Source organism: Panulirus ornatus, chromosome 24 (genome assembly GCF_036320965.1).
Source record: "Panulirus ornatus isolate Po-2019 chromosome 24, ASM3632096v1, whole genome shotgun sequence".
Taxonomy (NCBI): domain Eukaryota; kingdom Metazoa; phylum Arthropoda; class Malacostraca; order Decapoda; family Palinuridae; genus Panulirus; species Panulirus ornatus.
Window position 1 is genome coordinate 7,048,279 of NC_092247.1, and position 221,282 is coordinate 7,269,560.

Here is a 221,282-nt window from a genome sequence, read left to right on the forward strand (position 1 = left end):
TACTACCTCTTCTCTGTTTACCAAATCATTTTCCCTAACCCTCTCACTTTGCACACCACCTCGACCAAAACACCCTATATCTGCCACTCTGTCATCAGACACATTCAACAAACCTTCAAAATACTCATTCCATCTCCTTCTCACATCACCACTATATATATATATATATATATATATATATATATATATATATATATATATATATATATATATATATATATATATAGAGAGAGAGAGAGAGAGAGAGAGAGAGAGCGTTAATGGGATGTCCTTGATTAGGGCACGACTCTTAAGATGAAAAGGAGTAGTGAGAAGGGCGAGCCAGAAGTGTGGATAAAGATAATAATGACTCAATCAAATGTACAAGAAATGCGAACAGGTAGTCCAACGAAAGTGCAGGTCTATAGGATGTATAAAAGAAGTACAAAAGATTGTTCAGAGAAAATTGGATTATGTAAAAATGCAACGTGAAAAAAATAATAATGAGACGCAAAAAAACTTGAGAAACTGTCTGAATATGTGAGAAACAGCAACAAAGCAATTAAAGATACAATTGGTTGTTTGTTCAAAATGAAAATGGTATCTTAACTAATGATAACAAGGGAACAGCATCTTTAATTGAACAAGGACTTCGATGCACCATTTGCTATTGTAAATTCCTCTAAGACAAAACCGCGTAGTTTTAGGGACAGAAGATAAAGGATTCGATAAACATGATATTCCTCTCTAATTCCCCACTAGAACATATTAACCCAATACCACGAACCATCAGGATGACCTCGACGTGCCACAAATGACGTACTTGCCTGGAAAATCTATGCTGACGACACACGAGAATCTATAGTGAGAATTTAGACGTCTATTATCGCCCACCGTGGCAGCTGCACACTGTGCTCCACCCACTCACCCTACTGCAGTATAATTGCCACGTCTCTCATCAGGAGACCAAACCAAGTTTGGCGTTAGGTTAGAATGTTTCCCTCTCGTTTCTACTCGTTCGTGTCCTGACGTCAAGTTACAACCAGCAATGATAACGTTACTTAGGGGGGGAAACACCTGGACTTTCTCCCTACGACACAAGGGCCGGAAATATCTCTCATGCACTTTGAGGGCTACAGTCTGACACGCTAGACTTACTGTGTGTGTGTGTGTGTGTGTGTGTGTGTGTGTGTGTGTGGAAGGCAGAAAAGAGGGAGGTACAGTGAGCGGGATTACCCTGCGCCCCGCTGCTGCTGACGACTCATGGTACAAAGGGATGTCCCTTCCTCACCGTGTTATCTGGGAGGTATGGCGGTGGGCACAAGTCGGCTGTGTCTCATTCCTAACCTGTTCACTTGATCTCTCTCTCTCTCTCTCTCTCTCTCTCTCTCTCTCTCTCTCTCTCTCTCTCTCTCTCTCTCTCTCTCTCTCTCGCATGAAAATAAAGGAGAAAATTCTCAGCTTGTCTCTTCAAAGCATTTCTTTTATGAGCAAACTCCATGGACGCTTGATAACCAACAGAGAATTCAACTTCGGCAACAAAGTTAAGAGTAACACACACACACACACACACACACACACACACACACACATACACACACACACACGCACACACACACAAGGATAGGATATTGACAGGCGGCAAATGCCAGAAAGGGAACTAATGGTATAAACAATCATGGTGACACTTTTACAATACATTTACTATCTATCATAAAAGATGGACTTTTTTAAGAGTCTTACGTCAAGAGGCCGTCACTGCATCAAGGACCGGAACCGGGCTAAATACCTAGCTGAGCAAACACCAAGATTTCTGTGTCTTTATTCGGGTATCAGTTTACGTACAGCGAAGAGTTCACAATATCGTGTGGTACCAGCTGGCGGGCCTGTGGTACGCCTCTGCATAGTCAACTTGGAGTGGTTGTTGAGAGGCGCGTATTGGATGTTGTTAGCTGAAACACCCTCGTGTAAAGGGAGTGGGAAGGAAGGCTAGAGGCAAAGAAGAGAAGGAGAGAAAGTGGGAAGGGAGGAGGAAAGTATGGAAGGATAAATAGAAGGAGAAAAGGGAGCGGGATGGAACTCTCACGCGGTTGCTGTAAACTCAAAATGCTTCGGTCATGTGGTATACGAGAAGTATGGATAGTAAGCCGATGGTTATGAGTGAACTGGGAGAGGTGGGGAGAGGCGAGGAGAGCTAGTAGAAGCGGGGAAGAGTTGGGAGAGGCAGGGAGAGTTGAGCTCATTGGTGATGTGGGAGGAGCAATATGGGTAGTGCAGGAATCAGGTGACACTGACGTGAAAATAAGATATATATATATATATATATATATATATATATATATATATATATATATATATGTATATATATATATATATATATATAGATAGATAGATAGATAGATAGATAGATAGAGAGAGAGAGAGAGAGAGAGAGAGAGAGAGAGAGAGAGAGAGAGAGAGAGAGAGAGATCACCCCCCCTGCTACACAGGCGGCTCAAACATTGCCTTCCCCATATAAGCAAGGCCCGGTTGCCAAGCCAGCAGTAGGAGGCGGGGGGGTGGTGGAGGTGATGAAGTGTAAGGAGGAGGAGGAGGAGGAAGTTATATGGGGTAGGGGGCGCTAGGCAAGGTGGGGTTGGTAAGGGAACGTGAGAAAGTCCCGTTGCGTCGCAGCCTATCATAAGACTCGTACGCTCAGGGCAGCTTATAAGGTCTGGGAGACGGATTATGTGCGTGTGGAAAAGAGCTGTTTCGGCATTGACGTTTTGGCTCAGAGCAAAACGTTTCTGACACTTATTTTCTAATTCATCCGTAACTATACGAAATCGTGTGTGTGTGTGTGTGTGTGTGTGTGTGTGTGTGTGTTGAATCATGAATGCACATGAATATTCATCCGCACAGTTCAAAGATTCGAATTCATGCTCAAGCACCGACTCGTGACCAAAAGGACATTGATACCTTTGGTGCTCGAATCGTATTGTCGACTCCTTTACGTAGAGAGTCGAGGCATTCAATGAAGTCCCGGTCGTTCAAATTAAAGTTCTTTTTTACTTCCTTATGATCAATGCCAGCTGGTGTGTCACTACGTCTATATAGCAGTGATGGCGAGACATATTTCGAAAATTATAGAGCCTGCCTCCCAAATTATAATCTCACGTCAAAATTACCCTCTCAAGAATGGTCATCTTGCTTCGAAATTATAGTTCAACTCTCGAGATCATATTTCCATCTTAACGCCCACGCTTGCAATTATATTACCATTCCATCTTGATACGTCATAATTCACTGTCTCCACTAACTGTTCCTTCCCTGCACTGGACCGTTTCACTCTCACACTCTGCTCCTCACACCCCTACACCGACCTTTCTACGTATCTCATTTCCTTTAACAACCTTTCCTGTTGCTCCCATTCCATTGTCTCAGCCGTATCAATCTCTCCCGCCAATGAGGGGTGTAGACGCCTGTAATTAGTACGACCATGAGTTATTTTCCCGGCGATGCTGAAGGGTGACCCCACTGGTGACCCCAGACCCGGGGAAGGGGAGGTAAACGGAGGAAAGAGAGGTAAAATGTGTTGAGGAGAGGCAAGACGTAAGGCATTATGGAGGATTTAGAGAAAGGTAAAGAGAGTGAGGGAAGAGAAAGGTGGGAAAGTGAGTAAATGAGGAGCAAGAGAAAGAAGTACGCTTATATTTACATTATATTTCTAGCAATGAAATCTAACATTTTCTTTGCCTTACTATATGCAAATAAGCGGTGCTTGGCGTATTTTGTGGGCATTACTAAGTAGGTTTTTTCTCTTCCACTTTCTGCGTTCCTTACAATGGCTTTACCGAAAGTTTTATGTTCGTGTTTAATATTTTTGTTACCATAATACATAATTTTGCATCCGATGACACTGAAGTCCATTTGCCACGTCTCTAACCACTCAGATCAATTCATCTAAATCTCTCTGAATCACTGAACAATCTTAGTCTGGTCATTATATATCCTAATTTCATGTCGTTGGCAAATCATAATGTTGCACAGAGGAGTCTCTTGTCCAAATGTCTGATGTAATGAGAACTATGGGACCAAAGACTGAGCCTTGTGGCACCCCACTTGTCACGGTGAACCAGTCCAATGATTCCACGTTTAACATCGCTCGTTTTCTGTCTATGAGCCAGTCCACTGTCCACGCTAATGTGAGAGGTTATATTGTGTGATGATTTACGCGTGCCTAACACCATATCATGTGGCATTTTATCGAAAGCTTTACGAAACTTTACGTATACAACACCTGAGGGTATATTGGAATGTCTAGTGACTGTATATATACCTAATAGATTCTATTACATCTGTTCAACGTGATCTGTTATTAAGCAACATGTGTGTTTCAGTTATCAGTTAACTTTGTCTTAAAACTTAATTATCTTTAATTATCGTCTCTAACCTTCTACCTAAGGAGGAGGAGCAGCACATGCAGCATGCAACAAGAAGCTTGATCAGGGTAGGCGGAGAAACGGTGCCCCAACCACTAGGATGGAAAAGTGAAATCGACAGGTAACAAGGAGGGGGGAGGGAGAGGACCCCCCAGTGGGATGTGGGAGGGAGGTGACCCCATACATGGCGGGCGGGGGGAGGGGGGATCATATGGCTACAAGGGGTGGGTCGGGGGTAGCTCGACTGTGCCTTCCGGGGGGAAGAGGAACAGTTTGGTGGATCAAGACGGCAGTAGTGCTAACCTGTACGATACATGGGGGTAGAGAGGGTCAGAGGTCATGGAATGAGGTTGATGTGTTTCTCTCTCTCTCTCTCTCTCTCTCTCTCTCTCTCTCTCTCTCTCTCTCTCTCTCTCTCTCTCTCTCTCTCTCTCTCAGTTCTTCCGCCCACAGTAGAAGGGGAAGGTACAGATTGTACCGTCCTCCCTGCTCACGGCTCGTACCGTCGTAACCCAGGAGGTACAAGGGTGTGTGGGTACGTTTGCAGGGGAGACATCGCTAACGCCCCAAGACCATATTCAGTATATGTTAGGTGTGTGTGTAGATATAGCCAGGGTGTGCCACTATTTCACAAACACACACAGAGCGAGAACCTTTCCTGGATTCTGGTGAAATTTCGTCGTAATTCGATAGATCGAAGACGTGGCGCTGTATAATGAAAACTTGACAGCGTGATTTTAACATGAGGTCTGTAAGGTAATTATTGACAGTATTTGTGAAGAACATTTGACTCTTTGATGGTTTGAAGTCTCCAGTAGTACACTTGGGCACCGTAAGAAAAGCTTTGCCTCCATTCTCGACTGGATTCGACATCTGTTCGACCCGTGTGTTGCGATACGACGCCAAGAAAGCCACCTCCAAACACCTGCGGAACCCTCCACCACCCTTGGTGTGACGACAGACCCTCCCTCTTGTGGGAGACTCGCTCATCCGTGGATGACTCCTGCCCAGCCGGCCGGATCACACACACACACACTGGCTTTTTGCCACTCGTGCTGAAAAACGGGAGACCCGCCAACAGTGGCATGACGGGCCAACTGGGCGAACCAAGTCGGATGAGTGGTGTTGCTGACTGCGTCTGTCTCCCTCGCCTGCGCCTGAGGCTGAACCGGTTGCCCAGCGTGTGTATCGGTCGGGTGTGACTTCCTGCCATGACGAGTCGAAATGCCGCCACTCTCACTAGTCATGATGTGTGACCATTACGTCAGCAGAGGGAGCCTGGCTGGGATCTCGTGGGATAACAAGACCAACCCCCTAGGCCTAGTGTTTAGGTCCCTCACCACAGCCCCGGGCCGCCCTAGAGCATAGGGCCCGCATCTCCTGAGTTGTGGGGAGGTTTAATCTCAAACAACAACAGCTTATGTCAATCATATCGACCCCATAGGCCAGGCGGTGGTGTAGGGAGGCAGTCCTGATGCTGACATGACCGAGGTTAGGTTCATTCTAAAGTTCCCGCAACACCCTAGGTCTTGGAGGAGGAGGAGGAGGAGGAGGAGGAGGAGGAGGAGGAGGAGGAAGAAGAAGGGGGGACGATGCGGGTGTGTTACTAGAAGAGGTGCGCCCATGATTCGAACCCATGAGAGAGAGAGAGAGAGAGAGAGAGAGAGAGAGAGAGAGAGAGAGAGAGAGAGAGAGAGAGAGAGAGAGAGAGAGAGAGAGAGAGAGAGAGAGAGACAGACGAGACAGACAGACAGACAGTGTGTGTGTGTTACGTAGTCGGAAAGACATGATAAGAGCAAGAAGGATTCAGAGCTATAGAGTATGCCAAAGACTCGACCGCTACAACAGGAGAGGCAGATGAAGACTGACACCCGCATGACGAGAGTATGAGAAATGAAAGAGTGAGAGGAAACAGAGCGAGAGTCAGAAGAGAGAGTAAGGGTGAATGAAATAAAAGTAAAAATGAGGGAAACGAGAAAGAAACATAGAAATGAGAGTAACAGTGAAGGAAATGAGAGTAAAAGAGGGGGAAGTGAGAATGAACCAGAGAAATGAGAGTAATAGTGAGAGAAATGAGGGTAAGAGTGAGGAACATGATAGAAAAAGTCAGAGAAACGAGAGCAAGAGTGAGAGAAATGAAAGTAAGTCAGAGAAAAGAGAGTAAAAGTGAGGGAGGAAGTAGGAGTTACCTTAGCAATTAGCTCAACCAGGAACCACGCAGGAGAAACAGGAGTCGTGTGTGTTTGTGTATAATTACCTATTCGTACTGAACTGGAGGCTTCATCCACTTGTGAGGCCCCCAGCTCTCGAGCTTTCTCTATTATCATACAACTTCTCAAGTCACTGTATATTGTTAGTATTCGCCTTTTCATTGCTCAGTTTATTCTATTCATCATTTGCTCTTATACTATCCAAATGCTCCTTTTTCACATTCTCTTCTCTCAATTTTCTTGCTTGATTTCGATGTATGGCTTCTGGCTTTAAAATGCTTCGAAGATCTGTTCACTCGACATCATCAAACTCGTTCAAAAAACTTTAATGTTGTCAAGAAATCACCAAGTCACTCTTAACTTTTTTCTCTTCCACTGAGGACAAATGTATGGCCTCTAACCTCTCACTGTTATTCAAGTCTCTGACTTCTAGTGCCATCCTAGTTTGCCCACCACTGAACCTTCTGTATCATCTATCCGGTGACCAAACTGGAGAAATGTATTCGAGTTCTGGTATAATGTAGGGGAAGGATTGCTTGCTGAATACATCCTCATCCATATACATTAAGTAGATTCTAATATTTCCTGGTAGTAAGTCTTCACTACAGTTCTCCCAAGGTGTGGTTCTGGCGACTCTCATGTTCCTCACACACATAAAGATAATTCCTGCAGCTTTTTTTTTCCTTTGCTCACTAATCTTCGTCTCGAAACCCTCTTTCACTTCGGGGTTGTTACCCCTGGCCTTCTTCTCCCGAGGCCGTGTTGTCTTTCTCTTCGATGGTCTTTCTTGGTATGAATTCCTCCATTTTCTTTCTGATTATCTTTTCCAGTATCTTACGGACCACACTCGTCAGAGTTCCACTTTATTAAAGATATTTAAGACATTTGGCCTATCCTACTCCCTGGCACTTGACCTCCCTCCAACGTCATTATCTTGAACACCATTTCAAGCTGTCTGCCAAGAGTACCTCCACACACCATATATATGTAATGATGGTGATGGTGGTGAGGTCTGAGGTGTCAGTGGTGCTGGTGGTTCTTGCACCACTGGTGAGAGTTGTGGTGATGACGACGACTGTGTATAGTAACAAGGGGTGGTGATCATGATTTCAACGGTGATGATGGAGGTGGTGGTAGTGGTGGTAGTCAGTAGTGGTGGTCAGTGGTGGTGGTGATGGTCAGTGGTGGTGACGAGGCAGAAGGGTGGAGGTAATGACGACCTTGGGGATGACAGCGCCGCTGGTGACGACACCACCTTATGATAAAAACCTCGTCTGACGTCGAGGATGCTCGACAGGAGAGTGTTTGGTCCGGAGGGCGAAGATGGGTCCCTGAAAGGTGACTCGCTCTCTGGAGACGACAAGTTCTTCTGCTGGAGTGGCGTCGTGGCTGGGAAGTCGGCTCTACTAGTCCCTCAACTCCCCTCCCTCTTTCACACTACCTCCTCACAGCTACAGCCCACCCCACTTTCCTCACACACACACACACACACTCTATCAATAAAGATGGGAAGGTGCGTAAGTTGGGATTTGCTGACCTTTGCAATCCTTAGAAGGAAGCTGACGTTTCTCTCTGACTCGCTGCCCAAGTTTTTGCGCTTGCAGGGGAGAGACGTCAAGCCCCAGGCGTGCATGTTGTTAAGGTCTTCATACCTGGAGACTCAGGGATGCTGCTGGTGCTGTTCTGGTGGAGGTGAATCATCGCCTGACATAGTCAGTCAGTCAGTCAGTGTCTGCCACAGTCACAACAGCGACGACCCACTGCCTTCACCTTGATAATCCTAAGTTCAGTCTGTATGAAAGCTGTGCGTTCACAGACTCTACTACAAGTTCTGCTGGTTTCCAGGAGTCTGGTAAGAGGAGGAGACGCTATCACTCGATGTCTCGTCACCTTCCCTCGTGAGTCGTGACATCAAAGTAGCCAAAGAATAGGGTCGACAAATCATTTTTAATTCTATGTTATCATAAAAGCACTAATGTTTTTGTAATGTATTTTCTCTAATTTCAAAGCTAAATCTTTCCCACTATGGGGCTCGGTCAGTGCTCCCAGAGACCAAGCAGAGTGATTTCCATAACTGACTAGAGATGTGCCTATGGTGCGCCTCCTGTATTGGCTATGCAAGAACTCTTACGTCAGGAAAACAAAATCTATATCTAACATTCAAGATCCTGTTGTCCAAGTGGACCTCTGCTCCATCATTATTCGCAAATCAGTATCATTATCTCCTCTGTAATCTCTATTTTCTTTGATTGTCAGATAAAATAACTGACCTGAAAAGTAACAGAACTGAGCGAGGTTTGCTGTCGATCAAGCAAAGACTCCACCTCGAGGGGCCTTTCGTCTGACTCTTCTCTCACGTCCTTTATCATAAAGTGAACTATGGAAGCACTGACACGTAAACCCTACGTCAGATTATTCTGAAGGCAAGACGCGATAATATTAACCTCTTATCAGTTCCTTATCTATTTCTTATCTGCTCCTTTCTGGGAGAAACACATTATTGGCACTGGCAAGCGATTCTGCTATCGCCCAGACTAGACACCACCGCTGCGCTTGCGTAAGGTTCCCTTATACAGACGGGCCGACCGGTGAAGGTGCGATGGGTTGGTGCTAGGCAGACCTAGCTGCTATGAGAGTGAAGGTGGGCTGGGCCGAGCCCAACCAGACCCAGCTGATGTGAGAGTGAAAGCAGTGGGAGTGTGCGAGACTGGGGCAGGGGTAGCGAGCTGGCTTATGGACAGGAGGGGAAATGGAATGAGAAGGTTCCTGTGCGGGTGATCTTATCAAGCTACACTTTACAACTGAACCGGTTGACCTCACACCTGTCCTGGGCCAGCTTCACACCTGTGCTGGTTGACCTCATATCTGTCCTGTCCTGCCTGACACCTGTACCAGCCTACCACACACCTGAGCCAACCTCTGCTTTTCTCCGGTTTCTCGTAAAAAATCCAGAGAAGTTTGGTGGAGGAAGCAGGAGTGAGGAGTGACCCAGGGACTAGAGAAACGCTGTGTCTCTGTGTTGTTATGGATCTCCACAGCAGGTCCTCCGAAGCTAAGGAATTAAACATGCTGGACAAAACATTACCCCCTGGTTTAGCAGACGATAAAAAAAACGAAGCCATTGTTGAAGAGATCTCCAAAGGTGAAGTTACAACCAAAGATTAAATTGTAAGTTAATGCTATAACCAGAAGTAAACTTAAAGTAGGAAGATATGAGGAAAAACAATGAAATTTATGTTCAAGATCAGAAACGTTGAAGTCGATGTCAGAGTCGAAGGCAAATTCAAATCAATTCACTTTAAAACCTGATGTGCCTTCCGTTGTTACTTAAAAACCATCGCATATATATATATATATATATATATATATATATATATATATATATATATATATATATATATATATATATATATATATATATATGTACTCTCACTCCCAAGGATTAAAGATAGCCTTAAAAAAAAGGGAAATTAATGAAACATTCTCACGATTCCTGTGATTACAGAGGGACGGTACTGGGAGACCCACACTCCAGCAGGTGGACAGACGTCCTCAAGTCTGCCATCGGAACTTAACCAGACGTTCCAGATCTACCAACACAAACAGGTCACCAACTACGAGGACTCAATGTCTCCCTTACGGAACGGAACCCCAAAAAAGATAAATAGAAGGGAGCAAAGGCTTCTAGAGGAACAGAGGAAATCAGGAGAGACATACTAGGAGAGATGGTCTGTATCGTCGGTATGTAAACGAGATAAAAGGAGATTGAGAGAGCTTGACGGGAACTCTGTGATGAGATGGAGCATCGGTTGGTATTTCAGAAAGCTGCACATCAACCGCATCTCCAGCGTCTGCTTACGCAATACCTCCGTCAAGCCGTGAGCTGTCGTGCAGCCAAGCGAGCGTCTGTTTGCTTACATGAGCAAGACGCCGAGATGTGTGTGTGTGTGTGTGTGTGTGTGTGTGTGTGTGTGTGTGTGTGTGCTGGCTTTCCCCTCCCTCCTCCTCCACACACACACACACATCGTCACCGGAAACGTTCGTCTGTTTCCACACAACCATCATCGGTCCTCAGGAGGCGAGCATATCGTTGTTTACACTGTGTTGGGGCGTCTCTGTTTCCTTCCTTGTGTCTATTTACCTTTCCCGCGCCTGCTGCACATGACACGGCTCTCTTCTGCCATCACTTGAGGGACTGACTACGTCTCTTTCTCTCCCTCTTTTTCTACGGCCTTCCTTCTCGCCTCGCTGGGGCTGTGTGAGTCCTCCTCACGTGTGCCATCAGTTCAGACATGTCGTGGGACCCGTCAACCCAACGCCCCTCAACATCACAGAAGCTGTTAACCCCGTGAACGCGACAGCAGGATCCTTGAGCGCGACGGTGCGACCCTTGAGCGCGACGGTGCGACCCTTGAGCGCGACGGTGCGACCCTTGAGCGCGACGGTGCGACCCTTTGGCACGATAGCATGGCGTTTGACTTGACGTTAATGGGTACAGGAGAAAACCCAGGTCGTCATACCCAAGGGCCCTTACCGCCTTGCTCATGGGGGTCGTACCATCGTGCTCAGGCGGTCGTATCGCCGTGCAAGGGTCGTACCGCCGTGCAAGGGTCGTACCGCCGTGCCCAAGGGTCGTGCCGTGGTGCCTTACGATCTAATTAACTTGAGTGTAACTCTAGCCATGACTGTCGCTTCCCCATTGAATGATGGTGTTATGTGTCTCCGGTGAACACTGTGGTCAATTAATGGGGAAAGCGAAGCCACCCTGAGTTGCAACACGACCATGGCGCTGTTGTCAGGTCTACAGGGAAGGACGAGGATAGATACGAGGATAGATAGACAGGTGGGTAGATAGATACGAGGATATATACGAGGATAGATACGAGTATAGATAAAAGGACAGATACAAGGATAGGTGCGAGGACAGATAGATTCGATGACAGATGCCAGGATAAATAGATAGGAGGATAGATCCGACGATATATACGAGGAGAGATAGACACGGTGATAGACACGTGGATAGAGAGATACGAGGAGGGGTCGAAATGGCGACATAACAAGGGTAACTTATACAGGAGAAAAGACGAGAAATATGAAAAGAAGGACACAAGACCACAGGAAAAACGGAACACTAAAAAGACGATGAAATACTTGAAAAACACAAAAGTGTAAATAGACATAAAACCGAGGATGTGAGCGGAGACAAATACGTAATCAGCTCAGTAAGAATCGATTTAAAAACTACACAACCAAACCTGCAGATATCAGTGAGAGGAACAATAAAAAGACAAAGATACAAAAACACTCTCCTTCCCTGGAACACACTCTCCCTGCCTGGAACACACTCTGCCTGCTCGGACCACACTTCTCTCACTCTATACACACTCTTTCTTGCCCTACACACACCTTTCTCGTCCGCCAAATACTGTCTTAGGGGCACACACATACACACACACACACACACACACACACACCTAGTCTTACACATACCTTATCTAACCAACTTAGTATTTCCTGCCCTTCCACACAATCCCTCTTTCCCTTCCCCCATACATCCACTCTCCCTTTCCCGTACACTTCCGTTTTCCCCCTGCGCAATCTGCCTTCCCCATATACTCCCTCCCAGTCAACGACACCTGTCTTTGCAACACACCCACCCATTCTTGCCCTCCCACCTCACTCTCTCTCTCCCTCTATCATAAACACATTCCTTGACCGCTCCCTCCACACACACTTTCTCTCCAAGGCAAACACCGTCCTCACCCATACACACCCTTTCTAGAGCCCACACACTCTTCTTCCTGTCCCATCAATAAACACACACCTCCCTAAATACACCTACTCTATTGTTGGATAACTAACACCCTTAGAATACTGGTTTCTGGGAAGCAACTGTACTTGAGTCTTCCTTATGAGTGACCACAAAGAATAGACGAAACAGATTGCTTCTAAAACGAAATGACTCACACGCCAACGCTATAACAATTCATCCACAGAGCATCCAGTCGCTAAAAAGTATATCAGACTACGTTTTCTATTCCTTTCCTACAAAATTCCCGTATCAGTATACCCTCTGCGTACCACATGGTGCTCCTCCATAGCTAATTTCCTGCCAGCTGACCAGGTCGATGGGGAGGAGCCTTGTGCATTCTCACACTCCCTCCACCTGGGCAGAGGAGGAAGACAGGGTCCTATTATTGTCCCCACCAAGGAACCTCGCTAAGGATCATCACGACCTCTGTTATTTGTCCTCGCCATGTACCCCTACTCTCTCTCTCTCTCTCTCTCTCTCTCTCTCTCTCTCTCTCTCTCTCTCTCTCTCTCTCTCTCTCTCTCTCTCTCTCTCTCTCTCTCTCTCTCTCTGCCACAGACACACCCTACGTTCATGAACACCTTGCCTACACACACACACACACCTTACCAACCCTCACACACTCCTTGTTCTACACATCTTTCCTACCCTTACACTCTCGTTGCTCCACACACATACCCTCCATACCCTACACACACACACACACACACACACACACACACACACACACCCTCCCTGCCCTACACACACATACCCTCCCTACCCTACACACACACCCTCCCTGCCCTACACACACATACCCTCCTTACCCTACACACACACACCCTCCCTGCCCTACACACACATACTCTCCCTACCCTACACACACCCTCCCTGCCCTACACACACATACTCTCCCTACCCTACACATACCCTCCCTGCCCTACACACACACACACCCTCCCTACCCTACACACACACCCTCCCTGCCCTACACACACATACTCTCCCTACCCTACACACACATACCCTCCCTGCCCTACACACACCCTCCCTACCCTACACACAGACGTATCTGAAAGTGTCACTACACATTAATATTGGATTATCGAGCAAAGGATTATATAAGACACAGACACACAGACACACACACACACACACGTGCAGGCTGGTGCACCGCCGTCCTGAATACATAATCGGTAAAAGGGACGAGGAATTTCTCAAGTGTTACGGTAACATCCCAGTGAAAGAGAGAGTTACCTGAAGGCCCAGAGAAGCAGCAGTAACAGCCCCCCATCCTCCTCCTCCTCCTCACCCCACACCTCCCAGACCACCTTAGTGACTACTGATAATCAGTCTAGTTCACTTAGTAGTTCACCAGCGGTGGTAGGCAACAATGGGCAATGGTTCGTTTTCGTGTATTCATCCTGTAGAGTAAATACATCTGTTTGTTCGTCGTCATTAGACCATCGTATAGAGTCGGCACCATAGTTTGTTGACCTTCCTTTCTACTCTCTACGAGCTAACACACACACACACCTCCACCTTCACCGTGGCCTAAGCCTCGTTCCTAACTAAGGATTAACCTAACCTAACCAGTTAGGATACTCTTAAACAGCCGTCCACCTCACCTTTAATACGACCGATAACCAAATCAAAAGAATTAAGAGTTCCTGTGTGTACGGTGCCAATGACCATCAGCAGTGACTTGCTACATTCCAATACTGCCATAGTGAGCGCCCGGGTCAAGTCAACTCACCTTAAAGACCTTTTAGATGATAATTAGTTAATATGTCGGTCACCACCACACTGTCTGCTGTGGGTTCAACACATACTGGAATAGAGGTGAGGGAACTTCTCGTTAGGGGTCTAGAAGGACGGATGCTACACCTGTAAGGGGTCATGAGAGAGGTCCTGAGTGAGGGACGTGCCACCTGTGAGGGACTCCTCACCTGGGGTCCTGAGTGAGGGACGTGCCACCTGTGAGGGATTCCTCACCTGGGGTCCTGAGTGAGGGACGTGCCACCTGTGAGGGACTCCTCACCTGGGGTCCTGAGTGATGGACGTGCCACCTGTGAGGGACTCCTCACCTGGGGTCCTGAGTGAGGGACGTGTTGCCTAAGGAAGCATCGCGTCAGGAGGAGAAAGTTTTCCCTAAGGAACGTCTGTTCTTTAGCTCTTTTGCGCCAATCCTGAGGAGCTGCCTCCCTCCCCCCAGCCACGGCATATGTTCTGCCAGACACAACCATTAAGATAAGGACGCGGGAGGTGATGCAAGCGCTGTGTGTGTGGGGGGCGGTGCGACAGATGACCGCAGGGGGGGAGGCGTCGCCGCTTGGCCTCCCACTCCCATCACCGCCCTAAAAGTTTGTGGCCCGCCAGCCTAGACCCTGATGTAGATTCCTCGGAGTGTTGGCCAACTTTCACGGCGTGGTATAAAGGCGGGAAGCGCGTGGCGGGGCGCGTTTGTCGTTGGCGGGACGCGCAGGAGTCAGCACTGGTGTATGGAGAGAGTGTGGCAAGTACTAAGCAGTCGGACGGTGGTGCTCAGGACAGTGCAAGTGAGAGTCGCCACAGGAATAAGTTCGAGGCTCCTGTGAGAGGCTCAAGTGACCCTCCCCTGTGACTCTCTCCCCCACACACGCCACTACCATGATCAAGGTAAGGCGGCCCCCTTCCCGCAGCACACTGAGGAAAATATAAACCGTGCGTATATGTGTGATGTATGGCGCCACGCGTATGTGGCCAAGTGCTGTCTCACATCCTCGAGGATCCGTGTCTATGTGGCTTCGTGGTCAGACTCCGTCAGACGAGTGTAGACGTGGTCTTCCTCACAAAAGTCTCAAGGACAATCACAGTACAGTGGCAACCACACAGGAACATAGCAACGTCCTGTATAATATCCTTCCCTAATCCTTCAACATCCCTAAGGAAAATGATGATCTTCCCCTTGGGTAAGATTCTCCTGTGTATAAATCGCTTCAGCTGGACGGTACGGGTCTTGGGCACTGCGTAACGACCCTTGGGTATGATCTACCTGACCTCTGACCCAGTCTGGTGAGAGACAAGTCCATCATGCTCAAGGTCGTACTGCTGTGCTCAAGGGTCGTATCGTTACGCTCAAATCAAGAAAGGCAACGTCACGACCCAAAAAACCATACCAGGTCGTTACTCGTTCGACGACCTGTCGTCTGCTACCCGGCGACCGAGCACCCACCCGCCTCTCCATCGTGTGTTACAACCCACTCCTGGTGACTGATCATCGGTCACGGACTGGAACACAAACTCAGGTGGAGATAAGTGTCTGGGAGTGACTGGGATTGTATCACAGGCGTCAGAAGGAGTGGGGAAGGCGTTGAAGGAGTGTGGTACGCGCTGAAGGAGTGAGGGAGGTGCTGAAGGAGAGAGGGAGGCGCTGAAGGAGTAAAGGGAGGTGCTGAAGGAGTGAGGGAGGTGCTGAAGGAGTGAGGGAAGGCGCTGAAGGAGTGAGGGAGGCGCTGAAGGAGTGAGGGAGGCGCTGAAGGAGTGGAGGGAAGGCGCTGATGGAGTGAGGGAGACGCTGAAGGAGTGAGGGAGGCGCTGAAGGAGTGAATGAAGACGCTGAAGAAGTGAGGGGAAGGCGCTGAAAGAATGAGGAGAGGCGCTGAAGGAGTCAGAGAGGCGTTGAAGGAGTGAGGGGAGGCGCTGAATGAGTCAGGAAGGCGTTGAAAGAGTGAGGGGGGGCGCTGAAGGAGTCAGGGAGGCGTTGAAGGAGTGAGGGGAGGTGCTGAAGGAGTCAGGGAGGCGTTGAAGGAGTGAGGGGAGGCGCTGAATGAGTCAGGAAGGCGTTGAAGGAGTGAGGAAGATAACGCCGGTGCGGAAGATGTCGTTCCCCAAGGCCGTCAGTGTGGGTCTAGGCCGCAGCAACACCGTGGGTCAGCGACCAGCCCAGCCCAGCAACACGGCCGCACATGCACATCACGTCACCAGACGCCACACACACACACACACACACACACACACACACACACACACACACGTCAGAACGCCTCAGTGACCTCCTCATACACCAGCCATGACGTGACTTGCCAGGAACTTCTTCAACGAGAGTGGAATTAATGTACACCCACAACAAACCTCGACATTACATTGCATATTTCCCGCTATATTTGTCCCATATACTGAATATTAAAATATAAGACAATATACAGTTGTTGATACGTCATCTGTATATATTTCTATACATGTATATTTTCATTTCACCGGTGAGGGTGGCGCCTGACCACAGGTACAGTCATAAGTACCAGGGGTGAGGAGCACCTGGCCACAGGTACCAGGGGTAAGGGGCCACCTGGCCACAGGTACAGCCACAGGTACCATGGGTGAGGGTGGCACTTCCAGGCAACAGCCACTGGCACCAGGAGGTGGTGGGGCGCACCGTCTGCATCGCCCTCTGTTCCAGTGGTCGCTACACTTCCCATCATTACGACATTCCCGACACTTAACACACACACACACGCACTTCCCACGACCCACCACCTCCTGAATTTCCCCACTAGAGGAGCATCTTCTTTGCTTCCGTTTCTATCTGACGAAGAGTTTCACTCGAGCCTTTGGTGAGCTGTAGTACTGGAGGCAGTCAAGACTGAGTGATTTTACCACCTGTGGTGGTCGTGGTGGTGACAGTGTGTCTCCTGTAGTGGGATCTCTCTCTCTCTCTCTCTCTCTCTCTCTCTCTCTCTCTCTCTCTCTCTCTCTCTCTCTCTCTCTCTCTCTCTCTCTCTCCCTACTGGTCCCCTCCTCGTGTTTCTCCCTCCCGTACTTCGCTGTGAATGAGGTCGTCCCTGCTCCACTTTCCCGGCCGACCAGCTCGTCCATACACTACCCTGGGCCAGCCCTAGCCGGACTTTCCGGTCCCCAACGACGCATGATGACTACTTTCTGGTCGCTACGGGTCCTATGGGCCTCTCTACCAGCCCGACTCCCTCCCCATCGCCGTACCACACAGGTACACAGGCCAGGAGAAACTTGTCCCGCTCCACGTGCACCTCTCACAGCCTCGCCACCCGCCCTTAACGCCTCACTCCTCCCACAGTAGACTACCTCCTCCCCTCATCTTTTCTGCGGGGACCCTTCACCCTCACCTCAGATCTTGGCACTCCTCTAACATCTGTGTGGGAGGCCTCCTACCACCCCAACACTCACTCCCTCAACCCAGCCAAACCAGCACCTCACTGCTGGATACCACAGGTCTTTCAACTCTCTCTCTGTGTACAGTGATCCATATGACACAACAGGCGGGTCTGCCGCGCGTCCACACATCTGCCACCGAGAAGAAGCGTCATTCATCAATCCCTGCCGAATCAGCTCTCAAATTTGAGCAGATATTTAGATATCGTGAATGTTAACCTGAAATGTTCGTTGGTCTAAGGTCGTAGTAAAGAAAACGTGGGAATTTCAGTGTTATTATGCTTAGCGTCCCATCTTCGTCCTACAGGGTTGGCTGGAGCTCCTGCACAAATTATTCACCGATAATTCATCGTCTTTCGTGAGGCTTCCGGTCGTTTATAATCTCTCCTCGCCTGTCGTATTTTAAACAGCCAATTAGTTGGTACTTTTTCGTCTCGAAATAATCTCAAAAGTTCAACGACTCAACGAGATACAAACCTCACACAGCCACGTTCAGCTGGAGACCGGGCGAGCTGGCGATGACGAGGGATGAGACAGACAACTAGAGAGAGAGAGAGAGAGAGAGAGAGAGAGAGAGAGAGAGAGAGAGAGAGAGAGAGAGAGAGAGAGAGAGTCTGGATGTGTGTGTGTGTGTGTGTGTGTGTGTGTGTGTGTGTGTGTGTGTGTGGACATATGCAGCGTCCTTGCTTGCGATGCTTCCGTCCATCATCTCCACCAGGGAATATCGTTCCGGATTTTCACCTCGTGAAGGTGAGGGTCGCGTATGCAGTATAAGGGAATTGAATACCACGAGACACTCTCCCCAGTCAGACGACCAGAACATGCCTCATCCAAGCCACTTTACACTATGACCAACAGACCTCTGTACTTATATAAGTGTCTTGACACGACTGGAAAGTTACGCCACCACTAAACAACTTTTCACGATGGTACACAGACCTCTGGGGGGTATACTGGCTTGATCTATGACCCGGGACTTGAAAAGGTTAAACCGGAGGGTCACGTCGTCATAAAGCAAGAGGAGTATCTTCTCTCGGGGGGGAGGGGATCATACCGTCGTGCTCAAGGGTTATACCATCGTGATCAAAGGTCGTACCGTCGTGCTCAAAGGTTATACCATCGTGATCAAAGGTCGTACCGTCGTACCGAAGAGACTAAAAAAAGAAAATGGTTGGTGTTGGCAGCGATTCACCGTGGTAGACTCTCTTACGACTGCCAACAATTAGTTATACCACTCGTGCCAACATATATCCCCGAGTCATACCTCGAAGGCGATACTACCTTTCCCCTCCACATTATTCATAAGCTGGTTAGAGCTATGAATCAGAACGGATGGAAAAATTCCTCCACGACCGGATATACGTAGAGGGCAGAACGGAGTCTACATAGATGGAGGACGTTCCTAGGAATGCCTGACGAAGGAAAAGGAAAGCACATGCCGCTAGAAGACGTACCTGGAGGAGGTGACGACTAGTCCAGAAGTGGGTCAGAGGAGACTATGGGGTGGGTGGCAGTGGGGTGGGTAGGTAGGGAGGCGGGGACAATAGTTACTAGGCAGCAGGGGGTGTGGGGAGGTTGGGGGTGAAAGTTGAGTGATGGGGAGGAGAAGAGAAAGACGTAGGGAGTAGAGAGATAGAGACAGATGATCTTGAAGACCATTTAACATCGGTGTCTTCGGCCAGTCATCACGGGACTTCACGACGGTACGAGTTCCAGTGTCACAAACACGACGCTGGTCAGTCTCACATTGATAACAAGAGACAAGTTATGTTGCTACTCAAACACTGACCATCGTTCCTTACCCCAAGGCTTATGAAAAGACTGTCCCCCCCTTCTCTAACCGTATCTAAACACCCCTTGCATTAGAGTCATTATAGTCTTTTAAGAAAATGTGGTTAACGTTCTTATTGGAACTATAGGATGTGGCTGGTCAGGTGTTCCTCTCCAAGAACACACTAGACGAAACGTGATATATATATATATATATATATATATATATATATATATATATATATATATATATATATATATATATATATATATATATACACACGTGTTCACTCCTGGCTGAACACCTCCCATTTTCCATGGCTTCATCCTTATTTGTCTTATTAAGAAACCATACGACCACAATTTTTCTGTTTTCTATCACCTGAATGTCTGAAAAAATAGGAGGATTTCTAATACCTTACTGCGCGAATATGTTACAACCCAAACACCTGAGAATATAGGGACTAAATAACATTCAATGTTATGAGGTTACGATGTTCTCCTCATATCGTAATACATCATCACAAACACGATGTTCCTCAGGTCAAGGTCGGCGTAGCACACGTTCGTCAAAACACTAGGTCTACATAAGACTCGACCTAAACTTTTGTTTGAATGATCTTACGATTTTTTTTCCTCTGAATCTACTTTCTTCTAAACTATGATTCTCTCTCTCTCTCTCTCTCTCTCTCTCTCTCTCTCTCTCTCTCTCTCTCTCTCTCTCTCTCTCTCTCTCTCCTTCAGTACCTCCCTTTCTTTCGTTTATCCACCGCTCCCCACCTATCTCCTTTTCTCCATCGGTCTATCCCTTCACGAGAAAGCTCTAAGTTATATCTTTTTTTTCTCTCTCTCTTCGGCTGTTCAGATGTATATCCGTCAGTCTTATATCATCCGTTTCCTCCTCTAAATCTCTCGTTATCAGCAGTCTAGGGCTATCTCCCAAGAGGGAGAAGATGATAACCCAAGGTCATTCTTATCTCTGTTATCGTACTGCCTGACCACATACCACGGCCAGGCCTCTGGAGGGTTCCTTCAGTGCGACGCCCTTTTCTTCCTGGTCGCGTTGTGTCAAGCGTCCACACGGCTGGGTACTAAAGGTCTTCCTTAGACGCACTTTCCTCGCGTCAAGAGTCTGCCAGAGGCACGACTTGAATATGCAAATCGTCCCGGCGATGCACGTCAGCCAGCGCGACTTTCGCTGTCCGCGCCAGATGCGCGAGCGGTGGTGCGTTAGCGCGGCCCGAGGAAGGAAGGTGACTGGTAGGAGAAAGTTGTTTGGTCTATGAATGGGAGTTTCCGCCATCACAGCATGCTCAGGAGGCGGGGTGGGGAATATTAAGGCTGGTTACTGCACTGTTTTCATCTCTCGACGGTGGCGGAGGAATATTCTTTCTCAGTCGTACACAACTTGAGAGAGAGAGAGAGAGAGAGAGAGAGAGAGAGAGAGAGAGAGAGAGAGAGAGAGAGAGAGAGAGCTGTGGGGGTCGTCTCCGAGGTTATGAATCCCTGAAGGATTATCAATCACCTTTGCCAGTTTAATAATGGTTGACCCAATTAGTGGGTGTCGGCGAGGACTCGTCCTGGCGATCCTGGCCACGTAGCGGTGTGGGAATCACTGGACCCTCGTCCTCACAACAGTCATATGTGTGTCGCTACATATGATACTGCATATGTGAGAAAGCTGAGGTGCCGCTGGTGGGTGGTGGGGCAGATTACAAACATGAATAGCTTCATCAATGTAACCTCCTTCAAAAACCTTTAGCTTCTTCTCATTTTGGAACCTCCCCGTACCGTCGACTGTCCTCCATAGTGACACGTTCCAGCTTTACCGTCCGGACGCATATCAAAGTCCTTCCCTTTCCAGCACCTGTCCTACCATATAATTACCGTGACGCTCCGCGGGACGAGACTCTGTGACGCAATCCCATGGGTCGAGAGAGTTCGTCTGTCCTCCTCCTCCTCCTCCTCCTTCACGTTACTTCGTCCGGCCAACTTCCTCAACCTGTGGTGCTGACCATCGTGTTGTGTAGGGGGTCCCTCGGTCACCTGGAGGACGTAGGGTATGAGGACGTAGGGTATGGGGTCGGGGGACAACCCAGGGAGGAGGAGAAGGAAGGGAGAATAAGGAATGGGACGGGTGGAGATGGGGGAGGTTGGTTATATAGAGGGGGATGTGGGGATTATGTTACCTGGGCTCAATGGGGCTGAGGGAGGTCCTTTCGTTTTCCCTGGAATGTGGTGGGGGGAGAAAGTGGGAGGAGTTGGGGGGGGGGGGGGGGGGGGGGGGGGGCTTTCTAGGCCTAGTGGCCAAGTACGTCAGGTACGGTTGGAGGTTATGGCATGAACCGTGGCTGACGAACACGAGGCAAGTTACTGTACAAGAAACACCGTTTGTATATATGGACGTAGCCATGTGACGCCATGACACCATCCATGGGGCTGCTGTAGCTTCGAGGCTGCGCTTCAAGCAGGAGCAGGGATATGGTGGATTTCTTCGGAACGAGAAGGGGATCCAAGACGAGACTTTACTTCTTTGACCGTCCACTGACGACGGTACAGCGACGCCGGAGGTGGACTTACCGTCCATGGCGCAACCACACGTGGGAGGAGTCCTGTAGCGCCTATATAAACAGTGGAACCTGTGTGGAAAGATCAAACCGTCGGGAGTCACTAACCAGGACATTATGAAATGGAATTCAGTCTGCGACTTTTATTCTTCATCTTTTTCTCTCATTATCCTTCCTTTTTTTCCTCATATCTCTTCTTTTATCTTTTCTTTTTCTTCCCTCCTCCTGTATTACACCAGCTGGCTGCCTAGGGGGTATCGGGGCCAGTGACGTCATCGCGTTGGGCGTTGTTGCCACTTTTTTGTGAAAACGACTTGCCACCTCGACCATCCATCAGACTGGTCTCCACCCCTGGCTCTCTACGGGAGGGAGGCGGCGGTGGGTGAGGTGGGGGAACCAATGAGATGGGAACAGAGGACCAGGAGGGAAAAGAGAAGACACGAAAGTGCAAAAGGGGAGTAATAGCAGCAACATGATAAGATAAATGGGAGAGACAGCAAATGGCTGAGAAAAATATGGAAGGAGATTATAAGTGCAAAGGGAAAAAAATGGGAGTGAGGGTGAGGAATGAAGAATGAAATATAAGGAGAAGAGGCAATCAGAAAGTAGAAATAACAGGAAAATATTATAGAAAAACTGAAAGAAAGACATTGATACAAAATATACATTAAAAACAATGTCCTCCCGCCAAGGGACACCACTTCCTTCAGTGAGCCATACCCTTATCTGCCGAGCGACCCAGTCAAAAGAATCTAGAGTTAATGTTGACATTTATGTCCCACATCTTCCCATAAGATCTTAACTTTCTTTCCTCAGTACAGAATTTATCCTTTATCTCCCCCGCGCTGTAGAAATAAATCCTGCGCATCATCTTTATGTAATCAGTATCCTAATTCCGCACTTCCTCACCCTTCTTTACAAACCCCACAATCTAAGTTCGTATCTACATTCCAACCCCACAATCTAAGTTCGTATCTACATTCCAACCCCACAATCTAAGTTCGTATCTACATTCCAACCCCACATTTCCCCACTCTCTAACACCCCCACATTCCAGGACCACAACTCGTTAGCTTCCTTCTCAACCCCACATCTCAGCTTTCAGGCCCCATAACCCCTTAACATGTTAATCCCAAACCTCCCATACATGCGACGCCAAATATACACATCAAGGCAGCGGTTCGAATCCCACAGCCACCCTCATTACTGCCTTCAGCGTCTATGGCCTACAAGTTCCTTTGTTTTGTTTTTAAGGGTTATGTTTCCCTTTTGTGTCACCAGGCGCGCCCCTGGCACGGTCATCATTAGTGTCCAGCTTCCCTGAGGCCAGACCAGTACCCACCATCCATACCATCAGCCACGGAGCAACACTGTTCAGGGAAAAGTGCGAGAACGAGACAGTCTCGTGTCGTACATTAACGAGACAGTCTCGTGTCGTACATTAACGAGACAGTCTCGTGTCGTACATTAACGAGGCCAACCACTGGCGTGTGTGTGTGTGTGTTAGGGGGGAGCGCCCGCCCCTTGCCCAGCTTTCCTCCCGCCCTTAGCCACCAGGGGAGAAAGTCAGGGATCAGGTTTTCCCTGACCGATTGTGGCGAGTGACGCAATGTACGCCGCCACCTGAGATTCCTCTCTCTCTCTCTCTCTCTCTCTCTCTCTCTCTCTCTCTCTCTCTCTCTCTCTCTCTCTCTCTCTCTTTCTCAACTTCACGTGAGGTGCGTCAATTAGAGTTCAGAACTGGGCTCGTTGTACGAGAAAAGTATCCTTAAAGTTACTTAACTTACTTTAGACGTAAGTGCAAATTCGATTGACCCTTAAGGCTAAGCTTAAGGCTAAGCTTAAGGCTAAGTTTAAGGCTAAGCTTAAGGCTAAGTCTGGCGAGGTTATCAGCTGCCGAAACATGATACTCTAACGTCAGTAACCACCTGTGATGATCTGCCACTATAACCCAGCCCGATAACTTATCTCAGAGGTAGGTGATGTAGGAGGGCGTGGGGTAGGTGATGTAGCGGGCGTAGGGTAGGTGATGTAGCGGGCGTGGGGTAAGTGATGTAGCGGGCGTGGGGTAGGTGATGTAGGGGGCGTGGAGTAGGTGATGTAACGGGCGTGAGGCAGGTGATGCAGGGAGGCGTGGGGCAGGTGATATAGGGGGGCGCGTGGCAGGTGATGTAGGGGGGCGCGTGGCAGGTGATGTAGCGGGCGTGGGGCAGGTGATGTGGCTTGCGTGGGTTCCACTGCGACATCAATATTCAGCATAACAAGGTGGCTACTGGCGGAGAAACCAGAGTCACGACCCTTGTCTCCTGTCACGACCCTGTCTCCTGTCACGACCACGTCTCCTGTCACGACCACGTCTCCTGTCACGATCACGTCTCCCTCTGTCACGATCCTACCTCTCCCATAGAGAGTGCGACCCTTGAGGAGGACGGTGCAACCTTTGAGGAAGACGGTACGACCCTTCGGTGGGTAGGATGGCGAAGCCTTTAACCTGAACCTTTACGCCAGGCTTTCATACCCAAGGGTCGAACCATCATGCTCAAGGGTCGGTATCGTCGAGCTCAAGGGCCGTACTGTCGTGCTCAAGGGTCGTACCATCGTGTTCAAGGGCCGTACCATCGTGTTCAAGGGTCGTACCATCGAGCTCAAGGATCGTACGGTCGAGCTCAAGGGTCGTACGTCGTGTGCAAGGGCCGTACCGTCGTGTTCAAGGGTCGCACCGTCACAGACAATACATCCTATTAGCATGTACCATCACAGCGACACGTAATGGATCCTATTTGGCAAGACTTTTGAAATAGGAATAAGATCGGGAAACACTATTTCCAGGTAAACCTCCAACGGGAAATCGGTAATGACACAGAGGCATCAGAACTCACTTTATTGTTCACCTTCTCAGCAAGATTTCTCTCTCCATAAACAATGAGAAAATTATGATATTTTCTTCCTCAAGTTTCCTCAAATTACTCCCAAGAAGAAAATAAACTGATATTTCATTTTTCTTCTTTTACGTCACCAGAATATATCTGTTGCCCTCTACTTCGAGACAGCGTAAAGCGTTCCTAGCTGTATAGGTTACCGTATTTACAATTTACAATGAATAAAACATTCCTTTAGGGAAAAAGAATCGTGGGTAACAAATGATAAAAGAATCCTATTGATACAGAACGATTATAAATGCCCTTGATAGTGGTTGATTACGATATGGTAATGAGAGAAAACATGATATTTTTTTTTTTGCCTCGTTGACATATATCACTTACATCTATAGAAATCTTACATCTATATTTAAGTCAAAGCTCTGCTTTGTATAGAACGATGCAAAGACTTTCTCTGTCTGTTAGTCTCTCTCTTTCTCTCTTTATTTACCTCTTCCTCGAGGCCACTATGTCATCATGACCCCGGCCGACAGCCGTGTGTGTGTGTGTGTGTGTGTGTGTGTGGGGGGGGGGGGGGGGGGGGGTTGGCTGGAGGTGACCTACCGCCGTGTCTGGTTCCTACAGGTCACTCACACCCCCCCTCCAGGTCAAGGTATATATATATATATATATATATATATATATATATATATATATATATATATATATATATATATATATATATCTCCAGGTCTTCTCTGTTCAATCATTCCCTCACACAATCCACCCATGTTCGTCCACACACACACACACACACTCACACACACACACACACACACACACACACACACACACACACACACACACACACACAGCCCTCAGCAACATCCTTCGCCTCCCGTCCCACGAGCCGATCTTCCCCACCCTCCTTAAGGAACCTACATATTCCCTTTTCCTTCCACCACCGCCACCATCACCACCTCATCCTTCTTCGCCCTTTTGAGTAGCACCTCCTGGACCTCTCCCTATTTGCCCGTGACAGTTATTGTGACCCGATGTTTATTGAGGAAGAAAAAACAGGAGCCACAGAGAGTTCTTTCTCTGGGGGAAGGTAAAAGTGAGGTGTTGTCGGGGATGAGACCCCCAGAGGTAAACAGGGAGAACAAGAGACAATGGCTCGGTGTGTCTCTCTCTCTGTCACCACACACACACACACACACACACACACACACACACACACACACACACACAATAGAGGAGGCGAAATAACCCGACACTCGTACGTCAAACAGAACACGTTATTTCTCGTCTCTCCTCCACAGCTTTCACGGCTGGTTGGCGGTGGAGGGGGAGGTGGTGGAAGGGGAAGGTGTTGGAGGGGGAGGTGTAGGTGAAATGAAGGTGATTATGGAGGGGAGGGTCGTCATGGTGATGACCATGAGGGTGAAAGTCTGATTCTTTCTGGGGTACGTCCTGCAGGGGTATGTCCTGCTGGGGTGTGTCCTGCTGGGGTATGTCCTGCTGGGGTATGTCCTGCTGGGGTATGTCCTGCTGGGGTATGTCCTGCTGGGGTATGTCCTGCTGGGGCATGTCCTGCTGGGGCATGTCCTGCTGGGGTATGTCCTGCTGGGGTATGTCCTGCTGGGGTATGTCCTGCTGGGGTATGTCCTGCTGGGGGTGTGGGTCATCATGATGGTATGGGAGGTTATCATACAGGAGGAGGAGGAGCGGCTGGGGATGGTGGCAGTGGTCGTCATGGTTGTGGATGACCTGGACGGGACGCTGACGCTGGGGGGGGGTCATCGAGGCCAAGAAAGGTCGTCATGCTAGAGGAAGGTCGTCACGCTAGGAGGAGGTCGTCATGCTAAAATGAGGTCGTCATGAATTATTGATGCTCAGAGAACCTCAACGGGAAATACAGTATTCATTATTCACTTTGGGATATAAAAAAAAAAATCATGATATAAAGAGGAAAAACGAGAGTATATATATATATATATATATATATATATATATATATATATATATATATATATATATATATATATATATATATATATCATCATCAATAACAGAGGACAACACATACGCAATCACTTCAGCTGAGAACCGTACAACTGTGTCTTCATGCACAACTAGACGATTAAGTAAGGCTTATACCTCCTGTACAACACTAGCCAGTGTAGCGGGCGAGATGGGTGAGCCATACCCTCTAACGTGCAAGTTAAAAGGTAAACCACACGTAACTTTGTCTTACTGTTATTGTTTCGGGTCTTGGTAATAAGACTGGCAACTCTCGCCTCTCGCATGTGACCGTGTTGGGTGAGGACGTCGACTCCCCAGCGTCGGGAGTGACTCGTCTTAGTATAATAGGTCTGGCGGGTCGATCAGCGTGATGGCGACAACTGACAAATTATATTTGTTGAGTGATACTGGTATTTGCCCGTTGCTCATGTGCCTAAAAAGGCACTCACACTTTTCTCTTTAACACACACACACACACACACACACACACACACACACACACACGAATAAGTTACACACACATTTATTCAAATGCCCAATGGTAGCGTGGCCGAGCGGTCTAAGGCGCTGGTTTAAGGCACCAGTCTCTTCGGAGGCGTGGGTTCGAATCCCACCGCTGCCAAGCCTTTACTTTTTTCATATTTTTTCTTTTATTTTCTCGGGGATGCCGTGGTGCAGTGGTTAGCGTTGTAGGCCTCCGAATCCCAGGGAATCATGTTCGAGTCTCGGACAGAGAAGTTAGCTCATAGCCAACCCATTTATATATCCTTACGCTTGGGTTGATCTATAATAGATGATATATATATATATATATATATATATATATATATATATATATATATATATATATATATATATATATATATATATATTCCTATATTTTTTGATATACTCGTTCGTCGTTTCTCGCAATAGCAAAGTAGTGCCAGGAACAGGTGAGATACGGCCCCATTCGCTCACATCCATTCTCTAGCTGTCATGTATAATGCATCAAAGCCAGTGTCCCCTGTCCACAACCAGGTCCCACACACCTTTCCATGGTTTCCGTTGACTGCTTTAAATGCCCTGCATTATTTCTTTGACAGCACGTCTCTCCCCGTATACCACATTGCTCCAATTCTCTCACACCCTCCTGCACGTTCAAGACTCGAACTCTTAGATCTTCTTTTTTACTCCATCCTTCCACATCTTCCTCAGTTCCTCTCTGTTGAGAATGGATTTCTGACTCTGCAATTAGTGAAAAACGTATATGAAAAAGCACCATCTTCGAACAGCAACAGATGTCTTCTAAACCGTTTTCTTTACTAAAGACCCTCTGTGTACTCTCTCTGAGTGTCTTTACCTCGTTACAAAGAGGTAATTGTATTTCCCAGACGTGACCCTTCCCTCAGGCACCAACGTGATGGGGAAAATGTCAAGGGGCTGCCAACACCATTGCCTCTATAGAGCACTGGTCTTAAGGGCATCAAACTCCTTGAATACCATGACTGAAGCCTTCGAGTATACTGTGATCTAACCTAACCCTTGAGAACGATGACTACAGTCGTCCTCCTTAAAGAATTAATCACTCGACACCACAGACTAGCTTCCTGACACTGTGGGCATCTGTTACCAAAGACTCTCAACACTGTTGTGGGCCCGTGCCAGAACAGGATCCTGGCACAGTAGATCCTGTCATTTGTGGGATCCTGGCACAATAGATCCTGTCATTTGTTGGATCCTGGCACAGTAGATCCTGTCATTTGTGGGATCCTGGCACAACAAATCCTGTCATGTGTTGGATCCTGGCACGATAGATCCTGGCACGATAGATCCTGTCATTTGTTGGATCCTGGCACAATAGATCCTGTCATTTGTTGGATCCTGGCACAATAGATCCTGTCATTTGTTAGATCCTGGCACAATAGATCCTGTCATTTGTGGGATCCTGGCACAATAGATCCTGTCATTTGTGGGATCCTGGCACAATAGATCCTGTCATTTGTTGGATCCTGGCACAATAGATCCTGTCATTTGTGGGATCCTGGCACAATAGATCCTGTCATTTGTGGGATCCTGGCACAATAGATCCTGTCATTTGTTGGATCCTGGCACAATAGATCCTGTCATTTGTGGGATCCTGGCACAATAGATGCTGTCATTTGTGGGATCCTGGCACAATAGATCCTGTCATTTGTGGGATCCTGGCACAATAGATCCTGTCATTTGTTGGATCCTGGCACAATAGATCCTGTCCTTTGTGGGATCCTGGCACAATAGATCGCGATGGATTCTGTCGCTTGAGGATCGCGGCGCTTAAAGGCTCCTGGCTACCTATGGTCCTGGCATCAGAATGTGAGTTATAGGATGATGTCTCACAAGCAGCTGGCTTCGTGTGTTCCTGACTCGTCTGCTTGCAGCCACGGCCTTGTGGCCAGACGGGGCGCCCCAGGCAAGCATACATTATGTAGGAGATGGCGACCTATTCCGGAGGAGCGCCTGGGGATGAAGACGTCAAGGGCCAATCTGTTCTTGCTTGAAAAAGACACAACATCGTTGCGTAAGATCACAAGGCAAACATCCAGCTCAGAACAGGTTTTGAAAACTGGTTTTCCGCCACTGGAGAAAAACTAGCAATGATACGAGGAAAAATCCCATGTTTTTCCTGATATTTGAAGATTCACTCTTGACACGTGTGGGAGAATGTTTATTTGGTCCTTTATGGCTTTGAATAAGCCAAGAAAGTGGAGATTGACAAGATGAGAATGGTTGGTGTGTGTGTGTGTGTGTGTGTGTGTGTGTGTGAGAGAGAGAGAGAGAGAGAGAGAGAGAGAGAGAGAGAGAGAGAGAGAGAGAGAGAGAGAGAGAGAGAGAGAGAGAGAGTAAAAGCACTATAAAATCTGAGCAGGTTTCTCGTCACTCAGCTTGTGAAGATGATTACATTCTTATATAATCCCACACATGACACTTTCCTCCTGGAGTTTACCTTCTCCAGTTCTTGCTTCCTGTGTTCCTCCTCCTCCTCCTCCTCCTCTTGCCTCCCCACTTCCCCCACAGGACCTGGTGTGGAGGGCGTGCCTCACGGGCGCGCTCCTAGACACACATCAGGCTCCACCTTAACCACACCCATTGGACGCCCGGCAGCTCCGTATCTTTCGAATATTTTCTCGAGTACAGTGATTGTCTGTGATTACAGGGGACGAATGGCCACCTGCAGTCTATTACGAACGAGTTAAACGATTATTTTCTTTTCTTTTATTTACTTGTTACACCTCGTCCAGTCTTGGGGAACGAGTGTCAGGAACAGATAATTAGCCTTAAAGAATAGAAAAAAAAATAAATCCTCTCTTGGTTTCTCCTTCATTTTCCTGCTTTAAAAAGTGATGATAAAGGAAGGCAGGATATTTAGATATACAGTCGCTCTTAGTCGCCCTCTGCGACACGCAGGGGATACATGGTTGGTTCTGTTTCTCTTCTGTTTCCAGCAACAGATGTATCGAGACTTATATTTCACCCATTGCCTCAGCCAGGTCTACCACTAGTATCTCTCACTCGCTCAGTGTCTCTAGGTGGGGAAAAAATTCATCCATTTGTCAGTGGTGATAAGTACTGGATACATGAAGCCTTTAGCCCACTTCTGTAACTTGACCTATATGTATTTCTGCACTGTGTACATATATATATATATATAGGTACTATAATACATACTGACTACATGGGGTCCTCAGCCACACCTCCGCGACTTGACCTATATATATCACTGTACTGTAGGTACATACGGGTACTATACTATGTAATGCTGAGTCATAATCACTTATGTTTGGCTGACTCTGTATACCCAAAGTTTGTCTAGTGCCTGAAGTGTGTCGCCTACGACACAGCATGGAGAGGGGGAAGGCTGGAGTATATAAAGGGGTTACACTAAACCACCTCTATCTTACGAGGCAGCGGAGGAAAGTACCAGCCTGGGGGCATGGCACTTGAAGACACAATGGGGTAACATATGTTGGAGGGACGACACATACAGTCAAGAAAAGAGAGGTTTAACGGCTCCGTCTCACACCACCAGCCCTCACACATCACCTCATATTTCCCTCCCTCATCTTCCATGCCAGGGACTCTCTTAGGTCGGTTCGTTGTCTTACTGTGTGATAAATGTTCATCAAGTGAGACAGTCGTGTATTTCGATGGGATTCTGAGTTTAACCTAAAATATGATCTTGTTTGTCGACATAAACTCATCTTTCTCAGCGTCCTTTAAAGACCGCCACTACACATACGACCTTGTACACAACCATCAGTAGACACAAGTAAACAAAAATATATCTCCAGTAATAGTCAACACAAAAAGCTTTTGAAGGTAAGGTTTGGCTCTTACTGTCTCAGTGATACATCCCTGGGATCTATATCCGTTTGTGGATTCTCTCATGCGACCACGAACGCTGAGAGATGGTTATTCAGACCACTGGACAATTACATGAGAAGTGTGCCAAGTGTTTGTTGATTTACGTGTGATTTTCATTACTCTGACGTCATGAGAATCACGCAGCTTTCGCCATTTTGCGGACACTGACGGAAACAGATCTCGGACATTCAATGCGACATAAGGTACTAATCTCCCATGGTCTCGACACGCTCATGTCAGCCTTGTATCTGTCTATCGACACATGAGGGATGGATTATAGGAGTAAGATCCCATTAAAGAGTGATGGGAGCCTTACACCCCTGAGATTATCGACGACGGATATTGTTTATCTCGTGGATCCCTGTACCCGTGAGACTATTGGAGTGCGTCACCAGGCACTCATATACCCCTGTCATCACTCGTGACACGTACTGGCATACTCGTGCTCTACCTACTGGCATGACTAGAACCCAACACACACTCTCCCTGATCATTCACCAGACGTCCACATCCTTGTCCTGATCACTCAAATCACACACACACACACACCTACTTCCACGCCTCATCTATGCAGTCATTACCCACTCTCCTTCCCCGCACACGCCCACCGTGAGCACGTCTCTCCCTGAGTGCTCCCCATAACACGCCGGCACAGCTGACGCCCACCGCAGGGAACACCTTCGATACGCCTGACGAACTCCGAAAGTTCTGGTGGTCAGGAACCATCTTTACCGCGACGAACGAGCTTTTCATTCATCCCAGTGTGAGTCTTGACTTTCAAAACCAATCATAGCGCTAGCTTTCTAAACAGAACTACAGCGGGATGGCTTTAAACAGACCTGGCCTAACTAATACAAGCGATTATACCAATACAAGATACCATTTTCCTCACGGCACAGATGGAACGAAACGTTCCTCTTGTTCCTCCTCCTCCTCTTCCTCCTCCTCCTCTTCCTCCTCCTCCTCCTCCTTCATGACCACCCGTTATTCAGCCATCGTTGTTTCTGAGGACATTCGAGGCCACAACCACGACCCGGGAGGTTCTGTAGCCTCATCCAGGACACGAGACGTTCCTCAGTGGACTGTTTCAGTTGCCGTGTTCCTGGGATGAAGCTTTGGGGTCCTCCACAATCCGTACCATTAAGAATTAAGAGCTATTTTTTTCGTGTGTGTGTGCGTGTGTGTGTGTGTGTGTGTGTGTGTGTGTGTGTGTGTGTGTGTGTGTGTGTTATCTTGCTTGTCTCTATTTATGTACGGTTTTCTTCTTCCTGTTTCTCACTGGTAGTACATCTATGTGTCCCACTCCCTTCCCTCTATCTTCCTCCATCCTTCCATCAATTCCTTCCTCCTCTCTCTCTCCCCAAACCCGAACCAGCCACAGACACTCCCGCACCTCTCTTGCACATGTGGTGGTGAAGGCATTAAAAAAAAAAAAAAATCTCACTTCAACTAGAAATAAACACGGGAATCTTAACCCACTGGCGAAAAAATCGTAAAAAATGTCTTTTATGAAAGTTTCTCACAAGACGATGTCGTTAAACACTGCGTCTAATGAGGCCAGAAAGTCCCCCTTCCTCACTGCAGGTACTTAGCGAGGATGGAAGAAATGATAAACCCAAGAGGCTCCCGGTTCTTCCATGCTCTTGACCTTGGCTAGGAAACCGACGGTAGTGTAGCTAGCACCGGCCACTCACTCACTCACCTCCGCCACCAACCTCGCTGCTTTTTACGCACATTTTCGGCACAAGTTTTCGATAACCGGTCGCCAGCCTCGCTGACAGAGTCCGCCGAAGGAAAGTAAAATTTTGTGATTGTCGTGGAATTTTGCTACTTGACCCTTTGAGTACGATGGTAGAGGCCCTTGAGTACGATGGTAGAGGCCCTTGAGTACGATGGTAGAGGCCCTTGAGTACGGTGGTAGAGGCCCTTGAGTACGATGGTAGAGGCCCTTGAGTACGATGGTAGAGGCCCTTGAGTACGATGGTAGAGGCCCTTGAGTACGATGGTAGAGGCTCTTGAGTTCGATGGTAGAGGCCCTTGAGTACGATGGTGGAGGCTCTTGAGTACGATGATAGAGGCCCTTGAGTACGATGGTAGAGGCTCTTGAGTACGATGGTAGAGGCCCTTGAGTGCGATGGGGCGACCCTTGGATATGATGCCCTGGTTCAGTTCAAGAGCCATGTCATTGTGCCCAAGGGTCGTAATGTCGGCCTCTAGGAGGTTAAGAATCAAATCTTCGCTTCCATATCTAGAGTTGGAGCTGTTTAGGTGTGTGTGTGTGCGTGTGTGTGTGTGTGTGTGTGTCTAAAAGACTACTCCAAAACACACACACACACACACACACACACACACACACACACACACACACACACCTCAGCATTACGAGGTAAATCCTCCACCTCGTCAATGTCATGACGCCAGACCTGGCCTGGCAGGCATCCTTGGCCTTCCAGCAGTGACCAGAGGATCCAGCGGCAGCACACCTGGAGGGCGACTGGAACGTGGGAGTGAGTCGACGCTTCTGGTGGCTGTCATGGTGTTGTGGTCGCTTATGTCACCAAAATGTAACACGAGAGGTTGGCAACAGAAGGGTTTTACACTGATACAAACCTTTGGTGTATCTTCCAGCGAAGATGGGGAAAAAAAAGATATCTTTCCACATGGATATAAGACAGATCGTTGTTCTACTATTTCCATTCATTGAGGACAAGAATTCATTCATATCTTTACGTCTATCTTTATCTCCGACTGTGATCTGACGTCAGAAGGTCAGAGAAGCCTTTAGTGTTAGCCAGTAGGCAATGTCTCTCACCCCAGCACCACCTCAGGTCTGTGTCTCTCCCGCCCATATTTCTTCCACTCCTTCATTAGGTCTCTGCTCACATTCGCCCTTGTCCGACCCCCTCTGCCCCATTGAACAATGACCCTCTCACCCCACAACCATCCCGCTATTCCTCCCAATACCCCCACTACACACACACACACACACACACACACACACACACACACACACACACACACGTCACTCCTTCGTTAGTACTGGAGAGGGAGAGTCGAGATGTAACGTAACAGCAACTTTCTCCCGCCAGTAACCAATGCTCAGCACGTCTTCGTGTCCTGGTTCTTCAGGCGAAATTCGCCTTCCGCCGCCCAGCAACACCACCATAGCCTGCCATCCCTCTCCTCCTTTCACTTGTGATTTTCTCCCATCATTTTCACTTTTCTCTTGGAATTTAGTTCGGGATTTTATCCTTCATGTCTCGTATTTACAAATCAGTCATTTCTCTTAAGTGTAAATTCAGAGTAAAAGGTAAATTCTGGGACGAATTTCGACATAAGAGTCTTCGACATGTTGACGATATGATACCTTGTCTTCTACCCCACACTGCAGAGCAAGCCACATCAGGAATTATATGGTACAAAGTGATTGTTCCTGAGGACGTGACAGTGTGACTGATGTCTTGCGTCCTCACAGTAGTGGAAGACCTTCCATGGTACGGGTACAGCTGTGGTCCTCTCCTTGTAGAACATTACAACTACTGGTTTCTTATAACCAGCAGAGCCTTTGATGTACAGTCAGTCAACATGAAGTTCCTAAGTCATCAATAGAGAGAGAAAATGTTCCTTGTAATTGATTCGAGCTTCACAACCTTCCAAGAACTGGTTGGCATTTGGATATATCGCCATCAGGGTACATATGATCCGTCGGCTAAGACCAGTGGGCGCTAACTCATCATGACAAAGCGTTCGAATTCCTGTCTCTGAACCTCTGTCAAATATATGAGACCAACCGTGTGACCTTGTCCCAGTGGCAAATGACTTTCCAGTGGCACCAGTTCGGGCCACACACTGGAGGAATTTCGGAGGCTGGGGCCTCTGTCTGTGAAAGTGACAGGCGGGCAGAAGGAGAGAGTTCCTCGCTGGGGGCTATGGTTGCCGTTAACATCAGGAACGGCAGCCCACTCTCAGCATCGGGTATGGTAATGAAGGGGAAGTCGTGCACCGCCTGAGAGTGGCAGGGGCGGGTTCATAAGGGGCTGCACCACATCTAGAACACGACACGGATGTTGTGCCAGGCTTAAATCATGTACCTGTAGTAGCACCTGCGAGGTTGGGAAGTCATGCGGGACTGGAACATATCTGGAACGGTAGCTGGAAGTGCTGGAACATATCTGGAGCAGTAGCTGAAGGAGCTGGAACATATCTGGAGCAGCACCTGGAAGTGCTGGAACATATCTGGAGCAGTACCTGGAAGTGCTGGAACATATCTGGAGCAGCACCTGGAAGTGCTGGAACATATCTGTAGTAGTATCTGGATGTGCTGGAACATATCTGGAGCAGTAGCTGAAGGAGCTGGAACATATCTGGAGCAGTAGCTGGAAGTGCTGGAACATATCTGGAACAGTAGCTGGAAGTGCTTCAGAGTTTTAACAACATCCCCAAGTGGCTGAGGCGTTGCATGTGGCAGAACTACAACTGGACCATCTGGAATGGACTGAGACGTTGGACGGAGGAAGGACACGTGTGTCATCGCATCTGGGTGCGGCTATGGGGGTTGGGTGGAGTTGAATCAAAGAGAGAACAGCAGTTCGAAGTCATTCCTGTCTTGTATGGCTGTAAGTCTACTCAAAACTAGAATTTTGGAGGCGAATATCGCGTCTTTGAAAGCTGTCGCATATCTGGAAAGGCATCTGGACAGCAGCTAGTGTTTCCTATACCTAGAATCGTTGGATAGAGTGTTGGACCTTAACGACTCTCATCTGAAAATAATGAGTTGCGTATATGATTCCATATCTTCATCTTTACGTCACGATTCTTGCACTGACCAAACGCAAAAGGGAAAATGACATTTACAAGACTTTGCATGTGACTACGTCGTTAAGATCAGGTCTCAGTAACGTGACCTTTTTTTTTCTTCTACATAAAAGACGGTACGACCCTCAAGCACAACGGTGCGAAGCCTGGGTATAAAAGCCTGACCTTAGACCCAACTCACAAGGGTCATGTCGTGGGCCACAATCTGTACCCAAGGGTCGTACCGTATTGCCGGGAGATAATGCCATCCCCAATGCAGAGGGTCAGTGGCCTTACTTTCTCTCTCCATCTTTATATATATATATATATATATATATATATATATATATATATATATATATATATATATATATATATATATATATATATATGAAACAGTGTATACAAAATATCAGAAGACACGTCCTCCACAAGCAAATACTAGAGCAACATTCATGACAAGGCACAAGTCACAGGTTCGACCCCCAACCTGACCAGCACACGTCATGCTCCCATACCAGCACCACCACTAACCCACACTGGCAGACAACAACACACTACAACCCTGTATGCATACAATAGTCCCACGTATTATTCCACCCCCATCATTACCTGTTGTGTGCTCTCTCTGTGCTTCAAGGTGAGGCTCGTGGCAATGAATAGAGGGCGTGCGATCGAAGGCGACATACGATAAGCAACCTGGCTGATCTTATGTCTTTCGCTATCCTAGTATAAGATGATGATCACATTGAAAGCTGGTTGTGGTGCCATTGTTGCGGGTGCTGTCGCATTCTGACTCTTATGTACCGTCCAGGAAGATGGCTAGTAGAATAGTTGAATTCTGTAAAGATCTCACCTTCTCTCTCTCTCTCTCTCTCTCTCTCTCTCTCTCTCTCTCTCTCTCTCTCTCTCTCTCTCTCTCTCTCTCTCTCTCTCCCCCTCCTCCGCCAGGCGAGAGCTGACCCATCCATCCCCCACATTATATAAGCCACGTCCATGATGATGATGATGATCTCCGCCCTTGATTATGTGTAATGATGACTATCACCAGGTTGGTGGCTCCTTGTTGAGCCATTACGTATAAGTGAACCTCACTGAAAATCTCCGTCATTATGTCTGTTTTTAGCGGGAAAATAAAGGAGAGAAAGATGTGCAGAGAGATTGAGTGAGAAGAAGAGGTAATAGAGAAGAGGAAGAGGAGAAGGAGGAGGAAAATGGGATAGAGATGGGTTAGTGGAAGAAGAGGAGGACGAGGAAAAGAAGGCAAATTAGAATAACAGAAAGAGGGAGAGAAAGAGATGGGGAGGAGGGAGGGAAATGAAGATAGGAGGACGAGAGTAAAAGAAAGGATAAATATGGAAGACGACGCACACAAAACCTACCTGGCGTACCGACCATAACCCCAAACACTAAACTTCCTAAATTTAAGTATAGGATCTTCGCCCCAGCGATCACATCTCTTACCCCCTTCCTTCTCCCCCATAAAAAAAATAAATGACTGACATCATTCTGAATTCATTATCATCGATAATTCACGTCATTATCTTTCCATTACATCTCTCTTTAGGGATGTAATGTTAACGAGACCCCGTGCTGTAATACCCATAATACAGACATGCGTCATCACATATCCGTCTGGGGGTAGAAAATGGAAGGTCGCGCCCTATACTGTTTCATGGGGATACAGACTACTGCAGCAGGAGTTCTTGCTGCCGTCAGCCAGAGGTGCTCACAGCCCAAGGCTGGACTGGAGGATCTTCACCCCTCACGGCGCACGCGACACCTCACCAGGAACTAATAGTTTTGTATACACAACAGCAGACCTGAGGCAGGTAACAGTACACCGCGCCGCCCCGGGCGAAGCCTTGTCGAGTGAAAAAGGTCTGATGAGAAATACACTAATGGAGGAATAAATCTCAGCTTCCTTGGTATCTATAGACCTAATCTTATACAGAGACTAACTTGTACTACTACTACTACTACTACTACTACTATTACTACCACAATTCCTGTTATCAATATCACTAAAAATATTGATTTTTCTATTCATGTCACTACAACTACTACTACGTCTACTCTACTACAGAACAATCTCATTGATAGAAGGAATACACGACGTTTACCCGCGGATAACATAGCCAGCAATCCGCGTTCTAGGCGCATAAACTTTCTAGCGACCTCAGGAATACGGCGAAGCTGGCGACCAATAGCGGGTGCCGGCAGGCGGGCGTCGGGCGCGGGCGGTAAGCGGCAGGAGGAGGCACGTCGCGCCGTCGTCGGTCGGGTCTCGGTTAACCACGTCCTCGGGCGGGAAAACGACGATGTATGACGTAGTGTCGAGACCAAAGCCCGCCTTCACTTTCCCCAGCGCGGGTCGCTGTCTCCACAGTAAATTGGGAAATTCATTTCTACCTTTTCACCTCGTACATATTAGGCAAGGACATGGCTTGTTTTCGTCATGGATGCTAACACACCCTACTGAGGAGCCTTCTCTCCGCATGTGTGTGTGTGTGTGTGTGTGTGTGTGTGTGTGTGTGTGTGTGTGTGTGTTTTGATCCTATAGCTGCGTCCGTGGTCGGTCGTCAACGCACATGTGTCAGTGTCGTGTAATCGCTTCGTACACGACCCTCGGACGCCGTATGATCAGCGCCGAACAAAAGAGAGAGCAGTAACCCTTGAGTACGACCGGCGCAGGATCCTTGAGCACGACGGTACGACCCTTGGGTATGTTAGTCTGTATAGCCTTTGACCTGACCCTTGAGGATCAAGTTAAAAGGCCTGGTTATCATACCCAAGGGTCACACCGTCGTGCCCAAGGGTCGTTCCGTCGTCCTCTTTAAGGGTTGAGGTGAGGAGGAGTGGCGCTGATCGAAAAGGGCTGGCAGCGATGATGAGGTCTCTCGTAGTCGTCCCCCAGGCTGGGACCTTACTATCATCACCATCTTCACTGTGGGGACGGATGGAGAGGTGCCAGATGGGTTCCCCTTCGAGGGGGTAGTCTGTTCCCCATCATCATTATGGATAATTCAGTAATGATACCTCATTAAATTCCACTGGGGTCCTTTGGCTGCCTCATCATCATTGTTGGCTAAGGTGGTATGGGCAGCCTACGAGGTCTCCTGGCTTTCCCATCATCGTCACCAAAACCAACTCACGTGGTTGATGATACGAAGCTATTACGTGCTCAACATTCTATACACGAGGACAATAATCACCCAATTCTATACTGATAATCGACCACTTCTCACGACTTTTTCACACGTAATAAGGGCGTTCGCTCGTCAGGACTTCAGCCACAATGTGGAGGGCATGTTTGTATTCCTCTCGTGTAGTCTTGCGAGGTATTGCTTACTATCCTCACTCTTCTGTAGCCAGCCACTCCCTCCGCGGCGCCAGTGGACCCCACCATGGATACACACCCAAACCTTGGCGCATTCGTTTCTGACTGCAGTCTGTAATGACCCGGCGGGAGAATGTGTGGCTGGGAACCTCCCTCAAAGACAATACAGTAGTCATGTGATGAAACAACCGGAAGTCTCTTGTTCTCATTTGTCGTTACCAACTGGTGTCATCCAACGCTGTAGTCTTCCAAGCAGACCTCAGACTTTGTGCATGTATGTACCAGCGTGGGGAATCTCGTCTGTTCTTGCCTTCCCTGGTCACTCGCCTCCCTCCGAGATGCTCCTTCCATTATCTTAATTGTGATTGTGGTGGGGAAAGGCGGAGCCGGAAGTGATGAAACGGTGAGAGAGAAGATAATCATAAAGATGTTTGTTGCTTAAATACTGTAGGATTAGTAGACTTATAATACTATTACTGTTCTCCAGCCGATGGCCTACTCATGGACCATCTGATCCTTCATTATTTGTCCTACTTATGTACTATCAGTCACCCATCAGTACACCAGCCACCCATCAGTACACCAGTCACCCATCAGTACACCAGTCACCCACATCCATATTAAGGATAATATTATTGAAGGTTAGCCAACAAGTCTTGGTAACAGGATCTGAGAAATAGTCAGTCTTGCTTCACTCTACAACCTGACCATCTGTTCAACATATTTTTATCAATTCTCTCTCTCTCTCTCTCTCTCTCTCTCTCTCTCTCTCTCTCTCTCTCTCTCTCTCTCTCTCTCTCTCTCTCTGCGTCATACCTAACGTTCGTCCTTGCGTCCGCAGGTGGCGCTCATCTCCGTTGTGGTGGTGACGGTCGTGAGTGCTCTGCCACAATCCCAGTCCGTCACATACTACGCCCAGGAGAGGTCCTACCCCGCTGCCATCCATCGCCCACCACCACGTCCCCATATAGTAGTCCCTAAGGCTAAGGGTAAGGGTAAAGGGCTCTTCAGCTTCGATTTATTCCGAGGCTTCAAGGATTTCTTCAGCTTTAAGGGCAAAGGAGGACGAGCTGTTCCCTCGAAAGGTTACGGACCCCCACCAGTCCCCGTCTATGGTCCACCCCCTGTATCTCCACCTAAGGCTGTGTATGGACCACCACCCAAGGCCAAAGGCAAGGGCAAAGGTATCTTCAGGCCTCATCCCCGTCCCTCTAAGGGTTATGGCCCCCCACCCAAGGCTGTGCATAGGCCTCCTCCTAAGGGCACTTATGGTCCTCCTCCATCACCCACTTATGGGGTTCCTAAGGCCCATCCTTCAGGTTACGGCGCCCCTAAAGCCACCGATATCATCCCTAATCCCAAGGGCGGCTATGGAGCCCCACCACCACATCCTCCTCCTCCTCCCCCAAAGGGCAACTACGGTCCTCCCCCAGCTCCTAAAGGTAGCTACGGACCTCCCCCAGCGCCCGTAGAACCTGCCCCATCAGGTCCTGCTCTCAAAGGGAGCTTTGCCCCGCCGCCATCCCCACTCTACAACCGTCCCCTGCCCACGGAACCTGACTGCACGGTGTGCGACGAGGCCCCTTGGGTGCCCATGGGCGCAGCAGCTCTGAAGGAGTCCGAGGAACCAGCAGTAACACTAGTAGAATCAAAGGAACCGGTAGAAGAGGTACCAGAGGAACCCGTGGCACCAGTGGTACCCGAGGAACCAGTGGTACCCGAGGAACCAGTGGTACCCGAAGAACCAGTGGTACCCGAAGAACCAGTGGTGCCCGAAGAACCAGTGGTACCCGTGGAACCAGCGCCACCAGTAGCACCACCTACTGAAGCAGTTCCTGTCGCCACCGAGGCCCCTGTCGTCGTCAGCCCCCCTGCTCCTGTCTCCACCTTCCCTCCCGCGTAAGTATATCCGTATGTGTCACCTGTACTTCCCTATAGATGAAGTTTAGTCTTAGTTAAACGCTCCCATTGGCTGCTTCTTGACGCCCTATCCCGAGTCCCCTCAAACCATTTCATGGCTTTCAACGCTGGTGCCTGTGACGTTATAACCTGCTATGAGGACTCTTCAGTGTAATGCCTCCGTAGATTTACCATTACGATAGTTGCAGAAGGTTTCCAGGTTGTTACGAACAACACAACTGATCAGAACTGAAGGAGAATTGTAGATGTTACAACAGACACAAAGAATTTGTTCCTGGATGGGTAAAGGTGCTGTGGTACTAGGTAATTTTGTGTTAAATCTTTTGTCAGATCAGTTATTTTCGTTTGGTACTTACTGATCAATCAATTAGTTAATATTTCTGTGCCGGCCCAGCCTAGCTATGTTGATGTGACACACAAAACCATCTCATACCCTTCGTCTTATTTCATCTTCTTAAAACGAAGCTCCTGACTTAGTCTTAACTTCTCTTTTCGTTGGTAACATTGTAATTTATTGCAGTCCTGCCATCGATGTGAGGCTTCCTGCGGCCCTCACCTCGACTGATGAGGTCATCGAAGTGGTTCCCACCGAAGTGGCTGAGGTCGAAGAGGTATTGACCGAAGAGGCTCCGACCGAAGAGGTCCCCACCGAAGAAGCTGAGCTCGAGGAGCTAGTATTGACAGAGGAACCCCTCTTCATCGTCGAGAGCCTCTCGTAAGTGTCTACTGCGACAGATCGACGTGTAGTCACAAGATAATAAAGTCTTCCCTGTCCATCTGTGTATTTCTGCTTCATTCTTCCTTCACTCTCTGAGCAACTCAGGTAAGTACTTCCCTCTGGGACTATCACTCAAAACGTTGAAGGGAGAGGTACTAATCAGTTTCGACGACGTCTTCTTCAGGAGAATTACAGTACTTATCCTGAAGAAGTCGTCGTCGAAACTATTTACGAATGATTATCCAGCTCTTGCTATCAGTTTTCGTTGTTGGCTTTTAACCATTTGTCATTATGGATTACACGAAAAGGGACACATATTAAGGATATAGAGCAACATGCCTGATACCGATAGAATTTAGGTGAGGGTTCACTTTCCTGCTAGAAAGGGAGAGAAATATTGAAGTAATAATGATAATGAAAAAGACTTTCACATTACTCGACACTACTGAACCTTACCCCCACGAGAGTTCTACTCAGCCCCAAACCATGTCCCACCATCCTGATACATTATCCCTTCCATTTCTCCTTAGAAATAAATGGGGAAATACCAATCCCCATGTCATATCCCCCTCCCCTACACAAGGCAAAGCAAATAATCTCTCCCTCCCTCTCTTCTTCTTCTCCCCGCCCCACTCCCCCGCCTCATCACAAAACCGTGACGAGTAACTAACCTCCCCCATCCGCGCCCCTGGCAGGTTAGCTGGAGACCGCGACCCCCGCGTCATGGAGGAGCTCACAGAGGCGCCAGTGACGGAGGAGGAGCCGCTGCTGCTGCTGGTGGTGCAGGAGGAGGAAGAGGAAGAACCTTCCGTCCAGACCGTCGCCGCAGACGTGGAGCCCACAGTCCCGGCCATACAGGAAGGTCAGTGGTGCTTCCGAGAGAGAGAGAGAGAGAGATAGATAGATAGAGAGAGAGAGAGAGAGAGAGAGAGAGACAGATAGAGAGACAGAGAGAGAGAGAGAGAGAGAGAGAGAGAGAGAGAGAGAGAGAGAGAGAGAGAGAGAGAGAGAGAGAGAGAGAGAGAGAGAGAGAGAGAGCAGGTCTATTTCCCATCATTTTCTGCCAGATCTCGAATCAATCTGTTCACTATTTATATATATTCACTTCATGTTCACTTCTGTCTGCCTACTTCACGTTTTCTAGCCAGAAAATCCCATTTTTTTTTCCCGCCATCACGTCAGTAAAATATAACTGTGATCTTTTGAGAAGATCACAGATGAATTATATCTAATTCTTTTTTATATTCTATTTTTGGTATTTCCTGTATCGCCATACGAGTAACTGTTCTTAGTGAGTCGTAATTCATTCATGTGTGTGTGTGTGTGTGTGTGTGTGTGTGTGTGTGTGTGTGTGTGTGTGTGTCACTTCAGTTTTTCTGAGTCTTAATTTCTTCATTTTTACATCAGCTGTGGAGGCAGAGGAGGAGGACTTCGCTGTCGACGTACGCCTCGCAGAGCCGGTCGTAAGTACTACAATTCCGTTAGCGACAAAGAGTGAGGCAACAGGTGAGGCTAACGAGAGGATAAGCTGATATGAGGATAAGGAGATAACAGTAATCAGTTCCCCAGTCAGCCTCGAGTTCATATACTTCACTAAATGTCACGTTACCATCAGTCGCAATGAAAGATAAGGAGGTTGTAAACCATATATAACACACCAGAAATTTCATACGATTAAAAGATGATAATCTCAAAGAGTCTTAGTCGATCTGGATGATCTAAAGTGTTGTCAACTATCTTGCAGACGACCACACCGGAGGAGACAGAGGCGCCGGTCGTCCCCACAGAGAGGTCAGTGCATAAACCCAAGCCCCGTCTTCTCTGACCTTCGCCCGAAGTGGGTTGGTTAAAGGTAGCAAGGGAACTGAAAGCCAAAGATTTAGGGAGTCTTTTCTTCCTTCTCAACTTATCATTTTCCACGACGTCTCCTTCAGGAGGGCGATGATTTATCATTCTCCTGACGAAGACCTTGTCGAAAGTAGTTGAGGCGAAGGAATTCCCAGCTTCACCATTCCTTGCTAGCTTTGATAAGCTCTTTACCTGCTGTCACTATGGATGGCATCCATACTTCCTAATTTCACGAAGAATTCCCTCAACACGACGGGACGACGCTTGTGTGTGTATATGATGGCCTGGCAGGGTCGTCATACCTAAGGGTCGTACCGTGGTGCTCAAGGGTCGTGGTCGAGGCGTCGTGCCGTCATGCTCAGGAGGTTATCAATCCATCAAATTAGCTCTATAGACGGGAACCTCCTCAGTGACGCTCATGTTGCACCAAACCATTCAGGGCGGAGGGAGGGAGGAAGGGGATAGTCATGCTCATCTCTTGATGTAGGGAAGAGGGAGTGACATACAACTCCTGATGTAGAAGAAGGGGGGTCATGCACAAGCTTTTACCATAAGGGGAAAGGGGAGGGGACGTCATGCACTGGTGTACGGAGGAGGTGGGAGTCATGCGCAGCTGGCAGCCGTGCGATAAGGGCGGCCTCAGTATGACCAGTGTGTCCCTCATACACACGATCGCTCACCTCCTCACCAAGTTGGCGTTGCGCCTTGATGGTCAGTAGTTCATCTAACCTCTTGAGCACGACGGTACGACCATTAAGAATGACGGAACGACCTTTGAGCACGACTGTGCGACCCTTGCGTATGATACTGACCTTTGATCTGACTCCATACAGGTCGCCACGTCGTGACTGAGGGTCATACCGTGTGTGTGTTTGCGCGTGTGTGTGTGTGTGTGTGTGTGGTATTAACTGTATGTACGCACCTGCAGACGGATCAGGGATCCTAATTTTCACAGCTGGCAACAGTGACACGCACCAGAGTAATGAATAACATAATTGTAACAAAGCACTAATGATAACCATTAACCTGCCTGATACTAATATCACCATTTATCTTAGTAATTACCTCATTAACCACGTCACAGTTCACTAATCGCAAGTCAGAGGAACACCAAATATTTACCAAGACTAAAATTAGTCAAAGACCTTCTTGGAAAACTGATTAACGAGAATGATTACCATTAGAATATCACTCAATCAATCTTCCCTCCACGAATGTCTTCGGCTGATTATTCAGGTAATGTCTTGCCCAACTAACTAACTGGCTTGGTAACCTACAGACTCCCGCCGTCAGCTAATCTAGACTTAGGCGTCTTTGGCCGCTTACTTACCTCTACCCCCGAGAGCCCGGCGTCCGTCAACATACCCATCTTTGGCTCCTTCAGTCCACAAATCCATCCAGTCCTTCGCCCAGAGGAAGACCTGGACATCACTGCAGGGATGACTGTCTCTACTGAGGACAAGGCTCTCGCCAGCCTGCTCCTGGTACCCAACATTACCGCCACCGTCTCTGGTGGCAGTGAGGACCTCTCCGACGAAGGTGGTGTCCTCGATAAGCCAGGAATGTCGAACGATATAAACGCCTCCGGATTCTTCTCTGACGGCTCCAGCAGTACGATGCCGTTCACTCCTACAACGTTGAACGAGACTCCCTTGAAGGGTTCACCCTTCCCCTTCGCTGACGAGGATACCGAAGGTGTTCGAAGTGACGACCTCATCATCACGGAGACAGAGGGCGGTGGTGTGGATCCAACATCCAACCAATTTACCAACGGACAGACGACAGAGACTTCTGACACACTTGGTAATGGTCAGGTAATCATCACAGACGATCACGATCATAATATCTTGACCTCAGAAGACTTTGGTGACGTCGGCGATCCTAGTCCGTTCCTCAGCGTCACAGACGAGGTCCTGAGCAAAGAGCTGCTCTTCAGCTATGAGAATCCGCCGACAATCAGTAACACGGCGGTCATTTCAACTGAACCTAGCGCCTCTCCCGCGCTGCCCATCAATGTGGCGGAGGCTGCTGAGGGAGCAACAGACCAGAGCGATCACTTAATCAACAGCAACTTCGATTTGCATAGCAACACTGGGAAGGCCACGCCAATGACCGTCCAAAATATTCCATTTCTGCTGGAAGATCCTGGATCTTCAATTGGCGTTCTGCTACAAGAACCAGAGTACAGCTCACACAGTGTCTTCATAAATGGAAACCAGATTTCTAGTGATATCCTACCGGGAGGTGATTCCCTGACATCAATAAACGTCTCAGACTCAGGAAGCAATACTTTCACGAACGGCATCTTGCCCATCAGTCAAAGCCTTCAGTTTCCTGGTACTGGCTTCACCTCTCCAACACAAGATAAAAGCTTTCTTAGTCGTCCAGACGCCATCTCGTCCATTGAAGCCATCAATCTTCGAGGAGACAACTCTGTCACTCCTGCCTCAGCCACAGACGGTCCAGGGCGAGAGTTCGTGTTACCCACCCCAGCCGCAGATCACCTTTTTGTTCTTTCACGCTTCGTGGCTCACTCTACGAGAGAAGACCAAGTTTCGGAAGACCTCTCGAGTCCTGGGTCTTCGATAACTCCTCCCTCAGCCCTAGCGGTTGTAACTGGTACTCAGAGCACTCTACCATTCACCAGGTTTGATAATAATGATCAGTCTGGTACGTCAGAGAAGCAACCGCTGATGCCTACCATACAGGAGCTTCAGCAAGCCAGGGCGCAGGGAGCTACTGTCCCCATTCTACACCTCCAACATCCATCATCATCATCTCCCAGACTCCTACCCTCCGGGAACCTCCCAGTAGAAGGTTGGCGGCGTCTGGTAAAGCATTCCTTAAGTCCTCTCAGCCATGACCACTAACTCTGCATGACGCAGTGCCTACCGCACTAATGGCATGACACCTTATTCGTTATAACCATGACTATATCTAACATCTTTTGCATGACTAATGACCTCACAAATGTCTAACCCGATTGTAAATGCTCGTTTTCTATTAATGTCCAGGATGCTGGTTAGTGACAGACTATCTCTTGTACAGTTCTGACGATGTTCCCGAAGAGACAGCGGCCCCCATCCTCACAGAACCTGAGGCTGTGGCTCTCTCTGAGCTACTGTCTGCAGACGTCGCCGAGGAAGCAGAGGCACTCAGCATCACAGAACCTGAGGTTGTGGAAGTCACTCAAGCTCTGTCTGAAGATGTCACTGAGGATACTTCAGGCGTCACTGCCCTGAGGTCTGTCCTTGACGTCAGCGAGCCTGAAGTAACCACAGTTACTGAAGTAGAGCCTGATGTGGTGACTGTCGTGGAGGACGTGCCCGAAGTCGTGACGGCGGAGGAACCTGAAGTGGAGCCAGTTGTGGATACCGAGGCCCCAGCAGTGCAGGAGGTAGTCACGAACGTCGTCCCTGAGGTACAGGAGATAGACGGAGGTGTAGGAATCGTCAGCCTCGGCGATCCACTGTTTCTGGAGGAGAACCTGGGCAAAATGCTGGAGAGCGCCCTTCGCGGCGTCTCCCAGCCCGAAACTCGCTCAGTCTCCCAGCCCACGATAATCTCCATCTCCAAGCCTCAGGTGCTGTCCCTCTCAAACGGGAATTTTGTGACGAAGGCACAACAAAGGTAAGACTTCTGTGCATTGCTTGTTATGTCTCATATGAATCCTTCGTTCATACATCCAGTGCATCTCTGTCATTGTAAACGGCCCTTGTGACTGACCAGTAGCATCTGTTTACAAACTCACAAAACAACTCTCGTGTACTGAGAGTCCAACACACACCAGCTACACTACACACGTACGTCTCAACACTTCTGCTTGCGATACACTTGGGGAACGTGGTTTCCTTCATAGCCCTGACATCTATTGGCCATATCATCATACCCGTCCTCTGGTGTGCACGCCAGACACAGCAACAATATGGAACACCCTCCTCTTCTTCCAAAGGGGAGCAGCATGTAACCCCTGCAGGAGAACAAGGGGAAGAGCATGTAGAAGGTACGTCATGGCACCTGCTGGGGTAGGACCCAGTGTGACATCGCTGTGTGTTAGGCTAGCGCCATCGGACGCTGTGATGACAAGCCAATAGGATATATTTTGATGTTCCTCTGCACGACTTGGTAGGATGTTATCATACCCGTAGAGTAAGATGATTAATATTGAACAGTAGTTGTACGTGACCCTGTTGAACGATCAGGTAAAGTTCAATAAGGATATGAATGATTAACTTTCCCGTAGAATTCATTGACCTTCATGTAAAGTGACCAAGGTGCACGCTGCAGTGCATGACAGATCATGTAAACTGACCAAGGTGCACGCTGCAGTGCATGACAGATGAGAGAATGTTGAGGCCACAAGCAAGTCTGTCCACTGGTGTACTCCTGAGGGAGACACAAGATTATATACAGTTTCTATGTCACAGTTCTAACTTAACTCAGGCATTATACATGATCCAGCGACTCTAATTCTTGCTGGACCAAAAGTTCGAGCTGCGGCCCAATAAGGACTGATGACTCAGTAGCAAGCAGCTCTACTTTTCATTCTGGAAAAGGGAATGCATTGAACCATTCAGTCAGATCACAAGGCTGAAGTCAAGACATTGCAGTGGCAGTACGTTACTCCGATACTCGTGAGTGGACTTGCTTGTGGCCTGCAGAGAGTAGCAGATATTGTTTGTTGGGACAGTTGGAGCGGCTGTAGCCCGACCAGCATGCTAATGGGTATGTTGCATGTGCCCCTCAGCCGTCTGACGAAGACCCAGCCTGACGCTACTGGTGACGCCTTCCTAGACGCCCCACAGATCGCCGATACCCACTCCTCCTCATTCCCCTCCCTGGTCAATACCCGCTCACAGGTCGATGGTAATAGCGCTCTGCAGGTGGTAGCGGCCCCTTCGTTCTCCCCGCAGGTCACTGACGGCGAGCTGACGGTGGTAGAGACGGGTTCTCCTCAGTTCGTAGCCTCAAGCCAGGGTAATGCCGATGTCAGCTCCTTTGTGTCTCTAAGTGAACCGCAGGTGGTGTCTGTGTCCCAGGGCGACACCTTTACCGTCTCACAGCCGTCCGGTGTATCTGTGAATTCGGGACAGTTCTCCGGGAGCACTTCACAGTCCCAGGGATTAAGTATTCACGAAGCTCAGCTCACTCGCGTCGTGCCGAACGCTCAGAACAATTTCGTTGACGGAGGTACTTCGGTCTCCTTCGGGGTTCCTCTGCCCCTGATTTCTTCCCAGTCTTCCCAAATCATACAGGACGGCCAGAACTCCAATTTCGTTGATGGAGGTTCGTCTGTTTCCTTAGGGGTTCCTTTGTTCCAGACTTCTTCTCTGGGACAACCAGGTCAGCCCCAGGTCGTCTTCTCCAGCGATCCTCAGGTACAAAGTGTGGGTCAGCCACAGACCGTGATTGTGTCCCAGCCGCAGTTCACCAGCTTCTCTGGAGGCGTCTCTGTCCGTCCAACTGGTGACACGGTCTTCGTGAGTTCCTCTCAGGGACACGGTGGTGACTCTCAGATAGTGTCATTGTCAAACCCTGAGGTTCACAGCGTCAGCCAGGGCCAGACAGTGTTCATCTCTCAGCCTCAGGACCAAGGATCCATTATCTCACTGGAACCCCAACACCAAACTTCATTCAGTTTTTCAGGGGACGGTGGCGCATCCTTCAGTAATACACAGCATTCGTTTTCCAGCCAGACACGAGGGGAAGGATCCTTCGACAGCGTCCCACAGTTTGTTTCATCCTCCCAGGCCACACCCGGCAGCTCCCAAGTGATCTCTCTATCTGCTCAACAAGTGCAGGGTATCAGTCAACAACCCCAAACTGTCTTTAGCTCTCAGTCACAGTCGTTTGGCAATGAGTTTCCACAGGTGGTTCAGCATTCATCCGGTCAGATCCAAGGTGATGTAATATTAGATTCCGTCATCCAGGGAACGCCAGGTGAGGCCCAGGTCGTGTTTGCGTCTGACCCACAGGTGCAAAGTGTCGGACACTCACAGTTCACAAATTTCGACCAAACACAATCTGGAGGATTCCAGCAGTTTTCTCAGGGGTCCTCGTCTGGAGCACATTCTGGGGGATTCCAGCAGTTTTCTCAAGGGTCCTTGTCTGGAACACAGCCTGATGGATTCCAGCAGTTTTCTCAAGGGTCCTTGTCTGGAACACAGCCTGATGGATTCCAGCAGTTTTCTCATGGGTCTTCGTCTGGAGTCTTCCAGACGGGTGGCTCTGTGATAGAAGGAAATCTAGTCGGGTCACGCACTCCTGATCCAACCTTTGACAGCTTCCAGTTCGGGAATAATGATGGATCACAATTTTCCCAGACGTCAAGCTCCTTCCAGGACGGTGGGTCGGTGGTGCTTGGAAATCTAGCTGGGTCGCATCAGACATTCGAAGAACCACAGAGATTTGAAAACTTCGGAGGTAACAATCCCTCTCAGTTCTCTCAAGAATCATCGTCCGGTTTCCTTCACAGTGGTGGCTCTGTTGTGGCTGGGCACCTGGATGCCTCACAAGTTCCCTCTGTAGATCAGTTCCAGAGATTTGGAGACACTCAGTTCGTCAGCAATGCCTCCCCACAACAGTTTTCTCGAGGATCACCATCTGGTGGCTTTGTGCTAGAAGGGAACCTCGTAGGGTCACAAACTCCCGACCAAACCTTTGGAGATTTCCAGTTCAGCGGTAACGACGCGTCACAACAATTCTCCCAGGGGTCATCATCCACCTCTTTCCAGGACGGCGGGTCTGTGGTAACGGGAAGTTTCATTGGGTCGCCTCAGATATTCGAGGAACCTCAGAGATTTGAAGGCATCGGGAACAACAATCCCTCGCAGTTTTCTCAACAATCTTCGTTTGGCTCCTTCCATAGTGGCGGGTCTGGGATATTTACTGGAAGCGACGCCTCGCAAAGCTCGGGCGACACCAGGTTTGTGGGCGCGAACTTCGGCGACGGAGGCGTCTCCGTGGTCTCACAACCAGAGCTGTTAGAGTCTACCTTCTCGTCGGCGGCAATCCAGGATGCTATAGGCATCCCCCTGGCCTCCGCCTCCCCGCAAGTGAAGACTCCTGACATGGGCTCGCTACCACTGGCAGACTCCTTCCTCTCCTCCTCCTCCTCCCCCTCCTTCCCCCCCTTCACTGGAGACCCACAACCCATCAATGCACCTTTCAAGTAAGTATGACGTCAGCCTGTCCCTTGCTATGTCCACTGAGACACTGTTTGCAACCATAAGATGTAAACATGACGGTTCTGACTAACAGGCCGAGTTTGGTTGTCCCAGACACACTGAAAAGGGTGATGCTGTCGACGATCTATCGGGCTGCTCCTAAGCGAAGCTGATAAACACAACGAGACGTAATCAATGGCCAAGACACAGTGTGACTTACAGCAACTCTTCCCATAAGACCCATTAAGTCTTTCATCAGCTTGAAGTACAGTCATACGTTAGAGCCACAGAAAAAGGTATCAGACGGAAAATATTATCCTTTTTCTTGCAATCAGGCCTTTAAGAACACCAATATGACCAGCCCTTTAGATCAGACGAAAACACCCAAAAGACGCAACACCTGTTGTTAACTAACATTTGATTGCTATGTTAAGGGACCATTGTCATGCCGCTCCTGATATATGGAAGCATTGTATCTGTCTTGCTGCTTCTGAAATATAAGTTGTATTTCATATTCTCGTTATGCTCATACATATCTTTGGAATAAACTTTCTACAAGACTCACACAAACGAGCAAAGTCCTGTGACGCTGCCATCCAGGCAGCAGAGCACCAACAGGAGCTTGTGCCTAACTAATGTCATGTGTCTTGACAGCAACGTCGACTTCTCTGGAGCCTCACTCACCGTCCACGAGTTCGACCAGCCGTAAGTACTCTCCTTCCTGTTCTTCTTCCCTTGATCTATTATTTCCCCTCATCATTAGAGATGTAGATCCTCATCGTTCTATAGCAACTACAGGTTTCTTTAGACTGCTACCTCGTCCTCCACTAATGACGAGTTTTTATTCCCTCCAATGCGACTAAAGGTCTTTCTCCTTCAGTAGTTTTCATTCGTCCTTAAACAGTAGCCGAACTTGTCCCTAAATACGTACCAGCCTCCTCTCCTTCTTGCATCCAGATAGATTGAATTCTTTCATGACATCATTATACGAGAAATGAGCAAAACATGGAGGTAATATCTGTCCAGCCCAACCCTAGTCGTGAAAGAGGCCAGTTCTAGTCAGCCATGACACTCACTAACTTAGAGCTGACCCAGGATGTTGTCTCCTCAGGACCTTCAGCCAGGACGTGGGGAGTCATGGAGTAGACCAGCAGGTGTTCATCCAACAGGACACAGGGTAGGTGCCATCCTCATTCCTTCATAGTGACACATTTCCCAGCCTCTTCCTCAGTTTCGAAGCGTCATCTCATGTCCCGTCTTTCAACAACTAGACATGCATCCGCCTCCTGTTTCACTCCTTCAAGAATGCAAGTCTTTCTTCTTGAGGGAGACACTTCCTCCCTGCAGTGTTGCTTCTCATTCTTCTAGTTGTGTCAATAGTCAACCGGCACCCTCCTCCCTCGGAATGACGAACTTCTCCCTGTCATTACAACCTCTCTAGACACTGGCAGGAGCCCTCCCTTCCCCTCCCTCACGGTGCTTCACAATGAACACCTCCTTCTTCAGTCTTAACTCTAAGGGACTCCTCGCTACCCTCCTAACCTTCCACTTGGGCTGAGAGGAGCTCTATCCAATGTAGTGAAGCTTCAACTTTTCTGTCGCTCATTAAACTCTTGAGGACGACTGTTGAACTACGACGGCACGACCCTCGGGTGTGATAATGGCTTGACCTCTCACCTGACCCTCAAGGTCCAGGACAAAGGATAGGCCATCATCCCCAGAGGTTGCGCAGTCGCGTTTAATCGTCACAACTTGATGCTCAAGGGATCAAAACCATCATTCCTGTCACGACTTCTACACAGACAAGACAGCAAAGGTGGATCATCTCCTCAAAGACACAGTTGCTGAACATTACACTCAACAGTTCCCCTCACAGATCTACAATCTACGTTTGATTAATACTATTATTCATTTATCTCACATATATATAATACAAACATTTCAGAAAGTCAATTTGTAGTGTTTATGATGAGCTGAGCATGACCATATCATTGTCCCAGACGATATCTGAGAATATGTATCCTTGTAACCTTGTGTGTAGCAAGCATGCTTGTTGTTCCTGTACATACATAAGTAGATACTGACTTGTTCAACTTGTACGACAGTTCAGGATTATATTTCTGGACCAGTGATATATATATATATATATATATATATATATATATATATATATATATATATATATATATATATATATATATATATAGTAGTTACAATACTGTACCTTGTAGGAGTCGAATAATTGACACTGACTTTACTAACAGACAATAAAACAATCCATTATGAGGGAAAACTGTGTTCCTTTAAATCTGAGCATGCGCGCGTGTGTGTGTGTGTGTGTGTGTGTGTGTGTGTGTGTGTGTGTGTGTTCAGAAATTTATCTAATCATCCTCAGGTCGGTCCTTGTGGCTAGTAGTCGGCCTCGGGATGTAAAGAGTAGACCATATGTTGTTTACCCATCGAGCACAAGGGTACGACCCTATAAACACGATGGAACGACCCTTGAGTACGACGGTATATAACCCTTGCATATGGTGGCCTGGTCTTTGATACAGCCCTTAAGGGTCAGATTAAAGGTCCCACCATTATGGCCAAGGGTCGTATCGTCGCCGTGCTCAAGTGTTTTATCTTCGTACCCAAAGGTCATGCCGATCTCTGCTCAATGGGTTAAACTAATGCATGTAGTAGTCTTCGAATGACATGACCAAACTAAACATTATCATGTTCCTCAACTGTCCCATTTGTGTTAACTGTCCTTAGAGATGTACCCAATAACGTGTGTTTACGGGCAAGACCTCGGTCTACCGGACTAGCCAGCAGTAAGACCCCGAACCACTACTGGACTATCCTTACATGAGAGACCCGAACTACCGGACTAGTTACCACTCAGTCCCCAAAGTACCGAACTAGTGTTACATAAGACCCGAATTACCGGACTAGTCTTACTGCTACCCGAACTACCGGACTAGTCATCTATAAACCCTCGATCTAGCGAATTAGTCTTCCATATCACATAACAGAGATGGTTGGGTCACGATCATGGACGCAGGGATTCGAGGCTACTTCTAGTACTCTTATGTTTCTCCAGTGGTTTGAGACCCCCTGACGCACAGGTTTTAGAATGATGTCCCTTAACACCCGCCCCTAGAAGTCCAACGACTCGTGCTATCAGCCCAACCTCCGCTGCTCTGTAGTCCTACTGCCGAGGTATCAACAGTGACCCTAAGACGTCTTCATCCCCCAACGACCGTCAGAGAAAAGAAGGAGCTCAAAGACCCAGCCAGGCATCCTGCTGGGGATAAACATTGCTTCACTGGAGCAACGGTAGCGATAGGCAGTTCCTTCAGGTGCCCCCTGGTTACAGGGACTCCAACTACGATTTCTCTTCGTAAAGGACCCCATCCCCTGGAAGCTTCGAAAAGGACCCCCATCTCCCAGAAGCTTCGTAAAGCACCCCATCTCCTGGAAGCTCCGCAAAGGATCCCATCCCCCAGAAGCTTAGTAAAGGACCCCATCTCCTGGAAGCTTCGTAAAGCACCCCATCTCCTGGAAGCTCTGTAAAGGACCCCATCCACTGGCAGCTTCGTAAAGGACCCCATCTCCCAGAAGCTTCGTAAAGGACCCCATCCCCCAGAAGCTTCGTAAAGGACCCCCATCCCCCAGCTTCGTAATGGGCCCCATCCACTGGAAGCTTCGTAAAGGATCCCATCCCCTGGAGGCTGTGTGTTCAAGAAGTTCTCCTCACCGAGGACAACCACCACCGCAGTGCTCCTAGTTAAGGCTTTAATTACCTGCTTCTGATGAAGGTTGCTTGTAGGAACTACCTTAGGAACTTCTCAGTTACGACACCATGTCGGCCAGTCTTCCGATACGGCTCCAGCACCACTCAGCTTTCCCTTTGCTACCTAAGCTGCCAGGCAACCTCCCTCTCGAGTGCTGGTTATAAATTTTTTCAATCCATTTCATCTATTTTACCTAATACCCACAGCTTCCCTTTAGCCCCAGTTCTTTCTGTCATCATATATCAAGTGTTCTTGGGTCGTCATTAACTAATAATCTATAAAATATATATCTAAAAAGCTAACCTCTCTCTTGAATGCCTCAGGAAGAGTAATTTTCACAAGATCATCACACAGTGAGTGACGAGTCTGGATGAGTGTAATCTTTATGTCCGTCGGTTCATAAACTTGTATACCTCATCGAGACCTGTCGTCTCCTCTTTTCCTCGGGCAGAAGAGAGTCCCTCTCTGTTTAAGGGAACTAACGGCCTTCGGTAATCAACTATTTGTCCCTCCAATGCACGCACACATAACACAATCAATGCATCAACTCCATTAAGAATGGATCGCACGCTGCCTGCCACTAACCAATTAGCATAAACGGAGGAAGTTGTCGTAGCCTCCTGTAGTTTTGGGTAGTAGTCGTTGCACTCTGTAGTTTGGACGCGTAGTTGTAAGGGTCTGTTGCCTTGCCCCACTGACCCAGCAGCGTCCCACCGGCCACTGATGCCGTCTCATCGTCTTTCCAGCACCTCTCTACTTGACGCAGGAAGCCTGACTGACACAAACCAACAGCTTCAAGGCTTCGCTTACAATGCTAGGAACGAGGGCCACTCCCGGGCTTTTAACTCAGTAACTAGCAGCCAGTCCTCTGTCACTCGCTCAAGACCCGTTGACAACAATCAGTTCGGGTCCTCGACCCGTCGGGACCCACCTTCGCAGCTCTCTCCACTGCGTAATTTCCGACCCTTCAGTGGTGATGGGTTAGGCGTCCAGTACTCCTCCCCTGGACAAAGGGTTCAGATTTCTTTTGGCTCTCAGTCACAGAGCAACAGGTTCCAACCCTCTAACTTTGCCAAATCCAGCTTTGCCAGCGGCGTCTCCGACAACGTCCGGCCGACTCGCGGGGCGGACGGGTCCCTCAGTGGAGGTGCTCTGGGTAACTCAGTCACCCCCAAGAGCCGGGCCAGCCCGTCGCTGCTCAACAGTAAGAAGACAGGTTCAGAAGGAAAGCCCTCCAGGCTCAACATCCCAAATGCTGTTTCGACCACCACAGAGGAAGGTAGTACAGCCAGCGTTACATCGATAACCACCACCACCACCCCAGAGATTAGCACCACCACCACCACCCCAGAGACTAGCACCACCACCACCACTACTCGTATTCCTCTAAAAAGGCGTTTCCGTCCCATCCCCCGTCGACCATTTGCACCGTCCTTCCCGTCGCTCTCGAAGGACGTAATCCGGCAGAGGGGCAGCCAGCGACAGTCAGGTCAATTCTCCTTCAGGCGCCGTGGTATTCGCAGGCGACGCCCAATCGTCTCCGAAGTCCATTCTGGAGATTTAGAGGAAGGAAAGGAAGTCGAGGAAAATCTAGAGACTAACAAACAAGTTGAGGATAATGAGAGGACTGTAGAGGGTCGGGAGGCATCCTTTGCCACTTTTCAGGAAGACAATGAGGAGGTAGATCAAGGGTTGACTTCGCCGGAGACCTCTCTTGCTAGGCGTGCAGAGGAGGCCAAGAAGTAAGTATGACCCGTCTGATGACCCATCGACTGAGAAAGGTATGACATCATCTGGGTAACTGACGACTCTGAGACAGGAACAAAACACTCAGAGAAAATGTTATCATGACACAAAGACTGATCTAATACTGAAGGATAAATAACTAATGACTGTCAACAGTCTGTGCAGCAGTCAGTTTCTTGTCATAGTAGACTGTCAGTGTAATGTTATTATGTCTCTATAGTCACAGAGGATAACATTTTTCTTTTACTTTCAGCATCACTGTCGGCAGCGAGGACCTCAGAGGCTCGGGCAAGTCCCTCACTGGCAACCAAGCCAGTCAGCCTAAGAGGAACAATGGTTTTGTGTTTCCTCAGAGACTTGACTCCCTCCTTCCCTTTGGTGCCCGTCTCTCACTCAGGAGACCTAATGATCCTTTTACTAACCCTATCTACTGGTAATTAACTCCCTGCTTGTAGACTAAGTAGTCGCATAACCTGTCGTGACCTGACCGCTTGCTTTGTGTGACCCTCAGAGACCTTAACTAAGCTGCAACACTGAGTTATAGTTTTCATAAGGTAGTAACTCACACCCACTCACCTGCCGACCTTGTTACAGGTCCCACCCCACTAACCACTAGACCTACCCTTACTTCGACGATGACCTCGAAGACCCCCACTAATCCCCAGGACCCGACTACCACACCCAAGCACCCCGCTGAGACGCCCCACAGTACACCCTCACCCAACGTCGTCTTCAGCACCCTGCCCCCAGCGCCCAACACTCCCCCGTCAGAAGTGAACCCTTTCAGCGTACCTTCATCTGCGCCCTCGCCCGCAGCACTGCTCAACAGCCAACCTTCAGCATCTAACTCGCCTGTACCTGCTAACCCCTTAAGAGCACCCACAGCTTCGACATCGTTCACCACTCCACCATTAACTTCCCTCAACACGATCCCCACCTCGGCCCCGGTTAATATACTCCCTATCGTAACCCCATTTAACATCCCCTTCGTGGTGGTCCCTCTCAAACTGGCTCCTCCACAGGATCGAAAGGAACCTCTCGATCCACCTAGCCAGATCCTTACAGCTCCGTGGAAGTCCTCTGCCCACAGAACCACTCTCTCACCTAGTCTTCCGCGAACCTTCCCGAGTCACCAGCTACCCAGCAGTTCCACCCAGCAGCACAGTAATCATTCCTCGTCGTCATCGTCGTCGTCTCAGGAGCAGTCTAACAACATCAGTACCTCTCAGCTCTGAATGATGATGAGGGGGTCTTGCAGCAGCTCACCCAGTCACACAGCAGCAGTTTACAAGAGGAAGAGGTCTCCTTCTCGAGCTCTTCCTCTTCCTCTTCCTCCTCCTTCTTGACCAACAGTCTGGTCCAGACGTCGGAGAGCGACTCCACTAAGGCCTCCGCCGCCACTAATACCCAAGCTCAAGGCGAGAGAGGTCGGCAGTTGTTGCCTCCTCCTCGGCGTCGTCGTCCAACACTTCGCCGTCCACTCACATCCATCACGCGGCCCCTATCGCAAGTGGTGCAGACGCCCGTCTCGGACGACTATATCAAATCATTCCCTGAAATTGCGGCGCCCGAGGGCTTCCCTGGCGAGGATCCCGAGGAGGACACCATCAAGGAAGCTATCTTTGAGCTCCAACGGGTCAACTGAGAGGGAACCGATCCGGCGGCAGCCCTCACCCTGTCCTGCAGCGCGGGACACCCTCCTGCCTTTGTACATAGCCCTTACCCATATCCTTCACTTACATGTATGTTTATAAGTAATGTGATTACCCTAACCCAAGGAGTACTACGGTACGACCGTTGACCACGACGATACGACCCTTGACCACGAACGCTATGACCCTTGGATATGCAATCGGCCTTGGCTTTTGACCTGATCCTCACGTGTCAGGTGGAAAGCCAGGCAATCTTACTTAAGGATCGTGCCATGGTGCTTGTGTCACAAAGCCGTGCCTTCAAGGGTCATGACAGCGTTCTTGAAGGGTCGTTCCGTTGTGCTCACGGGGTTATGGACATGGACTGCCAATCCCATGAGTCAGTCTGGTGTAGTTTAGTAAGTGGGGACCCCAGCTCAACCAGAACAATCTATGTTGTATTTAGTATTACTTCAGGTATTTATAGTTTTTACCACAACAAAATTATGGAAAACAAATCAAAATGTCTTTGCTCGTTAAGCAATATTCTCTATACATTTGTTTCATATTGTATAGTAACAAGTAATGGTAGGGACGTGAGGCTCACATCATGACCTGTGGTTCTGGATGAACCAAAACATGTCAGAATAATGCTTGATAAATCCACCATCATTACTCTGAAGCTCTTTAGCCATAGTACATGAGAATATCAGGAATATTTCTTGATATTCTGAGATACAATCGTCTACAAGAGAACCAACTTTGCTACAGTAGACACTGCTATGTGAGCCTCGTTATCCCCAAACCAAATGTACTATGATATTCATTTGGCTGCCAGTTTCCAATACTAATATATATATATATATATATATATATATATATATATATATATATATATATATATATATATATATATATATATATATATATATATTTCCTGTCTGTTTTCATTGAGAATCTTTCACCTGATGAGGGTAAACTGTGATCATATGATAACACTGTAGTGTTGTATATGCATTGTGAACCTGGCAGCCAAAAGTCCCCCCCAAAAAAAAACATCTGCCTCATAATTTAGTCTGTAAGAGTTGTTGTACTGCTGGCCAGTCCAACATCACTGTTGTTTAAGATGATTAGTTTTTTTTTTGTAAATAAAGTACAAATAATAGATGCAGTATCATTCAATGTCCTGCTGTGGGTCGGTCATAAGAGGAACCTTGTGATTGTCATGTTTAAAAGACTGAATAGGATCAAGGCACTGCACATATATGAAAGAGATGATATATATATATATATATATATATATATATATATATATATATATATATATATATATATATATATATATATATATATATATAATGGGTGTTACCAGAATCCGTGTGCACTGTCACTGACAGATTGTCACATAAAATATACCTGACGCCACCCATCACAAAAATGACGAAATGCCTTCACATCTGCACTTCCTCCATGTCCATCAGGTAACAGAGGTTATCAGAGACGGTTCAGATAAGGCGTCATCATGAGCTCCTGTTATACCATCTATTAAAATGTGTCCACCACACTGGTCCTCCCAAGTCTCTCTACCTGGAGTGACTGACAGTTTGAGAGTTAGCCATAACACCAGCCTTCGCCACCGTCACCTCTTGCCACCCGAGATCCCCCGTCGCCAGGTTCGTATTGTCTTTCTGCCACAAAAACATCTTCATAACCCTGTACAATCAACGAGACACGGACCCCAGCCTCATACAGAGGATTTCCAATGCTTCTTGACAGCTCGCCTCACCACACTCCACCCACCTGTTGAGCAGGGAAACTTTTCCAAGTCACACTTCCCTATAAAATTTCCGTGGCAGTATACTCTCGCCATACTGAATGATATTTTCTTCGGATTTCCCCTTCCCCCTTGGCAACAGTTGAGCCGGAGGGAAAGGTGGATATGGGAGTGCCTTCTGCTTTGGCCACACCTACGTGCTTGTGGATGATAATTACCTTCGTTTCCCATCAACACCGGGTAGCGCACGGCGACGACGACGACGCCGCTAACAAGCGGTTCGCGCCGTCGGATGAGGAAGTTGGGGAGGAGGCCCAGGGGTGAGGGCGTGGGGAAAGGGGGGGGTGGGTGGGTGTTAAGGGGGTAAGGAGGGGGGGGGGGAGACACCAATGGGAAGCCTCACATAGGCAGCTCATCCGTTGGCTGGCACATCCCGCGAGCCTCAACGACCTGCTTCCTGCACACTGGACGGACAAGCGAACGTTAAATGGACAACGAAACGCCAGCTTAACCGCCCGTCACGCTGGCGTTAACATCGACGGGCAACTGTCACCACCAACGAACGCCCGTCACAATGACATAACATCCAGCAACTTCAGTAGCTTTCAAGTAGTAATTACCTCGATTACCGCAATAATCATTACACCAGAGCAATTAGCACCAGCATCATTATCATTAAGTATCCTATATTAATTAAGCTCGTAATTACTCGCTGGTGTAGTCAGTGAGTGCGATGCTGGCCGACACGCTGAGTGGGATTAAGCTAATCTCTCTGACGCTGTCCGGGTGAGGCAGGAAAGGCCTATGCTTAAACGACAACCAGCACGAGAGGCGCTGTATGGTCATCACTCGGACCGATACCGTAATTACCATAAGAACTACCATTATCTTAGTCGGTATTATCATCATCATCATTGTGATCACGACGATTACAACACTCCTTAATAAGTAGAAGACCACAGAACCCCCTGGTTACATCCCCTGATAATGAGAAGACCATATAACCCTCTGGTTACATCCCCTCATAATAAGAGGACCATATAGCCCCCTGGTTACATCTCCCTGATAATGAGAAGACCATATAGCCCCCTGGTTACATCCCCTCATAATGAGAAGACCATATAGCCCCCTGGTTACATCCCATGATAATGAGAAGACCATATAACCCCCTGGTTACATCCCCTGATAATGAGAAGACCATATAACCCCCTGGTTACATCCCCTGATAATGAGAAGACCATATAACCCCCTGGTTACATCTCCTGATAATGAGAGGACCATATAACCCCCTGGTTACATCCCCTGATAATGAGAAGACCATATAACCCCCTGGTTACATCCCCTGATAATGAGAAGACCATATAACCCCCTGGTTACATCCCCTGATAATGAGAAGACCATATAACCCCCTGGTTACATCCCCTGATAATGAGAAGACCATATAACCCCCTGGTTACATCCCCTGATAATGAGAAGACCATATAACCCCCTGGTTACATCCCCTGATAATGAGAAGACCATATAACCCCCTGGTTACATCCCCTGATAATGAGAAGACCATATAACCCCCTGGTTACATCCCCTGATAATGAGAAGACCATGTAACCCCCTGGTTACATCCCCTGATAATGAGAGGACCATATAATCCCCCCGGGTCTAACCCACCCCTGATAATGGGAGGCCCACGTAAACCCCTACGTTACGTGACATAATTTACGTGGGGGGAACACGACAATGTGTCAACCCACGGCGCGGAAGCTGTATATTATTCTGTCGCTTCGTAATAGTCATTGTGGTTTTTTCCCGCAAATTGTACGTTGTACGTCCCACATAATGAAGTGGATCACACACACACACACACACACACACACACACACACACACACACACACATATATATATACATATATATATATATATATATATATATATATATATATTAGAGGGAGGAAGAAGGTGAAAGTAGTGTGTGTGTGTGTGTGTTTGTTGAAATGACCAGATAACTTTTCTATCAGATTTTTTTTCTGAAACTTTCAAGCTGCCTCCAAATATCTCCTTTTCCATGGCTGGGGAACTTGTGTAAATATCTCCATGGGTTCTCTTGATGTTTCGACTTCAATCCAACAAATCATCTTCAGGAGCGAGTGGAGAGGTCGGTGGAGCAGATGGGCATGACTACATGTAGCCAAGTGAGGCTGAGTGATACCTTTAAGCGGACGAGCAGGTAGCGCTACGTGCTCATTAGCTGTTTAGTGCTGCTGGAGCATGTAGTTGTAGTATCCTGTCTTAGCATGTGATCCAGTTTTTGACCTTAGGTTTGGCAACCTACACTTGAACCCTTTTCCTTTGTACTATTCGATCCCAAAAGCTGTGAGTTTCGTCTCCCACTTGAGGTCACCAGTGAAAATGGAATATTCGAGGGAATTAGCGTAGTGGGATGCGGTGACTGGTGACAATTTTGGAGTGGACGCAGACGAAAGCACTGATGGCTCCACAAACGTCTATGACAGGGGCCCTTAAAACCTGCTTCTTTTTCTCTGTCTACCTCACCAACGTCTGCCGCCTTGATATTGATTCCTTCCTTCGTAAAAGAACACTTTATCTACCCTTATCTTTATACATTTCAGTTAATCTAAAGACCCCAGTATTCGCTGATGTTTCCATCGCATTATCAATCTTCAGCTAAGATGAATATTAACCTTCCAATTCCAAGGGTTTAGCACGTGCCTACTACGATATAAACAAACCTGTTGCACGTCCAGCAGACCTGGAGTCTTCTGTACTATTGTCTGACTCAAAATCTATTAAACCAGCTGCTGCTGAAGCACGGAAGAAGGCTGAGGTAAGGCCAACTGGGAAATACATTCTTTAGCACTGTCCTTAAACCTGAAGGTGAAATATGCCTGTTTCCAATCCTCGTATTCATCTTCCCCTCTGACAATGTGAACGTTTTTCAAAAGCGAAAAAAAAACTTCATCATAAATGGTTTCTTTCAGAAGCTGCGATTTATCATTGAGGGCCGACTCAATCCTCCGACTGAACAGCAGAACATAATGTGAGATAGTATCAACTCCTTTTTGGAGACAGGAGGAAGAAATAGCGAGAGAGCTTTCTATACCGCGAGTATATATATATATATATATATATATATATATATATATATATATATATATATACATCTCAGCAGCTGCAATATAGGCTACAGGCAGGTCATGTGCTCTACAAGATCTAGAGGCGTTGTAGTGCATCAACAAAGGCCAAGCAGGATTAATGGTGAAGTCACATAAGGGAAGCGTTTCGTAGACACTTCCTTCGTTCACGTAACGACCCGCCTCGTCTCACCAGCGTGACCAGAGTGGACAACAGGTTACACACGGTTCATCTCATAATCCTTCATAACCCCCTCCCATCACCAGCTCTTAATCACACACTTGGCAACTTCATAGCGAGTGAGTGCATTCATGTGTGTGTGTGTGTGTGTGTGTGTGTGTGTGTGTTTAGGGTGAGGCTGGGGCTTCCGAGGGGTAGGTGTGGATCAGCCCGGCGACCAGCAGTAGTTGTGCTCCCGCCGGCCACTAAACAATCCACACACACGACGCACACTCCCTCCCTCTCTCTGCTCGTGCCGCTCGGACTGACCAGGGTCATTAACACTTGCGTTGCGTGGTCGCTCGCCTCGTAAAGAAGTCTGAAGCACGATGGCGTAAATGTGAGGATCGTCAGTGCAAGGTCGCGCCTCTATTTATACGCAAGGACTTCTACGATAGTTATCGTCTTACAGTTCATCACACGTCCCTCAAACCTGGCGCTAAAGACACGTGTGGCTCCTCACTCCTGTGTTTTGCCGACATATGTAGCTCAGCCCAACTGTTGAGAATGAGGGCAAAGTGTCGACGTCGACGCGTGGAAGTGTTGGTGGGAGTGGTGATGGTTGTGGTGGCTGCGGGTGTGGTGTGGGTCTTGCTCAGCGAGCCCAAAACGCTCAAGCCTCCTCCCGTCTTCGTGGTCACGCCTCGGCACAGTCACCTCTCCCGCGTGCACAACACGCCGGGGGAGGAACTGCACACGCAGCCGGGGTCAGAGGTGCCTCCAGACCGCATGTGGCATCTGGACTTGAAAGGCGGAGCTCCTCGTGTGGAGGTGATCGAGAGGATGATGACGCTGGCGGCGCAAGCCGGGGCGACGAGCGTGCTGGTGGAGTGGGAGGATATGTTCCCCTTCACGGGCGACCTGGCCAACCTCTCCGCCTACAACGCCTACACGTTTGATGAGGTGAAGCGGGTGGAGAGGGCGGCCAAGAGTGCTGGCTTGACCATGGTTCACCTGATGCAAAGCCTGGGACACCTGGAGTACGCCCTCAAGCTGCCCCAGTGGGCGGGGCTGCGAGAAGGGGAAAGCCCCGGGGAGGCGTGTCCCTCCCACCCGGGCTCAGCCAGCCTGGTCATCGAGGCCGTCAGACAACTCATGGCCACTCTGCCCACCTCCATGATTCACATTGGCGCCGATGAAGTCTTCACGTTGGCCCAGTGTCAGCGCTGCCAAGCACGTGACCTGGCACCCCTCCAGCTGTACGTGGAACACGTGGCGCACGTAGCACGGTACCTGAAGACCAAGTGGGGCGTCCGTGTGCTAGTGTGGGACGACATGCTCCGCCACGCCCCGTCCCACCTCCTACACACCCTGGCCGGCCTGGTAGAGCCCACCGTGTGGGCCTACGGTCCCGACGTGTCCCGGATGGTCCCGCCGTACATCCTACGGACGTACTCCGCCATCTTCCCTAAAGTGTGGCTGGCCCCAGCTTTTAAAGGGGCGACAGGGGCCGCGCGCCATCATGCCGGATGTCGCCCGTCACGCCGCCAACACCCTGGCCTGGGTACAAGTGGGACAGCGGATGAGGCGGTACGCGAACATGAACGTGGCTGGCATTGTGATCACCGGATGGTCTCGCTATGATCACTTTGCAGTATTGTGCGAACTGCTGCCCCCGTCGGCGCCGTCACTGGTGCTCACGTTACTGACGGCCTCCCGCGGCTTCCTGACGCCCGCCACACTGCACGACGCCCACGTCCTTCTCGGCTGCCCTCCTCATGTCATTCTCGACCCCGCCAGAGACCCGCATCTCTGGGCTGCCCGCGACTGCGCCTTCCCCGGCGCCAACATGGCCTCTTTCCTTCACCGGTACGCCCGCCTGAGGGACGACATTCGGGCCATGCAGAGAGAGGCAAAGGACACGGGCGGCTGGCTCACGGACTACAATATCCGCCATAACTTTTCGTCCCCCAAGCGCGTACGCGAAGCAACGAGTGACCTGCGCAGTTTCACCTCATCTCTCAGGGACCTGTACGGCGAGGTCGAGCCGGTGTTGGCGCAGTACCACAACAACGCTACCGTGGAGGAGTGGACGGAGCAGCACTTGACGCCCCTGAACCACACGCTGTCCACCCTCGCTCGCACCGTTGCCGCACTCCTCACCCACACGACGTGGCCAAGGCGACCCCTAGAGTGGCGACCGCCCCCAGGAACGTGAGACTCCCTGACGATGCACCAGTTCTGTGTGAACTCATACCTCTGTTGGCTGTGATCAGTGCCTGCAGCATGTAGTGGGCGACAGGCAGGAGGCCTTGTGTTTACCGGACGAGTAAAGTACCACAGATAATGGTCGCCTTAACTCTGTTTCTCTACGAGGAAACTGCAGCGGCAGTCTACCACAGGTTTCATTATCAATTATCCTTATAATAAAGACGTTGGCAGGAACCTGTGATGATCATCTGATACAGATCTCTACAGAGAACCATTTCTGTATCTCACTGTGCACTTTTGAAATAGATGACACTCAATAAACAGAAAATAAATGCAGTGTATGAAATGTCCGCACGTTTCTTCTTTACCCAGCGAACAAATAATTCCATATATGCCAATGAAAACACCATAAGGAATAAGGAGACACAACATATTCAGCACAAAGATGATGGGCGCGTCAGAATCTCTGGGAGCAATTCCGTCACTTAGCAGTGTAGCTGCCGCGAGGAGGACTGTTTTATGACCTCCAGGTTTTTCTCTTCGAATATCCTACCAACCTCTCCCTTCTCCTCATTTTGGTCACATCCACGCACATTCAGACACCCCACTTTGAGCCTTCGATGAGGATGAGCACTCATAGCCTAGCTCCTGCTTCATATTATAGAAATGAAAAGTACAAAGAGGGTGGGATTTCCAGTCCCCCGCTCCCGCCCCCTTCTATGGTACACAGGGAATACGTGGAAATTGTTCTTTCTTCCCTACTGACTAACCACATCCTGTGCATAGTGGTATATCCCTCACTTCCACTCATTTCAGACAATGAACACACGATAAAAAAAAAAAAATCGCCACCTTTTCTTTGAAACAATTTTGACATTACAAACGAAGGATTTTGCAAAATGCCCATTGCTTTGGCCTTACACTAGTAGCCCTGTTTTCAAGATATCGTAATATATCAATTGCCAGCAACATTTCCCGTCATTTGCTATAATAGATGTTATTGTAATTTCATATTTCGATGGGAATAACGAAGTGAGTCTACCATAAAAACTGGGAAATTTCTCATATTCATACACACCATCCCTACCGAGACAACACGAGACGTATTGATCATTTCAAAATTCATCGGACATATAGGGGAAGATACTGTTTTTGCCGTGTGTACATACTCACACCTTGGCTTTACTCATTGTAAATAATTTCTGAAAAAATAAATGAAATTCAATCAGATTCTATGGATCTATGGGTACCCCTATTTTGATCATCCATAACACACTGGTTTGGAAAAATGACGACACAAAAGTTTTAAAGACTGCACTGTGAAAACTGAGCATCACAGTTGAAGCTTCCTTGCTTCTTATACAGTTACGTCTTGATCACGGTGGCTTACCTGTGCCAGTGACACACCGGGACTAAAATGCTTCAGTCACGGTAGCTTCCCCATTAAAAACAGGGGGAAGCGGCACCAAGGTTATATCTCTGACCAAGTGACCTATCTTTTCCAAGCACTTGACAGATACTGTGTGAATGCAAGAGCTGTTATGGCACCTATTCATCAATATATAGTTACATGCATAATGCCCTTTAATGTGGCTAGCAGACGACATGGAAACATGACAAGTCTACTTGCATGTAAGGCAAGGGTTGAAACCACTTTGCCCGCACCCATACAATGGCTATTCAGGAAAGAGCCAGAAGCTCTATAACTCCACAGTAAATCTCAGGGCTTAGGACCGTACAACAGAGCTGGTAAGGGTGTTAGCATATATATATAATACCTACATAGTTGGAAATGCAATGCAACTATCCCAAGATCACTTCATTGCTGATGAACTTCCCTCTGTTGGTCAACCATATTGGTGTCAGTCTCAGGGAACTGAATGTGTGGTAGCACCTGGATCTTCGGGAAACTTTGGTGCTGAACGAAGTAAACGTCACTTGTGAGGGTTTTTGAACAACAGTTCATCCAAAGCTGACCTTGTAATGAATTATGGCAACACATTAATGATATTGTGATTCTTGAGGTGCTACATCAATTAGGGTAACTGACCCCAAGAGTCGACAATAATTAACCTTAATGAACTGGATAACTTCACATAACACACCCTCAGTAACTGCCCTTACTGAACTTACTGCTGTCCCACATTTTGGGTTAAAAATCCATAGATGACCTTAGAGTATCAACATGAGACATGATTCAACAGCTGCAGTTATCAATCCAACGGATCTGATAAAAAATAGTTGACTATGAAATTGTGTCAAGCCCAAACCATCATCAACAAGCAATCAGAGATTGATTTTTGGCAAACTCAGCCTTAACTACCAGTTGACAACCCTAATAATAATTGAAAATCAACCTCAAGTGATGGGCAAATGACTGAAAACCTTAGTAAATCGATATCAAGCTTAGGTGACAGGCATAAAATGAATAGTCGCCTCTTATGAAATCATAAGAGTTCAGGTCTAGAACTGATGGTGGGAAGATCATATGAACCCCAGGTAATGGCTGGTAACTGTTTGCTCTTTTTCCAGCAGATTCAAATGCTTGTAACTTGTTCAAGGAAACTGTTTGCTGTTACAAGTTTAGCATCTGGATTAATCTCTCACATCAAGCTATATTAGCATTTCCTGACACTGAACATCATCATACCCTATACTTTAAAAATAAGAAATGCTATATTCACCTGAGATGAAAGGGAATCCTTTCTCTATCCAGACCGAATTCCCAGTTACTGTATTAGCCCCTCTTACCTGCAACTCATCTAAAAAAGATGTAAAAGAACTGAAGTCTCACAAATACTACAGTCCTCTCATAATAATCATTTCTTAAAGTTAGCTGAGAAAGCATGGGCATCAGAGGCCCTAATAAAGGCCATCTCATTAACGATATATATCCTAGCCTGAGCTCCTAGGTACCCAATCTATCAACCAACCCCTAGGGGTGGATGAACAGCTGGGTTTACTGTGGACCGACTGCCACAACCAGGAGTTGAACCTGTGCACTTGACTCTGGGCAACCTGTGAATGCATCACTGTCAGAAACATTAACCACTATATCACGGACCTTAAAAATTCACAACGAATAAGACCTGAATGTACATTGGGGACAAAACAAAGTCAAACCAATCACAACCATCTCCCAACACATTTGATGACAAGACAAAGCAGAAATAAAGCAATCAAATGAACCTGTTTGGTTAGTTTGCCAGATCTACACTTTGAACATTTGTCCTTAAGACAAAAAGCAGGTTCGATCTGATAATCATACATATAGTTATGCATCTGAGATACCCAGGGACACAGCTATCAGTGGATAAATATGTACATACAATTACTCTTGAGCTCTTGCCTACTTGGTGAAACCCACTCTATGCTTCTGCATCATTGACACAGTATGGATGTACAAAAGCTTATGAACAATCTTTAAGTATGAAAGACAGCCAAATATAATGACCAATGAATAGAAGATTTTGGAAATTTATCAATGTCTATTCTTGTTTAGTTGGTTCATTATAAGCTTCTTTAACAGCATTCAGAGATTTACATAAATACAGTAACATTCAAGTGATGTACAGATGATATGCCCAATACACAAACAAATCTTGCCTTGAATTTTATGGGAGATTAAATAAATACCTACAAGGCCAAAAATGCATGATATGAAGACAAGATGAAACATGAATACATGAAACATATGTATCAGGTCTGTATAATATACTAGTAACAAGAAAAGGAGTAGCCATAAGAGCCTATGGTATCAAGCATGTAAGACACTGTAGATTAATTTCTAATGAATCACTGCCTGTGAAACTTGTGATACAGAACATGATGTCTCATAAGGAAGGATGTGATGGGGATGGAAAATGGATGTGGGAGACATGACTAAAGACTATCAAAGGGACTATGGGGGCGAGCATTCCACCTTCCCAAATACTGGAATTAGTATCCCATGTAAGGACAAACAGGTTTCAAGAAAGGTGAGCAAAGAGAAGGATGGAAGATAGGGATGGTAATGTGAAAAGATCTTTTACAGAGGTATTTTTAGCAAATTGAAATATGAAGACACATTTCATCTACTTACTGATAAGGGGGTTTTACGTTGTGCAGAACTTGGGTCCGTAGCTGTGGGCTGTAAATCTCCATATATCACCCTGTAGATAAGATGGACATTTTACTTTTTCAAATCAGTACATGGTATATTTATGCCTGGATAAAAAGTCCACATAGAGCATCTTATATGAATTATTGCATCAAACACTAGATGAGAAGATTAACCTTGTCATACTAATTTACTACTTAGTGGATTGACAAACACTCTCAGTCTGACTCTTAACATGAGATAAGGTTGCCCATTTTTTTTGCTAAAAATTTTCCAGAATTCAGTGAAACCATCATTGCATCTACTTAGTTCACTGTCTGAATACTTTCCTTTCATATAAGTACTTTTTATGAAGTATCACTTCACCCCTTTCTTCAGCAGTTTCTTTACAAAAGGCTCATTAGAATAATCAAAGAATGGAATCTAAAATGCTGTATCAAACTTCAAAAACTTTATTAACACCCCTGTCATACATTTCAGCTTAGTGACAATCAAAACATTCATATTTTGAAAAGTTTTACTTGGGAACTACCAAAAATTTATAAAACTATTAATGAATATGTAAACTCAATCCATAATCTGATTGGTTGACATGTCAGGTACAAATAAGTGCTATGGAAAATGTTTAGTGAAATCATTTTCACTTAGCTTTTACATAGTTGTATTTTCAAAACTTAAAAATAATCTTGAAAAATACAAAAAACACTTTGATTCCTGGAAACATTTACGAAAGCCCACACCACTACATACCCCTGCAGTATGCGGCTGCTTTAAAATAACCATCATTATCATATTTAGTAATGCTGAAAGTAACATAATGAAGCACAGTAAAATCATTTTCTTTAAAACACTCAAAATTCTACCTAAATTTCATCTACTAAACTAACACCTGACATCAGATAAAAAGGAAATGGCTCAAGTTAACACCATTTCCTAATCATAAATCAAAAGGGTTGAAACTACCCTTTCATTTTTTCTATACCTATTCTCTCATCTCAAGGATGTAATTGTCCTGTACTTAACTTCATTATTCCTACCTTAACAATACTTCTATTTGGACTCATAAAACAAAAACACTGGTCTTTAAGAATAGATTCATTGAACTTTTCATAAAGTCCTGGAGACAAAGAAGCAACAGCATTTTGCCATATTCATCCAAACTTATACATTATAAGTAATCTTTAAAAAAGTGCATGACCCAAATGGATGGGAACAAAATTGGATGGTTCAGCAATAATCCCTATCTCAAGGGGTGAAGGGTAAAAATGGCAGGAAGCTGTGGCTCTAAGAATATTTTTTCATACTTGTTCACCGATTCCCTCATTAGTGAAGTAGCACCATGAACAGATGAAGAATGACCCCATTTGCTCACACCAACTCTCTAGCTCTTGGCAAAAGAAAATTGTTATTGAAAAGCTGACTAAAATACTAAGAGCATTAATGTGTGCATATGCATGACGGCAACTGAAACAAAGTGGATAGACAAAGAAATGTAGAGAGCAAGAAAGGATCATAAGTGGAAATTTACAATATATATGACTTGAGTGTTTGAAGATTCAGCATGAACCATTTGAATATAAATCATTACAGTCCTTTTTGATACTAATACTTTGATTTAAAAACCCTTCTTTTGTCATTAGCTCATATCCTATAAACTAGGATCTAACAGGTAGATGCAACTCTTCAAACACAGTTCTTTCATTCATAGCTTTACCTGAAAGCAGCTGCAAGAGGGATGTTTCAAGTGTTCCTAACTCCAAATTTTCTAATCAGTCTTTAAAACATGCCAGGATACATAAACATATTCCTTATTTGTTTAAAGCCCAGCCCTTCAACTTCATATGCCCTTTCAATATCATGAGTATTACTGTGGCGCAATGTGAAATTCTACTGCAATATCTTATTACTGAATAGACTATTTTCTTTCCCTAGACAATGATTTTGTTGTACTTGAAAGTTTTGTACATTATGACACAGGAATAAGCAAACAAACAATGAAAAAAAAGGTTATGTTTGATAATCTTAAAAAATTGTATTGCAAGAAGTATGTAAAGGATTGTACTTCATTTGCAGTCTTAATTTCAGTGATGCAATGAGGTAGCATGGTCAGACATCCTGTCTGGGAAAAGTATGGCTAGTTCAAACACCAAAAGGTGCAAAAGTCTCATTACAAATTTATACATGTATGTGATACAGGGACCAAATGTTACATTCCTTACTTTCAAAGACTAGAAATCACATCTGCAGTACTGTATATGAATGTCCTGCCTTGTTTTGTGTAAAGATATTTTTAACATTCCCTTTCTATAGATCCCTGCTGTTCATTGTTTTTTGTATTTTTTCTGTACTGTGTATGCACCTAAGCTGCATTTAGTTCCATAAACAATCATCTATTCCTATAATAACAAGGAATACAGTGAATAGCTATCTATTCTATCTACTTTAGGCAGCATTTAGTTCCACAAACAATCATCTATTACTACAATACAAAGGAATACACTGAATAGCTATCTATTCTATCTATCTATCTATCAATGTGATTTTGACTAAGTAATTTTTTGCTTTTTCAATCCAATGTTTATAACATAAGCAATGTTCATAAGATGTTTATGGTATCAACATCAGATAACAAAAGCTTCATAAGATGTTTATGGTATCAACATTACATATCAAAAACAAAAAATCCCTAAGTCTCTTCAAGGCTGTCTTGGACAGTATATGAAATCAGAAACATGAAGCTTAAAATGGAGGAACACAAAAGCAAATACGATATGGACACATGGCCATAATGTTTTTTGACGGGTAAGGTGCAAATATTGTCAGTTGCAGACTTGAAGACTGAAATACATGTGCAAATTTTGCACATATGTAGAGAATTGATTTCAATGGTAAATCATTCCATGAGCTAATAATCCTATCAAAGAAAAGATACTTTGCCTCAATTGAAGTTAAATATTTACCCAATAGTTTGCATCCATTACTACACCTGAAATCACACACATGGATATTTAGTTAGTTTCAAATCACCTCTCAACCTTCACTTTTTTAAACACATAAAGTAAAGGTCATCAAAGTGGCTTTCATACAATTTGTTTCTTAGTCTGAGGATTGTCTTGGTATATTTCCACAGTACTCTATTCCACGTCAATTTCTCAAGCTTTGACCAAAACTGAATATAATAATCGAGGCAAGGATGCAACAGTAAACTACAGTGTGATGATTGACTTCTTAGAACTGAATCTGAATGCTTATCTATGAAACATATAACTCTGTTTACCTCTGAACCACTTTTATGTACAAGTTACAAGGTTTTAAATCATAAAATATTATGCTTATTCTTTTTTACCTTATGACTTGTAGCTCAAAAAAGTTCATACTACCAACATGAATACTCATTGGTGATTCAATTCATTTGCTACATGTGAACTTAATCTATCAGTTTATTTATCTCAGCTTTAAGCTATACACTTCCAATTCTGTCGCAGCTTTACTTTCCAGCTTAGCATCATCTGGAAGCTTTAATATATTACAGTAGTGCTCATCATCAATGTCAGTGACACATATGAGAGAGAAAATTGGTTCTGAGAGACCAAATCCTTTTTCCTGTGGCATTCTACTTTTGAGCCATTCTGAAGCTTGACCATCAATCACTATTCTTTATTTATATCTTCAACTATTTTACATGTTAGTTATTGAAATACAACACCATCTATAACATGTCACTTAACTTTTGCCAGTGAACTTTGATACAAGACTATGTCAAAAGCTTTCCAGAAATCTAAATAAGGACTAACACCCATTGGATTACCCATTTTGTAAAAAAGGAGTTCAAAAGGAAATACTACAACAGCAAAAATGTTTCTGAACATATCTAATACATTAAGATGAAATCAGTTCTCTGGAAACACTGTTAAGAGTTGCCCTATGCCACTGGCCTATTACGGGTGAGGCACCAAAGGCTAAGAAGCAGCAATGGAGTTCACCAGTTATGGAGACTCTTTTGCTATAGTCACTCTTCTTGAGGGAGTTCCCAAGGGGGGAATGAGTGTTAAAGATATAGACATATAAAGAGACAGTTCTTTAAAACTGGAAATACCAGGTAACAAGATGGCACATATGAAGAAATACTTGAATGGAAAAGGAGTTGTGGATACGTAAAAAAAAAAAAAGACGTAAGTAAAAATTTGAAATGCAGACTGTACGGACAATTTCCAAAAAGTTGACAAAAGAAAGTTTAAGAAATAGGACCTCACAAGAGTACAACTCATTCCCATAGTGCATGAACAAATCATACAAACATATGCATGCACATAAAAAGCAAAAAACAAAGACAAACGGGCAAAAACAAACAAATAAACTCCCCATATAACTAACAAAACAATAACTACAAGATGTGCATATAATTCCAGATGGAAGGTAATGAATCCAATTTCTCAGTCATCAATCTGGGAAACACACATGTAACATTTGCATATTTTCATCAGAAAGCCATTCAACTATGTAGCTAAAAAAAGATCTCACTGTGATTCCCCCTTATGAAACACTATAAAACTGTAAGAAAAAAACTGCAACAATTGTGTAGTAATGGGATTCTTCACTAAGAAATGAGGTTTACTGTCATGAGGACAAGAAAAGCAAGGGATCATTCCTACCAGAGATAAATCTGAATCAATTGATATCTAAATATATCTTTATCCACCTTAAAGGTAACAGCACTTAGCTTATATTCAATACCTCCTGATGTTCTAACTAATGTTGAACTTTCAACAGTTATCAACGAAGTTTACAGTGAATATCGAGGTGTGCTTGCTCAATTCAGATATCATCTCTCCTATGAACACTGATGATTATGGAGATCTACAGCAACTTCTGAGTTTATAAGATGATAAAAAAGTTGCTGTCTGTCCAATGCTCCTTTTACAGCTTCTTCTACTCTAATATAATAGTAAATGCAACCCTGATTCCCCATAAGATTTTGCATTGGCTACAACGTTCTTGTATTTAAATGCTCAAAATGAGCATCTAAATACAAGAACGTTGTAGCCAATGCAAAATCTTAATTAAAAGCACACAATTTCAAATAATTACATTACTGTTCAAGAACAATTTTACTTCACAACACTTATGCTAACTTTGATGAACATATAATTCCTATATGGGAATGCACTTCATATTACTGAAACTAATGGGTTTAACATCGTAAAGCCGTCAACAGGAAAATGAATTCTACATCATTTCCTGGGAGAAATGTTTGCTTATTTCATTCATCTTCCAAGCCAGCTTTTAGGAGACAATATAAAACTACAGAAGATAAGTTTCATTAGTTTTTGTTGATTTGTGCAGCTTTAAAAATAAAGCAATGAATATTTTGAATTGTGATTCTTACATGCATATCAAGTCAATATTGTAAGTATTATATATATACAACTAGCCTCCCGTAAATACTCTGATCTTTTAAAGTAGCTTCTTCAGAGCACTGCTTTATAAATTACCTATCAAAAACCCGGCAATCAGCGTACACCAAGCAGTTTCTTTCAGTACATCACTATGATTACCATCCAGTATGTCATCATATTGGTAATTATAATGAAAAGTGGTATGATGTACAAGTTATTTCATCTCCATTAGTAATCACAGTACTTTCTAAGGAGTTAAGAGCCACACACTTACCCACAATTATAAATTTCTGTTGTAATACTATAACCATCAGGTTCCTAAACTGAAATTCAGGTTTGTAATTCTTTTCAACATATTCACAGGGGATAATTGTATATCAGTAATTTTAAGATCACTTAAATCTAATTGTATTTCAAATATTTCTTCCTGAATCATTGCATATCTGTTTAGTATATTAATCTGTTGTTAGTACATAAAGAAATCATTGCATGCACTCATGTTTATAGACTGCCCATTCAATAATAAACTTACTTCACACTCATTGCTGATCTTTGTCAGTCCATATAAAGCAAGAACCAAAGCTTTGCCACTAAAAGAAATTTATGATGATGTGCTTCAGGCTCTTTCAGTATCTTTTTTCAGTTCTGAACACTCAAAAGTTTAAATACAGTTCCTTTATATATCAATAAGCAATATGAGTAGCAGCAGAAAGGACTACTACCATAAATAAAGATGTGTTAATCAGGATTAAAACTTACACAAGTCTGAAACACTTCCATGTCTGGATCTAATCATTTCAAACAGTTTAAGCTGACAAAGCAACTTGCAACTAACAGAATCGTTTTCATAACTATTTGCAACGAACAAATTTCAAGCCTATTAATGAATTCATCAACTGAATGAGGAAACATAATTCCAAAATCAAAATTTGTTAGTTGGCTTCACTATCACATTAAAGCTATAAAAATGTTTACTTTTCAGAGCATATCAGCTTCAACAGCTCTATAGTTTTCATAACATTTTGCATAGCTACTACAGGAATAATGCTCTACAAAAACTGTCATCCTCATACAAAGTGGGAAGAGCCCTGTAAGACATATAAGGATAAATGTGTAAAATCTCAAATTCCATCTACTTAAGCCAATGAGATATTCTAATTTCCTTCTAAGGTAAGGATGCGAAAAGAAAAATGTTTCATGTTATAAATTCCACATACTCTCTGGTGTTGGGAAGAAATCCAATGTCCTCCCAGACTTAGCATGCATTTCTTTTTATCAAATCTGAAAAACGTATAAGGTAAACTACTGTTTTCATGGAAGTATGGTAATTCAAAAATGGTATACAGGTGAGTAGATGTTAATCAGAGTAAAATACTAGGTGATGATACATCTTCATCTAAAGCCCTACATACTTTGTGCATTCTATAGATCAAAATACTTACTATCAAATACTTATCAATTCTCAAAAATTTCAACAGCAGTTACAATATAACCTGCAAGTGAAATATATATATTCCAAGATAAAGAACACAAATGAAACAGAGTATTAATCTTGGACTTCAAAAATTTCTATCAAGATATTTACAGACCTTAACAAAATTCACATTCTGAATTCCTAATGTTTTTGATTTTCCAGAAAACTTTTCTGCCTTATTCACATACGACAAGTCACAAAGCTTCTTGTCACAAAGCTTCTTGAACATCTATGAATATGCCTTCTAACAAAGATGGAAGCACCAACTAAAACTAATCATCCACCATGCTATGCAAATTCATAAGCTCATCCAAAAATTTGGATAGTCAATGGATATTCTCTGCATAGATTAATCTTCAGTATCCACACTGCTAATGAAAATAAGAAAAACAAATAAAACTAAAAATATAATGAACTAGCTCATACAAAAACTGCTGCCTTAAAATTCTTTATCTCATTTTATCATATATGTTCTACTTCATCACCGGTCAATCTGCCATTTTTGAACAGAATCTAATTTTCCAAGCTCTGACAGTGGCCAAAGACGAAACACTGCTCGGCCACGAATCAATCCAGCTGGCACAGATCCAAAATTACGAGAGTCAGTAGAATTAAGGGGATTGTCACCTTCCAACCATACATGACCTTTAGGAACCTGAAAGTAGATACACAAACTAGACCTGTAGTTCAAATACTATATATTTCTACAGATTACTCTACAATAAGCACTTATTCTCTAAGTAACTATGAATAAGTGTGTGGAAATGTGAAAAAGAAACAAAGTAGTAATATTCAACAGGAAAAACTGTGAAAAGAGGTGTAAAGAGATACCATACAAGGATTAACCATATTATTCCTGTAATAATGTACAGTAATCTTCACATCTTATGAAAACTGCAGTAATGTCTAGCAAATGTCTAGCAAAATATAAGATCCTGATATTAAAGTTATGTACATTTACAGTTACAGGGACAATCTTTTCCTTTATTAGTACTCTCCAAGTTTCTGAAACAAGATGACTTCAACCTTATCAACAAAAGAGGAAAGTGCAATCCAATGAACCTCCATGCAACCATCTATTAATGACAAAACCCAACCTTAAAAATATCTATACTGCAGACTTCTAACTCATTTTCTTAATGTTATCTCCAGTGATAGAAATAATGGTGCCTGGATGAAGAAAACTGAAGAATGCAATTCAATTTTTTGCAAGATCTCACAGAAAGTCTAATAACTACACCAGATTTGGTCCTGTCACTATGCAACAACAGAGAATAAGTTATCCTTATTGGTGGGTATTCTGTACAGTGAGTACCTCAGTCCTTCAATCGTCCTGTGCATTAGGGAGTTTATAAGAGACAGACAGCTATCTTATTCTACTATCACAAACTGGATCCAGAGACAGCACTAACTGGGGAGCCCACAGCCAATCCACTGTGCTGCTAGTACTTCTCCATCTGTCACAATCAACAATATTGTGCTATCAATGTTCTCTCATCTTTATGCTTCAGAGCTTTCATCTTTCTCACTTCCACACTCTCTTTCCTAATTCTTACCATCTAAAGCACAACAATAACCTACCAACATCTATACATATTACCCTACTAATGCTATTCTAACTGATATAATCTGTAATCTCTTTGTGAAGTAAAAAATTCAAAAAAAAAAAAAAAAATAGAAATCACCATTCACTGTTCACTTGTACAATATCCTTTCAAAAGTGACATAATCCCTCACTGTATTTCACTTCTAGTCTTCCTTGACATCTCAAATTTAGTTTTAATCGCAAGTAATGAACTGTGAATCAAAATATAGAATCCATTCTTACCAAGAAACCCTTACAACTCTTGGCAGTCTTTAGTTATCCATTAACTTTACAAAACAATTGAAATAAAATGCCTTTTTCAGTCTGTACTCTCTTGACCACATAAGTAAAAAGAAATTCATCTATATCAAACAAAATATGTAAAAAAAAGTTGTCCTTTCTCTGACAACCCTCATCATACCTAAAACAAACTAGAGGCATAAAATGAACTTCTAATCAACTTACAATGTGAGTACGAAATCCATTCTTGATTTTGTCACCTCCAAGTCCAGTGACACGTTTGCAAATGTGATGGTGAGGGTTTGTTGGGGAACGAGCAATGATAACATCCCCTCGTCGGATGCGGTTGAAGCGAGGAGAGATATGCTCTGTTAGAATCACATCCTCCGAGAAAATAGTTGGCTCCATCGAAGGCCCTTTACACTGAAGATATAAGACACATTTAATATCACCTATAATCTTTCATCATTTTTTCAAATCTACATCCACTATGCAACTTCACAGGGTCAATGCAATGAAATTACCACTACTGAACCCTCTCCATAGCATGAAGTCAGAGCATATTTCTGCACTTCCATACATCATCACACCTTTATAGGTAACCTTATTCAGGTTACCTTACATTGAACATTTTACAGTATCCACCCATTTCTAAAATGAGAGCAAGAGGACAGAAAAGACAAAAGATGGAGCATGTTAAAAGATGGCATGGAATTCTGCAAGCATAGTACCCATGAGTTCTATGCTAGATATCTGCCAAAGGTATGAGTATGTAGTATAGTTAAACTATACAATCAGAAAAATTAGTACCCTGAGATCATGGGAGTAATGCATATTATAAAAAAGTGATCATCTACAGAATTAACGGGAGAAAACTCACAAAGTTAATACCTACCACCACAAAGTCTCCAACAAACTCGAGGGTGCAGTGAGCAATACAGCCATACTGGATCATGTAGCCAGCTAACCCTAGCCACCTTCCCATGAGGCGGTATACCCCCATCCGCATCACACTAGTGTTGCATGTTGATTCCAGTCATCACACTGCAACTATTCAATCATTTGTCACTAGTTTGGTATACAATATGTGAGTAATTCATGCTGAGAGTGCTTTACATGTTGAAGTAAATCTGCAAATATGTGTCACCTAGACCAAACTGTAATGTGAACTATGATCACTTATCAACTTCATACCCAAAACACAAAAAAATTCAAAGTGGAAGATAGCCCCCAAAGAAAAAAATCAAAATTCAAGTGGAAGATCTAAATAGATACTTAATACCTGGCATAATCAAAGGAGGAAATTCCTCATGTCAAACAAAAGTATCAATGATAAACTTTTATCTGGTGCCAGTACTACTTAGCAAAAAAGCATCACTTCTATTACAGCATCCATCTAATTTAATGGAGAGAGGTTATAAGTTCAGAGCAAATGTGTATAATGATCTCCATAGAAAACTTTGTTAAAATTTAATCATGGTCACCAAACATAAATCCATATTCAAACTTATAAATTCTTAGCTGCCACTTCAGTGGTGATGATGTAGAATAAATCAAAATAAGTGTCATTACTTTCCAGCTGAATTCAAACAAAATCCCAAAAGTGTGCAGCACTATGCTTCTTTTAATTCTTGCAATCAAAACATGCAAGTTGAAAACACCAATAATATGGTAGCACAACTAAAGTAAATGATAGCCTTAGTTTTTTCTTTGGTCATACTCTCCTTGTCTTCTAGTAGACATGTCCATGTTATAATAATGGCACCAATGCACTTGTACAACTCCTCAAATATGCTTAATGTTTTGACTCATCACATTATCCTTAATACAGCTATTAAGATCTCATACAGTGATGAGTATACAGTATTATTCCTTCTACCAGCTCATGACTGTGGCTGATTCTGTTCAGCAGTGCTTATGGAATGTTTAGAGAATATAATTAAAGTAGCAGAGCATGATTTGGAGCATCACATCAAATAATATAGAAGGACATTAGTGAGGGTTATGCATATCAACAAAAATGTGGTTACTTTAAAAACTTGGTAAACCACTTGCAATAAGTTAAAAGAACCTATGAAAACCCCATCTAACCTCCCTTCTAGCCCAAAAGTATCAAAAAATTTGTTGCTTGTAGGGAAGATGGATGGTCATTATCAGTCACTCAGTCTATTGTCTGTTTACTAACATTCATTAACTAGCTACACGTTGATCAACAATGGGTGTAAATAGTTTACTTTCAGTAAAAGAGCATGTATTTTGATTAATCTTGACTGCTAGTGAGGATAGACTTTCACATTTTCAATTAATTCATTGAAAGCAAGTTATCTACTTTTACATCATAGAACCCTATATCATTTCTGGTATAAAATTCTTACTATTACCGGTTTAGTTAATGTAAACCATTGCACATAGTGATCAAAATCACGTTCTATAACTGTATTCCATAAGCAGTGAACAAGCACTGCAGTACAAAACCACTCAACATCTAAAGCCACTTGTCTCCTAGTTGAATACTAAACCACTGAGTCTACAACTTGATGACCTCTGTATACTTTGGGTAAAATTACCGTTCCGGACATATACCAGTTTGCGGTAGATATGAAGGTCAAAGTCGTTCAAAAGGCACCGAAAACCCATCAAGAACAATTTAACTCAAACCAAACCTAATATGACGAACCTAACCTAAACTCAGTTTATACTGTAAATCATGTAATAATTCGCTGTACCTTAGTTCTGAGCTCTTTGCTTGTGTTAATACAAAGGACGTCTTATGTAACTTACAAGGAAAGTAAACGTCCTCCAATCTGGGTTTTGTATGAAAAACTACATATGCTCATGATTTCAATCTACGGTTTTTTACATATTGTCATGACGTAATACGAGTAAAAAACTCACAGTTTGTGTAATAGTGTCTGACTTAACATTTCTCCAGCCGGCAGCCGTGGGGGGAAGCACTCGCTTTCTTATACAATTACTTCAGTCGCTTCTAAAACAGAAAAGATATGTTCGATTCTTCTCAACCATAGCTACTAAAGAAAAAGTTCATTTACGTGTCTTTCTCTCATGTATCACTAAAGCCGCTACATATATATTAGGGCTTAAGCCATGACTTTAGCATGGAAGGTTTGTTGATACATCATCCCAGCTGTTGTCTTCGGCTTCCTGTGGAACTAACCAATGGTAAGGTATATATATTTAAAGCCCTTAACTGAAAATTGTGGCATCATCTATATCAATCTTTTTTATTATCATTACAATTGTCCTATTCTTAATGTAGATTGTGAGAAAGGTATGAGGATTCCTTGCTCAGTTGGGATGACAAGTAGTTAGTTTCACTTCTCGTTTTCGTGTTTCATAACATTGATTTTCCCAATGATATATAAGTCTACATGAAGATAGATTGATATATATATATATATATATATATATATATATATATATATATATATATATATATATATATATATATATATATCCAGAAATTTCCTATATATCCTCCGTTCATCAGTAAGACTGAATGTCTACTGAGCTTAATTTTTTACTTAAATAAGAGAGCTATGTTCTTTTAAACCCACAATTCCACAACAGAAAAATGATACCTTTTCTCCCTTTCGCGAACCATTACGTGCTCTCGCAACCCCAGAGGACATTTTGTGGGTATATTCTAAAGACATTATCATGATATATGAGGTGCACTAAGTACACCAATTTATAACTCGCGGTTGTACAACTAAGATTAGGACTGGTGAGTCTAGATAAGGTCCTGGAAGGTGTCATTATACCGACTCAATTTTCATTGTAAAATAATTAGCCACTGAAGAGAGGAAGGGGGCAATTATTTGCTAGTAGCTTTTATCTATCAATACATATCAGGTCAGACATAAAAGTAACATCCTGATAATAATCTATTACAATTCTCATTTCGCACGTTTATCAGTTTTATGAATGCAGATCACCACCTAGCTAGAGTTTACATACATGTGTATGGCCTATGCTTGGGTCTGAAGGTTTTATATTAAAGCAAATTAGATATAAGAGTGGGGTCGCTCACTTTCTCGGAGTCAAGAATCCCTCGGAATTTCTCCTCAGCTGAGACTATATCTTTTCTAATATTCCCCTTGTCTCAACAAGAGCCTGTGGCCACTTGCACGACGTCAGCAAGGTCAGCAATAGCCTCCGATGGGGCACCAACACTCTCTCACTTCTTCAGTACTGCTTCAGTCTCGCTCCACATCGCAAGCGGTTGGCAACCAGTTCCTCGGTTCATAAGCTTTCTTTTCTCTGGATCGTTCAACCCTTCTCCTGCAGCACCTGTGTACCTCCAGACATCTGTTGTCTTCAGACCTCAGAACGGTATTCTAATTTTCTGTTAGTTTTTCTCTGTATGAATGTCTGGCTGCCAATTGGTTTATCTTCTAGTAGGGAAAACCCTGTAGCTGCAGAATGGTCATATTAGCAAGCCCAGTTCTAATGCGAGGTTGTGTTCAGGGATTATAAAAGTGTTGGTGTGTTATTTTCAAACACAAACATAAGCGAACATTTACACACACACACACACACACACACACACACACACACACACACACACAGAAATGCCTATATATATACCCCGTAAATGAAGACAGTGATTTTTTTGCCCATTATGAAGTAATCTCATTTTTCTTAGTTATTAATGGTATTTTAGATTATTAGGTACGAAAGTTCACCATGAAGTGTCGGAACTAAACGTATACCTTTGCGCCTTAAGATTGCACGTGTGTGTGTGTGTTCACATTACCGGAACAGGTCGGGTGTGTGTTGAGGTGACATTACAGGCACAAGTTGAGCGTGCCTCCTCGGGGTACCATTATTAGGCTAGGTCAATTGTGTGTACTCGGGATGACATTGCTGGCACAAGTCACGTGTGTGTTCTCGGTGACATAACTGGGACAGTCAGGTGTGTTTTCTCGGGGACATACCTGGGTGGGACAGGTCAGGTGTATGTTCTTGGGCTGACATAATTGGGACTGGTCAGGTGTTTGCTGTGGTGTTATTACTGATACAAATCGGGTGTGTGCTCCCAAGATAACATTATCACAATAGGTCAACATTAGTGTGACTGTAAGGGCAGTGGCGTCTCTGAAGCCTATATGTACGTTGTGTGAGGTGTATCAATCAGATACGAATATCCTATTCGCTCTAGATTCGTCGATTGTGGTTGGTTCGAATTCTCAGGACTTCTTATTTGACATTTTCCTGCTCACTTGCGTTAACATTCAAACGAGTCACAAGTAACTTAAACCTAATGGACGTCTTTCCAATTTCTAGTCACCATTCTCATCGCCTTTTGACTGGGCACCTACAGAATGTAACCTGTACATTACAAAATTCGTTTGGATATTAATGCTTCGGATACCTTCGTATGCATCTTCTGCTTCAGAGTTTTCTTGTGTGAAATATCTGGTTAAGAATTTGTTTAGAATATTTACTTTGAAATTTATTTCCTGAAAGCTCGTACGTGTACTATAAAATTCTGGGCGTGGAATATGAGGCCTTTTACTCATACTTCTTCCAGTCACTGAATAAAAACGAGAAAAAGGCCTTCGTAGGCAATTGTGTGATGCCAATTCTTAACCACTTGTGTAATTTGTTACTTTGAGGCATACCCTTGATTTCAATATTTCAAAAGAGAAAAATATGTAAACGAGAAGGAAACCTAGCCTCGCTTAGATTCGTATATATCCATTTTAGTACACAGGGGCTGAAAGCATCAAGATTTGTCGGTCTGCCTTGTTGTGCAACACAAGTAAGGGTATATGAAGTGTTAAGGATCTTAGGTTAGGAATGAGTGCACGATTGAAATTCGGTGCTTCCTAACGTACAACTCCTTAACAAGAGAATGTATTACTCTTACGAAAAGAATGCCTGCTGGGGTAAAACGTCTTATAAAGAGGGAACTGAGGTTCAGTTATTTCCATATCATTGCATTGCTTCCGTGTTCTACTGGGGATAGGAGCCCGCCTCCACCCGGCCTTGTCCATATACATGATCCCTGAACTTAGTGAAAGTTGGGTCTAGAATGACTCTCAAACCTGGCTAAAGCAAGCAGCAGACTTAAAAGCGACGGGCAAGGACGGGAAGATTTACAATTGCATTTGAAAAGAATAGCCTCGCTTAAATACGATAATGTTCTTGAGATATTAATATCAGTTTATCATAAATCGTGATATATATATATATATATATATATACATATATATATATATATATATATATATATATATATATATATATATATATATATATATATATATATATATATATATGAGTGTGTGTGTGTGTGTGTGTGTGTGTGTGTGTGTGCCAAAGCACGTGTGTTTGTTTTGTGCGTATGTAGGTATGTATAGGTTCCTCAACTCATATTGCTAATCACTCATCCCCGAGGTTGAAGGTGCCACTGAAAACAACCTTGGCTTACTTCCCCCTCACTCCTTTACGAAGCCAGAAGAAAGACATTTTGATTATGCAGATGAAAGATGTAAAGAAGGTGTAATGAACACATGGCTATCAAAGTAGATGGGAAAATCTGAACAGGGAACTAAAAGTCTTCATCCAAGTTTAGTCAAGAAAAAAAGTGAATTGTGACCTGAACAGTATCATCAAGCTCTAAGTCCCTTCTTGTTTTGAGGTGTTACTTAACAGTTACAATCAGGAACAACATAAGAACTAGTCTGGTGACTGGTGGTGTTGCAAACTCTTATGTCAATTAAAGGCGACTGCAGTGCGGAGGCGGTATAACAGATGATGGTGTAGTGCAGTAGGTGTTGCTGGAGCAGAGGCATCAGTACCTGGATCGAAGGCACCGTGCTTGAAATAGAGGGATAAATGCCTGGATGGGAGGCATCCATGCCTGGATTAGAGGCATCATGGCCGGGATCAGAGGTATCAGTGCCTGGATCAGAGGTATCAATTCCTGGATAAGAGGCATCAGCACTTGGCAAGTGGAATCAGTGCCTGGATCAGAGGCATTAATGCCTAGATCACAGGCAACAGTCTGTCCAGTCGTCAACACTATATGATTTATATATTCGCATCGAATGACTTAAAGAAAATCATAAGGTATGTGGTTCAGCGTATAACCAGTTCCAAATGTTATTCTTCTTGAGTGTAACATCAATTTTCTGTCGAATATAACTTTATTAATCAAATCGTTTAACACATGTCCGAGGGTTCTCTGGCAGTAACTCAAAACTTCATATACTTTTATTCAATAATGTCCTGTCGTAGTTCGGTTCAGTGTACTGTTCCTAACTTAATTTAAGGGAACGGCTGACGAATTGAACTCATCAAGAAGGGAGATAATCTGTCTTAGATGAAATAACTTTTGAAAATTATTTCCCGTTTTTTTCGGTTCTCATCATTATTGCACGTAAAAAAAAAAAAACAACTCATATCCTGCTCTTCCATCACAAAGAAAATTTGCATAATTCTAAATCAGTGATTATATGTTATATTACCCCGGAAAAAGATGCACGTCAAGCCAAAATACTGATGATAATGTTTTATGATATGACAATAGTTCATGGTGACTCTTTAGTAGATATAAACACAGTTGATCCCTATAAACACAGTGATATGTATAGATACAACTGACTGATCTAAACATCTCGATTTAAACACAGCTGATCGATGTAAATACAGGGGGTTGATTTAAACACACCTGATCGATGTAAACACAGCTGATCGATGTAAACACAGCTGATCAGTGTAAACACAGCTGACCAATGTAAACACAGCTGATCGATGTAAATACAGGGGGTTGATCTAAACACACCTGATCGATGTAAACACAGCTGATCGATGTAAACCCAGCTGATTAATGTAAACTCAGCTGACCAATGTAAACACAGCTGATCGATGTAAACACAGCTGATCTATATAAACACAGCTGATTGATTTAAACACAGCTGATCTATGTATACACAGCTGATCGATATAAACAGCTGATCGCTGTAAATAAGCATTTGTCAGAATGAAACGTAGATCAGCTGGAGCGAGGGATGTGTGTGTATATATATATATATATATATATATATATATATATATATATATATATATATATATATATATATATATATATATATATGGCGATGGGAATAGATAAAGGCAGACAGTATGAATTATGTACATGTGTATATATATGTGTACATTGAGATGTATAGGTATGTATATTTGCGTGTGTGGACGTGTATGTATATACATGTGTATGTGGGTGGGTTGGGCCATTTCTTTCGTCTGTTTCCTTGCGCTACCTCGCTAACGCGGGAGACAGCGACAAAGCAATATATATATATATATATATATATATATATATATATATATATATATATATATATATTGGAAAGGACCACAGTTTTGTGCGTGATCAAGATATTCATATGAGTCCACGGGGAAAATGAAACACGATAAGTTATCGTGTTTCATTTTCCCCGTGGACTCATAGGAGTATATATATATATATATATATATATATATATATATATATATATATATATATATATATATATATATGGGGGAAACGCCGGAAATTGTTGAAAGATACGGATGACTAATGTATTCTCTAGGAGAGGCTGGCTACGTCCGTGACCTGGGGTAGTGCGACTGCATGCGAAAGGCACTTGCTTGTACTTTCACTGACCTAGGTAAGAATAAATATACTTATCACGCTGGTTGGAAAGGCTTCCTATATTGGTTTACTTCCTAAATTGCTGATGACGCGATCGATATATAAGATAGATCGATGCAGACAGTCAGACAAACGTATTGCTGGGAAGCAGCGAATTTTTTCAAGTTCATCATCGGAGAAAAAAAAAATCCTAGCGGCAGTAACTCATACCACATCCCAGGGCAGATTGAAAAATCAACCCGATAGTATATGGTTCCGCATAGACGCAGTTTAAATCATCGCTCACTACAATCACTCAGTGCTACATTCCAACTGCAAAGGCACACACACACACACACACACACACACAGAACTGGATAAGCCGTCAGACTAGAGCAAGTCCCACGCTTCTCTCGTTTGATAAGTTTCTCTTTACACGATCTCCCCTGTTCCCACCAAGCCTAAGTGCGTTTGTCATTTCACACACTTTAAGCTACAGGTGTTGGATGTATCATTCATGGTTCATCAGTTCACTTTTGGTAGTGCGCAAGTGCGTTGTTTCTGGTATGAAAGTGCGTAATTTTGCCATTGATATATTGCAAACACATTGTGATTAGTGCCATATTGCGTTGCGGTAAATGCACATGCGTTATTGCTATTCTGTGAATGAATACTTCGGTAATGTCTAATTTGTAAGCGAGTTCTATAATATCTATCTTTTTTAAAATATGTCAAACTAACAACGCCTATTTTTTTAATTACGGCTAGGCCTTGATGATGACGTCTGCCTGTTGCTGGAGCGTTTTATACAAATAAACTCTCGCGCACAATTTCCTCAGCGCATACGATGTTTACACCCACAGCTCGGCGCATGCCCCACACCTAAAGGAAACCTCTGACCCTTTCTCGTCTCATACAAAAGCAACATTCTTAAAGGTGCTCGAGTTAGTAATGCTCCTCACGTGTGTGTGTGTGTGTGTGTGTGTGTGTGTGCTGAATGTTGCATAAACTCTTTGTATATGATCTGCTCTGCCAAGATCTGCTTCTACATCTAACAGTAGAAGGCGGGTTAAAATGTTGATATTTGGCTAACGGGTTCCATATATATCCATAGCCGGGAGTCTCTTCGGATGAATTTACTTAATCCGGATCCTTTTCAAAACTGATATCTATGGAATCATACTGGCGAACACTTGAAAACGATCTTTATCTCAGGTGGTTGAAAAGATACATTAAAATCAAAGATCATACATACAAATATAAGAAAACACACAATTGTTAAGATATGATATTTTCTCTGTGCAAGTCACAGCCCTGGTGACCCAGTGGAGAATAAACGTTGTGAGCGACTTCAAGTCACTTCTGGGCAACCGACCTTACCTGACATTTGTTGAAGGAAAGTACCAGACAGGAAAACAAAATGATTAGATTTTAAATACGATAAGAAAAAATCATAAAAGATAAAAAGATAATATGACGTCTTTTCTTGATTCGTATGTAACAGTAAGTGTTGGAGGATGGTCACCAGACATAAAATATCAAACTCGGAAGAGGTTAGCAGGAAGGAAAGCCCTTTCTCTCGCCTTTCACCACTGACACACTTAATGTTATGTCATATGCTGAGCAGCGCAGCCCACAGCAGTCGTGTGCACCTCCTGCATGATGTTCAGGATTCTATGGACTATTCCACTTGGTATTGGCCCACTGAACCCCAATTAAGCAGTGGATTCTCACGACAATGCACAAAACAAAGGTTGGCCACTGTCAACATTTAGTTGAAGGTTAGAAGCAATGATGTTAGCGTTTTCCTTTGTCAGTAACATGTCTCTGCTGCGCTATAACACTATACAGTCTTTTGTATGCAGTTAGTGTACGTAGCCTATTTACAACTAGTGACCACCTGTGTCATGCACACGTCTCGGTGACACCACTGACAAGAGGTAAGGAGGAGTGAGGAAGTATTCTAATTAGCATATGAATGCGAACCATCTGGTTTACACACGGAATACTTTGTATTTCTGTGGGAGGATGATAAAAGGTCAGAGCCAAGATAAGTGTTAGAGAAGGTTTGATAATGGCGACGCAAGGGTGAATCATGTTCCACATATCTTCCGTCCTGCAGCGCCCAGGAAGCAGGCTAAGTCCACCTGGTGGGACAAAACAGGCCAAAAAGTGTGGTGATGTGAAAATGTCTTTTTTTTTTCGAGGGAAGAACTTGAGGAATAAGTATTTAGTGTCTTCAGCGTAGAACCTGTACTCTGGGCATAAGGGGATCTTATATGTTGATGGAGTGGGCCACTCGCTGATCAAAGGCGCTACAAACATGCCTTCTAAACGGAACGCTTAGAATTAGAAGCATGTACCCATTATGGTCCCTCACTGTGCCTTACACGGAAGAGAAACGAAGAAAACGTAAGGCCAGAGAAAGGGATGAGAAGGGTTTTATTGTTGACTTATATCTTTGACAGTGTCAGTAGCGGGAAGGTGAAGGTCTATGGAGGCTTGGCGCTAGAAGATGAGTAACCACCTCCAGCTGCTACGAACAGTGCCCGTGGCACTACTGCGTCTGCTGCTGGCCGTCATCCTGAAGGAGGCTGGCGAACACGACTACGACGCCTCCCTCAGACTCAGCCTGCAGTACGACTTCATCATAGGTATGGATCTTGATGGCTCCGTGTCTGTCTGTCTCTCTATCTTTCTGTCTGTGTCTGTGGGACTGTTTGTCTGCTTGTGCATGGGTCTGTGGTTGTCTGTCTGTCTCTTTGTTGGATATTTCATCCCCTGTCTCTCTGTCTTTTGTCTTTCTGTCCTTGTGTTTCGACGACACTTTTTTTCTTATTTCTCCACTGCGTTACTGTCTCTCCCTCTGTTTATCTGTTGATCTTGTGTCTGTCTGTTTGTATGTTTGAATGCGTCTGTCTGCCTGAGTGCCCGTATCTATTTTTTTGGGTATATCTATCTCTTACATCCACAGTGGAGCTTTCATACCCGGTCCTTTGCAGTAGGCGGAGGATCGGCAGGGAGTGTGCTGGCCTCACGGTTGTCTGAGGTGAGTGGGTGGCAGGTCCTTCTCTTGGAGGCAGGAGGCAAGCCGCCTCCTGAGAGTCACGTCCCAGGCTACCATCAACTGCTCCTGAGAGGCGACGCTGACTGGAATTACTTAACAACCCCGCAACGCAACTCTTTCAACGGATTCACAGATAATGTAAGTCCTGAGAGAGAGAGAGAGAGAGAGAGAGAGAGAGAGAGAGAGAGAGAGAGAGAGAGAGAGAGAGAGAGAGAGAGAGATTGTAGCCTATATACCTGCAACATGTGAGCAGAATCGTTCTAACTCTGACTTCGCCACCAACTCTACTTTCCACAGCGCATTCCCTACCCGCGAGGCCGCGTCATCGGAGGGAGTTCGGTGATCAACTCGTTGTTCTACGTGAGGGGAAACAGGCGCGACTTCGACAACTGGGAGGCCATGGGCAACCCGGGCTGGAGCTACAGGGAGGTCCTGAAGTACTTCAAGAAAATGGAGGACTACAGGGGAAGGGTTAATAAGCAGACGGGTGAGTGATCTGGTTGCTGATATGAGGAGAGAGTATCCAGCAACCCCTGGCTCCCGACTCTGTTAACAACTCAGTAAGTTGTGTAAAATGAATACTTTTCATGGTTTGACATCTGGGAAGATGGTCAACGGACGGAGCCTATGATTGATCTGTCTTCCCCCCCACAGTCTCCCTGCACGGGTACGGCGGCCCGCTCTCCGTCGAGAACAAGCGATGGCGTACACAGATCATCGACGGCTTCCTGAAGGCCGGCAGGCAGCTAGGCTACAGGATCGTCGACCCCAGCGATCCTGACCAGATCGGTGAGTTCCGACTCTTCATCCCCAAGTGTGCGTTGTCTAATTTCGACGCCAGGATGTACTCGGGTCTCATCTTGATTTCTGAAATGTTGGAAAGTATCGTTGCCACCTGTTCATCCTCTCTCCCGCAGTCTATCCTTCCTCCCACAGCCTATTCTTCTTCCACAGCCTATTCTCCTCCCGCAGCCTATCCTTCCTCCCGCAGTCTAGCCAATCATCCACTTCTTTACTTCGTTATCTCCCGAGAGTCACTCCCCATCTGTTTCCCGCTGTTGGTCCTCATCCAAACGTTACCCAGCCAAGTGGTATTTTGGGAATTCTTTCTTCATTCCTATTCTCCAGACGTCCCAGTCATCTCTGCTTCTTTACTTCACTTATTTTCATATCTATCTATCTATCTATCTGTAGATCAGGATTTGTGGAGGAGTGTCAGATACCATGACCGTACAGTAACAACAGTAGAAACTGTCATGTTAAATCAGTATTCTCTGTGACCTAATGATAGACATTCAAACTCCTCTTAATCTCCCTTCTAAACCATACACTTAACCCCACAGGTTTCTTTGAGGTGGACCTGACGACCCGTAACGGGATGCGCTGGTCCACTGCCGAGGCTTACATCAAACCCTCCGCCTCCAGACCCAACCTGCACGTCGTCCTCAACGCCCACGTCACCAAGGTGAGATGATACTACGTTTACGTGTGTGTGTGTGTGTGTGTGTGTGTGTGTGTGTGTGTGTGTGTGTGTGTGTGTGTGTGTCTGTCTGTCTGTCTGTCTGTCTGTGTGTGTGTGTGTGTGTATTTCTAGACCTACTAAGGAAAATCAAAGAAGGATTTTTTTTTTTCTTTTTGCTTAGGCGCTTTCGTGTATTTCAACACATCTTCAGAAGTAAATAGTAACAAATAACAGATGTAGGACAATATACAGAGACACCAGGAGATGTTATCAGGACCACATGTTACACGGTGATGAAGGAGGCAGTGAGGGTGGTATGGAAGACCCAGGTGGTGTCAGAGGACACTCAGGTAACAAACCTCGACCCTACCACTCAGGTCACTACGGATGGGTCAGGTCATCAACCTTCTCGCTTAGGTCACTACGACTGTGTCAGGTCATCAACCTTCTGCTTTATTTCAGAGTGACCCGAGCAAGAGGGTTGATGATCTGACACACCCATAGTGACCTGAGTGGGATGGTCGGCCAGTATGTCCTCTGACTCCACGTGGGTTACAATACCACCCTCACTCACCTGCTTTGAGTTTCCTTCGTGTGGAACACGTTCATCTGTGATCGTCACATGTCTGATATATATATATATATATATATATATATATATATATATATATATATATATATATTTTTCGCTGTCTCCCGCGTTTGCGAGGTAGCGCAAGGAAACAGACGAAAGAAATGGCCCAACCCACCCCCATACACATGTATATACATACGTCCACACACGCAAATATACATACCTACACAGCTTTCCATGGTTTACCCCAGACGCTTCACATGCCCTGATTCAATCCACTGACAGCACGTCAACCCCGGTATACCACATCGCTCCAATTCACTATATTCCTTGCCCTCCTTTCACCCTCCTGCATGTTCAGCCCCCGATATACTTGTAGTATATCGTCAAACAATACGAAGTATTTCCTCTGCGCTCACTGTCGGCCACAGAGGTGAAGCCATGTTTGGAGAGCGGGTTAGTCTACCCTGAGCCTTCGCAACATAGTTGACTTTTACACAATCTTTCCCGAAAAGATTCGCGATCAGCGAGTATTCAGATCCAGTGACCATTTCTTTTACTTTCTTTATCAGCAGTTACTTTATATATGACTAAATATATAACACAAGCGAAACGTGTGATGTTGTATTTAGTATAAACATGAATGATAAGTGAAATGAATGGCTGGAGCGTCTAAAGAGATCTATTACGTAGGCGTTTTCGTAAGGTCAAGGAACATTTACTTAACCTGTTTACGTCTTTTCACTGTTCTTATGATATCCTTCGCCAAGTATAATATACCCTAAAGGAATGATACAAACATAATACTCCTTTATTTCCTTCTTTACAGATAATATTTGATGAGAACAAGCGTGCGGTTGGGGTTCATTTTCAGCATAGAAAGAAGGTAAATAACGACCGTTCTTTTAAATGATTCGTTTTTATATCTTTCATTTCCTTTAGGATTTGACGAAACTTGACTGTGTTAGTAAAATTACGAGGCAATGAATCATTCTTATCTGCCTTCTACTTTCTGTAATGATGTAATGAATATGTAAATAACTGGCTTTTACCGATAACAGGATACGACACTGATGCAACGCTCTCTCTCTCTCTCTCTCTCTCTCTCTCTCTCTCTCTCTCTCTCTCTCTCTCTCGTCGTGCAGGTCAAGGTTGCCCGTGCCAGGAGGGAGGTCGTGCTCTCCGCTGGAACCATCGGCTCGCCACACATCCTCATGCTGTCTGGAGTGGGCCCAGCTGAACACCTCCAGTACCACGGTGTAAGTACTGACTGGCCACCACTGTTGTAGTGTAAGTACTGACTGGCCACTACTGTTGTAGTGTAAGTACTGACTGGCCACCACTGTTGTAGTGTAAGTACTGACTAGCCACTACTGTTGTAGTGTAAGTACTGACTGGCCACCACTGTTGTAGTGTAAGTACTGACTGGCCACTACTGTTGTAGTGTAAGTACTGACTGGCCACCACTGTTGTAGTGTAAGTACTGACTGGCCACTACTGTTGTGGTGTAAGTACTGACTGGCCACTACTGTTGTAGTGTAAGTACTGACCGGCCACTACTGTTGTAATGTAAGTAATGGGCCTAGCTCGATCAACCATGATACTTATAAATATTATTGATATTTCTCCACTATCGTCATATATGTGATATTAATATTTCTCAGTTAAAACCATGGTATCGGTAGTGATATTGTTGTGTTAAACGTGATATAAGCACTGATGTCTTCACTGCCTGCTGGTCCTTCTCTCCACCTACCACTCCTCATCCACTCCCTGCTCTAAATCCATCATCCCCCGCTGTCCACTACCGTCCACCTACCACTCCTTCTCCACCCCTCTCCCCTACCGTCCACCCACCACTCTTCCTCCACTCCCTGCCCTTCCCCTTCCACCCCTCTACACTCCCGTCCACCCACCACTCCTCATCCACTCCCTGCCCTTCCCCTTCCACCCCTTTCCACTACCGTCCACCCACCACTCTTCCCCCACTCCCTGCCCTTCCCCTTCCACCCCTCTACACTCCCGTCCACCCAGCACTCCTCCACTCCCTGCTCTTCTCCCTCTCCCCCTCTCCACTACCGTCACCTACCATCCCTCCTCCACCTCAGATCCCCCTGGTGGCCAACGTGCCAGGTGTCGGCCAGAACTTAAATGATCACCCGTACCTCAGTGGTCCCACCTGGACCGTCAAGAATGGCTCTGCCTACCACATCCTGGATACATTAAGACCCAACATCATCAAGCAATATATCAACCAGAGGGATGGTAGGTCTGCTTCCGTTTGGTAAAGTTACCCCTTGAAAGGCATGAAGAATGTACGCAGTAACGATAGAGATGTGTCGATCAGACTGGTGCAACTGTGTGTGTGTGTGTGTGTGTGTGTGTCACTGGTGCATATATACATATGCAAGTTACAGACTCGGGGAGAATGTGATGCATCCTGTTGCATTAATGTGTACCAAAGAAGGTCACTTGAGAATGCAGAAGGCTTATGATAGAGTAACTATTACTATATATTTTCTATTCTACCTCAAACTGAAGAAAAAAAAAAGATGTGTAAGTCGTAGACTGACGTTAAACTCTTTATAGAACTTTATATAAAAAGATAGATAGATGGATACTTGATACAGATACAGTTGAAAATAGAGTTAGTCGCATGGAGAGATAGATAGATGGATACTTGATACAGATACAGTTGAACATAGAGTTAGTCGCATGGATAGATAGATAGAGAAGCAAGTAATACAATATCTATTCCCTTGTGTCGTACCTAACATGTAGTGTACACAGGGTTGCTGTCTATACCCATATCTATCGAGGGCTACGCATGGCCGCTGTCGGAAGTGGGTGACCCATCCTGGCCTGAAGTGCAAGTGGCCTTCCTGCCCTTCACCCTGGGCAATGATAATGGCCTCATCACCCCATATGTCCTCGGCATCAAGCAAGAGGTAGTACCTACTCCTCCTCTTCTTCCACCTCCTCCTCCACTTCTTCCCCTCACGTTGGTGGCAAGGGACTTTGAGTGTAACAGTGTGTATGTGTGTGTGTGTGTGTGTGTGTGTGTGTGTGTGTGTGTGTACGCATGCGTGTGCACATATGCTGTGCGTCTGTCAGTGCCTGTGTGGTCGTGCGTGGATGGATGTGTCTGTATTAAGGAAGGTTAACGCGTTGTGTTCACCACAGGAAAGCCTGAGGTCAGAACTATGGTGTCGTCTGAGTCACTGGTTGTCAAATACTGTGTGTGTGTGGCAATGGAGAGGCGGAGTGTGTGTTTGTTAAGTGATCGTCAGAATCTCTCTCTCTCTCTCTCTCTCTCTCTCTCTCTCTCTCTCTCTCTCTCTCTCTCTAAATAGTGTTAAGGCCAGACCACCTCACTTGGACCTTGGGTTTGTGTATCTGTGTAAATCTCTCTCTCTCTGTCTCTCTCTCTCTCTCTCTCTCTCTCTCTCTCTCTCTCTCTCCATACTGCACATGCATCTCGAGCCCAATGTCCTCCTCCCATTGTCCTCCTCACAATGTCCTCCTCACAATGTCCTCCTCACATTCGCTTTCTACTTCCACCCACGAGTCAGCTGTACAAGAGCTACTTCACTCCGCTGGCTGGCCTGGAGGGTTTCTCGATCGGGCCAACGTTGAACCGGCCCAAGAGCCGTGGCTCCGTCACCCTCAACTCCAGCGACCCATTCGACTCCCCGATCATCCACACCAACTACTTCTCTCACCCGGACGACATAGCAGCCGTTGTTAGGGGTGAGTGAGAGGGCTAAGGGTCTAAAGTGGGGTTGTTAAGAGCTTCGGGATGGTCCGTTGTCATGGAGATAAGATTAGGAGTTAAGGACAGGTTATGGGAGCAGGGGGAGAGAGAGAGAGAGAGAGAGAGAGAGAGAGAGAGAGAGAGAGAGAGAGAGAGAGAGAGAGAGAGAGACATATGGGAGGTCAGAGGTTAATAAGATCAGATGTGTGAGCGAGGTTAGGAAGTCTAGTATTATCCTCAGCTCAGAGAGGTCGTCCACAGGGGTTGTAGCAGGCAACAGGTTAAGGAAAAAGGTCAGAGGGTGAGGTAGGGAGGAAGGTGGCTGATATACGTATCAAGTAATAAAGGTCAAAACAGTGAGCACCGTCGCAATATCTCTATCATCCCCTCCCTCACCGTTGCAGGGATCAGGTTCTCGCTCAAGGTGGCGTCGATGCCGGCGCTGAAGTACGACTTTGAGGCGAAGTTCTACGACCGGTTGCTGCCGGGGTGCGAGCACGAGGTCCCAGGATCAGACAGGTACTGGGAATGCTACGCCAGGAGCCTCACCAACACCATCTACCACCCAGCTGGCACCTGCAAGATGGGCCCGCCCACAGACCCCTACAGCGTCGTCAACGAAAGACTGGCGTAAGTTCTGAGAGAGAGAGAGAGAGAGAGAGAGAGAGAGAGAGAGAGAGAGAGAGAGAGAGAGAGAGAGAGAGAGAGAGAGAGAGAGAGAGAGAGATGTGTAGTGATGAACAACAGACTGTGGTTGCGAGAGCAGGAAGAGGGGTAAGGCAAATAGTAACCACATCAAAAGTTGGGTTTTAATGTTCCTTGTATGTGTCTACGCAGGGCGAGGGGTCTGGCTGGGCTGAGGATCGTGGACGCCTCCATCATGCCACAGATCACCTCGAGCAACATCAACGCCCCGACCATTATGATCGCTGAGAAGGCATCCGACCTCATTAAGGAAGACTGGGGCGTCCTCGCTATGCCCTATGGATGACGCTGTACGTCAACGCATTTTGGCATCGAAGCGACATTGTGAACTCCGTTGCCACCACAAGATGGTCAGATTCAGTTCAAACTAAGGTTACAAGAGTTTACGTATCCGGTAAAGCCTCGCCCATCACGTCTTCTAAGTGAAAAGTAGACCTGATGGCGTTTAATTCCTTATAAGTAAATTCTAAAATACAGTTCGTAAGTCAAGCCAGTATATGCGGAAAATATTTCCATAGAAACAATCTTTTGGGCATTGCTTTATTTTCTCAATTATTCACACAAAAAAAATCACGCTTTTAACAGAAGAAAAATTGGATTTACGTCGTTTTGCTATGGTATATGATCGCTATAGGAAATGCTTACGTATTTCACTGTATCAATCGTGTCTCGCAGTCTCTCCCAAACCCTAGAGACTGGCTGGCACCTTCACAAACTACCTCGGAATTGGAATGTTATTGGCGGGAAACTGCGCGAGGGTTGGTACTTAACAACACGTTGAGCTCCCATGGCGAGTCCCTCCTAGCAGAATACTGGATGGGGAGCTTACTGTGGCCAGGCAGTTTTCTAGGAAGGGTAGGGGAGTTTACTGTGGCCAGGCAGTTTTCTGGGAATGGTAGGAGTTCACTGTGGCCAGGCAGTTTTCTAGGAAGGGTAGGGGAAGTTTACTGTGGCCAGGGAGTTCTCTAGGAAGGGTAGGGGGAGTTTACTGTGGCCAGGAAGTTCTCTAGGAAGGGTAGGGGAGTTTACTGTGGCCAGGAAGTTCTCTAGGAAGGGTAGGGGAGTTTACTGTGGCCAGGAAGTTCTCTGGGAAGGGTAGGGGGAGTTTACTGTGGCCAGGGAGTTCTCTGGGAAGGGTAGGGGAGTTTACTGTGGCCAGGGAGTTCTCTGGGAAGGGTAGGGGAGTTTACTGTGGCCAGGGAGTTCTCTGGGAAGGGTAGGGGAGTTTACTGTGGCCAGGGAGTTCTCTGGGAAGGGTAGGGGGAGTTTACTGTGGCCAGGGAGTTCTCTGGGAAGGGTAGGGGAAGTTTATTGTGGCCAGGAAGTTCTCAGTACTGTTCCTTATGTTACATTAACCCAAACACGAGAGCGACATACAAAGCGAGTGTGAGGTGACACTGTATATTTTTTCCAGGTATCTAATAACACAGCGTTATTATGAAACCATGGAGATGCACGCGATCATTCAAATACACAAGAGGTTCAGCTGAAAAAAAACCACACGAAGAAGAAAGCCTACATTACCATAGGGTATATAATTGAATATTACTGAATACAATGGATTTCGAACAGCAAAAGACCTCTGTGTCGTGATGAGGCTTTGTGATTAGGAGAAGAGAACAGAAACTTACCTGGAATCAAGATTCAGGTTAACAAGTGACGTTCAATGTGTCAATGATTAAGGAGGTTGATGGCTATGATGGTGATGTCTTGACTCTATCATTAACGTTTTCAGTCCCATTTGGTGATATAATAACAGACTGGTGGATGGTAAAACCTTTGCTCAATCAAATGTAACTTATTTTAGATATATGTATTTATTAAATCATCCATGATTAACCAAGGACCCCACCCTGGTAGGGCCCGAGTGTGCCAATAAAGTATATATATATATATATATATATATATATATATATATATATATATATATATATATATATATATATATATATATATATATATGCTGTATATTCTACAAGTTTATTGTATAAATGTTAACACAATTGTTGCAATACTCAATAAATTAAAGAACATAAATCAAAATGTATTTCTGTTATCCTCATGAGATTTCAATTTGCATGAGATTCTTGATATACGAGGCATGAGTGTTAGCTGTATTTACTGACGTATGGCCATGAAAAGAAAACATGTACGTCCTTAAGCTGATTTATTCATACACTTTATTTTCTTACGTTAAGCTATATTCAGCTATTTCTTACGTTAAGCTATATATTAAGATATATTCATCCAACATTGTAACAGATGAAATTGCCAAATTCATAAGAACCCGTTCGTGAGTCGAACAATCCTAAATAGCGGTGAAATTCTAATCATATAATGATATAAACGCTCCCAGTGAGAGGAAAACGTCCCCAGAACGTAAAAATGACGTTAAGGATATATAAAAGGATACGTTTCCTACAACAAATGATAAACCTGAATTTGATGATAATGATCATGATAATACATAAGTCTTTTCACAAAATCAAAATATATTTTGGCTGGGAGGAACACTGATGGTCGGGGCGGAGGGCGATTATACGAGGGAGGGAGTATGTGTGGAGAGAGAGCGGATGTCGTATGGGGGTAAAGGGGGAAACGGTGTGTCTGCACCTGACATGTCAGGTCGAAGGACTCAGGAGTTATAGGTCATAGTTCCTAACGTCCTAAAGCGTCAGGTATGGATAGACCGCTGCCTTCCCCAGGGACACGCGGTTCATTTGAAAATCCAGTGGCCTGAGCCCCAGGTAGATGATGGGATTAAGGTAGGTCCCGGTAACCTAACCCGATGGAAAAAAAAAAAATCTACAATTTTAGTCTATAAAGAAACCTCATCTTTTCTGATGGAACAGAAACAAGTAAATAAATATGTATACAATATTCCGGATCTTGTAACGGTTTTGTTTGCTGGCATCAAGGAATAAACTGGAGATCTATTGATAAAATAAATTTATGCTAGTTATAGGCAAATTTAGTTTTCTTTAATCTTAACTGTTTGTAGAAAACGAATTTTGTCGGCGTAAAATGGCGGAGTAACTATTATGTTTTAACGTTTTTCTTACTAAATATGCTAAACTCCTATAGAATAAACATTGGCCACCTAGTCAATCCCAAAATATAAACGTTTTATTAGTACATTAAATCCTAATTAATTGCTTCAGCAAACTTCGAGTATATGAGGGAGGGAGTATGTGTGGAGGGAGAGCGGATGTCCTGTCGGGGTAAGGGGGAACGGTGGGTCTGCACCTGACCTGACCTGACATGTCAAGTCGAGCGGCTCAAGAGTATACGTCATAGTTCCTAACGTCCTGAAGCGTCAGGTATGGACTGCTGATTTCCCCAGGGTCACGTGGTTCATTTGAAAAGCCAGTGTTTCTTATGTCCTGAGCCCGAGGTATATGTTGGGATTAAGGAAGGTCTCGGCAACCAGAGCAATCCTTTGAAAACAAATCTCTTGATATTTTTTGATTTAAAGAAACCTCATCTTTTCTGATGGAGTAGGAACAAGTACATAAATATGTATATAACATTCCGAATCTTGCAACGGTTTTGTTTGTTGGCATCAATGAATAAACTGGAGATCTATTGATAAATAGAATCTATAATGGTTATAGTTACATTTAATTTTCTCTAATCTCAATTGCTGATAGAAAACAAATTTTTAGGAGTAATATAGAGGGATAACTATAATGCTTTCACATTTTTTTCCTTACTGAATTTGCTAAGCTCCTACAGAGCATAGCATTCATCACAACTGAATAAAATGTGGCCACTTGTCAATCATTGTAAAATATAAACTTTTTATTAGTCCATTAAAACCTAATTAATCGCCTCAGCAAACCTCTTTTGATAATTCCTTTTCATGTCATATATTTTCTAAGCTAAATCTGCTAATGTCGTCTGAATTCTCTCATAGACCTTTTTTTTCTGACCGAAAATGACTTATCAACATATCCCTGTAGTTCTGCTGCTATGATTATACTGATTTTTTTTATTATTCTAAAGCAAGATATTGATTTAAAGTTTACAATGTGAAATCGTATATCGGGAAAACTGGTTCAGCTGTCCGGTAGATTATCGAAGAATTACGATTCACGGCTTTGTGGGACTTGTTGAGAAGGAGACCAGGATTATCTTTCAGACATAAAACCTTCATTAGGGTTAAATTTGAAGGACAACCCCCCCCCCCCCCCCATAGGCACTAACCTGACGCTTGACCAATCCAAAAATGACCCACCTTACCTCACTACCTGCTGCAAGAGGGGGAGGCGGGAGGAGCTAATAGGCACATCCCCACATTCCTGAAGCGGAAACACGGTTGGGAAGCTTTCTTATAACGAAAGTGGCAAGGAACTGATCAGTTAGGTGTGGAACAGGACAGAGCCCGGTGACAACTCTCCAGTCTGGAAAGCCTAGCACTTCCTATCTTCTGTTCGATTTCTTCCGACCGTAAATTGTGAAGTACGGAAACGCTACGCTTCGATCTCGGTGACTATCATTAGCGGTTGATTTCGAAGATCTGACGATAAGTGCCGTGGAAGGTCTTGAGTCTCTGGATCTGAATAAGGTCTCACCAGCCAAGGTACGTGAGGATCATGAGCTTTTAGAAGTCCGTATCCATGAAGGATCGCTCGGGATGTCTGTCGATATGTGCGACGTCAGGAAACCATTGGAATCGCGAGTCGGGATGTCCCTCCGTGTCTTCGACATGAGGGAACCCGATGACATCGCTCAGGACTCTCCTTGCGATGTGTTCGACGTCCAGGAATCTATGGACGTCCACGAGAATTCCTTTATCGATGTTTGCGGCGTCCAGGATTCCGACAGCGTCGTAAAGGATTCTCCTGGCCATGTTTACGAAACTCCGGAACCCGAGGATCTCGGATGGGGAGAAGTCCCATCATCTGGTACGTCAGCATCCATAGACTATCCCCAGTATGCTTACCCGGAACCCCAGACGGAGCCACTGGATTTAAGCATAAGAGGCGGAGCCTGGACTGCTGAACGACCCCACAGCCCTGCTCGACGTGATTTAGAAGTCGAGGTAAATGTGGACGACAGGAGCCAAGATGACAGAGCAGGGATGAATACCCAAGCTTACGATGTATCTTACAACTTCCCATTCCAGCCATCACACCACTCAGGTTAGTTGCATCGAAATTGTAAACGTTTATACGAGTCTGTCCTAGGATTATTGACATTTTCTCTCTCTTTCGCCATACCGGTTAACGCTGACCAATTGCCCCTTCCCATACGAGTTGAATTCTGGACTATTCTCTCCCATACGAGTAGACATATGATCTAATTCTATCCCCTTCCACACGAGCTGACCGCTGATCCATTTCACCCTACCCATACAAGCTGGTTATTGACCCATTCCACCCCTCTCATATGAGCTGATTTCTGACCCAATCACCCCCTCCCCCGCCAAAACCCCACGTGACTTGTGCACCCATGATTATCAAGTGTATTAACTAAAATCACAAATTCATTTGGTGTCAAAATAATAACGAAACTCAAATCATTCATTTTCCAATTCCATTTCATGTGCTACATCATATAACCAATTCTTGTGCAACACTACTCGCGTAACATACACAGAGATTAGAGAATCAGGTACTAATAAATGGGATTGAAAGGTTCAAGCTTATATATATATATATATATATATATATATATATATATATATATATATATATATATATATATATATATATATATGAGGTATTCATGAAGCAGACACGTGACGATCACAGATGAACTTGACTACGAAGGAAAATCGAAGTAAGAATATCTGTTTTAGCGCTTTCGTGTATTTCAACACATCTTCAGAAGTAAATAGTAACAAATAACAGATGTAGGACAATATACAGAGACACCAGGAGATGTTATCAGGACCACATGTTACACGGTGATGAAGGAGGCAGTGAGGGTGGTATGGAAGACCCAGGTGGTGTCAGAGGACACTCAGGTAACAAACCTCGACCCTACCACTCAGGTCACTACGGATGGGTCAGGTTATCAACCTTCTTCCTCAGGTCACTCAGAAATAAATGTAAGATGACGGTGTCTAGACTACATAATCCTGTACGATCATTTCTATTCTTACCATCAGTCAGATGTATAAATGTTAGCAGGGAATTATTTAGTCTAGACAACGTCATCTGGCATTTATTTCAGAGTGGCCTGAGCACAAAGCCATGGATCACTTTATTTTAATTCAGAGAGAGAGAGAGAGAGAGAGAGAGAGAGAGAGAGAGAGAGAGAGTAAAATCTTTTGGGTCATGTTCTGTTATCCTGTTCGGTTTCTACTCTTGTCCAGATGAGCAGTTGGCTGTGCTACCCGAGACCCAGGAGGATGAGAAGCCTTCGTCAGGGTGTGAGCCGGCCTACTCGTGGATCCCACGCCCTGAGTCTCACAGCCAGGAGGCCTGTGTACCCAGTCCTCCCAGATACACCTGGGATCCTCGTGTCCAGCTATACTCCACTGCTCATAGTAGTGTGGCAAACGGCACTGTGGACACTCTCTCTGGCCTCCTTGGCCAAGTGGCGGAAGAAAATGGGCATCTCGGCCCTAACTACAACTGGCACAGCCCCGAATACGCGAATAATGAGAGACCAACATACCACGACTCCATCTACGGCAGGGTCTCTCCTCCCGAACCTACAAGTTCACACGGTCATGCCCATTGGTTCAGCCGCGCACTTCCTCCTGAGTTTCGTCCGTTGCCACTGATGATCCCAGCGGCAGGAGGGGAACCCCTAGTGTGGCTGGATCGTACAAGTGCAAGAGAAACGTATCAAGAACATCTATATTCAACCGCAATGGCGAGAAATCACCCGCACACAGGAGTGATGTTGCCAAGGTTTCCAGGTACTTGGAACATAGTGCCCCAGCACCCAGCCTCAGTACATGCATTTCCGGTACACTTGCATTCAAGTGGAGTGGGTCTTGAGGATCCAGTCTTGGGGAATTTTTTGCCGAATCTTGCACATATGAATCGACAGCCGATTCCACTCGTATCCCCAACTGAATATGTACATCCAGAGACACCCTCAGCTTCCACCTCCTCGAAATCTGCCACTTCTGCTTGTAATTATCAGAGTCCCGTCCTATCTCACTCTGTGGAAAGAATGATTGCCGATGAAGATGATGTAAAGGAACCAATTCTAGGTCCGTCATCTGGACAGAGTTGCAGCGGAGAAACTTCAGCATTCACGAAGGTTAATCCCTCGACTGCCGCTGCTCAAGACGAGCTAGAATTACCGAGCTCCTCTTCAGACGACCCCCCTACCGATTCGAAGAAAGTCGAACCAGAGACAGAATCATTAAACGATGATGACAACATTGAATCCTCTGTAGTTCCGGGTGTTCGAAGCGCACCAAACGGAGAAGATTCGAAACGCAGAGAGACAGCTAAGAGCCCCGAGGATGGGCCTGAGGCATCGACTGGAGTCTTAGGAAAAGACAGCGATGTTACGGGATCGTCCAACCAGATCAAATCTTCTGGCTCCAAAGACTTTCCTAGGTAAGTCGCTCTCTCCTGTACCGTACATAACGATTACCTCAGTATAATATGATTACCTCAATAGATAATGATTACCCCAAGACGTAATGATTACCTCCATAGATAATGAATGCCTTAATACATAATGGTAACGTCATATATGTTTTAAACATAGCAGTTCATAACGTCATATATGTTTTAAACATAGCAGTTCATAACGTCATATATGTTTTAAACATAGCAGTTCATAACAGTTATGATTAACAACAGACGAGATGACTTCGTCCAAGTGTGTACCTCCACTTGCATAACACGTTGGATATTCTTTGACCTCGCACTTCTCTCATCTTCCCTACAGGTTGTTCGAGTGTGGCATATGTCAGCTGCGCCTGTGCTCTTACCGCGGCCTCGAGAAGCACTTGCGCCACCACGAGGACAGCCTTACTACTCAAGTGGCTGTGTGCGTCATCTGTCGCCTGGCTCTGCCAAACGCCTTTAAATTACATGTACATCTTCGAATCCATAACGACGAGCCCTCTGACCGCAGAAGGCGGGACCTGCGCTGCAGTGAGGGCCGACGCGTCTGCCCCGAATGCGGGAGGAGCTTCGCCAAGCTACAGGGTCTGTCGGAGCACATGAAGGTCCATAAGGGGAAGGGGATCTTCAAATGTGATCATTGTCCCAGGACATTCCGCTCCTGGGCTGGCTACATCGCGCACATCAAACGCTGTCACCAGGGCAAGTTGAAATGCTTCCAATGCTCCTCAGAATTTGCTGACCTGCTTCAGTACAAGGCTCACGATTGTCACCTGGACGACCCAATGGACTAGGTATTGCCAGGGTGTGTATATATATATATATATATATATATATATATATATATATATATATATATATATATATATATATATATATATATACACACACTATTGCAGCCTGGACAATAGATGAAAGAAATACATCTTCAGGTGTATTATTGCATGCTGTATGAAGAGTTCTGTAATTAGCGTCTTTGCTACAGTCTGGACAAACTGCTCTCAAAGACTCCTTCTTCAATTAGTATATGTATAATCTTTATAAATTGAATGCCCAACACAGCTATTGTTCCCAAATGTGCACATTGCTCGCTGTAAACAGAAAAAATATGGTTTATTTTGGATCGTCTGTTGTCAATAGATATCTTTCTTTACGTTGAAGTACGTCTTTGAATTGTTTGGGTGTGTTAATCAACCCCACCTGTTAGATCTCGCTCAACCCTTAATTGGTCTTGATGTGCAGTTGTTTTATTGTGATAACAGTTGAGTTATGCTCACTGTGAGGGTTGTGATCTATCTATCTATCTATCTATCTATCTATATCTATCTATCTATCTATATATATATATATATATATATATATATATATATATATATATATATATATATATATATATATATAGGTTTAAGATTTGTATTTTTGTATAGTCTGTCACAAATGATAGGATAATTTTGTGATTATTGTCTTAGCTCTGATTAATAAGAAAACTTTCAATAATTGTATTTTGATTAATAACAATACTTTGATTAGCCTCTTACATTAGATTGTGGATGAGAAAGATCAAAATACTCCCTTGGTGTTTCATTATCATCTCTATGTATCTGAGAAGTAAGATCTACATTAATTTTGTCTGATATTTGTACATACCACGTTAGTCCCGGTTACAGCACTGATCTCACTGCCCACGTCATTTTGTCCGCAACTCTATTTTGATCCGAGGTAGAGCAAAGTAGAGGAACTAGTTATCATTATGAATTAGATGGAAAAGATATAAACTTTTCAATTGTTTCATTGTTCTTTCTTATCTCAGTCTTATGCTAGACTACTTCCCCCAACGTGAGATCGCTTGCGATAAAACATTTTCTGAACCTAACCTTGTGACAGAACATTAGTCAAAACAGATGTGATAGAGGACATCTGGAACATAAGAACATTGAAGAGATCACCTCTTAAACACGAAATTATCTGCAAAACTGAGTTACTTTCGAACTGATGTACACTTTAGGACAAAGACGGAGTTCTGATAGCACAAAACGAGTACATTTCTTCACCAAAAACACAGTTATGTGTGTGCTACGTCCCTCCCTTGTGACCGTGGACTGGGTTGGAAGAGAGTGATCTTCATAACTAGTCCATAGTTATGAAGTAATTGTTTTAAGAGAGGAAGAGGAGGTACGAGAGAGGGAAAGGGATAGTTTACGATGGAAGAGAAGATTGAAGTGTGTACAGGCAGTAGTATGGTGTAGGTTTTTTCTTTTTTTAGTGACATGAGAGTAATTTGAACAACCAAGTTTGGGGATGATCAGAAAAAAACTATAAAGTGGTATGGGTAATATCTATGGATGGGTAGATAAAAACTTGATGGAACTGGATGAAGGGGGAATTGAACAAGTTACTAAGGGGACAATCAAAGTTGACTGATGACTGTTCACGGGCCACAGAAGGATTGATGTGTGGACAGCTGGCCACAGAAGGATTGATGTGTGGACAGCTGGCCACAGAAGGATTGATGTGTGGACAGCTGGCCACAGAAGGATTGATGTGTGGACAGCTGGCCACAGAAGGATTGATGTGTGGACAGCTGGCCACAGAAGGATTAATGTGTGGACAGCTGGCCACAGAAGGATTAATGTGTGGACAGCTGGCCACAGAAGGATTAATGTGTGGACAGCTGGCCACAGAAGGATTGATGTGTGGACAGCTGGCCACAGAAGGATTGATGTGTGGACAGCTGGCCACAGAAGGATTGATGTGTGGACAGCTGGCCACAGAAGGATTAATGTGTGGACACTGGCCACAGAAGGATTAACGTGTGGACACTGGCCACACAAAGCTTCTACGTCACGATACCTTTTAGTTTTTCTTTTCTCGTATCAAAGTTCCTCGGAAATCTCCTTGTCTTGTCACAATCTCTCCGTCACATCACTACGTAGATGTTTAACCCTAAGACTTTACTCGACGATAGCTGGCAGGATTGCCAGATCTGTGCTGTAAAGAATTCTATATATTTCCACGACACAACTTGTGAGAAGACACCAGACCCCATCCTCTCCCTCCCTCCCTCCGTCGCCGTGAGAGACTTGCCAGTCCAAAGCTAAGAACTTAGGAGAATCCCCCGCGGGCATCGTCTAATACAGTTAGTCCACCTAATTTCGCTTGAGTCTCATTTTCTTTGAAGCGAACCCGTCAAATGAGGTAAACTATTATCTTTCGTTTTGTTCGCCCGCGGCGAATGGAAGGAAGGAAGGCAAGGGGATTTTCTAAGATGTTTGATCTTTTGTCCTTTTCTTTCATCTCCTTCCTTCTTGCCTGGAGGAGTTGGTGTTCCAGAAGTCCAGTAAGATGATGGGCGAGGCGAGTGGGAGATGAGAGTGTCTGGGTGGGTTGCGTTTCGAAACTTCTCACAGTAGTAAGTAGTGTGTGAGACCCGGCATAGTGGAGAGAGAGAGAGAGAGAGAGAGAGAGAGAGAGAGAGAGAGAGAGAGAGAGAGAGAGAGAGAGAGAGAGAGAGAGAGAGAGTTAAACCTTATAGACTAGCGACGGTTCGTCTGTCTTTCTGGTGGAAGAGCCAACTATATTCCATCTTTCCTTCACTATGTCTCCCGTCTGGAACCTTACTTTAACGCCAAGAAATTAGATTTTGAATGAATTTTTACGATTACGGCAGTTACGTCAGCCGAGTGAATTGTGTGTGTGAAAAGTGTGGGTTATAACCTTTGAATACAACGGTACGACCTTTGAATACAACGGTACGACCTTTGAATATGACGGTACAACCTTCGAATATGACGGTACAACCTTCGAATACGACGGTACGACATCTGAATACGACGGCACGACCTTCGAATACGACGGTGCGACCTTTGAATACGACGGTGCGACCTTCGAATACGATGGTACGACCTTCGAATACGACGGTACGACCTTTGAATATGACAGTACGACCTTAGAATACGACGGTACGATCACGATGGTACGATCCTCGGGTGTTATAGCGTGGCCTTTGACCTGATCCTTATGGGTCAGTCAGGTCAAAGATTCTTGGTTATCATACCAAAGATAATACAGTCGTGTTGCAATGTTCTGCCTCTGTGCTCCAAGAAATGAAAAAGAAAACGGTATAGAATGACAGTTGCTTCCAGTAGTTGATGGGCACCTGACGCTGCTGTTCATATCTGATTGTCGGATCGTTAAGTGGCCCAATGATCTCTGGGTGATTTCTGATTGCCGCATCACTGATTGGTGGAGACTGGAATGATAATCATGGGTCCATTCATTTCTGATTATCAGATCTCTCCGATTGGCATCTCGTAGAATACTCACGTACTGTTAATCATAGCACCTCCACGTGCTACTCATCCACCTCCACCTGGTTCTACTGGCACCACTGTCATCCATGGTGTGATTAAAATGAGGGTTGTAGTGAAGATGTAGTTTAGAGATGACGGTGTAGTGAAGATATAGTTTAGGGATGAGGGTAGTCTAACCAGTGACTGGGAATCTGTTTGTGACTGGTTAGCAAGAACAGTCATGGCACTACGTTCATAATGGCAGGAAAAGAAAATGATTCAATGACCTGAGTAAGATGTACGACTCTTGGATAATACGACCTTGCCTGTATGCTCAAGGGTCGTATCATCTTGCTTAAGGGTCGTACTCAAGGGTCGTACGGTCGTGGTCAACGGTTTGAAACCTACTGTAAAACGTTAACTACCCGTAATGACCAATCCCATTGGTTGTTAGCTGATCTTGCGGTCGTTCCCGACCTGAGTTGCCCAGTGCTATATTTCCACCCTTTTTTTTCGATCTTTACCGTGACCTATGCGTCGTTCCCAGGTAACCATGAACCAGTGTGTCGTTCCCAGGTGACCAAGAACCTGTGTGCCGTCCCCAGGTGACCATGAACCTATGTGTCGCCCCCAGGTGTCGTGAGCCTGGACTTCCAGACTCCAGGTGCAGTGTCGTAACTCTGATAGAGACGCCATATGAGTTTTATATTTCCCTAACCCCTTACGCTCAAGTTCCGACCCTTGAGCACGACGTACGACCCCTGAGTACGACGCACGACTCTTGAACACGGCGTACGACTTTTTGAACACATGTATGATTAGCCTTGAGTACGATGGCCCGGCCTTCATACCAAAGGGTCGTACCGTCGTGGCCTGAGAGGGCATACCATCCTGTCCAGTGGGTCGTACCGTCGTATTAAAGGGTCGTACCGTCGTGGCCTGAGAGGGCATACCATCCTGTCCAGTGAGTCGTATCGTCGTATCAAAGGGTCGTACCGTCGTGGCCTGAGAGGGCATACCATCCTGTCTAGTGGGTCGTACCGTCGTATCAAAGGGTCGTACCGTCGTGCTCAAGAGGTTAACTTTCTCTTCATCACGGAGACAGACACAGTGTCGTGAACACACACAAAATATAAAGTTTTCGTGTGTGATGGTCTGAGGGAGGGAGGGGGAGGTTGGGATGGAGAATGGCGTCTTAGCCCAAGTCTTGGGCAAGGAGGCGGCCATCCAGTTGAATTATCCCGCTTGTAGTGACCACTCTGTCTAGTTTACGGCCCGGGGGGCGTTTGGCGTGAGGGACGCCCCTGGGGGAAACGAGACACGAAACCCACCCACCCTCAGCTCCTGCCGGAGGCGGTGCTGGTGCTGCGGTGCTCGTGTCGCGTCTGCATCACACCCGATGTTGATGGAGACCCAAAAAGTCATGACATTTTAGGGAAACTAAAATTTACAGGACGGACGTGTGTCTGTAAATTGCCTTCTTTAAGTGTCCGGGGAACTCTCGTCCCTTTGTGTGGGGGTGTTGAAAGGAAATTGATTTACAGCGATAAATTCATGTAAATGGACTCTTATAAGTGTTAGTGTCTCATGTCCCTTTGTTTTTTTTCGGAAATCAATTTACAGAACCGATGTATTTCTGTAAATGGACCCATCTAGATAGATAGATATCTCGTTCCTCCCAGTGTAGTGGGTTATTTAGAGAAAATTGATTGACAGAAGCCAAATGTTTCTGTAAATGGCCTCCTACAGATGTTCGGATCTCAAGCCACATTTGATCGTGTTGGGATATTTCAAACTGGGATCGTCTCCGGTTCTTGACCACCTGAAGACCCAAGTATAGGATGAAGTTTTCCCCACTATATCACTATATCAGTATATACCATACCCTGTGCCAGGTACCCATTACATCGACCAACCCCTCGGGGTGGATTGAACAGCTGGGTTAACTGAGGACCGACTGCCGCAACCAGGATTCGAACCTATGCGCTCGACCCTGGGCGGCCCGTGAATGGCTTTGAATCCTCTGAATTACCTCACTACATGTAGACCAGCTCGTAGTCGGTGGTAAATTCTTCGAGGAATATGATCAATGATAAATACAGATCACATGATCATATTTTGTCGAACAGTAAGATGATGACATGATGATCTATGACTAGTTTATCTGCCGAAGAACAATACGTGGGAAGGACAGACAACAGAAGACCTTATGGTCTATGACAAGGTTCTCGGCTGGGATACAGAAATCGATTCCTTCATTCTTGATCTATACACAGGAGAGCAAAGCAGACGGCTCCCTCACTAATGCATGGGAAGGACAGACGAAAGATGTAGCTGATGGTCCATTACGAAGCTAATGTGTTGAAGGGGAATAACCGAGTCTTTGATTCACTATATATATGGATGTACAGACGATAGCCACAATGTGAGCACTGTACCAGCAACGAGGTATTATAAGAGAACGTCACACTGGTATCAGGTATTACTGATAGCATATCCCTGTAATGACCAGAGGGACTTGCCTTACTCCAGACCCCAGAGTTCCATGGCTAATGCCTCAGGACGAGTCCGCCTCCCTGTTGCCCTAGTCCACTCAGGTTCCTGTGTTGGGCAAATGGTTGTGAGGCCTTGAATGACATGGGAAAATGTATGTGAAGATGCCCACTCAAGACAATGGTGAAAATAGCATTATGTTAATAATAATAATAATAATGATGATAATAATAATAATAATAATAATAATAATAATAATAATAATAATAATAATAATAATGATAATAATAGTAATGATAATGATGATAATGATGATAATAATGACTATAATAATAATGATTATAATAATAATGATTATAATACTAATGATAATAATACTAATAATATTTCATTGACGTAAGGGCAGCGAAAGGAAGATGATACGTGGTACAGAGTATAGATGGAGCTATGATGATATTGACCGAGCTATGAAATGGAGGAGGGAGGAACATTTTCATTGAGGAAATTATGACAAATGGGATGGCAGTCCACCTGTTACTGATAGCAACAGTGGTTTGGCTGGGGCTGCTCTTGTAGTGGTCTGTAAGAGTTTGTATGGCTTTGATGCCGAAATGGTGTCGAACTTTAACTTGGGGATGAAGGATCTTAGTTGGCAGGAGATGACGGTGGCGGGGATGATGTAATAGTTTCATCCCGAATTATGTCGGATGAAGACCAGTCGACGTTTGGAGAGAATAATGACTTGACATATGCCTCGCGGCATGAAATCAACATTTGGATAATTATCTTCATACGATTTTATCTTGTAAGATCTAATCCCCATGAAGAGAGACTTCAGGTAGTCAGGGGTGAATTGCTTCGTCTGTCAAGAATAAACTTCATAGTCAGTCGAGACTAAACACACAGTCACCCATGAAAAAAAACTATACACTCAGTCTAGAATACATCACAAAGCCAGGAATAAACGAGAAATTAGAATTGTTTGAATCACAGAAATTTTTATTTCCTTACAACGCGAATCCCTTTCCCTCTCTCTCTCTCTCTGACCACATTTCTCGTGTATTTACCCCAATAAAACCTTTTAAATCTTACTCTGATTACTTTGAGATGTTTACCCAAATTTTTTTTTCTCTCTCTTCTTTACCTTTAGTTTACCAGCAAACGGTCGGAAGAAGAAGAAAAAAGGGAGCTCTGAGTTTTAGATTAATGGCTACAATTTCTGGGCCCCGGGTTGGGCCGTCTCTAGGAGGCCGAGTTTTGCCTGTGAGGTTAATGAAGTTAACTAAAGTGTGGAGTCTAGAGGGTCATCTACGTCACGGGCGGGGAGGGAAAAAAGGGAACATTAAAATGGGAGGTGGGGAGGAGGAAAATAAGAGGGAGATAACTGGGGGAGGAAGGAGAGTTTTAGGCTGAGGAAAAATGGGAAGAATGAAGAGAATTTAATGGAATGTGGCGAGGGTAGAGGGATGAATGGGATTAAATTGGTCAAGGTGAAGGGAGAAAGAGAAATAGTAGGGAGCAGAGGTATAAGGATGGAACACAGTGGAATGGACTATACTAAAAGTGAAAGGGATGAAATGGGATTCATTGGTCCTAACAAGGAAACGAGGGATTAAGGGGAATCAACAAGGGCCTTGCAGAACAAGTATGACAGCAGTGAACAGTAAGGTGCGAGGGATTCAGTGTTTGTTGACCATAGGATGATGGACTGATATTCTGGCGTTGGAAAGGAAGGACAATGATGTGTCTTGCTCCGGGAGAAGTTGGCTGTTGCACTTGTTACATCAAACAGCCTTTTGACGTGGTATGGCATGATGGTCCATACTAATTGATACGAATGATTTTAATGATACGAATGGGGTGCTCTAATGATACCAGTTGATACTAATGATTCTAACGATGATAATGACGCTGACGATTCTCATATGCTAAAGACACTAATTATAGTTTGATACTAATGATGCTATTATGATGATCATACTGAGCCTCTTAAGCTGATGCTGCTAAACACAGCAGCTGTTTTTGCAGTAACAAAAAAAAAGATAATACCGGAACAGCACCAACAGTGTTAGGGACGTATCGACAACAACAGCAACAGTAGCAACAAGAACAGTAGCAACAAGAACAAGAACAACAATAGCAACAAGAACAGTAGCACAGCAGGAGCCAGTAACCAGAGCGGAGGTGTGTTGTTGGCGTCAGCGATGAGGACGTTGCCACATATGATCCCCCTCATCTCTCCAGCTGGGCCTTGGTGCCTCTCTCGCTACCTCCACACACACACACACTCACACACACCCTTCACGTACCACGATCACTTCACAGACACACACGCACACACACACACACACCCACACACACACATTACACACCATCGCAGTCACAAGGCATCAGAATCATGTGGCTGGAGTGTGGCACTCACGGCCGTACAACATAACAGAGAGCTCCTGTAATGATGTCTCAAGGTGCGCGGGGAGGAGGTGGGCGGGGCCACTTCTGTAGGAGGGGCTAAGGACGTCTTTCTGTGTGGGGTGTGGGCGGGGCCAGGCGGGTGGGAGGGGCTAAGGATGGCTGGAGGCGTTGCCCAAGGAGTGGCTCGGGATCCTACCACGGGCTGCCTGAAGGTGCAGGAGAGCCAGGGAGGAGGAGCCAGTCGTAAGGGAGGGGACCGAGAATGGATGTTTGCTTAAAATAATTTATTGTTGGTAACTGTGATGAGGGAGGCATAACTCTAAGTCTGGCTGAGCCTGATAAACCATGGATAGATAACCCCATGTGATGAGGGATGACCCCGAGTGATGATGACCTAGTATGATAAGTGATGACCCGATGTGATGAGTGATGACCCGGTGTGATGAGAGATGACCTGGTGTGATGAGTGATGACTCGATGTGATGAGTGATGACCCTGTGTGATGAGAGATGACCTGGTGTGATGAGTTATGACCCGGATGAAGAGTGATGACCCGGTGTGATAAGTGATGACCTGGCGTGATGAGTGATGACCCTGTGTGAAGAGTGATGACCTGGTGTGATGAGTGATGACCTGATGATCCATAAACATCTGCCACAGACTCCCCCACCTGAGCCATCTTGACACCGCCTCCACCCCAGGCCTCACACTCCCCCCTCACCCCCATACGTAGTGCAAGAATTCATCCTCACGAAACTGACACATGACCTCAAGATGGATCGCTCCAACACATCCATTACCACGACCTACAGAACCCTATAATGTCTCCTGTGGACGAGCCATACCCACTCTCCATCCTCAGGACGCGCGATTCCATGGGGCCCACCTCCACCTGAAATTACCTCTCACCCACAAGGCGGAGAAGATGGCATCCCCGTGTGCTCCCTCAATCTCATGAACGAGGCCGTTAGGGAATCAAAGACCCAATGGAAGTACACGTCAATGCCTTCCCCCATGGACATAAAGCGTTGTCGGTAACACTCTCGACTACGTCGCCTTCCAGGACGCCCTCAACAGCGTCCAGGACTCGACCAACATCCAGCATGTCACCATTAACCGGAGTCATACACATCGTTCTCACGTCCACCCACGTCCCACACCCGTCATGGTGTCACAAGGCCTCATCAGCCCTTTGGTGCCACAACCGCATCGAACCCGCGCGTGTTCGTCCCGGCTGCTAGGAATGAGCTGGCACATCACCACCACCAGTATGAACATCCTTTGTGTACGAATGAAAACCCTTTTTAAATCTCTCAGTATCTTACAGCATTTGGCTGCAGAAATTCGATCAACTTATTCTTTATTGTTATCTTCATCATCACCATCATTAGTAGTAGCAGTGATAGCAACACAAAAAATTTCATCATTGTGTCTATCAAATGTTATTTCCTCTCTGAATTTAACCGTCTAAAAAAGAGAAGAAGTATTGAAGAATAAGAGAGGAGAGCAGGGATGTCCAGGGTACGCGTTTTCTCCTCTCCAAGTAGCAAGGTGGGAGGAGGGAGGCAAGGCAGCTTTAGGTGTGTCTAGCGAGGATGTGGAAGTGGCTAGTGGGACGGGTCGTGGTAGCAATGATGATTGTCGTAGTGGTCGTGATGGTGGTAGTAGTAGTAGTAGTAGTAGTAGTAGTAGTAGTGGTTGTTGTTGTTTTGATAAGGATGATGGCCATGTCGATGGTTGTAGTGGGGTTGGAGTGATGGCAAATATATATATATACACAGCCAAATGAACTCATCCTAAGTCTCATACATTCTCTTCCGTTACAATGAAACAGAAAGCTGGCTCCTCTCTCGCTCTTGGCTGATCCAGTGAGCCGAGAGCTATGATGAACCGTCCCAGCATCTCGGGACCAATTAGAACATAAAGAGTATCATGGTTGGAAGACCTCATGTGTTGGGCGCTTTTGCTGTTCCCTGGATTCAGCAGCATAACCTTGATCTTCTGAGGTTGTGGAGTCCCACAACAACTGCCTGATCGTCCTCCAGGCATGCATCGCCAGGTCGCTTGCCACTTCAAAGGAGTGATTTTCCCCCAATGTACCATTGGCAGAGACAAGACCGCTGGAAATGTCATTGATTTCATTGTCAGTGGCACACCGATAAGCAAAACTCTTACATCTTACATCTCGCCGTCTAACTATAGGCCAGGACGGCCGACAGTTATGTTATACACACCTTAGGTGAGGAGGAATCCATCAGTAAATGGCATCTTATCGCTTTCAACGAGCTGCCAGACCACACCAGAACAACAGTTCGTATACCCAGACGCAGGGAGGGAGTCTGGGAGAGAGAGGCGTAGGGATAATGCACGATCGGTGCAGGGTAAGGGACCAGTCGGTCACTAGTCGAGGGAAGAGAGGAGTTGGAGGAGTGGTGGAGAGGAGGCGGGTTATATGCGGTGGTGAGGACGTGTTGACGTGTTTGATAGTTTATCTACACTCAGCAACAGATATCATAATAGGCCGGTGCTGTGCTAAACATATCACTGTTTTGCTCGATCGTATCTTATGTACGCTTCACATGGCTGCTACTTATAGACACTTGATCTTTACCGAATATTTCCAGTCCGTGAGACAGTCGTACTCGTTATGGTAAACCATCCACACGTTGTTCGTGTATGTCTGGGTTCGCCAGCTCTCGTGTGTATGTCCCTGAGACCCACTTCCTGCGCCCGTATTGTTGCGCCCACCACCGCCACCGTTGTCCTATGAGTCACATGCATCATGAGAGTGTATGTGGTCTAAAAAAATGATCTTCAACACCTGAAGGTGTTAAAGATTTTTCAGTCGGTGGATGTAACGCTGACGGCCTTAATAACCCTGGCAGTTGATAGGTCTAAAGCCCAAATAACCAACCGTTGTCTCCATTACTACACTCGGCTCATCTGATGAATCCCTTCCTTGTTATGATTGTTTGGAAGATGCCTGTGTGTTAGGTCACTCCCTAAGGGGCTTTCAGATCCTTTTGGGGGTTTCCACTGGCGAACTAGCGTGTTGTAACGGTGTACTTACGTTCATTGTTGACACGATCGTGTAGCACAGGCATTCATCCGAGTCATTTGCATTGTTGGTGGCTGGACTTTCATTATACGGCTGGCACATTTGTCCAATTTTGTGGATTGAATAACCAAAAGAGTGTATATTGTTTCGGAATTGTGGACTTACTTGGCTGAACCCGTTCTACCCATAGTAGATTGGCCCCGGCTGGGCTTACTTTCGGATTCACAGGGGATGAACCCGAACCCCAAGATAGTGGGGGGAAACTGGGATCGTATATACAGATATATACACCTGTATTGCTTAGGACAACATTTCAGACGCCAGGTCGCTGCCGGCTGCAGGGAGAGAGAGAGAGAGAGAGAGAGAGAGAGAGAGAGAGAGAGAGAGAGAGAGAGAGAGAGATTAAAATTCCCTACGAGGAATTACTTTTTTTTTCTCTCTCTTAGAGCCAAAAGCCAGACGAACACACTTAGCGGCCCGTAGTGCATATGTTATGTTCTGCAGTTTCTGGCTGGCTTTCCCAGAACTCGGAAGGTTAAACCGTCTGGGAGGGTAGTGAGTATGTGCTTCAATAAACATCAAGTTCAGGGAGGTGGTGGTTTGGTCCAGCTCTCTCTCTCTCTCTCTCTCTCTCTCTCTCTCTCTCTCTCTCTCTCTCTCTCTCTCTCTCTCTCTCTTTCATCTGCCCCCCCCCCCCCCCCCCCCCCAAGTTGTTTCATTAATTATCATGGTTTTCCAGGCGGTGTGTTTGCGTTTCACAGCTGCTGGAGTTTAATGTAATTATCCTGGGAGGCAAACGGAGCGTGTTGGTGGGTGGTTAAGCAGGAGCGGAGGGCGGGCGGGTGTGTGGGTGTGAGGGGCAGATATTACAGGCGCGGACCATCGTCCGCTGCAGGCGCGCCCGGGCTGAAATAAACACCGTTGTTTGTATGAGTGAAGGAGACCCCCGGCACTGCAACTGCGGCCACTGCCAACGACCCCCATCTTGGCCATTAGGAGATATTTACTCGCCAGACGGAGGCATAAACGTATGAAGCAAGAACTGCTAAAGTTTAGCGCGCACCTTGGGCCGTGGGTGGTGGTGGAGGAGGAGGAAAAATGTTTATGATGAGGCTGGAAAACCCAGAGAAAGACTTTCGTTCTTTGAGGGTTTTCCTTAGCCAACTGGCCCAGGAGGTTGAGTGTGCCCAGCGCCGCACGGAGGGGTGAAGGGTAGGGTGGGGAGGATGGTCGGGGGAGATAATGGAGTCTGGGAGAAGGGGGAGATACGGAATTTTGAGAGGGGGAGATATATTACACTAGGAGGGGAAGGGGGAGATGTGTTGCATTGGGAGGGGAAGGGGGAGATGTGTTGCATTGGGAGGGGAAGGGGGAGATGTGTTGCATTGGGAGGGGAAGGGGGAGATGTGTTGCATTGGGAGGGGAAGGGGGAGATGTGTTGCATTGGGAGGGGAAGGGGGAGATGTGTTGCATTGGGAGGGGAAGGGGGAGATGTGTTGCACTGGGAGGGGAAGGGGGGGGGAAGATATAGAGGAGGAGGGATAAGGAGAGGATGAGGAGGAAGATTAAAAATGCACCAGCCTTTCGCCATCTTGCTCCTTCACTGTCCATCTTCAACAGATTTCTTGTTCGGAGGCAAATATAACCCTGATTACCCAGAGATGTTATCCTACGGCATTTCTATATCACAATATTTCTTGATTTAGACATTGAACGACAGCATTGTCTGGTCTTCGGTTATGACTCTCTCTCCACACTTGGAGACTTGACGGGAAAATTGTCTAATGTTTTTCGGATCGTCTTCTCTTCAGACACTGTTTGTAATGTGTGTGTCTTTTGCGTATGGGAAGCCGGGAGACGCGTTCAGACCTTTGATGAGCTCTGGGAGCCGCGTTCACATGCGCTATCCGGAGAGTTCGTACGCCCCTTGAGCACGACGGTGCGACCCTTGAGCACGACGGCACGACCCTTGAGCACGACGTTACGACCCTTTAGCACGACGGCACGACCCTTGAGCACGACGGTACGACCCTTGAGCACGACGGCACGACCCTTGAGCACGACGGCACGACCCTTGAGCACGACGGTACGATCCTTGAGCACAACGGGGCGACCCTTGAGCACAACGGGGCGACCCTTGGGTGTGATGGTGTAGTCATGGTCGGGAGCCAAGACATCATACCCAAGGTTCGCATCATCTTGCCCAAAGGTCGCACGTCGTACTCAAGGGTCGTACGTCGTACTTAAGGGTAGTACCGTCGTGTTCAGGGGGGGTCACCCAACCATCATAATCAAGCGATGAACATAAACTCAAGCGAAGAAAATGGAGAGAGAATAAAACCCGGTGTGCACTCTGGCCCCGGCCTACCAGGTCTTTGCCGGATTAAATCGACCTGATTATGAAACACCTTACATCTCGAGCCATTGGCCAAGGAACCGCCTGAAGGAGGGAGCCTGTGTGGTTCACCGAGGGGGAAAGGGTTAATGAAGGCCTGGCGTGTTGGGTTGCACGGAGGAGGAGGAGGAGGGGAGGTCCCACACACCCACACACACACACCCACACACACACACACCTTACGGTAATGTCTCCTCGGTTCTCCAGCTCAGCCATCGTTATGTAAGGACGTACAGCTTCTGCTCTGGACAATAACATGCCGTTTAGGTCCTGAAGTGGTATTACAAGCGCCCCCGAGGGGTGGGGAGAGAGAGGGTGAGGGAGGATGGGTGGGGTGAGGAAGGTTTCGTTTCTCCCCACCTCCCCATGCCTGTAGACTCGGGCGGGGATTACCGTGCGCCCGGATATGACTATGTAAATTACCGGATAACTACTGGGCGAGGGATGAGAATGCATCGTAACCACACCTTCTCCATTCACACCCCTCCACAAGGCTGGGCAGGTGGGGAAACGAGGGGGAGTGTGAGGTATGTGGGGAGGAGGAGGAGGAGGAGGACAGAGGGAGGGAAGAGAGTGGAGCGATAAGTTGGGGAGTGAGGTTAGGGGTAATAGGTGAGGAGATGAGGTGAGGGGTGATAAGTAAGAAGGAGAGGTTAGGGAAATAGGTGGGGGAGATGGGGTGAGGGGTAATGAGGGGAGGTTGAGACGGAAAGCGGGGAGGGGCGAGAAAATGTGGGGTGCAGCAGGCTAGGGAGGTGTGGTGAGGGGAGGTGTATGACGGAGTAAACTGGGTAATAATCTGATTAAATAATGTTACAGTCGGATTTGCAGGTAGTACAGTACGTGAAATGAGAGGGCATAATAAAATAAGATATCTTGAATGTGGCCCTTAAGACAGAACAGAGTGCTCGCAATGTGTGTGTGTGTGTGTGTGTGTGTGTGTGTGTGTGTGTGTGTGTGTGTGCACTGCCAAAGGTGGATCAAGTAAGACAGCTTGCAAAACCGAAATCTCTCTACACCACAGAACACATTACATGATGCAGTTTCCCACGCTAAAAGCACAGTAGAAGCAATTACTTATGTCTATAAAAGCTGATACTTTAGGTCATAGAAAAATGACCAAATTTCACCTTTTTAACTCAAATTTTTGAATTATTCTAACATATTAAACCTCTTTAAAAAAAAAATGCCTGTATGTCTTTCTACTCATCACCACAGTAATTCATGAGCTCCTGTTCTCTTCCGACATCTTAAACACCTTCGTTATGACACAAGGGTTTGCTGCTGTTTCAATTCAGTTTCATTTATATTGTCGTCCTCAGAGGTTCGGATTTATGAAGCAGGTTAACTACAAAAGCAATTGGCTAACAATGGATCGCCATATCCGAGGCAGATGATGTGTTTTCCCTCCCATTAATCATATATTAATCAGAATCTGTTTTTCTAATCGTCTCTCGTTCACTCCTCTCTCACGAACCCTCCGACACATCTCTCCTAAGGTCCTTAGCTCTTCCAGATCTCGTCCCTCTTGTTAGTGCCAGACGGCGGTTCCGTGGGCCCTAACATACCAGGTCTGTGGACCCAAAGACCCAAGGTACGTGGTCTTTACCACACCAGGTCTGTGATCCCTAAGATACTAAATCTGTGAACCCCAGAAGACATAGGTCTATGGGCCCTAAGACAACGTATCCGTGGCCCCCTGAGACGGCGAACCCATGTCCCTGAAGATATCAAGTCCTTAGCTCCTAAGCCTCTGAAGTTTGTTGCCCTTAGAAACGTTGGTACATGACCTTCGCGGCTTCACATGTACCATAAGCAATATCTTACCAAGCGCCTTCGAAATAATAAAAGAAATATATAACGTACTTTAATGATATGTATCGCTATATTACCCCTTTTAAGAATGTCCAATACAGGTAAACAATAGCACCAAATGACCCTTTGGCGACGTAAAAGAGTAAGATTTGTTGACAGTGAAATCTCGTGTTATTCAATTTCCAGAGGGACGCGCTTACTGTGGGTAAGATCTCACTGCTGACAGTGATGGTGGAAGGAGGAAGGTATTCCCTTCCGTGAACGCCGTCCAACCCCTCTCCTACTCCTCGTCGCATCCTTATTTCCATCTCTCTTCTCCTCCTGTTTGCCTATCACTCCCTCTCTTCCTACCGTCTCACTCTCATTCTTCATCCTGTTCCACCTCTTCCAGTTTACACCTGTCTTCTGTCTCACCGCAAGCTACCCGTACTTCTTCCCTACCTCAAACCTTTCTTTCCCATCTTTCTGTCACCACCTCCCTCCCATCCCCCAGTCCGTTCCGTCCACCTTGGTAGTGTGGCCAGGAACACAGGAAGGTGTAGGTGCTGAGGGGGAGGAGAGGCTGAGGGAGGGAGGCAGGTAGGAGGAGCGCCCTGATCTGCACATTAATATACCTCCCGGCCCGCCTGGTGGTGATATTTGTACGTGAACCTACTGATGGTCCTTCTCTCATGCCCGAGGCTCACTTATCCCCGGCCTTAATCCACAGCTACTACGGCCCTCATCATCATCACCACCATCCACCACCACCTCTCTCTCTCTCTCTCTCTCTCTCTCTCTCTCTCTCTCTCTCTCTCTCTCTCTCTTTACCGTACCATCTCCTCTAGGTCCCTCATCATTATGACGCCCCCTCCTCCTGTTCCCACCCGCCCCACCATCTTTACTATTGCTCCTTCCCCCTTCCCTAATTTCGAACTCTTCTTCTACTTCCTCCTCCTCCTTCCCTAACCCTCTCTTCCCACCATTCTTTCCCTCCCTCTCGCCGTATCATCTCCACCATCTGCAATAGGTCGACCACCTCCCCTCTCCCATCTTCTTCATACTCTCCGCTCTCCCTATTCTCCCCTCTCCCTTCTCCCCTCGTCTCCCCCCAACATACTCCTGGTCTAGAACATGATTACTAAGCGGCTGCTATGGTTGGCTGCCCACGGAAGACATTAGTGCAAATTATGTTGTAAATCCATCAACTACTTTGTGGGTCGGACGGAACAGCCCATAAGTTTCTTAGGCCCAGACTTTTGCTCTCTCTCTCTCTCTCTCTCTCTCTCTCTCTCTCTCTCTCTCTCTCTCTCTCTCTCTCTCTCTCTCCCCTCCACTGAAATAATATCACCGCCCGGAAGAACGCAACAGACTGGCGGATCAGCGGCGGGCAATCGTTCCTTGGGTGATAGGGAGACGATAGGGGCGGCAGATGGGCTGTTGATAAGGGAGACGATCGCAGGATGGGAGACACCATCACAGGGAACACTTCTGTCTACATGTTAGCAGCGGTTTCTGCTACCGTACTTTGTTAGCAGCGGTTTCTGCTACCATACTTTGTTAGCAGCGGTTTCTGCTACTTAGCGATATGTCCATCATACTGGCGGATTTTTAATGTCACCCTCAGCGGGTGTTTTTGATATCGGCTGCTTTCACTATCACACTGGCTAGGTTTTGACGGTTTTGTCCTTCTATTTGCGGTTTTAAGGAGAACATTTAGCTGCTTGACCGGTTTTTACGGCACCTTATTTTCCCACCATCTCTGGTTTTTCTTCTTGCATCAATTCGCGGTTGTTCTACCGTCTCCCTCGCTCTCAATTTACTCTCACGAGCGGGTTTTACCGCTGGTATTCAGCGGTATTTACATATATTATCCCTGAGGATGGAGGAGAAAGAATACGTATTCCCTGCGTGTCGTTGAGGGCGACTAAGAGGGACAGGAGAGAGAGAGAGAGAGAGAGAGAGAGAGAGAGAGAGAGAGAGGAGGGCTGGAAATCTTCCCATCATATTAATCATTTTCTAAAACCAGAAACAGAAGATAGAGCCAAGTGAAGACTAACCCTCTAACACCCAGTTGTCTGTCCCTGGCGCTACCTCGCTACGGAGAGAAAGGTAATATCGTGTAGATAACTAAACTATGCACTTACAAACAAGCAGTTGTTGATTACATGACGAGGTAACATCGCTTGTTTAGCTCCTTCCTTTCTCTCGACAAAATGTTGGCCAGGAGAACACTTTCAGGCGATCTGGTGATCATCCTAACACACCCCCACACACTTTACCTCCTACTCAAAGGTTAAGAAGACTCGAAACTGTGTTATGTAATATTTACGTAAATCCAGGTTCTCCTTCGAAGGCCTTTAGATCAGGTTAATGTACGTGTCAGTTCTCATTCCACGCACTAAATTACCTAAATTTCACCGCATTTTATCGTCGTGTCCCTCGGTCAACCTTGGGATAAAATGCCAGTCGCCAACTGTACGTTTTCTAACTAATTAAGATTTATCCATTGCGATGTTTGAGGTCTAATATCTCTCATGTATCTGCCCTGATTCCCATCAGATTAAGTAATCTCCTCCCTCCCTCCCTCCTTCCTTCTTTCCTTCCTTCCTTCCTTCCCCCTTTCCCTTAAATCTTTCAAGGGGGGACGAAAAAAAAAAGGCCCCCCCCTTCCGTAAAAATTGTCTTCAGGTTGGCAAGTCCATCTCCGGCCGGAGTCACCAGGGAGGGTCTCGTCCTGGTCAAAACTCAACGAGCTGATTACATGATGGAAATCATTCCCATAACCAGCGTTGCCCTGAGGACGTTGGATCGTCTTCCCTGCAATTTGATCACAGAGCAAGATTTCTGGAGCAGTCGATAGATATCTTATCATAAGGAGCAAAGTTTCTTGTATAAGACGTTATCAGTACGTCAATTTGAGCCACCGGGTACGAGGGTCATTTTCCTTGATACGAGGACTTAATCCTCTTGATAACGATATCCTACGGTGCCTTGACCCTACTGAGGAGGGTATCGTAACCCTCTGAGGAAGATTATATGATCCTCTGAGTACGGTAACTTGATCCTCTAAGTACGATAGTGTGATCTCCTTAACTAACCAGTGGTCTGAGGTCCCCACTCAACTCACCACCTGTGGTTCCAGGTTCCTCCCTCACCCTCCATCACCAGTGGTGCTCAGATCTACCCTCACTCTCCACAACTCCACTAGTGGTCCCAGGTCCCCTTTGTTCCAAAACCAGCGTCCCCCAAGTACTCCCTCAACTCGCCACCACCCCACCAGTGGTCCTAGACCTCCATTACCCTCCAGCAGTGGTTCCAGAGCCCCTCACCCTCCACCAGTGGTTCCAGACTCCCTCACCCTGCATCGGAGGTTCCAGACCCCCTCACCAGTGGTCCCAGCTCAACATTCATCACACCTCGAGTCCCCCAGATCCAGCCACGTCTGCATTGTTAATGTGCGGCGTCTCACTACCTCTGCTTAATTGATCATTTTCAACCACACATTATCGGGCGGAGCTGCGTCCACGAACGGCTGCTCAGGGCACAGCAGACCATGTCACAGCAGAGTAGGGAACACCAGATTAGAACACAGCAGACACTATCATAGCAGACTATGGGACAGGAAATTGGAACACAGACGACTAGGGAATAGCAGACTATAAGAAATGCAATGCGCGTAGAGCTCCCTGCAGGATGACATAGATCCAAGACGAACAAGACATCAAACCGGATCTCTGTCTGTCTTTTTTTTTTTTTTTTTTTACAAAATATCCAAAAGATCGAGACAGGAAAAGATCTGTGACGACAAATGTCAAACGGATCGTAGGTGTAATATACATCTTGTGTATTCGATCCCAATTTATACCATGATTCATTAACCTCATGGATTTGAAATCCTATAAAATCCTTTATGATAGACCCTGTAAGTCGTCTCGTATCACTCATCTACGTAGGGTTTATGACCCGAATCTAACGCAAAGTTGTAAACTTTTTATTCACGGTGAAGTCATTTACAGGATCATCTGCTCCTCGTTGAATTATACACTGTTTATGATTAGTGGGGAAAGTTACTGTTGGATTGGCGAATCTCTCTCTCTCTCTCTCTCTCTCTCTTTCCTTGTCTGGTAGACGGTAGGGTGTTTGTTCCACACTGTCTAGCAGACGGGGAGCTGTCTTGCCTGTGCTACAGTGACAGACGGACGGTAAAGACGGCATGGCGCTGTCCCTACATAAACCAATAAAAGGGGAGATATCTGTCCCACCGTCCATCTGTTCCATGGACGGGAGAGGGGAGCTCTCTCTCTCTCTCTCCCGCCCCACCATATGGTCCACTACTGATACGGGAGACAACATTCTCGAGGTCACTAAAGAATTCTCATCGTGGGGAGGGAAACACGCTGATAAAGTCCTGGGGAGAAGGAGGAGGGGAGATGCGTCGGGGGAGGGGGAGGAGAAGGGGGAGGGGAGATGCGTCGGGGGAGGGGGAGGAGAAGGGGAGGGGGAGACAGGAGGAGGAGGGAGAGGGGAGGAGGTGGAGGGAACGGAAGATGAGGATGACTGGCCATAGCTGATCGAGGGATCAAAACTGTCCTCTCAGACGGAGGCCAATGGTGCCTGGATGACTCGTTGACCTGAAGTACTGCCTCGCCTCAACCACCCGTCTCACTAATTAAGACTAGGGGTCGTTAACAAGCCCCCGTGTGGTGTATTACCTGGCATCAAGTCACGCATTCTGTGGCATAGCGAAGGACAAGTGGTTTTTTCTTGTCTTCATTTCTTTCACTCATCTTTATACCTGTCTCTTTCTTTATTAATTTATTGAATCTTTTTTTTTTTTTTTCTTCTTCACAGTTCGTTCATCGTTTTCCTTCCTTTCAAATAAGCTTTTCCTCCTCACTGCGTCACCAGCTTAAGAATAACACAGTTTCCCTCTGCTGGACCGCATTAGCTCATATTAGCAAGGCCTCAGCCCGACCCGCACCACCCGTTAGACACTTATCCGAAAACAGATTTTGTCGAGTTGAAAATAATTCGCATTTTCTTCCCCGTGATAATTGTTTTGGTGAGGCTGAAGGTCTGGGGGAAGAAGAGCGTCTCTCAAATAGGAAGGGTTTGGGGGGGGGGTGTAATGGGACAGGGAGAGGGAGAGGGACCTTACCTCACCTCCCTCCCTCACTCCCTCCTTCCCTCTTTTTCTCGAGAAGGAAGGGCTCTGGATGGGGCAGGACGGGTACACAACCCCACACCCTCCCCCTCCCGGCGAAGATAAACTCGTAAGAGGATTAGAAACACTGAGAAATTACCGCAAGCCGATTCCACTGGCAGGGGAGTCCACCTCCCCGTCCTCCACCTCCTCCTCATCTGTTTCTTTATTTTGGTCAGTCGATGGCTCGTCCTCCTGACGGGACGCCAAGGATTCTGTTTTTCCTTCCCTCTCTCTCCTGTCGCACTCACGTCCACTCTCACTCTCACACACTCGCACTCACACACTAAGTATCTTCGATCCTCTCCATCTAATTCACATTTATTCACTCTCTATAACACGTTATCACACTCGCTCCTCGTGCAATCCCTTAAACGTAGGATAGATGTTCTTTTTTTTTGATCTGTTCACCGTCATCTTATTTTGGATCTGTGGGATTATTCCTCTTATCGCCGAGAATTTACACAGCATTGACATATACAATGGTAGATCAGTGGGGAAGTTTGGGAAGGACTTTGACCGCTCTAGCTCCAGTGACTTAGCCATGAACACGACCCTTAAGCACGACGGCACGACCTTTGAACACGACGGCATAACCCTTGAACACAGTGGAACGACCCTTGGACTTATTGGCCTGATATTTGAACAGACTCTTGAAGGTTCAAGGACATTGGCCAGGCCATTGTAAACTTGTCCCGTCGTGCTCAAGGATCTTACCGTCGTGCTCAAGGTCGTACCGTCGTGCTCAAGGTCGTACCGTCGTGTTCAAGAGTCATATCGTTGTGTCTAAAAGGATGAAAATAACCGATTCTCCCCTCAACACCCGAAACATCTCCTCTCCCCGATCCACCAGTCTCTCCCCTCAACACTCGGAACATCTCCCACTCTCCCCGATCCACCAGGGTCTCTCCCCTCAACACCTTCTCTCGTAAACGAATTTCCGGTTGGAAAAACTCCCTGGGGAGAATCCTGCCTAAACCCGCTCCTGCTCCCACTCCCTCACCTTACCCTCCCTGTTCCTCCTCCCGTCTCGCCTCTCTCGTCACCGTCACATCCCTCCCTATCCCATCTTCTACTATCCCTATCCCACCTGCTTCCTCTCCCCACCCCTTCCCTCGAGCACCTTTCCTATCCCTAAATCCTCCTTTCCCATCCTGACCTCTCCCCTGTCCCCTATCCCTTCCTTTCTTCCCCCCTTCTCCTCTCACTATCTCTCCCTCCCTCTATCACGTCCATTCCTCCCTCCCTCTCCCCACCTCCCGATCTCTTTCCCCCCCAATACCCTCATCTCACCCATATTCTCCCCACCAGAAATAATTTATATCTTCAATCCCTACTCGAAAATGGATTTCTTGGGGAGCGTTCTTCTTCTCCATTTCGTCCGCATATCTGTTCTTCCTTCCCCTTCCTTCCCTCATTTCTCTCTCTCTCTCTCTCTCTCTCTCTCTCTCTCTCTCTCTCTCTCTCTCTCTCTCTCTCTCTCTCTCTTTCTCTCTCTCTCTCTCTCTTTCTCTCTTTCTCTTCGCCTCCCCTCCTCCGTGCTTCTCTTTTCCTCTATGCATGTCTTCTTCATTCCATCTGAACCCACCTCTCTCACGCCTACTCGACTCATCTCTTCCCACCTCCACCTCCACCTCCTCCTCCTCTTCTCTCGTTTCTTCACCACTCCTCACAGGTCACCTCTCCTCCAACTACCTACCTCATCATTCTCCTTTTTTCACCCTTTCCGTACTAAGAGAGCCGTTAGTAACTCCTGTACACATGGCGAAGGATCTCAGGGTTATGAAAGATAGAGAGATGGTGGTGTAGGATTGTGAGAGGGTGAGGAAGGTGTCCGGGTTACGAGGGAGGGAGTAGGGAGAGAAGGAGGGAGGTATCTAGGTCATGAAGGATGGAGTGAGGGTTGGTCTGCTTGGTGAGAGTGTGAGGGTGGTATGAAGTTCATGAGTGAGAGAATGAGGGAGCTGTCAAAGTCTGAAGAAAAGGATGGAACACGTGTGTTTGCATATATATATATATATATATATATATATATATATATATATATATATATATATATATATATATATATATGCAGTAGGGACACTCGTACCCAGAGATGATACCTCAGCTCAGCCTCTCAGAGACAAACACCCACTACGAACACCCGCCGACGATGATGGTCCCACCTCCAGGCGCCTCGTCTCCCGACCCGTTACCTCCCAGTGATCCAGACCTTTATAATGCAATCTAATCCCTCTCCTCTGGGTCCGCTGGTAGTTCTTTTTTCTCTTCTGGTGTAGAGCTCCGACATGTTTGGAAAGTTATTAACCCCACATTTGGGTCCGGTCACCTAGAAATCGTCGGCGGAACTTAACTAATAGGGTCTAGTAAGGTACCCTACTGGAGCAGTGATGAGGCAATATTGACAAAATGGCATCACAGGGATCGTATGTGGTGTTAAAAGATTTCTGTCGGGGTCTTTTGCAGTCTCGTAATGCTTTAATGGTTCTTATAGTGAGATCCGATGGCGTCAAGTGACCCTTCCAGCAGTTAGTTAACTGGAGGAATGCCTGATGTTGTTCTGCGGTCCTGTGTAGGACGGCTGAGAATTCTCAGTGTCGTACTTCGCGAAGCTCAGTCTCCCAGACACCATGGCGAGGCTGACGGCTGTTACCGAGCGTATGAGACTAATCTTCAGTCCTGACGAATACTCGCGCCAACCTTGGGTTTGCCATTGTCCTGATAAATGAAACTCTGGCGTACTCTTGCCCGAGCTGGCGAGGCCGAAGTCTTCCGAGGTTTGTCAATCTGGGGATTACAGTTTCAACACAGACGGTGGGTTGAGGGAAGCAGGTGGTCCTCCTCCTCCTCCTCCTCCTCTGCAGCAGACGTTGCGAAACCAAAACAACTGGCCAAACAGCCAGGAGGTCTGCAGGCGGACAGCTCCCGGGCCGATTTGAATATCGCTCCTGAGGAATATTTACCCGGCCAGGGAGGGTAATAGCGGGGGCTGTGTGTGTGGGTGTGTGTGTGCATCGCGGATCAACGGAGACATTACGTCGGCCGGCGCAGAAGATAGGCAAGTGGGCGCAAACGGCAGGCGGGGAGACGTGTGGTCAAGTGGGGCTACTGCGGCAGAAGATGATGGTAATACCGATAGTGATAGTCAAAGCAAGTGCCGGAGATGGAGCTCTGAATTACGGATTCAGCATCACTCTGGAGCTGGTCGAGCAAGAAGATGGTGGAGGAGATGCACACAACGAAGGTAGGATTGCAACCTGCCGACATGGGCGAGTTAGTTCGGACGGAGGCACCAGTGGGTTCAGCAGGGAGGATATCTTTATGAGGGAAACTGCTCGATCTCTCTGAAGGAGTGAGCACACCGTAGACACAACGGGTGGGTGAGTTGGCCTGTGTATATCATTTCTTTGGGTGGGAACGCTCAAGAGGTTCTGATGCTGTCCTCCATAACAGACGATGGTAAAGTCAAACATTTTTGCTCGGGGTCACCACAGGAATACCAGTCCCTTCACATACACACACGTTGAGGTCATGGCTAATGCAATGACACACATGAATCTCAGGAGGTGTATGATAGGAGAGAATGCACAAGAGATGGGGCACACGAGGGTAAAACTCCCCACCACCCGGTACAGGCGAAGGAGGTAGTGAGAAATAGGGAATTACACACCCACTCGCTCACACAAGATCTCTTCCATATCCGCTCTCTCTCTCTCTCTCTCTCTCTCTCTCTCTCTCTCTCTCTCTCTCTCTCTCTCTCTCTCTCTCTCCAGGTCGCGAGAGAGATTCCCCCGGGGTCTCTCCAGCCTCCCCCAGCTCGTCAGCCTGGGTCAGGAGAGGAACATCTACCTAGGCAACTCTGTGACGGGATGCAAATTGTAGCGACTTAATATTCATTGTTTTTTTTTTATGCTTCCTCAACCAGGACAACCAGCGAAGATGTAGAGGGCATCTTGTCCTGGCCTGCCTCTTGTGCTTAGCCAGGACAACCAAGCTTTACCGTGGAGAACACCACAGCTCCATCATTGAGACGTAAGGGGCTGGAGACCTTGGACAGCAAACATGTTCTCAGATGAACACACAAACACATACGACCATGCACGCTCGCTGGGGAGCGTCGCATGTACACGTTCGAACGTCGGCCCCACAGAACTGACATCTGTAAATATACAACCGGCCGAACATTTACCCGTGGCAGCTGCTTATACACAGCTGGTACCTACACTCAGCTAGCTGGTACCTACAACCAGCTGGCTAGTGCCTACATCCAACTGAGAGGTATCTATTCCCAGCTGACAGATGCCCTCACCAAGTTAATAGATCCCACTTCCAAACAATAACAATATTTTCAGTACCAAACAACAGCAACAGAAGCAGCAACACCAGACAACAGTAGCAGCAACACCAGACAACAGTAGCAGCAAGATCAGACAACAGTAGCAGCAAGACCAGACAACAGAAGCAGCAACACCAGACAACAGTAGCAGCAACACCAGACAACAGTAGCAGCAAGATCAGACAACAGTAGCAGCAAGACCAAACAACAGTAGCAGCAAGACCAGACAACAGTAGCAGCAACACCAGACAACAGTAGCAGCAACACCAGACAACAGTAGCAGCAACACCAGACAACAGTAGCAGCAACACCAGACAACAGTAAGTGTAGCGGTGGTCGGGGGAAGAGGAGGAGGAGGGTTCCGCTCCGCCCAGCGTCAGAACACGGTCTGTATGTATCTCTTGGGACACCTAACCTGATCTGGTTGGGCTCCCTAAGTCTTCCTCAATATCTCTAATTGCTGTAGCCCGCCTTTACTGCCACTAGCAAGACCTTTTGTTGCTTTCTCTCTATTATTTACCGACGTCCTACGTGGCTCTTCAATCATTCAGGGCTGTTTAAACTCGGCTTCCCTCGGTCCGCGGCCTCAAACTGCAAAAGTCGCCGTCATTTCGTCTGAAAAGCCTAATAGAACACGAGCAAGGAGGTGGGGGGAGGGGAGGGGGGCCGACACACGTCCCTCTGATGTACTCGGCCCAGGCAGCCATGGGGGGAGGGGGGGGGGGGGTCGTCCATGGGAAGTTATGACGCCTGCGGTGAGGGGGAGAGACGTGCCTGCCCGCCGTGCTTTTAGGTATTATGATAAATGCGGGGCGGTAACCCGCCACGTCATTCGTAAGGAAATGAAAGGAAAACAGACGAAGAGTCGGGTGACGCTCTGTCCTTCTTTTTAGTATAGAACGAACGTGACTAACCGTCCCGTTACAACGACCTTTGGACAACGAAATGGGCTTTGGTCAGTGATGTGTCGTGTGGCGTCAGATGTGTCATAGCAAACACTGAAGATCCTCTCACGCTGCACGAACATTACCCCTTCTCAGTCCAGTAGAAATCCTGGCTATGGCTTCAGCCACACACACACACACACACACACACACACACACACACACACACACACACTTGTCCATAGACAACGCTTATATCTATGTATACCTTGCCTTTACCTTCTTGTTCCAGGTCCCCTTCTGTCGGACCTCCCCCCTGCAGTACTCAGCAAGCTAGCCACGTCCTCCTGATGGGACTTGGAGGTCAAGAAGTGGGGTGAAGTTGTGTGTTTGTCACGTGAATGTCGATCACTTGAAGTGGTCGCTGTCCTCAGTGTGGCTGTTGCGCTTTGGGCGTGAGGTGTGTTGCGAGGTGTTAAGTCATGACGACCACTGGGGGCATGTTGACCTGGTGGTTGGCCTGTATGACCCATTAGCACGACCGGACGACTAATAACTGGGTCAGAGTCAAGACCAAAGACCAGGTCATCTTATCTGAGGTTGCGTCATCGTGTTCAGGGGGATAAATGTCCCATTCTCTCTAATATATCGCAACGAGTAAGATGAAAGATTAGAAAAAAAATTCCCTTAAATGGAGTATGTTTGTACGTAAACATACCCTTCTTACCTATATGATATCTGTAGTTTCTGGACCTTAGGTAGATATGAAATAACGAAGATAAAGAAACAAATAGATACGATAAGATAAAGATAAGGAACAAATAGATACGACAGGATAAAGATATGCAACAAATAGATACGATAAGAAAAAGATAAGTAACAAATAGATACGATAAGATTAAGATTAGAAACAAATATATACGATAAGATAAAGATAAGAAGTAAGAGATACGAGAGGACAGCTAAAGGAGGAATAAGAAGAGAGAGAAATAGCCAATGAGGAACAGTGGACGCAGTACTGGTTGATGGAACAGTGGACGCAGTGCTGGTTGATGGAACAGTGGACGCAGTGCTGGTTGATGGAACAGTGGACGCAGTGCTGGTTGATGGAACAGTGGACGCAGTACTGGTTGATGGAACAGTGGACGCAGTGCTGGTTGATGGAACAGCGGACGCAGTGCTGGTTGATGGAACAGTGGACGCAGTGCTGGTTGATGGAACAGTGGACGCAGTGCTCGTTGATGGAACAGTACCTGAGAGGCCCACCTGGAGGGCCGCACTCCCGTCACCACAACAAAGGTGTGGAGACTCGAGTGGCAGTGATAGACAGCGCAATAGACAGGACTCAGACGTAGACAGGAGGGGGAGACGTAGGGGGTGGTGGCGGGGAGAGAGAGAGAGAGAGAGAGAGAGAGAGAGAGAGAGAGAGAGAGAGAGAGAGAGAGAGAGAGAGAGAGAGAGAGAGAGAGAGAGAGAGAGAGAGAGGTATTGGGAGTCATAGAGCGAGGAGGAGACAGTAAGAGAGACAGGGGAAAAGAAGGGGGATATACAGACCAGCTGGGGGAGAGGAAGGTGTCATTACGAGCGCTTTGGATTCTGTCTTCCATTATTTGTCCTCAGGTTAGTGACGTGTGAGACAGGGAGAGGGGAGGGGATGAGAGGAGGAGAGGGGGTGTGTGGTGGCCTCAGTACCTGGATGATTATTGACCTCATACTGTGGGAGGGGTCGTGTGGTGGCGTTACTACCTGGATGATTATTGACCTCATACTGTGGGAAGGGTCGTGTGGTGGCGTTACTACCTGGATGATTATTGACCTCATACTGTGGGAGGGGTCGTGTGGTGGCGTTACAACTGTCATCATACTATCAGGGTCGACACAGGCCACACCGGTTTCCGCACCCTCCCACGCATTAAGGCAAGAGGCGAGACCTTCTTCAGATACAAATCCTCAGCAATTACCTGAAGGGCGCGGACGCATCCACCATGGCAATGATCATAATTCCCTCCGTCTATCAAGATGGTGTTAATCGCCTTAGCGAAGGAATAAATCCCCTTAAATTAGCACTGGTCATAATGTGCTGATTAGAAGGGATTAATTGAATTCGCAGATATTCCCCCGCAATCAAATCCAGTGGTATTCTAAACACATTTCACGACTCCTTATTCTTTTATTCTCCCTGAAATTCGAGGGAAATTATCTGTATCATTATTGAGATTGAAACCATCAAGGGGAGACTGAACTCAGTTGGACGTAACTAAAGATCAACGAATGAGAATGTATAAATATGAATAATTTGGAGGATTTTTTTTTTTTCTTCTTTTCGGATCACTGGTGGCCATTACTTTCGTAGAGCCCCCTATAAATGGCTGTGGGGGATTTATAGGGATTTGGGAATTGGTGGGAATTTGTCCGGATTTACAGGGATTAACTGCTTTTCCCCAGACTCGATTTTTGTCTTACGACCGACACAGACAGACGGGGGTGTGTACGTCTCTCCCTCACCCGTCATCAACTGGAGGAGATGGAGGATGTTGACGGACGCCTTCCTATACTTGTCCCCTCCTCCACCTCCACCACCTCCTCCTCCATGACCACACTTGACTCTCACCTTCCTCTCCCCACTCTCCCACCTCTCCCTCTGTCCCTCACTGAGCCACACTCACCTAACACCTTTCCTCTGTCGTCTGCATGACTTTTTTTTCTCTCCCTATTTAGCTTTTCCTGCTGCCCATTAGCCTTTCTATTTCAGACCCCATTTTTTACTGATAGTCTCTCTCTCTCTCTCTCTCTCTCTCTCTCTCTCTCTCTCTCTCCACAAACCCTCTATCTCCCCCGTCTCGTTGTCCCGTGACATCTCGTGTTCTCAGTAACCTGTTATCTCTCCAAAGATTTGACTCCCTCTGTCGCTCCCATTATCTCATCTTGGGAGATAATCTTCCTTCTTTCTTCCGCCCAATATCGCCCGTCATGCTTCCTGGATACTCCTTTCCATCCTCGATGTTCCCCTCTTCCTAAGGACCCATTTCTAATCCTAGAAACCTTTTTGTTGTTGTTACGAGAGATTCTTATGTTTCCCCTTCAAGAAATCACCTTTTCCCATCAGAAAAGTAATTTCTTCCCTTTCTAGAGACCCAAACATCTCATCATTTATCCTCTTGCTACCCTTCCTTTTCCCATAAGGTGGGTTCTCTCCCCTTACAGTGTCCACTTTACAAGCAGTCTCTCCCCATCTTCAAAATGTCTCCCCAAAACCCTTCTCCCTCGCCAGTCGGCCATTGTCCCGCCCTTCCTACAAACCCACAGTGTCTATTTCTTGTTTCGTCTTCACAATTTTCCTCTCACAAAACTCTTCCCATCCTTATCCCTGCTCCCCTTCCTTCTCTTTCTCTCTCTTCTCCTCCTCCTCTTCCTCCCATTCTTCCTCCTCCTCCTCCTCCCCTTCATCCTCCTCCTCCTCCCCTCCCTCCCACAGTAAAAAGAAGGGTGCCCGGGGCGGCAGCAAGACATGGTTGAGCGAGTTTTTAGAGCGGCCGCCGCAGGTCACAAATACTCGAGAACTTTCGTCCCGGGGTCGCTTCTTGGGCCATGCAAATCCTTCATTTATGTAATTCTGCCTGAAGGAGTTTGGGTAGGGGGGAGGGAGGGGCCACGGGAGGAAGAACAAGGAGGGAGAGGGAGGAGGAAGGAGGAGGACGACGACGGAGGAGGAGGAGGAAGAAGGGGGGATGAAGAGGGAGGAGGAAGAGAAAGAGAAGAAGAGAGTCTCAGAAGGCTTATCGCAGGAGGTAATAGAGAGCATTATAGAATGATGGAATGACCGCGAGAGAGTGAGGAGAGAATGTTTATGATGTGGGGAGAGAAGAGAAGGAGCCAGACAAAGGGAGAGAAACGAGGGAGGGAGATAGTGAGCACCTTGTAGTATGCCTCGTCAAATACTCCACGTTCGAGGAAAATGAAGGAAATTTCATATTTTGTGATGCTAAATGCTGACTATATATATATATATATATATATATATATATATATATATATATATATGTGTGTGTGTGTGTGTGTGTGTGTGTGTGTGTGTAGTATGTATGATATTACATAAGGGTATACGAGCAAATCTAAAGGAAACAAGGCTGGCCCTTCCACCACGACTTGTGGAACAAGGTTGCACCTGACCCTTGGCGAAACAGACACGAGAGTGGCAGACCCCAAGCTGCTCCACCACGGGAGCCTAACCCTAAGTTGCTCCACATGCAGGTGACACAAAGGGGTGAGAACCTCAACAGCTTCTGTGTGGGTCACTAGGCAGTGTGTCTCGCCACATTTTCCCCTTTTTAAACATTAAAATCTAGCCGAGTCCCCGGTACAGAATACATTATCGAATAATGAAAGAGAATGAATTATCTTAGTCCAGACTGGCCACCTTAGTTAATGGGAAATATCAAAAGGAAGTAGAGAGAAAAATGTGAATGAGGTCAACTAACCTTAATTGTTGGTGTGCGGACGCGTAAACATGGGGCGTTGACTGGGGTCCAATGCTCTGATGACACTTCCATGTCCACCTCGTCTGCAGCACCGCCAGTGCGATCAATCCCATCAAACACTCGCATATCAATCTTTATCTTATCACACCCCCCCCACACACACACACATTACCCGTGTGGAGACCGTCTGTTGCATGGTGCGCAGTGAACAGTGTACATGCATTTACCATGCATCCTCGTGCTTATTTACATGTAATTCACGTACGTGATTTACAGACATTTACGTTTCTACATCACTTTCACTATCACATCCACCTTGTGATTAAAACTGCTTTAGTATCCGCCAGGTCTTCGTCACAATCACTAAGACCACAGAGAGTAACAGTGATGACCTGGGAGGTTAAGCGAGTCGCTTAACTTAGCGAGGGAGGTTTGCAACATGAGCCGATTCATTCGCCCACATTTCTAACCGCACTTGTTCCCTAAGATACCAGTCTTATCAAAGACAACATTAATATATCTAATGTTATACCAATGTCATAATCACAGTCTCTATGTAATGATAACAGCTCACTATATGCCGAATTGATATCACTATCACCATTGCCCATGAAAATAGCACTAATTTGGCGTGGCGGTACAGCGCACGGGAGGCACCTCACACGTCTGGGAGCGCCATGGTAATACCCTCCTCACCCGCGTCATATGGGTAACTGACAAAGAATTTTCATTCCTGCCAATGCTAGCCATAGTTGCTTTGTGATACATGGCAACAAAACATACCCAGAAACAAGCGCGACTGCTAGTTTGACTGAGGAAGAGGAAGGAGAAACGAGCCTTGCATATATAGCTAGAAGTTCATTAAACATCAACTCTGCTTGGAAAACCCAGATATTGATAATTGGAAGTACATCATTGAGAATTCCACTCTGTAGTGATGTAGTACAGGATATCACCCAGAGTTTAAACTACCACTCGTTCATATACAGACGTCCTTGGAACTACTTGCTGTTCCCGGGGTAATGGTTAAGTACCCACTGACCAATCGTAGCCCGGGTGGACACTGCCCCTCACCACAGAGTGAACAGATGTGATCATCGTGATGTTCTCGTAAGATTTTAGATTGTAAATCACGTCTTTGGTATATGACGCAAAGAGATATACACACTCATGGATACCTCACTCTTTCTTCTCTCATTCAACGTAATGTTCTTATGAATGCTTTTACTTATGTTTACCTCTCATATACCAGTGTGTGTGTGTGTGTGTGTGTGTGTGTGTGTGTGTGGCTTTAGTTTCCTGTACTAACAACAATACTGCGTCTGTACGTACGTACAGTACGTGGTCTTTCCGTCTTGAGGTTCGGTTAGGTTTTTGTGCTGTTGTCCTTTGTGGTTTTTTATCTGGTCTGGGTAAAGTTGTTATCTGCTGGCGGGGTTTCCGCATTCTGGACGCGGACAAGCGGTCCACATGGCCGCGGGAGGCGCTCCACTCCACCTATTTTCTATTTGCTTTTGTTAAAAAAAAAACATTTTATGAGTTTTTCCACTCCGCCCGGAGCCACTTGTAGGGGTTGTTAGGGAGTCTACGGGAGAGGATGTCAGTCAGACGTGGGTCCTTGTGAAGGTAAACATATGGGATGATTTGGGCGACGTGAGGATGAAAGACTTGTGATCTGTTAGGCTCCTAGCGAGGGGGACGAACACAGGGCAATGGTGATGTGGTGATGCTGTTGGTGTCTTTGGAGACTCATTGGACCCACCTCGTGAATGTAGAATGGTCTCCTTGGTGCTCTAGAGAGAGAGAGAGAGAGAGAGAGAGAGAGAGAGAGAGAGAGAGAGAGAGAGAGAGAGAGAGAGAGAGGAGAACGGGACGTCATGAGTAACAGGGAGGGCACGAGGAAGAGATCCTATGTAAGCCAATGTTGTTCATGGTGCTGGTGCACCGCCTTGTGTTGCTAATCGTGTGGGGATGAGGCCTCCTTGTTTACGTTAACATAATCAGCTAAATGTCATGTATTGATACATTGTCCCACATGCAAAGTAACACTTCTAAATATTGGTTTAAAGATTCGCAAAGATGTCAGAGGATTTCAGTCATAATAAATCTAATTCAAGATTAAAATTTAGCGTTTGTTAAGCAGTCTGTCATCATGTGGCCCATACTCTGCCTGGCCTACACTCGATCAGTCACTCCTACAGCATCATCTACAAAATCGTGTCATTTATCGTGGCAAATACATACAGATATACGACTCACTCTGTAGGACGAGTTTACTGAAGGATCAGTCAGGGGGTTGACGTAACTTACGGGGTTGTCCGTAACACCGCACGTAAATATAACGTAACTTGTTTATAAAAGGAATTATTTCCTTCACAACGAGAAAGGATCGGGGTATAAACAAGTGAATGTCTCACGCCTGCCGCTGCTATAGAGGGTTGGAACTTGTACGTCGAGGCAGCGACAACAAGGGAGAGTGTTTGACCCTGAAGCGTAAATGATTTAATGATCTCTTGACATTTTAGGGCAAACTTGTTACTATGACGTTGCTGTGATCTCCCTCACTCCTTGCTCTGCTGCTCCGTGTGTGTACACGATGGTGAACGACTTACGTCAGTTAACTCCTGTAAGAGGGAAGGTCGTCAACCTCAGACCCCGTAAGGGTTGGAAAAAGATAGAGTATCCTGGGAATTACGACCATTTGCATATGACAGGTATACAATCACGTGAGGTATAACATGTTTTGCAAGCAATTCTGAAACTGTTGATTATTAAGAGTGACCAATGACAGATGCCAACTAGACATGTTGACCATACACCTTATATAAGATCGTATTTCTTTATTTCAACTTTTACGATGTACACATTCATGGTGTCAGGGTTGCCATACACAGCTGAACCATGGCTAGAGGATGACACTGACGTTTGGCACACTGCACGGGGAAGGAAGGCTGACTTGCGAATATCTTTGTCACAAAAGGATCTTACGCGATGATGACATCCCAGATAACATGAAGTGAGATGTTATTTCAGGTTGTAGGAGATGGGTCGTCATCCCACTCAGAGCAGTGTGTGTGTGTGTGTGTGTGTGTGTCTGTGTGTGTGTGTATGGGGGTTAGGTCGTACTTCTGAAGGTGTTTAGAACGAACCGTTGCAACCTATAGTTCTCCTGTTCTCCGCTAGAGGAAGGGCAACACTCCCTCATCAGCTCCCTATGTATGGAAGTGAGGCACTGACAACGCAACTGACCCTCTTTAATCATAGTCATCACAACGAAATAACAACACCGAGGAAGACTTGTCAGACGTTCTGTCTAAATGAAGACAGAAAATGGGAAATAATGATACGAAGACTGATTTTAGAAGTTCTCAAGAAACACTGAGTTGGCTGTCGATAGTGTCACGAGACGTATTATTAAATAGAGCAAAACTTTTCCTCTGCGTTAAACTTTTTGAAAAAGTTTTGATACTTTTTGATTCTGTATTTTTGATATATATATAGTACGGGTTGTGGATTGATGTTGGTTTGTGGTTTAGAGCTGTTAAATATTTTCTGTCATCCTCTCCCCCCCCCTCCCCCCCTGCTTTCCCCATCCCTTCCACCTGCCCATACTCCTCTCATCTCTCGTCTGTCCCATCTCTCACGTTTCTATTCCTCAGCGACACCTCCCACCAGTTCTACATATCCATATTTCTTCTATCTCTCTTCTGTGCCTCTCCCGCTCTTCTGTCTCCCCCATCTACTATCTTTTCCATTTCTTCTACACCTTTCCCCTCCTCTCTCTCTCTCTCTCTCTCTCTCTCTCTCTCTCTCTCTCTCTCTCTCTCTCTCTCTCTCTCTCTCTCTCTCTCTCTCTCTCTCTCTCTCTCTCTCTCTCTCAGGGTTGACAGTCGTCAGGTGGAGATGAAAGAAGTCATAAAAATTCGATGATAATACTGGCACTGTAAAGGTGGGGACACCTGGTTGTGACAGCTGTCACTCTGGCCCCTGGATACGTAGAGGGAGGCAAGGAGAGAAGGAAGGAAGAAAGTAAGAAGGGAGGGAAGGAAGGAAGGAAGGATGGATGGAGAGGAGGAGGGAAGAGAGGAAGAAAGAATGGAGAGAATGAAGAAAGAGTAAGAAGGAAGGAAAGGAAAGAAGGAAGGATGGATGGAGAGGAGAGGGGAAGAGAGGAAGAAGGAATGGAGGGAATGAAGAAAGAAAAGAGGGATAGAAAGAGTGAGGGAGGAAGGAAGGAAGGAGGAACGACATGGGTAGGACACCTGTTGGTCTGGTATGAGGATCTCTCCCGGTAGACAGCAACAGCATTCTAGGTTTCTACCGGAGATAGAGAAGGGAGAGTAAGGCAGAGTCCACGTCCCAACCCACCACTCCCTCGGGCTCAACAGCGGCAAGAAAATACATGAAAAGAACCACCAATTAGTATGCGAGGGGTATACTGCCATAGAAATTTTATAGGAACGTGTGAATGGGAATATTATTCTATTTTGTTGATGAAATGGGATGTAACTGCGGGAGGGTCACTTCTAATGATGTTCATAATGGATGGGGCTGTTTTTGAAGAGGTCTGTGCGAGCTCGAATGGGCTCCAAGTTATATTTTTGAACTGCAGCTCGGAGACGAGGGATCTCAGGTGGCAGGAGGTGATGGTGACGAAACGTACACTACCTGCCTTCCGTATATGCCGGATGTGCGGCGAATGAACTCATAGTTTAAGGTGCTATGTGCAGCGGTCTAAATCAAATGTGGAAAATGGATTTCCAGTCATTTGATAGATCATACGTCTCGTGAATATAGACAGCTAGGATAATGGGTCCAAGGAGCCTATTTGTCCCTGTGATAAAAAATCAAACAGGCAACAAGACAGCGTATCTCCTCTCATTGTCTGCGTCGTCGGAACGTTCAGACAATGCAGCTGTCAACACGCCCTCACTCTCCCTACTTATATTCCCTCCCGCTGCACGTCAACGCGATGGAGAAGAGGGAGGGCGGTGGTGGGGGGAAGGCATCGGAGGGAACGGAAGGGAAAGGGTAAATGTCTGGGTAAGGAGAGGAAGAGAGAGAGAATAGAGGTGGTGAATGGAGGAGAGGTTTGGAAGTAGTGGGATTAGGAGGATAATGCGGATGGAAGGAGGAGGGAGAGGAAGAAGAGAAGGAATGGAGAAGAGAGAGGGAGAGTCTGGTAAATGTGTCAAGATGTCTTGAGAAGTCATGATAAAACTGCATTACACGATGGTTGAAAAATAGAAGGGAAAAATATGATAATGAGCTTAAAGAGGAAGACGAAAGGGGGGGACGGATGAAATGGCAAATACGAAAGGTAAAAGATAAAGGAAAAGAGACGAGACACAGGATGAGGGAGGGAGGGAGAGAGAGAGAGAGAGAGGAGAATGGGTAGCTCTGTGTTCATCGGGAGGGCTGTCACAGACGCCTAGTGACAACAGCTCCTGACACGTGAGTTGCCGCCACATCATCATGAGTCTCCAGTGTCGAAGACTCCCTGACGACGAGTCTAATGCCAGAAGCATCAAGAATTTGGTCCCAGAGTCGTCGTTCATGTGTGATGAACTCGCTGGGAACATCGTGGTACATGAAGCTTATTCACACTCGGTAATTATGTAGAAAAATACGCATTCGAGAAACGAATATATATATATATATATATATATATATATATATATATATATATATATATATATATATATATATATATATATCGTCCACTGTTGACCAGAAAAATTTGTATGCGAACCTGTGTAGTAGCGCCAGTAGCAGTATGACCAAAGCCTGCTAAATTGTTTATGTACCTCATACCATAGATGTGATACATACGTTGATATATTATAAGAATATAGTCCATATCGAATTGTCTAGTCTCTGATGAAGGGGCGGTGCTAGCCGCGCTATGATTGGTTGCCGGGCACTTAGACGGAAAGAACAAGTTGTTTCAGCGACGTGTAAGTACGGGGCGGTAACTCGTCAAGTGGTGATTTGGTTGTTTCAACCCTGAACGCTGGGTGGATAACGGCAATATACAGTGGAATTCTTATTGATTCTAAGTAATGGAAGTTCAGTTGTTGATGTGTGTTGGTTTCCTTAGTGGGGCTGATGTCTGTAGGAACTCAAGCCGTACTTGCTAGACGGGTTGCTCCTCCCTCTTCCTCACTTAAAACTATACTTCGCACTTGTTTTTGGGTATGTGGAGATGCCATGTGTCATAAACAACCGTAATTATCACCGGTGAATCAACCAAGCCCTGCCGGCAGTTACCCATATAACACGGAAGTGTTAGGTTGTTACGTTCGTTATGTGACGCCCCAGCTAATCTGGGATATTTTCATGGGCAGTGATGGTAGTGATAATGATTCGGCAGATGGTGAGACGTTATCATTAAATGTAGGTTGTGATTGTGATTATAAGAGGAAAAAAAAGTGATTTTGTTTATTAGCAGAAAAAGATTGGAATCTTAGAAAACAAGTGAGGTTAGGCCTTTGGAAGAATGGCTCTCGTTGGAAGCCTCTTTGATTCGTTTATAAGTTATTCGTATACCACGATAACAGAATTAAGGTCCTCCCTCGCTCAGTTAAGCGACTCGCTTAACCTCTCAGGTAACTACTGATGTTATCTGTCGTCTTTGTGATAGCGACGAGGAGCTGGCGATATTGCAATAGTCGCAAGGTGAAAGTGATAGTGAAAGTGATACAATAGAAATTAGCTTGAAAATTTACCGTAAATAATTGTAAATTGTGTGAATATCTTTTGGAAATACCACAGTGTTGCATGGTAAAATACCGTGCATGGTTTTTTTTTGTGTGTGTGCATTATTCATTGCGTTTTATGGGACAGATAATCCCTACCGTTGCTACGAGTGTGGTGTATTAAGATAGATATGTGAGTAATTCTTATATGCGTATTGATGGTGCAGGAGGCGAGGCGAGGACAAGAAGTTCCAACAGAGCAAACGTCTGTACCCCCGACAGCTGCGTCACGTTGAAGTCTCCACATAACAACAGAGGTGAGTTGAGGGTGTGTGTATTTTCCTGTTTCACGTTTCTTGATTTGTTCTGTGGACAGATCACTGCCCCAAATCTTACTAGTTCAGTCACTAAAGGACTGTGAATGGAGGATGTGGCCGGACAGACCATAGACCGAAGCCATTGACAATCTCACGTGGTTGTCTGTCACTTCGCGTTTGGAGTAATTCGCCCAAGGAAGCTTAAGCTCGTGTGTTGAAGCAGCTTGGGACTTGCCTATTTACGTAGGAGTTTCAATCCAGTCTAGGGTAGTGAGGACGATGTCCCTCCTCCCTATGGGACCATTATGGGAGATAATCGGGTTATAGAAGCTATGGTGTCAGGAGGGATTCGAACTGATTGTGATTCCTGGCGTCATGTGGTATTACGTGGTAATGATGCCTTCCACTGCCTGCTTAAACTGCCTTACCCTACATGGCTGATGTGTGTGGTCTGGAGGAGTGTGGGTTTTTGTGTAAGGTCATTGAGGATTGTGACGTATGATAAACGTCGACCAACCTCTTCAGTGTACGTTGTAAATATCTAAGCGTCGAATTCTAAGTATTATTGATGATTATTGACATGAATTCTAAGTGGTATTAATCATTATTTAAATGTATTTTCATTGGTTGGCTGAAACAGTTTTTCGTATACCCAGGACGGCCTGTGTTTAGTATACCCAGGACTGCCTGTGTTTAGTATACCCAGGACTGCCTGTGTTTAGTATACCCAGGATGGTCTGTTCTGAGTATACCCCTACACACAGGAACAGAGCCAATAGACCCTGCATTATACACAGGAATATAGTCTTTAGACCCTGCCCTAAACAAAGACACGCAGCCTATAGACCCTACCCTATACACGGGGGACGTTCCAAGTCACTACCAGTGCGTCTAGGCCGGGGGGGCGCCTCGCCGACGACCACCACCCAACCTCACCGTCACCACAGACGATCATAACAAAGCGGAATAATTGCATATGTTTCTCCCCTGGACATGAGTCGCCATTTGGGGGCGGACCTAGTGTCTGTCCACGTAGCTATTACGACAGTCGTGTGGCTGTTCCAATTGCTGCTGCTGTTGCTCCTCCTATACAGCACCAGCAACTGCTGCTGTTACTACTCCAACGAGAAGAAAAAGGCGTACCCTATTACATTTATCCCTTGAATACTACTACCACTACAACTGCTACTACTACTGCTACTACTACGACTAGTACTACCATTGCTTCTACCACTACTACTTGTACGACTACAACTGGTACTACTGCTACAGCTACTACTACTACCACTACTGCTACTACAGCTACTACCACTACTACTACTACTACTACTACTACTACTACTACTACTACTACTACTACTTGTACGACTACGACTGATACTTCTACTACTACTGCTACGACTGTAACCAGAGAGTCAGGAATAACACTTGCAAAACACAATTCCCACAGGTACACTCCCATCCTCTCTCCCTCGCTCGACCTCCTCACGACACACACACACCCCAGCCACCCACTCTCTCCCTCATCCTCCCCACTACCCAGCCACTCTCCCACGCTCCTCCCCACCCTCTGCATCAAGAGAATAAAATGGATATTAGGATCTCTCGCTGGGGGAGGAGTCGGACGGGGGGGGAGACTCGGGTCAGAGCGTCTTGTATCCATAATTTAACGCTTGGTATGTTTGGCTCCCGCCAGGGGAACTCCTGGGGCGTCGCCTTCCTGGATTCGTTTAGAACCTGGAGGTAAGACGTGGCTCGTGGCTGCTCCTTCCTGGGGAGAGGTCTTGCTGGCCTCCGCATAATGGACCCTTCATAGGATTCTTGACCTCATTAAGGATTCCAGATGGGGGTATCTTGGGGTGGGTGGGTGAGGAAGGAGCATTGTTAGCCATTTATAAAAAAAAATCTTTTGTAGAGATTTTGCCATTTTGTAGCGTTGTTAGGCGATTATATATATATATATATATATATATATATATATATATATATATATATATATATATATATATATGTGTGTGTGTGTGTGTGTGTGTGTGTGTGTGTGTGTGTGTGTGTGTGTTTACCAGACAAAATTCTTTGTTTTCTTTGACGGGTTTTATTAGATTTTATGTTAGCTCTGAAAAAAAAAAATCTGGTTTTCTTGGCCATGTTGCAGACTGCATCTAGTCTTCTGTGCGTTTAGAGAAATTCATGCATAGAATTCGAAAGATTTTCGCACTTTTACTCAAATGCAGAAGCGCGGGGAAGAGATAACAGAAGACCTAAGAACAGATATAAAAATCATGGATGGATATTCATCGAATTCGAGGAATCTACAATAGAAAGCCATGGGAAACTTATCTAAAGAAGTTCACCATATGAGAATGTTGAAAATATGCTTGTTTATCGTATTACGTAATGCCAATGGCGATGTAGTGGTATTGACGTAAGGTGCTGGGATTCTGTCGTACCACTGACGTATTGCTGTCTTTAAAGACGAGCCACGGACGCAGGCCTTGCGTCACATGTCTTTACATTGTTGCCAAAGGTTGTTCTATACAGGTGTTAATCGTAATACGAGATGTGTTCATGTTATTGGACTGAACATACCGTGGCTTGTAGAGCTAGATATTGAGAGATAGGAAGGGATGAGACATACGGTGAGGAGGTTATGAGAAACAGGAAGCACATCTAATGGGAGAGGAAATCAGGATTGGAAGATGCCTCATAGAGATTGAGTGACGTTAGGGACAGTAAAATATAAGGTAAAGCAGGGAAGCAGAGAAGACCAGGTGATAAAGAGGGAGGTAAAGCTCCAAGATAACGTTACGGAGATAAGATAATGATCAAGATGTGCGGTGATTAGACACTGGAACTCATGGTTGGTGCGGTCTGCCTGAGGTACAAGTGGTGGAGCTTCTCCCGAGGTGTTTCATTGTAGCTCTCTCTCTCTCTCTCTCTCTCTCTCTCTCTCTCTCTCTCTCTCTCTCTCTCTCTCTCTCTCTCTCTCTCTCTCTCTGTGCATCACGTGAGGTGTCGTATTGTCCTCTCAGAACTGTGAGTTGTACAGGATCTCTGCCGTCTTGGCTGAGACGCCTGGCTTGTCTCTCACCAGGAAGGTCGAGCCTAGAGCTGGGTTGACAACACCAGGGCAGACGACTGGTCTGGGTCGCGTACCTAGAGCTTGTGAGACTAACACCTTTTCAGAGATCTTGTTTGTCTGACAACACTGAGGGCAAGTCTAGAGCTTGTTTAACATCAATTCAGACGTTTGATTTGTCAGACAACATGAAACTCTCAAGTCTAGAGCCTGTTTGACAACACACCTCTGGTTTGAACTGACAACCCCAGGTCAAGCCTAGAGCTTCTATGACCACACCATTTTAGACGTCTTGCTCACTCATTCCTTCCTCCAAATGATAAGAGGTGTACGCTGTAGCTGTTTGCCTCTGGGGGCACGAGGGGAACTAACTCAACGCACAAATCCTGGATGTAAACACGCACAGCGACCAAAAACAGTGTAAACACATGACCATTAAAAAAAGATAATCGCCAATATTTCAAATAACATCAAGATGAAGGTAAAATCTCGGCTACCAGGGAAAAGAAAGGTGAGGTTTTCATAGGATCTGTTAATTTCTAGGAACGTACCATTATCTCCATACCCTTCTCCACTATCACTTTGTTATATCAATGGGATAAAGAATGAATGCTCCTAATCACACTCCCCGGTTTGATTAAGTCTTATTATGTATTAGAAACCTATTAAAATGCTTATCATTATCCAGTCACGTCTGTGACGCCTCTACACTATATATTTACTGGTGATTTTTGCACAAGGATTTGTTTACATTTGGCAATATCGTATCCGTTTTCTTTTCTTAGGATGCCCCAGTCTGCCGCTCCAGGCCTCTCCTTTCCCTGCATAGTCCCTACATTCCTGGCCCTTTCATCTGCACCCACTTCTTTTTTCCCCCGCTTTGTCAGCCCTGATGTCTCCCCAGTGTTTACCTTTCATTCTCTCTCCCTTCTTCATTCCCTGTTCGAGTCGCCCTCTTCCATTCCTCGTTTATTGTCTTGTAAATCCAGTTCCTCTCCTGTGTTACCTCAATTCCTTTCCTCGACATCACTGTGTCCTCTCTGCTCAATGTGCCGTTTCATTCCACACCAAATATTTTTATCTGCTCTCATTTATCTCTCTGTTTTTTTCCCTTATACACATGTTGGAAGCCTTTGATTTGTTTATGTCTCCCCAAATGTACTTGTAACACTTCTCCAGTTCTGAGGAATTTGATGTTTTGAGTAGCTTGATCATTTTTATCTTGATGGACTTGAACGAAGAGAAGGATACTCAGGGATACGCTTATGGTACACATATTGGCCCAAAGTGGAGTAAGAAACATCACTTTAGTCATATCACGTAAGGTAATGTATGGATGGAAGAAGATACGTGGAGTGAAATATTTTCTAGAATGTGTTAAAAGTTGTATTATGATAAGTAGTGGTTGTACTACGAAATGCTATTTCCTCCCTATATTACAACATTTAGGTTCTGGCAACACACACACACACACACACACACACACACACACACACACACACACACACACACAAACACAACCTCTTGATGCCTACAGAATCACCACCACTGTGCAGGTTCTTCTCTCCACTTTCACGAAGCTGCTCCAATATGGGATCAAGATCTACCACCAACACAACAGTTCCCATGTTTCAATCGAGGTGTGCGTCTGTATCAGGTCCGCCAGGCAACGCGACAGAAGGGAAATGCAGTTGGCATCGGCGGTGTTCTTAGGTGTTTTCCGTCTGTCCGCCTTCTTCCATCTCCAGCATCAAATTTGATGTGAAAAAAAAAAAGTCATGAGCAAAAGAGGGACATCACCCAGTGGGAAATCAAGCTCTGCAGTGAGCTGAGAGTGGGTCGACACCATTACCCAGTGGGAAATCAAGTTCTGTAGTGAGCTGAGAGTGGGTCGACACCATTACCCAGTGGGAAATCAAGTTCTGTAGTGAGCTGAGAGTGGGTCGACACCATTACCCAGTGGGAAATCAAGCTCTGCAGTGAGCTGAGAGTGGGTCGTCACCACACAAAGGCCCCGTGTTGGGCAGAGATAACTGGTGAAGTTAACAACATCACCCACAATGATGCAGTTGTGTGGTAAATTCCCCTGTCGAATTAAACTACAAAACAATCACTTTGTGAGTCGTCGGACACTGCCCGCCACATCGAAGCTGACCAGTTCTTTTAGTTCGGATGTTTTCGTCTTGTATCCAGTCACGTAATATGGAAAACGGCATTCATTAAGCATCGCCACTAACACGCTACTCCGACAGTCTTTTTCTCCAGCAGGAGGAGGAACCTCTTAGCGAGAGGCAACACCCTGATGACGATACTGGCCACCTCCACTGCCATCACCACCACAACCACCACCATCATCACCACCACCACTATGATCACCATCACCACTACCACTCTGATCACCACCACCTCCACCACCACTACGATCACTGCCACCAACGCCACCACCACGATCATCACCACCACCACCTCCTCCGCCGTCCAGAAATTTCATCCCCTGCAGCGGCCTACGCCACACATTCCATTCACCTGGCGGCTTCCGTCCTCCAGCATCTCTCTGGGATAGGAAACGCGGGGGACTGGAAGGCCTGGAATGCCTGGAAGTGTGTGACTTCGGTCAGTGTGTCGCCTGGGCCGTCAGGAGGACGAAATGATAATCACGTCCCTGGGCACAAGAGGTGCGGAGTGGAAACCAAAGGGAACAGACGTGCAGTACTGGTAGATTAAAACGAACACAAGAAGCAGTGTATGGCGATAAAAGTGGGGATGAAGGGAGTGAGTAAGACGTAGGAGGTAAGAGGAAAAGGATGAAAATAAAGAAGGGAAGACGGAGGAGAGATAGTCAGGATAAGACTACACACAAGAGGAGGATTCAGGTAAGGAAGATAACGTGAGGAGGGAAATTTGTCATATTTTCCACCTTATCTGATTCTTATCTGTCATATTTCCCTCCTCTGTCTTACCTTCATATGTTATATCTCCCTCCCTTACCTCGCTCTCACCTGTCATATTTCCCATTTTACCTGACCCACATGTAATATCTGTCTCATCCAGGGTTTCTGTCTCTTTCTCACAACATCTCTCACTTCCTCAACCTCTAGCTCTTCTTGTATATATCTTATTATCTTGACTTCCCTCTCCACCCATGTACTTTTCGTCTCTTCCTTTATCTCTGTCTTTTCCTCTCTAGTTGTCATCCCATCACCTTTTCCTTCTCATTTCTTAAACAACTATTTGTTCCTCTGTTTATTGGTGTTTACCTGTCAGCTCCCTCCGATGATGATCTGTCTCACTGTCTTTCTGTTTCTCTGATTACCTGTCAGCTCTGTGTCCGATGATGATCTGTCTCGCTGTCTATCTGTTTCTCTGATTGCCTCTTGTCTCGTGGTCTGTGCATCTCCTGTTTCGTTCCTCCTTCCCCCCTTCTCTCCCTCCTCCACCCCCACGTTTGTCCTCATCACAGTCCTCCACCCACTTGACCCCCCTCTCTCACCGCCTCTCCCCGGTGCCCAGACAACCCTCCCTCAGGACACAATCTCACGAGTCTTGCTCGTCAAAGCGCTCACCCACCCACGACATATTTGGAGGGAATAGCTTAGTCAGCTCTCCATGGCTGGACAGTTGCGGGAGGCGTCACACTGGGGAGAAAACACACAACACAACCGCTGGGGGAGGAGGGGAGGATAAGTACTGTGAGCAACTCATAGGATGCCATGATGGGTCGAAATCACACGGCTCTGCCAGAAGAAACCGAGAAAGTATATATAACCACACTTATACTTCTTGATAGCAACACAGACGAGGGAGCTGCCAGTATCGCTGTAAAGAAAACATCCTGCTGGGGAGAAACCTAATGGCGGAAACGAGAAGTAATCACAAAGAGAAAGCCAAATATAGCTACGAAGAAATCCATATTAAAGAAAACGACGCTTAGACGTCGGGGGAAGAGAACATACGCTGGTTTCTGAAATGACTCGTACTTAAGATTATCCAAAGGGCCATACTGAGGAGACTACGCACGGAGAAACCACACGGCAATTACTCTGAGGAGCCAATTGGTCCTCAGTAAGGAATCACACTGAAGTTGAGTTCTAACGACTCCAGAAACCATCTCTGTAGAAACCCAAACGATCTTGTCTCCTCCCAGCACACACCACACGCCAGTAAAGAAGAAGAAACCATACAGAGAGGAGCTCCATATGGAGTTACTGAAGAAACCTCTTCCAGCTATCCCCTTCACCCCTCTCCTTTCTCTCCTTCCCCCTCCCCCTCTCCATTCTTCTCTCCCTCTCCCCCAGGTGGTAGGTCAAGTAGAGCAGCTGGTATACAAGAGTCATTCTGCCTCATAATTCTCGACCTGTTCTCCCCAGTCCTTCCTCCCTCCTCCCACTACAACCACACCCTCAGGCTAGAGACTCCAATCTCGTCTATTCTCAGTTTTGCGACAACTTCAAAGACTCCTATACACAAAGACAAGTTCCCGACGTCGGGGCCTCACTTCTTGAACCTTGACTCGACGCGTATGCCACCACCGCTTTCCATGACCTGCTTAATGCATCGATTTTTCCCGTCCCTCCCCCCACGAATCACTGTGACCAGCTCAAGGGCAATGACTCTCCTACTTACTCTGACCCAACATGACATCCGAGTATCTGTACATTACCACTAACGACCGATGTTACCGGCTTCCTCTGAGTCCCTACAGACTCCACAAGGGTTAGCACGATAGTAAAGAAACAGTCCGGTAGTGAAACAATAGTCCTTTAGTGAAGGATGGTCTGATAACCAAGGAATGGTACGATAGTCAAGAGATTGTTCGTTAGTCAAGGGTTGGTTCGGTCGTCAAAAGATGGTCCGAGAGTCAAGAAAAAGTCCTTTAGTCAACGATGGTCCGATAACCAAAGACGTTAGCCAAGGGATGGTTCGCTCGTCAAGAGATGGTCCGATAGTGGAGTCATCAGGAGCACCGTTTTTCTTACCACTCGGGTATCTTGTTACACGTCCAGGAAATCGATCGTGATACATGAGGGTCGCGCTTCCCCCGGTGATGCTGACTGTGGTCTTCTGTAATGGTGGTGTCTGGTTTCATGTACGCGGCCGCTGTCTGAGACTTATCTATTTTGGGATATGTTACAGAGATTGATTTTGGTCTGTGTGGCGGAAAACTTTTAAGAAAATTGATGATGCTACCCTTCCTTAGTGGGATAATATTCCTTTCTTGAATGACCGTAATCAAGGACGACAGTTACGACCCTTAGGGTATGAAGGCTTGGCCTTTAACCTAACCCTTAAGGACAGATTATCATACTCAAGGATCGTACCGTCGTGCTCAAGAGTCCTGGTGTCGTGCTTAAGGGTCGTAACGTCGTGTTTAAGGATCGTACCGTCGTGATCAAGGGTCGCACCGTTCATGTTCGAGGAGTTTTCGAACTGTCCTCGCTACAGTGTTGGACAAATGGGAAAAACTCTCTTGCACTTTCTGTAGCATTACCTCGCATGATTGATTATCGATGGGGATTTTTCTCTAACAAAGCTCTTTTTATTGATGTACAGATCGTATTTATAAAGTAGCTTTCTTACATTGCTGTGTTGACTGTCAAGTGACGCTGTGTTTGTGCTGGTACGATTAAGAAATATTAACCATTAAAGAATTCATTCTTGCCCTGAACATAGCTATCAGATTCTACGTAGTTAGTCACTTATCGAGTCTTGGCATTAGTTGAAATATGAGGCTAAGGCTGAGGAGAATGAGAGGTAAACAGAGAAGAGGAAATGAATGAGCTGAAAGCTCTTGGAAGGAGAGGTGAAACTGCTTTTCAGAAGGTGCAGACTGTAGGTTCTGAAAGACGTGAGAGGATGATATTATTCCCATAATTTCCTCCGATGTAGATCCTGGATGTTAAGATAGGGTTTGGGTGACCCAGTATATCTCTTCTTTCTTTGGCAGATTTGCCTCTCGGGTAATGGCATGCTGAGACGAAAATAGAGGCAGACATCGCAGCATAGCTGTAGCAAGGGAGGGTTTTGTTTCTTAGTCAAGGAAGATGATTCTGTGAACTTTCAGACGCTCGGAAGGGTCGTCTGCATGGGTTCGAATCCTGGCCTCGGCAGTCGGTCTCCAGTTCACCCAACTATTCATCCTCCTCAATATGTATATTCTAAATACTTTTGCCTCTCAGATCTTCAAGGTAGAATGACCTGGTGACTATGATGGTCGAAAAAAAAAAGAGAGAAAAAATTGATAGTTTCGGCTCCGCTTGGAATGAAAATTTCAGTCTCTCTCTCTCTCTCTCTCTCTCTCTCTCTCTCTCTCTCTCTCTCTCTCTCTCTCTCTCTCTCTCTCTCTCTCTCTCTCACAGGTCGGGCCGTCAGACCTGCTGGACCCACGGCAGGGTAGCAACACAGTGCTCAGTATCTGCCAGCATAAACAATGTTAGGATATGATATTGCCTTCACTCCGTTATAGAACGGAGTCCAAATAGCCGTTGCTGACGGGTTAATGAGAGCGTCAGCAGTTTAGTGAATCTCCTGTCATTGCCTCACTGTTTCGTTCCTGTCATTGCCTCACTGTTTCGTTCCTGTCATTGTCTCACTGTTTCGTTCCTGTCATTGCCTCTGTTTCATTCCTGTCATTCCTTTACTGTTTCGTTCCTGTCATTGCCTCTGTTTCATTCCTGTCATTCCTTTACTGTTTCGTTCCTGTCGTTGCCTCACTGTTTCGTTGCTGTTGTTGCCTCGCTGCTTCGTCCCTGTCGTTGCCTCGCTGTTTCGCTCCTGTCAATGCCTCGCCGTTTCGTTCCACTTTGATTCATCAAATGTTTTGATTTTGATACGTCCATGTGTTGCAAGAGGTTCAGTTTATAGTGTAGATAATAGGGATGATCATGACTTTAAAAAGGTTGAATTAATTAGTCTTGTTTAGTATTTAACCTTTCACTGATATCTTAAAACATATCAAGTTTTTTAGATATTCTTATGTAGGAAACGACAGATCTTGGAAGCGGACACGACAGATCTTATATGAGTGCCTAAGCTATGATAGGTACGTGGGTTGTTTTGTGTGTGTGTGTGTATGTGTGTGTGTGTGCACAGAACACGACCGATGATATTGTCGTGCCTGAGGCGCTCATATCGGATCTTTCGTTTTCTTTAGAGTAATTTCAGCAAATGTACACAACACAGTAAGTGAAAATATCCAGAAGACCAAAACCTGAGGGGGGTGTAGAAACACTGGAGATCAAGATACGATTTTTCCTCAAAGGCTCGGTCCTGACGCTATCTTGCTATATCGGGAAAAGCGAACAGGCATAGAAAAACAGAAAAAAAAAATAATATGTATGTTCCTGTGCGTCTCGTTTGAAAAGACAATATTAAACGCCTTTGGAATATATGACCAGATTCTGACCTTTACTAGTGTATTAACAATCTTATGTATCTGTGGATATTTTGTGTTTTATGAGCGATGTTGGAACTGAAGGGGTAGGCATTACTAAAGTGTCTGTCCTAACTTATGATATCGTAATGTGTAAAGGAATATATCGCGCGGTAAGTTTAGACAATATAGCTATAGACCGGTTAGTACTGGGGTGAAATTGTTTTGATGAAGGGTTTATTGATTCGTCCAAACACCTGACATTTGAAATTTAATTGTCCAGAAAATAGTATAGCAAACACAGGATAAGATACTGACGCTCTTTTGGTACATGGAGGACCATTAGTTATCATATCTACTAACCGTTTCTTGAGGACCGTAGTTGGTACATACATAGTATGTGAATTGTACTCAGCACCACTACAGACTCCCTCTAGCAGTGAGGGAACACCATGTTGCGGTGATCCCCACTAGCGATCAGATGGTCGAGAGGCACTGGTAAGCACAGTCATGCATGGACATATTCGAAGTGGGAGGGAACATGTGAGATGCTTTCTTAAACTAGGTGAGAGTAAGAGACGAGGTCCCACAAGGCTTGATCTTGAGGCCTGAGGAATTAACCTGACGACCCATAGACTGCTGCGCCATCTTCATTAATTACAAGCGGGGAAAGTTAGACGCACATCTGAGACTAATTTACCCTGAACATTCCGGAAATGTGATCTGCCTGGCCTCTACTGCAACCCTCCCTACTGACGAAGCCACGGTTTAGCTCCTCATCACCAGCTGTGAGGGAGCTCCGTCCTCCTTCATAAGTCCCCACCAGTCATTCCACCACGGATAGATTTCTCACTTTTTTTTCTCTTCTTCAAACCGTGACTGACAACCTCTCCACTCACGTTTCGTCCTTACCTCAGCACGTACAGGCTGTTTACATTCTTACCTCAGTATCCTGATCCTTACTCACACTTCCCTCAGCGCCATAACCCTCACCTCAGCACGGAGTCTCTCTCTCTCTCTCTCTCTCTCTCTCTCTCTCTCTCTCTCTCTCTCTCTCTCTCTCTCTCTCTCTCTCTCTCTCTCAGATGTACGCCCTCATTACTACCGCCCAAATCTTTCTCTTGGGGATTCCATCGGTGTTAATTCTTCTTTCATCTGGCTGTCTCCTCCTCCTCCTCTCGCCTTGCCTCTCCCACCATTCTTGCCCCCGACTCACTTCCTCTCCTCCTTACTGTTCCATCTTCCAGAGTATCCCTCTTCCAGCTGCTTCCCTCCTACTTCTCTCCATGCCATCTTTATCTAGCTGTTCCCTCTTCTTCATATTCTTCTTTACCTAAACCTCTTCCTCATTCCGCCCCATCCCTCATTCTCTCCTTCCTTCTGTCTCGTTTCTCACCTTCTCCCTCCTTCTCCCCCCCCACCATTCCCACCCCCTCCCCTGCTCACGGTAAACAGCGCTGCTAAGCCGTCACTGTTTAACGAGTTTCACTAAGTTTTTGTTCTTCTGGCGGGCCGAGCAGGAACTTGGGAGCTCGGGAGGCCATTTATATTCATATTACTGCGAAATTCATTACCGCCATCCGGGGATTTGGTATATCTTCGTCTCACTCTGAGCTGATAACCTTGAAACACTTCCCGAAGAGAAGAATCGGGTGCTGCTTCCTCCTGTGTCCCGATGAACAAGGAAACAACATCTACATTTATTGACAAATTTGGGCTTTACGTGTGAACTCGAACGCTGCGTAACCTCCCGATAAAGAGAGATTCAGAAGTTGACTGGTTCTGAATCCGGTAAGAAACTGTAGCTTGAAATACTTTAAAAAGAAGTTAGTCTAATATATGATCAGTTTATAATAGAAAGAAGAAAGAATAAGAAATTCTCATCCTCCTCACTAGGTTTTCAACAAGATTAACCTACGTCTTGAGGGCTTCGTCTATCCTTCAGCAATAAAAGCTTCAGAGAACATGAAAGATTCAAGTATATTTCAGGTTTGAGGAAGCCCTGAAACTCCCTCTTAGAAGATCAGCCAATGGAAATAACAATCCTCCCTGTTGAATTCGATACCGGGATCAGCACTGGTTCCCCGGGACGCAAGTCTACGTCCTCTAGTAAAGCAGTGTCGCCCCCAGTGAACTGGTGTCCTTCATGGATCTACAGACTGTGGGGAGCTGAGGCAGACCCGTCGGGGAGACAGTGTGTTCAGTCGTGAACGACAATCCACAGCCCTCTTGAGGAAGGTTCACCTTCAAACTGTTAAGGATTTCCTGTGAGTAGGACCTCCAGTTTGCCGTCCAAAATTCAATTTATAACAGAACCCAAGTACCTCAGACATGATGGAAGCGGCAAGCGGACTGATGATCTTGGCATAATTTGCCAGGAGAAAGGTCTGGGACTACATAAGTACTTCCATTTTGGCTGATACATATCTAAAGAGTTCAGGAATCAAGTTTGCATTTAAGACTGCAAGAAACAGTAGAGCAGAACAAAGTATAGGGCCTTGGATCCATAATGACTTTGTCGTTCTATTGGATTTTGACACATTGGGATCCTTGCGAAAGAACGTTTGTCAGTTTCGTAATGACCCCGACTCAATGCATTGACCAGGGATGAGTGAACTGACAACTTTCTGTCTCATCGCCGTCACATAGCTATCTAGCGAGGGAACACGAGCTGCATCATCAAGTCAGGTCCCCTCGCAGGGGGAACCTGAGAACCTTAATTACCTGCAATTTGAACTCATTCGTTTTTAGACTTTTTTTTTTCAGTGCTTTGTACAATCCCTTGATAAAGTAGATCTTAAGGGGAACGGAAGGTAAGTGAGGAAAGTACTTCTTATGGTCTTCGAGAAATGAGTTCTTTTAACAGACAACACTTTATTTACTTCACCAGTCTCTGGCTAATGTGAAGTACCACTTCGCCAGTTCCTGGTTAATGGAGAGTCCCATTAACCGAGTCCCTGGCTCATGGGTAAGGGCACTTCATGGATCCCTGGCTAATGAGTAGTGTTACTTCATCAGTCCCTTGCGAATACAAAAAAAAAAAAAAAAAAAAATAGCCATTTGAATATTTATGTTAATACTTATTTTCTTTTATGTTACTGACGCCATCGTAAAGAACGATTTAAGCCAAAACTTTCTCAAATAACTTTGAGCAATAAGTCTGAAATGATGAAGTGTTTCCATGATAACCTGTGGCCTGTATGGTGATAAGTAGGGAAGAAAATAGAGTTCATGTAACTTAGCAGCCATTTTGATTTTTCCCTCCCTTACGACCTGACCTGATGGCACTCCCCATGATCAGGTCGGGTGGCACTTCTCACGACCTGGTGTCATGCTGTCTGCATAAACCTTTTCCGAGGTACCTCAAGGACCGACCCCATCATCAAGTTTTACAGTAAAAAAGAAATATCTTGGAAATATACATTTTGTCTTTAATCCTAAATTGTTACTGTGCTGGAGAATTTCTCACTCAGTGGAGCACGAAGACCATCGAGGTCTTTAGTATGATAATACAATCGTTGAAGAAGACGGTACGACGCCCCAGTACGCCTCTGCGATTCCTGGGTGTAAGGGTGCGATGTTTGACCTGATTCTTAAGGTTTGGCTCAAGGACCCAAAGGCCGTAACGTCCTATTCAAGGAGATTAAATGTGCATAATGCCATGAGTTATGTACACTGCGGTCCTGGGGTACGAAGAGAGCACCAGTGATCAATATTAACCTCGTAAGCATAATCTCTTTGCATGTGTCACCGTCAGTTATCCATCGGTACGGTCGCCACATATGGCCGAATTCCTTTAAACCAGTTGGTATGGGACACCATCGTCCTCACACATTATCATCTGCCTGTGGCCGCCCTCACGGGGCTCATGGTGCCACGATCTGGCTCTCACCAGGTGCCAGTTTGTAGCCCTCTCCTCCACTTTCAACTCCTCTTCGTAGTGAGTACCTCGCCAGACATATCTCCCTCCCTCGAGGCACCAGACCGACCCTTTTCTCCTTAAGCTTCAGTTATTCGACTTCATTCTGATTTTGATTTGTGTAGATAGTTCCTCCTACCTGTTCTGTAACTAATGATACTTTATTTCTTTCAGTTATTTATGCCATTATTAGTCACTTTTGCCATTTTCTGTATGATCTTAATTTTGTCTTCCATTCTTCATAACTGTATTTTACTCGTGTGTTCCCAGTCTTATATTATTTCCTACGTGTGTCGTCTCTCCTTCCCCAACCCTTGTCTTGTTTTAATTCCAGTTTCCCTATTTATTTTTTTTTCACTACTTGCTGCAATCCTCGTGTCCTTTTCCTATTCTCTCTCATTTCATTCTTCTTTCCTTCGGTGTCATATAATTTTGTTTCTCCCCCACCAGCTGTTGTGTACTCTCTAACGTACCGATGATTGAGTTCCCATTTTGAGCCATGTTTCCTCGGCTTCTGGGAATCACATCTGGGATGACGTAAGTTCCGCCCATACGAACCATTCAAGAGCTCAAGGGTTGTGCTGTGGTGCTCACTGGTCGTGCTCTTATGCTGAAAGTTATTGCCGTCTGGCGTAAGGGTCGTATCGTCATACTCAAGGGTCGTACTGTCTTTAAGGGTTGTATTGTCGTGGTTCGTTCCACTAGCAACTTAAAAAGAGGAATACGCAACACCGTGAATTACGCAACACCGTAAATTACGCAACACCGTGAATTCTAAATGTTCACATCTTTCCTCTTCGTCTAAGTCCATGAAGCTGTGTTGGGGTCGTGAGATGGCACATTTTCTCCATCCTTTTTCGATTTAAACTGAAATATAAGAAAAGAGATTATGGGGAGAGATTTTAGCCTCTTCGACCATCATCTGTGTGCCCTAATGAGAAATGGAAAGGGGACAAAGAATTCTAACTTTTTTCCTTACTCCTTAAAGGGATGGAAGGAAGATTCGTATCCACGCAGCTCTGATAAGGGGGATAATCCCTATTTTTTTTTTTTTTTATCTCCCCCCTATTCTTTAGAAAATGGGGAGCAGACACAATCCTCCTTTCGACCCCTTCATATTCAGCCAGGGCTTTGCTTACCTGCCTAAGGGTGAATATATTATTCCTTACCCCTTAAGTCAGATGGAATGACATAGACATCGCCTCAGCTCCCCGTCTCTGATTGTAGGGGATATGTATTTACTCTTTCATCATCCCTTTCCCTTATGAAATATAGGACAAGCGCCTTTTTCCATCTTTAAACGACTGGAATTCATAAGGAGACCACTTGTCACACACTCATTCTGTCTTCCACCCCATGAATTACGACTCACATTGCCACCCACCCCATGAACTACAACCAGTCCTGACACCCACTCCATGACCTACAACCCAATCATCCTCCCCCTCCCCACGCAGTGACCTACAACCCTACAAACCCTCTAACTCTCTCAGATAAAAAAAGGGGACAGACATAGGTTCCCTCCCTATTCGCTACCCCTTTCACACTTGAAAAATTGGGACCATACCTCTTGCTCCCCTGCGATTTAAACCTTGAAAAAGGGAACTACTGGTAGTAGTAGTAGTAGTAGTAGCAGCAGCAGCAGTAGCAGTAGTACGAGGAGGAGATGGTGGAAGAGGAAGATGAGATGTAAGAGGAGGAAGAGAGAGCCCTCTACCCTCCCATCTTCATTACCCATCTTTCAGACTCTCCGAGGTAGGGGAGATAAACACTGTACCTTCTCCCCACCCTTTTCCCCGTAAGCTGGAGCCCCCAGAGAAGGAGGGGAGGATGGGGTGTTGGGGAGAGCAGGCAAGAAGACGTTCCGGTAATTTGGTGGGGGCCGGGGCGCACGTCTGTTTGCCTTAGCTTCTAAATTAACTTGATAAAAGTCACGACTGTTGGAATAAACTCCACTGCTTCTCAAATTGGCTCGGTGTGGCCTCTCTCTCTCTCTCTCTCTCTCTCTCTCTCTCTCTCTCTCTCTCTCTCTCTCTCTCTCTCTCTCTCTCTCTCTCTCTCTCTCTCTCTCTCTTGTTTCTTATTGTCAGATAGTTATAGGAATTTTACGTTTGAGAGTCTTTGAAGTCATTGGCATTGCTCTTCTTTGTTTTTCGTTTTCTTGTTATCTTGCTTGTTCTGAGACTTTTTTTTAGCTGTCTTTAGTGACCTATATCTCTGTTATTTCCCCTGTTATTTCCTTTTTGCTTTGTTCTTCTATTTTTCTTGTGTTTTCTTCATTGCATAATCAGACTTAGAGATTCAAAGGGAAGAGTTATAAAGGATAATGTTTGGATATACTAGAAGCTGAATGATGATTGCAAATTTCTTATGATCGTGAAAGATACTATAGCACCAACACTAATGAGAAGGAATTGGCAAGAGGTCTTAGAAATCTTTGAGATGTTTAGAAAAGACAAACAAACTGCTGATGGTTCTTGATTCATATGAATATCATGGTACTGATGAAGTTTCTTCGTAGGTGTTGAGGAAGTAATGTACATAAGTCTGAAAAGCCACCAGTGGAGGAAATGTAAAATACCAAGAAAGCAGATTATTTTACCGATCGAAGGAAACAGGGAAGTTACACTGAGCCCTATATCAGTCTCTCGAAGAAGTGTGGTTGGTAAGATATTGGAAAAGATAATGAGAGATGGATAGAAAAACCACCTGAGAGAGGGACAACAGATTCAGAAAAAGAAGGTCTTTTGCTACATGGATGTGTGCATCTGGACTGCCAGCGATCATTTGGCATCATACCACATAGGAGGCTGGTAAACAAGATATATTTTTAGACAGGGATAAGGAGGGTATTCTTTGTATGGATGGATAATACTATAGTGGAAGAGAGAACAGGACGCCATATAAAAGGATTCTTCTCAAAATGGGTTAGGGTCATCAACGGCGTTCCACAGGGTTTAATGCTGGGGCCATTGCTCTTCTTGCTCTTTGTAAACGACTCGCTACAAGGATTGGACTAATACATGAATATGTTTACGGATGATGGCAAAGTTTTGAGGGAAATAGAATGTATATATGAATAAGCGTTTCAGCTGAGTATGAAATTTTATTGTGTTGTGGCGTTTAGAGGCATCTGGGTTGGGAAGGCATGCGGATATTATAGTTCTGTTATTTGCTTTCTGTTATTTTGGAGAAATGTGTGGTGATATGGGATCTGCTTTCTGATGAGCTGCGCGAGATTTGAGGAAGATTGATGTCTTTCATGGCATTGTGAATTAGTATTCGGGATTTTTGGTGTTCTCTCGGTTTTCAGGTATCTGTGACACCAGTAAATTTCATGTTGTATCTTTTATTCTGTTTGTGTTTCTATTCCAGTGAGTCTTGCTTGATTATAACTAATATTGACATTACTGATCCCGTGCCACTTGTAGATACGATGGGGACACATTGCATGCTGTCTAGGGAACCATACATATTAGATACCATTTGCCTCATCATCATCACTTTTTGTTAACTCATCAGTGTAAGGAAATGTTTACCCCATGATGCAAAGTCGATGTTTCTGCCAACCTTACACTTCCTCTTGGCAATCCGTCTAGTTTATTTGATTAAGAAAAGCAGTAGTGAGTTTGAAGCGTCACCCTTAAGTCTATTCAGCATGGATGAGAGATATAAAATTTACATATAATTCAGGAGAAATAAGAGATATAAAATTTACATATAATGCTCAGTTTGCCTTCTAATTCTCCAGTGCCTCTCCAGACCCGACGTTCTCGCCTCTTTATAGTCCTGGAATAGGTCACATAAATATACCAGTCAAGATATTTTCGCAGATGCTTCGCCTCTCACTCATCTTATGCTCTCAATAAAACCCGGGCGTCCCGACCTGCTTTACTGGGTATGTGTGTCATCTCAAGTTCATGTCTTCCTTCCTGCTGGTGTGGGACGCTAGATCAGCGGATAATATCCCCTCCTACGGGTGTGGAATGTGAGGCCATGTGATGTATTCCCTTCTACAGGCGAAGGAGGATCTCCTTCGTTCTAGCTTATCTGGTAATGTTTCCTTCCTAGAAACGCGGAAGGTCACTGATGCCTCAGTTCCTGTATACAAGACATTACAGCTATCGGGGTCGGTTCTTATGCATCTTTGTGTAAGGTTTTGATTTCATGCTTTGTGATAGGCAGCGAGAGAGACGGTGACTTACTTTTTACTTTTTTCAAAGACACCGTTGAAAAGGCTTTTCACCGCGAATTCCCCCCCCCCCCTTCTTTTTTTTTTTCTTCTGTTGAAGAATGGCCAAACCCTTCGTCAGGCATTATGGTGGGTTCTTGTCTTTACACGCCCCGTCCACCCATTCCGTGCCTTTGGACCTCCACGGGGATGCTGTCGGTGTCTGGAGGAACTGGCATTGAGAGACGAGATGATGGAGACGGTGGAGGAGTGTGTGAGCCACGGAGATCACAGTCAATCAGTATATGTTAACCTCAAGACCACGACGATGTGTGCCTTGAGGACGACAGTACGACCCTTGAGCACGACAATATGACCCTTCAGCATGAAGGTATGAGCCTTGACGACAACGGTATGAGTCTTTAACACGGCAGTATGAGCCTTGAACACGACGGTATGAGCCTTGAACACAGCAGTATGACACTTGAACATGATGTAGGTATGATGGTATGGCTATTGACTTGACCTTGTGAAATTCTGGTTATACTATCACCACTCGTCTCCACACTGGTCTTGTATTAACCTTTGTGATTCGTCTCGACAGATTTCGCCCCATTTATATCCGAGTAATTGTATGTTTGTCCCACAGATGTATATCATCTCATTCCGGCAAAGTTTTTTTTGATAGATCTCCAGTCCAACTGAATCTGATCCTCATGTCAAATTATATTGCTTGGAAATATCAACAATGCAAGCAGAGTTTATCAAAGGCCTCGTAATTTAGCTTTCGATCTTTTCACCTGCAGGCGACGTAATAATTCATTGCTTGAGATATACGAAATTTATTTGGTTCTGTCACCTGTGGTATTTGTATCCTAACTTCTGTGAATCACTAAAATCAATTCACCTGTGTATTTGATGCCACAGTTTACTGTCTATATGCTAATTTGAGCCTCTCTCTGTGATGTTATACAAAACTTGTCATTTTCTTCCTTGAAGACGTCGAACGCCCTGAGTGTAGAACACGATGGTATGAGCTAGGAATGAACCGGGCAATTAGTCCGATCCATACATCCTATAAGTAATTGCGTCCCTCTCTTGCTGGTAGGATCCCACATCCTTCACAAGGGATCTAAACCACCAACAGCAGCCGTAAGCTCTCAGAGTAGGGTTCAAGTCTTCTTGTAAGGTCATCAGGTCCCTCAAATGAGGTCCATAACTATTAGTATGATCCTCAGATCCTTTCTAGGGGTCTTGATACTACTTGTACGGTCTTCAGGTGGGGCATAGAACCTTACTGAACCTCAGGTTGAACCTAGGATTGATAATGGGTATGCTTGGATCCTTCAGTAAGACTCATAACTGTTATTAAAGTCTCAAAGTCCTTCATCTGGGGTCAAGAACACCACTAGAGTCTCCAGGTTCTCCTAGTAAACCCCAACTTCCAAAGGTCTCAGAACCATAAAATGAGGCCCAGGTGAGGTAATGGGGATCCTCAGGTCTTTCAGGAAGAATGCAGAACTCTTATCAAGATTTTTAGAACCTTCAAGAGAGACTTTGAGCTGCTATAAGGGTCTCCATTGTTTCTGTTTTTTCAAGTTGAATCCAAGACTGTTAGTAGAATTGCCAGATCATTTATATAGGCTCAAAGATGATCCTCAAGTCCTTCAGGTGGGATTAAGGCCTGTTGGAAGCATCGCAAATGCTGTAAATGGCAGAGGATTATTTATAGGATCCGCAAGTTCCTCAAATAGGAGTGGGATTCCAAGGACATTCATGTGGGACGCAGGATTTCGATCACATCCCAAAGTTTATAAAGAATTTCATGACAACAGTCAATGCTTCGACTCCTCGGGGAAAGTTCGCCAGTACTCACGGCTGTTGTACGCTCAACGTTTGTCTAGATTTCGAACTTTATGTATACCTGTCCATCATAGGTTCTCCATTCGGGAGAACGCACACAACTTTTAAAATGCTTCCTCATAGTCTGACCTCCACATTTTGCAAGTTTAGAATGTAGTCCTCAGCACGGGCACTCATGCTTTGGAACGCCATAGTCTATATGGAAAAGGCTCACACAATACGTTCAACTTTAAGCTCATACTCGCGTACGTTTACGAACTTCAGAGCGTTATAAACCCTACGTTCACTTTTTCTAGAACGTCGCAGATTGTACGTTCGCCTTTAGCTCAGAACGTCAGGCGTTCGCACCCTCGAACGTTATACATCAGTTTCACATTCACTGTTCGTCTTCCTTTCGTGCACATTGTACGAAACATTTCTCACTAATTCACAAAGAGCGATTACTGGTGCTCTAGCATTTCATATACTAAACGCATCCCAGCCAATTAGATCTTCATTTAAAGGTGAAATATGCATCAGTGGATCTATCTTTAGATACCCCAGGTAGTGTGGTGACTGCTACCTGGAGAGATAAGTACTGATATCTCTGTCACGAAAGGCATTATATAAATTGCCTCGGCACCGCACAAAGTCATCGGGAGGAAACTTATCTTTTTAAGGCAAATTACAGCAAAAATTATATGACGTTAAATGCCCTTGTTAAGTGAGCGGCGTCGTTCATGAAACACAGTCACTCAAGGTTATTCAAGTCGGGGAAGAATTAAAATGGAATTATGAAATAACGCAAGTGACAGGATTCTCCTTGTGTGTTATACCTCAGCGAAGGGACTGTGAAAATATTTCGATGCACGTCATGTTGCCTGCGCCATACTGCTGGTCTGTAGTGTTTGTACTGTATATTTACCTTTCCAGAAGGCTTTGCTGTGCTACATTTTGTCTTTACATATGTCTCTATGTCGCATTACATTTTCTTCCAATGCTTGCTTCATAGCACAGTAATTTCGGCGCTCCTCTTCTTTCTTTATCGTACTGCTCTCTTATCATTTTATGTTCTTTCGTTATTATATTTCTGTTTTGTATTTGTATGATCCATATTCGTCTCCTTTCCCCAACATCGGTGGCTCCTCATGTGTTCGAACTTGTCCTCAGCACCAAGACCTGAGTCCTTCAGCGGCCACTCCCCGACATATCACTGACCCAACCTCGTCAGGGCGTTCATGGTCTCCTCTCTCTCTCTCTCTCTCTCTCTCTCTCTCTCTCTCTCTCTCTCTCTCTCTCTCTCTCTCTCTCTCTCTCTATCAACATCGACGCCTTCATTATCCTCATAATTTTTTTGCCTTCATTGATTCGCCACTTCCCCCCCTCTAACGTCTTATCGCTTTTATCTACCGTTTTCCTTACATCTCCCTCCCTCCCTCTCTCTTACGTGTCATTTCTTACTCCTTCCACCCTCAGCCTCCTCCTCCTCCTCCTCCTCCTCCTCCTCCTCCTCCTCCTCCTCCTCCTCCTCTTCCTTCTTCTTTTTTGCTTGTGCTGGTGGTGGGGGTAGCGGTCCCGACAGCCCAATAAATTCCTGGGTAGTGTCACCGGGCGGGTTTCGGGCGCGTGGAAGGCCGACTTGATCCTCTTTGTCGGCGGATTGCTAGAAATTAACGCCGCTCAGAGTTAGATCTTTAGCGTTTAGATCCCCTTTTTTTTTTTTATTGTCTCTTCTAACATAGGATTATATATACATGACTGAGAGATAAGGAGAGTTTTAGAATATATCATTGGGTAAAGAGGCTCATTTATGCTCAGCAAACACTGGAGGTTTACGTATATAGTATCAACATATATGTACTTGTCAATTTACAGAGAAAACACGGGGAAAAATTACAGTAATATTTACACCCCAAAACCCTAGTATACGGTTCGTCTTCACCCCATCAATGAGATCCGACGCGGCGTAATGCGATTAAATCCTTGTGGGAGACGATGAGGTCGTACTTACCGCCACAGAACGATTGTCAGGCTTAAGGGATAAACTCTTGGGTGTCTCTCCCCTATACTGCTGGGACTCGAGGACTGGTTGGGGGAGAAGTTTCTACCTTGTAATTTGGAACACTTCAACAGAAGTGTCCGTTCCTGTTAATGATTTGGAAACAGTAATAAGGATGATATATTAGTAACCTAGAAGATATGAAGAATGATATATCCTCTCCCTGAATTATCCCCGTACCGAAAATGAAGTGACAGAGGGAGTTATAGGAATGAATAAAAGAACAGATCCAAAAGTTACTATAATATTCCTGAAGTTTGCTTGTACGAAAACGAAGTATGAAACACAATACAACGAGAATATTAGAAGTAATATTACAAAATGCATGAGTTACATAAACGCAAGTGAGGCAGCCAGCAAAAATTACCCGTCAGAACAAAGGATAGTTATCCTTGCTAGTCTGAGTATGTTGATGATTGAGATAATTGGCGAAATGTAGATGAGTGTAAGATCTACTTACCGAAGGAGGAAGATAGAAGGAAGAAAAGTGGGAAGGAGAGGATAGAAGGGTTTAGTGCCAGTGTTCGTTGGAAGAGGACTTCCACTGTGAGGTGTGGAGTGAGTGGGAGAGGAGGGAAAAAATGAGGTAGTGTGAAGAGGGGGAAAAATGTATGAGAGTTAACGAGTGATGGAAACGAGGGTTGGGGTTAGTTGAGGATGAAGGCAGAGGGGGAAGGAGAGGGTGTACGGGTGGAAGAAGTGGAGGTGAGGGGGGATGGAAGAAGTGGTGAGGGGGGAAGGAGTAGAGATGAGAGGGAAGGCGAGGGTTGCAATTATTCCGTGTGAGTGATGATGGAGAGCCACACAACACCTGAGGGAGCTTAGCTGAGGAGAGTGGAGAGGACTGAGGGACCTCTTCTTCCTTTATGGCCCACAGACGAGTTAGGACGAACCCGACCTGCACTTCCCTGTGTCTTGTTTTCTTGTTGTTACCGTAGATGTCTAGTTCCATCACTTGCCGTTCAATACCACATACAGGATCATGGATAAAGAGTAAAGATGTGTTGGAAAAGGAATGAATTTCCTTACTGGATTGGAATGACGTATATTTACCTCGAGAGCGAGACGTTGCGACCCTTGAGCATGACGATACAGCCTGTGGAACCGACCGCCACCTTCCTAAGCGCTGCATGATAGAATGGAGACCTAGGGCAGGTAGTCAGCATATAAAGAAGAAATCATCCCATAACAAATAACCATAGACGAAAAAAACAAAAGTTGTAAGATTACTAAAAAAGAAAAGAGTAAAGACAATTGGAAAAAAAATCTATATAAAAAAGAGAAAAACAGCCAATGACCAGAAGACGTGAACACAAGACGGAAAGAACCTCGACTTAAAAACCTGGGGAGTCGACTATATTAATGGGCAGGTGGTGGAACTCCGTCCAGACGAAATAGAAGTCATTAATAATGAACAAAAGTTTCTGACGGGTGGGATAGCGCGGAGAAATTAACAGTTTGTGAATGAAAGACTGGAATTAATGTCCAAAATTTTGAACTGGAATGGCTTTTAAATTGAGCCGCTTCTTTAAGTGAGATATTTCTTCCTGAGATCCAAGGCAGTGGGCGTCGTAAGAGAGTTTTCTTCCCAGGAAGTCTCCCGGAGAAAGAAAAGAGATATATAAATTTTCTTTTCTTGGACACGAACAGTGGAATCTGAGAGAGAGATATTTATTCCGAGGACCCGCATCGAGAGTCGGGGAGAGTTTTTCTTCTTCTTCACCCCAGGATGCGTGCACACGGAGTCTGCCAGTGGAACATTTATCCCCAGGATTTGCTGACGAGAGGTCTGGGGGCATTTCTTTTTCTAGAATGAACTGGGGAGGCCTAAGGGTATATCGTCTGTTGGATATATATATATATATATATATATATATATATATATATATATATATATATATGGGAGGATAGAGTGAAAGATGATTTTGAGTGATCGGGGCCTGACCATGCAGCATGTTGTGAAACGTGTTTGGAAGAGAGGGACTGGGGCGATGTGATATATGGGGGACGACGTACTGTCAGTGGGATCAACTAGGTCATACAGACCGGTCAGGGGAAATCACAGAGAGGTCTGAGGGGTTTGGCTGTTATCAGAGGGCTTTAGTTTCCGTGCATTATACATGACAGTTAGGATCCTGAGTCATTGGGAGCGAAAGAGGCCATTTCTTCATCTGTTCTTGGCGTTGTCTCACTATACTGGAAATGGAGAACAAATATATATATATATATATATATATATATATATATATATATATATATATATATATATATATATATATATATATATATATATATGCCTGAGGGATGAGTTAAGTGAAGCTTTAAAAAAATAAGTGGTAAAGAGGAGCCAAGTTCAGGATTACCAGCCATTCTATTAAGCGCCCGCCGTTCGTAGCTCTGGGTCGGATCCATGGCATGGCATGGGAGGCCTTAGCATAGAATGGCCGGGTCGGTTTATCTCTGTGTATATATATCTGTGTCGTGGAGGAAACTCGGCCGTAATGAGACACGCTGTTTATTTCTTGCGACTTATAGACCCCCCCTTGTCTCTCTCTCTCTCTCTCTCTCTCTCTCTCTCTCTCTCTCTCTCTCTCTCTCTCTCTCTCTCTGACTAGGACATTCCTTCCTCCATCATACTAACTTTATAGATACCCTCTTTCTTCCTTTGGCCTCCTCATCTATCTTAATTTATCTTAATCATGTAGTGTAAATACCCTTCGTCGTCGTTAATCCGTTTATCTGACTTATACAGATACCTTCCATCACCCTCCTCAATCTATCATACTAATGGAGATACCCTTCACTTTGCTCCATCTATCTTATCGAAGTAAAAACGCTCCTTCGTCGTTCCTCCGTCTAACCTATTGGGTTACACACGTTCCTTCGTTGTGTCTAGAGCGTGAACCCTCAAATCTGGCACCGTTGGGACCGGTACTACGCTAATTTCTAGGATTCTTCGGTTTGAAAGAGATGAGATAAAATCAGATACCTTGGCATACACGAAGTATTTCTTAGTCGCAATAGGGGAATCTTCAGCCTTCTTTGGTACGATTTCGTTGACCAAAGAGGACAAACAGAACCACAGAAGAGAGCGCTTGCTATGCACGGCAAAGCGTTCGAAGGATGCCACTGTAAACCACATGAAACGGGCAAGCCAAGAATAGGCCAGGGGTGAGGTTCAGAGCTAAATAGCGAAGCCGACGACCCATCCTGCTCGCGATATACACTGCTCGGTGACGCCCGACTCGTCCTTGCTTTTCGGAGTGCGTCCAGATTTCATTCTATTCAATCAAGAGAATTTTTTTTTAATTGCGATCTTTCTCAAGGATTTCTGTGTTTGAGGGACCCGGATTTGAAAGTTTTCGACTTATATATTTTTCTAAGTCACGTAGATACCTTACTTAATTACTCCATCATCTGTCTTACTGTAGATGATAACTTCCTTCATTCTTGAGCCATCTGTCTCATTCCTTCATTTTCCCTCCATCTGTCTAACGCAAGTAGACACCTTCCTTCTTGGGCATTTCCCTCTAACCATAGTCGTCCCTTTGTTACCATTCCTCCCAGTTGTACCGTTATGGTAATACTTATCATTACTGCCTCAACCACCATTACTGTCTCAACTACCATTATTGCCTCAACCACCAGTACTACCTCAACCACCGGTACTGCAACCACCAGTACTACCTCAACCACCGGTACTGCCTCAACCACCATTACTGTCTCAACTACCATTACTGCCTCAGCCACCAGTACTACCTCAACCACCGGTACTGCCTCAACCACCAGTACTGCCTCAACCGCCATTTGTACCACACCCACCATAAATGCCTTACGCACCATAACTGCCTCAACCATAATCTAATTACTCGCTTACTCAGCATTACTGCCTCAACCAGCTCTCTCTCTCTCTCTCTCTCTCTCTCTCTCTCTCTCTCTCTCTCTCTCTCTCTCTCTCTCTCTCTCTCTCTCTCTCCTCTTCACCCTCATGACATCAATTCACAACCCCACAAGGTTCATCACAATAGCTGACACAACTTTATCTTCAAGGAATGATTATAAAGGAACCACAATGGACGAATTAGATTTGTTTACTTCATTGCTCAATATTACCTCACGTCCGGTATTAGTACATATTACAATAACTTACATTTCTAATTAACTTACAAAGATTTTATTTTATTTTTTACTCTCTAAGTTCTGGGATGGTGAGGTAAGCGTGTAGCCACTGCCACAGTGTAGCCTGCCTACCCCTCTCTCTGGCGTCCTGTGGCCCGTCTACACCGTAATATGCTCCCAGGTATGAACTCATTTGCCGCGCTCTCCCTGGGCAGTATCATATTCACACCTTCATAACTGTCTAATTATCACGTATTTATGCTTCATATACTGAAACTGGGTGTTTATTTACTTCCCTTTTGGGGATGCCAGACACCCAGGGCAATCATGCTATCCCCACCCCACCCCTTTCCCTCCCCCCGGCCTCTCCTCCTTCTCCTCCTCCTCCTCCCAATCTTTCGGCCTGTGTTGAGGCCTCTGGCACCCTCAGAGAGAACCTGGCGTCTCAACCCAAAGTGTATGAGTCATCCTCAAGTTTCTCGTCTGGGGTAACATTTCCATAGAAAGTGGCCGCCTTTTCTCTTCATTATCGCGCAGCGTGGCAGCCCTGATCTAATTGCCCCACTAACTGCCGGGAAAGGATTCACAGCTGATTTACTGCTGATGTATGATGCCCTCCAGGGAGGACAGTCCCACACTGCCCACTACATATGGTCGAATCTCCCGTGCTAGCTGGTGTAATAGAGGCACTTACAGCCTCCGTTGCGATAGGCCAGTGCTGCTGTACCCGGGGGATTTCTGGCAATTAGGGCCAACAAATGTTTGCAAGACCTAAATGAACTTTAGGTATGTAGATCACGATCAACCAGCCTGTCGATGGCGGGCAAAATGAATGAGATTGATATTAACCACGGTTGGCTCTGCTACTGTACGGAGAGCCGGGGGTGCACACCTCCTGCCCGTCGTGATCCATCTGATGATACGGGGAGGTGTGGATACACCCTCTGGTGAGGGGGAGGTGTGGATACACCCTCTGGTGAGGGGGAGGTGTGGATACACCCTCTGGTGAGGGGGAGGTGTGGATACACCCTCTGGTGAGGGGGAGGTGTGGATACACCCTCTGGTGAGGGGGAGGTGTGGATACACCCTCTGGTGAGTGGGAGGTGTGGATACAGCCTCTGGTGAGGGGGAGGTGTGGATACAGCCTCTGGTGAGGGGGAGGTGTGGATACACCCTCTGGTGAGGGGGAGGTGTGGATACACCCTCTGGTGAGGGGGAGGTGTGGATACAGCCCTCTGGTGAGGGGGAGGTGTGGATACACCCTCTGGTGAGGGGGAGGTGTGGATACAGCCTCTGGTGAGGGGGAGGTGTGGATACAGCCTCTGGTGAGGGGGAGGTGTGGATACAGCCTCTGGTGAGGGGGAGGTGTGGATACAGCCTCTGGTGAGGGGGAGGTGTGGATACAGCCTCTGGTGAGGGTGGAGGGTGTAGGTACACTGCCGTGCAGGTGCCATATTCCTCCACTACGGAACATTTCACATACAGGAGAAGAGCGATTACCTTAACGAGGGCGGGAGATTACGTCAGCCTCCCCATGTTGTTTCTACCGCCGTCACCATGGGTCTTGCCGGGAGCAACCTTACAGGACTCGTATTATGAACCTCTGTAGTTCTCTCTCTCTCTCTCTCTCTCTCTCTCTCTCTCTCTCTCTCTCTCTCTCTCTCTCTCTCTCTCTCTCTCTCTCTCTCTCTCTCTATGTCTATCTATCTATATTTCTTTCTATCTATCTATCTATCTCTCCCTCTCTCTGCTGTTGCACTGACTTAAGTTAGGATCACTACTGCTTCGCCGGCCGGGATCCCTCCAGCTTTGCTGAACATTTAGCAGAGGTCGAAGTTTCTACAAGGCCTTTCTTTCACCCATCTGTGGCTGAATCACACTTCCTCTGATGCTCGTCACATCAGGGACGAAGCCTATCGGGCTATGAAACTCTTCTCCTCAGATTCCCATTCTGAGTTCATATCCTCTTGGAATTATTGGAAAGCTGTTATTCATCACTCCTCTCTCCAAAGTCTTCGAAACTCCCCCTCGTCTCTTGTTTTTAACAAAGTATGGGTTGTGCGTTGCAGAATGTATTGTGATTCATTGTACTCGATAAGTACGTGACCCACTCCTGGTTCATCTCGCTCGAGGATTCTAGTGAATCTTTTATCTACGTCCTCGATATGTCTCAGGCATCTGACAGGGTTTGGCACATGGATATACTCACTAGTCTTCCTTCCTTTAACTGTTCCGCGTCTCCCTGTAGTCTGATGTGTAGTTTCCAATCGCTCCATCGTAACAGTCGTCGTTGGAGTGCCATCTCCCTCTTACCTTGTCGACAGTGGTGTCCCTCAGTTCTCCGTTCTAACAAGCCTGCACTTTTTCCTCTCTCTCCCTGCATGATCCTTCTTCAGCCGCAAACTTTACTCGCTCCCACGCAGATAGTTCCGCTAACATACTTCAACCCACTTTCCTTCTCTTCCCTCACTCCGACACTCATTCTATCCACTGATCGTCATATCTTCCTATACGGATGGCAGCTATCTCGAAGAGCGTTGTCTTCGAATCTGTTGTTCAGCTAGATCTACGCAGACAGGAGAAAAATGGATGGCTGTACAGTGCCAGTAGTGCCTGAGTCAGTATCATTGAATTTATGAGGTGTCATCAACTGGTGTCCGGGACGTGGTGCAGCTGCTTCCTCTGTCTGTGTGACGATTGTACACACGACAGGTTTCGATATCGTAAGATTTATCGGGTTTCGGAGACTCATGATATCCCTTGAGCCTCTTCGGTCTTTCATCATACGAAATATGTGCTTTACATTAGACGTGTTGACCTCCTTAAGCGAGAGCTCTTGTGGTTGGCTCTCACACTTATCGCAGTGCATCAGGTGTTGCACAGCTGTGTTTAATGTGATCCCCGCTGCCACATTCCCCTACAAGGGGATTGCATATTACATAACAGTGAACAGTGGCCAAACGTTTGATATATTAGGCACCTCGAAGAGTTGAGAATTTATGGTCTTACAGAGCATTCAACGTGACCAGTTTGGTGATAGATGAGGGAGCGATTATCTCTTCACCCGGCAGTTCCTTATAGCGTCGTCGTCACTCATGTCTGTGATCCCAGTAGGAGTTCATGGTTACGGAGATGGTAACCTCTACGTAAGTGCCACTTGAAGCACAGGTAGATACAGTAGTGTCACTATAGAGTAAGCAGTAGTACTGACAGCAAGAGAAGTAAAGGTAATGATTATAGCAGGAATGGTTGTTGCGGTACTTGTTACGCGGATAAAGACAGTGTTCACAGCAGTATATATTTAATTTTATTTATACACTATACTGTTCACCATTTCCCGCGTTCGCGAGGTAGCGTTAAGAACAGAGGACAAAGCCCTTAAGGGAAATCCTCGCTTGGCCCCCATCTCTGTTCCCTCTTTTGGAAGATTAAAAACGAGAGGGGAGGATTTCTAGCCCCCCCGCTCCTTCCCCTGACCTGACTTCCATAAGTCAGATCAAGTGCCAGGCACATGATATTTAAAGGCAGAACCATCGCGTTCCAGGGCCGTACCGTCGTGTTCCAAGACTTTACAGGGTCGTCCCTTCGAACTCAGGTGGGTGGTGAACCTTAGCAGCTGGACAGTCGTCGTCTACCATAGGGGTATGAGCTGATAATGGAGGGAGACAGGGGTGTGCTGTAGCGTGTTCTTTGCTCACACATGGTGGAGACTTTGCCTTCTCTTGCCTCTTATTCTTTGAATTGTGATATTTTTGCTCATTCTGTATTTTTTATCTTTGTGAATTGTTTATATATACAATGAGGAAAACATCAGCGTAATTAGGAATCTTGCTCTTGATTTCGTGCCACTCTCTTTTGTACTCCTCCTAATCACGCACACATCTTCCCTACCGTTGCCATCCATACGTCTCTCTTTTTCTTTCTGCTAGTAATTTGTTTTTCTTAATCCACCAATTCCTCTCTTTTCTTACGCTTCAGCATCCCACCTTTTCACGTACCACACTATTCATCCACACATTTAGATACGTCTTCATTGAATATCTTCCATTCTCCTAATTTCATTCACTTTCACCTTATGCGATTCCCCATTGAAGTCTGTTTTGACATCGATACATACAGGTCACTTTTTACCAAGCTCGCTGAACTTTCACAATTTCTTATATACATGTCATTTCCTCTTTTCCTAAATTCTACCACAAACCTTTACGCTCTCATCTGCTAAGAAATGATGAATCACTGCACTTCTCAGCACGTTCACATCCAACAGCCTCTCTCCTGAGTGCACGATTATCAATTGGCAAATAATCCAGTAATGCCTGTTTAACGCCAACCCCAGTCATCCTATGAATGCACCTTTCTTTAAAACATATATTCTCGATCAGCATTGCTATTTCAACACATAATAAGCTTTTCCCCATTTTCATTCACACTCTGGGGCCTTATGTACCCAATTTTACCCTCAGTTGTCACGTTGCTCATTCTTGCACTCAGATCAAGTCCAGAAATTCACTCTTTTGCATCAGAACTGCCGAGGTATTAATATGCTTAGATGTAAGAGCTAATTCAATATCTCAGTAGAATAGTAGGATAATAATTTCACTTTTTCAAATGGCAGTAATTATTTATTTATTTTTTTTCATTAAATGATCGTAAAGAAAACTATTGGGAGAAATATGAAGATCTCAGTATTGGCTGTAAGGTCAGGTATTGAGGAGTTGTTTATGGTCTCATTAGGTCTGGTTGACACCTTAATAAGTCCATAGGGCATGACAATAGGTTAGGTTCACAGTGCATGACGGTTATGTACACAATGCATTTTATGTGCACTTATCCTGAACACGCTCATGCACACCTTTCGGGGGAAGATAATGATACACAGTCTTATCTTGCTTCATATATTTGATGCTTATCAACAAGAACATAAACGTATTTCAGAGTTGCTTTCTTTATATCATATATGTACATATACCCTTTTACACACTATGTATACCTAGGAGAGATGACAGAGATTCAAGCTGAATGCACAGTAGCCAAGGTCACAGTCGCGTGGGGTCACGGAGGTCACAGTAAGACGGGGTCAAGTAAACGCCACAGGTCACTGTATCATTGGTCACAGTCACAGACGTCACACGGCAACAGGGGTCGCAGGTCAACAGACTGCGAGACAAGAAGAGTTCCTGTAGAGTCATGAGGGACTCCCACCGCCTCATTGAGGAAGAGGTCCATATGTTATTAACTTCAGCCCTTCTACGAGAGAAATGTCGTGAGATGGTTAATGTAGGGCTGGTCCCCATCCCTGCAGGAGTTGATATGGTTGCTGTAGGACTTATACACTTCCCCTGCAGGAGGAACGTGGTGATATGGTTGCTGTAGGACTGGTACACATCCCCCTGCAGGAGGAATGTGGTGATATGGTTGGTGTGGCACTGGTGCACATCCCCTGTAGGAAGAATGTGGTGATATGGTTACTGTGGGACTGGTACACATCCCCTGCAGGAGGAATGTGGTGATATGGTTGCTGTGGGACTGGTACACATCCCCTGTAGGAAGAATGTGGTGATATGGTTGCTGTAGGACTGGTACACATCCCCTGTAGGAAGAATGTGGTGATATGGTTGCTGTGGGACTGGTACACATCCCCTGTAGGAAGAATGTGGTGATATGGTTGCTGTGGGACTGGTACACATCCCCTGCAGGAGGAATGTGATGATATGGTTGCTGTATAGTTGGTTCTTAGACCTTACCCTTCACTGCTGGCGTTGTGGCCATACAAATAAACATAGGCACATTTGAGGAGGGCACCCAGTACCGTGGGATGTGAACGGGATTGACGTGTTATATCCTCACCCAGTTGAATACACGACCTAACCGAGTGAGTACGACGAATTAACCTCTTAGGTACGACGACTTAATCCCTTCATTGCGACGACTTAATCCTTGAGGGACAGGTCATCGTGCTCAAATGTTTAAGATGTCGTATTCAAGGGTTTAAGTTCTCCTGCTCAAGAGGTTGACGATGGTTTATGTTCTTTGTGATTCACGGGAAGCATCTGATTTGAGTCTTCCCGACGGCGACACAGCCGAAGGTTCTATGTTTATCTCTGGCAGGTCGTCCACAGGCTGTGGTGCGGAGGTGCTAGTCAAGGACAACGTTAACTAAATATAAAGGTAAAGCTAAATGTATTTAAGAAGGGTTTGAACCCTAATCTTGGCACATAGTTACCCAAAAGGGAGGATCGATTCTTTCACTTGTTGCTTCATCACACACACACACACACACACACACACACACACACACACACACACCATACTGTAAAGAACCGCTGAGGTGCTTGAGGAAGCCCAGAACCGCTGGAGGACCTCATAGGGCGTACTTCAGGCGTCGAAGTAACGAATGATAATATGAGAAAGAGGTGAACGAGAGGGGAAAAAAAAAGAGGGGGGATGGGAATGAGGAGATTAGTTTGTAGACGGACGAGATGCACGCGATGAAGGATGTGATATGTGACCAAATGATTCCAGGATTATATCCTCGAAGTCTCAAGCACGCAGAGCCAAGGTATCGGTGCTTCGCTGAGTCCATGCGTTAGAGCACTGTGAACGACGCTCTCACCAGTGACCAGGAACTCTCTCTCTCTCTCTCTCTCTCTCTCTCTCTCTCTCTCTCTCTCTCTCTCTCTCTCTCTCTCTCTCTCTCTCTCTCTCTCTCTCTCTGAAGCATCTGAGATATTTCTCTTCCCAGTAAGCCTGAGTACATAAGAAGGTCACCCTGAGGATCTTTGAAATAAATATTTCGATCACCTGAAGGGTCATCTATTAGGGGTTTTATTTGAACCATCTGTGGCCATTTCTGGTCGACCCTGATTCATTTTTATCCAAGTGATCCCCCCCAAATCGTCTATGGCCACCCCTCATCCATTTCTGGCCGCTGTCAGTTAACCTGTGGCCAATTTTGATCCACCTGTGGCCATTTCTTTAATCCATCTGTGGCCATGTGGGTGCCATCCATTCGCAGTCGTCCATCTCGTTGGACAGGTGGACGTGGCCAGGGCCATCGAACCGTTAAGCGACGTTTTCTTCCAGACATCCGTCTATAGACAGGGCTGAGAGATCCTATTTCACAAAAAATACGAAAGTGGGGCTGTGACAGAACCTGCACAACAGGTGTAGCATAGCGTGTTAGGGAGCCATTTGCAGGGTGTCCTTAGGGTGTAGTACGGGACCAGACTCAGGGTGTGCTATTAGGGAGCCGGGTGTAGGTTTGTAGAGGAGTGTAGGGTATGATTAAGGGTGTGGAGGAGTACTAGAGGTAGGGTGTAGCATGGGTGAGGCACAGTAGCCTCTTGTAGGGTGTATCAGAGTAAGTTAAGAAACAGGTTTATAGGGGGTGTGTGTGTATGAGTGCGGAGGACATCCGGGTTTAGGGTTTAGTTAACCCTTGAGGACGATGGTTCGAGCCTTGAGCACGACCTTAAGGGCGATGCTTCGAGCCTTGAGCACCACGGCACGACTAAGTGGGTATGAGAGCCTGGCATTTAGCGAAACCTTTGATGGTAAGGCCAAAAGGCCAGTCCATTATACCCAAACGTCGTACTGTCGTACTCAAGGGTCGTAAAGTCATGTCTAGTGGGTTTAGATCTCACGGACGACTTACATATGAAGGCAGGTGTGGGTAGGCAAGCAAAATGAGACGTGTGATGAGGTAAGTGTGAAGTCAGGTTTGGGTTCAGTGTTTGAAGAGACACGTACAAGGGTGCGAGTGCATTCTTGGAGGCAATGTGGGAACACCTTTGGAGGCACGTGTTGAGGACGCAAGTGTGAGGAAAATAAAAACCCTTGGCGGTGGTTTTGCCGACAGGTTTGGAGGGGCGGCGAGAGGCGGCACATGTGGTTATGACAAATGTGGGAGACAGATGCAGAAGCTCACTACGAAGTGTAACCCTTCACACAAGCACACAGTACGGCAGACACCTGCCCAGACACATGTCATCAGTGACACAAATGGTAGGACTTAACTTATGAAAATACAGTGTTACAAATTGCCAATAGTCTGACCAAAAGGTCTTAAGTCACATTATCTGTATATATGGAGTCCGGTGAAAATGCTATGTCACAATGGCTATGTAGTCTTGATCAAAACCTTATGGCACAGTTTCTAATGCAGTCTGATGAAAATGCTATGTTACATTAGCTATGTAATCTTATGAAAATGCTATGTTACATTAGCTATGTAATCTCATGAAAATGCTATGTTACATTAGCTATGTAATCTCATGAAAATGCTATATTACATTAGCTATGTAATCTCATGAAAATGCTATGTTACATTAGCTATGTAATCTCATGAAAATGCTATGTTACATTAGCTATGTAATCTCATGAAAATGCTATGTTACATTAGGTATAGTATGATGAATACATATACACTTGGGGTAGTGGGGAGGAGGAGGAGGAGGAGGAGGATTAGGGGGACTTGTTAAACCTATCCGACGACTGGGACTACGAGGAGAGAGTAGTTGTGTTTCAAAATGATACTATTGCCTGGTAGAAATACTATCATAGTACGATGAACGCCTAATGTAACCAACACACCGAACCACAGGACAATTCTAGGAGTCAAATGTCAGTGAAGCAGATTCGAAAACCAGTGTCGTCGTCTCGTTTTCAAAGGTTTCATTCCCAATAATCTGATTGTCGCAGACGGTTAAGAGGAAAATAAATAAATGAAAAAAAAAAAAACGCTATGGTTAACTAACGTTTGAGCAGACGCATGTGGGAAAAAGGAATACGAGAGACGTATCTACAACAGGGGCCACGGAGATCATATGAACTAGAGAGAGAGAGAGAGAGAGAGAGAGAGAGAGAGAGAGAGAGAGAGAGAGAGAGACAGAGAGACAGAGAGAAGGGGTGAGGAAGGTAAGGGAAGAGTGTAGAGGAGATTTTTTTTTTTCTCAGGCGACTGTGGAGGTGAAGTTGGCGAAAGTCTTGGTTATCATAGTCGCCCCTCGATCACGACGTAGACGACGACGGCACAGAAAACGGGGTGCGGAGGTAGTAAAGTCGTCGCTCCGGACTCGTAGGTGAAGGAGTGGTCGTAGGGAGGCACCGAATCCCTCCCACTGGCGGAGTCCATTGATTGGCTGTCTGTGCGGAGGAGGGAGAGAGAGAAACAGTCGTTTTAATGCTCCAAAAAGAAATTCATTATTGATATGAGTTTTTCTCTCCAAAAGATTATTTGTAAAAGCTCTCAGATCCAATTCATTATTTCATTTCGATAAACAGTGAATGTGACACGAAAACAGAACGAAAACTAAATACATCAACACGAACCAAAAAAAGAGTGAGAAAGACGGAGAACACATACTTATGTATATATATATATATCTGTACTTACAGTCTTTTTCTCTGAATACAACGTCTTCTTCCGAATAGACTTCGTTCACAGCCTCGCCCGTCCGCCAGGAGTTTGGTCCTATGGAAGGAAGACAACGAACAAATGACGCACTTGGTGACAATATTGGTGCGGGTGGGGACTGGCCTGGGAGAGAGAGAGAGAGAGAGAGAGAGAGAGAGAGAGAGAGAGAGAGAGAGAGAGAGAGAGAGAGAGAGAGAGTGTAGTACTAGTTTACTATGGTAGCAAAACACGGGATGCTTCCCTTGGCCCAGTCTCTTCGCTGCGCTGCTCACCACCACACCTCACAGTAGGGTACTTTATGCAACCACATCAGCCAAGGTGAAGGAACCTACCCTAGAGGTAGGTTCTCTTCTCATCCTCCAACTACCAATTAGAGATATTTTCAGTGTTTCTTCGAGGGCCGATGCGGGCCAGAATTATACAGCAATCGAACACAAGGTAGTTGAAAAGGTAAGACTTAAATCTAGAAACGAAAAAAAGGTAGATTAGAAATGGGATTAATGTGAGCTCCTGACTTCTTTTCTACCTGACTCTTTCAAGTGGAAAAGACGAAGGAAGAAAGAGAATTCTGTAGCGTCGCTGGACGAGGGAAATAGGTATGATAATGACCAATCCTCGTGTGGATGCTCTCCACAGAGAAGCCATGGAAAGCAGCTGCCAGTCGCGTGCCGCGGATCCAGGTTTTACGAGCTGGGACACACGTAGATAGCTTATCAAAACAGTGACCCAGATAACACTTGAAGTGCTGAAAGAAGGAAGCAGCAATACGGTGGACAGAAAGAAGGAAGCAGCAATACGGTGGACAGAAAGAGATGGCCGAAGAAAGGTGAAAGCAAGAGGGTCATTTGAGGCTGAGATGTAAAGGAGCCACCTCATATGTGCGAGTAGCACTCCGTCCTTCACCGATGTGGCAAAACTTCGAAGAAAAATACCTCCGTCACCCATAGATTACTCCCTGAAGCTGGGAAACAAGCTTTGCGATTTCCACTAGATAGGGTCTCTAGAATAGAAGTGAGAATTTGGTTATTGCTGTGTCGAATTGCAAACTCCTGAAATTTGAATGCACCGTTGAGTCTAACTAGTTTACTGCTACCCAACTCTGAGTTGTACAAGTCCAAGGAGAATGGGGTGAGAAGCTTCACAAGGAGAACCGCTGATCAGTCTTAAAGTGCCACACTTGGCGTTTGAAAAGCGGAGATAGTGGGGTGGACGTGCCCAGTTTGAAAGGACGGAGATAAGGTTTTGATCGGATGACCATAATGGGCGGAAAGAATATTGAAGTGATAGTAACTGTAGTGGGAAGTGTCTGAGGTGATGAAGAGGACGAGAATATTAAGAGAAATGGTGACGTAGAGCTGCAAGTCTCGTTGGAAACTTGTTTCATTATTCCAGATCATAAAGAAGGGGAAAAAGAAAGGACCTCGACTCCACCAGCATCATCCTGAGTCCACAGACAACGAAACTCGAATGATGAGACTATGACCAAGGGCAGAGAGATCTGTTAGAACGAGGGACGTAGGACTCCATCTTAGCCCTACAACCTTTGCTATATGGTCAACACATCTATGCTAATCTCTCTGGTGTAAACAAATCTCCTGCATAGAGGACGCAGTGCGTAAGTGTGGAGATAGCCAAGCTTTACAATAGGAAGTGAAGTAGTCGAGGAGTTGTATATAGTTGGAGGATGTAAGGAAAGAGAACCAGGTTCAGTATTATTGTTAGAGGTGGAGTGGGTTAGGAGTGGTTGTTTTCGGTTAAGGAGTCCCTGGGAACAATTCATCCCTTCTGCACCTGCCAACCTAAAAAGCAGTTCCTGTTCTCCTTTACCTACTAATACAAGAGGCAGTTCCCCTTCTCCATCATCCACCGCGCATGACCTCAACCATCTTCCAAACCTTTCCCAAAAATCAGCCAACTTTCTACCCTCAAATACAGTACATCCCTTCTCTTTACCTCTCCATCACCCTTCTACTCCCGTCTCCCGACACTCCTATTTAACACTGAGGGGAGGTAAAGGAGAGAGCTTGGTGGGAGGGGAGGAAGAGGTTGGACAGGGGGAAGGTACATCCGAAAAAAATAGGAGATAGTTATGGAGTGTAAAAATGTGTGGTGTAGGTTTTGTATTGTTGGTCTTATTTATAAACCCCCGGCAGTTTGTGTGTGTGTGTGTGTGTGTGTGTGTGTGTGTGTGTGTGTGTGTGTGTGTGTGTGTGTGTTTAATGATATTGCTTGATGGTTTATGAGGAAAGCTGAATAAGCTAAGGTAAGAGGTGTTCACTAAGTATGTCGAAGGATGACCGACTTTTCTCAGGGCTTTGAAACAATGTTGGAACCAAGTGTGTTCCATATTTAACGTTGGTGTCGGAGTTGGATACGTCTTTAGAGTATGTCTTTGTTGTCCCCATCGTAAGCTGTTGGGGTTGGTGTCGGGCATCATACATGAAGGGGTTACCAATCTTTCATTTGTGAATGCTCCCATTAACTCCCCACACCCAAAAGGCTCTCCCCTTTACCATCTCTACCCTCTCCTCCATTCCACTCCCTCTAGGAGATCCTCTCCTCTCTCACCAGCCCCAGTGGGCTTCCCTCCCCCCATCATCCTTCCTGAGTAGCAGGTGGCGATCAGAAGCCGTGCACGGCTGTAAGGGACGACCTACGATCACCATGAAAAATCCACCTTCAGATCTGTTTCCAATAAAGAGCAGTAAGTAGGGTCGTCCCCCCCTCCTCTCCCCACCCTACTCCTTTCTCCTCTCCCTCTTTCTCTCCCTCATTACGGTGACTGGGGAGAAGAGAGAGGGGGAGGATCGTGTGGGAGAGAAGGCGGAGGGAAAGGAGAAGAGAAGAGACGAAAAGGGATAAAAGGAGAAAGGAGAACAGAGGGCGAAGAGAAAGAGACGAAATGAAGGACGAAGAAAGAAGAAAAGACATAGAGGAAAGGATGATGAGAAGACGAAAGGGTGTGAGAAGATAGAAAGATGGAAAGAGAGTGGAGGAGAAGGAGGAGGAGGAGGATGGGGATACCATATTGTAGTGGCACTAGTGGGAGGGAGTGACGGCTCCGTAGGAGGGTGAGTGGCACTGTGACGGAGCACGTAGACGGCCAGGAGGTGGCAGGGGAAGTCGTCGTAAAGGGGAGACAGAAAGAAGCACTGTAGAGTATGTGTTGCTGGAGTATGTGTTCCTTGAGTATGTTTTACTAGAGCATGTGTTACCAAAGTCTATGTTACTGGAGTATGTTTCTTTAGTATGTGGGAATAAAGAATATATATATATATATATATATATATATATATATATATATATATATATATATATATATATATATATATATATATATATATATATATATATCCTTTCCCCTTTTTTTTCTAATCAAGACCTGGCCTTGATGATAGCTCCCGTCTGAGACGAATTGTCATCATTCAGAAATAAATAGATGAAATTGAATTAATGATTGAGGTCAGCGTAATTACTCAGATTACCGTAATTACCTGGCTGTAGATAGCTTACACGACGTTGGAGATAATGATCATGACGGATCGTCAGTGACGAACAAACAGTTGAATATAAACTTTTGGAAGACTTTCCCATCCTCATGTATAGTTACATTTTTTTTTACGTAATGAAACGTAACCCGACATTACCTCTTCGGCTTATCAGCTAGCAGGAAAATGATTACGACGAACCGTCAAAGTCTTCTGTTATTTTGCCGTCCAATATACTTCCACGTACCATTTCAGAACGTCGAGGTAATGCCATTTCTTAACATAAACCAGCAACTAATTCTATGAAGAGACAAATATCAAATTTCATAAAAGAGTATATTTATCTGTCTCCGACACCTGTGTCTCCCTCAGTGCTACCGAAAGAAAGAGAGAACACTAAAAATGAGCGTTTGTAAGGCACTCAATTTTACATCTAAGAAAAAAAAAATACCTTTACGATTTTGTGTTGTATATTATGGGACAACGTACGAAGGGTTTTGACAAATGCTCTTAAGGTCTTGCCACACACATGGGTCATCCTTATTTCGAGAGTAATTACAGTACAGAGCTGCTACCATGACCACTGAAAGATGCTTCTCGCATTCACGCTTACTAACCCTCCCCACACAACAAGAAGGCGTAGTGATCATTTTGAAATCCATCGAACCCATCTGTGAAGATAATTCATTTGTTGGGTGTACATCTGAAAGAAGAGGAACTCATTAAGACATCTTTTACAGAGATGTGTGAGTCTCGTCTTTCATATAGTTTCTTTTGGATGTTAAGTCTTTTAACTTAAATGTCAAGCTAATTGGAGCGCAATGCTGCGTATTACGTTTTCTCTTTTTTTCTCTCTCTCTTGTTGGGGTGAGTGACGGACGTGCGTATAAAAAACTAACTCAGTAGGCGGCACAAGTGACTTTTAAGACAGACAGAATAATTCTAGCCTTGGAGATAAGTAGCGGTGTTCTCCTGAAGAGGAATGATCGAGTTGCCCCGGAAAAAGGATATTAAAGAATGTATTTTATTGAAGAAATTAGTTCTGTTACACATTTTCTCCCTCAGGAAAAGACATTGAAAACATTACCGAACAGAAAACAACAGCTACACAACACACACACACACACACACACACAACAGCTGTCCCATCCACTCTTGCAGCATTGCAACATTTCATCTTATGCAAGACTTTCGCAATCTCTTCTCCTTTCACCATACTATTCGCCAGGACTCTCTCATTGCACCACTTCCCAAGCATACCATTTCCGTCGCCCAATCATGTAACACATTTAAAAGACCTTCAAAATATTCACTTCTTCCCCTTTTTTACCATATATATATATATATATATATATATATATATATATATATATATATATATATATATATATATATATATATGATCTAGTAAACTCAAAACTTACTAAGGGAAGGGTGATAAATATATGAATCCACATTGAACCAGTCTCCGATAATTAGAGTGATCATGGTAAATAGATGAGGCTCTGCTAATACGATGGTTTTAAATCATTGAAGAGTTTGTGGAAATGCATTTTCTCCTTGCATATGAAATGACCGTAGGTATGTTTTCTTGATGATCCAGCCTGGCCATGGGGTGCGGGGTTCTTCAGCAGTGACTTGAGTGACGGTAACATAGCTTCCCTTGGTGGTGTATTGTGGCGTCGAGGTGGGGGGACAACGTGGTGCTCGACTGCTGGCACTGAGGTACCACAACACGGAAGAGAGAGAGAGAGAGAGAGAGAGAGAGAGAGAGAGAGAGAGAGAGAGAGAGAGAGAGAGAGAATCATGTCTGAATTACACACACACACACACACACACACACACACACACACACACACACACACACACACACAAACACAAACACACATGACGGCAAGGCAGCATCGAAGCCTCGATCTTAACTTCACACCTCAATATACCCAGACACCATAGCCAGCGTTCCGACAAAAAGAAAATAAAATACAATATAGTGAGGGGGAGGTAAGGGCTGGGGGGACAGAAACCTCCTTTTAATCCGCCATGGCAACTCCAAAGCTTAATTACTGTTAACTGCATAAATAAAGCGTTGATACGCGTGTGTTTGACCAGTATGGCAACATTTTTGTCTAATTCTTTTTATCATTACTGGCCAGTATAGCTACATGACCATCCTAAGTTGAGATATCTGTTCCCTTGCGTTGCTATGACGACTTCACCTCTCATGGCAGCATTATATCTTCACTGTGTACTTTTATGTCAACCTAATGTCTTCGCATTTTTTTTTTTCCATGATCACTATGGCAACGCAGTCTCGTGAATATCTCTCATTCCTCCACCATTGTCATGGCAACCCCGAATCTTTGTCGGTCTCTTTAATAAGAACTGCAGAACCTCAGCACATCTCATCTCATGCACTATGGCAAATTTTATCTTAAAGAGCTGTATCTTCCTCACTTATGACAATATCACTCTAAACCTCTGCCCATTTTGCCGTTGAATTTATATGACAACTCGTACCATGGGAATCGAAACCCCGCTCTGTTTTGCTGTATTTGTAAGGTGGGGTTAATTCTCATTCTAGACTGAAACAGGTCCAATTCATCCATTTATGGATAATCTGGAGGTTGACAGGGAATTGGTGATAAAGGTCTGCTGGAAATTAGTTAACCGCCGTCCGGATAATTGGGATTCACCGATAATCTAGTTAAAGGTTTTCAGGTTAATAAGAGTTTACCAATAATCCAGTCAGATTTGTTCCAGATAATTGGTGTCTGCCAATAATCCGGTAGAGTGCCGTCGGGATAATCGGCATCTACCAGTAAACACGTTTACCGTACTATGGATAATTGTGATTATTTAGATAGTTGGATGTAGTGTGGATATCTTCGATTTGCAAGTAATACAATTGAATACAGTTCTGGATGATTACGATCTGCAGTTAACAGTCTATGTCTCGATTACCTAGACTGAACAGTAATGAAATTAAATGCAGTTTACATAATTGAGAATTGCCAGGAATTTAGTTGCATTCTGCCTTGGGTAATCTGGGTTTAAGCTATGATTAAATCGCCAACTGGATGAACTGGAATTTATCAATGGTTAAATGCAGTCTGTAACGTAATCCGGGATTTAGCAGTCTTTAATCGAATACAGTCTCGTTGATTTAGGATTTACCAGTGACAAAAAAAGAGGTTATCTAATTAGCTAAGCATCTTATGGTAATTAACACCCTAATTACCCTTTTGTAATGAGTTGCGGACTGCCATCGACTTTGTTCAGTAGAACTTGAACACTCTGAAGAACTATGTTATGTCAAAGTCTGAAGAACGAGAAGGTTGAAAGTAGGCAAGTGTTGTGTCATCTGATTTTTTTTCCTGTCTTGTTTTTCAATTCGACCTTCTCAACCTGCTGCTATTGTATTATTCACCAGTCCTCTCCCACTGAATATGTATCGCACACCTGTAAATTCTCGTAAAGTATTCATGACTAACATTTATGTTTAGACGACACCCAAATGTCAAGATCTCTTCAGAAGAGTTCTCGTATTAATGGATGTTTTCGAGAAGATCGCGATTTATACTATTTTTTCATCGCCCTGTTCTCTTAAGGACGAGAGGCCAGAATCTGGCAAATATGAATAAGATATGGAAATATATTGAAAAAGAAAATGATTAAGTAGGTAGAGCATGGGAAGAAAGTGGCAGACAACAGATTGGGAGAAAATGGCTCGTGATTCGTGTAGGTCAGCAGTCAAGACCTTTGTTTACAATAGTGAAACTTGGCCGATCGACTCACCATTGTTGGATGTAGGGGTAGCGCGCGACACGGGGCCCTCTGACTCGCATGCTATTGATTAGCTCCATTAGTCTGTCTCTGTTTACCTATTTCTTCTTCTCTCTCTCTCTCTCTCTCTCTCTCTCTCTCTCTCTCTCTCTCTCTCTCTCTCTCTCTCTCTCTCTCTCTCTCCCCGCACGCGTGAGTGTGATTTGATCATCTTTTTTTATTCTCTATATCTAACCTTCCAGTCTCTACTGAATATTTGAATGATTTCGTATATCTATCTATATATATATATATATATATATATATATATATATATATATATATATATATATATATATATATATATATATTATTGTACGCTTTCGCCATTTCCCGCATGAGCGAGGTAGAATCCAGAACAGATGAGTAATCCTTGAAGGGGAGAAAATGTCCTCGCTTATCTCTGTTCGCTTTTTTTTTTTCAAGTACTACAGGAGAGGAGGATCCCACCCCCTTACACTCACCCACACACACACACACACACACATACACATGAAAAAGTCTCTTACATAACATCTCTCTTCAGCTGTATCAGCAGGACGCAACTCACTCGTCTAGCAGCAGACGCACCCGCTGTCTTGAACGCACCCACTATTTGGACTATTGACCCTTGTTATCGTCTGGACTGTGGCTCCAACTCATTCAGCGATGCCTTCCGAGCGTCAGGCCACTTTAGATACACACAATGGCGTCCCTGAAGCTTATTGTTACAGGTATTTTCGTACTTCGATGAAGAATACGAAATAGCGTTCTGTCCCTTGCTGCACGATGGCGGGCTTATCGTCTCTGATAAGATGAGTCTTCGCGGTTGGTTTTTGCTGTTGTGGAGATAAACCTTATATCAGTCTCGTTTGGTACTAGGATTATAAAAGGGAACAGGAGGAATTGGAACCTCTTCAGCAAAGCTTAAGCGTATGGAAGAGCTCTTTAGATAGTTCTGTGAAGAATCTTCCTGGTACATTTGAGGAGCTGGGTGATCGCAGTGTTCTGAACACCTCACTGAGTCTGATCTGCTTTTGAGGTGTCCTTTTATAGTGCTTTAAAACGTTCTCTGAGGTGTCCTTTTTCGCATAGTTCGGTAGAGCGCACTGGAATGCTCCGTGGAGGAAGTTTTTCTTTTGTTCAGTTGAGATTCTTTAGTGTTTCTTGTAGGGCAGTGCGATAAACGGAAGGTCGGGTTATTTTTGGAGGTTCTAGAGAAGTCACTGGAAAGTTACATTGAAGAGTCTTTGAGGTGTCCCGTAGCGTTCATTCTAATGCTCCTTATTGGACGTCTTTGCGGTGTTCCTTAGCTCTGTGGTGCTTAGTGAGATGATCTGTACAAAGTTCAGTAAAGTGTTCCGTAGAATTCATTGGAGTGTTCCTTGGATGCAAACGTGTTTTAGAGTCTTTACAGTTCCCATTAAAGTATTCTAGGAGAGGGTTTTTTTTATACCTTCCTTGAACAAGATATTATCAACAGCTTTTCCTTTGTTATTTGTGACACAAGAAAATTTGAGATATTAACGACATAAGTCACATGTAACTGTATCTTCCAATAAGATCCTTTAAAACACTTTGTGGAAGACCAAGCGTTAGTCCAGCAACTCGCCAAGGAGCATAATCCTAAAACTTGGAATGTATGCCTTTGGGATTCGAAGAGCAGTGTTCCAGGCAGGGGTATTGGAGTATTTTATGTAATGTTTTAAATAGGTTAATATATATGTTTATATGTAGATTTGTTGAAGTAACCAATCAGATTTCTTTTAAGCGTTCCTCAAGTTTTGAAAAATATCAACCATAATATCTTCAAAACACAGCTTAATTTTCTTGAGCTTTTTTTTCAAGACTCGCATTTAAGATCCATGAAATTCTGTAGAATATTTTGGTAGGTCTCTACGGGACTGGAAACTTTTGGAAAGGACATGAGTATAGTTTCGTCAACTTTTATAAGTCTGTCTTGGAATACAGATGAGTTAGGGCAGAGTTCTTGTAGAAATGAACCAAGGGGTAATTTGTATAATTGGCATTTCTTTTTACTTTATCCTCTTTTGAGAACGCCTTTTGGAGGTTGGTTGCACCTCAGTATATTGCAGTAGAGTTACGAAAAGAGTTGTTAATCATGTCGGGTAATAATAAAGTTGCCTATAATTGGCCAGGGTTCTTCGATCGCCAACTCTACATCTGGGACGCTGTAGTCTTCAGGGTCCTTCGTTAAGTAGTGAGGATCGAGGCGAAGACCTCGTCTTCTTGCACTACCATCGTCAGGATCTCAAAACGCAATGTTCCATTGGGGTCTTTACAGAGTTTTTTTCGCTCCATAGACGCAGGCCACAATCCTTTCCCCGCCACCTTCGTCTCCTCCATGGACTTCCAGTTTAATAAAGAGCCATAGATGATACTCTTAGAATAGCACAGAACCTCAGAAAGCTGTTGAGTAGGGACGCTGTACTGAGCTATATTTTTTTTCTTTTACTTCATCCCCTCACCTTCCTCATAGAGTTTCTGAAGAGCTTCGTAGAGTTAGAGCAAGTTGCTCTTCCCGTCTTCCCCTCGGTCCACGGGTTCAGCCGGGGGTACAGCCTGCAGACATAACAAGAGATGCGCTTTTCCTTCATGTGTATAAAAACTCAGAAATAACGGGAAAATCTTGGCTGGAGACGACCAACGCCTGGGGGCCTAAACCCGAATTAGGATATATTTATTCCAAAAAGATTATTCTTGTAGTGTCTTCCGGGGCTGAAGTATATTCCTGAAGTTTATTCTGTGATGTGATTTCTTTCAAGTCTTCAGGTTATTCGTAAAGTTATTTTTTTTCCCTGTACCTCTAAAAATTTATTTAGTTTCAAAATTTCGAGTATGGGCATAATTCACTTCTTTTGTATTTTCGCTGCTGGTGGTTATATTCATTGGTATGATAAGCATATTATAATTTTGGAAATTATTTAGTGACGATGCTAACAGACTTAAACGAGCGCTAGGGACATTCGCCTTAGTTATTGTAGATAAGATTATATCTTTATTATCTTTATCACATTTTATGCCTTTGATATAGGGGAGGGGATGGGGGAGTTCTAAGCATGAGAGTTCATGATATATAGATCAGAATTATTCGAAATATTTTGCATTACTTTTCCGGATTAAAGATGAGGAAGAGATGGCCCCTATTAGTTTTGGATGAGTGTTAAATCTTAGGTAACGTCAAGGACAGTATAGCATTTTGAAGTGAGTTTTAAATCTTAGAAAAGGATAGAAACCTTCGGTCAGTTATTTGGAGATGATTTCTAAATCTTGGAAAAGATATTGGTCAGTGGCTCAAATATTCTGGAGTGAGTTGTAGACCTCAGAGAAGTGAAGAAACAGGAAGAAGTATTATGACGGTTGCTTCCCGAGTTGCCAGTGGCACTTCCTATGAACGAGGAACTGTGGGAGTGCATTAAGGAAAGAAGGGAAGCGAAGTCACCGTTAAAGTTGGTTGAAATGAAAGTGAAGTATGAGAGGTGGGTAATTGCTGGTGTTTATGCACCAGTAGGTGAGAAGAGTGAAGAAAAAAGGATTGCATTTTGGGAGATGAGTGAGTGCATTGGCAGATACGGTGCAAGGGATCGAAAGTTAATTCCAAGTGGATCTGAATGCAAGGATCGGTGATGTGGCAGTTAAGGGCGTAATTAGGATACCTTTGGCATATCCTTAGCGTAAATGAAAATCGGTGAGAGCTTGTCGAGTTAGGTGCTAAAAGGCGACAGGTGATTCTGGTATTGCAAGGTCTAAGAGAAGGTGTATACAGAATTATACATGGGTGAGTGGAGTTGGGACGAACCGATATGAACGGATTATGTGCTGACTGACAGGTGTGCAGAGGAGAGGTTGCTGGTTGTGTATGAGTTGAGAGGGACAGCTGGTGGGAGGTCGGACCATCTCTTGGTTGAAGTGAGTGTGAACATGGCAGTGGGCTCAGAGAAATGAGGACGTGAAATACGAAAAAAAAAAAAAGAAACCCAGACCGATGAAAGTAAGCGGGCATCTCTCCCGTGTGCAGAGATACCGTGAAACACTAAGAAAAATGGCATACGACGGTAAGAACGCGGCAGGTGCACTGGGAGGGACATAGGTGGTGGTGGGCGGCATGACGTGGGTGGTGAGGTGGGCTGCATGGCCTGGGCTGTGAGGTGGGTGGCATAAAGAAGGCGGTGCGAGGCACCCTGGCACCCATGTTGGCCTGGGAACCCGCCACCTGGAAGCTAATGTATATACACCCTAATCCCATCCAATTTCATTAGTCACACAATTTTAATGAATTACCAATTGCATATTCAAAGAGTGGGTGCGTGTGTGGCAGGATTTGTCGGGAATTAACGTCGTCATTAACATATTAGAGTCACTGCCATTATCCATTGATACAACAAGGCTCAGATGCAAAGGTCTACAAACAACGACACAAATGATGCATCGGAATGGAAAGAGTAAATAGACTTCGACACACACACACAAAAAAGAGAGAAAAACACTGACCACAGACCTACCCTACCCTACGCCTCTATGGCCAGACGCCGCCTTGGCTGCCCCTTGCCACCAGCCTCTTCAAGCCACCATTAACCGGCATTCAGTATAAAGCAAACTACGAGAGCCCGGGTGAAGGCATCGCTCTCAAGTCCTCCATTATCATCTAAGCTCCCAGTATACACCTTATCGATGTGGATGTCCTGACTGCTATTATGACTACAGTGGCCCCAATTACTGGCCCGGTAAGGCCCGTGTACCTTTGTTGACTGTGTTACGTAACGGGCTAGAAAAATTGAACCAGAACAGGTGAGATACATTTGCCTTATAAAGCTGTGCGTTACAAACGTGCTGTTGAATTGAGCTTAATTCATTAAGTTTGCTTTATACAACTGTAATTTTGCATCATACAGGTGAGGTGTTCTTCCTGCTTATTCTATCTTTGACCTGACCTTTATACCGTCATACCCAAGGGTCATACCGTTATACCCAAGGATCGTACTGTCATACTGAAGGGGTTGAGGTCCTTATAATTTAATACATAAATGCGATTATGTTCTTTTAAAGTAATATCCGATGAATGATTAACATTTCAATCACAGTGTGGATTGTCAGGGGGATTACAGGAAGGTTAGAGGGTGAAATAGTTACTAGTTTGGGAAGGAGAATTGGAAAAGGAAATAAGGGGGGGAAGGAAAAACAGGAAGAGGTAAGGGGATGATGGAAAAGAGGAATTGATATGAGTGGGAAGAGGGTGGTGAGAGTGCGTGAGCTTGGAAAATATGCTTTTGTGCAGAGATACCAAAAGAAATTGGGTGAAGAATGGCTTAAGGTGAGAGTAAATGGAGCCAAGTGAGTGAACGAGGGAGAAAAGGTTACTAAAGGAAGTATTGATTACAAGTGTGGGTGAAGTGTGTGGTATGCAGAAAGTAGGGTGTGAGAGAGTGAGAATGGGTAGTGCGTAGTGGGTCGAGGAAGTTATGGTGCTGAGCGATAAATAGAGGTGTAATGGCGGTGATAGCAGGGAAGGAGTGCGAGTAACTGGGGTCTGTAAAGAGAAAGTGGCAGGAAGAGAAAGGTACAGGATCTGATGAATAGGACAAACGAGACATAGGGTGAGAGAGCATCATCAAACTTTAGAGAGAATTTGTAAATGCTCTGGAAGGAGGTGAATAGTGTGAGGAAAACAAGAGAAGAAATGGCTGCGTCAGTGAGAGAAGAAGATGGGCAGAGATGAGGTGGAATGAGCATCTTAAAGGACTGTTGAATGTTTTAAGAGAAAGGTTGGCAGATGCAAAATGTTTGGGACTTGAGAAAATGTTATAAAACTATCAGTGTTATAAAACTATCAAAGCGTGTAAATCATGGCTGGATAATTTAGTTCGAGAGGGGTAACATAGTTTACATTTATCTTAATCTCTACTTTGTGATGAAATTTGAGTACTTTCCAGAGTACCCGGGGTCTGGAAATAATCAAAATTGCTTTTCCAAAGACACATTCCAATAGAATCCCCAAATCAGTATACTTTTTCCGTATTAAATGATACTGTTTCAAGGCTATACCCTGCTATATCCTGTCTCTGCCTATATTGGTGGGTGAGGAGGAGCCTTCTGCTTTACTATCATGTCTCCATCGGTATAGATTAAGGACGTAAGGATCATATTATTCTCCTCCGGCAGATAACCTCATCGGAGCCAATCAGGTCTTTTGTTCCACGTCTTTCTCAAGTACTTTTCCCCTTTCCCATCACGACATCCCTCCGTTTCTTCTCATCACCACATCCCTCCGTTCCTTCCCATCACCACATCCCTTCGTTCCTTCCCATCACCACATCCCTTCCATGCTCAGTGGTGGGTCAGTCTGAGGCTCCGCCATCCCCTCCGAAGGGCACTTCATTACCTCCCCATACCCCAGGAGTAAGAGAACTACCCTCATCTCTACCTCAGCAGCCTGGGGAAAAGTACGGCCTCCATTACCCCCTTCCATCCTCCCCAGTAGTCAGGGTGATGGTACGACCCCCGTTCACATTACCCAGGGTTAGTGTACGACCCCCCATCTCACCCACCGTAAGGGTACGACCCTTCCTTCCGGGTAACAAACGGTGGCCACAATCACCGTAATCTCACACATTTTTACGATTCTTTATCGGACCGTTCGTCACCGGTGAGCCATGTCGCGCCTTACCCTCACGCCCGCTGAATTATATATCCGGCTCTCGTCCAGGTCACGAGGCGTGAGGGGAGGAGGTCCGGTTACTACAGGAGGCCGGTAAAAATAGTCATAAGAAAAGGAGTGAATTCACTGAAAAGGACGACGATGGTGTCGGTTGCTGAGGTGTTGAAGGTCCGGTTAGTAAGGAAAGCAGTGAAGGCCCGGATACTGAAGGAGGCCGTGAAGAGAGGAGACCTGAAGGTTACGCTGAACTACAGACATTTTCTCTAACGAGTTTGATCTTTCAAAAGACTGGAAAATATGATCAGAACGCAAATAGACGACTGCTTTCAAACGAAAAACTACCTAAGTGAAAGACAAGAAGAATTTTAAGAAGAGGCCATGCCTAACAAACCTCTTAAACTTCTACGAGAGAGTGAGCTTTGTTTTCGATATAGGGGAAGAAAGGAAGGACTGTATCTCTTTGGATTACTAGAACGTCTTTGGTCCTGTACGACGCAGGAGGGGGTAATAGGGTAGGCACTTCAGGCAGGACTAAGGGAAGACTCCTTCTATGGATATGAAATTACTTTGGATGGGGAAAAAAGGATGTATGTCAGTAAAAACTCTCGAAATGAGTTAGGGTCACAAGTCGCGAGTTACCCTAGGACCGCTGCTCTTCTTGACCTATATGAATGACTCGCCAGAAGGATCTGAGTATGTCTATGGATGATGTCGAAGTTAAAAAGGGAGTAAAGAGTGATGCCGATTGCATCTGACAAGGAAACCTAGAAAAAGTTCAAAGTTGTTATGATGGTTGATGGTACCCGACCCGATTAAGTGCAAAGGAATACGGATGGAACAAGGTGCAATAAGGCCTCAATACGAACATGATCTGGCAAGAAATAAGATGGAACACTCTATGTGTAAAAGGGACTAACAGTTGACATTGTAATTCACCTGTCGTCAGATCCCCACCTTAGGAGAACTATAAAGGTGAGGAACTGTCTCCTGGCAAATCTTAGCAAAGCATATACGCAAAAGGATACGGAAGCGTCTAGCAAACAGTTCACATTCTGTATTGGCCCAAAACTTAGATACATCTCTCAAGTTTGGTCACCACACTTAAAGAAGCGCTAAGAATTAATAGAGATAGTATAGAGGACCTGAGCTACAATGGCAGTTGCAGGCTACGGGCTATGAAGTTGCACACATTGTAGGAGGGAAGACTGAGGAATCATTCTATCATAGCCATTTTTGTTTTTAAACCAGCTTGATGATGAAAGACGCAATGGTAAAGCAACCAGAGGCCATAACAAGAAATTATGAAGAAACTCGTTAGAAAAGATATATGTAAGTACTTTTATAGTATATGAGTGGTTGATGAACGGCATGAACTGAGTGATGAAATTGAGAATTCCGAAAATAGAGAGAGTTTAAAAAGTTCTATAATAGCAGAGAAAGTTGGGGGAAAAGTGGTCCCAGTAGGGTAGAATTTCCTAGCCATACTGTAGATACCTAAGTACACATACACACATATACAAAGACAGATAGAAAGAACACACACACACACACACACACACACACACACACACACACGCAAGCCCGCCCAGCTCAGTTTGTAAAGAGGCAGACTCCTAATCTTGATGTCTTGGGTTCGAATCCCACTGTGGATGAAATTTACGACCCTCCATATTGCAGTGGGTTTGCAGTGCGATCCACCAATCAAACGGACCTGGGTTCGAGTTCCGTTTCGGGGCAGCCGTCTCACAACCAACACAGCTCTTCATATTCCGTTTTAGGCTGATCTATAAATCAGAACCTGACGTATTCTGTAGTTTGTATATGTGTGTATATATACATTAGGTTAAGACATGGTGTATATGATATACAAGATTAAGCGACTGGGCAACACGAATGTAAAGAAAAATAGTCTCTCCTGTAACACACGAAGAGAGATTTGCACAGCCAAATAAAGATTTACAGATGAAATTAATCCATAACAGGAAAGTGGAGGACAGAAGTGGTAAACTTGGCAAGTAATGGATGGATAGACTCCTTCTGTATCAGAATGAAGGAGCCGATGGAGATAGATTTAAAGAATTGGGCCGAAACTTTTCTTGACAGTGAGAAAATAGATGAGATTGTGGGGGAAGGAGGGGGAGAGAGTTGGGATAAGGCCACGGAGGGGTAGAGATGTTTTGAGTAAATGGTAACAGGATGTTTTAGATGTTGAATCCGGACGCATTCATAGGGAGGAGATTAGAGAGTAGGTCTAAGAAAGGATCCAATTTATAGGAATGTATCTGTGAAAATTATAGATGGAATGATATCCAGCCTGACTTAGATTATATAGGAAATGCTTTTTTTTTAGTTTTTTATTTTTTTTTGTTTTTTTAGTTTCCTTTGGTACTTGTTCGCCGTTTCCCGCGTTGGCGAGGTGGAAAAAGTGTAAGTGGAAACAGAGATTTTAGATAAAGTGGGGACAGTTTTGTTCATGATTCGAAGGCCAGTACTCATGCCATCTGTGCCCATCAACCACATTCGACCCTGAGCCCTCTTATTATCAGTGTCCACCGCGCCACAGTACTGACCAACGGTCGCATCATTTTCTCCTCATTTGAGGACGAAGATAATGAAATCCCTCGAAGCTTGTGGCTGATGGATGACTACTGATGATCATCTAATGAAGACCTTTCACACTTTGTGCTGTCGGTGTTGGAGTTACACAAACTCACACTGCTTCTTGTACTGCTATGCAGTGGCTTAATCGGTGATGTCCTACATACGCGCGTGCTCCAGCCCTGGCCACGGTGACTGCAGTTCAGTGACCGCGGATATCGAACACTTTTACCATATGTATTTTTCCCTCTACTTTGTTACTGTTTTACGTGTCTGTTCTTACCTGTGCCCTGCCCTTTTGTCCCTGCGCCTCATCTTCACTCCCTTCTTGAGCAGCCAAGAGGTTCCATCCTTTTACTCTCCTCTCATCTTCTAAGCTTCTCTTCCTCAATCTTTCTCATTCCTCGTTTGCTCTCATCTTGTCCCTTTCTTCTCTTTCCCTATTGCACTTCATACCATCCCAGTTGCTTTACACCTCACCCAGCTCCTCTTCTCCCCAACCTCTTCTTTTCCTCCCTCCCACACCACTTTTTTTTCGTCTCCTTCCACCATCCATCTTCTCATCCCAAGTTTGTGTAATATGACAAATTCGATACGAAGGGCCTGGGTTGCGCTCTGGACAGTGTCGGATGAGGAACCGTCGCCTACAAGATACACCAAACGCCCCGGTGTCTTTAACTCCATTAGAACGACGGCACGGCCCTTGGGTATGATGGCCTAAAGTCGAATCGTCGTTCTCAAGGGTCGTACCGTCGTTCTCAAGGGCTGTATCATTGTCCCCCAAAAAAGAGGTCAAAAGCGAACGGTTTCTCCGGCTTCTCAATCATCCGATGGAAGCCTCCAACTTCTGCCATCTCTTTCTCCCCCAACCCTAAACTTTTCATATCGTTATAAACTTAAGCTAAATAAAACTTCGAGCGGAAGTAGCTACCCTAATTGCAAACGGATGATTCGTGAGGAATAAATTTGTCATCAACGTCCCCGAGCTATGAAAAAGAAAGAGAAATAGCAGAGATGCGAAAAGACAAAGGAGGAGGAGGAAGCATGGATCAAACCAACCCTCTCTAATTGAAATTCTTCCCTTTCAATTAATTGGATATTTGAAAGGGAAAATAGAGTGTGAGGCGAGCAAGAGAGAGACTCCTGCTGGAGCTAGGCTATTCACAGCTTGTCCGGAAACTATTTTGTGCATTTAAAGCTGTAAAGGCGAGATCCGCGCGCGTATGTACCGTCGGAAGAGGAGAGGGAGAAGCAAGATAGTCACTCCACACATTCCTATCGTCTCCGTCCAAATGAAATGGATACGTTTGCATGAATTTGCGAAGAGCATTACTAGTGTTTTTGACACACATCATACTACTGGGCCACAGAAATCTTTGAATAGGGTTAATCAAAATTAGGTTGCAACTAGAAGGAAAAGATTAACATATAATCATTGTTTTAAGGTTGTTTCAAAACAAGAAACACGCATCCTAATAAGGGCCATATGCGCACTTTGTGTGTAGTTCGAAAATCATCTCTAACATCTTGAGAAGTTTAAGATTTTCTGTTGGTGGATGCCACTTCAAGGTCGACGGTCTTAATCACCCTAAAGCCCAATCATATAACGAACCACCTTACAATGTGGATAACCTGTTCTTCAAAGCTGGTAGGGATTTCCACGGCAGCTCAGCTTGAAGCAGAGCGAGAGACTTGGATTATAAAAACCACTGAGATAAGCGACCACCCGCAAACGATCGGCCACGAAAATTACCACTGCCACTTATTCCTTTATCCATACAACGACTAAGAGTTCGTTCTACAGAAAAATTAAAAATTTTCTTCTCCATATGAAATGGCCAAGTGTTCGTATTTTAAAACGTGATCAAGAGCATTTTTCCTGGAGATGATCAAAGAGCACTTTGTTTACATAGCAACTAAGAGTTTTCCTTCACAAAAAGACGACCAATCAAGAGTTCCTATCCCTATTTACCAGAAGTAAGAGTCTCATGAACTTCATGAAAACTAAAACGTTCCTTTACCTTTGAGCACGTTAACCAGGAGTTCCTTCATATAGACGATATCCAAGAGTTCCATCATATACTCGATAACCAAGAGTTCCATCATATAATCGATAACCAAAAGCTTTTTCATATGCACGATAACCAAGAGAGCTTTCATCGAAAAGATAACCTCGACTTTATACGCCTAAACGACAATTGTAATTCCTTACCTGGCTACGCGTGTCCCGTTCCACTGTTCCTCAGTTCACAATGGATCACAAGAATAATGAAAATAAAACCAAATGAAATAGAAACAAAAGCTAATGGGGAAAAACAAAAGGAGTGTTGTACACAGCCACAATTCATAATGGAATAAAAGCTGAGAGCGAAGCGGTTCAGGGAATGATCAAACAACAGCTGTAATGAAGAAACGCACAGTTAACTGAAATGAATCTTAGAAATAAAAGCAAAAAAAATAATATCACAAACGCATACGACGAGGAAAAAAAAAAAAGGGAGGCGGAACAATACATAGCACGCACGCACGACATCAACACAGTCCATATAAGATGAAGTGGTCAAGTCCTCACCTCTTCCTGTTTTCTTCGAGGGCGTCTGCTTGCCCCGGGTTCTCCCTCTTCTCTGGGTGGTGTAGTTCCTCTCCATGTCTTCCCTGGAGGTGTGGTTCTCGAGGCCCTCCTCGTCCTCCTGGCCGACTTCGCCACCCTCGCCGGCGTCGCCGTTCGACACGGAGCTCTCGGTCGAGTCCTCCGTCGGAGACCGAGGTTCGATTTCTGGGGGCAAAGGAAGGAAGTCATCATTACCCTGCTACAGATTGTACCGCAGCCTTGAAACTGCACAGTAATTGCATGTCTTTATCGATATCTGTTATCAGGAGTTGCTATCGAAAAGAAACATTTGAGATATCACGTATCGAAAGAGATACCATGATATTCCCGCCTCAATCTGTAACCAAAATTTCCCAGAATTCACAGTGTATAATGTACCGCTGGTGTGCATTCACTTTCCCTATTCTCCGTCCCTTAAAATTACACAGGATAGTTTTCACCCTCATAAAAATTCCCTTAGATCTAGCATTCCCCCATCACCCTCCACAAACAGACTAGCAAATACGTGAGAGAAGAACTAAGTAATACTGTTTTCAAAGCTTAATGAAAAATGGTAGAGATATTTGATGAAGTACGCGAGCAAGACGAAGAATGAAGTCAAAACTGTCTTCGAAAATCTAAGAGGATAAAGACAGGAGTTTTAGATAACTGTGGAATATCAGCAAACTGGAGAATATCATGAAAAGACTGAGGAATATCGAAAAATCTTTGGAAAACAGGAATATTGGAAAAGTAAGGAATATCAGCATGGTGAGGAACAGTAGCAGAGTGAGGAATATTTAAAAAAAAGAACTGAGGAGTATGAGCACATTGAGGAATATCAGAAAATGGGAATATTAGAAATTAAACTCTAATATTCGCCGGGTGTTTGCCTGAAGAGTGGGAACTGACCATAGAGTTTGATGGAGCCGTCCGTCTCTCCAAGGCTGTTCTTAGCGATGCATCGGTAGGTGTTGAAGTCTTCCTTGGTGAGGTTGTGGATCACCAGCCTCATGTAGGTCTTGTAGCTCTCCTCCTTCGTCATGGTGTCGTACTTGGTGCCTGCTGGTGGTGGGAGGGAGAGAGACCGGGACAGTCTATTGTTTAAGATTGGTTTGGGGAGGAAAAGGCGGCCGAGAGGGGGCCGTGGGAGTTAGGGTCGTTGGGAGGATGCGGTGGAGGGGATGAGAGAGAGAGAGAGAGAGAGAGAGAGAGAGAGAGAGAGAGAGAGAGAGAGAGAGAGAGAGAGAGAGAGAGAATGGGTATTTGGATGGATGAGTAGATAGATAGCTGGAATATAAGAAAGATGGACGGGTGGATTGGAGGAGCGATAGATGGACTGACATATGAGTGGATAGACATATGGATAAAAAGGCAAAGGAACAGAGAGACACGGGAATGGATGAGTGGATAGATAAATAGATGGAAGGATAGACAGATGGATGAGTGAAGTGGAACGAGAGAGAGAGAGAGAGAGAGAGAGAGAGAGAGAGAGAGAGAGAGAGAGAGAGAGAGAGAGAGAGAGAAGGGTTGGGAGAGATAAGAGTGGTGCGTGGCAGGTAACTGGCGTAGGGAAGGCAGGAGAGGATGTTTCTATTGGGTGCATGACAAGGGACGTGGTAATAAAACTCTGGGTTCACACTATCTGTTGTGCGCCTCTGGTTCACACAGCCTGGCCACGAGCTATACACACACACACACACACACACACACACATCCAGAACAGGAAATAATGACGAAAATGATATTGTTGTTCATCATCTCTTGGTAGTTAGAGACAGCAGTGATGAAATATGATGATAATGATATATATATATATATATATATATATATATATATATATATATATATATATATATATATATATATATATATATATATATATTTATTTATTTATATATATATAGCAGTGAAAACAATGAGGTTGCATATGAACAGGGAACACAATATGTTATTGAAAATAATCAACACTGAAGAAATCGCTGTTTTCTTTGTATAAAAATGTTTGGTCACTTGTGCCGTACACGATAATGTGGTGTGTGTGTGTGTGTGTGTGTGTGTGTGTGTGTGTGTGTGTGTCTGAATTATAGTACGTGTGAGAGAGTGTGCGTTCAGGCGAACATACTTTTCATTCCCGAGTGTATTGCCAGGGTTGCAGCCAAGCGGAATTTTTGGGTGTGTGTAAGTGTGGCAGTACATCGACTTCATGGCCGTGTGTGTGAGTTCAGGTGTTGCCTGGTGTAGGATGGTGTATTCCACTCACTTGCGGCTATCATCTCGCCCCTGTAGTTGGTCCAGTAGTTGATGGAGCGCGGGAAGGCCTCAGTGTTGCACTCCAAGAGTGCTGTGGTGCCCATGCGAGCGCCCTCGAGCTGGTTCGGTATCCACAACATGGGCGGGACTGCGCCCCACATCACGCCCACACACAAAGGAGGGACCATACCCACAGTGAACAACGCAGGAAGAGGCGAGGGATACATGAGTTATGACATGTGAATCGTCTTAAACCTCAGTCTGATAGGGTTAGAAATTTTGTGAATCATCATTCGAAGCTTTGACAAATGCAGTGTTATAGGGCTCGAAATTTTATGAATCATTTTGCGAGACTTTGGCAGCTGCAGTCTGATAGGTAAAAGATTTATGAATCATTGATTCGGAGCTTCGACAACAGCACTTTGACAAGGGTTAGAAATGTTATGAATTATTATTCGGCGCTTCGAACGTTTAGAATAGCTTTTGCGTTGAGGACGACGATACGACCCTTGACCACGACGGTACGACCCTTAGGCATGATATTATAGCCAGGCCATCATACCGAAAGATCGTCCCATCGTAGTGCTTAAGTTCGTAAAGTCGTTCCTATGGGCTTAGAATTTACTCACAAGGTCAGACAACCGCATAATCCAAGAATATTTACATGGAGGTCCATGGACTTAGCAGAGCATCGGGGGAAGTGAAGTACTACATCAGACATGTGAAAACCCTATAGATTGTACTCACATTGGACCTTTAGTTGAATCCTCTTGCTTACTGAGGGTTGGATCCCATTAGAGGCCACGCAGAGATAGGCTCCCATGTGGAGGCGAGACACCTTGCCGATGGTGAGCGTTTGCCCCTCCAAGACCTTCACAGCTGTCACCAACAAGTGTCATGTTAGAGGAAGATTGATGCCTGCGATTCATATTTTTTTAGTCTAACCTATCGACAAAGGCCCAGGCCTGGGCAATTGTAAAGGAGACAAACTATTATCTGGAGATATTAGAAGTTGTATTTAGGTACATGGTAAGGGAGAATCCATCAAACTAGAACATACTTTTTAGGTTTGGTCACAGCAGCTTAATCAAAGAAGTGCAGAGAGCCAACGGAGATGATCCAAAAGAGAGCAACGAAAATGGTATGAGAATTACAACTACAGAGAGAGATTAGAGGCCATAGATTTGTCCACCCTGGAAGAGAGAAGAGTTAGTGGGAGATGTGATCACAACATACACGTTTCTAAACCAGTTCGATGTTGACAGTAGACGTTTCCAAAATTATAAAGACAGAGCAACTAGAGGCCATAACAAGAGACTCAACATATAAAACTTGATGGAAAAGACGCAAAGTAACACCTTGATGAAAGTGAGAGTAGACGAGGAATAGCATGGCAAAAGTGACGAAATTATATGACCATAGTGTACCAAAGTCATATGATGGTAGAGAAAGTTTAGGAGATGGGGCTCCACGAGTGTAGAACCCCCTCCCTCTACATTATAGGTAGAGTACAAATGAATATTTGCACACACACACACACACACACACACACACACACACACACACACACACACACACACACACACACACTGTACATCCCATTAACCCACACACTCTTCGTACCAGCTCCAGTATTTTTCCCTCTCCCGGGAAGGAAGGGCTTACGAGGGAAACAAAGTTATGACGGATAGTGTTTGGTTCCCCTAATATATGAGACAGCAAGATCCGGCAGCGATCTTGCACTAATGCCAAGTAAGGATATTTACCTTAATCTGTTCCAAGGTTGGGGAATTACAGGGCCTTCCCTGTACCACACAAGACGTGGCTAATACCTAACATACGTGAAAGAGGTGATAAGTTATTTTGCGTATCGTACTTCCTTAGTCTTTGTGTCAGTCGGTTGGTTCTGTGTACATATATATATCATGGATAGATGTATGGACGAAATAACTTAGGATCTCACCACCATTGATACGTTGGAAAATAGACTCCTTGACTAACAAAATGTACGCCTTCGGGAGTTCATAAAGGATAACGAAAGAATTATTGGCATTTCTCAGCCAGTCATCCATTTCTATCTGTAGTCTGTCCACACCTCGTATGTCCCTGATGTCCTATCCTATCACAGATGTCCTCGACACGACCCAATGATCTGTTCTTATTGCCATTCCTTTGTATTCCTTTTGAAACTCCTCTGCAACTCGCCGCACCTCATGACAACAAGGCAGAAACGAACGCGACGTATGTATGCCACGACAAGAGAAGGATTCGATCCTTGGTAAGGAGGTCAGACTCAGGAGACCTATCATATCTTGAGTGTCGTGTGGTGTTTATGATTACAATCTCATAACTCTAGATAGGCTTACACGTACCATGGGATTACATAAGGAAAACTAGATGGTTACAAAAGACTTGATTGTTTTTGACGAGGTAATCTGCTGAAGGACAGTAACAGTGACCTAAATTATTCATTTATTTAGACCGGGACAGGATTGTCAAACAGAAGGCTCGTAGCCCAGAAATGATGTAGAAAGCTCAAACAACAGGAGTGAACTGAGGTTGAAGGCAGCAAGGAAGAGAGAGTTAAGCTAGTTTCTTCCATGAACGCCGTCAGCCACAACACCAGTGAAAAAGCAGTAGAGTTAGACGCAGAAAAATAGTGTTAATGATATTGTCTGAAGAAATGTTTATTGTATAATAGTACTTGATACTACGTGTTATTTCAAAGAATATCCTTTGAATTGAGAGAGAGAGAGAGAGAGAGAGAGAGAGAGAGAGAGAGAGAGAGAGAGAGAGAGAGAGAGAGAGAGAGAGAGTTTCCATAGATAATGACATTGTAAATCGTTTCAGAACCTGTGATACAGATCCTGATACTATATACACGTACATTGAGAGGAATTACCATTACGAAAGGCAACATATGGCTGACATATGGATGAATTTGCGTAGCAGCTTGAGGTAGAGGTCCCAACATTAGCCCAGAGTAATTCTTCATTTTATGCAGTCCATAATGTTTGAAAACAAAGTGTGAAATCCTCCGCATATCTCAAGCTTTGTCTGTTATTATTCATATATCTCTGCTGATCTAAGTTTCATATCAGTTTTCTTAAGGGGAAAAAAAATAAAGGATAGCTGTGAAAAGAGAATGATAGTCACCATCTACCTTTCCCTCATCACACACGAGTTAACAGTGATCAAGGCTGATTTACATACCCTGTGCTATTCCTATGAACTGCAAAGCTTTTAATCTTATTCTGTGTTAAAAGAGCACCACCGTTCCCAACCCCCACCATTCTGTTAGTTGTCTGTTGGGAGTAGGGACGTAGCCTCTCTGTGGCAGTTTACTTTGAAATCCTGTCGAGGCCTTGTTTCTGAATGCATCAAAAGCCTTTGATGAAATGGTACGCGGCCGCCCCCACCATCCTGTAGTGGTACACACCGAACTGTTCATCAAAGAGTTGTTAAAACGCAAGGTATGCCTTGTGCCAGCTGTAAATATATATGTATCAGGTCGATATTGCAAGATCTTATTATAAGGAAATGTAAACAGAATATATATATATATATATATATATATATATATATATATATATATATATATATATATATATATATATATATATAACTTTTAGCTTAGCTCTGGGGTTTGTGACTGTGCTATTCAAATTATGTTTGGTGCACTCGGGCATCAGAGATAAGGGGAATATTCATCTCATGATGACAACTGTACGACTCATCTTCAGCACCACCACAACGGTACGACTATCGCGTATATATATATAGGTCTGGCCTACGACTTAACCCTCAAGGGCCAGGCCTTTATATCCAAGGGTTAGAGCGAGATGATCAATGGTCATTATGCTCTGCTCAAGTGTTGTACCGTCTTTATTAAGAAAAAAATGTGAGACGCGAGCATCAGGATATTCTTCTGTCCGTGGAAGTAACTCCTACTGAGAGATCCAGCTTCTGTAACAGCCTTCTACTGTATGTGGTATTGTGTCAAATGGTCACCAGCAGTCCAGACATAGGTGCTCTACCAAGCCTTTTCTTTTGTCCAGAAGGAAGCTCACTCTCGTAGAAATCCAAAATGTTTTTTGAACATGGTTTCGTTTTCATGAAACTGTGTTGTCTCGTGTAGTTTCTCCTCTCCAAGGAATCAACCATTTGTTTTCTGATTATATTTTCCTGTGGTTTACTGACCACGCTCTTTAGGGTGTTTGGTCTGTAGTCCATCGCATCCTAGTATTCTTTGTTAAAGGTGTGTGTGTGTGTGTGTGTGTGTGTGTGTGTGTGTGTGTGTGTGTGTGTGTGTAAGAGAAACACAAGCGTAAGACATGTGGAATGGAGACGACTTATAAACTCATGGCAAAAATGAATTATCATGAAATACCAACACAGTATCATCACATATACGAATCTATACACTCTTGTCCTAAACACATAATCAAATATGACAATCTAGCGAGAGGAGAACTCATAGGCCTTGTGTGATGAACGTTGGCTCTAACAAAGCAGACTGGAGGTAGAGGAACAAAAAGACGTCGTGCGGTGTCTATGTTGCTTTGTCACGTCGCACGCTCACCCGACCAAATAACACTTGATGAGTAAAGGGGAAGTTAGTATACGACATCAGTGCACTTGGAGTGCTGTCATCTCAAACTCCCGGAATAACTATGTATGACGCCAGCAGGAGGAAGGAGGAGGAGGAGGAGAGTGTTCCTGTGTCACGATGGCGAGGATGTCGGAGGCTAATCACGTTGGCCCAGGTTGCTTGGTGTCCCTTGGGACGAAAGTTTGGCTGGTGACCCTCCTCACTGTGACCCAGGCCGACGCCCCTCTCACTCTCTCCTCTGACTTGAGTTGTCTCTCACGTTCCTATCCCTCGGGGGACGTTCCCGGAGTTGGAGGGTCAACTTGTGGTTTTTTTTTTCTTTTATGAACGACAGGTGACACCCAGCAGCGGTGGTAGGCCCGAGGTCTCTCGGTAAAGGGAGGGCAGCGAGCGCTGAACATTTTTGAGCACGATGGCATGGTCCTCGAGCAGGACGGTACAGCGCTTAAGCACGACGGTACGACTTTTGGGTTGAACGGTAGAATCCTTAAGGACGACGGTACGATCCTCTGTATCATGGCCTGGCCTTTGACCTGACCTGACCCTTAAGGGTCAGTTCAGGTCAAAGAATCCGGGTTTCATACCCAAGAGTCGTACCACATAGCTGGAGGGAATTAGTTAGTGTCAGATGATGGTCCTCCTGCAGAGGCACAGCGATAACTGGGTCTGGGTTCACTCAATTGGGAAATGACAACATGGTAATTATGATTGCCACACACACACACACACACACACACACACACACACACACACACACACACACGCACACACACACACGTTACTTACATGGAAATTTTCATACATGGAAAGAGCATGGAAGGAGGAAGGTGATGCCGGCATGTCAAATGGTTTTTCCCTCTCTCCCCTTAAATCCACTGCGTTCCATGTCCCTCACGTTCCGTACCATGAGGCCATTCTTGCTAGTGTCGGAATGAAAAGAGTTTAGTTTTTTTTCACGTTTTGAACGATAGTGTGCCATGCCGGGAGCTTGGACGCGACGCACTTATCTTCACTCGAATGGCACACGTCTGAATTCGACTTGTTATTGTGTTCTTAGTCCTTTTCACTTAGCCTTTATGCAGAGGGGTTGTGGTTGGTTGAAGCCATTTAGGATGTGTTGAGTGGTGTCTGGTGTCTGTGTGTAGTTTGGTGGTGGAGTGGTTAGGATTGAAGCCACATTAGTACGTGAGAGTAGTATACTGCGCTTGATTCTGATACTAAGGAGGGAAGTGATGTGGTGTGGTAAGAAGAGGGAAAGTTGGATAGTTTGATGGGTTTTAAGACTAGTACTCTGTTGGAAAGTTTCAGATGTTAAGGATTTTGTTGTGTAGGCAGGTAGTGGCCGGATGTACATGATGATACCTGAGAGTGCATGGGTTTCATCTTAGTCAATGTGTTATATGTGAAAGTTTGATGTGTCGTCAGGGTCTGTGGCAGGAGAGTATTTCAGGGTCTTAATTGCACTGCATGTATGAGTGGGAGTGAAGGGTAGATGGGCAGGTGTTCCTGGATGGATTCATATATATATATATATATATATATATATATATATATATATATATATATATATATATATATATATATATATATATTTTTTTTTTTTTTTTTCATACATATTCGCCTTATCCCGCGTTAGCGAGGTAGCGTTAAGAACAGAAGAGTGAGCCTTAGAGGGTAAATCCCCACTTGGCCCACCTCTCAGTTCCTTCTTTTGGAAAATTATAAACGGGAGGGGAGGATTTCCAGCCCCCCGCTCCCTTCCCTTTTAGTATTAACACAGCTTCCTCTGAAGATATGTTAATGCACGGAAGCCTTCATGATCTCGTGTTTCCTTTTCCTTGTAGTTTTTTCAACATTCATACAATCATGTGTTTTTTGTGATATGGGCATATATATATATATATATATATATATATATATATATATATATATATATATATATATATATGTGTGTGTGTGTGTGTGTGTGTGTGTGTGTGTGTTGTTTAACTTAGCATTTGACACTTTCAAAATTTTGCCCACATAATTCACCTCAAAACTCAAAGTTTAATGACCAAATCCGCCGGCCTATATTTTACATCTATACATTACTACCTCAGTGGCACAACGTCCCATAGTTTTCCAAACGCCATATTGTCCAGACTCCCTCGGACCTGGTTCCATACATCAGTAATTGTTATATTGCCTGGCTCATTCTGCCAACCCTCCCCGAGTCCATTAAAATCACTCATGACAATACATTCCTCTCCCGCCCTGCCTCAAGGGTGGCTGGCCCGCTGTACCCATTGATGGCTTGTGGTGTGCAGGAGTGGCTGCTACTGCTCTGCTGTTACTGTTGCTGTTTCCCTTACTGATGGTGCTGTTACTGCTACTCTTGTTGTTGTTGTTAGTGTTGGTGGTGCTGTTACCGCTAATGTTATTGTTACTGTCACCACTTCACAACCATTTCACCAGTTTGGTTTTATAAGGCATGAGAAGCGTCCAGGATAAACCATGAAAAGGTCTGTGGGACCTGGATTTGGATAGGGAGCTGTGGTTTCGATGCATAGCACATGTCAGCTAGAGAATGGATGTGAGCGGATGCGGCCTTTCTTCGTGTGTTCCTCTCGCTACAACGCTAATGCGGGAAAGGGCGATCAAGTATGAAGGAAAGTAAAGAAATGTGTCTTATATTAAAGACTAAAATAGAGTGGCCTCCGTGATTGAAACCATTTCCAGAGTGTAGTTCGGTACGGCTTAGTGGAGTGCGACAGTATGGATAAGTGCCAATATATTCTTTCCTATTAGATTCCATGCTTCCTTTACTTCAGCAATGCATGTTCTCTCCCATTCCCTTTCCTTTTGGCTGCACTTGTCATGTAAGAACAAGTAGATATCTTCGTCATTGACCTGTTATCTATATTTTCTATGTACTCCTTTCATCTCCCACCAGCCCTCTCACTCTCTACACCAGTCCTCACTCTTGTCACACTAGCCCTCATACGCTTCCTCTTCCCTGCCTCTCCCACCATCCCTCTCACTCTCAGTACACCAGTCCTCACCGCATACACTCACTCCGTCTCTCTCTCTCTCTCTCTCTCTCTCTCTCTCTCTCTCTCTCTCTCTCTCTCTCTCTCTCTCTCTCTCTCTCTCTCTCCAACACTCGGGTCTCTCCCCGCAGTGTAATTAAATTAAACAAGGGGTGATCCATCCCTCGGCCAATATGCCTCCCCCCCCCAGTAAACCACTCTCCATTATCCAGTTTACTTTTGCTGGTGTTGATAGCTTCTTCCTAACAGCCAGTCCTCCTTGTTTCCTCCTCTAATTGCCTCGTTAATGGGGACATCCCAATTACCGTCGTTTGTGGGAACGGTTGAAGCAATTGTCTATCAATCCACGTGAGTTAAGGTGCTCTGGGTATCTGATTTATCAGTTAAGTTTTAAATAGAACTTCCCTTGTACTACCAGTTTTATCGTATGGAATATTTGAAGGAGCGCTACACAGAGTATGTGTATTAAGGAAATATTTGATGAATACTAGACAATCAGTGTCTTGATAGGGAATATTTGATTTTGAAGCCGAATATCTTGGAAGGGAATACTTGAAAATTGTTAGACACACGGGAATCTTTGTTTGATATTTAGATATTTTGCTCAATATAACTGTAAGTGATAGAACGACATAACCATAACGGTGAAGTGAAGTAGTAAATGTTGCTTAATCATTGACAATCTGTGGCAATCCCGACCATCCATTCCTTCCACCCTTTGTCATTTTCCTACCCCAGCTCCTTCCCAGTATCCATCACTATCTGTTCACCTCCCTATCTCTCTCTTCCTCCATCACATTCCCTCTCTCTCTCCCTCCCTCTCACAGCCCTCCCGCAAGCCGCCATCCTTCGCTGGGTCGCTCCATCACTACCAACACCCCGGCTTTTCGCTATTTAAATATGTCCGAGGGAGGATTTACGGCTCTGGCAGCCTGGGTTATTTGTAGAAGCGTCAGCCTACGTGTGTCCACTCGCCGTAAACAGGCCTCACCCCCCAGCACCCCTTATTTTTTTGTTCCCATCTGTGGTGCACGAGTGCATTCACCCCCCAACCCCCCATGTTCCACTCATTACACCAGTCATATTCCACTCTAAACTTTCTTATCTTTTTTCAGAAAGACATATTTCCCTACACTTTTTCCTTTTATACGTGTTTGCTAGTCTACAGATCGTTCGGGGGTGTAGGGAATTTGGCTTAAATCACTTGCTGTTTGCAGATGAGACGGCGCTGGTGGCAGAATCCTGAAACTGGTGACAGCGACCGGGTAAAAGTGGGAAGGAGAGAAACTTAAGAATAAATATGAATATAAGTAATGTAATTACGCGCAAGAAGGGTGAGACAGGATGGCTTGTGTATAGATGTGAACGGAAAGGACCTGGAAGATGCGGAGTGCTTTAGCATGAGGATAAGAGGCGTGCATGGAGGGTAGAATGAGTTAGAGTGATTTCTGTATATGGAGGACGACGTGCTATCATTGGACTGAAAGAGAGCTCTGGAAGTCGCCAAGTTAACGATGGAACAGCTTGTGGGACCTGGCTGTGGGTATTGGGCTCTCATCTGGCAGCATTATACATGACAGCTAGAGAATATGTATGCGAATGAGGCCATTTTTGGGTTCCTGAACCTACACGTTAAGGGGAAGAGACGTGTAGGTATATGTATAAACACAAGCACACACACACACACACACACACTTTATATATATAAAGTGTGTGTGTGTGTGTGTATGTTTGTGAATCGTGCGCATCTTCAATCTTGTACGCGTAGATGTCATCGCATTCGTCATCAATACGTAAACGCTTGTGTTGTCATGATCAATCATTCATACATGATGTATGGCGTCGTACATACGTACGTTCGTGTGTCGTATGTATCCTCATTATTTCATTCACATCCAGTGTTCATTTAGGTATTCATGCGCAAGCTATGCCTGATATGTATAATGGTGCTTTATTCAACAAATTTTATTAAATATATATATATATATATATATATATATATATATATATATATATATATATATATATATATATATATATATATATATATTGAAGATAGTATTAAACATGCAGTGCAACTGAGGATTTTCATTCTTAAAAAGATAATATTCAGTAGTTCAGAAGTCCCCATTATGAGACATTCTTTAAGATGTTTTCACTAAAAAAAATATATTCGATGACTATAATAAAAAAAACATGAAAAATTACTCTGAAACGGAAGTAAAATGGTTGACCCCACCCCCCTTACATCCCTTTCACAGAAGCATAAAAAAGGGCATATGTGAAAAGAAATGTGTCGAAAAAAGAAATGGTATCGAACTCTACCATCTCAAAACAGGCCAGAGAAAACCTTTAGCTTTGATCGAACGCGATATTTTTTCCCCCCTCGCCAGAATTCACCTAACCTAACTCGTCCTAATCCAACCTATTCTAACATAACCTATCCTTATCTACCTAACCTAACCACAGCCGTCATAATCTCAACTAACACAATATAGCCCGTCCTAATCTAACTTAGGTAAACATAACCAGTCCTAACCAAATGTATCTTAATCCATCGTACCTTAACTTAACCCGTTATAATCTGTGTTCCTAACCATTCCTAAGGTTACAAAACCTTCCATGACTTGTCCTACCCCTAACCTAACCTAATCTGATCCATCCTGATTTCTCCTACTCCGTTTTAACCCCCCAACCCCAACCTAACCTAATGTATCTTGACCTAAGCTAACCTAACAGAAAATTCAACCTAACCTGTCTTACCCTAAGTTAACGTAGCCTAACCTAACTTAAGCTGACCTGAGCCAAGCTAACTAGATAGAGAAAGGCTTAAGCTCTGACGCAAGCTTAGATTTTCTCGCCAGGATTCAGCTTTCATCTGTCGCCACCACTTCGATCACCTTCCACTACCTGTGTGTCCGAAAATCACGAACAGGAGGCGCCGAGCGATCTGACATGTATTATTCTCTGTGTCTCCTTCTGTGTATGTGCTTCTCTCTCTCTCTCTCTCTCTCTCTCTCTCTCTCTCTCTCTCTCTCTCTCTCTCTCTCTCTCTCTCTCTCTCTCTCTCTCTCTCTCTCTCTCTCTCTCGTCCGGTTCCCTTTCACTCCAGACATATGCACTTCCTTCCCTAAACTCGCCATCAAAGTTTCAATCCCCGTTATGGAGTCCGGGCGTCAGCTCTACCTGTGTGCTCTCATTTCTCATCTCTCTCATCTCTCTCTCTCTCTCATCTCTCTCTCTCTCTCTCTCTCTCTCTCTCTCTCTCTCTCTCTCTCTCTCTCTCTCTCTCTCTCTCACACACACACACACACGTACACACAATGCGCACCTCTCGCTTCTTCGCCATTTTTCGCGTTTCTCTTCAATACGTTGATGAAACATTACGTCTCTGGATGACGCGAATCATCTCTTAACTTTCAATTTGAAATATTCTCTTCGCGGTAGGAATATTTCTTCCTATTCCAGTTTAGTCAGAAGAAAGACCCTGTAGCCCACAATTCCTTGTTTTCATTATCAAATCTTGCTTACTAATTGGTCAGAGACTTAAGCCTTACCAATTCCACTCGATTATTCATGGTTAAACACGATTTTTTCCTTTCCAATTTACTTCCCTGATTTCATTTGGAATTACAGTTTACAGTTCCCTGCTTTCTACAGAATTTCTCTCTTTACTATTCGACAGCCTAATCCCTGCCAACCCTCCCCCCTTTCCCCCACCCCTCCTCTCTCTCTCTCTCTCTCTCTCTCTCTCTCTCTCTCTCTCTCTCTCTCTCTCTCTCTCTCTCTCTCTCTCTCTCTCTCCCTCCCCACAAAACCATAATCCGCTCTCCCAATTTTTTGGGGCCAGAATCATTTGGGACACCATTTCCTGCCCGTTACCACCCCATTTAAGTCTTAATTCATCACTTCCCCTCTCTTACTTATCGGCTCCCTTACCACGCACCCTTCGCCGACGGGCTCCGCTCCCTTCCCACGCACCCTTACGTCGACGCACTTGTCTTCGTCTGTCCATTTCCCTCTCAGTTTCTCCCTCGCACTCAGAGTGGATATATATGTCAATATTCCCCCTGCGCTCTGATATCTGGTACTTCCCATACCTTATTTTCGAATCAAATCGCTCCTACTATTTTCTCTTTCACCTCAAATCTTATTCATCCTTTTTGCGGTGTGAATAACCCGTAATACCTTTTTCTACCATAGATAAAAGTGTTTCCTCAGTCACAAGTAAAACTCGTTCGCTCAAGACATCTTGCGAATCACACTTGCTCATTCCCGTTAGGTCTTGACGCCGCAAAAAGCTGCCTGTCCATTGCAGTTACCTACCACTGAACAACTTCAGGTGTGAGCGAGTACGCTCACACCTGAAGTTGTTCAGTGGTAGGTAACGAGGACCCTCGGAAAGCAGTGTTGGAGAGCTACTTCGATGTGTGCGAGTCGAAGTGTGAGGTCCTCTCGTTTTCTTTGGCTCCATCGGCTCGATGATAATGACTTCACTTGTTCAAGTATCGTGAAGTGATGGTTGATGTTGATATGACTCAACGCCTTCTTTACCGAATGCGGTGTTCATCATGCTTTTCAAATGATAAGTCATCGCATTCACGGGTTTGAGTCATCGCGCTCAAAGGAGTAAGTCGTCATACTGAAGGAGTTGTCTTTATACTCTAAGGATTGTCATCATACTCAAGGGGTTTGGGTCATCGCACTCATGTGGGTAAGTCATCGTGCTAAAAGTATTAAGTCAGCGTCCCCAAGGAGATAATCCCTTGATGATTAGCATCGAATAGCCTGTATCTTGGTATTTTCGAAGTCGTATCCTTATCATTGCAAGACATGTTCCATGGGAGCCTTGAACATCCGTTTCTACCACTGCATGATACATGAGCTGGGAGCCTCACACCACACTGTTCTCACGATCACTTGACATGTTCCCTGGGAAGTTAAGCATCTCTTCCTTCCATCGCGTGACATTTGCTCTGGGAGCTTGAAACCACAATCCATATACCCTTGGATAACGTGTCTTAGGGACATCGAACTACGGTCTAGCGACTTCGAAGCCTCCTGAATCACGACACAAAACCTTCCCCTAGAGGTCACTACTAGGGTAAGCTACCATCACCTGGGCCATCAGCAGGTTAGCATATCTCTGTACATCTTATCGAAATAATGAATTTTCCTGTTTTTTTTTTTTTACTTTAAAGAATGAGTAAAGCATTGGTGCACAGCAGTTGTGAATTTTTGACTGACTTTCCGTGACAACCTAGATTGATGTCTGTGAAATTCAGTCCAGTGGGGGAAAAAAAGAATGCATAGTTTGATTCATGCACTGTGTACTGCTATGATTTATTGTAAAGATATTGACAGCATCACGAGAGAGAGAGAGAGAGAGAGAGAGAGAGAGAGAGAGAGAGAGAGAGAGAGAGAGAGAGAGAGAGAGAGAGAGAGAGCACTTGCGTTGGAAAATCCTGTGAATTCTGTGTCACTTAGCGTGTCTGTCAGATTCACGCGTTTCGAACAATAACAAAACACTGGTTTCGAAACAGTCGGTCACTCGATGATCATCTAGAAATAGAAGGTCTTCTCCTCAGGGAGTGTACAGGAGACTCACGGACTGGAATAAAGGAAAAGATTCGACTTCATTGTGGTTCTTCTGGTTGGAAGATTTTGAGCACTGGAGAGATTATGTAGGTTACTCTCGCTACGAGTTCAAACGAAGGTATCACCTTCAATCATTACAACAGTCAAGAAAATAGATGACTGATAGCTCATGCATCTGAATGATTCTCTCACATATATTGGCAGATGTTTATTTTAATATTTGAATATTAATGCATCAGCTTTTAATCTCCTGTGATGGATGCCTATAAGGGTGGAAGAGGCTAAACAGGATAGGTCAAGTGGAGATAAAGGAGAGCGTTATAGAGTGTGTAAATAAGTATGATGTAGGTTTGTTGAAGTGTGTGTGTGTGTGTGTGTGTGTGTGTGTGTGTGTGTGGTTTGTTGGATATGTATTTCTAAAGCCTTATCTACATATTTACCCCCAGCACACTGGATGTGAATATGCAGTGATGCTGCATTGGTTTATTATTCCCTCAGCATACTTTGGATTTGTATATAGTGATACTGCGTTGGTTGTTAGTATACCTTCATCATACTGTGAGCGTATATGTAGTGATGCTGCATTCGTTTGATATACCCTCAGCATACCAGATGCGTCTGTAGAGCGATGCTGATTGGTAGAGTAATTAGGAAAGTGAATGATAGTTGTAGTGTCTTAAGATGTCTTGTACAGGTTTATTATTGTGTATGACTGTACTGAATGCCAACACCGGGTCCCGCCTCCACTCCCAAACATCTATAACGTAACTTGGGGACTTCAGGCACCAGGTGCAACGCTACATGCACGGGCCAGGAACTACGTAAAGTCACTCATGCATTACAAGTTTACCTGAATCCATTTTCCTCATGAATATCTGATTCGAGGAATCCGAAGCCTCGAACCGTCGTTCGAGTACTTGCGCGAATGGTAGGTTCGAATCTTGATACAATAAAAGAGTTAGTTATACTATATGTAAGTGAATGGATCTCATTCAGTTAGTGACAGCAGGGGGAAGAAATACCTTCACTGCATGATTTCTGTTTTTCTCTGTCATGACACAAAATCAAATGACGAAAAGGAATATTGAAATACAGAAGATATTTGCAAATAGCACACACACACACACACACACACACACACACACACACACACACACACACACACACACACACCACACACACACACACATACACAGAACAGAACAGGTAAAGAGACGCCAGTTCGATTGAACCTTGAACAGTTCAGGTGAGTCCAAAGATATTTCTCCCGGCAAAGACAGACGCCAAGTGCAGTTTCCGTGGCTATGGAACACAAAAAACCTCAAAGTGAAATCACCAAGATTATAAACACCATCAGAGAAGTTGAGACAGATGACGCTAAAGGAATGGATATGAAAACATCTATAAGACACTGATGCAATGAGAAAATGTCGAAGTCTTGAAGGGAATGAGAGATTAAGCTTAAGGAATAAGCCAACAAATGAGTTACGCCGAGGATGGTAGAAATATTAAAGCTGTAGGTAGAGAATGAGATCAAGACTTCATCCAACGAAAGCTGCGAAAGAAATAATGGCAATGAAGGAAGAATACAGGAAAGAAATACTGGGAGGTGTAGCACTCGAAGTCAAGAGAACGATAATTGATAAGAAAATAGATATGTATAACACTGTCGACAGGTGAGGAAATCATAGACCTGCAAAGTCCACTCTGAGAACAGAATATGATAGCCAGGGAGTGTGTTAAGTGGGGAAACTCGTTCGTCACGAACGTAGTCAAATATTTATGAGGGAAATAGTGAGACCAAGGGAGGAGGCGAAAAAAAAATAGATAAAGTAAAGAAAAAGAATTTGAAATAGAATATATTGGTATGGAAAGAGAGACCAGGGAGTGGGTCACTCACAACACTAACGCAGAATGCAGGAATACCAAACAGAGAGGGAGAGGAGGTCAGAGGCAGTGTGTATAAATATATATGTATCTGTATTCTGGAGGAATAGTGGTTAAAGGTAAAGACCTGGGGTTGTATTAGGCTGCAGAGGGGGGAATCATTGCTGGGGTTGTGTATGTCCGCAGAGGGGGAATCATTGCTGGGGTTGTGAAGGCCTTAGAGGGTGAATCATTGATGGGATTGTGAAGGCTGCAGAGGGAAAATAATTGCTGGGGTTGTGAAGGCCGCAGAGGGGGAATCATTGCTGGGGTTGTGAAGGCCGCAGAGGGGGAATCATTGCTGGGGTTGTGAAGGCCTTAGAGGGTGAATCATTGATGGGGTTGTGAAGGCTGCAGAGGGAAAATAATTGCTAGGGTTGTGAAGACTGCAAAGGGGAAATAACAACTAAGTTTGTGGAGACGGATCTTACCGAGGGAGGTAGGTAAGAGGGATAATGAAGTAGAACACTGAAGACAAAAAGATTCTTCCCTTAGAGTCAGAGACTACATAAAGATTCAGGAAATAATGGTGAACGATTGTGCTATGACGTTGTATCAGATACGACATAGTGGGAAATGTGAATTGGTACGGTGCAAGTTGGTAACTACGAATAATTTCATACACACGTGCCACAACCAGGCGAGGAACTTCAAACAACATTCTTAAATCTCTGAACAATCGACCTGTTCAATGTTGCATTAGGCTGAGTGACATCAGTCACCCCTGGAAAGAAGAAGCAGAAAAAAAGACATTGAAGTAGGGGTCAAGAAGGGTGTCACTGGTCGTACTCACAGTGATGGGTGGGATCGTGTGGGTCCTCCCTACGCCAGGTGACGACGGGAGGCGGGTAGCCCCTTGCCTTACACTCCAGTGACACGTTAGTTCCCTCCCGCACCACCAAGTCCCCCGTCCACGCTGTGTCCTCGATATCCGGGGGCACTGTCAGGGGGGGAAAACGAGGACATGTCAGGGTCCACAGGTGCGTTGGTATGTAAGGGGGACTATTAGGGCATCTAAGGGCACTGCTAGATTGTGCAAGAACACTGACATGGTAAATAAAGATGAAGTTTGTTAGGACATTCAAAGACTAGGGGTGTTTGGGCATTCTGGGCTACTACTGTCATGGCAAAAGGAGGGAGTTCCAGGCACTGCAGAGTACCCCACATTAGCTTTAAGTATTCAGAAACATACCACAACATACCTCACGAGGGACTGTATCAGGAAATAAAACAAAGTCGTATAACAAAGAGGTCAGACTACTGAATGTATCGTAGAGGATTGTATACCTCTAGATGTTGTCATAGAACATTGGATGATGTAAGTCATGCCAGACTATATTGGACCACAACAAAGTGTTCTCTGGGATGTAAAACAAGACATGTCTATTTCAAGGGCACACAGGGTAACATCGAAGTACCCTATGGTGTAAATATATGTCTTTAATAATGTCATCGCGACATCTGGAAATATGGTTATGTATAAGTATCCAATCAGCGTAACATGTTGGCAAAAAGCTCATTACGAATGGTCGAGAGTCTGTTCCTCTGATATGCTAAAATGTACCCTCAAGAGAATAAACTTCTTCCTATCCAAGTTGCGTCTCAGACAAGAAGGAAGAGATCATGGAGTTGCCGTAGAAGTCATCTACCTTGTGTTGAAATGAGGCAACTTTAATCCCATCTAACACAGTTTAATGACAGGAGTTTGATAAGCTATAGCAAACCAATGTAGATCTCTCTATGATAAAGAAAAATAACCCGTGCAGCATTGTACCTTCTACAACAAGTAAGTAGAAAAGTTAGATTATGCATTAGAATTATCTTCAATTGAAGATACATAGAAAATTAATTGTTAGAGATTTTGTTATCGTTTTTCCGCGCTTTTTTGATTGTCTGGATTGTGATGTGCGTAGATTGTTCCCTAGTGTTCAGTAACTCGTGTTGCCACCGTCGGAAGCCTGTGTTACCACGATGGAAAGACTGTGTTACCACGATCTGCAATCATAGGTGATGCTAACATGGCACCTAGATGTCTAGATGATGCCATCAATATGTATGTAAAGTTCCTTGTGCCACCTACGGAATATGGAGGACTCACCTAATATTTGAAAGGACGTGACTCCCCTAACGTCTAGAGAAAGTGACTCACCTGACTCATTCTGTCCTATATACCATCATTAGATAACTACTCAGCTAACACTTATTGAATGCAGTTCACCTGCAGCTTGGAGATAGGTACTCCACTAACCCGTGAGTATTGTGATTCACCTAATACCTGGAGAAAGCTACTCATCAACCACCTAGAGACAGTGACTCACCTACCACCTGGAGAAAGCCCTTCTGGTTAATCATGGGGTCAGTGTTGATTTGGCACATGTAGTAACCTCGGTCGTCTTCGGTGACGTCCTTCAGGTGGAGGCGGTAGACGGTGTGTCCCTCGTGGCTGAGTCCCACTCGGGGGTTGCGGGTAATCACTGATGTGTGGATAGTGAGGATGGTCTGCGTCTCCACCTGCACCCACGCCACCTACGGCCAAGAGAGAGAGGGAGAGAGAGAGAGAGAGGGAGATAAACAAACGGGTGGTAGTTCAGTTTTTTTGCGGGTCTGTGGCAGACGGCGTTGACTGCGTTATGGCAGGTAGGGAGGAGGTAGGCAGATAGTGGTGGTGGCCAGCTTATGGTGGGGGGAGATGTATAATGGGAGTTATGGTAGAGGGGAAGCAGGGAAGAGGTTTATGGGAGAGCAGACAGTTGTTATTTGGAGTTATGATGGAGGGAGTCAGCTGGCGGCGAAGTAACTACTGGGGACAGATGGTATGAATAGCCTCAGGGTCAGTGATAACATCAACACATATATGATATATTACCAGACGTTCATCTACTGATTTCAGTAGCACTCCCTTGGTGCACACCAGCAAAGCAGTCCTCAAACTGAAATCTATTTACTTTATTTGCGCTTCGTGACGACTCGGTGTCTGTCATGCAACAACTCAAACCATCACCTAAACCTCGTCATCCTACACACCCTCATCATACAGCACTTCGATACTCATTTACCAGTGGGGAAAACACTGATCATTACAGTCATTATGAATCCCCATCATTTGTCAGGCCTCCACTGCAACCATTACCGTCACTACCACCCACACCAAACAGTATTGTTCACCGCAACACACCACACACTGCTCCCAGTACCCCCACCTGGATCTTGTCTTGTGTTGTTATTATCGAAACGCAACACATTCATCACCATTCGAGTGTTACAATATTCAGTGAAGGAGTAAAGATGTCTGTTTGTATAGAGTGTAGTGAACAGTGACTCTCCTCCATATTACAGTTCCGTCAGTGTTTCACTGCCACTATCACCGCATTTCACTTTCTAATCTACTTCTGCATCTTTCAAACACTCGTATTACCTTCAGCCATCTATATACGCAGATACTTTCATCCTCTGTCTTCATTCACAGGCATTTTCTTCCTCCTTTCACATACACATACGTATGTGGTCTGTCGCTGTTTTAATGGCTTTGTATTCCTTTGTATTCATTCGTGGTGTAATCTCAAGCAGGGGCCCAAGTGAAGATTTTCCCTCAGGCTCTTTCCTCTGTTCTCATCGCTACCTCGCTAATGCAGGAAATGGTGACAACCATGTCCTCAGTAGTAAATGCTACTGTGGTCTGCAGTGCATCCACACGTAAGACTTCACCCATGAGGTCCAGGGGTTTAATGCCCATGAAACATGGTCCTGCCTGTCTCCCTCCCTTACCTTTTACCTCAACTATCTCTCACTCACTTCCCTCCCTCAAGTCTCTCCCTCCTTCCGCCACGCACTAAGGAAGTGGCACTGGACGTTAGTATTGACTTTGGGAGTTCTTATCTTATGGTGGAGACAGGACAGTAGGGTAGAATCCCATCTGCCTAAGGACATACAACCTCCAGTATCTACTGCAGCCTCAGATCACTGCCCGAGGAAATGCCTGAAGAATTACGCATGCCTTACGTTCTTTGTTCCATCGATTATGTCGAGGGATTTACCAAAGCCTGACGCGAAGGACTGCTGTGAGAGAGATGCCTGAGCGTCGAGCAGGAAATTGTTGACGTGAGGGTGAGGGAACGGCTGGGGGGGGGAGTTGGGAGGTAAGTTGGGACGTGGGGAGATGGGTGCAATTGGGACGTGGGGAGACGGGGGGGTCAGCGCACCGATCCAGCCAACTTATCAAACTGTCAAAGGAACTCTCAGGCCAACAGACGGCCATTAACTGTGAGTTCAAGTCTCGGACCCGACGCTTGCTCTTGAGTGAGTGTCGGTGATCATCATCTGTGCTCTCTCTCTCTCTCTCTCTCTCTCTCTCTCTCTCTCTCTCTCTCTCTCTCTCTCTCTCTCTCTCTCTCTCTCTCTCTCTCTCTCTCTCTCCCACCACCATCGCCACTAAGACCAGCGTTATCACCACCACCGTCACCATCCCAACCACCGTAACACCGTCACCACCATCGTCACCATCACAACACTACTGTATTTCATGTCATGAAGAGAGTTCTTATCGCGATCAGACTTCAAGTGAGACATTAGAAATGGACTAGAGAAAAAGAGGGGCGAGGAAAGAAGAGGAAAAATATTATCTAGAGTTTTGGAGGAAATAGACAACTGACCTTTGGAAAAGGAAGCAGCGTGTCGCTCTTAGGGAAGACATAAGGAGGTCGAGAGCTATGAAATATGGTTAGAGAAAGGAGCAGAATAGAACCCTGAGGGACGCCTCTGTTGATAAGGAGTACATGGGAAGGACGGATAACAGGTGACGAAGTTACCTGGTACGAGACGGTGTTATTGTCCCGAGAGTCCTTATCTCATGTTGGAGACAAGACAGTAGGGTAGAAGGCTCCCGAGAAAGAAATGGGGAAAAGCAGCCAAGTGGGCAAAGGTATAGATCCCATACCCTATATCTGAGTAACTTATGAGAGAGGACCCTGAGCTGGGTAGCGGATGAGATAGACACTGAGCTTGAAAGGAGAGGTAGTCGCTCACCTTGTATCCTCTGAGGTGTTCAACAGTACAGGTGAGGACAGCATTACGACCCGCCGTCACTGTCACGTTGGCGATCTGACCAACGAACCTTGGGCCAGGGAGACCTGCGTCGGCGCCCCCAGCTGTAGGGAGAGAAAGACTTGGGGTTAGACGAAGTGACGTGCAACCTATGATTTGTAACTTCCCGGCAACCCTACATCAGCGCCTTCGTCAAATCACTACAATACAGGACAGAAGATCATTTAATTAATGATTTACAAAATGGTATGGAAAATTGATGGCTGAATGAAGGACCAATATTAATATGATAGATAAATGAGGGGGAAAAAGGCTGTATATCCTTCATTCATTTCCAGTCAGTTTGAGTAAGTTTTCAGATTGGAAATATTTCATTAACATTACCCGGGTTGGTGGAGCTCTGTAGTGAAAAAAAAATAATAATACCAGAAATGAAAGATAAAGACATAATTAGAATCATGAAGTAATCAAGACAGACTTAGTTATTCAGCTGTCAAAAAAAAATTAATTTTGCCAGAGAAGTGCTTTTGTTATCCATAGTGCTACTGTTTGGTTATACTGCTACTGTTTTAGGCAATGTGTAATGTGATTATTCAAGGGCAAGTTGTATTTGGTTACCATCGTTATATTCAGACACTGAATCAATTCTGCTTTATTACATTATCTCTGGCGATTTTAAATCTAGGTGACTGGTCCAGTTCTTCAGCAGTTAACCTCGTCAAAGGTTCATGAGGTCTTTCGTTGTCTGACCTTCCCATGCACGCCTACATGACAGCCGTGTCAGTGCTGGGTGTCCTCGCCCGCTTCCCTCATTGCTGGGTGTCCTCGCCCGCTTCCCTCATTGCTGGGTGTCCTCGCCTGCTTCCCTCACTGCTGGGTGTCCTCGCCCGCTTCCCTCATTGCTGGGTGTCCTCGCCTGCTTCCCTCATTGCTGGGTGTCCTCGCCCTCTTCCCTCACTGCTGGGTGTCCTCGCCTGCTTCCCTCACTGCTGGGTGTCCTCGCCTGCTTCCCTCATTGCTGGGTGTCCTCGCCTGCTTCCCTCATTGCTGGGTGTTCTCGCCCTCTTCCCTCACTGCTGGGTGTCCTCGCCCGCTTCCCTCATTGCTGGGTGTCCTCGCCTGCTTCCCTCATTGCTGGGTGTCCTCGCCTGCTTCCCTCATTGCTGGGTGTCCTCGCCCTCTTCCCTCACTGCTGGGTGTCCTCGCCTGCTTCCCTCATTGCTGGGTGTCCTCGCCCGCTACTCTAAGTGCTGGGTGTCCTCACCTGCAGCCTTCATTGCTATGGGTGTCCATGACAGGTGTTAGTAGACATAGTCTACCTAATGAAGTGATGATTAACTTAGACCACCTGATGATGGTGGTGATGAAGGTGTATTTTAC

At 45.2% G+C, this 221,282-nt stretch overlaps 6 protein-coding genes and 1 non-coding gene across 14 annotated transcripts in view; 5 read left to right on the forward strand and 2 right to left on the reverse strand.

Annotated features, from left to right (window-relative positions):
* The first annotated feature begins 14,856 nt into the window (after positions 1-14,856).
* Positions 14,857-59,283, forward strand: LOC139757060 (uncharacterized). Of its 3 annotated transcripts, none has more exons than XM_071677091.1 (12): positions 14,857-15,062; positions 40,149-41,206; positions 41,748-41,942; positions 42,641-42,807; positions 43,353-43,408; positions 43,690-43,736; positions 46,842-47,423; positions 48,541-50,964; positions 51,614-51,664; positions 52,071-52,136; positions 55,488-56,483; positions 56,741-59,283. In XM_071677091.1, exons 1-12 carry the CDS (start codon positions 15,054-15,056, stop codon positions 56,922-56,924), a joined length of 5,835 nt encoding a protein of 1,944 aa, XP_071533192.1. In that variant the 5' UTR covers positions 14,857-15,053; the 3' UTR covers positions 56,925-59,283. The 3 variants fall into 3 exon arrangements, with proteins under 3 accessions (XP_071533192.1, XP_071533193.1, XP_071533194.1); XM_071677092.1 differs by having other exon boundaries at positions 55,488-56,522; positions 56,741-56,878; XM_071677093.1 differs by lacking the exon at positions 55,488-56,483.
* On the forward strand, positions 27,331-27,412 carry TRNAL-AAG (transfer RNA leucine (anticodon AAG)). The gene has a single exon. It is a non-coding gene; the product is annotated as a tRNA-Leu (tRNA).
* Positions 59,284-63,419: 4,136 nt separating the features above from the next.
* Positions 63,420-66,578, forward strand: LOC139756974 (hexosaminidase D-like). Its single transcript, XM_071676915.1, is given in 2 exon segments — positions 63,420-64,706; positions 64,708-66,578. Coding segments are annotated over 2 exon segments (1,650 nt in total). The 5' UTR covers positions 63,420-63,767; the 3' UTR covers positions 65,419-66,578.
* Positions 66,579-69,944: 3,366 nt separating this feature from the next.
* On the reverse strand, positions 69,945-135,994 carry LOC139757062 (mitochondrial inner membrane protease subunit 1-like). 3 transcript variants are annotated; one of them, XM_071677095.1, is made up of 4 exons: positions 135,304-135,994; positions 79,101-79,255; positions 78,431-78,628; positions 69,945-77,035 (listed from the first exon to the last, which is right to left on the reverse strand). In XM_071677095.1, the coding sequence occupies exons 2-4, from the start codon at positions 79,212-79,214 to the stop codon at positions 76,862-76,864; spliced, it is 486 nt and encodes a 161-aa protein (XP_071533196.1). In that variant the 5' UTR covers positions 79,215-79,255; positions 135,304-135,994; the 3' UTR covers positions 69,945-76,861. The 3 variants fall into 3 exon arrangements, with proteins under 3 accessions (XP_071533196.1, XP_071533197.1, XP_071533195.1); XM_071677096.1 differs by lacking the exon at positions 135,304-135,994 and adding an exon at positions 81,101-81,371; XM_071677094.1 differs by lacking the exon at positions 135,304-135,994 and adding an exon at positions 81,101-81,362 and having other exon boundaries at positions 79,101-79,249.
* On the forward strand, positions 82,427-98,281 carry LOC139756975 (glucose dehydrogenase [FAD, quinone]-like). Of its 2 annotated transcripts, XM_071676916.1 has the most exons (13): positions 82,427-82,558; positions 89,318-89,503; positions 89,852-90,054; positions 90,214-90,403; positions 90,571-90,705; positions 91,260-91,381; positions 92,782-92,838; positions 93,098-93,211; positions 94,061-94,217; positions 94,743-94,900; positions 95,525-95,702; positions 96,111-96,336; positions 96,544-98,281. In XM_071676916.1, exons 2-13 carry the CDS (start codon positions 89,365-89,367, stop codon positions 96,695-96,697), a joined length of 1,833 nt encoding a protein of 610 aa, XP_071533017.1. In that variant the 5' UTR covers positions 82,427-82,558; positions 89,318-89,364; the 3' UTR covers positions 96,698-98,281. The 2 variants fall into 2 exon arrangements, with proteins under 2 accessions (XP_071533017.1, XP_071533018.1); XM_071676917.1 differs by lacking the exon at positions 82,427-82,558 and having other exon boundaries at positions 88,949-89,503.
* On the forward strand, positions 100,791-104,779 carry LOC139756976 (uncharacterized). The gene is made up of 3 exons (XM_071676919.1): positions 100,791-101,555; positions 102,734-103,940; positions 104,278-104,779. The coding sequence occupies exons 1-3, from the start codon at positions 101,048-101,050 to the stop codon at positions 104,747-104,749; spliced, it is 2,187 nt and encodes a 728-aa protein (XP_071533020.1). The 5' UTR covers positions 100,791-101,047; the 3' UTR covers positions 104,750-104,779.
* Positions 135,995-173,583: 37,589 nt separating the features above from the next.
* LOC139757063 (lachesin-like) overlaps positions 173,584-221,282 on the reverse strand; it is a 137,262-nt gene continuing 89,563 nt past the window's right edge. Inside the window, exons 3-11 of one of the 3 annotated variants that reach the window (XM_071677099.1) lie at positions 219,885-220,006; positions 217,181-217,388; positions 215,656-215,802; positions 200,445-200,576; positions 199,708-199,845; positions 198,357-198,506; positions 197,427-197,630; positions 178,271-178,348; positions 173,584-178,020 (exon numbers count right to left, since the gene is read on the reverse strand). In XM_071677099.1, the coding sequence (XP_071533200.1) occupies positions 177,869-178,020; positions 178,271-178,348; positions 197,427-197,630; positions 198,357-198,506; positions 199,708-199,845; positions 200,445-200,576; positions 215,656-215,802; positions 217,181-217,388; positions 219,885-220,006 (1,331 nt within the window). In that variant the 3' untranslated portion in view covers positions 173,584-177,868. Of the gene's footprint in view, positions 178,021-178,270; positions 178,349-197,426; positions 197,631-198,356; positions 198,510-199,707; positions 199,846-200,444; positions 200,577-215,655; positions 215,803-217,180; positions 217,389-219,884; positions 220,007-221,282 lie in introns of all 3 variants that reach the window. The other 2 variants (XM_071677098.1, XM_071677100.1) reach the window with 2 other exon arrangements.

What these genes read in the sequence shown, in the direction of transcription:
- LOC139756975 (XM_071676916.1), top strand. Translation starts at nt 89,365, where the DNA reads ATGAGTAACCACCTCCAGCTGCTACGAACAGTGCCCGTGGCACTACTG. An exon ending in GCAGTACGACTTCATCATAG is followed by an intron (nt 89,504 to 89,851) that starts GTATGGATCTTG and finishes GGTCCTTTGCAG; the next exon opens with TAGGCGGAGGATCGGCAGGG. An exon ending in ATTTTCAGCATAGAAAGAAG is followed by an intron (nt 92,839 to 93,097) that starts GTAAATAACGAC and finishes CTCGTCGTGCAG; the next exon opens with GTCAAGGTTGCCCGTGCCAG.
- LOC139757060 (XM_071677091.1), top strand. An exon ending in GTCTCCACCTTCCCTCCCGC is followed by an intron (nt 41,207 to 41,747) that starts GTAAGTATATCC and finishes AATTTATTGCAG; the next exon opens with TCCTGCCATCGATGTGAGGC. An exon ending in TTCATCGTCGAGAGCCTCTC is followed by an intron (nt 41,943 to 42,640) that starts GTAAGTGTCTAC and finishes CGCCCCTGGCAG; the next exon opens with GTTAGCTGGAGACCGCGACC.
- LOC139757062 (XM_071677095.1), bottom strand. Translation starts at nt 79,214, where the DNA reads ATGCGGATGGGGGTATACCGCCTCATGGGAAGGTGGCTAGGGTTAGCT. An exon ending in TTGTTGGAGACTTTGTGGTG is followed by an intron (nt 78,629 to 79,100) that starts GTAGGTATTAAC and finishes TTATATCTTCAG; the next exon opens with TGTAAAGGGCCTTCGATGGA. An exon ending in ATGGATTTCGTACTCACATT is followed by an intron (nt 77,036 to 78,430) that starts GTAAGTTGATTA and finishes ATCTACTTTCAG; the next exon opens with GTTCCTAAAGGTCATGTATG.
- LOC139756976 (XM_071676919.1), top strand. Translation starts at nt 101,048, where the DNA reads ATGTCTGTCGATATGTGCGACGTCAGGAAACCATTGGAATCGCGAGTC. An exon ending in CCAGCCATCACACCACTCAG is followed by an intron (nt 101,556 to 102,733) that starts GTTAGTTGCATC and finishes ACTCTTGTCCAG; the next exon opens with ATGAGCAGTTGGCTGTGCTA. An exon ending in GGCTCCAAAGACTTTCCTAG is followed by an intron (nt 103,941 to 104,277) that starts GTAAGTCGCTCT and finishes TCTTCCCTACAG; the next exon opens with GTTGTTCGAGTGTGGCATAT.